The following is a 288,358-nucleotide window of genomic DNA, read 5'->3' on the forward strand; positions in this document are numbered from 1 at the left end:
CTGATGGGAAAACGGGACTGGATCCGATGGCCCATTGTCTGGCGGGCAGACGGGCCCCGATCCGATGACATGTTGTCCAGTGGGCAGATGGGTCCCGATCCGATGACCTGTTTTCCGATGGGAAAACGGGACTGGATTCGATGGCCCATTGTCTGGCGGGCAGACGGGCCCCGATCCGATGATCTGTTGTCCGGTGGGCATATGAGCCCCGATCCGATGACCTATTGTCAGGTGGGCAAACGGGCTCAAATCCGATGACCTGTTGTCCGGTGGACATATGGGCCCCGATCCGATGACCTGTTGTCCAGTGGGCAGATGGGCCCAGATCCGATGACCTGTTGTCCGGTGGACAGATTTTCCCCGATCCGATGACCTGTTTTCCGGTGGGAAAACGGGACTGGATCCGATGACCTGTTCCTGTTGTCCAGTGGGCATATGCGCCCCGATCCGATGACCTATTTCCAGGTGGGCAAACGAGCCCGGATCCGATGACCTGTTGTCCCGTGGACATATGGGACCCAATCCGATGACCTGTTTTCCGATGGGAAAACGGGACTGGATCCGATGGGCTATTGTCCGGTGGGCAGACGGGCCCCGATCCGATGACCTGTTGTCCGGTGCGCAGATGGGTCCCGATCCGATGACCTGTTGTCCGGTGGGAAGACGGGCCCGGATCCGATGACCTGTTGTCCGGTGGAGAGATGGGCTCCGATCCGATGACCTGTTTTCAGGTGGGAAAACGGGACTGGATCCGATGACCTGTTGTCCAGTGGGCATATGCGCCCCGATCCGATGACCTATTGTCAGGTGGGCAAACGGGCCCGGATCCGATGACCTGTTGGCCCGTGGACAGATGGACCCCGATCCGATGACCTGTTTTCTGATGGGAAAATGGGACTGGATCCGATGGCCCATTGTCTGGCGGGCAGACGGGCCCCGATCCGATGACATGTCCAGTGGGCAGATGGGTCCCGATCCGATGACCTGTTTTCCGATGGGAAAACGGGACTGGATCTGATGGCCTATTGTCCGGTGGGCAGACGGGCCCCGATCCGATGACCTGTTGTCCAGTGGGCCGCTGGGTCCCGACCCGATGACCTGTTGTCCAGTGGGCAGATGGGCCCAGATCCGATGACCTGTTGTCCAGTGGACAGATGGGCCCCGATCCGATGACCTGTTTTCAGATGGGAAAACGGGACTGGATCCGATGACCTGTTGTCCGGTGAGCAGATGGGCCCTGATCCAATGACCTGTTGTCCGGTGGGCAGACGGGCCCTGATCCGATAACCTGTTGTCCGGTGGACAGATGGGCCCCTATCCGATGACCTGTTGTCCGGTTGGAAAACGGGACTGGATCCGATGACCTCTTGTCCGGTGGGCAGATGGGCTTCAGTCCGACAACCTGTTGTCCAGTGGACATATGGGCCCCGATCCGATGACCTGTTTTCCGATGGGAAAACGGGACTGGATCTGATGGCCTATTGTCCGGTGGGCAGACGGGCCCCGATCCGATGACCTGTTGTCCAGTGGGCAGATGGGTCCCGACTCGATGACCTGTTGTCCAGTGGGCAGACGGGCCCGGATCCGATGACCTGTTGTTTGGTGGACATATGGGCCCCCGATCCGATGACCTGTTTTCAGATGGGAAAACGGGACTGGATCCGATGACCTATTGTCCGGTGGGCAGATGGGCCCCGATCCAATGACCTGTTGTCCGGTGAGCAGATGGGCCCTGATCAAATATCCAATGACCTGTTGTCCGGTGGGCAGACGGGCCCTGATCCGCTAACCTGTTGTCCGGTGGACAGATGTGCCCCGATCCGATGACCTGTTGCCCGGTTGTAAAACGGGACTGGATCCGATTATCTATTGTCCGGTGGGCAGATGGGCTTCAATCCGACAACCTGTTGTCCGGTGGACAGATGGGCCCAGATCCGATGAGCTATTTTCCGGTGGGAAAACGTTACTGGATCTGATGAACTGTCGTCCAGTGGGCATATGCACCCCGATCCGATGACCTATTGTCAGGTGGGCAAACGGGCCCGGATCCGATGACCTGTTATCCCGTGGACAGATGGGCCCCAATCCGATGACCTGTTTTCCGATGGGAAAGCGGAACTGGAACCGATGGCCTATTGTCTCGCGGGCAGATGGGTCCCGATCCGATGACCTGTTGTCCGGTGGGAAAACGGGACTGGATCCGATGGCCTATTGTCCGGTGGGCAGACGGGCCCCGATCCGATGACCTGTTGTCCGGTGGGCAGATGGGCCCCAATCCGATGACCTGTTTTCCGGTGGAAAAGCGGGACTGGATCCGATGACCTGTTGTTCAGTAGGCATATGTGCCCTGATCTGATGACCTATTGTCAGGCGGACAAACGGGCCCAGATCCGATGACCTGTTGGACCGTGGACAGTTGGGCCCCAATCCGATGACCTGTTTTCCAGTGGGTAAACGGGACTGGATCCGATGGCCTATTGTCCGGTGGGCAGATGGGCCCCCGATCCGATGACCTGTTGTCCGGTGGACAGACAGGCCCGGTTCTGATGACCTGTTGTCCGGTGGACAGATGGGCCCCGATCCGATGACCTGTTTTCTGTTGGGAAAACGGGACTGGATCCGAAGACCTATTGTCCCATGGACAGATGGGCCCCGATCCGATGACCTGTTTTCCGATGGGAAAACGGGTCTGGATCCGATGGCCTATTGTCTGGCGGGTAGACGGGCCCCGATCCGATGACCTGTTGTCCGGTGGGCAGATGGGTCCCGATTCGATGACCTGTTGTCCGGTGGGAAAACGGGACTGGATCCGATGACCTGTTGTACAGTGGGCATATGCTCCCCGATCCGATGACCTATTGTCAGGTGGGCAAACGGGCCCGGATCCGATGACCTGTTGTCACGTGGACAGATGGGCCCCGATCCGATGACCTGTTTTCCGGTGAGTAAACGGGACTGGATCCGATGGCCTATTGTCCGGTGGGCAGACGGGCCCCGATCCGATAACCTGTTGTCCGGTGGGCAGATGGGCCCCGATCCGATGACCTGTTGTCCGGTGGTCAGAAGGGCCCGGTTCCGATGACCTGTTGTCCGGTGGACAGATGGGCCCTGATCCGATGACCTGTTTTCAGGTAGGAAAACGGGACTGGATCCGAAGACCTGTTGTCCAGTGGGCATATGAGCCGCCATCCGATGACCTATTGTCAGGTGGGCAAACGGGCCCGGAACGATGACCTGTTGTCCGGTGGACAGATGGGCCCCGATCCGATGACCTGTTGTCCAGTTGGAAAACGGGACTGGATCCGATGACCTATTGTCCGGTGGGCAGATGGTCTTCAATCCGACAAACTGTTGTCCGGTGGACAGATGGGCCCCGATCCGATGACCTGTTTTCTGGTGGGAAAACGGGACTGGATCCGATGACCTGTTGTCCAGTGGGCATATGCACCCCGATCCGATGACCTATTTTCAGGTGGGCAAACGGGCCCGGATCCGATGACCTGTTGTCCCGTGGACAGATGGGACCCAATCCGATGACCTGTTTTCCGATGGGAAAACAGGACTGGATCCGATGGCCTATTGTCCGGTGGGCAGACGGGCCCCGATCGGATGACCTGTTGTCCGGTGGGCAGATGGGTCCCGATCCGATGACCTGTTGTCCGGTGGGAAGACGGGCCCGGATCCGATGACCTGTTGTCCGGTGGAGAGATGGGCCCCGATCCGATGACCTGTTTTCAGGTGGAAAAATGGGACTGGATCCGATGACCTGTTGTCCAGTGGGCATATGCGCCCCGATCCGATGACCTGTTGTCAGGTGAGCAGATGGGCCCTGATCCAATGACCTGTTGTCCGGTGGGCAAACGGGCCCCGATCCGATGACCTGTTGTCCGGTTGGAAAACGGGACTGGATCCGATGACCTATTGTCAGGTGGGCAAACGGGCCCGGATCCGATGACCTGTTGGCCCGTGGACAGATGGACCCCGATCCGATGACTTGTTTTCTGATGGGAAAACGGGACTGGATCCGATGGCCCATTGTCTGGCGGGCAGACGGGCCCCGATCCGATGACATGTTGTCCAGTGGGCAGATGGGTCCCGATCCGATGACCTGTTTTCCGATGGGAAAACGGGACTGGATCCGATGGCCCATTGTCTGGCGGGCAGACGGGCCCCCGATCCAATGATCTGTTGTCCGGTGGGCATATGAGCCCCGATCCGATGACCTGTTTTCCGATGGGAAAACGGGACTGGATCTGATGGCCTATTGTCCGGTGGGCAGACGGGCCCCGATCCGATGACCTGTTGTCCAGTGGGCCGATGGGTCCCGACCCGATGACCTGTTGTCCAGTGGGCAGATGGGCCCAGATCCGATGACCTGTTGTCCGGTGGACAGATGGGCCCCGATCCGATGACCTGTTTTCAGATGGGAAAACGGGACTGGATCCGATGACCTATTGTCCGGTGGGCAGACGGGCCCCGATCCGATGACCTGTTGTCCGGTGAGCAGATGGGCCCTGATCCAATGACCTGTTGTCTGGTGGGCAGACGGGCCCCGATCCGATGACCTGTTGTCCAGTGGGCCGATGGGTCCCGACCCGATGACCTGTTGTCCAGTGGGCAGATGGGCCCAGATCCGATGACCTGTTGTCCGGTGGACAGATGGTCCCCGTTTCGATGACCTGTTTTCTGGTGGGAAAACGGGACTGGATCCGATGACCTGTTCCTGTTGTCCAGTGGGCATATGCGACCCGATCCGATGACCTATTTTCAGGTGGGCAAACGAGCCCGGATCCGATGACCTGTTGTCCCGTGGACAGATGGGACCCAATCCGATGACCTGTTTTCCGATGGGAAAACGGGACTGGATCCGATGGGCTATTGTCCGGTGGGCAGACGGGCCCCGATCCGATGACCTGTTGTCCGGTGGGCAGATGGGTCCCGATCCGATGACCTGTTGTCCGGTGGGAAGACGGGCCCGGATCCGATGACCTGTTGTCCGGTGGAGAGATGGGCTCCGATCCGATGACCTGTTTTCAGGTGGGAAAACGGGACTGGATCCGATGACCTGTTGTCCAGTGGGCATATGCGCCCCGATCCGATGACCTATTGTCAGGTGGGCAAACGGGCCCGGATCCGATGACCTGTTGGCCCGTAGACAGATGGACCCCGATCCGATGACCTGTTTTCTGATGGGAAAACGGGACTGGATCCGATGGCCCATTGTCTGGCGGGCAGACGGGCCCCGATCCGATGACATGTTGTCCAGTGGGCAGATGGGTCCCGATCCGATGACCTGTTTTCCGGTGGAAAAGCGGGACTGGATCCGATGAACTGTTGTTCAGTAGGCATATGTGCCCTGATCTGATGACCTATTGTCAGGCGGAAAAACGGGCCCAGATCCGATGAGCTGTTGGACCGTGGACAGTTGGGCCCCAATCCGATGACCTGTTTTCCAGTGGGTAAACGGGACTGGATCCGATGGCCTATTGTCCGGTGGGCAGATGGGCCCCGATCCGATGACCTGTTGTCCGGTGGACAGACAGGCCCGGTTCTGATGACCTGTTGTCCGGTGGACAGATGGGCCCCGATCCGATGACCTGTTTTCTGGTGGGAAAACGGGACTGGATCCGAAGACCTGTTGTCCAGTGGGCATATGCACCCCGATCCGATGACCTATTGTCAGGTGGGCAAACGGGCCCGGATCCGATGACCTGTTGTCCGGTGGACAGATGGGCCCCGATCCGATGAACTGTTTTCCGGTGGGAAAACGGGACTGGATCCGATGGCCTATTGTCCGGTGGGCAGACTGGCCCCGATCCGATGCCCTGTTGTCCAGTGGGCAGACGGGACCGGATCCGATGACCTGTTGTCCAGTGGGTAGACGGGACCGGATCCGATGACCTGTTGTCCGGTGGACAGATGGGCCCCGATCCGATGACCTGTTTTCCGGTGGGAAAACGGGACTGGATCCGATGACCTATTGTCCGGTGGGCAGACGGGCCCCGATCCGATGACCTGTTGTCCGGTGAGCACATGGGCCCTGATCCGATGACCTGTTGTCCGGTGGGCAGACGGGCCCGGATCCGATAACCTGTTGTCTGGTGGACAGATGGGCCCCGATCCGATGACTTGTTGTCCGGTTGGAAAACGGGACTGGATCCGATTACCTATTGTCCAGTGGGCTGATGGGCTTCAATCCGACAACCTGTTGTCCGGTGGACAGATGGGCCCCGATCCGATGACCTGTTTTCCGGTGGGAAAACGGGACTGGATCCGATGACCTGTTGTCCCGTGGACAGATGGGCCCCGGTCCGATGACCTGTTGTCCGGTGGACAGATGGGCCCGATCTGATGACCTGTTTTCCGGTGGGAAAACGGGACGATGACCTGTTTTCCGGTGGGAAAACGGGACTGGATCCGATGACCTGTTGTCCCGTGGACAGATGGGCCCCGATCCGATGACCTGTTTTCCTATGGGAACACGGGACTGGATCCGATGGCCTATTATTGTCCGGTGGGCAGACGGGCCCTGGTCGATGACCTGTTGTCCGGTGGGCAGATAGGTCATCGGATCCGATGACCTGTTGTCCGGTGGACAGATGGGCCCGATCTGATGACCGGTTGTCCGGTGGGCAGATGGGCCCCGATCCGATGAACTGTTTTCCGGTGGTAAAACGGGACTGGATCCGATGGCCTTTTGTCCGGTGGGCAGACGGGCCCCGATCCGATGACCTGTTCTGCAGTGGGTAGACGGGACCGGATCCGATTAACTGTTGTCCGGTGGACAGATGGGCCCCGATCCGATGACCTGTTGTCCGGAGGGCAGACGGGCCCGGATCCGATGACCTGTTGTCTGGTGGACAGATGGGCCCCGATCCGATGACCTGTTGTCCGGTTGGAAAACGGGACTGGATCCGATGACCTATTGTCCGGTGGGCAGATGGGCTTCAATCCGACAACCAGTTGTCCGGTGGACAGATGGGCCCCGATCCGATGACCTGTTTTCCGGTGGGAAAACGGGACTGGATCCGATGACCTGTTGTCCCGTGGACAGATGGGCCCCGATTCGATGACCTGTTGTCCGCTGAGCAGATGGGCCCTGATCCGATGACCTTTTGTCCGTTGGGCAGACGGGCCCGTATCCGATAACCTGTTGTCTGGTGGACAGATGGGCCCCGATCCGATGACCTGTTGTCCGGTTGGAAAACGGGACTGGATCCGATGACCTATTGTCCGGTGGGCAGATGGGCTTCAATCCAACAACCAGTTATCCCGTGGACAGATGGGCCCCGATTCGATGACCTGTTTTCCTATGGGAAAACGGGACTGGATCCGATGGCCTATTGTCCGGTGGGCAGACGGGCCCCGGTCCGATGACCTGTTGTCCGGTGGGCAGATGGGCCCCGATCCGATGACCTGTTGTCCGTGGGCAGACGGGCCCGGATCCGATGACCTGCTGTCCGGTGGACAGATGGGCCCCGATCTGATGACCTGTTTTCCGGTGGGAAAATGGGACTGGATCCAATGACCTGTTGTCCGGTGGGCAGATGGGTCCCGATCCGAATACCTGTTGTCCGGTGGGCAGACGGGCCCGGATCCGATGACCTGTTGTCCGGTGGAGAGATGGGCCCCGATCCAATTACCTGTTTTTAGGTGGGAAAACGGGACTGGATCCGATGACCTGTTGTCCAGTGGGCATATGCACCCCGATCCGGTGACCTATTGTCAGGTGGGCAAACGGGCCCGGATCCGATGACCTATTGTCCCATGGACAGATGGGCCCCGATCCGATGACCTGTTTTCCGATGGGAAAACGGGTCTGGATCCGATGGCCTATTGTCTGGCGGGTAGACGGGCCCCGATCCGATGACCTGTTGTCCGGTGGGCAGATGGGTCCCGATTCGATGACCTGTTGTCCGGTGGGAAAACGGGACTGGATCCGATGACCTGTTGTACAGTGGGCATATGCTCCCCGATCCGATGACCTATTGTCAGGTGGGCAAACGGGCCCGGATCCGATGACCTGTTGTCACGTGGACAGATGGGCCCCGATCCGATGACCTGTTTTCCGGTGAGTAAACGGGACTGGATCCGATGGCCTATTGTCCGGTGGGCAGACGGGCCCCGATCCGATAACCTGTTGTCCGGTGGGCAGATGGGCCCCGATCCGATGACCTGTTGTCCGGTGGTCAGAAGGGCCCGGTTCCGATGACCTGTTGTCCGGTGGACAGATGGGCCCTGATCCGATGACCTGTTTTCAGGTAGGAAAACGGGACTGGATCCGAAGACCTGTTGTCCAGTGGGCATATGAGCCGCCATCCGATGACCTATTGTCAGGTGGGCAAACGGGCCCGGAACGATGACCTGTTGTCCGGTGGACAGATGGGCCCCGATCCGATGACCTGTTGTCCAGTTGGAAAACGGGACTGGATCCGATGACCTATTGTCCGGTGGGCAGATGGTCTTCAATCCGACAAACTGTTGTCCGGTGGACAGATGGGCCCCGATCCGATGACCTGTTTTCTGGTGGGAAAACGGGACTGGATCCGATGACCTGTTGTCCAGTGGGCATATGCACCCCGATCCGATGACCTATTTTCAGGTGGGCAAACGGGCCCGGATCCGATGACCTGTTGTCCCGTGGACAGATGGGACCCAATCCGATGACCTGTTTTCCGATGGGAAAACAGGACTGGATCCGATGGCCTATTGTCTCGTGGGCAGACGGGCCCCGATCGGATGACCTGTTGTCCGGTGGGCAGATGGGTCCCGATCCGATGACCTGTTGTCCGGTGGGAAGACGGGCCCGGATCCGATGACCTGTTGTCCGGTGGAGAGATGGGCCCCGATCCGATGACCTGTTTTCAGGTGGAAAAATGGGACTGGATCCGATGACCTGTTGTCCAGTGGGCATATGCGCCCCGATCCGATGACCTATTGTCAGGTGAGCAGATGGGCCCTGATCCAATGACCTGTTGTCCGGTGGGCAAACGGGCCCCGATCCGATGACCTGTTGTCCGGTTGGAAAACGGGACTGGATCCGATGACCTATTGTCAGGTGGGCAAACGGGCCCGGATCCGATGACCTGTTGGCCCGTGGACAGATGGACCCCGATCCGATGACTTGTTTTCTGATGGGAAAACGGGACTGGATCCGATGGCCCATTGTCTGGCGGGCAGACGGGCCCCGATCCGATGACATGTTGTCCAGTGGGCAGATGGGTCCCGATCCGATGACCTGTTTTCCGATGGGAAAACGGGACTGGATCCGATGGCCCATTGTCTGGCGGGCAGACGGGCCCCCGATCCAATGATCTGTTGTCCGGTGGGCATATGAGCCCCGATCCGATGACCTGTTTTCCGATGGGAAAACGGGACTGGATCTGATGGCCTATTGTCCGGTGGGCAGACGGGCCCCGATCCGATGACCTGTTGTCCAGTGGGCCGATGGGTCCCGACCCGATGACCTGTTGTCCAGTGGGCAGATGGGCCCAGATCCGATGACCTGTTGTCCGGTGGACAGATGGGCCCCGATCCGATGACCTGTTTTCAGATGGGAAAACGGGACTGGATCCGATGACCTATTGTCCGGTGGGCAGACGGGCCCCGATCCGATGACCTGTTGTCCGGTGAGCAGATGGGCCCTGATCCAATGACCTGTTGTCTGGTGGGCAGACGGGCCCCGATCCGATGACCTGTTGTCCAGTGGGCCGATGGGTCCCGACCCGATGACCTGTTGTCCAGTGGGCAGATGGGCCCAGATCCGATGACCTGTTGTCCGGTGGACAGATGGTCCCCGATCCGATGACCTGTTTTCCGGTGGGAAAACGGGACTGGATCCGATGACCTGTTCCTGTTGTCCAGTGGGCATATGCGACCCGATCCGATGACCTATTTTCAGGTGGGCAAACGAGCCCGGATCCGATGACCTGTTGTCCCGTGGACAGATGGGACCCAATCCGATGACCTGTTTTCCGATGGGAAAACGGGACTGGATCCGATGGGCTATTGTCCGGTGGGCAGACGGGCCCCGATCCGATGACCTGTTGTCCGGTGGGCAGATGGGTCCCGATCCGATGACCTGTTGTCCGGTGGGAAGACGGGCCCGGATCCGATGACCTGTTGTCCGGTGGAGAGATGGGCTCCGATCCGATGACCTGTTTTCAGGTGGGAAAACGGGACTGGATCCGATGACCTGTTGTCCAGTGGGCATATGCGCCCCGATCCGATGACCTATTGTCAGGTGGGCAAACGGGCCCGGATCCGATGACCTGCTGGCCCGTAGACAGATGGACCCCGATCCGATGACCTGTTTTCTGATGGGAAAACGGGACTGGATCCGATGGCCCATTGTCTGGCGGGCAGACGGGCCCCGATCCGATGACATGTTGTCCAGTGGGCAGATGGGTCCCGATCCGATGACCTGTTTTCAGATGGGAAAACGGGACTGGATCCGATGACCTATTGTCCGGTGGGCAGACGGGCCCCGATCCGATGACCTGTTGTCCGGTGAGCAGATGGGCCCTGATCCAATGACCTGTTGTCCGGTGGGCAGACGGGCCCTGATCCGATAACCTGTTGTCCGGTGGACAGATGGGCCCCTATCCGATGACCTGTTGTCCGGTTGGAAAACGGGACTGGATCCGATGGCCTCTTGTCCGGTGGGCAGATGGGCTTCAGTCCGACAACCTGTTGTCCAGTGGACATATGGGCCCCGATCCGATGACCTGTTTTCCGATGGGAAAACGGGACTGGATCTGATGGCCTATTGTCGGGTGGGAAGACGGGCCCCGATCCGATGACCTGTTGTCCAGTGGGCAGATGGGTCCCGACTCGATGACCTGTTTTCAGATGGGAAAACGGGACTGGATCCGATGACCTATTGTCCGGTGGGCAGATGGGCTTCAATCCGACAACCTGTTGTCCGGTGGACAGATGGGCCCAGATCCGATGAGCTATTTTCCGGTGGGAAAACGTTACTGGATCCGATGAACTGTTGTCCAGTGGGCATATGCACCCCGATCCGATGACCTATTGTCAGGTGGGCAAACGGGCCCGGATCCGATGACCTGTTATCCCGTGGACAGATGGGCCCCAATCCGATGACCTGTTTTCCGATGGGAAAGCGGAACTGGAACCGATGGCCTATTGTCTCGCGGGCAGACGGGCCCCGATCCGATGACCTGTTGTCCGGTGGGCAGATGGGTCCCGATCCGATGACCTGTTGTCCGGTGGGAAAACGGGACTGGATCCGATGGCCTATTGTCCGGTGGGCAGACGGGCCCCGATCCAATGACCTGTTGTCCGGTGGGCAGATGGGCCCCAATCCGATGACCTGTTTTCCGGTGGAAAAGCGGGACTGGATCCGATGACCTGTTGTTCAGTAGGCATATGTGCCCCGATCTGATGACCTATTGTCAGGCGGACAAACGGGCCCAGATCCGATGACCTGTTGGACCGTGGACAGATGGGCCCCGATCCGATGACCTGTTTTCCAGTGGGTAAACGGGACTGGATCCGATGGCCTATTGTCCGGTGGGCAGATGGGCCCCGATCCGATGACCTGTTGTCCGGTGGACAGACAGGCCCGGTTCTGATGACCTTTTGTCCGGTGGACAGATGGGCCCCGATCCGATGACCTGTTTTCTGGTGGGAAAACGGGACTGGATCCGAAGACCTGTTGTCCAGTGGGCATATGCACCATGATCCGATGACCTATTGTCAGGTGGGCAAACGGGCCCGGATCCGATGACCTGTTGTCCGGTGGACAGATGGGCCCCGATCCGATGAACTGTTTTCTGGTGGGAAAACGGGACTGGATCCGATGGCCTATTGTCCGGTGGGCAGACTGGCCCCGATCCGATGCCCTGTTGTCCAGTGGGCAGACGGGACCAGATCCGATGACCTGTTGTCCAGTGGGTAGACGGGACCGGATCCGATGACCTGTTGTCCGGTGGACAGATGGGCCCCGATCCGATGACCTGTTTTCCGGTGGGAAAACGGGACTGGATCCGATGACCTATTGTCCGGTGGGCAGACGGGCCCCGATCCGATGACCTGTTGTCCGGTGAGCACATGGGCCCTGATCCGATGACCTGTTGTCCGGTGGGCAGACGGGCCCGGATCCGATAACCTGTTGTCTGGTGGACAGATGGGCCCCGATCCGATGACTTGTTGTCCGGTTGGAAAACGGGACTGGATCCGATTACCTATTGTCCAGTGGGCAGCTGGGCTTCAGTCCGACAACCTGTTGTCCGGTGGACAGATGGGCCCCGATCCGATGACCTGTTTTCCGGTGTCAAAACGGGACTGGATCCGATGACCTGTTGTCCGGTGGACAGATGGGCCCCGGTCCGATGACCTGTTGTCCGGTGGACAGATGGGCCCGATCTGATGACCTGTTTTCCGGTGGGAAAACGGGACGATGACCTGTTTTCCGGTGGGAAAACGGGACTGGATCCGATGACCTGTTGTCCCGTGGACAGATGGGCCCCGATCCGATGACCTGTTTTCCTATGGGAACACGGGACTGGATCCGATGGCCTATTGTCCGGTGGGCAGACGGGCCCCGGTCCGATGACCTGTTGTCCGGTGGACAGATGGGCCCGATCTGATGACCTGTTTTTCGGTGGGAAAACGGGACTGGATCCGATGACCTGCTGTCCGGTGGGCAGACGGGCCCGGTTCCGATGACCGGTTGTCCGGTGGGCAGATGGGCCCCGATCCGATGAACTGTTTTCCGGTGGTAAAACGGGACTGGATCTGATGGCCTTTTGTCCGGTGGGCAGACGGGCCCCGATCCGATGACCTGTTCTCCAGTGGGTAGACGGGACCGGATCCGATTAACTGTTGTCCGGTGGACAGATGGGCCCCGATCCGATGACCTGTTGTCCGGAGGGCAGACGGGCCCGGATCCGATAACCTGTTGTCTGGTGGACAGATGGGCCCCGATCCGATGACCTGTTGTCCGGTTGGAAAACGGACTGGATCCGATGACCTATTGTCCGGTGGGCAGATGGGCTTCAATCCGACAACCAGTTATCCCGTGGACAGATGGGCCCCGATCCGATGACCTGTTTTCCTGTGGGAAAACGGGACTGGATCCGATGACCTGTTGTCCCGTGGACAGATGGGCCCCGATTCGATGACCTGTTTTCCTATGGGAAAACGGGACTGGATCCGATGGCCTATTGTCCGGTGGGCAGACGGGCCCCGGTCCGATGACCTGTTGTCCGGTGGGTAGATGGGCCCCGATCCAATGACCTGTTGTCCCTTGGGCAGACGGGCCCGGATCCGATGACCTGCTGTCCGGTGGACAGATGGGCCCCGATCTGATGACCTGTTTTCCGGTGGGAAAACGGGACTGGATCCAATGACCTGTTGTCCGGTGGGCAGATGGGTCCCGATCCGAAGACCTGTTGTCCGGTGGGCAGACGGGCCCGGATCCGATGACCTGTTGTCCGGTGGAGAGATGGGCCCCGATCCGATTACCTGTTTTTAGGTGGGAAAACGGGACTGGATCCGATGACCTGTTGTCCAGTGTTCATATGCACCCCGATCCGGTGACCTATTGTCAGGTGGGCAAACGGGCCCGGATCCGATGACCTATTGTCCCATGGACAGATGGGCCCCGATCCGATGACCTGTTTTCCGATGGGAAAACGGGTCTGGATCCGATGGCCTATTGTCTGGCGGGTAGACGGGCTCCGATCCGATGACCTGTTGTCCGGTGGGCAGATGGGTCCCGATTCGATGACCTGTTGTCCGGTGGGAAAACGGGACTGGATCCGATGACCTGTTGTACAGTGGGCATATGCTCCCCGATCCAATGACCTATTGTCAGGTGGGCAAACGGGCCCGGATCCGATGACCTGTTGTCACGTGGACAGATGGGCCTCGATCCGATGACCTGTTTTCCGGTGAGTAAACGGGACTGGATCCGATGGCCTATTGTCCGGTGGGCAGACGGGCCCCGATCCGATAACCTGTTGTCCGGTGGGCAGATGGGCCCCAATCCAATGACCTGTTGTCCGGTAGTCAGAAGGGCCCGGTTCCGATGACCTGTTGTCCGGTGGAGAGATGGGCTCCGATCCGATGACCTGTTTTCAGGTGGGAAAACGGGACTGGATCCGATGACCTGTTGTCCAGTGGGCATATGCGCCCCGATCCGATGACCTATTGTCAGGTGGGCAAATGGGCCCGGATCCGATGACCTGTTGGCCCGTGGACAGATGGACCCCGATCCGATGACCTGTTTTCTGATGGAAAAACGGGACTGGATCCGATGGCCCATTGTCTGGCGGGCAGACGGGCCCCGATCCGATGACATGTTGTCCAGTGGGCAGATGGGTCCCGATCCGATGACCTGTTTTCCGATGGGAAAACGGGACTGGATCTGATGGCCTATTGTCCGGTGGGCAGACGGGCCCCGATCCGATGACCTGTTGTCCAGTGGGCCGCTGGGTCCCGACCCGATGACCTGTTTTCAGATGGGAAAACGGGACTGGATCCGATGACCTATTGTCCGGTGGGCAGACGGGCCCCGATCCGATGACCTGTTGTCCGGTGGGTAGATGGGCCCCGATCCGATGACCTGTTGTCCGGTGGGCAGACGGGCCCGGATCCGATGACCTGCTGTCCGGTGGACAGATGGGCCCCGATCTGATGACCTGTTTTCAGGTAGGAAAACGGGTCTGGATCCGAAGACCTGTTGTCCAGTGGGCATATGAGCCGCCATCCGATGACCTATTGTCAGGTGGGCAAACGGGCCCGGATCCGATGACCTGTTGTCCGGTGGACAGGTGAGCCCCGATCCGATGACCTGTTTTCAGATGGGAAAACGGGACTGGATCCGATGACCTATTGTCCGGTGGGCAGACGGGCCCCGATCCGATGAACTGTTTTCCGGTGGGAAAACGGGACTGGATCCGATGGCCTATTGTCCGGTGGGCAGACGGGCCCCGATCCGATGCCCTGTTGTCCAGTGGGCAGACGGGACCGGATCCGATGACCTGTTGTCCGGTGGACAGATGGGCCCCGATCCGATGACCTGTTTTCAGGTGGGAAAACGGGACTGGATCCGATGACCTATTGTCCGGTGGGCAGACGGGCCCCGATCCGATGACCTGTTGTCCGGTGAGCAGACGGGCCCTGATCCGATGACCTGTTGTCCGGTGGGCAGACGTGCCCGGATCCGATAACCTGTTGTCTGGTGGACAGATGAGCCCCGATCTGATGACCTGTTGTCCGGTTGGAAAACGGGACTGGATCCGATGACCTATTGTCCGGTGGGCGGATGGGCTTCAATCCGACAACCTGTTGTCCGGTGGACAGATGGGCTCCGATCCGATAACCTGTTTTCCGCTGGGAAAACGGGACTGGATCCGATGACCTGTTGTCCAGTGGGCATATGCGCCCCGATCCGATGACCTATTGTCAGGTGGGCAAACGGGCCCGGATCCGATGACCTGTTGTCCCGTGGACAGATGGGCCCCGATCCGATGACCTGTTTTCCTATGGGAAAACGGGACAGTATCCGATGGCTTATTGTCCGGTGAGCAGACGGGCCCCGGTCCGATGACCTGTTGTCCGGTGGACAGATGGGCCCCGATCCGATGACCTGTTGTCCGGTGGGCAGACGGGCCCGGATCCGATGACCTGTTGTCCGGTGGACAGATGGGCCCCGATCTGATGACCGGTTTTCCAGTGGGAAAACGGGACGGGATCCGATGACCTGTTGTCCGGTGGGCAGATGGGCCCCGATTCGATGACCTGTTGTCCGATGGGCAGACGGGCCCGGTTCCGATGACCTGTTGTCCGGTGGACAGATGGGCCCCGATCCAATGACCTGTTTTCAAGTGGGAAAACGGGACTGGATCCGATGACCTATTGTCCAGTGGACAGATAGGCCCCGATCCGATGACCTGTTGTCCGGTGGGCAGATGGGTCCCGATCAGGCAACCTGTTGTCCGGTGGACAGTTGGGCACCGATCTGATGACCTGTTGTCCGGTGGGCAGATGGGCCCCGATCCGACAACCTGTTGTCCGGTGGACAGATGGGCCCCGATCCGATGACCTGTTTTCCGGTGGGCAGATGGGCTTCACTCCGACAACCTATTGTCCGGTGGACAGATGGGCCCCGATCCGATGACCTGTTTTCCGGTGGGAAAAAGGGACTGGATCCGATGACCTGTTGTCCAGTGGGCAAATGCGCCCCGATCCGATGACCTATTGTCAGGTGGGCAAATGGGCCCGGATCCGATGACCTGTTGTCCCGTGGACAGAAGGGCCCCGATCCGATGACCTGTTTTCCTATGGGAAAACGGGACTGGATCCGATGGCCTATTGTCCGGTGGGCAGAAGGGCCCCGGTTCGATGACCTGTTGTCCGGTGGGCAGATGGGCCCCGATCCGATGACCTGTTGTCCGATGGGCAGACGGGCCCCGATCCGATGACCTGTTGTCCGGTGGGCAGACGGGCCCCGATCCGATGACCTGTTGTCCGGTGGGCAGACGGGCCCGGTTCCGATGACCTGTTGTCCGGTGGACAGATGGGCCCCGATCCAATGACCTGTTTTCAAGTGGGAAAACGGGACTGGATCCGATGACCTATTGTCCAGTGGACAGATAGGCCCCGATCCGATGACCTGTTGTCCGGTGGGCAGATGGGTCCCGATCAGGCAACCTGTTGTCCGGTGGACAGTTGGGCACCGATCTGATGACCTGTTGTCCGGTGGGCAGATGGGCCCCGATCCGACAACCTGTTGTCCGGTGGACAGATGGGCCCCGATCCGATGACCTGTTTTCCGGTGGGTAAACGGGACTGGAACCGATGGCCTATTGTCCGGTGGGCAGACGGGCCCCCATCCGATGACCTGTTGTCCGGTGAGCAGATGGTCCCTGATCCAATGACCTGTTGTCCGGTGGGCAGACGGGCCCGGATCCGATAACCTGTAGTCCGGTGGACAGATGGGCCCCGATCCGATGACCTGTTGTCCGGTTGGAAAACGGGACTGGATCCGATGACCTATTGTCCGGTGGGCAGATGGGCTTCAATCCGACAACCTGTTGTCCGGTGGACAGATGGGCCCCGATCCGATGACCTCTTTTCCGGTGGGAAAACGGGACAGGATCCGATGACCTGTGGTCCAGTGGGCATATGCGCCCCGATCCGATGACCTATTGTCAGGTGGGCAAACGGGCCCGGATCCGATGACCTGTTGTCCCGTGGACAGATGGGCTCCAATTCTATGATCTGTTTTCCCATGGGAAAACGGGACTGGATCCGATGGCCTATTGTCCGGTGGGCAGACGGGCCCCGATCCGATGACCTGTTGTCCGGTGGGCAGATGGGTCCCGATCCGATGACCTGTTGTCCGGTGGGCAGAAGGGCCCGGATCCGATGACCTGTTGTCCGGTGGGCAGATGGGCCCCAATCCGATGACCTGTTTTCCGGTGGGCAGATGGGTCCCAATCCGACAACCTGTTGTCCAGTGGACAGATCGGATCGGGGCCTATGACCTGTTGTCCGGTGGGCAGATGGGTCCCGATCCGACAACCTATTGTCCGGTGGACAGACGGGCACCGATCCGATGACCTGTTGTCCGGTGGGCAGATGGGCCCCGATCCGACAACCTGTTGTCCGGTGGACAGATGGGCCCCGATCCGATGACCTGTTTTCCGGTGGGAAAACGGGACTGGATCCGATGACCTGTTGTCCAGTGGGCATATGCGCCCCGATCCGATGACCTATTGTCAGGTGGGCAAACGGGCCCGGATCCGATGACCTGTTGTCCCGTGGACAGATGGGCCCCGATCCGATGACCTGTTGTCCGGTGGGCAGATTGGCCCCGATCGGATGACCTGTTGTCCGGTGGGCAGACGGGTCCGGTTCCGATGACCTGTTGTCCGGTGGACAGATGGGCCCCGATCCGATGACCTGTTTTCAAGTGGGAAAACGGGACTGGATCCGATGACCTGTTGTCCAGTGGACAGATAGGCCCCGATCCTATGACCTGTTGTCCGGTGGGCAGATGGGCCCCCGATCCGATGACCTGTTGTCCAGTGGGCAGATTGGCCCCGATCGGATGACCTGTTGTCCGGTGGGCAGACGGGTCCGGTTCCGATGACCTGTTGTCCGGTGGACAGATGGGCCCCGATCCGATGACCTGTTTTCAAGTGGGAAAACGGGACTGGATCCGATGACCTGTTGTCCAGTGGACAGATAGGCCCCGATCCGATGACCTGTTGTCCGGTGGGCAGATGGGTCCCGATCAGGCAACCTGTTGTCCGGTGGACAGATGGGCACCGATCCGATGACCTGTTGTCCGGTGGGCAGATGGGCCCCGATCCGACAACCTGTTGTCCGGTGGACAGATGGGCCCCGATCCGATGACCTGTTTTCCGGTGGGTAAACGGGACTGGATCCGATGGCCTATTGTCCGGTGGGTAGACGGGCCCCGATCCGATGACCTCTTGTCCGGTGGGCAGATGGGCCCGGATCCGATGACCTGTTGTCCGGTGGACAGATGGGCCCCAATCCGATGAACTGTTTTCCGGTGGGAAAACGGGACTGGATCCGATGACCTGTTGTCCAGTGGGCATATGCACCCCAATCCGATGACCTATTGTCCGGTGGGCAAACGGGCCCGGATCCGATGACCTGTTGTCCGGTGGACAGATGGGCCCCGATCCGATGAACTGTTTTCCGGTGGAAAAACGGGACTGGATCCGATGGCCTATTGTCCGGTGGGCAGACGGGCCCCGATCTGATGACCTGTTGTTCAGTGGGCAGACGGGACCGGATCCGATGACCTGTTGTCCGGTGGACAGATGGGCCCCGATCCGATGACCTGTTTTCAGGTGGGAAAACGGGACTGGATCCGATGACCTATTGTCCGGTGGGCAGACGGGCCCCGATCCGATGACCTGTTGTCCGGTGAGCAGATGGACCCTGATCCGATGACCTGTTGTCCGGTGGGCAGACGGGCCCGGATCCGATGACCTGTTGTCCGGTGGACAGATGGGCCCCGATCCGATGACCTGTTGTCCGGTTGGAAAACGGGACTGGATCCGATGACCTATTGTCCGGTGGGCAGATGGGCTTCAATCCGACAACCTGTTGTCCGGTGGACAGATGGGCCCCGATCCGATGACCTGTTTTCCGGTGGGAAAAAGGGACTGGATCCGATGACCTGTTGTCCAGTGGGCATATGTGCCCCGATCCGATGACCTATTGTCAGGTGGGCAAACGGGCCCGGATCCGATGACCTGTTGTCCCGTGGACAGATGGGCCCCGATCCGATGACCTGTTTTCCTATGGGAAAACGGGACTGGATCCGATGGCCTATTGTCCGGTGGGCAGAAGGGCCCCGGTCCGATGACCTGTTGTCCGGTGGGCAGATGGGCCCCGATCCGATGACATGTTGTCCGGTGGGCAGACGGGCCCGGATTCGATGACCTGTTGTCCGGTGGACAGATGGGCCCCGATCTGATGACCTGTTTTCCGGATGGAAAACGGGACTGGATCCGATGACCTGTTGACCAGTGGGCATATGCGCCCCGATCCGATGACCTATTGTCAGGTGGGCAAACGGGCCCGGATCCGATGACCTGTCAGTTTTTAATGGTATAAAAATTTAAGACGCAGAAGTAGCATTTAAACAATTCTCTATATAAAAATGTTAAATTATTGAACCCATAATATAAGCGCCACAAGAAGCATTTACCCCTTTAATGATCGTATTTTAGTTGCCATACCTCCTCCTAAACAATGAGTTAAAAAACAATCAAAATCTTTTGTGTTCTCCAAATTGTTGTCAATAAAAACATAAGTTTAACTCACACAAAATAATTCATCATATAGCTTTATCAATAGAAAAATATTTGGCCACAGAAAATGACGGGGAAACAATATTTTCAATCAACTACACCTTAATGGTGTGTCACAACAATGTCATTGTTTCAATCGTTCTAATAAAGACTTTTTTTTATACTGGATTTGGATCTTCACTTCAATTCGTTCACCTTGCTTCTACATCTGCCAGAGACTGGATCCTGTGCTTCGTTATATGGAACACGCTGGGAATCCTTCAAGGGTGAGCTGAATATTACTCTTTGACCTATGTGGGGTCCATTATACTGTTTGGAGGGCTAGTGCGGACTATTATACAGTGTGGGGCCATTATACTGTATGTAGGCCCATTACACTGCATAGAGGGCTGTGTGGGGGGCACAGTTGGGGGATCACACTGTGTTGTGGTCACATTACTTTTCCTTGGGAGTTGAGGGGGGGGCACAGTTTGATGACCCTACTGTACATGTGGAGGCTAAGGTGGAGGAATTCACCATGGGGGTATCATACTGTATTTGGGGGGCACTTCTGTTGGCATCATACTTTATGGTGGCAATGAGAGAGGAATTGAGGACTTCAGCAGGAGGAAAATTACTATGTAAAGGCTAGAAAATTGAGATATGCTCTTCTGTGACCCCGACATATATCATTTTTTTTTCTTTGAAGGGGGAGGCCCCAACTATAACTTCTGCTATGGGGCATCATGATTTCTACGTACTCCCCTGCCTCACGGCATCAATATATACGTGGACAGCACTGCTACAGCAATACACAGAATTAACAAAATGAAGGTGAGTGGCCCCCTAACCTATTAGCCCCCTGTGCAGCTGCACTGGTTGCACCAATGATATCCACTTAGTCTAGTAAAAACTGTCACCCCTTATCAAAGCTGAGCAACAAAAAACTCTCCTAGTTAGCATAGCAATCAGAGATTAAAAGGGTATTCCCATCTCCAAGATCCTATCCCAATATGTAGTAGGTGTAGTAATAATAATAATATTAGCAAATGCCTCCAATTAGAAATGTAGAATAGTTTTTCTGATTCACTATGTCTCTTTCCTCGTGTGCAGGCATTGCAGGACCTTAGGTATCCATGGTTACGACCACTAGCAACTAGCTAATTAACTATCGCTATATCATTGGTCGTAACCATGGATAGCTAAAGTCCTGCAATGCCTGCACATGAGGGAAGAGACATAGCGAATTAGAAAAACTATTCTACATTTCTAATCGGATGTATTTGCTAATATTATTACACCTACTCCATATTGGGAGAGGATTTTGGAGATGGGAATACCCCTTTAATAAAGCTGAGCTCTGACTGGTTGCTATGGGTAACGAGAATAGTTGTAATGCTGCTACATAATCTACATAATTTCTCACCTTTCTCATCAGTCAGGTGGATGTGACTGGGTCCTGGGTCTCCTCCTCCACTTCCATCCTGTCAGTCGTGTCATGGCTCAGTGAAGCCTAAGAAGCGGGTTATTCTGTTCTTCTTGGCTTCTCCTGTCCCTATTCTCCAGTCGATTCTTCTTGCCTTCCTTGTGGTTTGTGAGCTCCCGTGTGTCTCCTCTCACCTGCAGTGAGCGAGTGCAAAGCACCTGAGCTGCGCTCCTGTTTATGTAGCCACCTGCCATTGTGATGTCATCACTATGTCATGAAGATTCCACAAGCTGGCATCTATTGTGATGTCATCGCTGTCATAGATTCCACATTCCGGCACCTGCCATTGTGATGTCATCGCTATGTCGCCATGCTTCCACATGCTGGTATGTGCCTCTGTGATATCACAGCTTTGGCCAATATGGCTGTAGTCCTGGGGCAGCATAAGTCACATGACTGGTACAAGTCGTATGGTCCAGGACATTGCAGTCCAATTGAAGAAATCATAGCTTGATTACAATCCGGTTTTCCACACAATTTACCTCACACATATTATTTACACCAGTGCATTATTAATGGCCGTACAGAACTAGGCCTCAAAAAGGCTGGGTTTATTGAGGTCATGACAAGGATTTATTACTGGGTTTGATATGGAGGTTGGATGTGGAACTAGGAATGTGATAGGCTGGTGGTGGAGTTAAAGTGAGATTTATATAATAGGAGGGCAGCCATCTTTGGCGTGACAGTCAGCACTGGCTTCACTTTCCTCTCCTACGGACATACAGTTGAAACCAGAAGTTTACATACATTATATAAAAAGACACATACGCATGTTTTTCTCAAACAGGTATAAAGCATTGCAATGGTAGTGCATTGCAATGCATTATACCAGTGATCAGACTGCTAAAAGTTAAAGTCCCATAGAGGAACTAAGAAAAAAAAAAGAATAAAAAAATAGTAAAAATATTTTATTTAAAAATCACAAAATAATGAAAAAGGAATAAAAAAAATTATACCCATAAATACATATTTTTATGTAAAAACAAAAATAAACAAAAAAGTTAACATATTGCCGCGTCTGGAACAACCACATCTATTCTGTCACAATAGTTAACAATTTCTGTTTTTGTTCATTCTACCTCCCAAAAATTGGAAAAGAAAGCAATCAAAAAATGTCATGTGTCCGAAAATGGTACCAATGAAAACGCCAACTCATCCCGCAAAAAATAAGCCCTCACATGACTGTTGGCAGAAATGTAGAAAAATTATAGTTCTCAAAAAAAAAAAAGCATCTTTTAGTGTGTGACAGCTGCCAAACATGAAGCGATCGCTGTAATCGCTGCAATCGCACCGACCCAGAGAGTAAAGTTGTCTAATCACTTATACCACATGAGGAACGGCGTAAAAAATAAATAAAACAAATTCTTCACCTGCTGTTGATTTGTTCATTTAGCCTCCCAAAAATCGCAGAAATGCTCGGCGCACATTTATTCTGCACTGAGCGCTTACAATGGGGTTTACGTGTAAATCTCTGAAATACACGATTCAGACAGAACCCCTGGGGGGAAGATTCCCTATAATGAGGCAGATGGAGGCACTGTGGACTCTGTCTGGCCTATGATCCGGCGGTGTCCGTCTTTTTAGGCGTGCATAAAAGTGCGATTGACAACAGTTTTGTGCACTTCTGAAAAGAAGAACAACACTGAACAGAGACCAGATGGAGTCCAGAATATCTCTGCTGCCTCATTATAGTGAATGGATCACTCGGGGTTTCATCTGAATCGTCATTTGGAGATTTAGATGGATACCCTGATGGTCCATTTTCTCCTATTATGCCTTTTGAAAATTGAAAACTTGAGGCCAAAGTAACATTTTAGAGGAAAAAATGGTAATTTTCCATTGACTCAGCCCAAAGTTATACAATTCTGAGGCTCGAGGGTTAAAAATGCACACGAGACCACTAGATGAATTCCTCAAAAGGTATAGTTTCCAAAATGGGGTTTCTGCTGTTTTGGCATGTCAGTGGCTTTTAAATGTGACATGGCATCCGCAATCTGTTCCAGCCAAAATTGAATTGGCACTCCTTCCCTTCCAAGCTCTGCCATGCACGCAAACAGTATTTTTCCACCACACATGGGGTACTCAGGAAAAATTGCACAACAAATTGTATGGTCCATTTTCTCTTGTTAATCTTGTGAAAATGAAAAATTTGGGGCAAAAGGAACATGTTTGTTGGAAAAATGTAATTTTTCATTTACACGGATCATTATAAAATTCTGTGAAGTACCTGGAAGTACCTGTGGGTTCAAGCTGCTCACCACACCTCTAGATAAATTCTTTGAGGGGTGTAGTTTCCAAAATAGGGTCACTTGTGGGGGGGTTTCGACTGTTTAGACACATCAGGGGCTCTGCACTCGCGACATGGTGTGAACTATCTATTCCAGCCAATTTTGCACTACAAAAGTCAAATGGCGCGCCTTCTTTTCCGAGCACTGCAATGCACCCAAACAGTAGTTGTCCACCACATATGGGTTGTCGGCGTACTCATGAGAAATTACAGAAAAAATGAACGGTTTATTTTCTCCTATTACCCTTGTAAAAATGTAAAATTTGGGGATAAATGAACATTTTTTGTGGGAAAAATTAAAATGTTCATTTTTTACTTCCACGTTTCTTCAATTCCTCTGAAGCATCTGAAGGGTTAATAAACTTCTTGAATGTGGTTTTGAGCGCTTTGAGTGATGCATTTTTTAAAAAGATGTCGCTTTTGGGCATTTTCTGTGTTAGAGGCCCTTTAAGGTCACATCAAACCTGATGTGGTCCCTAAAAAAAAGTTTTGTAAATTTTGTTGGAAAAATTAGAAATTGCTGATAAACTTTTAACCCTTCTAACTTCTTAAAAAAAAAAATAAAACATGATGCAGATGTAAAGTAGATACATGGGAAATGTTATTTAGAAATTATTTTGTACAGCATGACTAACTGCTTTAAGGATATAAAAATTGAAAGTGTGAAAATTGCAAAATTTTCTAAATTTTCGACAAAATTCCGATATTTTCACTAATAAATGCAAAAAAAACTTTGGACCTAAATTTATGACTAACATAAATTATAATGTGTCACGGAGAAACAATCTCAGAATAACTGGGATTGGTTGAAGAGTTCCAGAATTATTAAAACATAAAGTGACACTGGTCAGCAAGGTGAAAACAGGCTCAGGGGTGAATGAATTTGGTGCAACTGTATGTCACGGTCGTTATTTCCCATACATATCAATAAGTTGGCGAAGCTGGGCTGGGCTGGACTGGCACAATAACATCAAAAGTGCACAAAAATCTTATGACAGTTCAAGTATTTTTACTCTAGAAACTGTTTGAAGAATAGACCTAATAGTGCCTCAAAATAACGCTTATAGTGCCCACAGCCATATTGTTTCATTGCAGCCACATTGCCTTAAGTCATAATGCCCCATTATACCAGCCATCGATCCTATGATGTCCAATAAAAGGAAACATTTTACAAGATAATAATGCACATTTTTCTTGTTCCAGTGCTGCTCCATTCTACTCTAACAGTATTCTTCCCATTAACCCCCCACCCCCAGTACATTAAGGGCCCCATTCATTAAGCCTGGCGTTGTGTTCACAAGTCTTAATGATGGGTGAGCAGGAGTAAATGCACCTAATTCGTTAAGAGATGCATGCCACATAATGATGGAACATCTTACTGGTGTGCGGGGCTGGAGGACATTTCTGGTGTAAGGTTATGCCACAAAAGTGAATTTTTAAAGAATCTGTCGCGTGGGCTTCCACATGCCCCGTCCCGCCCTTCCTCTGTTCACTTTGGCATATCTGGCCAGAATTAGCAAGGAAATTCCAAGTGTTGCAACATTTTGGAATAACTTCTAAACCAGGCTTAAGTCCTGATGAATCAGATACTAAGTGCTGATATTACAGGGGCCACCAAAGGAAACTAGGCACAGGCCTCAGGCGGCTCGTCACCACTTAGTATGCCAAGCTGTGCTCTGGTGCAGTGCCATGAAGGCACGGTGACTACAGAATTTCCTAGGATTCTCTCATCAACTGGCAATGGCTCCAGCCCCTTAAACCATTACTACCTGCAGGCAGCGGTACAAAGACCTGGATTTCTCCACAATGCCACCTACTATTAAACTACATGTTAATATCTAGATCTTAGAGGAACAGAATATGACTGTAGACTCATTGATTTCCATTAATCATCCCCTTCATGTTATTTCAAAAGGAACCTCTGGTCAGCCGCTTGTTGCTGCAGCTTCCGTAGACTCCACAGCCTGCCCTGGGGACATCCTGAGAGCAGATCAGCTGCCCAAAAGCCACCAGACCCCTCAGGCTGGTTTCTGTGAAACGATCCCAGAAATATATTACAGCACATTAATTATTCTTATTTATTATAGCGCCATTTATTCCATGATGTGAAAGGGGTATACATAGCAAAAACAATTACAGATTATTCAGATTAATCTGCTGAACGCCAGTTTGACTCAAGTTTATCTCAAATAAACTGACTTTTACATTATAATCCTCTGTATCTGCGAAGTATACATTACACACACAGTGGTGATACCATGGGTGGTGCAAGCCAAAAAGGCACATTAAAGACCATCTTCACTTAGAGCCTGTTACACTGAATAAGTAACACGTTATCCAGGTTTTCTGACACTAGGAATAGGGTTTGCTACATTGTTATAATAGTCGGTACACCACCGTAGATTAGATACAACACTTACATTATGTTAGATGGTTAAGAGATGACGTTACCATACCTCCCAACTTTTGAATAACCGAAAGAGGGACACATCATGTGGCACGCCACGGCAATTTTTGGCCACTGGCCACACCCCAATCCACAGCCATTTACCATTATCTTTATCCCCCGGCAGGAAGAGTTGTCAGAGGGGCTCTGGCAGTGAGGGACTCAGCAGACGCTTGAGACTGCAGGGCGAAGACCCAAATCTGGGACTGGCTGCTGTGTCCGGGATGGTTGGGACTAGAGATGAGCGGATCAATTCACGGGTCTCTGGTCCAGCGTCCAGATGAGTGGTACTGGGCGGCTGGACAGGAGGCCGCGAGTCTCTTATCTTCCGGTGTCCCCGGCGGCTTTTGATCACCCGGGGCAGCGCAACGTCATCTGTGCGTCCTGCTCCTCTCTAGTTGGGACCTGTGAATTATTTTTTGTTCCTTCATTCACAGTCGGAGCCGCCAGAACTTTCTCATCTTTATGTAGCTTCACTACATGACATATGACTTTTTTTGTTTCTGTAAGGGCGAGTTCACACGTTGCAGAAATACTGTGTTTTTTGTTTTCAGCAGATGTCCGCACCAAACTACGCAATAACAATTTTCTCCCCCTTATTTGATGCATTTTTGGTGCAGGTGTGAAGCCGCTTTTTTTAATGTGCTTTTAATAGTATAGAAAAACTGATTCTGCACTTAATATAGTATCTGCCTTTTTTTTTAGGCTTCACATAGAAGCATCTAGAGAAAAAAAAGCACCAAAACCGCAGCAGCGTCCTTGGGTGCACAGTGAGCGCCTTTTTTGGTAAAGTAGTTTTTATTAAGGATTTTTTACATAAATGGGGTAAAGAAAAAGGAGGGGATACATATTATAAATACACAGTTTTATAGAAGCAAACAAGAACAAAATAAAAGCAAAATTTAAAGGGATGAAAGATATAGGCAAAATAAAGGGTTAAGGGTGAGAAGGGGGAAGGAAAAATATAGTTTATTAAAGAAAATTAAGGAAAAAGAAAAAATTAAAGGGATAGAGGGAAAATGGAAAAGATTGGTATGGACAAGATAAGCAAGAGAAAAGAGTTACGATATACATATAAGATACCTTATATATAAAACATTTAAAAAGGTAGGAGGGGAAGAAAAGGTATGGGAAAAGCAAAGAAAGAAAAGGGAAAGGAAGAACACTTGCAAAAACAGGTGAAGAGACAGGAATATAGATAAATACTAACTTATAAATAACATAAAATACTATTTGTTGAATTCTAATAGCAGGCGCACGTCTCATGAAATCACATCCACTTTGCTTGAACAGTTAAACATAGCAGAATTATTGTGCAACCTGGTGGTGGGATGTACGTTACCCCAACGCGCGTTTTGCGTCGGCTTCCTCAGGGGGTACCTACATCCCGCCACCAGGTTGTATATGATTACACACTATGTATGTATTTTGTTTCCCCTAAGAATTACTTGTCATCTTTACTGGATTTATGAAATCATTCCTTTTGTCCCTCTTGATACTATAGCCGTTTCATCAGGTTATATATGTTTACATTTAGGTGATAGGTTAATCGTATATCTGATGGTCTATATATAAAAATTAACTTTTTCTAACTTGAAGCATAGTTCATACCGTCTGATACTGATTGGCCTGCCTTTTATACCTCTGTATTTTCTCTATTTGTTGGAGCGGTTTATGCCCTGATTACTGAGTGAGGAGTGCATGAATTTGGAGCTGTTCTACCATTGGATCGCTGTCCTATAATTATTGTTTGTTGCTTGTGGGAACCTGTATACCTGTGGTGGTGTGGCACTCTGTCACTTCTCCTTTATATCAATTTTATATTGCTAATGTTTCAATAAAGAATCTGATTTTATTTGGATTAATCCTTAGACGCATCTCTCTGCTCCCCTTTCTTTCTTTCGGGTATATCTATTCGGAAGGGCGTATTATAGAGGACGGCATCATTTGTGTTGGGATACTTACTGATTACACAGGATGACGCACTGCTGAAAATGACTTTTGTGCTGCTCAGATCATTTCACCCCATTGAGCGTTTTGCTCCTTGCTTGGCAGCCTGTTTGCAGGATTAGTCTGCAAGATTGTGTGTGAAAAGCTTAAAAGGGTTCTCCAAGAAATGTAATAAAACATTTACAAACTATTCCTATTTCTGAATACCTTCATTTAGCAGAGGTTTGCTTTATCTACTGCACACTCAGGATTTTAAACATGGCAACTGCCAGGACACGAAGTAGGACCGACACAGTAAAACGGTCAGGCTGACTGAACGGGGGCATGTGCGATCATAATGCCGCTGCTCTGCCCTTGGTCTTGTGCCTGGCAGCCTTTCCTACTCAGAGCGCGTGTCCTCAGATCTAGGACAGGTTGTAATTGATGGTAGCCGCCATCTTGGAATCCTGAGTGCAGTAGACCAAGCAAAAAGGTATTTAGAAAAGTGTTTACTATGTAACCCCTTCATGACCTTGTGATTTTCTGCTTTTGTTTTTCCCTCCCCTTATTACAAGAGCCATAACCCTTTAATTTTTCTGTCCCCATAGTCATATGAGGGCTTTTTTTTACCCCATGTTCACTATATGGTAAAACTGACCTTGTTATATTATTCTCCAGGTCAGTATGAGTACACAGATACCAAACATGTATAGGGTTTGTTAGTTTTTCCCTCAGATTACTTGTTTTTATATTTAGATAAATAGGACATTTCTGAACGCTGATACCAAATGTGCACTTTTTCAAATGGTTTTTAATGGAGCAAAAGGAAGAGGGTTTAAACGTAGGTTTTAAAAGTATGAAAAATAGAACACATCGACTTAATAGTCCCCTTAGGGGACTTGAAGCTGGGATCGTCTGATCGCCTGTGCCATGTATAGCAGAAGTCACGATCTGCTGTATACTGTACGCCGGCTACGGGCTGGTGTTCACAGGAGGATTGTAATGACTGGCATGGAGGGGGGGGGGTGGTTTGCAGACCCTCAGTTGTCATAACAAACCATCAGCACCCCATAATCACGTGACAGGGAGACCAATGATGCAATTTCTGCCAGCACGTGTTAAATCCTGCCATCAGTGATTGACAGACATTTAACCAGTTAATAGCTGCAAGTGGATAAACTGCTCCACTCATGGCTGTTAAGGCACATGATGACTGATTAGATCAGCCATCATGTGCAAGGAAAGGTGTGGGCTCGGTGTGCAAGTCCACATTAACACCTTTACCCCCAAGGTTGTTTGCACATTAATGACCAGGCCACTTTAAGGTAATACCTCTGGAACGCTTCAACGGATCCCACTGATTGAAATTGTTTTTTCGTGACATCTCGTACTTCATGATACTGGTAAAATTTGATATGACTGGCTTTTTTTGTGAAAAAAAGAGAAAAAAAAATCAGAAATTTGGCGAAAATTTTGCAATTTTCAAACTTTGAATTTTCATGTTCTTAAATCAGAGAGATATGTCACACAAAAGTAGTTAATAAATAACATTTCTCACATGTCTACTTTACATCAAAAATATTTTGGTTCCGAAATTGTGCTGGTTAGGAAGTTATAAGGGTTAAAAGGTGACCAGCGATTTCTCATTTTTCCAACAAAATTTACAAAACCATTTTTTTTTTTTTTCGAGACCACATCACATTTGAAGTGACTTTAAGAGGCCTTTATGACAGAAAATGCCCAAAAGTGACACCATTCTAAAAAATGCACCCCTCAAGGTGCTTAACACCACATTCAAGAAGTTTATTAACCCTTCAGGTGCTTCATAGGAATTTTTGGAATATGGAACAATTAACATTTAACTTTTTTTTCACAAAAATTGTACACATTTTTAATTTTTTTTTTTTTTTTCGCAAGGATAACAGGAAAAAAATTAGACCCCAAAATTTGTTGTGCAATTTTTCCTGAGCACGCCGATACCCCATATGTGGGGGAAAACCACTGCTTGGGCACAGAAGGGAAGGAGCGCTATTTGACTTTTTGAATGTAAAATTTGGTTGAATAATTAGTGGACGCTGTGTCGCATTTAGGTGCATCAGAGGCTTCCCAAACAGTGGAAACCGCCCACCAGTGACACCATTTTGGAAACTACACCCCTCAAGGATTTTATCAAGGGGTACAGTGAACATTTTGAACCCAGAGGTACGACACAGAATTTGATAACTGTCAGGAATTCCAACACACACAGAGGGGCGACACTGGGGAGATCACGCAATATCTCACCGTGCCGTCATGCTGTGCGTATTTTGTTCGGAGTCGTGAGCACGCGATCCAGACTACTCTTTACGTTGGTATCGGTAAGCAACCAGTGAGTGTATGACGCAACACCCTGGGTTCCACAGCCTTGAATTCGTGTTTAACGCCCTCCGTACGGTCATTGTCAGCTTCAAGATAGCCCAATTATTAATTCTCTCTGCCACCACCGGCCGAGTTTGAAATATCATACAGTCCGGACGCCTACATTTTGGTAGCGTATATGGCTTCGGGGAAGGGAACTATTACAGAACAAAAGGAACAGGACTATTAAATTTTATATTTAATCCAAAAGGGAGGCAGTGTTTAGGAAAAATATATACAAGGATGTTACAAAGGGGACATTAAAATACATATGCAGTTACATAAAATAAACAGGAGGAAAGAAGAAAACTTACACTATACGATCGCTGAGACGATTCAATATAGGTGGAGGAGGGGCTCTCCAGTTAGATTATGCTGTTATTGAAAATAATTCTTATTCCGCCCCTGGCAATGAGTGCTACTGTCTTCTCCATGGATTGTCTTATACCTAAGGGGAGATCTGCCCACACGCTCCTTGTGGTGACATCATGTGGGCCGGTCTCCAGCCTGTACATTTTTATTAAAAACGCTAACTTCTGTGATAACTCATCGCTCGTTGATCGCAGAAGCTTGCAAACTACGCCATTTTTTCCCTTATGATTTTATCTTTATTTAGATATCACACATCACATAGCTGCAGTCTGCTATTCTGGTGTTTTTGCGCTACAGCTCCCTGATTTTGGTTACAGCCCTGGAAAACTACCTATACATTCCTGGGCTGATTTGGTCACTACACATATGGGTCTCGTTACTGTCGGACGTATGGAACTCATAATATTTCATATCGGAGTCTATCTGGCTATGGCTGGTGGCCGGGAATTGTTTGTGAGTGCCTTTGAACTTAACGAACCATTTCCTCTTTCCTCCAAACTCTGGCCTGGGAGAAGGTGTCAATCTATCTCAGGTCTGTGTTTTAATTACCTCCTGCGTCTTTCATAGACAAGATGCTTGCTTCCTAACAAAGTTATAACACTCCTTGCCTGGCATCGTTTGCATTAGCTATTTCTCAGGCGTGTGCTAATTGGGGCTTTTGTGCTGAGCAGAAGGGGAATAAGGGAGGGGGGTGAACATCTATGTCAGGCAGATATGGAAGAACATTTTCCTGATACTAATATTTTCCTGACAATAACATTAGGTCATCATGTTGAATAAGTTGTCATTAGTTTTGCGCGCAAGTGCTCGTTACTTGAGTTTGCATCGGGTACTTGGATATGCACCAAGTATAGCGGGTGCTCGAGTGAGATGCTCGAATCCACGCATTTTCACTGTTAGACACCCCCCAAAAAGAAAAGTGTGGGGGATTGCTCGTGTATGGCAGGCAATCCCCCGTGTTTTTTTTTTTTTTGGCTGTATAACAGACGCAAAACATGCGGGGCGGAGACTTTTTTTTTTAAAGTCCTAATACAACCCTAACTCCAGGGATCCATTCACTCTAATGAGGCAGCAGGGTTAGTCTGGACTCCGTCTGGCCTCTGTTTAGTGGTGTCCTTTTTTCTTTTTTTTAAATAAAGGAGGTTCACAAAACTGTGGCCGAAGGCACTTTTATGCATTCCTAATGAAAAGACGGACACCGTGGGATCACAGGCCAGAGGGCGTCTCCATTTGCCTCCTTACAGGGAATCTTCCGCCGAGGGTTCCATCTGAAGCACGTATTTCAGAGATTTACACGGATACCCCGGCATAAGCGTTCAGAGCAGGATAAATGTGAGCCCAGCTATACTGCGATCTTTGGGAGGCTTTTTTTTTCTGCAGAGACTAGTTTTTGCATCGCCATATTTTGAGAGCTATAACTTTTTTCCATATTTTGGCTGACAGTCATGTAAGGACTTGTTTTTTTGCTGGACAAGTTGACATTTTTATTGGTACCATTATTGGGCACATGACTTTTTATCGCTTTTGTGACCACACAGCTTCTAATCTTAATTAGCCAGACTTCTAAATTTGTTAAGCCAAGAGAAATACACTATTATCTTTGTGTTGACAATATTGACTACTCTTGGTTTGGAAACAATGTTTGTTAATATGCTGATTATCAATTGTACTAAAGTCAGCTAGTTTATTTACAAGAGCAGGGGATTTAGCTCAACCAATGAGACCTGAGCACTGTACCCCCCCTCCCCACGTGACTGATGACCTTAGCCACATATATAAATATAAAAAGGGGTTTTCTATCCTGCTGAAAAGGGAATCATGGAGAATCAGATAGACATTCTTCAGGACAGCAGATGGATAGCATGGCTCAATCCAGATTTGCATTCTACATGATTCCGGCCTAAGGGTATAAGACCATGACTGGAAGGATATAGATCTGCTCCATTGACCATCAGAGAACCCATGGATACATTTGGGGGAACCAGGTTGGGACGATGAAGTCATCTAGCCCCATGGATATGTTGTTTGGAGTTGCCAGGTGGGACCCTCTGGTCACCTGGAACCTATGGAGACGTTCGGAGAAGCCAGATTGGAACCAGCCGGTCATCTGACCCCATTGAAGCTCTTGGAGAAGCCCAGGTGGGACCATCGGGTCTCCTGCCCTGTACCTCGGTGGACTGTCAGCTTCCTAAGCTTGCTGCTACCTCCTCTCTGTGGCAGCCCGCCAAAAGTGGGGAGCCACTAGTGAGGTAGCTGGCCCTGGAAGTCCCGAAGTTGCAGCTGATCTATTCTGGGCGGGCCAGCGGCCGGGTGAGACTGTGCAATGTTGTGGCATCTTGGGTGTTTGCTGGGACTGTTCTATATGTTTGGTGGTTCAATAAAGTATTGCCACACTGTTTTACCCTCACCCTGCGATGTCTGAATAGTGTTATGCCCATGGAAGACTCAAGGTCTTCACAGCATTTAGGGGGTTAAAGTGCGGAGAGCGGTGCAGGCACTGCTCCTGGCACAGAGTGCCAGCTGTCAGAATCAGCTGACACCTGGCGGCTATCACACCCGCACAACCTGTGTGCGATCGCCATGTCGTAATACCTCCCTGGTCAATAAAGCCAAGGGCACAGGAATGTATTACCATGTCAGAAAGGGGTTAAAGGCAGGGAACTTTACCTGTGATTAAAATATACTGCAAGAGAGGAAGGTGTTAAATGTGTATTCATCTACATTTCTCAGAGATCACCTTTAACAATGCTCAAGCACAATTAGCTTGTAGTGAAGTGCAGTCATCGTTCTAAATTAGAGATATACAGTGCTGGCCAAAAGTATTGGCACCCCTGCAATTCTGTCAGATAATACTCAGTTTCTTCCTGAAAATGATTGCAATCACAAATTCTTTGTTCTTATTATCTTCATTTAATTTGCTTGCAAGGAAAAAACGCAAAAGAGAATGAAGCAAAAATCAAATCATTGATCATTTCACACAAAACTCCAACAATGGGCCGGACAAAAGTATTGGCACCCTCAGCCTAATACTTGGTTGCACAACCTTTAGCCAAAATAACTGTGAACAACCGCTTCCGGTAACCATCAATGAGTTTCTTACAATGCTCTGCTGGAATTGTAGACCATTCTTCTTTGGCAAACTGCTCCAGGTCCCTGATATTTGAAGGGTGCCTTCTCCAAACTGCCATTTTGAGATCTCTCCACAGGTGTTCTATAGGATTTAGGTCTGGACTCATTGCTGGCCACCTTAGAAGTCTCCAGTGCTTTCTCTCAACCCATTTTATAGTGCTTTTGGAAGTGTGTTTTGGGTCATTGTCCTGCTGGAAGACCCATGACCTCTGAGGGAGACCCAGCTTTCTCACACTGGGCCCTACATAATGCTGCAAAATTTGTTGGTAGTCTTCAGACTTCATAATGCCATGCACACGGTCAAGCAGTCCAGTGCCAGAGGCAGCAAAGCAACCCCAAAACATCAGGGAACCTCCGCCATGTTTGACTGCAGGGACCGTGTTCTTTTCTTTGAATGCCTCTTTTTTTCCTGTACACTCTATGTTGATGCTTTTTCCCAAAAGCTCTACTTTTGTCTCATCTGACCAGAGAACATTCTTCCAAAACGTTTTAGGCTTTCTCAGGTAAGTTTTGGCAAACTCCAGCCTGGCTTTTTTATGTCTCGAGGTAAGAAGTGGGGTCTTCCTGGTTATCCTACCATACAGTCCTTTTCATTCAGACGTCGATGGATAGTACGGGTTGACACTGTTGTACCCTCGGACTGCAGGGCAGCTTGAACTTGTTTGGATGTTAGTCAAGGTTCTTTATCCACCATCCGCACAATCTTGCGTTGAAATCTCTCGTCAATTTTTCTTTTCCGTCCACATCTAGGGAGGTTAGCCACAGTGCCATGGGCTTTAAACTTCTTGATGACACTGCGCACGGAAGACACAGGAACATTCAGGTCTTTGGAGATGGACTTGTAGCCTTGAGATTGCTCATGCTTCCTCACAATTTGGTTTCTCAAGTCCTCAGACAGTTCTTTGGTCTTCTTTCTTTTCTCCATGCTCAATGTGGTACACACAAGGACACAGGACAGAGGTTGAGTCAACTTTAATCCATGTTAACTGGCTGCAAGTGTGATTTAGTTATTGACAACACCTGTTAGGTGCCACAGGTAAGTTACAGGTGCTGTTAATTACACGAATTAGAGAAGCATCACATGATTTTTCAAAGGGTGCCAATACTTTTGTCCACCCCCTTTTTTAGGTTTGGTGTGGAATTATATCCAATTTGGCTTTAGGACAATTCTTTTTGTGTTTTTTTCATTGAAGACAAATTAAATGAAGATAATAAGACCAAAGAATTTGTGATTGCAATCATTTTCAGGAAGAAACTGAGTATTATCTGACAGAATTGCAGGGGTGCCAATACTTTTGGCCAGCACTGTATACACGGCTCCGGAAAAGCTACATTCCTCCAACACATGGTGAATTTACACTTTAGCAGAAGTAGAGTAGAAATTCCCAACTGTAATGCCATCCTTCAATATATGTAACAAGCAATACATTCATTAAAACATTTTTTTTTATTATTTAAGAACAAGCGCACTAACAAAATGGAGGACAAATAAATAAGTGACGTTTCACTGTTTAATCTGTTCAGTCAGTCAGGGGCATCTCCACAGCGATCTCTTCCAGCATGGCAAGGAAAGATGGAAGACTGTCAGCAGCATCTGGAATACAAAGTTATTTTGACTAGTGTAGAAAACCTATTTGACCTGCTATATAGCAATTCAGTGGTGTCCAATGACCCACATTAAGCATATAACGGCAGTTAAAGATCCGGTGCCCCCACCGTTATAGGAGGTATACTTAATGAGTACCCCTGGATGTGACCCCATCAGGTATTCTCCCATCACCTCTAGCTTCAAGCGCCCTCTAACCGGCAGTATCATTTTCTCTCAAGCTTCCCACCCATCTACACATCCAGATCTGCTGTTCTTTGCAGGGTTCTTCAGAAGTCACCATCTGGAGACCTGCTCTTTATGGCTGTTCGCTAGACCTGATGTAAATGCACCCAGCTGTAAGGCACACGGGGGGTCTGAGCCCCAGAATGCGGACCCCTGCTGTAGGGAATGAGGCTAGTGACACTGGATAACAGTTATATGGGGAGAGTGAGGAGAACAAGGAAGCTAATGGTCAAGTCACTCAAAACCCAGCCCACCAGTCTAGACATGGATGAGGATTGTAGCCTGTTACCAACATGGCCGAGATTACTACTTAAATGGAATCTGCCATCAGGATTTTGGGACCTAATCTGAGCGACCGATTCCAGCGATGTGACACTTATCGGACTGCTTAGTGTAGTGCTGATAAATATCAATAATTATCAGTAGGAGACCACCACTAGAGGACTAGTAAACCTGCTGCCATGTAGTCCTACAGAGCTCATCCTCATCACTGATTAGCAGCTTTGACCATGGGTACAATTAATGGTGGGGTTACACAGAGCTCAGCATTCAGAGAACTGCTAGACAGAGAAAAGTGATGTCGCTTACTGTCATTTTTATGACCACAGGAATCAGGGTCTCTGCTACCCCATCTGAGTGCAGCACAATGTAGGGGCAATCACCTGGTGACAATTTTAACCCCATCAGCTGTACTCCTTCCCCTGCTGCTAGTTATAGGCTGCAGCAGTGACAGTGCAGGGGAAAGGGAGCGAGCTGTAAACCCTGCATGGCAAGACAGCGGGGCTCTGATTCATCCAGACTGGTGTTATTAAAGTATTTGCACCATAATTCTGGCGTCATATCTAACTGCTGGCAGTCACTGTTTTCACCAAATGGTTTTAGGCTTTTACAGTGCTTGGTATGAAGGTGTCAGAACTGCAGTCACCCGTATTGATGACAGTACCATGATGTGTAGTGATCTCTGCAGAGTAAGGCTGGCTTTCACCATCTTATCTGCCATTTCAATTATAATCACCTACCTGACACCCAACTAAGTGCAGGGATGTCCATGAGGGCCGGCTCTAGGCTTAGTAGAGACGCAAACCTTTTAGCATCATTCACATTAGCTATAAGACCGACACCAGCCAGGGAGAGGTGACTCAGTTTATGTTCTTCTGGGACATCAAAGGTCTCAAAATCTACAAGGCAAAAAAATATATAATATAGTTTTAGCATAGGTTGATCTTTGGTAAAGGAATAAGCAACTGGCTGCTCAAAGATACCCAGCAATCTTGCTGCAAGTCCACTCATATCTTATGGTTTAAAAGGGCTTTAATGTGGTGCTTAAGATTAGGAGGCATTCCTAGATTGTAGTAAGATACGGCACTAAAATCTCTGTAAATACTACACCAACATGTGTGCTAGTTAGAAATTCACACATTCACCAGACATGTGGACAGGACAGTTTGGAAGAAATTACAAAGAACCAATCAAGAACCGAATATAGAAAATGTATGCATAAATAGGAAAAAACCTTTAATGAATACACGGTTAGGTAAGAGAGTGACACTAGAGACCGGCGCTCACACCAATGTACATACAATAGTTAAAATACAAAAATATAGAATAGATCTCACAGACACAGGGCAAAGTGTGTGGTATGGAATCCAATATATAATGTATCTGAGCAAAGATTATAGATCTAACCATGCAATAGCTCTGTCCAAGAGTAATTGAATAAATCTACTATATGACGAGATAAGAGTGCTTGTGCATAATCTAAATAGGGATTCCCAACACTTGGGTGGGCTCCACACAAGTCTCTGGACCACACAGGTACTAATGCTTTATTTACTACCGACCTTGATATGCACTAAGCACCTTTACATACTTCCTGTGTTGGGAATCCCTATTTGGATTATGCACTAAGCACCTTTAGATTTATTCAATTACTCTTGGACAGAGCTATTGCATGGTTAGATCTATAATCTTTGCTCTGATACATTATATATTGGATTCCATACCACACACTTTGCCCTGTGTCTGTGAGATCTAGTCTATATTTTTGTATTTTAACTATTGTATGTACACTGGTGTGAGCGCCTGTCTCTATGGTGTCACTCTAAAAAACCTTTAATGAATACACGGTTAAGTAGATTTCCTATTTATGCAGAATTTGACTATTTTGTTCAATTGTTTTTGATTGGTTCTTTGGCATTCCTAGTTTACCTTTGGGCTCAATCCACCAAAATGGGTCATCTAGCATCAATGAACTTGAACCACCTTCACTGCACACGTCAGTGTTGTGCCCTCCTCTCCCCACCCCCAAATAGCTGCAGAGTCCCACCTGTATAGTGGAGCCCAAGACCACACTCTGGATCTCTGGCACTCCTGATGTCACGTGCAGGGGCCCCAGGAGCCTCCGAACACCACACTGACATCTGTCTGCTCTCCTCCACAACTGAGCAGCAGCAGAAGCCCAGCTAACAGACATTGCTGTCACTGCAAACACTCATTGGATTAACTGACACGATGTCAGCGAGTATCTGAAGATCCGGATACTGCAGCCATGAGATCTGTGGCTGCATTAGGCAGATGGGACATTGCAGCTAATAGAGAGTAAGAGTGTAACAGAGATGGCCCTAAACTGCATTTAAAGGGAATCTGTCACCAGGTTTATTGCCACCTGATCTGAGAGCAGCACAACGTGGGGACAAAGATCCCCAATTCCAGAGACGTGTTGCTTTCTGGGCTGACTGCTGTAGTTTTGATAAGTGATCCTCCACCAGCAGGAGACTGCCACCAGAGGACTAGTAAAGCTGCTGCCATGTAGTCCAACCCTGTCCCCACAACTGATGGATAGCTCTATACACCGTGCATAGGCAGAAAGCTACCAATCAGTGGTGTGGGTGGGGTTATACAGAGCCCAGCATTCAGAGCATTTGTAGATCTGCAGCAGACACAGTTACTCTGAACTGCACCAAGTGATCCATCACTGTAATCAGGGTCTCAGCCCCTAAATCATGCTGCTCTCAGATGGGGCAGCAAAATCCTGGTGACAAATTCACTAACCCCATCCAGCTTCAGGTGCAAATATTAGAATTGATTCTGATGCTCAAAATTAAATGTAAAGGCAAGTGGCTAATGGCAGGCAATAGGTACAGCAAGGTGTGGAAGAGTTACCTGCAGGACTGTAGGGAACAAACTTCTCAATGTCGGGGTACTGCTGCTCGTCTGTCTTATCAGAAGTGTCAGAAACCTAGTGGGGAACGGGAACCAGGTCACAAGCTTCATTTATCCAGTATTTACCATTAGGTTCTCCATATATGATCTGAAAAGGAGTCAGCCAAGCCCTTGTGGCCTAGCTGTGGTCTGGCCATACACTGTTTGGCTAGCAGCCATCTCTCCCAACATACAGATGAGCTCTCATGTGTTCTGTGGGGAGGAGGGTAATCTGCTGCCTCTAAGCAATGTGTGCCTAGAGAACAAGGAGCGGGTATTTGAACTGAACATTTGTTAGGGCAGCCAGGAGACCCCCATACACGTTACACAGCTAGATTAGCCAGATATTAGCCCACTTTAATCCAACAGATAATAATGGGACTTGTAATAGTAGAAAATGCCATGTGATCTTCTTGCAGATGTTCCTGTGGCATTTTAGGATTATGTAGATACAAGTCTGTACATCAGTACAGGGCAGAACACAAGAGCGGTGTATGATCAGAGCTGCGGTAGTACATTATACCTGTATAACAGCTGGCGCAGGCTTTGGCACTTTCCGGTCTCCTTTCAGAGGCTGCCCGTTCTTCTGGGTCATTACTTGCTTGTTGATATTTCCTAGAGCTTTTCTTGATGTTTTCCCACATGATACAGAACCGTGCACTTTGTCCTGGTGGGTTTTCACAAGCGACTTTCCTTTTTAAAAAAAAAATCAGATACCTTTTATTAAAAGACATTTTTAACATTGCACATAAACATTGAGGCATCACCCAACTGGCAATGCCCTTCAAAACCCACCCGTTCCCCCTCCCCCCGCCCATTACACCCCCAAAAACCATATGGCAAAGACAAATTTAATTACAGACGGCATATTATCATATAGCTTATCTAACTGTTAAAGCATTGATAATTTGATCCATGGATACAGAGCATAATATCTAATAGTCAGTGATTAGTTAAGTAGAACCTGAGAGACCACAACATTTCAGACTCAACTGATATTTAAAATGGACATAATATGATAACCATGAAACGTGCTCCATCTACCCCAGATTTGATCAAATTTCCGTATAGCCTTCCGCTTTTTGTACACTCCCTCTTCTAATCTTAATAAAAGACGCAATCTATCCAAGAATTCCTGGAACCTGAGAGGGATCCAACCAATGTGCAGCTATAAGCTTTCTGATCTGATATAGAGTCCTCTTAACGGCTATTATTTCATCCTCGTCACATCCTATTATTTCTACATGGCCCAACACACACTTTAGGATATAAGGGTAGATTACACTCAAACACATTATTAATGTACTACACACACATTCCAGAATACCGCGACCCTCCTACACGTCCACATCATATGCATAAGATCTGCTCCTTCCTCTCCACATTTTGGACACACACTGTCATTCCTTGCTCCAATGCGCTGTAGAAATTTGGGAGTTCTATATACCCTATGCAATAAGTACAACTGTGAGAGTCTATGTGCCGCACATGTAGATAGTATCGGAACGCTCCCCACCACATCTTCCCATTCTTCCGAGGTTATAGTACCAATGTCACGCTCCCACCTCTCCTTAACATTTAAGGGTCTGTCCCACTGAAATTGCTGCATAAGTATCCCGTAGATTCTGGAAATCAATCCCTTCCCACCTCTATGGCATAATAATGTGTTAAACAGTAGATGATGTTGGATTTTACTCTGCATATGTCGCGGCTGTACAAACCATGCATGCCTTATTTGGAGATAAAAGTAGAAACTAGTTTGTGGAATACAGTATTCTTCTTTCAGCTGATGGAACGATTTAAATATTTCCCCCTCTAATATTTGTGCCACATTAGTTATTCCCAATTTTTCCCATATTCCGAATCCTTTCAATTTCTGGATCTCTGGAAGGCCCGCATTATGCCACAACGGGGTAAAACCCTCTATTCCCAACAACAGTTTGATTTTCTGCCACGTTTTCCCCATAAGTGCTAGGGTCGGAAGATGCCGCCTAGCATCCCACCCCGAGATTCCCGTTTCTAGAAAGGAGGTAATTGGCAAATTGTGTTTGAGTAGACGTATCAGTTTATCTAGGTTCCCCTGAATTAACCAGAGTTGTTGAGTCTGAGAGGCTAGAAAATATATCCATGGATTAGGTGCGGCTAGTCCCCCCTGATCTTTGGGCCTTTGAAGTGTATCCAACCCCTTTTTTCCAGATCAATTCCCGAAATAGTGCTTGAAATTTATAAAATTTTCTCATGGAGACCCAGACAGGTGAATTATGAAGGATATATAATAATTGGGGCATTAACACCATTTTAATGAAGTTAGTTCGACCTACTACTGATAAGGGGAGTTTGCTCCAAGTATTGGCCTTTTGTTGAAATCTGGTAAGCAGTTCAAGTAAGTTTAAAGGAATGTAATCTCCGATAGATGTGGTCACTCTAACTCCGAGATATTTAAATTCTCGCACAATCTTCAATCAAGTATTCCCTGCCCTAGTATTCAGAGACAAACCATCCACCGGCATAAGAACTGATTTATCCCAATCAATCTGTAGGCCAGAATGATCTCCAAACTCCCTTATTAAATTCATAGCCGTCGTCAGAGATTGCTCCGTGTCGCCCAAAAACAACAGAAGGTCGTCGGCATATAGGGCTACTCGCTCCTCCAGTGTTTTATAGCGGAACCCCTGTATTTCGCTGCTGGAACGAAGCTTAACAGCCAACGGCTCCATAGCCAGGGCAAACAGTAAGGGAGACAACGGGCAGCCCTGACGCGTGCCTCTGCCCATTTCAATGCTACCAGAAAGATTGCCATTAATTTGAATCTGAGCTACCGGATTGTTATACAGAAGCCGCGGCCAGGCCCGAAATCCAGTACCAAACCCCATCTTTCTCAAAACAGCCCATAAATACTCCCATTCGACACTATCAAAAGCCTTAGCGGCATCAAGTGATAGCACTGCCCTACCACCCGCATTTTGTGACTGCATTTGCAGATTAAGAATTAATTGCCGTCGACTTGGCCGGTATAAACCCAGTCTGGTCTTCTGCAACCAAATGTGTGATAACCGCCACCAGTCTGGTAGCCAAGACCTTAGCTAAAATTTTTACATCTACCGAGAGTAAGGATATTGGCCTATATGATTCAGGGTTTAATGCATCCTTTCCAGGTTTTGTCAAAAGAACTATGCTAGCCTCCCTCATTGAAGTCGGCAAAGCCCCCCCTCCCTCGCCCCCTTAAGCCCTTCCAGTAACCTGGGAAGCAAAACCCCCCCAGCTTCCTTATAAATTTCCGCGAGGATCCCATCAGTACCAGGGGCCTTGTTATTTTGAAAATCTTTTAAAGCTTCCTGCATCTCCTCCAGTGTAATTGGTGCATCTAGTTGCTCTCTCTGGTCATCTGTCAGACATGGTATTTGCATATCATGAAGATAGAGATCTATGTCCCTTTGCGCCTTAGTCAGTTTGGAGGAGTATAATTGTCTGTAAAACTTCCATTGAATCAGTAATTACCACACCCTTAGTATCCCTGATAGGTGCAATCATAGGAGCCCCAGTCTGGGCCTTGGCTATGGTGGTCAGCAAGTGCCCTGTACTCTCTCCCTCCACATAAAATTGCTGTTTAAGAAAGAACCGTTTATGCTCCGCTTGTTTCAATATATGATCATTTAGTGTAGCCTGTGCCCGTGTCCAGTGTTCCCTATTCTCTATGCTTGGGGACCCAACATACCTCTGTTCCAATATGTCTACTTCCCTCCGCAGCTCCTGAAGACGGGCCCTGTTTTTGGATTTGATCATGGAAATTTCCTTAATCAGGATCCCCGGTAAAAATGCCTTCATGGCTTCCCATACCGTATTTAAAGGGGCAGAGCCTATGTTGTCTTTAAAGAAACGATCCAATTTACCTGCTAAGTCCATCTGTTCCCCAAATACATCCAGCCAGTAGGGGTTAAACCTCCACAGTGCCCTTCTGTTTATGGTGCCAGGATCGACCCCCAAAACAACCAATAATGGTGAATGATCAGATAACAATCTCGTGCAGTATTCTACTTTAGTAACTAGAGGGACTAGATGACTATTTCCCAGAGCCAGGTCAATTCTGGACAGAGGAATAGGATGGCGAGTAAAACGAATACTGCTTAACATTTGGGAATCGAGCCCGCCACACATCTACCAAGCTAATTTCCTGCAAGACACTTGCCAACGACGTCTCTTGAGCAGCCCCTCCCCCAACATTACCCCTATACTTATCAAGCTCAGCGTGTAGGTACATATTAAAATCACCGATGACTAACAGGGGTATGGTAGCAAATTCCGTTATCCACGGGAATAGCTGGCGCACAGTCCGTATAGAGAAAGGTGGAGGAACATACAGAGCAATTAGACAAGTTCTAAGCCCAGCCACTCTGCACACTAGACATACATACCTTCCCTCCCTGTCACAAATACTTCCTTCACATTCAAAGGGTAAATTCGGATGAATCAATCTACTAACCCCCCTAGAATAAGTACTATGTGTAGAATGATAGGCCGGCCCCCTCCAAAGCTTGCTCAGTGCCGCAGCGGCCCCCGTATCGCAATCCGTCTCCTGTAAATCTTTAGTTGTGATCTCCCATACCTCTAATATTCCAGGATACTACATTAACCTGCTTAACCATATTTTAACGATTGAAAATGAACTGTCACATGCCCCCCTCTGTACCCACTCCTGCGTCTGACCATCAACATTATAACATTGTACTAATACACAGTCTGTATTAATCAAAGTAGATTTTGTTCTTTTACCGCCATCACTCCCTCATTTAACATCCCCCCCTTAATTAAATGAATACCAACAGCCGTAACATGAAGAGCCGGATATTTAGCCTCATGCAACCTAACACGCCTTAGCACACGAGGCGCCGTGGCATAAGGTGCATCACAGACTCCCCCATTTTTCCCCCACACAGCGACTTTCCTTTAGGGAAATCTAGATCATGTGAGGACGGTTCCTGAGCCAACCATGTGGACCATCAATGGGCATGAAAGTGAAAGATTGCCAACACCAAAGCTGCAGAGGCAAAAGTCTTCCAATACACAAGGAACAGAATTATGCCCACCTGGATGTCAGGTGTACTAGTAATCCCAGCACCCAGCCCTCATGCCCAAAAGGACTACGTCATTTCTACACTAAAAGGATTTCACGTGACAAAACCCCACTGGAGTGGCACTTTAACCTCTTACCAACATGATTTGCCGTTACATCATATGCCAGATGTGACTTCACGCCTGGAAGATGATGGCTGTGATATTTAGCCATCATCTGCCTTTAATAGCCACATGTAGGCCAGAGCTCCACCTGTTAGAGATGGACAGCGGCATTACCAGCGAACTGAGAAGGGAGTCATGCCATGTGCCCATCTGTGCCCCTGTAACACGATCATGGGATGCCATCACTGCCAGGAAGGAGTCTGCTGAAAAGACCCATGCCTGTCATGACAGATCTGTGAATGCTGGCTATATACTGCAGTATTGCTGTACATAACACAAGAAATCAGATGATTGCATGTTCAAGTCCCCTAAGGGGACAAAAAGGAAAAAGTAGAATCTGAACATTCAAATCACCCCTGCCCCTCTATGACCCATTTTAAAATAAAACATATGGGCGTTACTTCTGTAAAAGTCCAATCAAAATATAAAAATAATTTACCTGATAAGTGAACGGCATAAAAACAAAAACCCTCATATGGCTGTACTGACAGAAAAATAAAGATACTGCTCTTAGAAGAGTAAGAAAAATGCAGAGATGGGAAATAACATGGTCAGGAAGGGGTTAAATTCTGCCACTTCTATAGAAAACTGAACCCATTTGCCAAATAAGGCAGGGGGTTAGAGGAACACCGACCTTATATTGTAGAGATCAGGGGTGGTCTTGTAGACTTCTAGGATGCTTAAGAAGTGGACATTCCCTTTAAGCTACATTGTGCAGACAAAGCCATGGCAGTGTAGAAGGCCGACAAGATCTCAGTGGAAAGGCTGCAGGTTTGCGTCTGCATTAGGCAAGTTATAGAGGTAGAAGTGTTGGGACCTTGTTGCTGTGCAGGTAGAATCTGGAGCCTCGGCACCGTCCTGCGTAGCCCATACTACAGGGAGGAGGAGCAGCGCCATGTGTAGTAATCTGAGCAGGATAGTCAGTGTTCAGCCAGCACTGATGGAGACTGACACCCCAACTCATTACCCAATACATGACAGGCTTAAAGACCCTCTCCCATCAGAGCTTATCCTCTTAGTATATTGTAATCAGATTATACAGCACTGTACTTACAGCTGCTCATTATACCTTTCTACTGGGCTAATTATTCTCTTTTCTCTGCTCTATGTAGAATTAGGAAGACTCTTCCCTGCAAAAATCATTCCTCTCCTGACCAAGCTGCTCTCATCCCCCTGCCAGGGACTTTTGCAGTGACTTATGACTCATACAAGGAAAACTGACCTCCTGTTTCTACATACAGCTTATAAATATTATCAAAAATGTCCAATCACATTGTAAATATAACGACATCCAAAAATGGGTGTGTCGCAATGGACACATGGACAGTGTAGAGCAGGGGTCCTCAAACTACGGCCCGCGGGGCTTTTATCCGGCCCGCCTGGCTATGGGCGGAGGAGAGGAGAGCGGTGCCATTGCCCGCCTTTCCGCCCGCTTGCTCAGGGCCCCGGCAGGCGGATACTTACCTCTTCCCGTGCCTCCGCAGATCCGCTGTCTTCCTGCTGTGCGCTTCCTGTGACGTCTCAGGTCAGAGGGCGCGGTGACGTCTTTACACCGCACTCTCCCGAGTGCTGTCACAGGGAGAGGAGAGCGGGACGACGCCGCCGCGACGCTGGAGTCCAGACCAGACCAGAGCAGCGGCAGCAGGTGAGGAGGAGTGAGGTGAGTATTGGATTTTTTTTTTTTTAATGTATGGAGGCATAGGTCATTATATGGGGTGGTGACATCCTGCATGGGGAATGATATGGGGGGTGACATCCTGCATGGGGCATTATATGGGGGGGTGACATGCTGCATGTGGCATTATATGGGGGGTGACATGCTGCATGGGGCATTATATGGGGAGTGACATGCTGCATGGGGCATTATATGGGGAGTGACATGCTGCATGGGGCATTATATGGGGGGGTGACATGCTGCATGGGGCATTATATGGGGGGGTGACATGCTGCATGGGGCATTATATGGGGGGGTGACATGCTGCATGGGGCATTATATGGGTGGTGACATGCTGCATAGGGCATTATATGGGGGGGTGACATGCTGCATGTGGCATTATATGGGGGGTGACATGCTGCATGGGGCATTATATGGGGAGTGACATGCTGCATTGGGCATTATATGGGGAGTGACATGCTGCATGGGGCATTATATGGGGGGTGACATCCTGCATGGGGCATTATATGGGGGGGGAGGGACATTCTTCATGGGGCATTATATGGGGGGTGACATCCTGCATGGGGCATTATATGGGGAGGGAAGGGACATCCTGCATGGGGCATAATATGGGGGGGGGTTGACATGCTGCATGGGGCATTATATGGTGGGGGTGACATGCTGCATGGGGCATTATGTGGGGGGGGTGACATGCTGCATGGGGCATTATAAGGGGTGGAACAGCCTGCATATGGCATTATAAGGGGGAAACAGCCTGCCTATTGGGAACATTTACCTGCCCATTGAGGACCTATGCTGCCTATTGGGGATATTTACCTGCCTATTGGGGACATTTGCCTGCCTATTGGGGACATTTACCTGCCTATTGAGGACCTATGCTGCCTATTGGGTACAGTTACCTACCTATTGAAATACCGGTTGATTTAACTTTACTTGTTCTTCATTTTAAATATTGTATTTGTTACTGTATTGTTTTTTTAAACTACAAAATAAGTTATGTGCAGTGTGCATAGTAATTTGTTCATAGTTTTTTTTAAAAACTATATTCCGGCCCTCCAATGGTCTGAGGGACCGTGAACTGGCCCCCTGTTTAAAAAGTTTGAGGACCCCTGGTGTAGAGGGTTATGTAAAAGAATGGGAAGCCACTAGGCGGCAGCACAACCTCACATAACAGGATTTTTGATCCAGATGGCTGTGAATCTACTAGTCATTAGGTTACCTGACTCAGGGTCCTTCTAAGAATGACATAATCATTCACAGATCCCAACAGCCAAATGTAGATGTATTGAAGTACAACAGTGAGACATAATACCTGTGTAGGATTGCATTGCCAAACCCAGGAAAAAAAAACCCAACTCAGACGTACATTTCGCCTTCTGCCTTCTAAAATTTTCAGTGCTATACAATATGATGATTGCAATATATTGAGAATAAAAACTTTGATTATTGCTTCTGTAAAGATGGGTGGGCAGAAGAAACCAAGTTCATTATGAGGTGGACCCCCAATTAACACTTGTGGGGAGGCGCAATTAATTTGTAAAAAACCAAAACACTGGAGGGGTGCTTTTTTTACTGCATTGCTGGAGTGGCGCTTTATATACAATTGCCCGGTCTCATACTCACTTGCTGCCGCCTTTGTTTTCCAGAGTTGCTCCCATCGTTGTCCGGTGAAGAGTGACCTGTTGGCTGCTCCAGTGTTTCATGGAGCTGCGGAGGTCACTTTCCCATACAAGTCTATGAGAGCCTTGTTCTGGCTTCCATAGAGTTGCATTGAGATCTTGTGTCGTAGCTTCTGACTTATGGCCAGTCAGCTGCGCTCACAAGATAGTGCCATAGGAACAGAACAGTGCAGAAAAACAGTGAAGACGCCGGAGGGCGAGTATATGACCAGAGGCCCTACATTTAAAAGAGCCATCCCAGCGCTGAAAACCAAACAAAAAAAGCTGGAGTGGTGCTGTAAGTCCCAACTTTCCATGAGTATCAGGCGGCTCCACCATGCCCTGTCCATGCTCCAACCACTTGGCAGAGCTGGCTGACCTGGCATGAAAGTGCTAAAAAGGTCACAATTTTTAATCATTAAGTTGCATAAAAGTTTTGACTTGTCAGAGTTCTGCTAGAAATCTATTAAACCCCTTGATGAATTGGGGCCAGATCGGCCGTTACCTTTAGAAACCACTTACCGGCACCTGATAGTTGTGCACGATCTCTGGACAACAGCGCAGCATTAACATCACCGTTCTCCTGGTCAATGTAGATCACGGTCGCCATTATAGTCAGATTCTGCAGGCAAAATATAAGAATGAGCCACATTTCATTGTACAACACACAAACAAGTAGTATCCTCCTCACCAACCCCTGGACAATCTCCTCACACCACAACTCAGGAATATTAGAGGAGCCCTTCATTATGATGGTCCTTGTCAGGAGGAATATAGCGTAAGCTCAGAAGAGGAAGCCATTCCTGGTAAGCAGGTGCCCAGTGTTATAGCGATGATCCTCCTACAGATGCCAGGACCAGAGAATAGAGGCCTGTACCTCCAACCACAGCAACAACCCATTACAGAGACCGGACAGATCCTTAGTGCTATGTGCAGCACTGATCAGCAGCCATATCTACACTGCAGCAATTACCCATTACAGGGTCCTGACATCCATAGTGCTATGAGCAGCACTGATCAGCAGCCATGTCTACACTGAAGCAATTACCCATTGCAGGGTCCTGACAGATCCATAGTGCTATGAGCAGCACTGATCAGCAGCCATGTCTACACTGCAGCAATTACCCATTACAGGGTCCTGACAGATCCATAGTGCTATGAGCAGCACTGATCAGCAGCCATGTCTATACTGCATCAATTACCCATTACAGGGTCCTGACATCCAGAGTGCTATGAGCAGCACTGATCAGCAGCCATGTCTACACTGCAGCAATTACCTATTACAGGGTCCAGACAGATCCATAGTGCTATGAGCAACACTGATCAGCAGCCATGTCTACACTGCAGCAATTACCCATTACAGGGTCCTGACAGATCCATAGTGCTATGAGCAGCACTGATCAGCAACCATGTCTACACTGCAGCAATTACCCATTACAGGGTCCTGACATCCATAGTGCTATGAGCAGCACTGATCAGCAGCCATGTCTACACTGCAGCAATTACCCATTACAGGGTCCTGAGAGATCCATAGTGCTATGAGCAGCACTGATCAGCAGCCATGTCTACACTGCAGCAATTACCCATTACAGGAACCTGACAGATCCATAGTGCTATGAGCAGCACTGATCAGCAGCCATGTCTACACTGCAGCAATTACCCATTACAGGAACCTGACAGATCCATAGTGCTATGAGCAGCACTGATCAGCTGCCATGTCTACACTGCAGCAATTACCCATTACAGGTTCCTGACAGATCCATAGTGCTATGAGAAGCACTGATGAGCAGCCATGTCTAGACTGCAGCAATTACCCATTACAGGGTCCTGACATCCATAGTGCTATGAGCAGCACTGATCAGCAGCCATGTCTACACTGCAGCAATTACCCATTACTGGGTCCTGAGAGATCCATAGTGCTATGAGCAGCACTGATCAGCAGCCATGTCTACACTGCAGCAACTACCTATTACAGGGTCCAGACAGATCCATAGTGCTATGAGCAGCACTGATCAGCAGCCATGTCTACACTGCAGCAATTACCCATTACAGGGTCCTGACAGATCCATAGTGCTATGAGCAGCACTGATCAGCCGCCATGTCTACACTGCAGCAATTACCCATTACAGGGTCCTGACAGATCCATAGTGCTATGAGCAGCACTGATCAGCAGCCATGTCTACACTGCAGCAATTACACATTAGAGGGACCTGACAGATCCATAGTGCTATGAGCAGCACTGATCAGCCGCCATGTCTACACTGCAGCAATTACCCCTTACAGGGACCTGACAGATCCATAGTGCTATGAGCAGCACTGATCAGCAGCCATGTTTACACTGCAGCAATTACCCATTACAGGGTCCTGACAGATCCATAGTGCTATGAGCAGCACTGATCAGCCGCCATGTTTACACTGCAGCAATTACCCATTACAAGGTCCTAACAAATCCATAGTGCTATGAGCAGCACTGATCAGCAGCCATGTCTACACTGCAGCAATTACCCATTACAGGGACCTGACAGATCCATAGAGCTATGAGCAGCACTGATCAGCAGCCATGTCTACACTGCAGCAATTACCCACTACAGGGTCCTGACAGATGCATAGTGCTATGAGCAGCACTGATCAGCAGCCATGTCTACACTGCAGCAATTACCCATTACAGGAACCTGACAGATCCATAGTGCTATGAGCAGCACTGATCAGCTGCCATGTCTACACTGCAGCAATTACCCATTACAGGGCCCTGACAGATCCATAGTGCTATGAGCAGCACTGATAAGCAGCCATGTCTACACTGCAGCAATTACCCATTACTAGGGGCCTGACAGATCCATAGTGCTATGAGCAGCACTGATCAGCAGCCATATGTACACTGCAGCAATTACCCATTACAGGGTCCTGACAGATCCATAGTGCTATGAGCAGCACTGATCAGCCGCCATGTCTACACTGCAGCAATTACCCATTACAGGGTCCTGACAGATCCATAGTGCTATGAGCAGCACTGATCAGCAGCCATGTCTACACTGCAGCAATTACCCATTACAGGTTCCTGACAGATCCATAGTGCTATGAGAAGCACTGATGAGCAGCCATGTCTAGACTGCAGCAATTACCCATTACAGGGTCCTGACATCCATAGTGCTATGAGCAGCACTGATCAGCAGCCATGTCTACACTGCAGCAATTACCCATTACTGGGTCCTGAGAGATCCATAGTGCTATGAGCAGCACTGATCAGCCATCATGTCTACACTGCAGCAATTACCCATTACAGGGTCCTGACAGATGCATAGTGCTATGAGCAGCACTGATCAGCAGCCATGTCTACACTGCAGCAATTACCCATTACAGGGACCTGACAGATCCATAGTGCTATGAGCAGCACTGATCAGCAGCCATGTCTACACTGCAGCAATTACCCATTACATGGACCTGACAGATCCATAGTGCTATGAGCAGCACTGATTAGCAGCCATGTCTGCACTGCAGCAATTACCCATTACAGGGACCTGACAGATCCATAGTGCTATGAGCAGCACTGATCAGCAGCCATGTCTACACTGCAGCAATTACCTATTACAGGGTCCTGACAGATCCATAGTGCTATGAGCAGCACTGATTAGCAGCCATGTCTACACTGCAGCAATTACCCATTACAGGGACCTGACAGCTCCATAGTGCTATCAGCAGCACTGTTCTGCCGCCATGTCTACACTGCAGCAATTACCCATTACAGGGTCCTGACAGATCCATAGAGCAATGAACAGCACTGATCAGCAGCCATGTCTACACTGCAGCAATTACCCATTACAGGGTCCTGACAGATCCATAGAGCAATGAGCAGCACTGATCAGCAGCCATGTCTACACTGCAGCAATTACCCATTACAGGGACCTGACAGATCCATAGTGCTATGAGCAGCACTGATCAGCAGCCATGTCTACACTGCAGCAACTACCTATTACAGGGTCCTGACAGATCCATAGTGCTATGAGCAGCACTGATCAGCAGCCATGTCTACACTGCAGCAATTACCCATTACAGGGACCTGACAGATCCATAGTGCTATGAGCAGCACTGTTCAGCAGCCATGTCTACACTGCAGCAATCACCCATTACAGGGTCCTGACAGATCCATAGAGCAATGAGCAGCACTGATCAGCAGCCATGTCTACACTGCAGCAATTACCCATTACAGGGTCCTGACAGATCCATAGTGCTATGAACAGCACAGATCAGCCACCATGTATACACTGCAGCAATTACCCATTACAGGGACCTGACAGATCCATAGTGCTATGAGCAGCACTGATCAGCAGCCATGTCTACACTGCAGCAATTACCCATTACAGGGTCCTGACAGATCCATAGTGCTATGAGCAGCACTGATCAGCAGCCATGTCTACAAGGTAGCAATTACCCATTACAGGGTCCTGACAGATCCATAATGCTATGAGCAGCACAGATCAGCAGCCATGTCTACACTGCTGCAATAAAACATTACAGGGACCTGACAGATCCTTAGTGCTATGAGCAGCACTGATCAGCAGCCATGTCTACACTGCAGCAATTAAACATTACAGGGACCTGACAGATACATAGTGCTATGAGAAGCACTGATCAGCAGCCATGTCTACACTGCAGCAATTACCCATTACAGGAACCTGACAGATCGAAAGTGCTATGAGCAGTATTGATCAGCAGCCATGTCTACACTGAAGCAATTACTCATTACAGGAACCTGACAGATCCATAGTGCCATGAGCAGCACTGATCAGCAGCCATGTCTACACTGCAGCAACTACACATTACAGGGTCCTGACAGATCCATAGTGCTATGAGCAGTATTGATCAGCAGCCATGTCTACACTGTAGCAATTACTCATTACAGGCACCTGACAGATCCATAGTGCCATGAGCAGCACTGATCAGCAGCCATTTCTACACTGCAGCAAATACCCATTACAGGGTCCTGACTGATACATAGTGCTTTGAGCAGCACTGATCAGCTGCCATGTCTACACTGTAGCAATTACCCAATACAGGGTCCTGACAGTTCCATAGTGCTATGAGCAGCACTGATCAGCAGCCATGTCTACCCTGCAGCAATTACCCAATACAGGGTCCTGAGAGATCCATAGTGCTATAAGCAGCACTGATCAGCAGCCATGTCTACACTGCAGCAATTACCCAATACAGGGTCCTGACAGATCCATAGTGCTATGAGCAGCACTGATCAGCAGCCATGTCTACACTGCAGCAATTACTCATTACAGGGTACTGACAGATCCATAGTGCTATGAGCAGCACTGATCAGCCAGCATGTGTACACTGCAGCAATTACCCATTACAGGGTCCTGACAGATCCATAGTGCTATGAGCAGCACTGATCAGCCGCCATGTCTACACTGCAGCAATTACCCATTACACGGACCTGACAGATCCATAGTGCTATGAACAGCACTGATCAGCCGCCATGTCTACACTGCAGCAATTACCCATTACACGGACCTGACAGATCAATAGTGCTATGAGCAGCACTGATCAACAGCCATGTCTACACTGCAATTACCCATTACAGGGTCCTGACTGATCCATAGTGTTATGAGCAGCACTAATCAGCAGCCATGTCTACACTGCAGCAATTACCCATTACAGGGTCCTGACATCCATAGTGCTATGAGCAGCACTGATCAGCAGCCATGTCTACACTGTAGCAATTACCCAATACAGGGTCCTGACAGATCCATAGTGCTATGAGCAGTACTAATCAGCAGCCATGTCTACACTGCAGCAATTACCCAATACAGGGTCCTGACAGATCCATAGTGCTATGAGCAGCACTGATCAGCAGCCATGTCTACCCTGCAGCAATTACCCAATACAGGGTCCTGAGAGATCCATAGTGCTATAAGCAGCACTGATCAGCAGCCATGTCTACACTGCAGCAATTACCCAATACAGGGTCCTGACAGATCCATAGTGCTATGAGCAGCACTGATCAGCAGCCATGTCTACACTGCAGCAATTACTCATTACAGGGTACTGACAGATCCATAGTGCTATGAGCAGCACTGATCAGCCAGCATGTGTACACTGCAGCAATTACCCATTACAGGGTCCTGACAGATCCATAGTGCTATGAGCAGCACTGATCAGCCGCCATGTCTACACTGCAGCAATTACCCATTACACGGACCTGACAGATCCATAGTGCTATGAACAGCACTGATCAGCCGCCATGTCTACACTGCAGCAATTACCCATTACACGGACCTGACAGATCAATAGTGCTATGAGCAGCACTGATCAACAGCCATGTCTACACTGCAATTACCCATTACAGGGTCCTGACTGATCCATAGTGTTATGAGCAGCACTAATCAGCAGCCATGTCTACACTGCAGCAATTACCCATTACAGGGTCCTGACATCCATAGTGCTATGAGCAGCACTGATCAGCAGCCATGTCTATACTGCAGCAATTACCCATTACAGGGTCCTGACAGATCCATAGTGCTATGAGCAGCAATGATCAGCAGCCATGTCTACACTGCAGCAATTACCCAATACAGGGTCCTGACAGATCCATAATGTTATGAGCAGCAATGATCAGCAGCCATGTCTACACTGCAGCAATTACCCAATACAGGGTCCTGACAGATCCATAGTGCTATGAGCAGCACTGTTCAGCCAGTATGTGTACACTGCAGCAATTACCCATTACAGGTTCCTGACATATCCATAGTGCTATGAGCAGCACTGATCAGCCGCCATGTCTACACTGCAGCAATTACCCATTACAGGGTCCTGACATCCATAGTGCTGTGAGCAGCACTGATCAGCCGACATGTCTACACTGCAGCAATTACCCATTACAGGGTCCTGACAGATCCAAAGTGCTATGAGCAGCACTGATCAGGAGCCATGTCTACACTGCAGCAATTACCCATTGCAGGGTCCTGACACCCATAGAGCTATGAGCAGCACTGATCAGCCGCCATGTCTACACTGCAGCAATTACCCATTACAGGGACCTGACAGATCCATAGTGCTATGAGCAGCACTGATCAGCAGCCATGTCTACAATGCAGCAATTACTCATTACAGGGTCCTGACAGATCCATAGTGCTATGAGCAGCACTGATCAGCCAGCATGTCTACACTGCAGCAATTACCCATTACAGGGTCCTGACATCCATAGTGCTATGAGCAGCACTGATCAGCAGCCATGTCTACACTGCAGCAATTACCCATTACAGGGTCCTGACTGATCCATAGTGTTATGAGCAGCACTAATCAGCAGCCATGTCTACACTGCAGCAATTACCCATTACAGGGTCCTGACAGATCCATAGTGCTATGAGCAGCAATGATCAGCAGCCATGTCTACACTGCAGCAATTACCCAATACAGGGTCCTGACAGATCCATAATGCTATGAGCAGCACTGATCAGCAGCCATGTCTACACTGCAGCAATTACTCATTACAGGGTCCTGACAGATCCATAGTGCTATGGGCAGCACTGATCAGCCAGCATGTGTACACTGCAGCAATTACCCATTACAGGTTCCTGACAGATCCATAGTGCTATGAGCAGCACTGATCAGCCGCCATGTCTACACTGCAGCAATTACCCATTACAGGGTCCTGACATCCGTAGTGCTGTGAGCAGCACTGATCAGCCGCCATGTCTACACTGCAGCAATTACCCATTACAGGGTCCTGACAGATCCATAGTGCTATGAGCAGCAGTGATCAGCAGCCATGTCTACACTGCAGCAATTACCCATTACAGAGTCCTGACATCCATAGTGCTATGAGCAGCACTGATCAGCCGCCATGTCTACACTGCAGCAATTACCCATTACAGGGTCCTAACATCCATAGTGCTATGAGCAGCACTGATCAGCAGCCATGTCTACACTGCAGCAATTACCCATTGCAGGGACCCGACAGATCCATAGTTCTATGAGCAGCACTGATCAGCAGCCATGTCTACACTGTAGCAATTACCCATTACAGGGTCCTGACAGATCCATACTGCTATGAGTAGCACTGATCAGCCGCCATGTCTACACTGCAGCAATTACCCATTACAGGGTCCTGACAGATCCATAGAGCAATGAGCAGCACTGATCAGAAGCCATGTCTACACTGCAGCAATTACCCATTACAGGGTCCTAACATCCATAGTGCTATGAGCAGCACTGATCAGCAGCCATGTCTACACTGTAGCAATTACCCATTACAGGGTCCTGACAGATCCATACTGCTATGAGTAGCACTGATCAGCCGCCATGTCTACACTGCAGCAATTACCCATTACAGGGTCCTGACAGATCCATAGAGCAATGAGCAGCACTGATCAGAAGCCATGTCTACACTGCAGCAATTACCCATTACAGGGCCCTGACAGATCCATAGTGCTATGAGCAGCACTGATCAGCCGCCATGTCTACACTGCAGCAATAAAACATTACAGGGACCTGACAGATACATAGTCCTATGAGCAGCACTGATCAGCAGCCATGTCTACACTGCAGCAATTACCCATTACAGGAACCTGACAGATCGAAAGTGCTATGAGCAGTATTGATCAGCAGCCATGTCTACACTGCAGCAACTACACATTACAGGGTCCTGACAGATCCATAGTGCTATGAGCAGCACTGATCAGCAGCTATGTCTACACTGCAGCAAATACCCATTACAGGGTCCTGACAGATACATAGTGCTATGAGCAGCACTGATCAGCTGCCATGTCTACACTGTAGCAATTACCCAATACAGGGTCCTGACAGTTCCATAGTGCTATGAGCAGCACTGATCAGCCGCCATGTCTACACTGTATCAATTACCCAATACAGGGTCCTGACAGATCCATAGTGCTATGAGCAGCACTGATCAGCAGCCATGTCTACACTGCAGCAATTACCCAATACAGGGTCCTGACAGATCCATAGTGCTATGAGCAGCACTGATCAGCAGCCATGTCTACACTGCAGCAATTACCCAATACAGGGTCCTGACAGATCCATAGTGCTATAAGCAGCACTGATCAGCAGCCATGTCTACACTGCAGCAATTACCCAACATAGGGTCCTGACAGATCTATAGTGCTATGAGCAGCACTGATCAGCAGCCATGTCTACACTGCAGCAATTACTCATTACAGGGTCCTGACAGATCCATAGTGCTATGAGCAGCACTGATCAGCCAGCATGTGTACACTGCAGAAATTACCCATTACAGGGTCCTGACAGATCCATAGTGCTATGAGCAGCACTGATCAGCTGCCATGTCTACACTGCAGCAATTACCCATTATAGGGTCCTGACATCCATAGTGCTGTGAGCAGCACTGATCAGCCGCCATGTCTGCACTGCAGCAATTACCCATTACAGGGTCCTGACATCCATAGAGCTATGAGCAGCACTGATCAGCCGCCATGTCTACACTGCAGCAATTACCCATTACACGGACCTGACAGATCCATAGTGCTGTGAGCAGCACTGATCAGCAGCCATGTCTACACTGCAGCAATTACCCATTACAGGGTCCTGACTGATCCATAGTGTTATGAGCAGCACTGATCAGCAGCCATGTCTACACTGCAGCAATTACCCATTACAGGGTCCTGACATCCATAGTGCTATGAGCAGCACTGATCAGCCGCCATGTCTACACTGCAGCAATTACCCATTACAGGGTCCTGACATCCATAGTGCTATGAGCAGCACTGATCAGCAGCCATGTCTACACTGTAGCAATTACCCATTACAGGGTCCTGACAGATCCATAGTGCTATGAGTAGCACTGATCAGCCGCCATGTCTACACTGCAGCAATTACCCATTACAGGGTCCTGACAGATCCATATAGCAATGAGCAGCACTGATCAGCAGCCATGTCTACACTGCAGCAATTACCCATTACAGGGTCCTGACAGATCCACAGTGCTATGAACAGCACTGATCAGCCGCCATGTATACACTGCAGCAATTACCCATTACAGGGACCTGACAGATCCATAGTGCTATGAGCAGCACTGATCAGCAGCCATGTCTACACTGCAGCAATTACCCATTACAGGGTCCTGACAGATCCATAGTGCTATGAGCAGCACTGATCAGCACCCATGTATACAATGTAGCAATTACCCATTACAGGGTCCTGACAGATCCATAATGCTATAAGCAGCACTGATCAGCAGCCATGTCTACACTGCAGCAATAAAACATTACAGGGACCTGACAGATCCATAGTGCTATGAGCAGCACTGATCAGCAGCCATGTCTTCACTGCGGCAATTACCCATTACAGGGCCCTGACAGATCCATAGTGCTATGAGCAGCACTGATCAGCCGCCATGTCTACACTGCAGCAATTAAACATTACAGGGACCTGACAGATCGAAAGTGCTATGAGCAGTATTGATCAGCAGCCATGTCTACACTGTAGCAATTACTCAAAACAGGAACCTGACAGATCCATAGTGCCATGAGCAGCACTGATCAACAGCCATGTCTACACTGCAGCAACTACACATTACAGGGTCCTGACAGATGCATAGTGCTATGAGCAGCACTGATCAGCAGCTATGTCTACACTGCAGCAAATACCCATTACAGGGTCCTGACAGATACATAGTGCTATGAGCAGCACTGATCAGCTGCCATGTCTACACTGTAGCAATTACCCAATACAGGGTCCTGACAGTTCCATAGTGCTATGAGCAGCACTGATCAGCCGCCATGTCTACACTGTAGCAATTACCCAATACAGGGTCCTGACAGATCCATAGTGCTATGAGCAGCACTGATCAGCAGCCATGTCTACACTGCAGCAATTACCCAATACAGGGTCCTGACAGATCCATAGTGCTATGAGCAGCACTGATCAGCAGCCATGTCTACACTGCAGCAATTACCCAATACAGGGTCCTGACAGATCCATAGTGCTATAAGCAGCACTGATCAGCAGCCATGTCTACACTGCAGCAATTACCCAAAATAGGGTCCTGACAGATCCATAGTGCTATGAGCAGCACTGATCAGCAGCCATGTCTACACTGCAGCAATTACTCATTACAGGGTCCTGACAGATCCATAGTGCTATGAGCAGCACTGATCAGCCAGCATGTGTACACTGCAGCAATTACCCATTACAGGGTCCTGACAGATCTATAGTGCTATGAGCAGCACTGATCAGCCGCCATGTCTACACTGCAGCAATTACCCATTACAGGGTCCTGACATCCATAGTGCTGTGAGCAGCACTGATCAGCCGCCATGTCTACACTGCAGCAATTACCCATTACAGGGTCCTGACATCCATAGAGCTATGAGCAGCACTGATCAGCCGCCATGTCTACACTGCAGCAATTACCCATTACACGGACCTGACAGATCCATAGTGCTATGAGCAGCACTGATCAGCAGCCATGTCTACACTGCAGTAATTACCCATTACAGGGTCCTGACTGATCCATAGTGTGATGAGCAGCACTAATCAGCAGCCATGTCTACACTGCAGCAATTACCCATTACAGGGTCCTGACATCCATAGTGCTATGAGCAGCACTGGTCAGCAGCCATGTCTACACTGCAGCAATTACCCATTACAGGGTCCTGACAGATCCATAGTGCTATGAGCAGCAGTGATCAGCAGCCATGTCTACACTGCAGCAATTACCCATTACAGAGTCCTGACATCCATAGTGCTATGAGCAGCACTGATCAGCCGCCATGTCTACACTGCAGCAATTACCCATTACAGGGTCCTGACATCCATAGTGCTATGAGCAGCACTGATCAGCAGCCATGTCTACACTGTAGCAATTACCCATTACAGGGTCCTGACAGATCCATAGTGCTATGAGTAGCACTGATCAGCCGCCATGTCTACACTGCAGCAATTACCCATTACAGGGTCCTGACAGATCCATATAGCAATGAGCAGCACTGATCAGCAGCCATGTCTACACTGCAGCAATTACCCATTACAGGGTCCTGACAGATCCATAGTGCTATGAACAGCACTGATCAGCCGCCATGTATACACTGCAGCAATTGCCCATTACAGGGACCTGACAGATCCATAGTGCTATGAGCAGCACTGATCAGCAGCCATGTCTACACTGCAGCAATTACCCATTACAGGGTCCTGACAGATCCATAGTGCTATGAGCAGCACTGATCAGCACCCATGTATACAATGTAGCAATTACCCATTACAGGGTCCTGACAGATCCATAATGCTATGAGCAGCACTGATCAGCAGCCATGTCTACACTGCAGCAATAAAACATTACAGGGACCTGACAGATCCATAGTGCTATGAGCAGCACTGGTCAGCAGCCATGTCTACACTGCAGCAATTACCCATTACAGGGCCCTGACAGATCCATAGTGCTATGAGCAGCACTGATCAGCCGCCATGTCTACACTGCAGCAATTACCCATTACAGGAACCTGACAGATCGAAAGTGCTATGAGCAGTATTGATCAGCAGCCATGTCTACACTGTAGCAATTACTCATTACAGGAACCTGACAGATCCATAGTGCCATGAGCAGCACTGATCAGCAGCCATGTCTACACTGCAGCAACTACACATTACAGGGTCCTGACAGATCCATAGTGCTATGAGCAGCACTGATCAGCAGCTATGTCTACACTGCAGCAAATACCCATTACAGGGTCCTGACAGATCCATAGTGCTATGAGCAGCACTGATCAGCAGCCATGTCTACACTGCAGCAATTACCCAATACAGGGTCCTGACAGATCCATAGTGCTATAAGCAGCACTGATCAGCAGCCATGTCTACACTGCAGCAATTACCCAAAATAGGGTCCTGACAGATCCATAGTGCTATGAGCAGCACTGATCAGCAGCCATGTCTACACTGCAGCAATTACCCAATACAGGGTCCTGACAGATCCATAGTGCTATAAGCAGCACTGATCAGCAGCCATGTCTACACTGCAGCAATTACCCAAAATAGGGTCCTGACAGATCCATAGTGCTATGAGCAGCACTGATCAGCAGCCATGTCTACACTGCAGCAATTAATCATTACAGGGTCCTGACAGATCCATAGTGCTATGAGCAGCACTGATCAGCCAGCATGTGTACACTGCAGCAATTACCCATTACAGGGTCCTGACAGATCCATAGTCCTATGAGCAGCACTGATCAGCAGCCATGTCTACACTGCAGCAATTACCCATTACAGGAACCTGACAGATCGAAAGTGCTATGAGCAGTATTGATCAGCAGCCATGTCTACACTGTAGCAATTACTCATTACAGGAACCTGACAGATCCATAGTGCCATGAGCAGCACTGATCAGCAGCCATGTCTACACTGCAGCAACTACACATTACAGGGTCCTGACAGATCCATAGTGCTATGAGCAGCACTGATCAGCAGCTATGTCTACACTGCAGCAAATACCCATTACAGGGTCCTGACAGATACATAGTGCTATGAGCAGCACTGATCAGCTGCCATGTCTACACTGTAGCAATTACCAAATACAGGGTCCTGACAGTTCCATAGTGCTATGAGCAGCACTGATCAGCCGCCATGTCTACACTGTAGCAATTACCCAATACAGGGTCCTGACAGATCCATAGTGCTATGAGCAGCACTGATCAGCAGCCATGTCTACACTGCAGCAATTACCCAATACAGGGTCCTGACAGATCCATAGTGCTATGAGCAGCACTGATCAGCAGCCATGTCTACACTGCAGCAATTACCCAATACAGGGTCCTGACAGATCCATAGTGCTATAAGCAGCACTGATCAGCAGCCATGTCTACACTGCAGCAATTACCCAAAATAGGGTCCTGACAGATCCATAGTGCTATGAGCAGCACTGATCAGCAGCCATGTCTACACTGCAGCAATTACTCATTACAGGGTCCTGACAGATCCATAGTGCTATGAGCAGCACTGATCAGCCAGCATGTGTACACTGCAGCAAATACCCATTACAGGTTCCTGACAGATCCATAGTGCTATGAGCAGCACTGATCAGCCGCCATGTCTACACTGCAGCAATTACCCATTACAGGGTCCTGACATCCATAGTGCTGTGAGAAGCACTGATCAGCCACCATGTCTACACTGCAGCAATTACCCATTACAGGGTCCTGACAGATCCATAGTGCTATGAGCAGCACTGATCAGGAGCCATGTCTACACTGCAGCAATTACCCATTACAGGGTCCTGACAGATCCATAGTGCTATGAGCAGCACTGATCAGCCAGCATGTCTACACTGCAATTACCCATTACAGGGTCCTGACTGATCCATAGTGTTATGAGCAGCACTAATCAGCAGCCATGTCTACACTGCAGCAATTACCCATTACAGGGTCCTGACATCCATAGTGCTATGAGCAGCACTGATCAGCAGCCATGTCTACACTGCAGCAATTACCCATTACAGGGTCCTGACATCCATAGTGCTATGAGCAGCACTGATCAGCAGCCATGTCTACACTGCAGCAATTACCCATTACAGGGTCCTGACAGATCCATAGTGCTATGAGTAGCACTGATCAGCCGCCATGTCTACACTGCAGCAATTACCCATTACAGGGTCCTGACAGATCCATAGTGCTATGAGCAGCACTGATCAGCAGCCATGTCTACACTGCAGCAATTACCCATTACAGGGTCCTGACATCCATAGTGCTATGAGCAGCACTGATCAGCCGCCATGTCTACACTGCAGCAATTACCCATTACAGGGTCCTGACAGATCCATAGTGCTATGAGCAGCACTGATCAGCAGACAGGTCTACACTGCAGCAATTACCCATTACAGGGACCTGACAGATCCATAGTGCTATGAGCAGCACTGATCAGCAGCCATGTCTACACTGCAGCAATTACCCATTACAGGGACCTGACAGATCCATAGTGCTATGAGCAGCACTGATCAGCAGCCATGTCTACACTGTAGCAATTACCCATTACAGGGTCCTGACAGATCCATAGTGTTATGAGTAGCACTGATCAGCCGCCATGTCTACACTGCAGCAATTACCCATTACAGGGTCCTGACAGATCCATAGTGCTATGAGCAGCACTGATCAGCCGCCATGTCTACACAGCACCAATTACCCATTACAGGGTCCTGACAGATCCATAGTGCTATGAGCAGCACAGATCAGCCGCCATGTCTACACTGCAGCAATTACCCATTACAAGGTCCTGACAGATGCATAGAGCTATGAGCAGCACTGATAAGCAGCCATGTCTACACTGCAGCAATTACCCATTACAGGGTCCTGACAGATCCATAGTGCTATGAGCAGCACTGATCAGCAGCCATGTCTACACTGCAGCAATTACCCATTACAGAGTTCTGACATCCATAGTGCTATGAGCAGCACTGATCAGCCTCCATGTCTACACTGCAGCAATTACCCATTACAGGGTCCTGACATCCATAGTGCTATGAGCAGCACTGATCAGCCGCCATGTCTACACTGCAGCAATTACCCATTACAGGGTCCTGACAGATCCATAGTGCTATGAGCAGCAGTGATCAGCAGCCATGTCTACACTGCAGCAATTACCCATTACAGGGTCCTGACAGATCCATAGTGCTATGAGCAGCACTGATCAGCCGCCATGTCTAAACTGCAGCAATTACCCATTACAGGGTCCTGACAGATCCATAGTGCTATGAGTAGCACTGATCAGCCGCCATGTCTACACTGCAGCAATTACCCATTACAGGGTCCTGACAGATACATAGTGCTATGAGCAGCACTGATCAGCCGCCATGTCTACACTGCAGCAATTACCCAATACAGGGTCCTGACAGATCCATAGTGCTATGAGCAGCACTGATCAGCAGCCATGTCTACACAGCACCAATTACCCATTACAGGGTCCTGACAGATCCATAGTGCTATGAGCAGCACTGATCAGCCGCCATGTCTACACTGTAGCAATTACCCAATACAGGGTCCTGACAGATCCATAGTGCTATGAGCAGCACTGATCAGCAGCCATGTCTACACTGCAGCAATTACCCATTACAGGGTCCTGACAGATCCATAGTGCTATGAGCAGCACTGATCAGCAGACAGGTCTACACTGCAGCAATTACCCATTACAGGGTCCTGACAGATCCATAGTGCTATGAGCAGCACTGATCAGCCGCCATGTCTACACTGCAGCAATTACCCATTACAGGGTCCTGACAGATCCATAGTGCTATGAGCAGCACTGATCAGCAGACAGGTCTACACTGCAGCAATTACCCATTACAGGGTCCTGACAGATCCATAGTGCTATGAGCAGCATTGATCAGCAGCCATGTCTACACTGTAGCAATTACTCATTACAGGAACCTGACAGATCCATAGTGCTATGAGCAGCACTGATCAGCAGCCAAGTCTACACTGCAGCAATTACCCATTACAGGGACCTGACAGATCCATAGTGCTATGAGCAGCACTGATCAGCCGCCATGTCTACACTGCAGCAATTACCCATTACAGGGACCTGACAGATCCATAGTGCTATGAGCAGCACTGATCAGCAGCCATGTCTACACTGCAGCAGCTCAAAACCATTTGACAAGGAGCAAGGTGGTGGATGTGACTGGTCTGACACCGGGGCCTACTTCTAGTCACCATGTGATTGGTCTGTACATCAGGAGAGACCTGCCACATCTGTCATGGGACCAGTCAGGTCTCTTTCTATAGTCCATAAACTACATTTTCTCTGAAGAGTCAGGATAAAACACATCTGGCTCCATTTCATGCTGTCTGTGGTTTGGGCAACATGAACCTAGTGACAGGTTCCCTCTAAATGCCGTAGACATTGTTTGACAGCAGCTTTATCATGATCCGGATGGCAACAGTTTAGAGCACCCATCGGTTCCCCCTGAAATGCAATGTAGGGTACTAACAGGTAGGCATGGGGGAACCATCACAGGCTCTGGCACAGCCATAAAAGACCAATTAAAATGTGACCCTTCTGGGTAGAAAGTAGAAACCAGCTCTGATTGTTCAGGTCAGCTTTAGTGATGCCAATCAGTGCCAAAAATAGAAAGAAAAAAACAAACAAAAAAACAAAAACCTGGATTAAATTGTGTGCATGGGGGAGGGTGTTTCTTGCCTTTTCACTGCACCTGGAGATTCCCGATTTATGGGGTAAAATGAATGGTGTCATTCAAAATTACTACCCAACTCATGAGAACAAGGCCTTACATGGCTGTGTGCACAGAAAACTAAAGCACAAAGTGGAACAGTTCATGAACACGGTGCGACCAGAAATGCCACAATAATGATCCCCGAATCAGCGGCCCATAGACCAGGAGCAGTGCGTGGCCTCAGCTCCTCCGCCAGGCAGCACAGGGCTGCATCACAGCTCAGGATAGGAGGTGCCGCAGCAGTGTAAGAAGTTATTGCCCTAGGAAGGCAACAACCAGCACAGGTGAGGAGAACAGAGACTGCAGAGTCCTGGTGTCTGCGCAGCGCAGGGAATGGGTTTAGGATACAGCAGCAAACACCATCACAGCACAAGAGCGACAGATCAGAGCTTTTACTCCAGAAGAGGCATAAGACAGGAATAAGACAAGAAGTCTTTTTTACATAATGCAAATTTGCACAGCGTGACGGCAGCAAGACACAGAAGAAGCTTCATTCAGCGACGTGCGCCTCTTAATGATCATCCTCCAGTAAGATCGGCTCATGCACAACTCCAGTCTTATCAGCCCAAATGATTGCTGTGTGGATACTCCCAATCCAAGTCACTGTCACTGTCTAAGGGACGTCCTGCCAAACACATCACCAGACCACTGTACCGGATACAAGAGTCTTCAGTCACCAGACTCCTCAATGGCCCCACATCCATTACTGCAATGAAGTAAAGGAATCTGTCACCAGGCTTTTACCACCTAATCTAAGAGCAGCATAATAACAGACCAGGATTCCAGCAATGTGTCACTTACTGGGCTGCTTGCTGTAGGTATAAAGTCAGTTTTATCAGCAGGAGATTATCTAGATATATAAATCTGCACCAGGTAGTCCAACCCCACCACCGATTATAAGATTTCTGTGTACACTGCATACTCTGAAATCTGCCAACCAGCGGTGTTATACAGAGCTCAGCAGTCATAGAAATGCCGCAGGTAGAATTTTTAAATCAAAATCGCAGCAAGTGACATCACTGGAATTAGGGTCTCTGCACCTACATTATGTCACTCTCCGATGGGGTAGCAAAAACCTGGTGAGATTCCCTTTAAGGGTGCAGTTATCAAGGAGGGCTTTAAAGAGAACCTGTCACCAGATTGAGCCCATGAACAAATGCCACCACTTTTACTGCATCCCACAAACGTGTCTATCAGCTCCTGACTCCCCCTGTGTACCCCAAATAATAGCATTTGATCTGCTCCCACACTATGTAAATGAGGGTGGTCCAGTCTTATGATCGTCCTCGCTGCGGCCTCTGTCCCTCTCTGCTCCTAATCAGCAGTGCGCCTAGCAGCATCGGAATAAGCTACTGCACAGGCAAGCGATATCAGCTCGCTGCTCACATGAAACAAAGCTATGCGCGGTGCTGTTGTATGCGCTGCTCACAGTAGGGCACAGCAGAGTGCGCCAGTGCGGTGCCGTGAAGCTACTGCGCAGGCGCGAGCTCTCGGTTCACTATGTGGATGACACGTCACATCTATCATAGGAGGAGGATGCGTTTAGGAGCGGAGAGAGGGACAGACACCGCAGCGAGGACACCCATCAGACCGGACCACCCTCATTTACATACAGAGCAGATCAAATGGTATTATTTGGGGTATATAAGGGGAGTCAGGAGCTGACATGTTTGTGAGATGCAGCACAGGAGCAGTAAAGGTGGTGGCATTTGTTCATAGACTCACACTGGTGACAGGTTCCCTTTAATAGCTGGAATCCCACAGATGTAAATGGTACGGGCTGATGCAGCAAAGCTTTCACCAGAAATCTGACAAAAGCTGCAAAGTTTAAGCCCAACTCAGTTGAGCCATCATGTCAGTTTCTCCCAGGGTCAACAAAATGGGCAGAGGTGGCACAGGGGCATGGTGGCCGCTGCTCATCGTACAGACAAGCAGAGACGTTCACTATAAGTCTTACGCCAACATGGGGTGGATTAGGATTATGGGCACAGTTGTACAACATCATCCGACACTCCTGACTCATGAAGAGGTTTGCCTGACGAGCTAGGACTCCAGGACAGCCGCTCATCAAGACCAGCACCAACAACACTGGTCTTCATTAGTGATGGGCGAGCACTAAAATGCTCGGGTCGAGCACATTGGAATACTCGGGTGCTCGACCCGAGCAACGAGCTCAAAGTAAGTCTATGGGAAACTCGAGGATTTTTCAGGCGGCTCCCCCTGGCGGTCTGCAGAGGGCCTAAAAATTGCCCAAATCAATGGGAAATGTGCTCAAATGACATGGGAACAACATGGGGAAGACCCTTGGAAGCATCTCTGACTCCCAGGTCACTGCTGTCAACAATGTTGTCAGAGGTATTACGCCACTTTTACGGACTCACAATAAAACATACAAAAACGAAACCATAATGGATTTTCCTGGGAAATATGTTAAGGAACATCCTTTCCAGGGTAATGACTTGTATATAAGGCAAAATAAATAACCAAAAACAAAAATACTCCTCCACACCTTGGGCTATGTTCAAACTTAGCGTTTTTGCATTGCTTTCACCCGTGACAAATGCATTCACCGGGAAATGTCATTTTAACATTTTACAACCTTATCTGGCCATGTGGTGTAGGACACATCAGACACATCCTGTTTTATTTATGATGGAGGGACTCTGAAAGCCGCAAACCTATTTTTAGGGCCATCATGCGGCCTTTACTATTCTTAGAGAGCCATCAGCTGGCTAGGCTTTGTTGTTCCCATTACTAAAGAGTGGGTCTCCTATACTGTTATTGCGTATGCAGTGAGTGGCTGGGCTGCCAAAAATTGGGAGGCACTCCAATGCCCCTTGGAAGAGACGTGGAGGAGGGCCTCATTAAAAAAAAAAAAAGGTTCCCATTAGAAAGGAGCGGGTCTCCTATACTTGTAATGCCCATGCACTAAGTGTATAGGCTGACAAACATTTACCCCTGGGGGGTATACATGAACATACGGCATAAAAAAAAAAAAATTTAACGGCATCATAAACACCCTTTAAAAAAATTATGTGGGTGTTGCATCACGGAGCACGGTCACACTGGTGATATGGTGGTGGAGGATGAGGAGAAGGAGGAGGACAAGAGCAAATAGCCAAAATCAGGAAGCATATACCCATGTGTGGGTGTGAAAAGGTGCATGGGAATACACCTCCCAAGAAAAGACACTGGCTTTCAGTTTATGTTACACTGCTATCATTCGGTGGTGTTGAGAAGTCTGGCCCAATCCAGTCCTTGTTCATTTTTATAACAGTCAGCCTGTCAGCATTTTCAGTTGACAGGCGGATGCGCCTATCAATTATAATTCCACCGGCGGCACTAAAAACCCGCTCTGACAAAATGCTAGCGGCAGGGCAGGTCAGGACCTCCGAGGCGTAGAGAGCCAGTTCACTCCACGTATCCAGCTTTGATACCCAATAATTATAAGGCACAGAGGAATTACAGAGGATGTTGGTACGGTCGGCAAGGTACTCCCTCAGCATCTTCCCAAACTTTGCAGTCCTTTTGAGATTACCCCGAGCCTCAGGACCTGTGCGATGGGAGGGGCTGAGAAAATTCTCCCAGAACCAGAAATTTTGAGAACGCGAGGGTCATGGGAAAGGCAGCGTAACAAACTCAGCCATGCGTGCCAGTCTGCTAACAGGCAAGACTTCCGTGACCTCACCAAGAGGACGACTGACCATGCTCTCCTCCTTCTCCTCTCTGTCCTCAGGTCATCCACGCTGAACAGACGGTATGACAGTAGTGCAGGTAGTACCATCTATAGCGCATGAAACTAGCTCCTGTCATTCCTCCTCCTCATTGTCACCCAATCCAAGTTGGGATGAGATGAGGCTGGGCTGTGTGTAATCACCCTGTATGGTTCCTTGCTCCATCTCATCGTGCTCCGCCTGCAATGCACCCTCTTTTATTGTGAGCAGAGAGCGTTTCAGAAGACAGAGAAGCGGGATGGTGACGCTAATTATGGCATCATCGCCACTCACCATCTTGGTTGAGTCCTCAAAGTTTTGGAGGATATGTCTGACATCCATGTCCACTCCTAAGGTCTTATGTGTGGAGTCTGAACTGAATACCGACGGCTTTGTTGATGCTGGTAGTCAACAACTGCTCTCTTCTGCTCACAAATCCTTCCCAACATCTGCAGTGTAGAGTTCCAACACATGGGGACATCACATACCAGTCTGAGCCGGAAGCTGCAAATGCTGCTGAAACACAAGGGTGGCGGAAGCTGTAGGCGATTTTCTAAAATGGGCACACAGGCGGCGTACTTTAACAAGCAGATCCGGCAGCTCCGGGTAGGATTTGAGAAACCGCTGAACCACGAGGTTAAGCACAGGGGCCAGGAATGGTACATATGTGAGCTCGCCTCGCCTCAGAGCCGCCACCATGTTCCGGCCATTGTCACACACGACCATGCCTGGCTTTAGGTTCGGCGGTGTGAGCCACACATCTGCCTGCTCTTTCAGAGCTGTTCACAACTCTTCAGCATTGTGCGCTTTGTCACATAAGCATATTAGCTTCAGCACAGCCAGTTGCCGCTTGGCCGAGGCAGTGCTTCCAGCTTGTGACTGATGTGGTCATTTCGGAGATGGAGGAGGCTGAGGTGCAGGAGCTGTAGACTGTGGGGGCAACCCTGATTGACCTAGGGTCCGCAATCCTTAACCCAGTGTGCCGTGATTGAGATGTACCGTCCCTGCCCACAAGCACTTGTCCACGTGTCCGTGGTTAGGTGGACTTTCCCGGTAACTGCGTTGTTGAAGGCACGGCTAATGTTTTGGGACACGTGCTTGTGTAATGCGGCACACGGGGAGAAATAGTGGGTGCAGGGGACCGAGTACCGAGGGACGGCGGCCGTCGCCATCAGGTTGCGGAATGCTTCCACCTCCATGAGCCTAAAAGGCAACATTTCAAGTGTAAGCAGTCGTGAAATGTGGGAATTTAGTAGTGTGGCCTGTGGGGCGTTGGCTGCGTATTTGCGCTTGCGTTCCAAGGTCTGGGGTATGGACAACTGGACGCTGCGCTGGGACAAGGACGTGCTTCCTGATGCTGCTAGTTGATAGAGTGTGCAACGACTGGTGCAGGGAAGGAGGCATCTTCGCATGCATTATGGACAGGGGATTGGCTTGCATGCACAACAGCGGAAGAAGCAGTGGTGCCACCGGCAGACACTGTTCCTGGACCGTGGGGTTTGGCCCACAAAGTCGGGTGCTTTGCTGCCAAGTGCCTGATCATGCTGGTGGTGGTCAGGCTGCTAGTTTTGTCACCACTGCTGATGCTGGCCTGGCAGGTGGTGCAAATGGCCTTTTTGGGGTTATCAGCAGAGTCTTTAAAAAACAACCAGACTCGGGAAGACCTAACAGTTGCACTGGCAACTTCCTTTGTGTTTGTGTTACGGGGAACGGTTGCCTGCCTTCTGTCTGCGGCCACCACACTGCTTTTTCTTGCCTGTTGGGGTGTTCTGCCTCCCTCCCCGTGTGCTGCTCTCTTCTCTCTGCATCTCCTCCTGCCAGGTTGGGTCAGGTACTATATCATCCACCACCTCGTCTTCCACTTCTGCACACTGGTCCTCCTGACTTTCTGGCAATTGTGTCTCATCATCGTCCACCTCTTGTGACAGTTTCCCACCGTCGCCTTCGTGTGACCGTGGCTGCTCAAATATTTGGGCATCGCTACATGCGTTCTCCTCTTGCCCCGCTTCAAGTGGACCGGGCGAGAGGCCCGAATCTATAAATTGAAAAGTGAACAACTCTTCAGAGTGTCCAAGTGTGGGATCAGTTGTCTCCGGGCACGAAGGCATGGTGGGAGGAAGGAGGTTCAGGGTGAGGAATATGCGGTCCAGACTCACTGGCCACTGAGACTTGACCGTTTGGAAGACAGGGTGGTGGTGGCTAAGTGACTGGAAGCATTATCTGCTATCCAACCAATGACCTTTTCACACTGCTCTGTGTTCAATAGTGGTGTTCTGCAGTCCCCTATTAATTGGGAGAGGAAGGTGGAGCGAGAAGATGTGGGTGTTTGTTGCGGCACAATTTCAGCTTGCCCACGGCCTTGGCCTCTGCATGCACCATCACCATCACATCCAGTTGCCCCTTCCCTTGCTCATTTTAGCAAACTGGTGTCAATTGCAACAAAATTTTAATGGAGGCCAGAAATGGCAATATTTTCAGAGCAATTATATGTGATCCGTGTGACGGACAAACAGTTTTAAATAGCTGGATTTTTAGCGCTGTAATATGAAAAGGACCTGGCTGTATTCTGCAGTGCCAACAAGCAAATGGCGCAGATAAATGGTGTTCTCTGACTTGCTTTTTAAGCAAATAATGAGGATTAAGATCCAAAAAAAAATTATTCCTGGCCCCTGAGACCTGGGGCTATGTCTAGAATTGTCTAACAGCAGCAGACAGAACTGGAATGGAGCCTCTTATGCTATTTGCACTGCAGTCTGCTATATACCCTGCCTGACTGGTATCTCTGCAGATGGATTAGTCCTCAGAAGGACTGTTTGTTGAGATGGATATGTGTAACATACTTCTGTTCTCCCTACACTACCTAATAAACAAGCAAATCTCTCCCTAGCTCAGCAGCACCTCTCCCTACACTGTCTGATTCCGGAGTGACTGACGAGCGCAGCGGCCCCAGGTCTGATATAGACCTGATGACTCTGTGCGGCCAGCCAATCACTGTAATGCCACAACCAACATGGCTGCGGCATTACAATGAGTGGCAGGCAATCCCTGCATGTTCATTAGCTCGGTAAAGAGCAACAAACATGCAGGGAGGGGACTCGAGCTCCCGCCGAGCAACCCCGGAAATACTCAGCGAGCACCACCGAGCATGCTCGCTCATCACTAGTCTTCATGCATCGGGTCCATGTATTTAGCAGTACATGATTCATCTGCACTACCACAGACTGTAGAGACAAGGAGAAGAGGAAACCCCAGAGAATTAGTAGGGAGGTTTCCCCTCTAACTACAGAAGCCGGGCGAAGAGCAGCTCATCATTCAGCCCCATGCTATACCTGCATCCACCACCAGGGGGAGCCTAGGGAACAGACTTGGGTTATAGAGCCCATATATGAAATCCTATGCACAGGGCTCCCCCTACTGGTGTCTAGCAGCAGCGCAAGACTAGAGTAAGGCTGTGTGCCCACGTAGCGTTTTTCAAGCATATATGCTGCGGAATTTCCGCAGCGTAAACGCTTGAAAAACGCATGTAGATCCGCACCCCATGGTCCCCAATGGCATTCCGCAATGTAAGGCTGTGTGCCCACGTAGCGTTTTACAAGCGTTTTTGATGCGGAATTTCCGCAGCGGAAACGCTTGTAAAATGCTTGGTAACCCGCACCCCATGATCCCCAATGGGTTTCCGCAACTTCTATGCACATGCTGCGGATTTTTCCGCAGCGTTTATGCCGCGTTCAAAAATCCGCAGCATGTCATTTAATTTTGCGTTTCCGCATGCAGAATTGCCTTTGTCCAATGCATAAAAAACGCAAGGCAATTCCGCATGTGGAAAACGCGTGAAAAACGCGCGAAAAAAGCGCGATAAACGCGTGCGGAATTCCGCATGCGTTTTTCCGGGAGAGGCCTTGCATTTATGCAGCAGAAATTTTCTGCTTCATAAATGCAACGTGGGCACATAGCCTCAATGCCCATGCTGCGGATTTTTCCGCAGCATATATGCTGCAGTCAAAAATCCGCAGCATGTTCATTAATTTTGCGGAAGCGCAGCGGAATCAATGTGCGGATGGTACCCAAGTCTGGAGGAGAGGAGACTCTCATCCAGACCTGGGTACCAAAGAACCTGTAAAAAAAAGAAAAAATAAAGTTTATACTTATCTTCTGATGTTTTCCCTCCGTCGCGCTGTTGTCTGAAGGACCTGCCACGTCATTGAGTCATGTGACCCACCACATGACTCAATGACGTCACCGCAGGTCCTGCACACAACAGCGTGAGCCGCTCAAGACTCCGGACGGGGCAGAGAATGCATCGGAAGGTGAGTATAAAGTTTATTTTTTTATTTTTTACCATTCTGAACAAGTTGTCAAGCACTTTTCCAAGTGATGCTTGGAGAAGTGCTTGATAACCCGCATGCAGAAATGCATGCAAAGACGCCTCACAAACGCTTCTACCTGGCGGGAAAACCGCATGTAATATCCGCATGCGATTTTCCCGCCAGGGAGAAGCGTAAAAAATATGCTTCAGGTCCGCAACGTGGGCACATAGCCTAAGCCACAGGAGAGCCAACATGGCGACATTACAGCTCCCGGCACACCAGCACCATCAGGACATAGGCGGGCATGCTGGGAGTTGTAGTTTCACGGCAGCGCTTGTCATGTAACGGAGGTAATAAGACGCCATACCACAAACCGCCCTCCACCAGCAGCGTAACAGGCAGGGAAGCCGGGAACGTATTCACAGACGGTTACTAGACACAGCCTGACAGCCGCTCCTGAGAGCGGACCGGGCACCGATAAAGAGCATGGCCGGGAAGCCGGAACCGCCGATACAGAACGCGGCTGTCATCAGCGCGTCCTGATTGGTCGCTGCCCCGGCACCTCTGTAATCTGATTGGATAATGGACGGGCCGCTCTTATTGGCTGGAGACACGTTACCTACTCGCCTGTAATAGCGCTATAATAGTCCTGTTATCACTGTACAGGGGAGGAGCTTGGCTGCGCTTTATAGGGGGTCGGGGGGTTATAGGATTTCATCCCCGGTGGGTCTCATCTGTTTTATCTTATGTAACGTAAATCTGTAGGCTCCAAGATACATAAAAGCACGGGGTTTCCTGTGTCCCTGCTGGGCTCTTGTGGTTATTCTCAGCTGGGGATACCCGTGTTACATTGTGGGGTCCAGCACAGAGTCTCGCAGTGTCTGCCAGTAAGGCTGTGTTCACACTGCGCCTCTCACAGGCGGATTCCGCCACAGAAAGCCCCTGAGGAAGCCGGAGGCCACTGCCAGGAATAGACGGAGTCTCTGTACTCCCTCGCGGGGCCCATGGCGGCTCAGACACGTCTCTTATCAAACCGCAGAGAAGTGTCCGCTCCGTCCTCCGCTCCGTCCTCCCCTCCGTTCCGTCCTCCGCCCCGTCCTCAGCTCCGTCCTCTGTTTCGTCCTCCCCTCCGCTCCGTCCTCAGCTCCGTCCTCCGTTTCGTCCTCCCCTCTGCTCCGTCCTCAGCTCCTCTATCCTCCGCTCCGTCCTCCCCTCCGCTCCGTCCTCCGCTCCTCTGTCCTCCGCTCCGTCCTCCGCTCCGTCCTCCGCTCCGTCCTCTGCTCATCCTCAGCTCCGCTCCGTCCTCCCCTCCGTCCTCCGCTCCGTCCTCTGCTCGTCCTCAGCTCCGCTCAGTCCTCCGCTCGTCCTCCGCTCTGTGCTCCGCTCCTCTGTCCTCCGCTCCGTCCTCAGCTCCGTCCTCCATTTCGTCCTCCCCTCCGCTCCGTCCTCAGCTCCTCTATCCTCCGCTCCGTCCTCCCCTCCGCTCCGTCCTCCTTTCCTCTGTCCTCCGCTCCAGCCTCCCCTCCGTCCTCTGCTCCGTCCTCTGCTCGTCTTCCGCTCTGTCCTCTGCTCCATCCTCCGCTCTGTCGTCCGCTCCTCTGTCGTCCGCTCCTCTGTCCTCCGCTCTGTCCTCTGCTCCGTCCTCGGCTCTGTCCTCCGCTCCTCTGTCCTCCGCTCCTCTGTCCTCTGCTCCGTCCTCCTCTCCGTCCTCCGCTCCTCTGTCCTCCGCTCCGTCCTCCCCTCCCCTCTGTCCTCCGCTCCTCTGTCCTCCGCTCCTATGTCCTCCGCTCTGTCCTCTGCTCCGTCCTCCGCTCCTCTGTCCTCTGTCCTCCGCTCTGTCCTCTGCTCCGTCCTCCGCTCTGTCCTCCGCTCCGTCCTCTGCTCCTTTGTCCTCCGCTCCGTCCTCTGCTCGTCCTCCGCTCTGTCCTCCTCTCCTCCGTCCTCCTCTCTGTCCTCCTCTCCTCCGTCCTCCGCTCCTCTGTCCTCCGCTCCGTCCTCCGCTCCGTCCTCTGCTCCGTCCTCTGCTCGTCCTCCGCTCTGTCCTCCTCTCCTCCGTCCTCCTCTCTGTCCTCCTCTCCTCCGTCCTCCTCTCTGTCCTTTGCTCCTCTGTCCTCCGCTCCTCTGTCCTCCGCTCCGTCCTCTGCTCCTCGGTCCTCCGCTCCGTCCTCTGCTCCGTCCTCTGCTCGTCCTCCGCTCTGTCCTCCGCTCCGTCCTCTGCTCCGTCCTCTGCTCGTCCTCCGCTCTGTCCTCCGCTCCTCCGTCCTCCGCTCCGTCCTCCGCTCCGTCCTCTGCTCCGTCCTCTGCTCGTCCTCCGCTCTGTCCTCCTCTCCTCCGTCCTCCTCTCTGTCCTCCTCTCCTCCGTCCTCCTCTCTGTCCTCTGCTCCTCTGTCCTCCGCTCCTCTGTCCTCCGCTCCGTCCTCTGCTCCTCGGTCCTCCGCTCCGTCCTCTGCTCCGTCCTCTGCTCGTCCTCCGCTCTGTCCTCCGCTACTCCGTCCTCCGCTCTGTCCTCCGCTCCGTCCTCTGCTCCGTCCTCTGCTCGTCCTCCGCTCTGTCCTCCGCTCCTCCGTCCTCCGCTCTGTCCTCCGCTCCTCTGTCCTCCGCTCTGTCCTCTGCTCCGTCCTCTGCTCCTCTGTCCTCCGCTCCGTCCTCTGCTCCGTCCTCTGCTCGTCCTCCGCTCCTCCGTCCTCCGCTCTGTCCTCCGCTCCTCTGTCCTCCGCTCTGTCCTCTGCTCCGTCCTCTGCTCCTCTGTCCTCCGCTCCATCCTCTGCTCCGTCCTCTGCTCGTCCTCCGCTCTGTCCTCCGCTCCTCTGTCCTCTGCTCCTCTGTCCTCTGCTCCGTCCTCCGCTCCTCCGTCCTCCGCTCTGTCCTCCGCTCCTCCGTCATCCCCTCCGTCCTCCGCTCCTCCGTCCTCCGCTCTGCCCTCCGCTCCTCTGTCCTCCGCTCCGTCCTATACGGGACAAGGCAGGAGAAGGAGCAGAAGATGTCGGGGGGGTCTGGGCTTTTCCCATTGTTAATAAACCACAAGTGTCTCTTCATTATTTAGTGGAACGAGACCGAAAAACCACAATAAAGAAAACGCCGCAAAAACCGTGAGAAAGGCTGTGTGACCACTATGCGTTTTTTAAGCATTTCCACAGCGGCAATTCCGCTGCAGAAACGCTTAAAAAAAACGCTTGGTAGAAGGTCTGCCATGTTCCCCAATGATTATCCGCATGTGCTGTGCACATGTTGTGGAAATTTTCGCTGTGGATTATCATTGCGAAAAAATCCGCAGCACAACCAATTATTTTGCGGAATCGAGGCGTTTTCGCCGCCATTGACTTGCATGGAATCCGCATCACTGCATCTGCACATGCGTATATCATGCGGTTCAATGCGCGGATGGTACCAGGGTTTGGAGAAGAGGAGACTCTCCTCCGGAATCGGGTACCATAGTATCTGTAAAAAAAAGAATAAAATCAAAAATATACATTATACTTACCTTCTGATGGCCCCCCGGTGTCCTTGTCCTGGCTTGCCGGCAGCTTGTGGTGGACTAAAAGGACCTGCGGTGACATCATTTAGTCATGTGACGGGTCACTCAACCTCTGACGTCGGCGGTCGCGTGACCCGTCACATGAGTAAATGACGTCATGGCAGGTCCTTTTAGTCCACCGCGAGCTGCCGGCAAGCCAGGACTAGGACACCGGGGGCCATCAGAAGGTAAGTATAATATTTATTTTTTACCATTCTTTAGGGTCACACTATATAAATCCATGCCGGTTGCATGGATTTATATAGTGTGACCAAGTTGTCAAGCACTTTCTAAGTGATGCTAAAATCGCTTGGAAAGCGCTTGTCAACCCGCATGCGGAAATGCATGTGAAGAACGTTTCACATCCGCATCTCCCTGGCAGGAAAATGCATGTACAATCCGCATGTACAATCCGCATGTACAATCCGCATGTACAATCCGCATGCGGTTTTTCTGCCAAGGAGATGCAGAAACGCTCAGGAAAAAATCCGGAGCATTTCTGCATCGTGGGCACATAGCCAAAAACTATAAAAAAAAGTGCTGAAAAAACACTAAAGGGAAAATGCTCAGGAGACGACAGAAAAACACCCAAAAGAAGATTCAGGTAACATGTCAGAGAGTCTAAGGAACGTGGTGTGAACATAGACCTGAGGCCTGAGACACTGAGGATTATACTGGGCTCTTCCAGCTAAACTCACTGCAGCAAAATCCACATAAACCTGCACTTCAGCTCTGCTTGTATACAGCTTATATATATCCTGTATACAGCTTGTATGTATCCTGTATACAGCTTGTGTATATCCTGTACACAGCATGTATGTATCCTGTATACAGCTTGTATGTATCCTGTATACAGCTTGTGTATATCCTGTACACAGCATGTATGTATCCTGTATACAGCTTGTGTGTATCCTGTATACAGCTTGTGTGTATCCTGTATACAGCTTGTATGTATCCTGTATACAGCTCGTGTGTATCCTGTATACAGCTTGTGTATATCCTGTATACAGCTTGTATGTATCCTGTATACAGCTTATATGTATCCTGTATACAGCTTGTATGTATCCTGTATACAGCTTGTATGTGTCATTTATGTATCCTGTATACAGCTTGTATGTGTCTTTTATGTATCCTGTATACAGCTTGCATATATCCTGTATACAGCTTGTATGTATCCTGTATACAGCTTGTATGTATCCTGTATACAGCTTGTATGTATCCTGTGTACAGCTTGTATGTATCCTGTATACAGCTTGTGTGTATCCTGTATACAGCTTGTATGTATCCTGTATACAGCTTGTATGTATCCTGTATGCAGCTTGTGTGTATCCTGTATACAGCTTGTATGTGTCTTGTATGTATCCTGTATGCAGCTTGTGTGTATCCTGTATACAGCTTGTATGTGTCTTGTATGTATCCTGTATACAGCTTGTATGTATCCTGTATGCAGCTTGTGTGTATCCTGTATACAGCTTGTATGTGTCTTGTATGTATCCTGTATTCAGCTTGTGTGTATCCTGTATACAGCTTGTATGTGTCTTGTATGTATCCTGTATACAGCTTGTATGTATCCTGTATGCAGCTTGTGTGTATCCTGTATACAGCTTGTATGTGTCTTGTATGTATCCTGTATACAGCTTGTGTGTATCCTGTATACAGCTTGTATGTATCCTGTATGCAGCTTGTGTGTATCCTGTATACAGCTTGTATGTATCCTGTATACACCTTGTGTGTATCCTGTATACAGCTTCTGTGTATCCTGTATACAGCTTGTGTTTATCCTGTATACAGCTTGTATATATCCTGTATACAGCTTGTGTGTATCCTGTATACAGCTTGTATGTATCCTGTATACAGCTTGTATGTGTCTTGTATGTATCCTGTATACAGCTTGTGTGTATCCTGTATACAGCTTGTATGTATCCTGTATACAGCTTGTGTGTATCCTGTATACAGCTTGTATATATCCTGTATACAGCTCGTGTGTATCCTGTATACAGCTTGTGTATATCCTGTATACAGCTTGTATGTATCCTGTATACAGCTTATATGTATCCTGTATACAGCTTGTATGTATCCTGTATACAGCTTGTATGTGTCTTTTATGTATCCTGTATACAGCTTGTATGTATCCTATATACAGCTTGTGTGTATCATGTATACAGATTCTGTGTATCCTGTATACAGCTTGTGTGTATCCTGTATACAGCTTGTATGTATCCTGTATACAGCTTGTATGTATCTTGTATACAGCTTGTGTGTATCCTGTATACAGCTTGTATGCATCCTGTGTACAGCTTGTATGTATCCTGTATACAGCTTGTATGTATCCTGTATACAGCTTGTATGTATCCTGTATGCAGCGTGTGTGTATCCTGTATACAGCTTGTATGTATCCTGTATACAGCTTGTATGTATCCTGTATACAGCTTGTATGTATCCTGTATGCAGCGTGTGTGTATCCTGTATACAGCTTGTATGTGTCTTGTATGTATCCTGTATACAGCTTGTGTGTATCCTGTATACAGCTTGTATGTGTCTTGTATGTATCCTGTATGCAGCGTGTGTGTATCCTGTATACAGCTTGTATGTGTCTTGTATGTATCCTGTATGCAGCTTGTGTGTATCCTGTATACAGCTTGTATGTGTCTTGTATGTATCCTGTATACAGCTTGTGTGTATCCTGTATACAGCTTGTATGTGTCTTGTATGTATCCTGTATACAGCTTGTATGTATCCTGTATACAGCTTGTATGTATCCTGTATGCAGTTTGTGTGTATCCTGTATACAGCTTGTATGTGTCTTGTATGTATCCTGTATACACCTTGTGTGTATCCTGTATACAGCTTGTGTGTATCCTGTATACAGCTTGTGTTTATCCTGTATACAGCTTGTATATATCCTGTATACAGCTTGTGTGTATCCTGTATACAGCTTGTATGTATCCTGTATACAGCTTGTGTGTATCCTGTATACAGCTTGTATGTATTCTGTATACAGCTTGTATGTATCCTGTATACAGCTTGTGTGTATCCTGTATACAGCTTGTGTGTATCCTGTATACAGCTTGTGTGTATTCTGTATACAGCTTGTATGTATCCTGTATACAGCTTGTATGTATCCTGTATACAGCTTGTGTGTATCCTGTATACAGCTTGTATGTATCCTGTATACAGCTCGTGTGTATCCTGTATACAGCTTGTGTATATCCTGTATACAGCTTGTATGTATCCTGTATACAGCTTGTATGTGTCTTTTATGTATCCTGTATACAGCTTGTATGTATCCTGTATACAGCTTGTATGTATCCTGTATACAGCTTGTATGTGTCTTTTATGTATCCTGTATACAGCTTGTATGTATCCTGTATACAGCTTGTGTGTATCATGTATACAGATTCTGTGTATCCTGTATACAGCTTGTGTGTATCCTGTATACAGCTTGTATGTATCCTGTATACAGCTTGTATGTATCTTGTATACAGCTTGTGTGTATCCTGTATACAGCTTGTATGCATCCTGTGTACAGCTTGTATGTATCCTGTATACAGCTTGTGTGTATCCTGTATACAGCTTGTATGTATCCTGTATACAGCTTGTATGTATCCTGTGTGCAGCGTGTGTGTATCCTGTATACTGCTTGTATGTGTCTTGTATGTATCCTGTATACAGCTTGTGTGTATCCTGTATACAGCTTGTATGTGTCTTGTATGTATCCTGTATGCAGCGTGTGTGTATCCTGTATACAGCTTGTATGTGTCTTGTATGTATCCTGTATACAGCTTGTATGTGTCTTGTATGTATCCTGTATGCAGCTTGTGTGTATCCTGTATACAGCTTGTATGTGTCTTGTATGTATCCTGTATACAGCTTGTGTGTATCCTGTATACAGCTTGTGTGTATCCTGTATACAGCTTGTATGTATCCTGTATACAGCTTGTATGTATCCTGTATGCAGTTTGTGTGTATCCTGTATACAGCTTTTATGTGTCTTGTATGTATCCTGTATACACCTTGTGTGTATCCTGTATACAGCTTGTGTGTATCCTGTATACAGCTTGTGTTTATCCTGTATACAGCTTGTATATATCCTGTATACAGCTTGTGTGTATCCTGTATACAGCTTGTATGTATCCTGTATACAGCTTGTGTGTATCCTGTATACAGCTTGTATGTATTCTGTATACAGCTTGTATGTATCCTGTATACAGCTTGTGTGTATCCTGTATACAGCTTGTGTGTATCCTGTATACAGCTTGTATGTATCTTGTATACAGCTTGTGTGTATCCTGTATACAGCTTGTATGTATCTTGTATACAGCTTGTGTGTATCCTGTATACAGCTTGTATGCATCCTGTGTACAGCTTGTATGTATCCTGTATACAGCTTGTATGTATCCTGTATACAGCTTGTATGTATCCTGTATACAGCTTGTATGTATCCTGTATGCAGCGTGTGTGTATCCTGTATACAGCTTGTATGTATCCTGTATACAGCTTGTATGTATCCTGTATACAGCTTGTATGTATCCTGTATGCAGCGTGTGTGTATCCTGTATACAGCTTGTATGTGTCTTGTATGTATCCTGTATACAGCTTGTGTGTATCCTGTATACAGCTTGTATGTGTCTTGTATGTATCCTGTATGCAGCGTGTGTGTATCCTGTATACAGCTTGTATGTGTCTTGTATGTATCCTGTATGCAGCTTGTGTGTATCCTGTATACAGCTTGTATGTGTCTTGTAAGTATCCTGTATACAGCTTGTGTGTATCCTGTATACAGCTTGTATGTGTCTTGTATGTATCCTGTATACAGCTTGTATGTATCCTGTATACAGCTTGTATGTATCCTGTATGCAGTTTGTGTGTATCCTGTATACAGCTTGTATGTGTCTTGTATATATCCTGTATACACCTTGTGTGTATCCTGTATACAGCTTGTGTGTATCCTGTATACAGCTTGTGTTTATCCTGTATACAGCTTGTATATATCCTGTATACAGCTTGTGTGTATCCTGTATACAGCTTGTATGTATCCTGTATACAGCTTGTGTGTATCCTGTATACAGCTTGTATGTATTCTGTATACAGCTTGTATGTATCCTGTATACAGCTTGTGTGTATCCTGTATACAGCTTGTGTGTATCCTGTATACAGCTTGTGTGTATTCTGTATACAGCTTGTATGTATCCTGTATACAGCTTGTATGTATCCTGTATACAGCTTGTGTGTATCCTGTATACAGCTTGTATGTATCCTGTATACAGCTCGTGTGTATCCTGTATACAGCTTGTGTATATCCTGTATACAGCTTGTATGTATCCTGTATACAGCTTGTATGTGTCTTTTATGTATCCTGTATACAGCTTGTATGTATCCTGTATACAGCTTGTATGTATCCTGTATACAGCTTGTATGTGTCTTTTATGTATCCTGTATACAGCTTGTATGTATCCTGTATACAGCTTGTGTGTATCATGTATACAGATTCTGTGTATCCTGTATACAGCTTGTGTGTATCCTGTATACAGCTTGTATGTATCCTGTATACAGCTTGTATGTATCTTGTATACAGCTTGTGTGTATCCTGTATACAGCTTGTATGCATCCTGTGTACAGCTTGTATGTATCCTGTATACAGCTTGTGTGTATCCTGTATACAGCTTGTATGTATCCTGTATACAGCTTGTATGTATCCTGTATGCAGCGTGTGTGTATCCTGTATACAGCTTGTATGTGTCTTGTATGTATCCTGTATACAGCTTGTGTGTATCCTGTATACAGCTTGTATGTGTCTTGTATGTATCCTGTATGCAGCGTGTGTGTATCCTGTATACAGCTTGTATGTGTCTTGTATGTATCCTGTATACAGCTTGTATGTGTCTTGTATGTATCCTGTATGCAGCTTGTGTGTATCCTGTATACAGCTTGTATGTGTCTTGTATGTATCCTGTATACAGCTTGTGTGTATCCTGTATACAGCTTGTGTGTATCCTGTATACAGCTTGTATGTATCCTGTATACAGCTTGTATGTATCCTGTATGCAGTTTGTGTGTATCCTGTATACAGCTTTTATGTGTCTTGTATGTATCCTGTATACACCTTGTGTGTATCCTGTATACAGCTTGTGTGTATCCTGTATACAGCTTGTGTTTATCCTGTATACAGCTTGTATATATCCTGTATACAGCTTGTGTGTATCCTGTATACAGCTTGTATGTATCCTGTATACAGCTTGTGTGTATCCTGTATACAGCTTGTATGTATCCTGTATACAGCTTGTGTGTATCCTGTATACAGCTTGTGTGTATCCTGTATACAGCTTGTATGTATTCTGTATACAGCTTGTATGTATCCTGTATACAGCTTGTATGTATCCTGTATACAGCTTGTGTGTATCCTGTATACAGCTTGTGTGTGTCCTGTATATAGCTTGTGTGTATCCTATATATAGCTTGTATGTATCCTGTATACAGCTTGTATGTATTCTGTATACAGCTTGTATGTATCCTGTATACAGCTTGTGTGTATCCTGTATACAGCTTGTATGTATCCTGTATACAGCTTGTGTGTATCCTGTATACAGCTTGTATGTATCCTGTATACAGCTTATGTGTATCCTGTATACAGCTTGTGTGTATCCTGTATACAGCTTGTATGTGTCTTGTATGTATCCTGTATACAGCTCTTGTGTATCCTGTATACAGCTTGTATGCAGCTTATATGTGAATTGTAGGCAGATTCTGTGCCTCTTATATGTATCTTGTGTGCATCTTGTATGCTGCTTGTATGTAATGTCGTGGGAGCCCTTCCAAGAAGAGCTAATTTGGATTGAGATAACAAATTCTCTCTAAATCGGTCTGCCATTTTTGGTTCAAATTAGAGAAATAGAATCAATACGAAGCATCGGAGATAAGAGAATAACTCACAGCCAGTGTCTGAGTGCACAATTTTTGTCTGAGTCTCAGAAGCCCAGTCACATATATTTATTACAGCAGAGATATGAAAAGGGGAATGTCTTTACAGGCTTTACATCACCTAATGCTGCAGATATTTTAATTGGGGAAAGAAAGCATTTTAATTGGAAATAACAATATCGTAAATTATGGAAACATATGCAGTTGTCCTTGAAACTAAAGTTAGCTCTATCCAATTAACTATACTTAAAAAAAAACAGAGGAAAGTGTAACAGAAACACAGCTCTACTGTTATGATCTGCAACATGAGCTGGGGAAAGCTGTCCCTACAGTAAGACTAAGCTGAATGCCTACGATGTAGCGGGCTGCCTGTTCCTAGCGAACAGACCCGCCTTAGTCCTCGGCTAGTCTGATCGAAGACCTATAGCATTAGGGGAGGGGTCCCTAAAAGAACTAAGTACTGGGACAAAAATTGGACACCTCCTAAACAGAGAAGTTGTTGCAGAACACAAAAGACAAACTGACAAAAAGGTACTAAAGGTCCCAGAAGGACCAAGCGAACTGACAGAGAAAGGCACTGAAGTACCTGGCTAGAGAAACAGTCAAACACTGAAGTCCAGCACAGCCAAAGGGGCGGAGCTGGAATATAAAGGCAGATGGTCATGTCACCGCAAAACACAAGATGGAAAAAACAAACAGGAGGGTTCTAACAGTACCCCCTATTTTATTAGAATCCTCCGGATCCTCCAGGTCCAGGCCTATCCGGAAACCTCCTGTGGAAAGCTCTGACTAGCCTAGGGGCAGAGACATCATCTGCCCTTACCCAGAAGTTATCCTCGGGACCGAAACCTTTCCATGAGACAAGATACTGCAATCTCCCTCTATGCCATCTAGAATTCAAGATATGAGAAATTTCATATTCTCCGTCTTCCACCACAGGTGGAACTGTGACAGTGGCATCCCTATCTGATACATCAGCCTTTTTCAACAAGGAAACATGAAACACAGGATTAATCTTCCAGGAAGTAGGGATATCCAACCTAACAGCAGACGGGTTAACAACCTGAAGCACTTTAATTGGCCCCTCAAACTTAGGACCCAATTTTTTAGAGGGAATCCTCAACCGCAGGTTCTTTGAGGACAACCAAACCATGTCACCCACAGTAAACAAAACCTCCTTACGTTTCCTGTCAAAATACTTCTTGGACTTCTTGTTAGCCTCTTGAAGGTTGCAACGTACATTAGTCCAAACTCTCTCCAAATCACCAGAAAAATTCTCCTCCTCCGGCACCGCCGACCCCAATTTGGAGAGTGAACCAAAAGACGGATGTCTCCCAGTACAACAAAAAAAAGGAGAACACTCAGCAGAGGAGGATGTATGATTGTTAAGAGCAAATTCTGCGAGAGGCAGAAACTCAGACCACGCCTATTGATTGTCCGCCACAAAACAACGCAAAAACTGTTCAACATTCTGGTTCTTTCTTTCAGTCTGTCCATTAGACTCAGGATGATACCCAGATGAAAATGACAAATGGACTCCCAACCTGTCACAAAAAGCACGCCAAAAGCGAGCCACAAACTGAGGCCCTCTATAAGAAACAATATCCGTGGGAACGCCATGGAGCTTGACAATCTCCTTAACAAACGCCTTAGCGAGTGTCTTGGCGCAGGGCAACTTAATGAATGGAACCAAATAACACATCTTACTAAAATGGTCCACGACCACCCAGATGACAGTAAAACCCTCAGACACAGGAAGATCAGTAATGAAATCGATTGTGAGATGCGTCCAAGGCGCACTAGGAACCTTCAGAGGGCAAAGCAACCCCGCAGCAGGGGTATGTGAAGCCTTTGACCTAGCACACACAGTTCATTTACGCACCCACTTGATGACTTCCTTCTGCCATCCAGGCCACCAAAAACTGTGACTGATAAGTCTCTTAGTCTCCGAAATTCCTGGATGACCTGCCAACCGAGAATCATGACACTCCACAAACAAATCTCTCCTAAAGGCTTTAGGCACGAACAATCTCCCATGGGGAGTGTTAGATGGAGCATCATCTTGAGCTTTCAGAATCCCATTCTCCAAAACGGAGTTCAATGCCGCCACCACAACTCCTTTCTGTAAAATGCTCTCCTGCTCCTCGGCACCAACCATAGGAGAAAAACTGCGAGATAAACCATTGGCTTTAACATTCTTAGTACCAGGGATATAGGAAACAGAAAAATGAAACAGAGAAAAAAAAAAGCCCACCTAGCTTGACGGGCATTCAAGCACTTGGCAGCATCCAGATAGATCAAATTCTCATGAACTGTGAAAACCTGAATAGCGCCTTCCAAAAAATGACGCCAATGTTCAAACGCGAGTTTAATAGCCAGCAACTCATAACTCAGTTCAGTTTCCGAAATTTTTTTCGAAAAGAAGGCACATGGATGTACTCCATCCTTGTTTTCCTGAGACAAAACTGCTCCGACCCCCACCGATGAAGCATCGACCTCGACCAAAAAAGGCTTGGTCTCATCAGGCTGCATAAGGATAGGGGCAGAACTGAACCTCTCTTTGAGATACTCAAACGCTTCAATGGCCTCAGTAGTCCACTGGACCGTATTCGCACCTTTCCTGGTGAGATCGGTCAGAGGCTTAACAATTATAGAAAAATTCTTAATGAATTTCCTGTAATAATTGGCAAAACCCAAAAATCTCTGAATAGATTTCAAACCAATAGGCCTAGGCCATTCCTGCACAGCCTGAACCTTCACCGGGTCCATCTCAAAGCCCTCGCTGGAGACAATGTAGCCCAAAAAACTAATTCTCTGCACAGCGAACTCACATTTCTCCAGCTTAGCAAAGAGTGAATTATCACTCAACAACTGCAAAACTTCACGTACACTCTGCCAGTGGGACTCTAGATCTGGTGAATAAATCAAAATGTCATCCAAATACACAACCACATTCTTACCAATCAAAGGTCTCAGGATGTCATTAATAAGGTTCTGAAAAAAATGAAGGTGCATTGGTAAGATCAAAAGGCATCACCAGATTCTCAAAATGACCTACCGGAGTGTTAAAAGCAGTTTTCCATTCATCACCCTCCTTCACTCGTAACAAATTGTATGCCCCCCGGAGATCAATTTTAGAGAACCACTTGGCCCCCACCAACTGGTTAAACAAGTCAGGAATTAACGACAATGGGTAGGAATTGCGTACGGTAATCTTATTAATTTCACGAAAATCCAGACATGGACGTAAACTCCCGTCCTTTTTTTTAACAAAGAAAAATCCAACTGCCAGAGGCGACTTAGAAGGTCTAATGTGACCAGCAGCCAGGCTAGTCTATGTACTCCTCCAAGGCCTTTCTTTCAGGAATAGTCAGATTAAATAAGCGACTCTTGGGAAGAGTAGCTCCAGGAACAAACTCAATGGCGCAATCATAATCCCTATGGGGAGGTAAAACTTGCGACTCCTCCTCTGAAAACACCCTCCAAAAATCCTGAATAGGTACAGGTAATTCCCCTTTTTCCACAGCCGCAATGCGCCCATTACATCATCTATCATAGTACTTCGGACTCCCAAGACTTAATAACATTAGCAGACCAGTCCAGTAAAGGATTGTGTAGTTTTAACCAAGGCAAAGCTAAAACGACCGGAGAGGGTAAATTATCTAATACAACCAAGTCCAAATTTTCTTGGTGAACTCCATTGATAGTGAGGGGAAATGCAGCAACCTTGTGAGTAATACATTTCAAGGGAGGGTTATCAATTGCAATCACAGAAATAGGTGATGACAAAGGTTTGGATTCCAATTTAAGGTTTTCCAAAAACCCTTTATCAATCACATTAAGTGTTGAACCACAATCCACAAATACCTGAAATTCAATCAAATTTTCCTGCAAAGTAGTACTCCCTGAAAGAAATACTCCTGCGGAGCGTAAACAAGCAATACGGGTGTAACTGACCATTTTTTTTCTTTACTTAAACAAAGCTTATAATCCTTAATCAAATGGTCAGCTTTATCACAATAAAGACACAATCCCTCCGCGAACCTCCGGTCTCTTTCCTGAGAGCAGAGTGACATCGCCCCAACCTCCATCGGTTCTCCGCCGTCAGAGCAGATTTTCTGGGGACTAGGACCTGACGTTACAGGAGTTTTTACCTCATTAACCCTGGACCTCAGTCTCCTGTCCACACGAACAGCTAATTGCATGGCATCCTGCAGAGTCTCAGGTGCAGGGAATGCAATTAGCAGATCCTTAACCCTTTCACTCAGACCAGCAAGAAATAAACATTTCAGCGCAGGATCATTCCATCTGACTTCTAAAGCCCATCTCCTGAAGTGTGTGCAATAATTTTCAACATCACCTGACCCCTGATTCAAACGCTTGAGTTCTGCTTCAGCAGATGAGATTCTATCAGGATCGTCATATAAAAGACCCATAGCAGAAAAAACATTTTCAACAGACCTTAAACATGGATCATTAGGTTGGAGAGAAAAGGCCCACCCCCCCCCAAGTGACATAATAAAACCAATGCACTGGGATTCATTCCCAGAGGACCTTGGTCTCAAACAAAAAGATAACAAGCATTTTTAAAGGAAAAAAAAAATCTTGCTGTTTACCATAAAAAAACATCAGGCAGGCCTACCTTCGGTTCCACAAAATGCGCTCCAGGACAGCTACTCACGTGTTGCTGTAGCTCGGTCACCTCCAGAGACAATCCCTGCAAGCGTTGAGCCAAATCCTGGACGGAAACCATACTGATCCCCAAATTTCTTTCCTTTTAGTTTTTTGGGCTGGACTTACTGTTATGATCTGCAACATGAACTAAGGAAAGATAGGGGAAAGCTGTCCCTACAGTAAGACTAAGCTGAATGCCTACGATGTAGCGGGCTGCCTGTTCTTAGCGAACAGACCCGCCTTAGTCCTCGGCTAGTCTGATCGAAGACCTATAGCATTAGGGGAGGGGTCCCTAAAAGAACTAAGTACTGGGACAAAAATGGGACACCTCCTAAACAGAGAAGTTGTTGCAGAACACAAAAGACAAACTGACAAAAAGGTACTAAAGGTCCCAGAAGGACCAAGCGAACTGACAGAGAAAGGCACCGAAGTACCTGGCTAGAGAAACAGTCAAACACTGAAGTCCAGCACAGCAAAAAGGGCGGAGCTGGAAAATAAAGGCAGATGGTCACGTGACTGCAAAACACAAGATGGAAAAAACAAACAGGAGGGTTCTAACATCTACACCCTGTGTTATCGCTTTTATGAGTAAAACTTATAAAGCTAATATTAAGAATATTAAGTTATTTAGATATATAGGTAGATTTAATTGTCTAAAATAATAATCAACGCAAAGTATAAATATTTACCACAACAATTCCTCCCTTTTTATGATTTGCAGACAATTTATCCCTCAGCTATTTCCCCATGCTATGGGAGCATGGAGGGGACAAATCCCATTCACTGACAGATACCTTGTCCGCAAATCTCATCATAACAAATACACCAGTTCTAGCAGTTACATACACTAGTAATACCAACATTCATGTAAAGAAAGGGTAAATGAATATACTTTTATTCCCTATCCCCATTTCCACTATATGAGGTCTACCATTCGGTTGAATTGTCTGCAACTCATGTATATAGGGAATGTTTGTGGACAGCATTTATACCTAGGTCACCATGCAGAAGTCTGAAGATTGCAGGCGTAAGGCGTGCTAAGGTGCAGGTTCCTTCTGCACCTGGGAGAAGCCATTTAGAGGCTTGGTGACCACATACTAGATATAAATCCTTGGCAATATGCAGGGTATGATGTCAGTGAGTCTCCCAAGGCAACGTATATAAGTCAAAAGTCCTTGCATCAGAGGTTTCCTACGTTGTAACGGGCAGTATCAAATGTCTCTTTGTAGAAACAGCTATGGTTGAAAGCCTCATATGGGGTTAGGGGCACTGCGAGATATGGCATAGTATCAGAGGATATTGGGCTGTGGGTGCATATCCAGCAGTTCTTAGGACAGTCTTTAGAAACTATGTCTCGCAGCAGGACTTGGTGATACTTATCAGTTTGTTGTCCCAGTCCTCTCCTAGTACATCATTGAGAGTTAGGGTTAGGGATGCAATTGCCATCAGAATGGTCGAAAGGGGCAGGGTCAGCTCTGCGGCCGGGAATCAGGACCTTTTCCAGTTGCTGGTGTTGATCTTTGCCTTGGAGGTTGACAGAAATAGCAGTGGTCAGTACTTAAAACGACTCACTGTATCTGGGTCCACTGGTCTCTTCATATGTCTCTTGACCACGACCCAGTCTCCTGGTACCAATGTGTGTGTGCCGCTTATACAGTTGGGGTCTGGAGGAAAGAACACGGTTAAAAGTAACAGTCAGATATTTGTGCAACACCAAGACATATTCAGTGAGGAAACCATAGGAGGCTGCAGTTGCTGCGGGAAATACAACCGTCTTAGGGACGCCACCAAACAGTATTTCATCGGAGACAGCTTCTGTCTATACCTTGGGGCGGTCCTCACTGAATATAATGCAATGGGCAAGCAATCTACCCAGGACAAGTGTGTTTCCTGCATGCAATTCTGGATTTTTATCTTCAGGGCACTAATAAGGTGTTCCACATTCCCACTACTTTGTGAGTGATAGGGAACATGGAAAACCTGTTCGATCCCCAGAGTGGCCATGATCTGTTCCATCAGTTCTCTAGTGAAGTGTGTCTCTGTCACTCTCTATAGTTTGGCCACCCCATATCTGCAAACCACCTCATTTATCAATTTTCCTTTTTTCTTTTTTGTGTTAACTTTGGTCACGGCCCAAGCTTCAGGCAACCAAGGGAAGAGATTGGTGCATACCAGGACTTATTCATAAGTACCCACCTTAGGTAGCTGTATGTAGTCCTCCTGTAGTCTCTGAAACGGGTAATCTGGTTTTGGCGTGCATTTTGTGGGACCTTCGAATAGATCTACCGGGGTTATATTTTGCACAAGCAAGACACACTAAGTAGCCGCATTCGGAAACCCTGGGGCGCACTGGTTTTGTAGCACCACTGCACACATAACACCATTTGAGTTGTGCACCGGAGGAATGTGCTAGGGCAGCCATCATGGGGAACATGCAGCGTGGGAGGCAAATCCTGGTGTTTACCTGCCATACCACTGACTCTGACCGTACAGCACCCGCTTTGGCCCATGCGTTCTGTTCGTGTGGGGGAGCCTGGGTCTGGAAGACCTGCAGCAGTTCACGATCAACGGCCGCTGAGGCCGGTGCAGTGACAGTCTCCTCTGTGAAAAGCTAGCTTCCCGCACTCTCGGTCACTGAGTCCCCTAGCGGGGCCGTGTCTGCTATGGCCAGTATTTCAGTCAGAGGTAGTTGTGCTGCTTCCTTAGCCGCCTGGTCGGCCAAGGCATTCCCTACAGCAAGGGGCGTTTGTTCCCGTGTGTGCGCCAATAGCTGCCCTTCGGGTAAGGGTGAGTGCTGTGAGTAGCTGCTCTACTGCCTCATAGGATTGCTAGCAGAGGTCAGAAAATTACGACTCCGCCAAATGGCGCCAAAATCATGTTCGACCCTTTAAAACATATCTGAAGTCTGAAAATACATAAATCTCTTTACTTTTTCCCAGATTACACTTTGCAGCGAGCGCCTTCAGCTCAGCCTCTGGCGCAGAGCAGCTGGAGAAGAGTGGTTCATGCCTTACTGCCTTACCATTGTGGACTACTGCATGCCCGGTGATGAACCGTCCTTGTTCACTGTCCCAAGCTCTGGAACCATCTACAAAATACTCAGCAGAGGGGTTAGTGAGGGATACTAACAAGCCCTATGTCTCTGTGTTACACACACGCCGTTAGGTTCAGATAGGGCGAGACGGGTTTCAAAGCCCTATGTCTCTGTGTTACACACACGCCGTTAGGTTCAGATAGGGCGAGACTGGTTTCGTGAATTTGTTGGAATCCTGGGGAGATCGTTACTTTGGGCGACCAGAGGCTGCAGCTTCTCTCAGACACACGATAGATTCAGTTGCTGACCAGACACATCTGACAAGAGTCTTTTTCAACAGTTTAACAGTGGAATTTAATCTGAAGCACGGCCAGTACAATTCAGGAATATTACAACAACAATCTTCATTACAGTACAATTTAATAAAGCAGGCACAGTATCATCAGTCTCTTCAGTAGCATAATTCAGCACAGATTAGATCTCTTAGCAGCACACTTCTGTGCATACATAACCACAGTCTTTTCCTTCACAAGGACTCAAAAGTACACAGCATCCTTTATCCTGCATGGAGATGGAGGGGGGGAGGGTTTGATGAGGGACACTATCCTTGTGACATGATTCCTTTCAGTCTTATCTTTCTGCTCGATAATACTCTGCACTGTTAGTTCATGGCGTCTATCTGACCTGTGTTTAGCTTCCCTCATGACCTGAATTCTATTTACTTGCCTTCTGTGAGATACAGATTACACACCACCTTTCTCTTCCACTCCAGCCAGAAAGTAAACAACTTCCCCACAATCCCCCTGGGGCACTGCTAAACACTCCCTGTCTCTTGTGACTCTGTTAACCCCTGTAGTTGCTGAATGCTTCTGGAGCACAACACTTACTGTCTCCTGTGCTTGTGTTACTTCTAATAGTTGCTGGATGCTTTTGAAGCAACAGCACTACTTCTGCATGTCACACTCTTCCCTCCTTTTTGAATGTCGTCCTCGACATTAGTCTTAATTGGTCAATCTGACCAATTCTGAGACAGTGGTGAAAGTTGAATAACTTTATATACAAATTGGCATTGTCCAATTGGTATAACATTCATAAACATTGATAACAACCTATTCTTACGACCTTTTTCTTGTAGGATGCCTGTAAGAAATAAACAATTAATACAATTAAAACAATCAGCATCTCTTCAGCTGGAGCTTTTCAAACGTCTTCAACCAGCTCTCTCTAACTAGGCTTTAACAGTTCTTTGTTTCTACAAAGTCTTTTAAGGAAAATCAAAGCATGAAAACAAGTCTTTCCACTACTACAGTATCTTCCATACTGCTTCTCGGTGGTGAATACCACTCAAGTGGGCTTACCTGGTCCGCAGCCAGAGATACTTGTTTCTAGTTGACAGTCCTTGGCACTTGACTTGGTTCACCAAGTGTCTCATACGTCAGCATCACGGGCCTCCTCACTTCTCGAGTCGACATCCTCCTTGTGAGTTATTCCTCAGACACCCGAGGTTCTTAGGTCACAGGAATTTCTTCCTCCGCACTCCTTTCCCATGCTTCCTCAGATGCTCTTGGACCTGCCTATGTAAGTTCCTGTACTTCTCCTAAATCGCTTGTTTCCGCACGATCTGGTAATTCCACTCCTCATGAGTGTCGATCGTTCTCTTCAGGGGCCGGTGTTCGATCATCAGATCTGAATTGGACTTCATCTGTACTCCTTGGAACGAACTCTGGAACCTCAGGACTTAATTCACTTTCCTGAGGATGGTACATCCCTCTCCTTGCCGGTCCGAGAAATACAACGGTGTGTTCTTCTCCATCGAAACTTTCAAGGTCACTATCCACCTCCGGAGCTTCAGTCTGTGGTGGTCCCTTAGTTGATCGCGGACCATGTCAGTCTACTTCTGAGAAATGTCTTGTTGTGGTGGGAGATAATCACAGGGTAATAGTAAATTCCAGTGGACTATTCTGTTTTTCTTTTCTCCCGTTTCCAATCGGATTTCATACACTGAGCTGTCATCAGCTTTCCTCCTTACGACCACATACACCTTGTCTTCCCAGTACGAATGAAGTTTTTCTGTACCACCTTTCTCACGTACGTTCTTGACTAGCACCCGGCTTCCCGGTGCCAATTCTGCTCCATAACATTTTTGAGCATAGTACTCCTTACTCCTGCTCTGTCCTTGCATAACCACTTTGGACGCTATGTTGTATGCCTCTGCCATCCGTTCCTTCCATTTTCGAACGTACTCCGGATATGTTCTGTAAGTCTCTTACACCGGAGTTTCGAACATGATGTTGATTGGCGATCGTCCACACAATATGAAAAAGGGTGAGTAACCCGTTGCATCGCTCTTTGTACAGTTATAGGCATGTACCACTTTTGACAGAGAACTCTTCCAGTTTTTCTTCTCATCAGCTGCTAAAGTGCGCAACATCGACAATAATGTCCGGTTAAAACATTCCACTTGTCCATTACCCTCTGGGTGATAGGGCGTTGTGTGGGATCTCTGAATTCTACAGTACTTTCCTAGCTTGTCAAAGAGCTGGTTCTCAAATTCTCTTCCTTGGTCGTGGTATAACCTCGTAAGGAACCCAAACCTCAAAACAAAATCATTGAAGATCTTCTCTGCCGCTGTTCGACCCGATTTATTGGTGGTGGCATATGCTTGAGCAAATCGAGTGAAATGGTCCATCACCACCAAGATGTATTCGTAACCACCCTTGCACATCTCGAGATGTAGAAAGCCTATTGAGACCATCTCAAACAGGTATGTAGTTTCGATGTTCCCATAGGTGCCCGGGTTGATGTGTTGGGGCGTTTATCTTTCAGACACCAACACTCCCTGGTCACGTACGTCTCAATATCTCTCTGCATGTACGGCCAGAAGAAATGTTCATGGATCAAATTTGTTGTCCTTTCCACTCCCAGGTGTCCCATGTTTTCATGGAGCTCTTTGAAGACCAACCTACGGAATACTCTGGGTAGTACCAACTGCCGGTTTTGTCCTCCTTTACGATACAGGATACCATCTTCACTGAGGTAGAGCTTCGTCCATTCTGTAATTAAAACAGATACTGCTGGTGACTCATTGTCGCTTTCCTGTTTACTTGCAAATCGATTTTGATCCACATAAAGTAGTATTCTACCAATTATCTGATCTTCCCGTTGTGCTCTACGGATTTTCCCTTTTGGTAGTTTTTGAATAGACAAGGGGTGATCTTGTTCTCTCGCTTTTATGGTGGTCAACGGACACCACAATGGTGTATCTTCCTCCTGATAAGCTTGTATAGTAGTGCTCTGAATTGCTTCTGTCATGGTTCCACTCCTCACTGTGTGTGGGACGCAGCTGCTCACAGCTCAGCCGTCCAATCTTGTACAGGGGCGTGCTGGAGCTGTCAGTACTGTGATTGACAGCTCGACCGTCAAATGTGGTACAGGGACATGCAATAGCTCAGTGTGGTGATTGACAGCTTGGCTGTCCAATCTTAGACTGGGAAGCACTGGCTATCTTCAGGTGTTCATTATCCCAGGTTAATGTCTAGCTACTTAACTGAGCTGTTTGTCACAGATCTCTGCCAGACGTACATTCAGCTAGTGTGTGGTTTGTTCTCTGTGCCTTGTTCTGTTTATTGATCTTCTACTGCCTGACCTTGGACCTTGTTCTGACCATCCGTCTGTTTAACCCCTTCTGCTCTGATCTGCTGTCCTCGTGGAATTCTGACCAATGGTATGTTACCTGACTAAGCCTTTGCCTCTTCCTTCTGTTTATGACGTACTGTCCTGGCTTTGACTCCGGTCTCCTTGACTATCCCGTCTCACGGCCTGGCCGTGAAAAGTGACTCAGCGTCACATTATGTCTGGCCCATACGTTTTTCTTTTTCGCCAGTATGGAGACTGTCCACACTTTCTGTGATCAGGTGGCGAATCTGAAGCAGATGACTCAGGATCTGGGTAAGGAATGCCAGAGTCTGGAGTCATCACAATGTCAGTTGCAGGGTCAGATAACTAATTTAATGAAGACCTCCCATAGCCCTCCACTGCAGGCAGTGGCTGTGACGTCAGTATCCTCTGATGTACAGTTGGTCTCTCCCGAACCTGTAATAGCCCTCCCTGATAAATTTTCTGGAGAGAAAGGCCAGTTTAGACTTTTTAGAGAGAGCTGTAGGTTATTTTTTACCCTGCTCCCCCGATCATCAGGGGAGGAGTTCCAGCGGTTGAGAATAATCATGTCCGTACTGTGAGGGGGCCCTCAGACCTGGGCATTTTCCTTGTCCCCACAAGCCCAGAACGGTTTTCTGTGGACGCCTTCTTTGACATTTTAGGACTAATATATGACGAACCCGACAGGATCCAGGTCGCTGAGGCTAAGATCACGAACCTGGCACAAGGGGGTCGCACAGCTGAGGACTACTGTACTGAGTTCCGGCAGTGGTCCACTGCAGTTCTGTGGAATGATGCAGCTCTCAGGTGCCTGTTCCACAAAGGCCTTTCTGAAACCCTTAAGAACGGCCTGGTCCTGCATGATGCCCCTTGTTCTCTGGCGGAGGCCATGACCCAGGCCATACTAATGGACCATAGAATCCGTGAGAGACGGGATGAAGAGCAGGCTGCCGATTATTCTTCGCCGGAGCAGGTCCATTTACCGGAGGTGGAGCCATCAGAGATTAGAGTCGCCACTCTTCGTGTGGTAGAGAAAAAACATGGACAAGATCTTGGACGCTGTACTCTGTACTGTGGTCTCTCTGGACATTTTGTCACGAATTGCCCTACTCCTCCTCAGGCTGGCAAACCAGCAGGAGAACGTTTGAGTCTGGGTGATGGAAAAGGAGGTCACCCAGACTCCCAGGTACCTTTTTCTTTCTCTACTAAAGTACTGATAAATACTGTGTTATCCTTCGAGAACCAGGTGTTATCAACATTGGCGTTCATTGACTATGGGTCTGCTGCTAACTTTATTGATTCGGGACTGGTTCGGAAGTTAGAGTTAGGGACAGTTAGTTTAGAAAGACCCATGCAAATCTTCGCCCTTGACAAGACACCATTATCCCGGAATTTGGTCAAGAAGGCAACGGTGGATTTCACGCTTCAAGTAGGCGCTCTCCACTCTGAATGCATCTCATGTTTTGTATTGGATAATTGCCTGCTGGGTTGGTACTGGGGCTTCCATGGCTGCAGATTCACAATCCTGTGATTGATTGGTGTCAGAGGGAGATTGTTAAATGGAGCTCCAATTGTTGCAAGAAATGTCTAAAAACTGTACAAATATGTTCAGCCTGAAGGGTCTGCCGGGGTACCTGAAGGACTTCGGAGATGTGTTCTCGGAGAAAGAGGCGGAGATACTACCTCCCCATCGTCCTTATGATTGTGCTATTGATCTTATTCCTAGTGCCAAATTGCCTAAAGCTCGCCTTTACAATTTGTCTGGGCCTGAACGGACCGCCATGAAAGAATATTATATTGAAAGATTACGGAAGGGTCATATCTGTCCTTCCTCCTCTCTGGTAGCTGCCGGATTTTTCTTCGTAAAAAAGAAAGGTGGGGTCTCCGTCCTTGCCTCGATTTCCAAGAACTAAAGAAAATCACGGTTAAAAATACTTACCCACTTACACTCATTCTCGACCTATATAATCATCTTCTAGGGGCCAGGGTGTTTTCTAAACTTGATCTTAGAGGGGCTTACAATTCGATACGCGTCCGGGAGGGTGATGAGTGGAAAACGGCTGTTACGGATCCGGGTGGTGGAACCTCTGTGCTTTGATGCAAGGAGGGACCAGAGGGGCGTAACTAAGTGCCTACTCGAACCGACCCAGGTCACACGGCGGCTTAGTCAACTCCGTGAACCAAGGAGAGACTGGGCAGGTGAACCAGGTGACACTCTGGGACCGACCTTGTGTGAGAGCAGGTGACTCCCACGGGTCATATGACAGGAGCTGACCAGTACAGCGGATGAGCACGGCAGGTAGCAGGCGGGTACGGCGGATAGCCAGACAGGTACTCTGGGTAAATGAGCAGGTGGGTAAGGCAGATAGCCAGACAGGTACTCCGGGTAAACGAGCAGGCGGGTACAGCAGGTAACTTGGCAGGTGCTCCGGGTAGGCAGGCGGGCATGGCAGGTAATCTGGCAGGTGCTCCGGGTAGGCAGGCTGGCGGGCATGGCAGGTAACTGGCAGACTAGCGGGCACGGCTGATAGACAGACTGGCGGGCAGGACTGTAGACAGACTGGCGGGCAGGACTGTTAGACAGACTGGCTGGCAGGACTGTTAGACAGGCTGGCGGGCAGGGAACCTGAGGGCCGAGGAGAGTGTTAGCACACAATCAACAACCTTGCACAGGCACCTCCATTTTGGAGGAGGTGCTTAATATAGGGGCAGTCCTCCGGCCATTGGCCAGGGACTCTTTAGGATGCCGCACGGCCCCTTTAAAAGGGAGCGCGCGTGCGCACCCTAAGCACACGGCCTGGGAAGCTGCATGCAGTGCGCGCCTTAGCAGTGGGAGAACAGGAAGACACTGGGATCACGACAGCGAGGGGAACGGCGTCTCTGCCCGACAGGAGGCAGAGACGCCGGTGCTACGACAGCGTTTCTAACGTCGTAGGGTCTGTTTGAAAGCCTTGTCATACCATTTGGGTTGTCCAATGCATCTGCTATGTTTCAAAATCTTATGAATGATATTTTCTCTGTTTGCATTGGAAGATATGTTATGATTTACCTAATTTTCTGTCCAGACTTGGATTCTCATCAGGAACATGTCCGGGTTGTGTTACAAAGGTTAAGGGACAACTCCTTGTTTGCTAAATCAGAGAAATATGTTTTTTCTGTTCAGGAAATTTCATTCTTGGGGTTCATCTTGTCAACAGAAAGGTTTAAGATGGACCCTGGGGAGGTACAGGCCATAATTGACTGGGTTCAGCCTCGTGATCTTAAGGCTTTGCAACGAGTTCTGGGATTCTCCAACTATTATAGGAAATTTATCAAGGGTTTCTCTCAGATTGCTAAACCTCTTACTGACCTGACATGTAAGGGGACTAATCTCAAGGTATGCTCACTGAGTGCTATCAGGGGTTTTGAAAATTTACAAGAGTGTTTCATGTCTGCCCCCATTCTGATCCAACCAGATCTCCAAGAACCATTCATTGTAGAGGTGGATGCTTCGGAGGTCGGAGTACTGGTGGTTTTGTCGCAGGGGCCTAAAACTCTGACTAACTTGCGTCCATGTGCTTTTTTGTCTAAGAAATTTTCGCTGGCGGAAAGAAATTATGATGTTGGGAATCGTGAGTTACTTGCTGTAAAATTAGCCTTTGAGGAATGGAGGCATTTTTTTGAGGTAGCGGTTCATCCAGTTACTGTGGTCACTGATCACAAGAATCTAGCCTATATTGAGTCAGCTAAAAGGTTAACTCCCAGACAGGCCAGATGGTCCTTGTTTTCCTCAAGGTTTAATTTTTCGATTACATTCAGACCGGGGTCTAAGAATGTGAAAGCTGACATATTGTTTCGTAGTTTCGATCCAGTTTCTCCTCCAGAACCTCCATCCTCCATTAATTATTCCTCAGGGTATTGTGGTTTCTATGGTAACCTCAAAATTGGAGGAGGAGATCCGTAATGCCCACTCATTAGCTCCTCCTGCTACTCCAGGGTCTAAATTATTTGTGCCTTTGTATCTAAAATTACATGTGTTACAGGAATTTTATGATTCCGTTTTGAGTGGTCATCCTGGGGTTACTGCTACACGGAAAGCCATTGCCAGACTTTTTGGTGGCTGTCCATGCATAATGATATCAAAGTTTTGTATCTGCTTGTGAGGTCTGCGCACGCTCTAAAGTCAGTCAAAGCCGGCCGGGGAATTGGCTCCATTGCCAATTCCAGAAAGACCATGGACTCATTTGTCCATGGATTTCATCACAGATTTGCCTCTGTCTGATGGGAAAACTGCTATCTGGGCGGTAGTGTAGCATCGGCGTCTCTGCCTCCTGCCCGGCAGGGACGCCGTCACCTTTGCCGCCGCGGTCCTGCTCCGGTGTCTTCTGGCCTCCCTGCAGCTGCTGCTGGTGCACGCAGGCTCCCTGGCTCTGTGTTTAGGGCGTGCGTGCGCGCTCCCTCCCTCTTAAAGGGGCCGTGTTCACCTTCCTAAAAAGTCCCCGGCCAATGGCCGGAGGACTTCCCCTGTATAAGGCACCTCCTCCAATTTGGAGGTGCCCGTGCAAGGTTACTGTAGCTTTGTGTTTGATACTCTGCTTCAGCCATCAGGTCCCGCTGCTAGCCTGACTACAAGTTCAGCCCGCCAGCCAGACTACAAGTCCAGCCCGCCAGCCTGGCTACAAGTCCAGCCCGCCAGCCTGACTACAAGTCCAGTCCGCCAACCTGACTTTAAGTCCAGTCCGTCTGCTTGCCTACTCTCCAGCCCGACAGTCTGTCTACAGTCCAGTCCGCCAGTCTGTCTATGGGTTCTGTCCGCCTGCTTACCTGGAAGCACCTGCCCGTTACCTGCCGTGCCTACCAGCCAGCCTACCTGGAGGCTCCTGCCTGTTACCTGCCGTGCCTGCCAGCTCGCTTACCTAGAAGCACCTGCCTTTTACCTGCCTTGCCTACCAGCCAGCCTACCTGGAGGCTCCTGCCTGTTACCTGCCGTGCCTGCCAGCTCGCTTACCTAGAAGCACCTGCCTGTTACCTGCCGTGCCTACCAGCCCGCTTACCTAGAAGCACCTACCTGTTACCAGCCGAGCCTACCGGCCCGCCTACCTGGAGGCTCCTGCTTGTTATCTGCCATGCCTGCCAGTCCGTCTGCCCGGGTCACCCGTAAGCCTGCCTGCCGTGCTCATCTGCTGTACCGATCAGTCCCTGCCTTCTGACCCGTGAGAGTCACCTGCTCTCATTCAAGGTCGGTCCCCAGAGTAGCACCTGGTCCCTCTGCTCGGTCCTTCCCTGGTCACGGAGTCAATTGAGCCGCCGTACAGCCTTGGTCGGTCCGAGTTGATACCTAGTTACGCCCCTCTGTTCCCTCCTTGCACTGCAGCACAGAGGTTCCACCACTCGGATCCGTAACAGTTTGCACGGGCCATGGAACCCGGTGGCCCCCAGGCCCCTTCGCTTGCTGACCTGTACGAGGAGGTTTCTCGTCAGAGATCCCAACAGGAAACCATCCTGACCTACCTGCAGTCTGTCAACACTCGCCTAGACACGCTGCCTGTCCCACTTGTGTCCGCCTCAAGTCGAGCGTCACCCACTCTGGCAGCGCCTCAACCTACCAATACCACGGCATCCAGCTTAGGACCCCGGCTTTCTGCGCCTCCTCATTTTGGAGGTGACCCCGTCCTATGTCGGGGCTTTCTGAACCAGTGCACACTGCACTTTGAACTTCTACCACATCAGTTTCCCTCCGACCGGGCCAAGGTGGCGTTCATCATGTCTCACCTCACCAGGGAAGCATTGGCATGGCTAAACCCTCTATGGGAGAGAGGGGATTCCCTGGTGTCCGATCTTCCGGCCTTCCTCACTGCCTTCCGGAAGGTCTTCGATGAACCCGGACGAAGGATCTCTACTGCCTCCTCATTGCTACCTCTCCGCCAAGGGAGTCTCACCGTGGCCCATTATGCCATACGGTTCCATACCCTCGCTTCTGAGCTTGCCTGGGACAACGAGGCCCTGGTGTCCACCTTCTGGGAGGGCTTTTCTGGTCGGATTAAGGACGAGTTAGCCGGCCGGGACGTTCCTACCACCCTGGATGACCTGGTGTCGCTAGAAACCCGAATTGATCTCCGTTTCCTAGAACATGCTAAGGAGACTACCCGGGAGAGAAGATTTCCTCGTCTTGCTCCTGCTTTCCAGAAACCGGTCTCTCAATCAACAGCTCCCCGGGCACGCTCGCCCAAACCTATGCAGATCGACCAGACCAAGGTGGTCAAATCTCGCCAAGAGACACGCCGAGCCGAGGGGAGCTGTTTCTACTGTGGTCGTAAGGAGCACCTAATCCGTTCCTGCCCGGTGAAGCCAGGAAACTCCAGTGTCTAGGACCACTCGAAGAGGTCGTCCTAGGCAAAAGTAAATCCTCTCCGTTCTTGACTTTATTCGTCTCTATCTCCTGTGGAGAGAACCACTTCTTCGAAACCGCACATCTGGATTCCGGAGCCGCTGGGAATCTCGTATCCCAGTCCCTTGTAGAGAAGTATCAGATTCCTACCAAACCTCTGGCCGAACCATTGGCAGTCACTTCCGTGGATGGAAGACTCCTTCCGGTGACCATCTTGCTCATCACTGAGCCCGTAACCCTGCAGGTGGGAATGCTGCACTCAGAGAGGATTTCCTTCCATGTGCTTTCCGGACTCTCTCACCCCCTTTTGCTAGGTCTACCCTGGCTACAGAAACATGAACCCGTTCTGAATTGGCAATCCGGTGAGGTGCTCCAATGGGGGCAGGATTGCCATGAGATCTGTCTGATTCCGGTTTGCCCGGCTCGACCCCAATTGACTCCGACTAATTTACCCGGTCTTCCGGCACCCTACTGGTCCTATGCTGATGTCTTCGACAAGAAGGAGGTAGAGACTCTGTCACCCCATAGGCCATATGATTGCCCTATCGACCTGATACCCGGTGCCACTCCACCCCGTGGGCGTATCTACCTGTTGTCGTTGGCCGAAACTCGGGCCATGTCGGAGTACATCGAAGAAAATCTGGTTAGGGGTTTCATCCGGAAATCTTCCTCCCCGGCTGGAGCCGGATTCTTCTTCATTAAAAAGAAAGACGGTTCACTACGTCCATGTATCGATTATAGAGGACTCAACCAAATCACTGTCAAAAACAAATACCCCCTGCCGCTCATCTCTGAGCTGTTCGACCGCCTTAAAGGCGTGAAGATCTTCACGAAGCTCGGTCTTCATGGGGCGTATAATCTGGTCCGGATCCACCAAGGAGACGAGTGGAAGACGGAAGTCAATACCCGGGACGGTCACTATGAATACGGTGTGATGCCCTTCGGTCTCTGTAATGCTCCCGCCGTCTTCCAAGAATTAGTTAATGACATCTTCCGTGACCTCTTATATTCTTGCGTGGTGGTGTACCTGGACGACATCTTGGTCTTCTCTCCGGATCTTCCCTCACATCGTCAGGTCCTGCTTAGGCTCAGGCAGAATCACCTATATGCAAAATTTGAGAAGTGCCTCTTCGAGCAGTCCTCTCTTCCGTTCCTGGGCTATATTATCTCTAAGACAGGTCTACGGATGGACCCCGAGGAGGTCTCTGCCATCTTAAAGTGGCCCCGTCCGGAGGGGTTGAAGGCGATTCAGCGATTCCTGGGCTTCGCCAACTACTACCATCACTTCATCCCACATTTCTCTTCCCTGACTGCTCCCATCTCTGCGCTCACCTGAAAGGGAGCAAATCCTAAGGAATGGCCGTCCGAAGCGGAGGAGGCCTTCCTCTCCTTAAAACAAGCCTTCTCTTCTGCCCCTGTGCTGCACCGTCCGGATAGCAACTCCGGATAGCAACAAACAGTTCTTTCTGGAGGTTGATGCTTCCTTTTCCGGAGTCAGAGCGGTGCTCACCCAGAAGTCTCCATCCGGGAGAATGGTAACCTGCGGCTTCTTCTCCAAGCTCTTCTCCTCATCTGAGCGCAACTACTCCATAGGAGACCGAGAACTGCTAGCCATCAAATTGGCGCTGGAGGAGTGGCGTTACCTGCTCGAGGGGACTCTGCACCCGGTGGTCATCTATACTGACCACAAAAACTTGGCTTATCTTCAGAATGCCCAAAGACTCAATCCTCGTCAGGCCCAGTGGTCTTTGTTCTTCGCCCACTTTAACTTTACCCTACATTACCGCCCGGCGGACAAGAACGTTAAAGCAGATGCCTTGTCCCGATCCTGTCTGTCTTCTGATCAAGAGGAGGAGCCTATGCATATCATCGATCCCTCCAAAGTGATGAATGTGGCCCCCTTGGATCTGTCTCGTCTCCCACCCGGTAAGACGTTTGTAGCGGTCCCGGATCGTAAGAAGGTTCTTCACTGGGGTCATTCATCCAAATTAGCCGGCCATGCTGGCCAGAAGAAGACCTTCCTGCTTATTACCCGGTATTACTGGTAGCTTACCCTGCGCCAGGATGTGGTAGACTTTGTCACGGCCTGTTCGTCCTGTGCCCGCAACAAGGTTCCCAGACATCTTCCTGCCGGCCGTTTCCTGCCTCTTCCCATACCTGCTGCCCCGTGGCAACACATTGCTATGGACTTTATTACGGATCTCCCTGTTTCTGCCGGTTGTAAAGACATTTGGGTGGTCGCTGACCGCTTTTCTAAAATGGCCCACTTCATCCCTCTGCCTGGTCTCCCGTCTGCATCTGTGCTGGCTAAGGACTTCATCCATCACATCTTTCGTCTCCACGGCCTACCCCTCCACATTGTGTCTGATCGAGGGGTCCAGTTCACTTCGCGCTTCTGGAGAGCTACGTGTAAGCTGCTGGATGTCACCCTGGATTTCTCCTCCGCTTATCATCCACAGTCCATTGGCCAAGTGGAGCATATCAACCAGATCCTTACCAGCTACCTCCGGCACTTTGTCAACGCTCACCATACCGATTGGGTGGAGCTCCTACCATGGGCCGAGTTCTCCTACAACAACCATGAGAGCGAATCTTCTTCCAAGTCCCCGTTCTTTGTGGTCTACGGTCAACATCCCCGGATTCTGTTTCCCGTCTCCGCTTCAGTGGACAACCCGGCCGCGGAGTCTCTGGTCAGCGAATTTTCCACTATTTGGGACGACACTAGATCCACACTTCTTCAATCCTCCGAGCGGATGAAGAAGCATGCTGATAAGAGACGTCTGGATCCACCTCAATTCCGTCCGGGTCTCCTCCAAACATGTTCGTCTCAAAATACCCTCCTATAAGTTGGGTCCACGGTTCATCGGTCCGTTTGAAGTCCTCAAGCAAATCAACCCAGTAGCCTACAAGTTAAAACTCCCGGCCACCTTACGGATTCCCAACTCCTTCCACGTATCTCTCCTCAAACCAGTTGTGCTTAATTCTTTTTCCGACAATCCTGGTACCTCCCCAGCTTCGGTCTCCGCTGAGGACGTCTATGAGGTAGAGAACATTCTGGCCACCAAGAGGGTAAGAGGAAAAACCTTTTTTCTGGTGGATTGGAAGGGGTTTGGCCCAGAGGAGAGAACTTGGGAACCCAGTGAGAACATCCACGCCCCGCTTCTCCTTAAAAAATTTCTTGCTGGCCTGAAAAAGAGGGGGCGTAAATAGGGGGTACTGTAGCATCGGCATCTCTGCCTCCTACCCGGCAGAGACGCCGTCCCCCTTACCGCCGCGGTCCTGCTCCGCCGTCTTCTGGCCTCCCTGCAGCTGCTGCTGGTGCACGCAGCCTCTCTGGCTCTGTGAAGTGAAAACCATTTCCGGTGACTACTTCTTGAAGCTCATCAAGAGAATGCCAAGAGTGTGCAAAGCAGTCATCAAAGCAAAAGGTGGCTACTTTGAAGAACCTAAAATATAAGACATATTTTCAGTTGTTTCACACTTTTTTGTTAAGTATTTAATTCCACATGTGTTAATTCATAGTTTTGATGCCTTCAGTGTGAATGTACAATTTTCATAGTCATGAAAATACAGAAAAATCTTTAAATGAGAAGGTGTGTCCAAACTTTTGGTCTGTACTGTACATTCAGCTAGTGTGTGGTTTGTTCTCTGTGCCTTGTTCTGTTTATTGATCTTCTGCTGCCTGACCTTGGACCTTATTCTGACCATCCCCTTCTTCTCTGTTCTGCTGTCCTCGTGGAATTCTGACCAATGGTATGTTAGCTTGTATGTGTCTTGTATGTATCCTGTATACAGCTTGTGTGTATCCTATATACAGCTTGTATATATCCTGTATACAGCTTGTGTGTATCCTGTATACAGCTTGTGTGTATCCTGTATACAGCTTGTATGTGTCTTGTATACAGCTTGTATGTAACCTGTATACAGCTTGTTATGTCTTGTATGCATCCTGTATACAGCTTGTGTGTATCCTGTATACAGCTTGTGTGTATCCTGTATACAGCTTGTGTGTATCTGTAAGGTGCCCCAGCGAGGTAGTCGTGGGCGAGCTGTAGCCCCCTCTCGCTATGGCACCCTACAGACAATACGTGTCCTCCCTCTGAAGTGTGGCTGTGTATGTAGTGCTCTTCACTTACTTCAAGCCATCCGATCGCGGCTGTCTCCAGGCATTTCTCTTCTGGGACCAGGGCAGCAATAAATTCAGAGGACATGAGGTTCTTAACCAGAACTTGGACTTTACTTGGGTAAGAGGAATATATACAATATTTACAGGCAGATATAATGGATAAGGCCCGACAGGTTATCATCTCTCTCACAGGCGCTGGTAACTCCTTCAGCCCTGGTTCCCTCTTTAAGTGAAGCATCTCTGTGACTCTAATCTCTGTCCCAAGAGACTCTTCTGTAATATTGACAGTGACCTGGATCCGATATCTCTCCCCCACGTCTTAGCCTGGAGTCCTATTTATCTTCCTCTGCTTCCTGCAGACTAGAAGTGCCCCGGGTCCTCACTACCTTTGATGAGTTTCCCCGGCCGGCTGACAGGACTCGTGCTCTTGTGTGGGGAGACTTGCACAATGGTGATCCCACTGTCTGAGGGTATGGAGCTCCGGTCTACCCTAGCAGCCACTATAGTCAGGCTGCCTGAACGATTTGCTGTCCAATCTCTGACTGAAGAATCACTTCCTGATTCTGGAAACTAAACAGAGATTTTCCTAATGTGCCCACCCTCAGTGAGCTGTCATCACACAGCATTAACTCATTCTTGTCTGTAACACTGCTAGCAGACTCAACCTGACATCTGCACCCAGGACAGTGGCATCTTGTGGCTGTTTACAGGTACTGCAGCCCACAATGAATTATGCCAGGAACAAGCTCTATATCACTCAAGGCTTGATCCGGGCACTAAGTTCCCCCTCTACTCTACTGACTGGACCACTGAAGCTAACCCCTTAGCTTGGCCTACCACAGTTCAGAGAGGATTAACTAAGGGACCATTTTCCTTAACTACTTCAGTGCCTAGGGAAGGCTACATCCTTCCCCACTATTACATATACAGCTTGTGTGTATCCTGTATACAGCTTCTGTGTATCCTGTATACAGCTTGTGTGCATCCTGTATACAGCTTGTATGTATCCTGTATACAGCTTGTATGTATCCTGTATACAGCTTGTGTGTATCCTGTATACAGCTTGTATGTATCCTGTATACAGCTTGTGTGTATCCTGTATACAGCTTGTATATATCATGTATACAACTTGTATGTATCCTGCATACAGCGTGTATGTATCCTGTATACAGCTTGTATGTGCCTTGTATGTATCCTGTATACAGTGTGTATCTATCCTGTATACAACTTGTATGTATCCTGTATACAGCTTGTGTGTGTCCTATATACAGCTTGTGTATATCCTGTATACAGCTTGTGTGTATCCTGTATACATCTTGTGTATATCCTGTATACAGCTTGTATGTATCCTGTATACAGCTTGTATGTATCCTGTATACAGCTTGTATATATCGTGTATACAACTTGTATGTATCCTGCATACAGCGTGTATGTATCCTGTATACAGCTTGTATGTGCCTTGTATGTATCATGTATACAGCGTGTATGTATCCTGTATACAGCTTGTATGTGCCCTGCATGTATCCTGCTGTAAGGTGGCTGCCGGACAGGTCGTGGACTGGAGGTATGTGTCCCCGAAGTGCCAAGCTTCGGTGATGTAGGACACGGAGAAGCAGGCTCCAGCACACATAGTGCTGAGAGGAGTTTAATGGGCCCGGATTACAGGGCCGGGTTTTACGAGCAGCAGAAAGAGCTGGGGGGGGGGGGGGACAGCAGCTCACTTACCTCCAGTCCAGGTCTTGGAAGGCTGATTTAAGACAGCTGCGCCTGTCTCAGTCTGTCTTTGTGTTGGGCAAGGTGAGCAGACCTTGCATGTGCTGCTTAGACTCTGCAGGAGGCAGAGGAAGGCACTTTGTTTAAACGGCTGAGGCCGTGCTGCATGGACTTGTTATTTTGAGCTTTGTTCTGTTATTCCTTTTTTGTGCCAGGAAAAGGCTGTTAGTTTTGTTTCCTCATTGGTGTATGGACACTAAATAAACCAGTAGCGGTAGAAGCACGGGCACAGATCCCAAGTGGCAGTGTGACTGCTACAAGCAGACGTATATGTCCTGGGTGAAGTCGGCAATTAGCCAGCAAGTGTCGCCGGACAAAATGGAGGAACTGCTTAAACATCTGTTACAGGCACAGCAGGCGCAACAAGTGCAGCACCAGCAGCAAATTCAGCAACAGTAGGCGCAGTTCCAGCAGCAGTACCTGCAGAGCAGGCAGCAGCAACGGGAGCAGCAGCAGGAAACAAATAAACTTCTGATGCAGCAGATCCAACATTAGCAAAGACAAATGGAAATCTTGGCAGAGCAGATTCGTGGCAGGACGACCGCCACATCATCAGATCCAGGTGATGACTCATACGTCAGGAAGACGGTAAGAAGAGCCTAACTAAAGATGACCCTGGGTGATGACGTTGAGGCGTTCTTGACGATCTTTGAGAGGGTGGCAGAGCGGGAGAAATTGCCTCCAGAGCAGTGGATGGAGGTGCTGGCGCCATATTTGATAGGCGATCCGCAGAAGGCCTATTATGACTTGGCCTTTCAGGACGCGAAAGAGTATGCTAAGTTGAAAATTGAGATTTTGGCATGCTTGGGAGTGAATCTTACTGTCAGGGCGCAACGGGTGCACCACTGTGCCTATTGCAGTGACAAACATGCCCGGTCCCAGATGTTCGACCTCCTACACCTGGTCCAAAAGTGGTTGCAACCTGAATCTTCCTCCCCAGCACAGATGGTGGAGAAGGTCATTATACACAGGTTTATACACTCTGTCCCGAAGTCGGTGAAATCCTGGGTTGTCCAGGGAGATCCCCATAATGCTGATGACTTGGTGGGGTTGGTGGAAAGATACCAGGCGGTTGAGAGTTCATTGGGAAAACAAGGGGTCATAGCCTCTCAATACTGGGGTTTCCAAAAGGTTCCCAAAAGGAGGCGGACACCCAAAAGAATGGAGCTAGCGCCACACCTGAGGGGCGTCCTAGAGTTCAGGAGGGGTCTGAGTTGCTGCCCAAGGTCACACCCCATAATATAGTGTGTTGGAGATGTCATACCTCTGGCCATATTGCCGCCCGGTGTCCCATAAACTCTGAGCCAATGGACTGCAACATGGGCCGGCGTTGCTCCTATTTTGCTTACCCCGCCTGCAGCACGGTTCCTCAACATGGCGAGGGCCCTCAGGCATGCTCAGTGTCAGTAAACGGGGTACAAGTCTCTGGACTATTGGACTCAGGAAGTTTGGTGACCCTGATAAGGGCCACACTCCCTCATCGACTGGTTCCTGGGAAGGTGGTGGGTGTCTGGTGTATCCATGGGGATGCTAAAACTATCCTGTGGCGCAGGTGGATGTAAACACAGACTGTGGCACATCTCATGAAGTGGTGGTTGTTAAGGACATATTGCATCCCATAATAATTGGACTTGACTTTATATTATTCTGGGAAATGTGGGGGAAAGCGGGGACACCTGGTTGCTCGGTCAACAGCCAGATCGCCCCTAAGGAAATTTACCCGCAGAACATGGTAGATGAGTTTCCCATGTGTGTGTTTGTCGGCGATGAGGATGAGGCAACATCCCCTGAGGCCAATATCCCTGAGCTGGAGGTGTCCGAGGGAAACTTTGGAACTGCCCAACTCAGGGATTTAACTCTGAAAGAGGCCTTTGAAAATGTTACTGTGTTAAATGGGGTGCCTCAGGAACCGGGGGCTGACACTCGGTTTCCTCATTTTGCTGTGAATGCGGATTTGCTGTACAGAGTAACCAAGCCCAGGGGTGAGGTAATAGAACAGTTGCTGGTGCCAGAGCCCTATAGACTCAGGGTGTTAGACATGGCTCATTCTCATGTGTTGAGTGGTCACCTGGGTGCAGACAAGACTCAGGAACGGATCCTCCAGAAATTCTACTGGCCAGGTTGCTATAGAGAAATAAAGAGTTATTGTCGTTCCTGCCCCACATGCCAGATAGCCTCCCCAGTGGCCCACTTCCGCAGTCCCCTAGTGCCCCTACCCATCATCGAGGTTCCATTCGAATGCATAGCAATGGATCTAGTGGGGCCTCTGGTCAAGTCCGCCTGAGGGCATCAGTATATCCTGATGGTATTAGATTATGCTACACGGTATCCGGAGGCCGTACCACTACGAAACTCCTCCGCCAGGTGTATCGTCCGGGAGTTAGTCCTCATGTTTTCAAGAATAGGGTTGCCTAAGGAGATCCTAACAGACCAAGGAACTCCATTTATGTCGAAGGTCATGAGGGAATTGTGCAAGACATTGCAGATAGCACAACTGAGAACCTCCGTGTACCATCCCCAGACGGACGGACTGGTCGAGAGGTTTAACAAAACCTTGAAAGCAATGTTGAGGAAAGCAGTGGAAAAGGATGGCCGAGACTGGGACTGTCTGCTTCCCTATCTGTTGTTCGCCATCAGGGAAGTTCCCCAAGCTTCTACAGGTTTCTCCCCGTTTGAACTACTCTATGGACGACACCCTCGAGGACTCCTGGATGTGGCGAAAGAGTCCTGGGGAGTTGAAACCATGCCCTATAGGAGCATGGTGGAGCACGTTGCCCAGATGCAAGAGAGGATTGCCCACGTGATGCCCATCGTGAGGGAGCACCTCCTCAAGGCATAAGAGACACAGTCCAGGGTGTACAATAGGTCAGCCAGGGTGAGATCGTTCAACCCAGGAGATCGAGTGCTTGTGCTAGTGCCGACAGTGGAGAGCAAGTTCATGGCCAAGTGGCAGGGCCCCTATGAGGTGGTAGAGAAAGTGGGGGAAGTCAACTATAAAATCCACCAACCGGGGAAGAGGAAGCCCTACCAAATTTACCATGTTAACTTGATTAAGCCATGGCAAGATAGAGAGCCAATGGAAGCTCCCTGTTTAGTGGCTGAGGCCGATGTGAAAGAGGTCAAGGTGGCAGAGTCACTGTCACGTGCCCAAAAGTAACAGTGCAAAGAGTTGCTACAGCGAAATAAAGACCTGTTTTCGGAGTTGCCAGGACTCACTCAGGTCATAGAGCATGAGGTTCTCACAGAGCCTCATGTTCGCGTCAATCTAAAACCATACCAGATCCCCGAGGCCCGCAGAGAGGTGATCTCAAAAGAAGTGAGGCGGATGCTTAACCTGGGAGTCATTGAAGAGTCCAAAAGTGGATGATCCAGTCCTATAGTCTTAGTGCCGAAAGCAGAAAAAAAAGTATGCAGCGGCCGACCTAGATGACATCGTCATATTCACCCAGGACTGGGAAAGTCATCTGGACAAAGTTCAAGCCATACTTGATGCCCTAAGGAAGGCGGGCTTTACTATCAACCCAAAGAAATGTGCCATGGAGATGGAGGAAGCCAAGTACCCAGGGTACGTGGTTGGTAGAGGGGAAATAAAATCACAAATAAATAAGGTCGAGGCGATCTTGAACTTGCCACAGCTCCTCTCGAAGAAGTAGGTCAGGGCGTTTCTAGGCATTGTGGGCTACTATCGAAGATTTGTCCCTAACTTTGCCCTGATAGCAGCCCCGCTGACGGATCTTCTGAAAGGGACGAAGTCGGCTATGGCCAAGTGGTTCCCGGAAGCAGAAGCGGCCTTCCAGGAATTGAAACTGGTCCTCTGTAAACAGCCAGTCTTGGTGGCGCCCAACTTCTCCAAGGAGTTTGTGGTCCAGACGGATGCATCGGATGTTGGGCTGGGAGCAGTCTTGTCCCAGGAGATTAACGGAGAAGAACACCCTGTAATATACCTCAGTCAGAAGCTCTCCACTTGTGAGAAGAACTACTCCATTGTAGAAAAAGAATGTTTGGCCATTAAGTGGGCGTTAGACAGTCTGAGGTATTACCTGTTAGGTAGAAGGTTCAGGCTAGTGTCAGCCCATGTCCCACTGAGGTGGATGCGTGAAAAGAAGGGGAACAATGCCAGAGTGACTAGGTGGTTCCTGGCTCTACAAGATTTTTGTTTCCGGGTAGAACATAGGCCTGGGAAACAACATGGGTATGCTGATGCCTTGTCAAGGGTTTATTGTATGGTGACAGAAGGTGCCAAGCCCCCCGGCTTTGGGCAGAGGCGGGGGTATATAAGGTGGCTGCTGGACAGGTCGTGGACAGGAGGTATGTGTCCCTGAAGTGCCAAGCTTCGGTGATGTAGGACCCGGAGAAGCAGGCTCCAGCACACATAGTGCTGAGAGGAGTTTAATGGGCCCAGATTACAGAGCCGGGTTTTACGAGCAGCTGAAAGAGCTGAGGGGGGAACAGCTGCTCACTTACAGTACCTCCAGTCCAGGTCTTGGAAGGCTGATTTAAGACAGCTGCGCCTGTCTCACAGTCTGTCTGTGTTGGATAAGGTGAGCAGACCTTGCATGTGCTGCTTAGACTCTGCAGGAGGCAGAGGAAGGCACTTTGTTTAAACGGCTGAGGCCGTGCTGTATGGACTTGTTATTTTGAGCTTTGTTCTGTTATTCCTTTTTTGTGTCAGGAAAAGGCTGTTACTTTTGTTTCCTCACTGGTGTATGGGCACTAAATAAACCACCAGTTTGTTTGAACCCGCGGACTGCATCACTATGTGAACCTGTGCCTACCTACAACGCGGCTCAGTGAGTACAAATCCCTACGCTGTATACAGCTTGTATGTGCCATGTATGTATCCTGTATACAGCTTGTATGTGCCGTGTTTGTATCCTGTATGCAACGTATATGCGGCTTGTATGCAGCTTGTATGTGCCTTTTATGTATCCTGCATGCAACATGGATGTATCCTTTATACAGCTGCTTGTATGTGTCTTATATGTGCGGTTTTTATGCAGGTTGTATGTATCCTGTATACAGTTTGTAGGTGCCTTGTATGCAACTTTTATGTATCCTGTATACATCTTATATGTGGCTTGAATGCATCTTGTATGTACCATTGTATGCTGCTTGTATGCAGATTGTATGCTGCTTCTATGCAGATTGTATGTGCCTTGTATGCTGCTTGTGTGCAGCTTATATGCATCATGTATGTTGCTTGTGTGCAGATGGTATGCGGCTTGTATGCAGATTGTATGTGCCTTGTGTGCAGCTTGTATGCGGATTGTATGTGCCTTGAATGCAGCTTGAATGATGCTTGTATGCAGATTGTATGTGTCTTTTATGGAGCTTGTATGCAACTTGTGTGCTACCTGTATGCAATTTATATGCTGCTTGTATGCATCCTGTATGCTGCTTATGTGCAGATTGTATGTGCCTTGTGTGCAGCTTGTATGCATCCTGTATGCTGCTTGTGTGCAGATTGTATGTGCCTTGTGTGCATCTTGTATGCTGCTTGTATGCAGCTTGTGTACATCTTGTATGCGGCTTTGTTTGCTGCTTGTATGCAGCTTATATTCAACTTGTATGCGGCTTTTATGCATCTTGGATACAGATTGTGTGCAGCTTGAATGCATCTTGTATACAGCTTGTATGCTGCTTTTATGGAGTTTGTATGTGGCTCGTATGCAGCTTGTATGTTTTCGATGTGCAGCTTGTGTGCTGCTTGTATGCATCTTCAACATTATACTCATAAGGTAACAATGTCATGTTTTTTAAACTCCAAAACAACACATAATTAACATGAAGAGTGGGCCTAAAAAAGAAAGCCCAGATGACCAGAGTTCTTTTTAAACCAAAAAATATCTTTATTAAACACATCTAACAAATTTAAAATAACACAGTGCTACACAGAGGAGACACAGATCATTTCATAACTCCTTTTGTCCTTATAAGGTGCTAATAGGGTACTGTGAAGAAACAGCAGCAGAGGGACACTGCAGAATCCCACCGCTGCCACCACTTGTGATGAATGGCACTAAATGACCGCGCAGAATCCCACCGCTGCCACCAATGTGAAGAAATGGCACCAGAGGGACCCCGCAGAATCCCACCACTGCCGCCACTTGTGATAGATCCACACCTCGTCACCCACCTGACGTCACAATTACGTCCGACAGATCACGTGATAAGGATCTGCCCCTTGCACCAACGTTACGTTCTGAACCCCCTCGAGGATGTGTAAGTTCAGATTGGTATAGTTCTACACAGACACCCCCTGTCCACACGGGTACAAGAAGGCACCGGGAGTGAGAAGAGGTGGCCCACTCAGTCACTGACATGGCATCACACTCGCTCCCACCCCTGACAGGCTGAGAGGCCCATTCACTAGCCCCAGTGAAGCAGAACCTTGTTGGCCTGGTAGAGCTGCCACCGGTTTCTATTAGATATAAATCGCCGGTCCGTTAACGGGAATTATATGGGGCCAGAAACCTGCCTCGGTAGCATGAGGATTAAGCCAAACAACGGACATATGAGTTCATGGCTCAAGATAACAGAGCAGCCCAAGGTTAAATCATATATTTAATCGCCGTAAGGGCACACTAGACATTACACTATATACATAAGGGTTACATTTACATAATGATCAGAGAAACAAACACAATAGTAGGAGTACAAAAGATATAAAGCAGTTATTAAGAATCAGTCACCAGTCAATTGGAAGAGCTGGCTTGTGAGGGAGGGGCTGCCACATGGGAGGCTTGTGGTCCCCTTTGTTGCAGGACTTCTCCCACACATGATGTGTCATCACGACCTCCCAGGGAAAAAGACAATGGATCTAGGGCTGCTGGAGCTCTTAACCCCTCTTGGTCACTCCCCCTTCTGCCCCCTGGCTGGACCTGAATCTCCACCCCTGGCCTCTCTCAGCTAAAAACTCTAAAACTAAAACAGCTATACTTCCTTAATGGACGGACCTAGGGAGCCGGTTCTGGTGTCATCGGATCCGGCCGGGCTCCTGCTATGCGTGGAAACCAAGCACCGGGGCCCTAGGGGCTCTCGCAAGGCTGTGTCGTGTATCTCCCTTTCCCTACACGCTGGACTGTGCTGAAAGGAAGGGTGAGATTCATCCAATTTGTGTGTTTCCAAAAATCTATTTGGACTTCACTTTACGCCGCGCCCTCTTCCTCACTGGACGTCCCATCCTGGGACGCATCTTCACTGCTGGACCCATCCTTCTTTGGGCCGGAACTCGTAGGGGCTGGACATCTTTTCGCGCTCTCCGGCGCCGTCCACTCCCACGATAGGCGGTTCTTCTCCCAGACTTTACCGCCATTGTCACCATCTTGGAATCCATGCTTCGGGCCACCATCTTGGGCCGCATGCCTTCCAACACTTTCTTCTCAGTGTTCTGCGTCGGCTCTTCCCCGCTTTCTTCATGCGAGGAGCTCGCATCCTGCCGACTACGCCAAATGTAAGGTGCCCCAGCGAGGAAGTCGTGGGCGAGCTGTAGCCCCCTCTCGCTATGGCACCCTACAGACAATACGTGTCCTCCCTCTGAAGTGTGGCTGTGTATGTAGTGCTCTTCACTTACTTCAAGCCATCCGATCGCGGCTGTCTCCAGGCATTTCTCTTCTGGGACCAGGGCAGCAATAAATTCAGAGGACACAAGGTTCCTAACCAGAACTTGGACTTTACTTGGGGAAGAGGAATATATACAATATTTACAGGCAGATATAATGGATAAGGCCCGACAGGTTATCATCTCTCTCACAGGCGCTGTTAACTCCTTCAGTCCTGGTTCCCTCTTTAAGTGAAGCATCTCTGTGACTCTAATCTCTGGCCCAAGAGACTCTTCTGTAATACTGACAGTGACCTGGATCCGATATCTCTCCCCCACGTCTTAGCCTGGAGTCCTATTTATCTTCCTCTGCTTCCTGCAGACTAGAAGTGCCCCGGGTCCTCACTACCTTTGATGAGTTTCCCCGGCCGGCTGACAGGACTCGTGCTCTTGTGTGGGGAGACTTGCACAATGGTGATCCCACTGTCTGAGGGTATGGAGCTCCCGTCTACCCTAGCAGCCACTATAGTCAGGCTGCCTGAACGATTTTCTGTCCAATCTCTTACTGAAGAATCACTTCCTGATTCTGGAAACTAAACAGAGATTTTCCTAATGTGCCCACCCTCAGTGAGCTGTCATCACACAGCATTAACTCATTCTTGTCTGTAACACTGCTAGTAGACTCAACCTGACATCTGCACCCAGGACAGTGGCATCTTGTGGCTGTTTACAGGTACTGCAGCCCACAATGAATTATGCCAGGAACAAGCTCTATATCACTCAAGGCTTGATCCGGGCACTAAGTTCCCCCTCTACTCTACTGACTGGACCACTGAAGCTAACCCCTTAGCTTGGCCTACCACAGTTCAGAGAGGATTAACTAAGGGACCATTTTCCTTAACTACTTCAGTGCCTAGAGAAGGCTACATCCTTCCCCACTATTACATATACAGCTTGTGTGTATCCTGTATACAGCTTGTGTGCATCCTGTATACAGCTTGTATGTATCCTGTATACAGCTTGTGTGTATCCTGTATACAGCTTGTATGTATCCTGTATACAGCTTGTGTGTATCCTGTATACAGCTTGTATATATCGTGTATACAACTTGTATGTATCCTGCATACAGCGTGTATGTATCCTGTATACAGCTTGTATGTGCCTTGTATGTATCCTGTATACAGTGTGTATCTATCCTGTATACAACTTGTATGTATCCTGTATACAGCTTGTGTGTGTCCTATATACAGCTTGTGTATATCCTGTATACAGCTTGTGTGTATCCTGTATACATCTTGTGTATATCCTGTATACAGCTTGTATGTATCCTGTATACAGCTTGTATGTATCCTGTATACAGCTTGTATATATCGTGTATACAACTTGTATGTATCCTGCATACAGCGTGTATGTATCCTGTATACAGCTTGTATGTGCCTTGTATGTATCATGTATACAGCGTGTATGTATCCTGTATACAGCTTGTATGTGCCTTGCATGTATCCTGCTGTAAGGTGGCTGCCGGACAGGTCGTGGACTGGAGGTATGTGTCCCCGAAGTGCCAAGCTTCGGTGATGTAGGACACGGAGAAGCAGGCTCCAGCACACATAGTGCTGAGAGGAGTTTAATGGGCCCGGATTACAGGGCCGGGTTTTACGAGCAGCTGAAAGAGCTGGGGGGGGGGGGGACAGCAGCTCACTTACCTCCAGTCCAGGTCTTGGAAGGCTGATTTAAGACAGCTGCGCCTGTCTCAGTCTGTCTTTGTGTTGGGCAAGGTGAGCAGACCTTGCATGTGCTGCTTAGACTCTGCAGGAGGCAGAGGAAGGCACTTTGTTTAAACGGCTGAGGCTGTGCTGCATGGACTTGTTATTTTGAGCTTTGTTCTGTTATTCCTTTTTTGTGCCAGGAAAAGGCTGTTACTTTTGTTTCCTCATTGGTGTATGGACACTAAATAAACCAGTAGCGGTAGAAGCACGGGCACAGATCCCAAGTGGCAGTGTGACTGCTACAAGCAGACGTATATGTCCTGGGTGAAGTCGGCAATTAGCCAGCAAGTGTCGCCGGACAAAATGGAGGAACTGCTTAAACATCTGTTACAGGCACAGCAGGCGCAAAAAGTGCAGCACCAGCAGCAAATTCAGCAACAGTAGGCGCTGTTCCAGCAGCAGTACCTGCAGAGCAGGCAGCAGCAACGGGAGCAGCAGCAGGAAACAAATAAACTTCTGATGCAGCAGATCCAACATTAGCAAAGACAAATGGAAATCTTGGCAGAGCAGATCCGTGGCAGGACGACCGCCACATCATCAGATCCAGGTGATGACTCATGCGTCAGGAAGACGGTAAGAAGAGCATAACTAAAGATGACCCTGGGTGATGACGTTGAGGCGTTCTTGACGATCTTTGAGAGGGTGGCAGAGCGGGAGAAATTGCCTCCAGAGCAGTGGATGGAGGTGCTGGCGCCATATTTGATAGGCGATCCGCAGAAGGCCTATTATGACTTGGCCTTTCAGGACGCGAAAGAGTATGCTAAGTTGAAAACTGAGATTTTGGCATGCTTGGGAGTGAATCTTACTGTCAGGGCGCAACGGGTGCACCACTGGGCCTATTGCAGTGACAAACATGCCCGGTCCCAGATGTTCGACCTCCTACACCTGGTCCAAAAGTGGTTGCAACCTGAATCTTCCTCCCCAGCACAGATGGTGGAGAAGGTCATTATACACAGGTTTATACACTCTCTCCCGAAGTCAGTGAAATCCTGGGTTGCCCAGGGAGATCCCCATAATGCTGATGACTTGGTGGGGTTGGTGGAAAGATACCAGGCGGTTGAGAGTTCATTGGGAAAACAAGGGGTCATAGCCTCTCAATACTGGGGTTTCCAAAAGGTTCCCAAAAGGAGGCGGACACCCAAAAGAATGGAGCTAGCGCCACACCTGAGGGGCGTCCTAGAGTTCAGGAGGGGTCTGAGTTGCTGCCCAAGGTCACACCCCATAATATAGTGTGTTGGAGATGTCATACCTCTGGCCATATTGCCGCCCGGTGTCCCATAAACTCTGAGGCAATGGACTGCAACATGGGCCGGCGTTGCTCCTATTTTGCTTACCCCGCCTGCAGCACGGTTCCTCAACATGGCGAGGGCCCTCAGGCATGCTCAGTGTCAGTAAACGGGGTACAAGTCTCTGGACTATTGGACTCAGGAAGTTTGGTGTCCCTGATAAGGGCCACACTCCCTCATCGACTGGTTCCTGGGAAGGTGGTGGGTGTCTGGTGTATCCATGGGGATGCTAAACCTATCCTGTGGCCCAGGTGGATGTAAACACAGACTGTGGCACATCTCATGAAGTGGCGGTCGTTAAGGACCTATTGCATCCCATAATAATTGGACGTGACTTTATATTATTCTGGGAAATGTGGGGGAAAGCGGGGACACCTGATTGCTCGGTCAACAGCCAGATCGCCCCTAAGGAAATTTACCCGCAGAACATGGTAGATGAGTTTCCCATGTGTGTGGGCGATGAGGATGAGGCAACATCCCCTGAGGCCAATATCCCTGAGCTGGAGGTGTCCGAGGGAAACTTTGGAACTGCCTAACTCAGGGATTTAACTCTGAAAGAGGCCTTTGAAAATGTTACTGTGTTAAATGGGGTGCCTCAGGAACCGGGGGCTGACACTCGGTTCCCTCATTTTGCTGTGAATGCGGATTTGCTGTACAGAGTAACCAAGCCCAGGGGTGAGGTAATAGAACAGTTGCTGGTGCCAGAGCCCTATAGACTCAGGGTGTTAGACATGGCTCATTCTCATGTGTTGAGTGGTCACCTGGGTGCAGACAAGACTCAGGAACGGATCCTCCAGAAATTCTACTGGCCAGGTTGCTATAGAGAAATAAAGAGTTATTGTCGTTCCTGCCCCATATGCCAGATAACCTCCCCAGTGGCCCACTTCCGCAGTCCCCTAGTGCCCCTACCCATCATCGAGGTTCCATTCGAATGCATAACAATGGATCTAGTGGGGCCTCTGGTCAAGTCCGCCTGAGGGCATCAGTATATCCTGATGGTATTAGATTATGCTACACGGTATCCGGAGGCCGTACCACTACGAAACTCCTCCGCCAGGTGTATCGCCCGGGAGTTAGTCCTCATGTTTTCAAGAATGGGGTTGCCTAAGGAGATCCTAACAGACCAAGGAACTCCATTTATGTCGAAGGTCATGAGGGAATTGTGCAAGACATTGCAGATAGCACAACTGAGAACCTCCGTGTACCATCCCCAGACGGACGGACTGGTCGAGAGGTTTAACAAAACCTTGAAAGCAATGTTGAGGAAAGCAGTGGAAAAGGATGGCCGAGACTGGGACTGTCTGCTTCCCTATCTGTTGTTCGCCATCAGGGAAATTCCCCAAGCTTCTACAGGTTTCTCCCCGTTTGAACTACTCTATGGACGACACCCTCGAGGACTCCTGGATGTGGCGAAAGAGTCCTGGGGAGCTGAAACCATGCCCTATAGGAGCATGGTGGAGCACGTTGCCCAGATGCAAGAGAGGATTGCCCACGTGATGCCCATCGTGAGGGAGCACCTCCTCAAGGCATAAGAGACACAGTCCAGGGTGTACAATAGGTCAGCCAGGGTGAGATCGTTCAACCCAGGAGATCGAGTGCTTGTGCTAGTGCCGACAGTGGAGAGCAAGTTCATGGCCAAGTGGCAGGGCCCCTATGAGGTGGTAGAGAAAGTGGGGGAAGTCAACTATAAAATCCACCAACCGGGGAAGAGGAAGCCCTACCAAATTTACCATGTTAACTTGATTAAGCCATGGCAAGATAGAGAGCCAATGGAAGCTCCCTGTTTAGTGGCTGAGGCCGATGTGAAAGAGGTCAAGGTGGCAGAGTCACTGTCACGTGCCCAAAAGTAACAGTGCAAAGAGTTGCTACAGCGAAATAAAGACCTGTTTTCGGAGTTGCCAGGACTCACTCAGGTCATAGAGCATGAGGTTCTCACAGAGCCTCATGTTCGCGTCAATCTAAAACCATACCAGATCCCCGAGGCCTGCAGAGAGGTGATCTCAAAAGAAGTGAGGCGGATGCTTAACCTGGGAGTCATTGAAGAGTCCAAAAGTGGATGATCCAGTCCTATAGTCTTAGTGCCGAAAGCAGATGGGGAATGGTGTTTTTGCAATGACTATAGGAAGCTGAATAAGATCTCGAAGTTCGACAAATACCCAATGCCTAGAGTAGATGAGATAATCGAAAGGCTAGGACTTGCAAGGTACATCACCACTCTGGACCTCACCAAAGGATATTGGCAAATTACCTTGTCCAAAGAGGCCAAGGAGAAGAGAGCCTTCTCGATGCCAGACGGATGTTATCAATACGTCAGGATGCCGTTTGGGTTGCAGGGAGCTCCGGCCACCTTCCAGGGAGCCATGGACCGGATCTTAGCACCCCACAAAAAGTATGCAGCGGCCTACCTAGATGACATCGTCATATTCACCCAGGACTGGGAAAGTCATCTGGACAAAGTTCAAGCCATACTTGATGCCCTAAGGAAGGCGGGTTTACTATCAACCCAAAGAAATGTGCCATGGAGATGGAGGAAGCCAAGTACCTAGGGTACGTGGTTGGTAGAGGGGAAATAAAATCACAAATAAATAAGGTCGAGGCGATCTTGAACTTGCCACAGCCCCTCTCGAAGAATTAGGTCAGGGCGTTTCTAGGCATTGTGGGCTACTATCGAAGATTTGTCCCTAACTTTGCCCTGATAGCAGCCCCGCTGACGGATCTTCTCAAAGGGACGAAGTCGGCTATGGCCAAGTGGTCCCCGGAAGCAGAAGCGGCCTTCCAGGAATTGAAACTGGTCCTCTGTAAACAGCCAGTCTTGGTGGCGCCCAACTTCTCCAAGGAGTTTGTGGTCCAGACGGATGCATCGCATGTTGGGCTGGGAGCAGTCTTGTCCCAGGAGATTAACGGAGAAGAACACCCTGTAATATACCTCAGTCAGAAGCTCTCCACTTGTGAGAAGAACTACTCCATTGTAGAAAAAGAATGTTTGGCCATTAAGTGGGCGTTAGACAGTCTGAGGTATTACCTGTTAGGTAGAAGGTTCAGGCTAGTGTCAGCCCATGTCCCACTGAGGTGGATGCGTGAAAAGAAGGGGAACAATGCCAGAGTGACTAGGTGGTTCCTGGCTCTACAAGATTTTTGTTTCCGGGTAGAACATAGGCCTGGGAAACAACATGGGTATGCTGATGCCTTGTCAAGGGTTTATTGTATGGTGACAGAAGGTGCCAAGCCCCCCCGGCTTTGGGCAGAGGCGGGAGTATATAAGGTGGCTGCTGGACAGGTCGTGGACGGGAGGTATGTGTCCCTGAAGTGCCAAGCTTCGGTGATGTAGGACCCGGAGAAGCAGGCTCCAGCACACATAGTGCTGAGAGGAGTTTAATGGGCCCAGATTACAGAGCCGGGTTTTACGAGCAGCTGAAAGAGCTGAGGGGGGAACAGCTGCTCACTTACAGTACCTCCAGTCCAGGTCTTGGAAGGCTGATTTAAGACAGCTGCGCCTGTCTCACAGTCTGTCTGTGTTGGATAAGGTGAGCAGACCTTGCATGTGCTGCTTAGACTCTGCAGGAGGCAGAGGAAGGCACTTTGTTTAAACGGCTGAGGCCGTGCTGTATGGACTTGTTATTTTGAGCTTTGTTCTGTTATTCCTTTTTTGTGCCAGGAAAAGGCTGTTACTTTTGTTTCCTCACTGGTGTATGGGCACTAAATAAACCACCAGTTTGTTTGAACCCGCGGACTGCATCACTATGTGAACCTGTGCCTACCTACAACGTGGCTCAGTGAGTACAAATCCCTACGATGTATACAGCTTGTATGTGCCATGTATGTATCCTGTATACAGCTTGTATGTGCCGTGTTTGTATCCTGTATGCAACGTATATGCGGCTTGTATGCAGCTTGTATGCGCCTTTTATGTATCCTGCATGCAACATGGATGTATCCTTTATACAGCTGCTTGTATGTGTCTTATATGTGCGGTTTATATGCAGGTTGTATGTATCCTGTATACAGTTTGTAGGTGCCTTGTATGCAACTTTTATGTATCCTGTATACATCTTATATGTGGCTTGAATGCATCTTGTATGTACCATTGTATGCTGCTTGTATGCAGATTGTATGCTGCTTCTATGCAGATTGTATGTGCCTTGTATGCTGCTTGTGTGCAGCTTATATGCATCATGTATGTTGCTTGTGTGCAGATGGTATGCGGCTTGTATGCAGATTGTATGTGCCTTGTGTGCAGCTTGTATGTGGATTGTATGTGCCTTGAATGCAGCTTGAATGATGCTTGTATGCAGATTGTATGTGTCTTTTATGGAGCTTGTATGCAACTTGTGTGCTACCTGTATGCAATTTATATGCTGCTTGTATGCATCCTGTATGCTGCTTATGTGCAGATTGTATGTGCCTTGTGTGCAGCTTGTATGCATCCTGTATGCTGCTTGTGTGCAGATTGTATGTGCCTTGTGTGCATCTTGTATGCTGCTTGTATGCAGCTTGTGTACATCTTGTATGCGGCTTTGTTTGCTGCTTGTATGCAGCTTATATTCAACTTGTATGCGGCTTTTATGCATCTTGGATACAGATTGTGTGCAGCTTGAATGCATCTTGTATACAGCTTGTATGCTGCTTTTATGGAGTTTGTATGTGGCTTGTATGCAGCTTGTATGTTTTCGATGTGCAGCTTGTGTGCTGCTTGTATGCATCTTCAACATTATACTCATAAGGTAACAATGTCATGTTTTTTAAACTCCAAAACAACACATAATTAACATGAAGAGTGGGCCTAAAAAAGAAAGCCCAGATGACCAGAGTTCTTTTTAAACCAAAAAATATCTTTATTAAACACATCTAACAAATTTAAAATAACACAGTGCTACACAGAGGAGACACAGATCATTTCATAACTCCTTTTGTCCTTATAAGGTGCTAATAGGGTACTGTGAAGAAACAGCAGCAGAGGGACACTGCAGAATCCCACCGCTGCCACCACTTGTGATGAATGGCACTAAATGACCGCGCAGAATCCCACCGCTGCCACCAATGTGAAGAAATGGCACCAGAGGGACCCCGCAGAATCCCACCACTGCCGCCACTTGTGATAGATCCACACCTCGTCACCCACCTGACGTCACAATTACGTCCGACAGATCACGTGATAAGGATCTGCCCCTTGCACCAACGTTACGTTCTGAACCCCCTCGAGGATGTGTAAGTTCAGATTGGTATAGTTCTACACAGACACCCCCTGTCCACACGGGTACAAGAAGGCACCGGGAGTGAGAAGAGGTGGCCCACTCAGTCACTGACATGGCATCACACTCGCTCCCACCCCTGACAGGCTGAGAGGCCCATTCACTAGCCCCAGTGAAGCAGAACCTTGTTGGCCTGGTAGAGCTGCCACCGGTTTCTATTAGATATAAATCGCCGGTCCGTTAACGGGAATTATATGGGGCCAGAAACCTGCCTCGGTAGCATGAGGATTAAGCCAAACAACGGACATATGAGTTCATGGCTCAAGATAACAGAGCAGCCCAAGGTTAAATCATATATTTAATCGCCGTAAGGGCACACTAGACATTACACTATATACATAAGGGTTACATTTACATAATGATCAGAGAAACAAACACAATAGTAGGAGTACAAAAGATATAAAGCAGTTATTAAGAATCAGTCACCAGTCAATTGGAAGAGCTGGCTTGTGAGGGAGGGGCTGCCACATGGGAGGCTTGTGGTCCCCTTTGTTGCAGGACTTCTCCCACACATGATGTGTCATCACGACCTCCCAGGGAAAAAGACAATGGATCTAGGGCTGCTGGAGCTCTTAACCCCTCTTGGTCACTCCCCCTTCTGCCCCCTGGCTGGACCTGAATCTCCACCCCTGGCCTCTCTCAGCTAAAAACTCTAAAACTAAAACAGCTATACTTCCTTAATGGACGGACCTAGGGAGCCGGTTCTGGTGTCATCGGATCCGGCCGGGCTCCTGCTATGCGTGGAAACCAAGCACCGGGGCCCTAGGGGCTCTCGCAAGGCTGTGTCGTGTATCTCCCTTTCCCTACACGCTGGACTGTGCTGAAAGGAAGGGTGAGATTCATCCAATTTGTGTGTTTCCAAAAATCTATTTGGTGTATCACTGGGATGTATTGTATTCCCATAACTCGGTGTTGAATTATAATAGTCAGACATAAAAGTCCGCATGGCTGGGGTCCACAGGAGGTCTTTCTATGGCAGCTTCTGGGCTGAGAGCTGCTGTTAGACATTTGTTACTCCCTGCCTCTCGGCCCCCTCCCTTGCAGAAGTGTTGGATTACACTGTACATTAGAAGAGCTCTATAAGCTCGCCAACAGGGCACAATGATTGACAAGGGATCATCTTGAATATTTTTTACAGTTACAAATCAAGTAAATAAGTTTTTATCAAACCACAATTAAATATCCCCAATACCTTTATAAAGTGACATGTGCTTTGTGCAAAACTGGATCAAAATGATTTAATTAGTCCTAATAGTAATACACCTAAAAGGGCTAAATGGGGAATGTATATGGTCATACATACCAATAGATATGCCTGAATCCTAAATAGGATGACCCTAGAGATAAATGTAAGCAAAAATTGCGCACCTCACCACTGACTTAATATATTCATGTATAAGATATCATCCTAATAGGTAGTGACATATACTTATAGTGAACGGTGAATATGAGCTGTGTGTCCTTGTGCCCCTACGTGCCTTTCACCCACATAAACCCTGCTGTTCTGGAAAGTCAATTTATATTAGACAGTGTATGACTTTCCCGAACGGGTTCACCTTGTCGCAGTGGGAAATCTTTTATACTATTTTTGATCAAAAACAGTGTTACTAAGAACCCTATTTTATTTAAATGCACTTGCTTTTTATTTATTTACAGCAGGGTTTATGTTCATTTTGCATCTTGTAGGTTTTTCTCATTGTGTTTGCAGTGTGGTGTTAATACCTCCCCTGGCTCCAGAGGTAAGGCTAAGTACGGCATAGTCTTTGCAGATACTGGGCTGTGTGTGCAAATCCAACAGTCCTTCGGCTTTTCTCCTTCCATATCTTTTATAAGAAAACCATGATGTTGAATAAATTTGTTGTCCTAGTCCATACAACCCCTGGCAAAAATTATGGAATCACCGGGCTTGGAGGATGTTCATTCAGTTGTTTAATGTTGTTGAAAAAAAGCAGATCACAGACATGGCACAAAACTAAAGTCATTTCAAATGGCAACTTTAGGGCTTTAAGAAACACTAAAAGAAATCAAGATAAAAAATATGGTACTCAGTAAGGATAATTTTTTTCAGACCAAGCAGAGGGAAAAAATTATGGAATCACTCAATTCTGAGGAAAAAAATATGGAATCACCCTGTAAATTTTCATTTCCAAAACTAACACCTGCATCAAATTAGATCTGCTCATTAGTCTGCATCTAAAAAGGAGTGATCACACCTTGGAGAGCTGTTGCACCAAGTGGACTGACATGAATCATGGCTCCAACACGAGAGATGTCAATTGAAACAAAGGAGAGGATTATCAAACTCTTAACAGAAGGTAAATCATCACGCAATTTTGCAAAATATGTTGGTTGTTCAAAGTCAGCTGTGTCTAAACTCTGGACCAAATACAAACAACATGGGAAGTGTAACATCCCTGGCGGCGTGCTTGCATAGTGAACCACCTCCCACTATGCAAGACCGCAATCTTACCAGTCTGTCCAGCCTGCAAATCTTGCTCCAGTTCATGCTGTGTGCATGTCTCTTGACTGACTGCTTAGGGCGGCGGCCCGGTTACTTCCTGATTCTTATAGCTGCTGTGGGCGCACGCCTAATGCGTCTCCAGCCTATTGCTGTGAGTCACTGGATATTTAAACCCCCTCCACCCAGTAAGAGGTGCCTGAGCAACACTAACATTCAGTGTGCTCCTTGACTCTGAAGTTGCCAGGTCCAGTTCTGCTTCTTGTCTGTTCCCGCCATCTCTGGGGGAAAATGGTTGCATACCCAGACCTGTTATCTGTCATAGGAAGTACCTTGTGTGTATCTGGTTCTGCTTGTCCCTTTTCCCTTCCTCCGTATCTTCCTGTATTTTCCAGTCTGTTCCATGTGAACAGAGCCCTGTCCTCTCTGCCTTGTCCACCGCACCTGCGGTTTCGCTCTGCTCTGTCTTGCCCACCGCTCCGGCGGTTTCTCTCTGCTCTGACTTGCCCACCGCTCCGGCAGTTTCCCTCCGCTCTGCCTTACCCACCGCTCCGGTGGTTTCTCTCTGCTCTGACTTGCCCACCACTCCGGCGGCTTCCCTCTGCTCTGCCTTACCCACCGCTCCAGCGGCTTCTCTCTGCTCTGACTTGCCCACCGCTCCGGCGGGTTCTCTCTGCTCTGCCTTGCCCACCGCACCAGCGGTTTCTCTTTGTTCTTACTTACCCACCGCTCCGGTGGTTTCTCTCTGCTCTGACTTGCCCACCGCTCCGGCGTTTTCCCTCTGCTCTGCCTTACCCACCGTTCCGGCGGTTTCTCTCTGCTCTGACTTGGCCACCGCTCCGGCGGCTTCTCTCTGCTCTGCCTTGCTCACCGCTCCGGCGGCTTCTCTCTGCTCTGCCTTGCTCACCGCACCAGCAGTTCCTCTCTGCTCTGCCTTGTCCTCCGCTCTGGCGGTTTCGCTTTACTCTGCTTTTCTACCGCATCTGCGGCTCTGTAGCTGTCTGTCTCCCAATCTGTACTGGACCCTATCCAGCCTGCGCTCCAACCTGCTAGTACCTCCCGGTCTGCACTCCAGCCGTGCTTGCCAGTATCTCCCTATCTGCATACCAGCCGTGCTTGCCAGTGCCCACCTGTCTGCATACCAGCCGTGCTTGCCAGTGCCCATCTGTCTGCATATCAGCCGTGCTTCCCCGTACCCACCTGTCTGCATACCAGCCGTACTTGCCAATACCCACCTGTCTGCATACCAGCCGTGCTTGCCAGTGCCCACCTGTCTGCATACCAGCCGTACTTGCCAGTACCCAACTATCTGCATACCAGCCGTACTTGCCAATACCCACCTGTCTGTATGCCAATCTAACCTGCCTGTTCCTGCATTCCCCGGTGTGGGTCAACAACTGTGACCGGGGTCTGACCTGGAGTCGCACCTGGTCCCTCTGCTCGGTTCCTCCTTGGTCCACGGAGTCGACTAGCCGCCATGCAATCTTGGTTGGATCGGGTTGATACTTAGTTACGCCCCTCCAGGCACTCCTCGGTTCATGGTACAGTGGGATCACTAATCACGCTCACGCTAGTCAGTCCGGGCGCGAGCATAACAGGAAGGTTGTTAAAGGCAAACATATTGGTAGACCAATGAAGACATCAAAGCGTCAAGACCGGAAACTTAAAGCAAAATGTCTCCAAAACAGGAAATGCACAACAAAACAAATGAGGAATGAATGGGAGGAAGCTGGAGTCAATGCCTGTGACCGAGCTGTAAGAAACCGCCTAAAGGAAATGGGATTTACATACAGAAAAGCTAAACATAAGCCATCATTAACACCTAAACAGAAAAAAAAAAGGTTACCATGGGCTAAGGAAATCAATCGTGGACTGTGGATGTCTGGATGAAAGTCATATTCAGTGATGAATCGCAAATCTGCACTGGGCAAGGTGATGATGCTGGAACTTTTGTTTGGTGCCGTTCCAATGAGATTTATAAAGATGACTGCATGAAGAGAACATGCAAATTTCTACAGTCATTGATGATATGGGGCTGCATGTCAGGTAAAGGCACTGGGGAGATGGCTGTCATTAAATCTTCAATAAATGCCCAAGTTTACATTGATATTTTGGACAGTTTTCTTATCCCATCAATTGAATGGATGTTTGGGGATGATGACATCATTTTTCAAGATGGTAATGCATCCTGCCATAGAGCAAAAACTGTGAAAACATTCCTTGAAAGAAGACACATAAGGTCAATGTCATGGCCTGCAAATAGTCCGTATCTCAATCCAACTGAAAATCTTTGGTGGAAGTTGAAGAAAATGGTCCATGACAAGGCTCCAACCTGCAAAGCTGATCTGGCAACAGCAATCAGAGAAAGTTGGAGCCAGATTGATGAAGAGTACTGTTTGTCACTCATTAAGTCCATGCCTCAGAGACTGCAAGCTGTTATTAAAGACAGAGGTGGTGCAACAAAATAATAGTGATGTATTAGAGTGTGTTTGTTTTTCTCTGCAGTCTCTGAAGTGGGTAGAGAGGCCTTGGTGTCGCTTTCTAAGGGACTTTTACTGTCTTACCTGGGTTGTGCTGTGCACAGATGAGGCAGGACTGCACGTCTCGCAGCTGTAACTGAAACCAGGAGCGATACAGATGGCATTTACGATGGTACACATGTGACTTTTGAGGCGTGAGTGGGGCCATGTGATCGCATAAGTTCGCAAGTGATACCATATTTTTTATTATCAATTTAACTTTCTTTAGAGAGTAGACATGACATATCTGCGGTTGGTTATTCCTGCCCTTTCCCTGGGGGATAACCACCTTTTCCTAGTGGTCTGACGAGATATGGACCCAGCTCGCCCACCACCCTGACCGACTGGGGATACAGCCTTCCGATCACCCTGAACGGTTGGTTCGGGGTATCTTTCTCCCATTTCAAGCACACTCACAATAACCAGGACAATTCCCAGCTGCAAACTGCAGGATTTTTGTCACCGACATAAAATATGGAATAACTGAAGTGCTATACTTCTGATAATAATGGGACCCATATTTTTAGTTGCAGGGTCAGCTAAGGAGTAATATGGATATTTTTCCATAGCTGTAAGCCCCTCCGGGAAGCTGTGATGGAAAAGTAACAAAATAACAGACCGCAACTAAGTCAGTCATCTGTGGTCTCTAAAGAGAGTTAAATTCATAATGGAAAATATGGTATCACTTTGGGGCTTCTGCGATCAACCAGCGATAAGTTATGCCAGAAATTAGAGATTCTAATAAAAATATGAAGGCTGGAGCCCAGCATACGTGAGGTCATCACGTGGGGTGTGTGGGCAGGTCTCCACCTTCGGCATAAAAGACACAGTCAAAGGGGGGTCAGTATTCATTGCCGGGGGGTATAGGTTCTATAAGCAATGGATCCTGTTCGAGAACGGTCAAATCAATAATTGGGGCACCTCCCCTCCACCTATACCGAATCATCTCAGCGATCTTTATAGTAAGTCTTCTGTAATCTTGTTTATTTTGTGTAACTGTTGTGGTAAGACGACTCACTTGTCCGCTTTCGGAAGTAGACTCAGGAACCGGGTTTTCTCTGCAGGCTTTATTATATGGCATAAAGCCCCGCAGCTCCATTAAAAATAAACACGACCTTACTGGCAAAATGACAAAGCAAAAGATAAACGACAGCACAGTCCATAGGAGTGTGTGGTTTGTCCACACAGGTTGTAGCACAGCCTTCAGCTCCTTCCTGAGCTATGGCTTCTCAGTCTGGAGACCTTGCCTCTCCAAACACAACAACAGAAAAAAAAACAGTGACTGTGTATTTAAGCTTGCTCAGCCACACCCTGAGGCGAGGTAGTGTGAATGGCGTCCCACCCTCTTTGCCATTCACAAAAAAACACACCCTTTAGTGAGTTAGCCCCCAGCATGCTGGCAGAAAGTATGTAGGTTTCCGTTCACACAGGCTAGCAACCTAAGTGACACATACGTCCCCTCATATATAACACCAGTGACACAGTATATTCCGTACTGTAAATGTCCCCTTTTATAAAACCTGTTGTATATTTTTCATAAGCACTGCCTCTCTTTTGGATTAAATATAAAATGTAATAGTCCTGTTTCTTTTGCTCTGTAATCGTTCCCTCCCCTGAAGCCATATACGCTACCAGAAAGCAGTCGTCCGACCAGGCAGGGTATTTGTGTATTGTGTTTCTATATTTGTTTTTTTTCCGTTTAGTGACCATGTGTGAACATGCTCTTACTTGTAGCATGCACACCAATTTACATTCCAGTTCAGTCCTTCAGCTTTTTTCAGTCTAATGTGCACAAGTGCATATAAGGGTGTGGCCACCTTTTGCCTGAGCTGGAAAGTCTATTTCATCTTGCTTCCCATGTTTCTGTGTCTATTAGTGGTTCAGTCTCTCAGCCCTTATCCACATGTATGTCATTGACAAACAGTTAGGTTTTTGTCCGGTGGGTATAAGGGCCTCGATCCGATGACCTGTTGTCCGGTGGGCAGATGGGCCCCGATCCAATGACCTGGTGGGAAAACGGGCTTAGATCCGGACAACAGGTCATCGGATCCAGGCATGTTTGTCAACCGGACAACATGTCATTGGATCCAGGCTCATTTTCCCACTGGAGAACAGGTCATCGAATCCAGGCCCGTCTGTCCACCGGACAACAGATCATCGGATCGAGGCCTCTATACACACCGGACAATAGCTCATCGGATCGGGGCCCTTATGCCCACCGGACAATAGCTCATCGGATCAGGGACCGTCTGCCCACCGGATGACAGGCCATCGGATCATGGTCGGTCTGTCCACCGGCCAACAGGTCATCGGATAAGGGCCCGTCTGCCCACCGGACAACAGGTCATCGGTACCCGCCCGTCTGCACACTGGACAACAGGTCATCGGATCGGGGCCCATCTGCCCACCGGACAACAGGTCATCAGATCCGGCCCATCTGCCCACCGGACAACAGGTCATCGGATCCAGGCCCGTTTGCCCACCGGAGAACAGGTCTTTGGATCGGGGCCCATCTGCCCACCGGATAACAGGTCATCGGATCCAAGCCCATTTGTCCACCGGACAACAGGTCATCGGATCGGGGCTCATCTGTCCACTGAACAACAGGTCATCGAATCCAAGTCCGATTGCCCACCGGATAACAGGTCATCGGATCCAGGCCCCTTTGACCTGTTGTCCGGTGGGCAGATGGGCCCCGATCCGTTGACCTGTTGTCCAGTGGGCAAACAGGCCTGCATCCGATGGACTGTTGTCCGGTGGACAGATGGACCCCGATCCGATGACCTGTTGTCCGGTAGGAAAACTGGTTTGGATCCGATGACCTATTGTCTGTTGGGGCAGACGGGCCCCGATCGGATGATCTGTTGTCCGGTGGGCAGACAGACCCCGATCCGATGACCTGTTGTCCGGTGGGCAGACGGGCCCCGATCCGATGACCTGTTGTCTGGTGGGCAGACCGGCCCCGATCCGACAACCTGTTGTCTGGTGGGCATAAGGGCCCCGATCCGATGAGCTGTTGTCCGGTGGCCATATGGGCCCCGATCCGATGAGCTGTTGTCCGGAGGGCATAAGGGCTCAGATCCGATGACCTGTTGTCTGGTGTGCATAAGGGCCCCAATCCGATGAGCTATTGTCCGGTGGATATAAGGGCCTTGATACGATGAGCATGTTGTCCGGTGGGCAAATGGGCCTGGATCTGATGACCTCTTCTCCGGTGGGCAAATGGGCCTGGATCCAATGACCTGTTGTCCGGTGGGCAGATAGGCCCTGATCCGATGACTTGTCAAGTGGGCAAATAGGCCTGGATTGGATGACCTGTTGTCCGTGGGCTGATGGGCCCCGATCCTTTGACCTGTTGTCCGGTGGTCAAACGGGCCTGGATCCGATGACCTTTTGCCCGGTGGACAGATGGGCCCTGATCTGATGACCTGTTGTCTGTTGGGCAGACGGGCCTGGATCCGATGACCTGTTGTCCAGAGGGCAGATGGGCCCCCTATCTGATGACCTATTGTCCGGTGGGCAAACGGGCCTGGATCAGATGACCTGCTGTCGAGTGGGCTAACGGGCCTGGATCCGATGACCTGTTGTCCTGTGGGAAGACGGACCCCGATCCGATGACCTGTTGTCCGGTGGGCAAACGGGCCCGGATCGGATGATCTGTTGTCCGGTGGGCAGACAGGCGCCGATCATCGCGATGACCTGTTGTCCGGTGGGCAAATGGGCCCCAATCCAATGACCTATTGTCTGGTGGGCAGATGGGCCCCAATCCAATGACCTGTTGTCTGGTGGGCAGATGGGCCCCGATCCCATGACCTGTTGTCCGGAGGTCAGACGGGCCCGGATCCGATGACCTGTTGTCCGGTGAGCAGACGGGCCCCGATCCGATGACCTGTTGTCCGGAGGTCAGACAGGCCCTGATCCGATGACCTGTTTGTTGTCCAGTGGGCATGAGGACCCCGATCCGATGAGCTATTGTCCGGTGGGTATAAGGACCTCGATCCGATGACCTGCCGTTCGGTTGGCAAACGGGCCTGAATCCGATGACCTTTTGTCCGGTCGGCAGATGGGCCCCCATCCGATGACCTGTTTTCCGGTGGGCAAACGGACCTGGATCCGATGACCAGTTGGCCGGTGTACAGATGGGCCCCGATCCAATGACCAACTGTTGTCCGGTGGGCAAACTGGCCTGGATCCGATGACCTGTTGTCCGGTGGGCAGATGGGCCCCGATCCGATGACCTGTTGTTCGGATCATGGCCGGTCTGTCCACCGGACGACTAGTCGGTCATCGGATCGTGCTGTACATAGTGACTGATGAGCTAGTGACTGCTGAGCACTATATACAGTGGATGAGCACTAACTATATACAGTGAGTGCAGAGCACTATATACCAGATGAGCAACAGTGACTGATGAGCACTACATACAGTGAGGCCGGTCTGTCCACCGGAAAACACGTCATCGGATCGGGGCCCGTCTACCCACCGGACAACACGTCATCGGATCGGGGCCCGTCTACCCACCGGACAACAGGTCATCGGATCGGGGCCCGTCTGCCCACCGGACAACAGGTCTGCGGATTGGGGCCCGTCTGCCCACCAAACAACAGGTCATCGGATCCCGGGGCCCATCTGTGCACCGGACAGACAACAAACAATCGGATCCGGGCCTGTCTGCCCTCCCTCCGGACAACACAGGTCATCGTATCGGGGCCCATCTGCCCCCCGGACAACAGGCCATCGGATCGGGGCCCATCTGTCCACTGGACAACAGGAGGACATCGGATTTAGGCCCGTTTGCCCACCCGACAACAGGTCATCGGATCGGGGCCATCTGCCCACCAGACAACAGGTCATCGGATCGGGGCCCATCTACCCACCAAACAAAAGGTCATCGGATCCAGTCCCGTTTACCCACCGGACAACAGGTCATCAGATCGGGGCCCATCTATCCACCGGACAGCATGTCATCAGATCCGGTCCCCTCTGCCCACCGGACAACAAGTCATCGCATCGTGGCCCATCTGCCCACCGGACAACAGGTCATCGGATCAGGGCCCGTCTGCTCACCGGACAATAGATCGGATCCAGTCCCGTTTTCCCATCGGACAACAGGTCATCGGATCGGGGCCCGTCTGCTCACCGGACAATAGGTCATCGGATCCAGTCCCGTTTTCCCATCGGACAACAGGTCATCGGATCGGGGCCCATCTGTCCACCGGACAACAGGCCATCGGATCCAGGCCAGTTTGCCAACCAGACAACAGGTCATCTCGGATCCAGGCCCGTTTGCCCACCTGACAATAAATACAATCTCTAGTCTCCCTGCTTTCAGTGGGCAGGTGCAGATGTCATTGGATCCCTCCGGACAATAGCTCATCGGATCGGGGCCCTTATGCCCGCCCTCTGGACAACAGTTGGTCATCAGATCAGGCAGGGCTTGCCTGCCCGCCGGACAACAGGTCATCGGATCTAGGCCCGTTTGCCCACCGGACAACAGGTCATGGGATCGGGGCCCGTCTGTCCACCGGACAACAGGTCATCGGATCCAGGTCCGTTTACTCACCGGACAACAGGTCATTGGATCGGGGCCCATCTGCCCACTGGACAATAATCGGATCCAGTCCCGTTTTCCCACCGGACAACAGGTCATCGGATCGGGGCCCATCTGTCCACCGGACAACAGGCCATCGGATTCAAGCCCGTCTGCCCACCGGACAAACGGTCATCGGATCCAGGCCCGTTTGCCCACTGGAAAACAGGTCATCAGATCGGGGCCCATCTGCCTACCTGACAATAGAGGCGGGCGGCCCCAAGAGTTCAGACACCTGGAGCCAAGCCCGAGGATGGCGGCCCCTACAGTCCGGACAAGAGGCCAGGCACGAGGTTGGCGGCCTCCACAGTCCGGACACGGGGCCAGGCCTAAGTCGGGCGGCCCCCTCAGTCCGGACAAGGGGCCAGGCCCCCACAGTCCGGATACGGTGCCAGGGCCAAGGAGGGCGGCACCCACAGTATGGACACGGGCCAGGCCCACAGTGATGTCACACTACCACAGGGATAATACACACAGTGATGTCACAGTACAGGATAATGCTGAATTCATAGTGCAGATTATCTATCTACTCAGTGACTGTTGGTCTGGTCACATTGTCACTGGCAGTTTTACAACATTAGCTTGGGAGCCCCAGATTGGGTTAATCACCATGGATTGTATCAGTCCACAAAACAGCTAAGGACAAGCCCACACATGTGACAAAAGGTCATCGGATCGGGGCCCATCTGCCCACCGGACAATATGTTGGTCATCGGATCCAGGCCCGATTGTCCACCGGAGAACAGGTCTTTAAGGGATCGGGGCCCATCTGCCCACCGGACAACAGGTCATCGGATCCAGGCCAGTTTGCCCACCGGACCACAGTTGGTCATTGGATCGGGGCCCATCTGTACACCGGACAACAGGTCATCGGATCCAGGTCCGTTTGCCCACCGGACAACAGGTCATCGGATCGGGGCCCATCTGCCCACCGGACAAAAGGTCATCGGATTCAGGCCCGTTTGCCAACCGAACAGCCGGTCATCGGATCGAGGCCCTTATACCCACCGTACAATAGCTCATCGGATCGGGGTCCTTATGCCCGCCCAATGGACAACAAACAGGTCATCGGATCGGGGCCTGTCTGCCCACCGGACAACAGGTCATCGGATCGTGGCCGGTCTGCTCACCGGACAACAGGTCATCGGATCGTGGCCGGTCTGCTCACCGGACAACAGGTCATCGGATCGGGGCCCGTCTGCCCTCCGGACAACAGGTCATCGAATCTGGGCCCGTCTGCCCTCCGGACAACAGGTCATCGGATCAGGGTCCGTCTGCCCAACAGACAACAGACAACAGGTCATCGGATCGGGGCCCGTCTGCCCAACAGACAACAGGTCATCGGATCGGGGCCCGTCTGCCCACCAGACAACAGGTGGGATTGGGGCCCATTTGGCCACCGGACAACAGGTCATCGCGATGATCGGCGCCTGTCTGCCCACCGAACAACAGATCATTAAATCCGGGCCCGTCTGCCCACCGGACAACAGGTCATCGGATCCAGGCCCGTCTGCCCACCAGACAACAGGTCATCGGATCAGGGTCCGTCTTCCCACCGGACAACAGGTCATCGGATCCAGGCCCGTTACCCCACTCGACAGCAGGCCATCTGATCCAGGCCCGTTTGCCCACCGGACAACAGGTCATCGGATCGGGGCCCATCTGCCCACTGGACAACAGGTCATCGGATCCAGGCCCGTCTGCCCACAAGACAACAGGTCATCGGATCGGGGTCCGTCTTCCCACCGGACAACAGGTCATCGGATCGAGGCCCGTTAGTTAGCCCACTCGACAGCAGGTCATCTGATTCAGGCCCGTTTGCCCACCGGACAACAGGTCATCTGATCGGGTCCCATCTGCCCACTGGACAACATGTTGGCCATCGGAACCAGGGCTGTTTACCCACCAGAGAAGAGGTCATTGGATCGGGGCCCATCTTCCCACCGGACAACAGGTCATCGGATCCAGGCCTGTTTGCAAACCGGACAACAGGTCATCGGATGGGGCCCCATCTGCCTGCCTACTGGACAATAGGTCATCGGATCCAGGCCCGTTTGCCCACCGGAGAACAGGTCTTTGGATCGGGGCCCATCTGCCCCTTAGACAACAGGTCATCGGATCCAGGCCCGTTTGCCCACCGGACAACAGTTGGTCATCGTATCGGGGCCCATCTGCCCACCAGACCCAATAGGTCATCGGATCCAGGTCCTTTTGCTCACCGGACAACAGGTCATCGGATCAGGGCCCATCTGTCCATCGGGGCAAAAGGCCATCGGATCCAGGCCCGTTTGCCCACTGGACAACAGGTTATCGGATCGAGTCCCTTATACCTACCAGACAATAGCTCATCGGATCGGGGCCCTTATGCCCACCGGACAACAGGTCATCAGATCAGGGCCCTTATGCCCACCGGACAGCAGGTCATCGGATCGGGGCCCATCTGCCCAAAGGACAACAGGTCATCGATCGGATCAGAGCCCGTCTGCCCACCAGACAACAGGTCATTAGATCCAGGCCCATTTGCCCACCGGACAACATGTCATCGGATCGGGGCCCGTCTGTCCCCCGGACAACAGGTCTTCGGATACAGGCCCATTTGCCAACCGGAAAACAGGTCAAAGGATCGGGGCCCGCCAGCCCACGGACAACAGGTCATCGGATCGGGGCCCGTCTGTCCCCCGGAGAACAGGTCTTTGGATCCAGGCCCATTTGCCCACTGGATAAGAGGTAATCAGATCCAGGCCCATTTGCCCACCGGACAACATGCTCATCGGATCAAGGCCCTTGTATCCACTTCTTCCTGGGCTCCTGCACCTTCCTCAACAGTTTGGCTGCTACCATGCGCCCTGGTAAAACCATCTCCCCCACCCTCACATGCCTGCCGCCTTGGTGCTGCCGATCGTCTGGACCTTGCAGATGTTAACCCTTCCGCATACAACTCCTCCTCCTCTACTTCCTCCACCTCCTCTTGTGCCACCACCTGACTCCGAATTCTGTTTAACATGTGCTCCAGCATGTAAATCACCGGAATAGTCATGCTGATACCCACCGGACAATAGCTCATCGGATTGGGGCCCTTATGCCGCCCACCAGACAACAGGTCATCGGATCCGGGCCCTTATGCCCTCCGGACAACAGCTGATCGGATTCGGGGCCCATCTGGCCACCGGACAACAGCTCATCGGATCGGGGCCCTTATGCCCACCGGACAACAGGTCGTCGGATCGGGGCCGGTCTGCCCACCAGACAACAGGTCATTGGATCGGGGCCCGTCTGCCCACAGGACAACAGGTCATCGGATCGGGGCCCGTCTGCCCATCGGACAGCAGGTCATCGGATCGGGGTCTGTCTGCCCACCGGACAACAGATCATCCGATCGGGGCCTGTCTGCCCCAACAGACAATAGGTTATCGGATCCAAACCAGTTTTCCTACCGGACAACAGGTCATCGGATTGGGGTCCATCTGTCCACCAGACAACAGGCCATCGGATGCAGGCCTGTTTGCCCACTGGACAATGGGCCCATCTGCCCACCGGACAACAGGTCAAAGGGGCCTGGATCCGATGACCTGTTGTCCGGTGGGCAGATGGGTCCCGATCCGATGACCTGTTATCCGGTGGGCAAACGGGCCTGGATCCGATGACCTGTAGTCCGGTGGGCAGATGGGCCCCGATCTGATGACCTGTTGTCCGGTGGGCTGACGGGCCCCGATCCGATGACCTGTTGTCCAGTGGGCAAACGGGCCCTGATCCGATGACCTGTTGTCCAGTGGGAAGACAGGCGGGTCAGATGACCTGTTGTTCGGTGGGCAGACGGGCCCTGATCCGATGACCTGTTGTCCGGTGGACAGACCGACCACGATCCGATGGCCTGTTGTCCGGTGGGCAGATGGTCCCTGATCCGATGAGCAGTTATTGTCCGGTGGGCATAAGGGCCCCGATCCGATGAGCTATTGTCCGGTGTGTATAGAGGCCTCGATCCGATGATCTGTTGTCCGGTGGACAGACGGGCCTGGATCCGATGATCTGTTGTCTAGTGGGAAAATGGGCCTGGATCCGATGGCGCGTTGTCCGGTGGGCAAACGGGCCTGGATCTGATGACCTGTTGTCCGGTTGGCAAACATGCCTGGATCCGATGACCTGTTGTCCGGATCTAGGCCCGTTTTCCCACCGGACAACAGGTCATTGGATCGGGGCCCATCTGCCCACCGGACAACAGGTCATTGGATCCAGGCCCATTTGCCCACCTGAGAACAGGTCTTTGGATCGGGGACCACCTGCCCACCAGACAACAGGTCATCGGATCCAGACCCGTTTGCCCACTGGACAACACGTCATGAGATCGGGGCCCGTCTACCCACCGGACAACAGGTCATTGGATCCAGGCATGTTTGCCCACCGGACAACAGGTCATCGGATCGGGGCCCATCTGCCCACCGGACAACAGGTCATCGGATCGGGGCCCATCTGCCCACCAGACAACAGGTCATCAGATCCAGGCCCATCTGCCCACCGGACAACAGGTCATCGGATCCAGACTCGTTTGCCCACCGGACAACATTTGGTCAGCGGATAGGCCCGTTCGTTAGCCCACTCAACAGCAGTGCATCTGATTCAGGCCCGTTTGCCCACCCTTGACCACAAAACAGCTAAAGACGGCCCACACATACTGTGTAAAAGTGATAATTTCACACTGACAATCCCTAGTGCAGGTTGTAAAGCTGGGGCTGTCAATACTTATGAGGGGGCTGCTGTAACATGGGCAGGGGGCTTTTATACAATGGCTCGTAAAGCCAGTGCAGTCCTTTCATGTCATTCATTACATGGATAGCTACAACAACATATGAAAAAAAGTACAAAAGTACAATTAGGAGGTCATCTTTAGAACATGACCCTGAAGATTATATTTTCCAGTGAAAATAAATCATTTGGTCTCATACATGATCTACAAATACCAAAGTGACAGATTTTTACCCCAAGTTCCTCTAGTACAATTTCTTGTCTGGTTTGGAAAAAATGTTTTCAAATACCCTCTTTGGCAATTCTGAGTTAATAGAGGGGTCTCCCCATTCAGGTCCCATCATCAATGGGGAGCTATAAAAAGAGTCTCTCTCTGGAGGACAGGTCATCCGATCCAGACCCGTTTGCCCACCGTCCGGACAAAAGGTCATCGGATCTGGGCCCGTCAGCCCACCTTACAACAGGCCATCTGATTAAAACCCGTCTTCTGCCCACCGGACAATAGGTCATCGGATCCAGGCCCGTTTGCCCACTGGAAAACAGGTCATCAGATCCCGGGGCCCATCTGCCTACCAGACAACATAATGAGCACCGTGATGTCACAGATGAGCACAGTGATGTCACAGTACAGGAGTAATGAGCACAATGATGTCAGTACAGGAGGAATGAGCACAGTGATGTCACAGTACAGGAGTAATGAGCACAGTGATGTCACATGTGGTACAGGAGGAGTAATGAGCACAATAATGTCAGTACAGGAGTAATGAGCACGCACAGTGATGTCACAGTACAGGAGTAATGAGCACAGTGATGTCACAGTACAGGAGTAATGAACACAGCGATGTCAGTACAGGAGGAATGAGCACAGTGATGTCACACAGGTCATGGGATCCAGGCTCGTTTGCCTACAGGACAACAGGTCATTGGATCGGGGCCCATCTGCCCACCGGACAACAGGCCATCGGATTCAAGCCCGTCTGCCCACCGGACAAACGGTCATCGGATCCGGGCCCATTTGCCCACCGGACAACAAGGTCATCGGATCGGGGCCCATCTGCCCACCAGACAACAGATCATCGGATCCATGCTCGTTTGCCCACCGGAAAACAGGTCATCGGATCGGGGCCCATCTGCCCACCGGACATCAGGTCATCGGATCCAGGCACGTTTGCCCACCTGAGAACAGTTCTTTGGATCAGGGCCCATTTGCCCACCGAACAACAAACAGGTCATCGGATCCAGGCCCTTTTGCACACCGGACAACAGGTCATCGGATCGGGGCCCATCTGCCCACCGGACAACAGGTCATCGGATCTCCAGGCATGTTTGCCCACCAGGTCATCGGATCCGGGCCCATTTGCCCACCGGAAAACAGGTCATTGAATCGGGGCCCATCTGCCCACCGGACAACAGGTCATCAGATCCAGGCTCATTTGCCCACCGGACAACAGGTCATCGGATCGGGGCCCGTCTGCCCACCGGACAACATGTTGGTCATCGGATCCAGGCCCGTTTGCCCACCGGAAAACAGGTCATTGGATCCGGCCGGGCCCATCTGCCCACCGGACAACAGGTCATCGGATCCAGGCTCGTTTGCCCACCGGACAACAGGTCATTGAATCTGGGCCCATTTGCCCACCGGATAACAGGTCATCGGATCCAGGCCCGTTTGCCCACCGGATAAAAGATGTGATCCGGCCGGGCCCATTTGCCCACCGGACAACAGGTCATCGAATCCCAGGGCCCATCTGCCCACCAGACAACAGGTCATTGGATCCAGGCTCGTTTGCCCACCGGAAAACAGGTCAACGGATCGGGGCCCATCTGCCCACTGGACACAGGTCATCGAATCCAGGCACGTTTGCCCACCGGAGAACAGGTCTTTGGATCGGGGCCCATTTCACCGAACAACAGGTCATCGGATCCAGGCCCTTTTGCCCACCGGATAACAAACAGGTCATTGGATCCGGGGCCCATCTGCCCACCGGACATCAGCTGGATCCAGGCATGTTTGCCCACCGGACAACAGGTCATCGGATCCGGGCCCATTTGCCCACCGGACAACAGGTCATCGAATCGGGGCCCATCATAATATATTATATACATAGTATGGGCAGGTGGGCCTTAAAGGGATTTTCCAGGACAAACATATTGATGGCCTATCCCCTGGTTAGGTCATTAATATCAGATTTGTGGGGGTCCAGCACACGGCACCTCCACTAATCAGCTGTTTGCAGCTTCGGCAGAGGTCAGATGTAAACAGTGTGGAGGAGCTGAACATCACTGATCTCGGATCCAGGCTCGTTTGCCCACCGGACAACAGGTCATCCATCGGATTGGGGCCTGTCTGCCCACCGGACAACAGGTCATTGGATCAACAGGTCATCAGATCGGGGCCCATCTGCCCACTCCGACACAGGTCATCGGATCCAGGCTCGTTTTCCCACCGGACAACAGATCATAGGATCGGGGCCCATCTGCCCACCGGACAACAGGTCATCAGATCCAGGCATTTTTGCCCACCGGACAACAGGTCATCGAATAGGGGCCCATCTGCCCAAAGGACAACAGGTCATCAGATCCAGGCTCATTTGCCCACCGGACAACAGGTCATTGTCTGACCACCGGACAACAGGACATCGGAACGGGGCAGTTTGCTCACCGGAAAACAGGTCATTGGACAGGGCCCATCTGCCCACCGGAGAACAGGTCATCGAATCCAGGCTTGTTTGCCCACAGGACAACAGGTCATTTGATCTGTGCCCATTTGCCCACCGGACAACAGATCATCGAATCCAGGCTTGTTTGCCCACCTGACAATCGGATCGGGGCCCATCTGCCCACCGAACAACAGCTCATCGGATCGGGGCCCTTATGCCCACAGGACAACAGGTCATCGGATCGGGGCCGGACTGCCCACCAGACAACAGGTCATCGGATCGGGGCCCATCTGCCCACCTGACAATAGCTCATCGGATCGAGGCCCTTATACCCACCGGACGATAGCTCATCGGATCGGGGCCCCTATGCCCACCAGACAACAGGTGCCGATGTGCCCACCGGACAACAGGTCATCGGATCCGGGCCCGTCTCCTCACCGGACAACAGGTCATCGGATCGGGGCCGTCTGCTCACCGGACAACAGGTCATCGGATCGGGGCCATCTGCCCACCGGACAACAGGTCATTGGATCGGGGCCCGTCTGCTCACCGGACAACAGGTCATTGGATCGGGGCCCGTCTGCCCACCAGACAACAGGTCATCGAATCCGGGCCCGTCTCCTCACCGGACAACAGGTCATTGGATCGGGGCCATCTGCTCACCGGAAAACAGGTCATCGGATCGGGGCCATCTGCCCACCGGACAACAGGTCATTGGATCGGGGCCCGTCTGCCCACCGGACAACAGGTCATCGAATCCGGGCCCGTCTACTCACCGGAAAACAGGTCATTGGATCGGGGCCATCTGCCCACCGGACAACAGGTCATTGGATCGGGGCCCGTCTGCTCACCGGACAACAGGTCATTGGATCGGGGCCCGTCTGCCCACCGGACAACAGGCCATCGAATCGGGGCTCGTCTGCCCACCGTCCGGGGCCCGTCTGCTCCCTGGAAACAGGTCATCTGATCTGATCGGGGCCTTTCTGCCCACCGGACAAGAGGTCATCAGATCCAGGCTCGTTTGCCCATCGGACAAAAGGTCACCGGATCGGGCCATCTGCCCACCGGACAACAGGTCATCGGATCCAGGACCTTATGCCCACCTGACAACAAGTCATCGGATCCGGGCCCGTCTGTCAACCGAACAACAGGTCATGGGATCGGGGCCGGTCTGCCCACCGGACAAAAGGTCATCGGATCTGAGCCCGTCTGCCCACCGGACAACAGGTCATCGGATCGGGGCCCGTCTGCCCCAACAGACAATAGGTCATCAGATCCAGTCCAGTGTTTCCACCGGACAACAGGTCATCGAATCGGGGCCCATGTGTCCACCGGACAACAGGTCATCAGATCCAGGCCCGTTTGACCACCGGACAAAAGGTCATCGTATCCAGGCCCGTTTGACCATCAGACAAAAGGTCATCGGATCGGGGCCCATCTGCCCATCAGACAACAAACAGGTCATCGGAACCAGGCTCGTTTGCACACCGAAAAACAGGTCATGGGATCAGGGCGCATCTGCCCACCGGACATCAGGTCATCGGATCCAGGCACGTTTGCCTACTGGAGAACAGGTCTGTGGAACGGGGCCCATTTGCCCACCGAACGAACAACAGGTCATCGGATCCAGGCCCGTTTGCCCACCGGACAACAAACAGGTCATCGGATCGGGGTCCATCTGCCCACCGGACAACAGGTCATCGGATCCAGGTATTTTGGCCCACCGGACAACAAACAGGTCATTGGATCTGGGCCCAATTGCCCACCGGATATCAGGTCATCGGATCCAGGCCCGTTTGCCCACCGGATAAAAGATGTGATCCGGGCCCATTTGCCCACCGGACAACAGGTCATCGGATCCCGGGGCCCATCTGCCCACCAGACAACAGTTGGTCATTGGATCCAGGCTCATTTGCCCACCGGAAAACAGGTCATCGGATTGGGGCCCATCTGCCCACCGGACACAGGTCATCGAATCCAGGCACGTTTGCCCACCGGAGAACAGGTCTTTGGATCGGGGCCCATTTCACCTAACAACAGGTAATCGGATCCAGGCCCGTTTGCCCACCGGATAACAGGTCATTGGATCCGGGGCCCATCTGCACACCGGACAACAGGTGGATCCAGGCATGTTTGCCCACCGGACAACAGGTCATCGGATCCGGGCCCATCTGCCCACAGAACAACAGGTCATCGGATCCATGCTCGTTTGCCCACCGGACAACAGGTCATCGGATCAACAGGTCATTGGATCGGGGCCCATCTGCCCACCGGAACACAGGTCATCAGATCCAGGCTCGTTTGTCCACCGGACAACAGGTCATCGGATCGGGACCCATCTGTCCACCGGACAACAGGTCATCGGATCCAGGCCCGTTTGACCACCGGACAAAAGGTCATCGGATCCGGGCCCATTTGCCCACCGGTCAACAGGTCATCGGATCGGGGCCCATCTGCCCATCAGACAACAGGTCATCGGATCCAGGCTCGTTTGCACACCGGAAAACAGGTCATCGGATCAGGACGCATCTGCCACCGGACATCAGGTCATCGGATCCAGGCACGTTTGCCCACCAGAGAACAGGTCTGTGGATCGGGGCCCATTTGCCTACCGAACAACAGGTCATCGGATCCAGGCTCGTTTGCCCACCGGACAACAAGTCATCAGATCTGGCCAGGTCTGTTTGCCCACCGAGCAACAGGTCATCGGATCGGGGCCCATCTGCCCACCGGACAAAAGGTCATCGGATTGAGGCCCGTTTGCTCACAGGACAACAGGTCATAGGATTCTGGCCGGTCTGCTCACCGGACAACAGGTCATCGGATCGGGGCCCGTCTGCCCACCGGACAACAGGTCATGGGATCGGGGCCCGTCTGCCCACCGGACAAAAGGTCATGGGATCGGGGCCCGCCTGCCCACTGGACAACAGATCATCGAATCGGGGCCTATCTGCCCACCGGAAAACAGATCATCGGATCCAGGCCCGTTTGCCCACCGGACAACAGCTCATCGGACCGAGGCCCTTATACCCACTGGACAATAGCTCATCGGATCGGGGCCCTTATGCCCACAGGACAACAGGTCATCGGATCGGGGCCGGACTACCCACCAGACAACAGGTCATCGGATCGGGGCCTATCTGCCCACCGGAAAACAGATCATCGGATCCAGGCCCGTTTGCCCACCGGACAATAGCTCATCGGATCGAGGCCCTTATACCCACCGGACAATAGCTCATCGGATCGGGGCCCCTATGCCCACCGGACAACAGGTGCTGATGTGCCCACCGGACAACAGGTCATCGGATCGGGGCCAGTCTCCTCACCGGACAACAGGTCATCGGATCGGGGCCATCTGCCCACCGGACAACAGGTCATCGAATCGGGGCTCGTCCGGTGGACAGATGGACCCCAATCCGATGACCTGTTTTCAGGTGGGAAAACGGGACTGGATCCGATGGCCTATTGTCCGGTGGGCAGACGGGCCCCCATCCGATGACCTGTTGTCCAGTGGGCAAACGGGCCCGGATCCGATGACCTGTTGTCCGGTGGACAGATGGCCCCGATCCGATGACCTGTTTTCCGGTGGGAAAACGGGACTGGATCTGATGGCCTATTGTCCGGTGAGCAGACGGGCCCCGATCCGATGACCTGTTGTCCGGTGGGCAGATGGGCCCCGATCCAATGACCTGTTGTCCAGTGGGCACACAGGCCCGGATCCGATGACCTGTTGTCCGGTGGACTGATGGGCCCCGATCCGATGACCTGTTTTCAGGTTGGAAAAAGGGACTGGATCCGATGACCTATTGTCCGGTGGGCTTAGGGGCTTCAATCCCACAACCTATTGTCCGGTGGGCAGATGGGCTTCAATCCGACAACCTGTTTTCCGGTGGACAGATGGGCCCCGATCCGATTACCTGTTTTCCGGTGGGAAAAAAGGACTGGATCCGATGACCTGTTGTCCCGTGGACAAATGGGCCCCGATCCGATGACCTGTTTTCCTATGGGAAAATGGGACTGGATCCGATGGCCTATTGTCCGGTGGGCAGATGGGCCCCTATCCGATGACCTGCTGTCCGGTGAGCAGATGGGCCCCGATCCGATGACCTGTTGTCCGGTGGGCAGACGGGCCCGGATCCGATGACCTGTTGTCTGGTGGACAGATGGGCCCCGATCTGATGACCTGTTTTCCGGTGGGAAAACGGGACTGGATCCGATGACCTGTTGTCCGGTGGGCAGACGGGCCCGGTTCCGATGACCTGTTGTCCGGTGGGCAGATGGGCGCCGATCCGATGAACTGTTTTCCGGTTGGAAAAAGGGACTGGATCCGATGGCCTATTGTCCGGTGGGCAGACGGGCCCCGATGCGATGACCTGTTTTCAGGTGGGAAAACGGGACTGGATCCGATGACCGTAGACGGGCCCCGATCCGATGACCTTTTGTCTGGTGAGCAGATGGGCCCTGATCCGATGACCTGTTGTCCGGTGGGCAGACGGGCCCGGATCCGATAACCTGTTGTCTGGTGGACAGATGGGCCCCGATCCGATGACCTGTTGTCCGGTTGGAAAACGGGACTGGATCCGATGACCTATTGTCCGGTGGGCAGATGGGCTTCAATCCGACAACCTGTTGTCCGGTGGACAGATGGGCCCCGATCCGATGAGCTGTTTTCCGGTGGGAAAACGGGACTGGATCCGATGACCTGTTGTCCAGTGGGCATATGCGCCCCGATCCGATGACCTATTGTCAGGTGGGTAAACGGGCCCGGATCCGATGACCTGTTGTCCCGTGGACAGATGGGCCCCGATCCAATGACCTGTTTTCCGATGGGAAAAAGGGACTGGATCCGATGGTCTATTGTCTGGCGAGCAGACGGGCCCCGATCCGATGACCTGTTGTCCGGTGGGCAGATGGGTCCCGATCCGATGACCTGTTGTCCAGTGGGAAAACGGGACTGGATCCGATGACCTGTTGTCCAGTGGGCATATGCGCCCCGATCCGATGACCTATTGTCAGGTGGGCAAACGGTCCCGCATCCGATGACCTGTTGTCACGTGGACAGATGGGCCCCGATCCGATGACCTGCTTTCAGGTGGGAAAACGGGACTGGATCCGATGACCTGTTGTCCAGTGGGCATATGAGCCCCGATCCGATGACCTATTTTCAGGTGGGCAAACGGGCCCGGATCCGATGACCTTTTGTCCCGTGGACAGATGAGACCCAATCCGATGACCTGTTTTCCGATGGGAAAACAGGACTGGATCTGATGGTCTATTGTCCGATGGGCAGACGGGCCCCGATCGGATGACCTGTTGTCCGGTGGGCAGATGGGTCGCGATCCGATGACCTGTTGTCCGGTGTGAAGACGGGCCCGGATCCGATGACCTGTTGTCCGGTGGAGAGATGGGCCCCGATCCGATGACCTGTTTTCCGGTGGGAAAACGGGACTGGATCTGATGACCTGTTGTCCAGTGGGCATATGCACCCCGATCCGATGACCTATTTTCAGGTGGGCAAACGGGCCCGGATCCGATGACCTTTTGTCCCGTGGACAGATGAGACCCAATCCGATGACCTGTTTTCCGATGGGACAACAGGACTGGATCTGATGGTCTATTGTCCGGTGGGCAGACGCTCCCCGATCGGATGACCTGTTGTCCGGTGGGCAGATGGGTCGCGATCCGATGACCTGTTTTCCGGTGGGAAAACGGGACTGGATCTGATGACCTGTTGTCCAGTGGGCATATGCACCCCGATCCGATGACCTATTTTCAGGTGGGCAAACGGGCCCGGATCCGATGACCTTTTGTCCCGTGGACAGATGAGACCCAATCCGATGACCTGTTTTCCGATGGGAAAACAGGACTGGATCTGATGGTCTATTGTCCGGTGGGCAGACGGGCCCCGATCGGATGACCTGTTGTCCGGTGGGCAGATGGGTCGCGATCCGATGACCTGTTGTCCGGTGTGAAGACGGGCCCGGATCCGATGAGCTGTTGTCCGGTGGAGAGATGGGCCACGATCCGATGACCTGTTTTCAGGTGGGAAAACGGGACTGGATCCGATGACCTGTTGTCCAGTGGGCATATACGCCCCGATCCGATGACCTATTGTCAGGTGAGCAGATGGGCCCTGATCCGATATCCTGTTGTCCGGTGGACAGATGGGCCCCGATCCGATGACCTGTTGTCCGGTTGGAAAACGGGACTGGATCCGATGACCTATTTTCCGGTGGGCAGATGGGCTTCAATCCGATAACCTGTTGTCCGGTGGACAGATGGTCCCCGATCCGATGACCTGTTTTCCGGTGGGAAAACTGGACTGGATCCGATGACCTGTTCCTGTTGTCCAGTGGGCATATGCGCCCCAATCCGATGACCTATTTTCAGGTGGGCAAACGGGCCCGGATCTGATGACCTGTTGTCCCGTGGACAGATGGGACCCAATCCGATGACCTGTTTTCCGATGGTAAAACGGGACTGGATCTGATGGGCTATTGTCCGGTGGGCAGACGGGCCCCGATCCGATGACCTGTTGTCCGGTGAGCAGATGAGTCCCGATCCGATGACCTGTTGTCCGGTGGGAAGACGGGCCCGGATCCGATGACCTGTTGTCCGGTGGAGAGATGGGCTCCGATCCGATGACCTGTTTTCAGGTGGGAAAACGGGACTGGATCCGATGACCTGTTGGCCCGTGGACAGATGGACCCCGATCCGATGACCTGTTTTCTGATGGGAAAACGGGACTGGATCCGATGGCCCATTGTGTGGCGGGCAGACAGGCCCCGATCCGATGACATGTTGTCCAGTGGGCAGATGGGTCCCGATCCGATGACCTGTTTTCCGATGGGAAAACGGGACTGGATCCGATGGCCCATGGTCTGGCGGGCAGACGGGCCCCCGATCCGATGACCTGTTGTCCGGTGGGCATATGAGCCCCGATCTGATGACCTATTGTCAGGTGGGCAAACGGGCCCAAATCTGATGACCTGTTGTCCGGTGGACATATGGGCCCCGATCCGATGACCTGTTTTCCGATGGGAAAACGGACTGGATCTGATGGCCTATTGTCCGGTGGGCAGACGGGCCCCGATCCGATGACCTGTTGTCCAGTGGGCCGATGGGTCCCGACCCGATGACCTGTTGTCCAGTGGGCAGATGGGCCCAGATCCGATGACCTGTTGTCCAGTGGGCAGATGGGCCCCGATCCGATGACCTGTTTTCAGATGGGAAAACGGGACTGGATCCGATGACCTATTGTCCGGTGGGCAGACGGGCCCCGATCCGATGACCTGTTGTCCGGTGAGCAGATGGGCCCTGATCCAATGACCTGTTGTCCGGTGGGCAGACGGGCCCTTATCCGATAACCTGTTGTCCGGTGGACAGATGGGCCCCTATCCGATGACCTGTTGTCCGGTTGGAAAACGGGACTGGATCCGATGACCTATTGTCCGGTGGGCAGATGGGCTTCAATCCGACAACCTGTTGTCCAGTGGACATATGGGCCCCGATCCGATGACCTGTTTTCCGACGGGAAAACGGGACTGGATCTGATGGCCTATTGTCCGGTGGGCAGACGGGCCCCGATCCGATGACCTGTTGTCCAGTGGGCAGATGGGTCCCGACTCGATGACCTGTTGTCCAGTGGGCAGACGGGCCCGGATCCGATGACCTGTTGTCCGGTGGACATATGGGCCCCGATCCGATGACCTGTTTTCAGATGGGAAAACGGGACTGGATCCGATGACCTATTGTCCGGTGGGCAGACGGGCCCCGATCCAATGACCTGTTGTCCGGTGAGCAGATGGGCCCTGATCAAATATCCAATGACCTGTTGTCCGTTGGGCAGACGGGCCCTGATCCGCTAACCTGTTGTCCGGTGGACAGATGTGCCCCGATCCAATGACCTGTTGCCCGGTTGTAAAACGGGACTGGATCCGATGACCTGTTGTCCGGTGGGCAGATGGGCTTCAATCCAACAACCTGTTGTCCGGTGGACAGATGGGCCCAGATCCGATGAGCTGTTTTCCGGTGGGAAAACGTTACTGGATCCGATGAACTGTTGTCCAGTGGGCATATGCACCCCGATCCGATGACCTATTGTCAGCTGGGCAAACGGGCCCCGATCCGATGACCTGTTGTCCGGTGGGCAGATGGTCCCCAATCCGATGATCTGTTTTCTGGTGGGAAAACGGGACTGGATCCGAAGACCTGTTGTCCAGTGGGCATATGCATCCCGATCCGATGACCTATTGTCAGGTGGGCAAACGGGCCCCGGTCCGATGACCTGTTGTCCGGTGGACAGATGGGCCCCGATCCGATGACCTGTTTTCCGGTGGGAAAACGGGACTGGAACCGATGGCCTATTGTCCGGTGGGCAGAAGGGCCCCGATCCGATGACCTGTTGTCCGGTGGGCAGATGGGCCCCGATCCGATGACCTGTTGTCCGGTGGACGGACAGGCCCGGTTCTGATGACCTGTTGTCCGGTGGACAGATGGGCCCCGATCCGATGATCTGTTTTCTGGTGGGAAAACGGGACTGGATCCGAAGACCTGTTGTCCAGTGGGCATATGCGCCCCGATCCGATGACCTATTGTCAGGTGGGCAAACGGGCCCGGATCCGATGACCTGTTGTCCGGTGGACAGATGGGCCCCGATCCGATGAACTGTTTTCCGGTGGGAAAACGGGACTGGATCCGATGGCCTATTGTCCGGTGGGCAGACTGGCCCCGATCCGATGCCCTGTTGTCCAGTGGGCAGACGGGACCGGATCCGATGACCTGTTGTCCAGTGGGTAGACGGGACCGGATCCGATGACCTGTTGTCCGGTGGACAGATGGGCCCCGATCCGATGACCTGTTTTCCGGTGGGAAAACGGGACTGGATCCGATGACCTATTGTCCGGTGGGCAGACGGGCCCCGATCCGATGACCTGTTGTCCGGTGAGCACATGGGCCCTGATCCGATGACCTGTTGTCCGGTGGACAGATGGGCCCCGATCCGATGACTTGTTGTCCGGTTGGAAAACGGGACTGGATCCGATTACCTATTGTCCAGTGGGCAGATGGGCTTCAATCCGACAACCTGCTGTCCGGTGGACAGATGGGCCCCGATCCGATGACCTGTTTTCCGGTGGGAAAACGGGACTGGATCCGATGACCTGTTGTCCCGTGGACAGATGGGCCCCGATCCGATGACCTGTTTTCCTATGGGAACACAGGACTGGATCCGATGGCCTATTGTCCGGTGGGCAGACGGGCCCCGGTCCGATGACCTGTTGTCCGGTGGACAGATGGGCCCGATCTGATGACCTGTTTTCCGGTGGGAAAACGGGACTGGATCCGATGACCTGCTGTCCGGTGGGCAGACGGGCCCGGTTCCGATGACCGGTTGTCCGGTGGGCAGATGGGCCCCGATCCGATGAACTGTTTTCCGGTGGGAAAACGGGACTGGATCCGATGGCCTTTTGTCCAGTGGGCAGACGGGCCCCGATCCGATGACCTATTCTCCAGTGGGCAGACGGGACCGGATCCGATGAACTGTTGTCCGGTGGACAGATGGGCCCCGATCCGATGACCTGTTTTCCGGTGGGAAAAAGGGACTGAATCCGATGACCTGTTGTCCCGTGGACAAATGGGCCCCGATCCAATGACCTGTTTTCCTATGGGAAAACGGGACTGGATCCGATGGACTATTGTCCGGTGGGCAGATGGGCCCCGGTCCAATGACCTGCTGTCCGGTGGGCAGATGGGCCCCGATCCGATGACCTGTTGTCCGGTGGACAGATGGGCCCCGATCTGATGACCTGTTTCCGGTGGGAAAACGGGACTGGATCCGATGACCTGTTGTCCGGTGGGCAGACGGGCCCGGTTCCGATGACCTGTTGTCCGGTGGGCAGATGGGCGCCGATCCGATTAACTGTTTTCCGGTTGGAAAAACTGACTGGATCCGATGGCCTATTGTCCGGTGGGCAGACGGGCCCCGATGCGATGACCTGTTTTCAGGTGGGAAAACGGGACTGGATCTGATGACCGTAGACGGGCCCCGATCCGATGACCGTAGACGGGCCCCGATCCGATGACCTTTTGTCCGGTGAGCAGATGGGCCATGATCCGATGACCTGTTGTCCGGTGGGCAGACGGGCCCGGATCCAATAACCTGTTGTCTGGTGGACAGATGGGCCCCGATCCGATGACCTGTTGTCCGGTTGGAAAACGGTACTGGATCCGATTACCTATTGTCCGGTGGGCAGATGGGCTTCAATCCGACAACCTGTTATCCGGTGGACAGATGGGCCCCAATCCGATGACCTGTTTTCCCGATTGGAAAACGGGACTGGATCCGATGACCTGTTGTCCCGTGGACAGATGGGCCCCGATCCGATGACCTGTTTTCCTATGGGAAAACGGGACTGGATCCGATGGCCTATTGTCCGGTGGGCAGACGGGCCCCGGTCCGATGACCTGTTGTCCGGTGGGCAGATGGGCCCGATCCGATGACCTGTTGTCCGGTGGGCAGACGGGCCCAGATTCGATGACCTGTTGTCCGGTGGACAGATGGGCCCCGATCTGATGACCTGTTTTCCGGTGGGAAAACGGGATTGGATCCGATGACCTGTTGTCCGGTGGGCAGATGGGCCCCGATCCGATGACCTGTTGTCCAGTGAGCAGATGGGCCCGGATCCGATGACCTCTTGTCCGGTGGACAGATGGGCCCCGATCCGATGACCTGTTTTCAGATGAGAAAACGGGACTGGATCCGATGACCTATTGTCCGGTGGGCAGACGGGCCCCGATCCGATGACCTGTTGTCCGGTGAGCAGATGGGCCCTGATCCGATGTTCTTTTGTCCGGTGGGCAGACGGGACTGGATCCGATGACCTGTTGTCCGGTTGGAAAACGGGACTGGATCCGATGACCTATTGTCCGGTGGGCAGATGGGCTTCAATCCGACAACCTGTTGTCCGGTGGACAGATGGGCCCCGATCCGATGAGCTGTTTTCCGGTGGGAAAACGGGACTGGATCCGATGACCTGTTGTCCAGTGGGCATATGCGCCCCGATCCGATGACCTATTGTCAGGTGGGTAAACGGGCCCAGATCCGATGACCTGTTGTCCCGTGGACAGATGGGCCCCGATCCGATGACCTATTTTCCGATGGGAAAACGGGACTGGATCCGATGGCCTATTGTCTGGCGGGCAGACGGGCCCCGATCCGATGACCTGTTGTCCGGTGGGCAGATGGGTCCCGATCCGATGACCTGTTGTCCGGTTGGAAAACGGGACTGGATCCGATGACCTATTGTCCGGTGGGCAGATGGGCTTCAATCCGACAACCTGTTGTCCGGTGGACAGATGGGCCCCGATCCGATGACCTGATTTCCGGTGGGAAAACGGGACTGGATCTGATGACCTGTTGTCCAGTGGGCATATGCGCCCCGATCCGATGACCTATTGTCAGGTGGGTAAACGGGCCCCGATCCGATGACCTGTTGTCCGGTGGGCAGATGGGTCCCGATCCGATGACCTGTTGTCCAGTGGGAAAACGGGACTGGATCCGATGACCTGTTGTCCAGTGGGCATATGCGCCCCGATCCGATGACCTATTGTCAGGTGAGCAGATGGGCCCTGATCCAATGACCTGTTGTCCGGTGGGGAGACGGGCCCGGATCCGATATCCTGTTGTCCGGTGGACAGATGGGCCCCGATCCGATGACCTGTTGTCCGGTTGGAAAACGGGACTGGATCCGATGACCTATTGTCATGTGGGCAAACGGGCCCGGATCCGATGACCTGTTGGCCCGTGGACAGATGGACCCCGATCCGATGACCTGTTTTCTGATGGGAAAACGGGACTGGATCCGATGGCCCATTGTCTGGCGGGCAGACGGGCCCCGATCCGATGACATGTTGTCCAGTGGGCAGATGGGTCCCGATCCGATGACCTGTTTTCCGATGGGAAAACGGGACTGGATCCGATGGCCCATTGTCTGGCGGGCAGACGGGCCCCCGATCCGATGATCTGTTGTCCGGTGGGCATATGAGCCCCGATCCGATGACCTATTGTCAGGTGGGCAAACGGGCCCAAATCCGATGACCTGTTGTCCGGTGGACATATGGGCCCCGATCCGATGACCTGTTTTCCGATGGGAAAACAGGACTGGATCTGATGGCCTATTGTCCGGTGGGCAGACGGGCCCAGATGCGATGACCTATTGTCCAGTGGGCCGATGGGTCCCGACCCGATGACCTGTTGTCCAGTGGGCAGATGGGCCCAGATCCGATGACCTGTTGTCCGGTGGACAGATGGGCCCCGATCCGATGACCTGTTTTCAGATGGGAAAACGGGACTGGATCCGATGACCTATTGTCCGGTGGGCAGATGAGCCCCGATCCGATGACCTGTTGTCCGGTGAGCAGATGGGCCCTGATTCAATGACCTGTTGTCCGGTGGGCAGATGGGCCCCGATCCGATGAAATGTTGTCCAGTGGGCCGATGGGTCCCGACCCGATGACCTGTTGTCCAGTGGGCAGATGGGCCCAGATGCGATGACCTGTTGTCCGGTGGACAGATTTTCCCCGATCCGATGACCTGTTTTCCGGTGGGAAAACGGGACTGGATCCGATGACCTGTTCCTGTTGTCCAGTGGGCATATGCGCCCCGATCCGATGACCTATTTTCAGGTGGGCAAACGAGCCGGGATCCGATGACCTGTTGTCCCGTGGACAGATGGGACCCAATCCGATGACCTGTTTTCCGATGGGAAAACGGGACTGGATCCGATGGGCTATTGTCCGGTGGGCAGACGGGCCCGGATCCGATGACCTGTTGTCCGGTGGGCAGATGGGTCCCGATCCGATGACCTGTTGTCCGGTGGGAAGACGGGCCCGGATCTGATGACCTGTTGTCCGGTGGAGAGATGGGCTCCGATCCGATGACCTGTTTTCAGGTGGGAAAACGTGACTGGATCCGATGACCTGTTGTCCAGTGGGCATATGCGCCCCGATCCGATGACCTATTGTCAGGTGGGCAAACGGGCCCGGATCCGATGACCTCTTGGCCCGTGGACAGATGGACCCCGATCCGATGACCTGTTTTCTGATGGGAAAACGGGACTGGATCCGATGGCCCATTGTCTGGCGGGCAGACGGGCCCCGATCCGATGACATGTTGTCCAGTGGGCAGATGGGCCCCGATCCGATGACCTGATTTCCGGTGGGAAAACGGGACTGGATCCGATGACCTGTTGTCCAGTGGGCATATGCGCCCCGATCCGATGACCTATTGTCAGGTGGGTAAACGGGCCCCGATCCGATGACCTGTTGTCCAGTGGGCAGATGGGTCCCGATCCCATGACCTGTTGTCCAGTGGGAAAACGGGACTGGATCCGATGACCTGTTGTCCAGTGGGCATATGCGCCCCGATCCGATGACCTATTGTCAGGTGAGCAGATGGGCCCTGATCCAATGACCTGTTGTCCGGTGGGCAGACGGGCCCGGATCCGATATTCTGTTGTCCGGTGGACAGATGGGCCCCGATCCGATGACCTGTTGTCCGGTTGGAAAACGGGACTGGATCCGATGACCTATTGGCCCGTGGACATATGGGCCCCGATCCGATGACCTGTTTTCCGATGGGAAAACGGGACTGGATCTGATGGCCTATTGTCCGGTGGGCAGACGGGCCCCGATCCGATGACCTATTGTCCAGTGGGCCGATGGGTCCCGACCCGATGACCTGTTGTCCAGTGGGCAGATGGGCCCAGATCCGATGACCTGTTGTCCGGTGGACAGATGGGCCCCGATCCGATGACCTGTTTTCAGATGGGAAAACGGGACTGGATCCGATGACCTATTGTCCGGTGGGCAGACGAGCCCCGATCCGATGACCTGTTGTCCGGTGAGCAGATGGGCCCTGATCCAATGACCTGTTGTCCGGTGGGCAGATGGGCCCCGATCTGATGACCTGTTGTCCAGTGGGCCGATGGGTCCCGACCCGATGACCTGTTGTCCAGTGGGCAGATGGGCCCAGATCCGATGACCTGCTGTCCGGTGGACAGATTTTCCCCGATCCGATGACCTGTTTTCCGGTGGGAAAACGGGACTGGATCCGATGACCTGTTCCTGTTGTCCAGTGGGCATATGCGCCCCGATCCGATGACCTATTTTCAGGTGGGCAAACGAGCCCGGATCCGATGACCTGTTGTCCCGTGGACAGATGGGACCCAATCCGATGACCTGTTTTCTGATGGGAAAACGGGACTGGATCCGATGGGCTATTGTCCGGTGGGCAGACGGGTCCCGATCCGATGACCTGTTGTCCGGTGGGCAGATGGGTCCCGATCCGATGACCTGTTGTCCGGTGGGAAGACGGGCCCGGATCCGATGACCTGTTGTCCGGTGGAGAGATGGGCTCCGATCCGATGACCTGTTTTCAGGTGGGAAAACGGGACTGGATCCGATGACCTGTTGTCCAGTGGGCATATGCGCCCCGATCCGATGACCTATTGTCAGGTGGGCAAACGGGCCCGGATCCGATGACCTGTTGGCCCGTGGACAGATGGACCCCGATCCGATGACCTGTTTTCTGATGGGAAAACGGGACTGGATCCGATGGCTCATTGTCTGGCGGGCAGACGGGCCCCGATCCGATGACATGTTGTCCAGTGGGCAGATGGGTCCCGATCCGATGACCTGTTTTCCGATGGGAAAACGGGACTGGATCTGATGGCCTATTGTCCGGTGGGCAGACGGGCCCCGATCCGATGACCTGTTGTCCGGTGGGCAGATGGGTCCCGATCCGATGACCTGTTGTCCGGTGGGAAGACGGGCCCGGATCCGATGACCTGTTGTCCGGTGGAGAGATGGGCTCCGATCCGATGACCTGTTTTCAGGTGGGAAAACGGGACTGGATCCAATGACCTGTTGTCCAGTGGGCATATGCGCCCCGATCCGATGACCTATTGTCAGGTGGGCAAACGGGCCCGGATCCGATGACCTGTTGGCCCGTGGACAGATGGACCCCGATCCGATGACCTGTTTTCTGATGGGAAAACGGGACTGGATCCGATGGCCCATTGTCTGGCGGGCAGACGGGCCCCGATCCGATGACATGTTGTCCAGTGGGCAGATGGGTCCCGATCCGATGACCTGTTTTCCGATGGGAAAACGGGACTGGATCTGATGGCCTATTGTCCGGTGGGCAGACGGGCCCCGATCTGATGACCTGTTGTCCGGTGAGCAGATGGGCCCTGATCCAATGACCTGTTGTCCGGTGGGCAGACGGACCCTGATCCGATGACCTGTTGTCTGGTGGACATATGGGCCCCGATCCGATGACCTGTTTTCAGATGGGAAAACGGGACTGGATCCGATGACCTCTTGTCCGGTGGGCAGATGGGCTTCAGTCCGACAACCTGTTGTCCAGTGGACATATGGGCCCCGATCCGATGACCTGTTTTCCGATGGGAAAACGGGACTGGATCTGATGGCCTATTGTCCGGTGGGCAGACGGGCCCCGATCCGATGACCTGTTGTCCAGTGGGCAGATGGGTCCTGACTCGATGACCTGTTATCCAGTGGGCAGACGGGCCCGGATCCGATGACCTGTTGTCTGGTGGACATATGGGCCCCGATCCGATGACCTGTTTTCAGATGGGAAAACGGGACTGGATCCGATGACCTATTGTCCGGTGGGCAGACGGGCCCCGATCCAATGACCTGTTGTCCGGTGAGCAGATGGGCCCTGATCAAATATCCAATGACCTGTTGTCCGGTGGGCAGACGGGCCCTGATCCGCTAACCTGTTGTCCGGTGGACAGATGTGCCCCGATCCGATGACCTGTTGCCCGGTTGTAAAACGGGACTGGATCCGATGACCTATTGTCCGGTGGGCAGATGGGCTTCAATCCGACAACCTCTTGTCCGGTGGACAGATGGGCCCAGATCCGATGAGCTATTTTCCGGTGGGAAAACGTTACTGGATCCGATGAACTGTTGTCCAGTGGGCATATGCACCCCGATCCGATGACCTATTGTCAGGTGGGCAAACGGGCCCGGATCCGATGACCTGTTATCCCGTGGACAGATGGGCCCCAATCTGATGACCTGTTTTCCCATGGGAAAGCGGAACTGGAACCGATGGCCTATTGTCTCGCGGGCAGACGGGCCCCGATCCGATGACCTGTTGTCCGGTGGGCAGATGGGTCCCGATCAGATGACCTGTTGTCCGGTGGGAAAACGGGACTGGATCCGATGGCCTATTGTCCGGTGGGCAGACGGGCCCCGATCCGATGACCTGTTTTCCGGTGGAAAAGCGGGACTGGATCCGATGACCTGTTGTTCAGTAGGCATATGTGCCCTGATCTGATGACCTATTGTCAGGCGGACAAACGGGCCCAGATCCGATGACCTGTTGGACCGTGGACAGATGGGCCCCAATCCGATGACCTGTTTTCCAGTGGGTAAACGGGACTGGATCCGATGGCCTATTGTCCGGTGGGCAGATGGGCCCCGATCCGATGACCTGTTGTCCGGTGGACAGACAGGCCCGGTTCTGATGACCTGTTGTCCGGTGAACAGATGGGCCCCGATCCGATGACCTGTTTTCTGGTGGGAAAACGGGACTGGATCCGAAGACCTGTTGTCCAGTGGGCATATGCACCCCGATCCGATGACCTATTGTCAGGTGGGCAAACGGGCCCGGATCCGATGACCTGTTGTCCGGTGGACAGATGGGCCCCGATCCGATGAACTGTTTTCCGGTGGGAAAACGGGACTGGATCCGATGGCCTATTGTCCGGTGGGCAGACTGGCCCCGATCCGATGACCTGTTGTCCGGTGAGCACATGGGCCCTGATCCGATGACCTGTTGTCCGGTGGGCAGACGGGCCCGGATCCGATAACCTGTTGTCTGGTGGACAGATGGGCCCCGATCCGATGACTTGTTGTCCGGTTGGAAAACGGGATTGGATCCGATGACCTGTTGTCCGGTGGGCAGATGGGCCCCGATCGGATGACCTGTTGTCCAGTGAGCAGATGGGCCCGGATCCGATGACCTCTTGTCCGGTGGACAGATGGGCCCCGATCCGATGACCTGTTTTCAGATGAGAAAACGGGACTGGATCCGATGACCTATTGTCCGGTGGGCAGACGGGCTCCGATCCGATGACCTGTTGTCCGGTGAGCAGATGGGCCCTGATCCGATGTTCTTTTGTCCGGTGGGCAGACGGGACTGGATCCGATGACCTGTTGTCCGGTTGGAAAACGGGACTGGATCCGATGACCTATTGTCCGGTGGGCAGATGGGCTTCAATCCGACAACCTGTTGTCCGGTGGACAGATGGGCCCCGATCCGATGAGCTGTTTTCCGGTGGGAAAACGGGACTGGATCCGATGACCTGTTGTCCAGTGGGCATATGCGCCCCGATCCGATGACCTATTGTCAGGTGGGTAAACGGGCCCAGATCCGATGACCTGTTGTCCCGTGGACAGATGGGCCCCGATCCGATGACCTATTTTCCGATGGGAAAACGGGACTGGATCCGATGGCCTATTGTCTGGCGGGCAGACGGGCCCCGATCCGATGACCTGTTGTCCGGTGGGCAGATGGGTCCCGATCCGATGACCTGTTGTCCGGTTGGAAAACGGGACTGGATCCGATGACCTATTGTCCGGTGGGCAGATGGGCTTCAATCCGACAACCTGTTGTCCGGTGGACAGATGGGCCCCGATCCGATGACCTGATTTCCGGTGGGAAAACGGGACTGGATCCGATGACCTGTTGTCCAGTGGGCATATGCGCCCCGATCCGATGACCTATTGTCAGGTGGGTAAACGGGCCCCGATCCGATGACCTGTTGTCCGGTGGGCAGATGGGTCCCGATCCGATGACCTGTTGTCCAGTGGGAAAACGGGACTGGATCCGATGACCTGTTGTTCAGTGGGCATATGCGCCCCGATCCGATGACCTATTGTCAGGTGAGCAGATGGGCCCTGATCCAATGACCTGTTGTCCGGTGGGCAGACGGGCCTGGATCCGATATCCTGTTGTCCGGTGGACAGATGGGCCCCGATCCGATGACCTGTTGTCCGGTTGGAAAACGGGACTGGATCCGATGACCTATTGTCAGGTGGGCAAACGGGCCCGGATCCGATGACCTGTTGGCCCGTGGACAGATGGACCCCGATCCGATGACCTGTTTTCTGATGGGAAAACGGGACTGGATCCGATGGCCCATTGTCTGGCGGGCAGACGGGCCCCGATCCGATGACATGTTGTCCAGTGGGCAGATGGGTCCCGATCCGATGACCTGTTTTCCGATGGGAAAACGGGACTGGATCCGATGGCCCATTGTCTGGCGGGCAGACGGGCCCCCGATCCGATGATCTGTTGTCCGGTGGGCATATGAGCCCCGATCCGATGACCTATTGTCAGGTGGGCAAACGGGCCCAAATCCGATGACCTGTTGTCCGGTGGACATATGGGCCCCGATCCGATGACCTGTTTTCCGATGGGAAAACGGGACTGGATCTGATGGCCTATTGTCCGGTGGGCAGACGGGCCCAGATGCGATGACCTATTGTCCAGTGGGCCGATGGGTCCCGACCCCATGACCTGTTGTCCAGTGGGCAGATGGGCCCAGATCCGATGACCTGTTGTCCGGTGGACAGATGGGCCCCGATCCGATGACCTGTTTTCAGATGGGAAAACGGGACTGGATCCGATGACCTATTGTCCGGTGGGCAGATGAGCCCCGATCCGATGACCTGTTGTCCGGTGAGCAGATGGGCCCTGATCCAATGACCTGTTGTCCGGTGGGCAGATGGGCCCCGATCCGATGACCTGTTGTCCAGTGGGCCGATGGGTCCCGACCCGATGACCTGTTGTCCAGTGTGCAGATGGGCCCAGATCCGATGACCTGTTGTCCGGTGGACAGATTTTCCCCGATCCGATGACCTGTTTTCCGGTGGGAAAACGGGAATGGATCCGATGACCTGTTCCTGTTGTCCAGTGGGCATATGCGCCCCGATCCGATGACCTATTTTTAGGTGGGCAAACGAGCCCGGATCCGATGACCTGTTGTCCCGTGGACAGATGGGACCCAATCCGATGACAGGTTTTCCGATGGGAAAACGGGACTGGATCCGATGGGCTATTGTCCGGTGGGCAGACGGGCCCGGATCCGATGACCTGTTGTCCAGTGGGCAGATGGGTCCCGATCCGATGACCTGTTGTCCGGTGGGAAGACGGGCCCGGATCTGATGACCTGTTGTCCGGTGGAGAGATGGGCTCCGATCCGATGACCTGTTTTCAGGTGGGAAAACGGGACTGGATCCGATGACCTGTTGTCCAGTGGGCATATGCGCCCCGATCCGATGACCTATTGTCAGGTGGGCAAACGGGCCCGGATCCGATGACCTGTTGGCCCGTGGACAGATGGACCCCGATCCGATGACCTGTTTTCTGATGGGAAACCGGGACTGGATCCGATGGCCCATTGTCTGGCGGGCAGACGGGCCCCGATCCGATGACATGTTGTCCAGTGGGCAGATGGGCCCCGATCCGATGACCTGATTTCCGGTGGGAAAACGGGACTGGATCCGATGACCTGTTGTCCAGTGGGCATATGCGCCCCGATCCGATGACCTATTGTCAGGTGAGCAGATGGGCCCTGATCCAATGACCTGTTGTCCGGTGGGCAGACGGGCCCGGATCCGATATTCTGTTGTCCGGTGGACAGATGGGCCCCGATCCGATGACCTGTTGTCCGGTTGGAAAACGGGACTGGATCCGATGACCTATTGTCAGGTGGGCAAACGGGCCCGGATCCGATGACCTGTTGGCCCGTGGACAGATGGACCCCGATCCGATGACCTGTTTTCTGATGGGAAAACGGGCCCGGATCCGATGACCTGTTGGCCCGTGGACAGATGGACCCCGATCCGATGACCTGTTTTCTGATGGGAAAACGGGACTGGATCCGATGGCCCATTGTCTGGCGGGCAGACGGGCCCCGATCCGATGATCTGTTGTCCGGTGGGCATATGAGCCCCGATCCGATGACCTATTGTCAGGTGGGCAAACGGGCCCAAATCCGATGACCTGTTGTCCGGTGGACATATGGGCCCCGATCCGATGACCTGTTTTCCGATGGGAAAACGGGACTGGATCTGATGGCCTATTGTCCGGTGGGCAGACGGGCCCCGATCCGATGACCTATTGTCCAGTGGGCCGATGGGTCCCGACCCGATGACCTGTTGTCCAGTGGGCAGATGGGCCCAGATCCGATGACCTGTTGTCCGGTGGACAGATGGGCCCCGATCCGATGACCTGTTTTCAGATGGGAAAACGGGACTGGATCCGATGACCTATTGTCCGGTGGGCAGACGAGCCCCGATCCGATGACCTGTTGTCCGGTGAGCAGATGGGCCCTGATCCAATGACCTGTTGTCCGGTGGGCAGATGGGCCCCCATCTGATGACCTGTTGTCCAGTGGGCCGATGGGTCCCGACCCGATGACCTGTTGTCCAGTGGGCAGATGGGCCCAGATCCGATGACCTGTTGTCCGGTGGACAGATTTTCCCCGATCCGATGACCTGTTTTCCGGTGGGAAAACGGGACTGGATCCGATGACCTGTTCCTGTTGTCCAGTGGGCATATGCGCCCCGATCCGATGACCTATTTTCAGGTGGGCAAACGAGCCCGGATCCGATGACCTGTTGTCCCGTGGACAGATGGGACCCAATCCGATGACCTGTTATCCGATGGGAAAACGGGACTGGATCCGATGGGCTATTGTCCGGTGGTCAGACGGGTCCCGATCCGATGACCTGTTGTCCGGTGGGCAGATGGGTCCCGATCCGATGACCTGTTGTCCGGTGGGAAGACGGGCCCGGATCCGATGACCTGTTGTCCGGTGGAGAGATGGGCTCCGATCCGATGACCTGTTTTCAGGTGGGAAAACGGGACTGGATCCGATGACCTGTTGTCCAGTGGGCATATGCGCCCCGATCCGATGACCTATTGTCAGGTGGGCAAACGGGCCCGGATCCGATGACCTGTTGGCCCGTGGACAGATGGACCCCGATCCGATGACCTGTTTTCTGATGGGAAAACGTGACTGGATCCGATGGCCCATTGTCTGGCGGGCAGACGGGCCCCGATCCGATGACATGTTGTCCAGTGGGCAGATGGGTCCCGATCCGATGACCTGTTTTCCGATGGGAAAACGGGACTGGATCTGATGGCCTATTGTCCGGTGGGCAGACGGGCCCCGATCCGATGACCTGTTGTCCGGTGGGCAGATGGGTCCCGATCCGATGACCTGTTGTCCGGTGGGAAGACGGGCCCGGATCCGATGACCTGTTGTCCGGTGGAGAGATGGGCTCCGATCCGATGACCTGTTTTCAGGTGGGAAAACGGGACTGGATCCGATGACCTGTTGTCCAGTGGGCATATGCGCCCCGATCCGATGACCTATTGTCAGATGGGCAAACGGGCCCGGATCCGATGACCTGTTGGCCCGTGGACAGATGGACCCCGATCCGATGACCTGTTTTCTGATGGGAAAACGGGACTGGATCCGATGGCCCATTGTCTGGCGGGCAGATGGGCCCCGATCCGATGACATGTTGTCCAGTGGGCAGATGGGTCCCGATCCGATGACCTGTTTTCCGATGGGAAAACGGGACTGGATCTGATGGCCTATTGTCCGGTGGGCAGACGGGCCCCGATCTGATGACCTGTTGTCCGGTGAGCAGATGGGCCCTGATCCAATGACCTGTTGTCCGGTGGGCAGACGGACCCTGATCCGATGACCTGTTGTCTGGTGGACATATGGGCCCCGATCCGATGACCTGTTTTCAGATGGGAAAACGGGACTGGATCCGATGACCTCTTGTCCGGTGGGCAGATGGGCTTCAGTCCGACAACCTGTTGTCCAGTGGACATATGGGCCCCGATCCGATGACCTGTTTTCCGATGGGAAAACGGGACTGGATCTGATGGCCTATTGTCCGGTGGGCAGACGGGCCCCGATCCGATGACCTGTTGTCCAGTGGGCAGATGGGTCCTGACTCGATGACCTGTTATCCAGTGGGCAGACGGGCCCGGATCCAATGACCTGTTGTCTGGTGGACATATGGGCCCCGATCCGATGACCTGTTTTCCGGTGGGAAAACGGGACTGGATCCGATGACCTATTGTCCGGTGGGCAGACCGGCCCCGATCCAATGACCTGTTGTCCGGTGAGCAGATGGGCCCTGATCAAATATCCAATGACCTGTTGTCCGGTGGGCAGACGGGCCCTGATCCGCTAACCTGTTGTCCGGTGGACAGATGTGCCCCGATCCGATGACCTGTTGCCCGGCTGTAAAACGGGACTGGATCCGATGACCTATTGTCCGGTGGGCAGATGGGCTTCAATCCGACAACCTGTTGTCCGGTGGACAGATGGGCCCAGATCCGATGAGCTATTTTCCGGTGGGAAAACGTTACTGGATCCGATGAACTGTTGTCCAGTGGGCATATGCACCCCGATCCAATGAAATATTGTCAGGTGGGCAAACGGGCCCGGATCCGATGACCTGTTATCCCGTGGACAGATGGGCCCCAATCTGATGACCTGTTTTCCCATGGGAAAGCGGAACTGGAACCGATGGCCTATTGTCTCGCGGGCAGACGGGCCCCGATCCGATGACCTGTTGTCCGGTGGGCAGATGGGTCCCGATCCGATGACCTGTTGTCCGGTGGGAAAACGGGACTGGATCCGATGGCCTATTGTCCGGTGAGCAGACGGGCCCCGATCCGATGACCTGTTTTCCGGTGGAAAAGCGGGACTGGATCCGATGACCTGTTGTTCAGTAGGCATATGTGCCCTGATCTGATGACCTATTGTCAAGCGGACAAACGGGCCCAGATCCGATGACCTGTTGGACCGTGGACAGATGGGCCCCAATCCGATGACCTGTTTTCCAGTGGGTAAACGGGACTGGATCCGATGGCCTATTGTCCGGTGGGCAGATGGCCCCGATCCGATGACCTGTTGTCCGGTGGACAGACAGGCCCGGTTCTGATGACCTGTTGTCCGGTGAACAGATGGGCCCCGATCCGATGACCTGTTTTCTGGTGGGAAAACGGGACTGGATCCGAAGACCTGTTGTCCAGTGGGCATATGCACCCCGATCCGATGACCTATTGTCAGGTGGGCAAACGGGCCCGGATCCGATGACCTGTTGTCCGGTGGACAGATGGGCCCCGATCCGATGAACTGTTTTCCGGTGGGAAAACGGGACTGGATCCGATGGCCTATTGTCCGGTGGGCAGACTGGCCCCGATCCGATGCCCTGTTGTCCAGTGGGCAGACGGGACCGGATCCGATGACCTGTTGTCCGGTGGACAGATGGGCCCCGATCCGATGACCTGTTTTCCGGTGGGAAAACGGTACTGGATCCGATGACCTATTGTCCGGTGGGCAGATGGGCCCCGATCCGATGACCTGTTGTCCGGTGAGCACATGGGCCCTGATCCGATGACCTGTTGTCCGGTGGGCAGACGGGCCCGGATCCGATAACCTGTTGTCTGGTGGACAGATGGGCCCCGATCCGATGACTTGTTGTCCGGTTGGAAAACGGGACTGGATCCGATTACCTATTGTCCAGTGGGCAGATAGGCTTCAATCCGACAACCTGTTGTCCGGTGGACAGATGGGCCCCGATCCGATGACCTGTTTTCCGGTGGGAAAACGGGACTGGATCCGATGACCTGTTGTCCCGTGGACAGATGGGCCCCGGTCCGATGATCTGTTGTCCGGTGGACAGATGGGCCCGATCTGATGACCTGTTTTCCGGTGGGAAAACGGGACGATGACCTGTTTTCCGGTGGGAAAACGGGACTGGATCCGATGACCTGTTGTCCCGTGGACAGATGGGCCCCGATCCGATGACCTGTTTTCCTATGGGAACACGGGACTGGATCCGATGGCCTATTGTCCGGTGGGCAGACGGGCCCCGGTCGATGACCTGTTGTCCGGTGGACAGATGGGCCCGATCTGATGACCTGTTTTCCGGTGGGAAAACGGGACTGGATCCGATGACCTGCTGTCCGGTGAGCAGACGGGCCCGGTTCCGATGACCGGTTGTCCGGTGGGCAGATGGGCCCCGATCCGATGAACTGTTTTCCGGTGGTAAAACGGGACTGGATCCGATGGCCTTTTGTCCGGTGGGCAGACGGGCCCCGATCCGATGACCTGTTCTCCAGTGGGTAGACGGGACCGGATCCGATTAACTGTTGTCCGGTGGACAGATGGGCCCCGATCCGATGACCTGTTGTCCTGAGGGCAGACGGGCCCGGATCCGATAACCTGTTGTCTGGTGGACAGATGGGCCCCGATCCGATGACCTGTTGTCCGGTTGGAAAACGAGACTGGATCCGATGACCTTTTGTCCGGTGGGCAGATGGGCTTCAATCCGACAACCAGTTGTCCGGTGGACAGATGGGCCCCGATCCGATGACCTGTTTTCAGGTAGGAAAACGGGACTGGATCCGAAGACCTGTTGTCCAGTGGGCATATGAGCCGCCATCCGATGACCTATTGTCAGGTGGGCAAACGGGCCCGGAACGATGACCTGTTGTCCGGTGGACAGATGGGCACGGATCCGATAACCTGTTGTCTGGTGGACAGATGGGCCCCGATCCGATGACCTGTTGTCCGGTGGGAAAACGGGACTGGATCCGATGACCTGTTGTCCCGTGGACAGATGGGCCCCGATTCGATGACCTGTTGTCCGCTGAGCAGATGGGCCCTGATCCGATGACCTGTTGTCCGTTGGGCAGACGGGCCCGGATCCGATAACCTGTTGTCTGGTGGACAGATGGGCCCCGATCCGATGACCTGTTGTCCGGTTGGAAAACGGGACTGGATCCGATGACCTATTGTCCGGTGGGCAGATGGGCTTCAATCCGACAACCAGTTATCCCGTGGACAGATGGACCCCGATCCGATGACCTGTTTTCTGATGGGAAAACGGGACTGGATCCGATGACCTGTTGTCCCGTGGACAGATGGGCCCCGGTCCGATGACCTGTTTTCCGGTGGGAAAACGGGACTGGATCCAATGACCTGTTGTCCGGTGGACAGATGGGCCCCGATCCGATGACCTGTTGTCCGGAGGGCAGACGGGCCCGGATCCGATAACCTGTTGTCTGGTGGACAGATGGGCCCCGATCCGATGACCTGTTGTCCGGTTGGAAAACGGGACTGGATCCGATGACCTATTGTCCGGTGGGCAGATGGGCTACAATCCGACAACCAGTTGTCCGGTGGACAGATGGGCCCCGATCCGATGACCTGTTTTCCGGTGGGAAAACGGGACTGGATCCGATGACCTGTTCTCCCGTGGACAGATGGGCCCCGATTCGATGACCTGTTGTCCGCTGAGCAGATGGGCCCTGATCCGATGACCTGTTGTCCATTGGGCAGACGGGCCCGGATCCGATAACCTGTTGTCTGGTGGACAGATGGGCCCCGATCCGATGACCTGTTGTCCGGTTGGAAAACGGGACTGGATCCGATGACCTATTGTCCGGTGGGCAGATGGGCTTCAATCCGACAACCAGTTATCCCGTGGACAGATGGGCCCCGATCCGATGACATGTTTTCCTGTGGGAAAACGGGACTGGATCCGATGACCTGTTGTCCCGTGGACAGATGGGCCCCGATTCGATGACCTGTTTTCCTGTGGGAAAACGGGACTGGATCCGATGGCCTATTGTCCGGTGGGCAGACGGGCCCCGGTCTGATGACCTGTTGTCCGGTGGGCAGATGGGCCCCGATCCGATGACCTGTTGTCCGGTGGGCAGACGGGCCCCCATCCGATGACCTGTTGTCCGGTGGGCAGACGGGACCGGATCCGATGACCTGTTGTCCGGTGGACAGATGGGCCCCGATCCGATGACCTGTTGTCCGGTGAGCAGATGGGCCCTGATCCGATGACCTGTTGTCCGATGGGCAGACGGGCCCCGTATCCGATAACTTGTTGTCTGGTGGACAGATGGGCCCCGATCCGATGACCTGTTGTCCGGTTGGAAAACGGGACTGGATCCGATGACCTATTGTCCAGTGGGCAGATGGGCTTCAATCCGACAACCTGTTGTCCGGTGGACAGATGGGCCCCGATTCGATGACCTGTTTTCCGGTGGGAAAAAGGGACTGGATCCGATGACCTGTTGTCCCGTGGACAAATGGGCCCCGATCCAATGACCTGTTTTCCTATGGGAAAACGGGACTGGATCCGATGGACTATTGTCCGGTGGGCAGATGGGCCCCGGTCCGATGACCTGCTGTCCGGTGGGCAGTTGAGCCCCGATCCAATGACCTGTTGTCCGATGGGCAGACGGGCCCGGATCCGATGACCTGTTGTCCGGTGGACAGATGGGCCCCGATCTGATGACCTGTTTTCCGGTGGGAAAACGGGACTGGATCCGATGACCTGTTGTCCGGTGGGCAGACGGGCCCGGTTCCGATGACCTGTTGTCCGGTGGGCAGATGGGCGCCGATCCGATGAACTGTTTTCCGGTTGGAAAAAGGGACTGGATCCGATGGCCTATTGTCCGGTGGGCAGATGGGCCCCGATGCGATGACCTGTTTTCAGGTGGGAAAACGGGACTGGATCCGATGACCGTAGACGGGCCCCGATCCGATGACCTTTTGTCCGGTGAGCAGATGGGCCATGATCCGATGACCTGTTGTCCGGTGGGCAGACGGGCCCGGATCCGATAACCTGTTGTCTGGTGTACAGATGGGCCCCGATCCGATGACCTGTTGTCCGGTTGGAAAACGGTACTGGATCCGATTACCCATTGTCCGGTGGGCAGATGGGCTTCAATCCGACAACCTGTTATCCGGTGGACAGATGGGCCCCAATCCGATGACCTGTTTTCCCGATTGGAAAACGGGACTGGATCCGATGACCTGTTGTCCCGTGGACAGATGGGCCCCGATCTGATAACCTGTTTTCCTATGGGAAAACGGGACTGGATCCGATGGCCTATTGTCCGGTGGGCAGACGTTCCCCGGTCCGATGACCTGTTGTCCGGTGGGCAGATGGGCCCAATCCGATGACCTGTTGTCCGGTGGGCAGACGGGCCCAGATTCGATGACCTGTTGTCCGGTGGACAGATGGGCCCCGATCTGATGACCTGTTTTCCGGTGGGAAAACGGGACTGGATCCGATGACCTGTTGTCCGGTGGGCAGATGGGCCCCGATCCGATGACCTGTTGTCCAGTGAGCTGATGGGCCCGGATCCGATGACCTCTTGTCCGGTGGACAAATGGGCCCCGATCCGATGACCTGTTTTCAGATGAGAAAACGGGACTGGATCCGATGACCTATTGTCCGGTGGGCAGACGGGCCCCGATCCGATGACCTGTTGTCCGGTGAGCAGATGGGCCCTGATCCGATGTTCTTTTGTCCGGTGGGCAGACGGGACTGGATCCGATGACCTGTTGTCCGGTTGGAAAACGGGACTGGATCCGATGACCTATTGTCCGGTGGGCAGATGGGCTTCAATCCGACAACCTGTTGTCCGGTGGACAGATGGGCCCCGATCCCATGAGCTGTTTTCCGGTGGGAAAACGGGACTGGATCCGATGACCTGTTGTCCAGTGGGCATATGCGCCCCGATCCGATGACCTATTGTCAGGTGGGTAAACGGGCCCAGATCCGATGACCTGTTGTCCCGTGGACAGATGGGCCCCGATCCGATGACCTATTTTCCGATGGGAAAACGGGACTGGATCCGATGGCCTATTGTCTGGCGGGCAGACGGGCCAGGATCCGATGACCTGTTGTCCGGTTGGAAAACGGGACTGGATCCGATGGCCTATTGTCTGGCGGGCAGATGGGTCCCGATCCGATGACCTGTTGTCCGGTTGGAAAACGGGACTGGATCCGATGACCTATTGTCCGGTGGGCAGATGGGCTTCAATCCGACAACTTGTTGTCCGGTGGACAGATGGGCCCCGATCCGATGACCTGATTTCCGGTGGGAAAAAGGGACTGGATCCGATGACCTGTTGTCCAGTGGGCATATGCGCCCCGATCCGATGACCTATTGTCAGGTGGGTAAACGGGCCCCGATCCGATGACCTGTTGTCCGGTGGGCAGATGGGTCCCGATCCGATGACCTGTTGTCCAGTGGGAAAACGGGACTGGATCCGATGACCTGTTGTCCAGTGGGCATATGCGCCCCGATCCGATGACCTATTGTCAGGTGAGCAGATGGGCCCTGATCCAATGACCTGTTGTCCGGTGGGCAGACGGGCCCGGATCCGATATCCTGTTGTCCGGTGGACAGATGGGCCCCGATCCGATGACCTGTTGTCCGGTTGGAAAACGGGACTGGATCCGATGACCTATTGTCAGGTGGGCAAACGGGCCCGGATCCGATGACCTGTTGGCCCGTGGACAGATGGACCCCGATCCGATGACCTGTTTTCTGATGGGAAAACGGGACTGGATCCGATGGCCCATTGTCTGGCGGGCAGACGGGCCCCGATCCGATGACATGTTGTCCAGTGTGCAGATGGGTCCCGATCCGATGACCTGTTTTCCGATGGGAAAACGGGACTGGATCCGATGGCCCATTGTCTGGCGGGCAGACGGGCCCCCGATCCAATGATCTGTTGTCCGGTGGGCATATGAGCCCCGATCCGATGACCTATTGTCAGGTGGGCAAACGGGCCCAAATCCGATGACCTGTTGTCCGGTGGACATATGGGCCCCGATCCGATGACCTGTTTTCCGATGGGAAAACGGGACTGGATCTGATGGCCTATTGTCCGGTGGGCAGACGGGCCCAGATGCGATGACCTATTGTCCAGTGGGCCGATGGGTCCCGACCCGATGACCTGTTGTCCAGTGGGCAGATGGGCCCAGATCCGATGACCTGTTGTCCGGTGGACAGATGGGCCCCGATCTGATGACCTGTTTTCAGATGGGAAAACGGGACTGGATCCGATGACCTATTGTCCGGTGGGCAGACGAGCCCCGATCCGATGACCTGTTGTCCGGTGAGCAGATGGGCCCTGATCCAATGACCTGTTGTCCGGTGGGCAGATGGGCCCCGATCCGATGACCTGTTGTCCAGTGGGCCGATGGGTCCCGACCCGATGACCTGTTGTCCAGTGGGCAGATGGGCCCAGATCCGATGACCTGTTGTCCGGTGGACAGATTTTCCCCGATCCGATGACCTGTTTTCCGGTGGGAAAACGGGACTGGATCCGATGACCTGTTCCTGTTGTCCAGTGGGCATATGCGCCCCGATCCGATGACCTATTTTCAGGTGGGCAAACGAGCCCGGATCCGATGACCTGTTGTCCCGTGGACAGATGGGACCCAATCCGATGACCTGTTTTCCGATGGGAAAACGGGACTGGATCCGATGGGCTATTGTCCGGTGGGCAGACGGGCCCCGGTCCGATGACCTGTTGTCCGATGGGCAGATGGGTCCCGATCCGATGACCTGTTGTCCGGTGGGAAGACGGGCCCGGATCTGATGACCTGTTGTCCGGTGGAGAGATGGGCTCCGATCCGATGACCTGTTTTCAGGTGGGAAAACGGGACTGGATCCGATGACCTGTTGTCCAGTGGGCATATGCGCCCCGATCCGATGACCTATTGTCAGGTGGGCAAACGGGCCCGGATCCGATGACCTGTTGGCCCGTAGACAGATGGACCCCGATCCGATGACCTGTTTTCTGATGGGAAAACGGGACTGGATCCGATGGCCCATTGTCTGGCGGGCAGACGGGCCCCGATCCGATGACATGTTGTCCAGTGGGCAGATGGGCCCCGATCCGATGACCTGATTTCCAGTGGGAAAACGAGACTGGATCCGATGACCTGTTGTCCAGTGGGCATATGCGCCCCGATCCGATGACATATTGTCAGGTGGGTAAACGGGCCCCGATCCGATGACCTGTTGTCCGGTGGGCAGTTGGGTCCCGATCCGATGACCTGTTGTCCATTGGGAAAACGGGACTGGATCCGATGACCTGTTGTCCAGTGGGCATATGCGCCCCGATCCGATGACCTATTGTCAGGTGAGCAGATGGGCCCTGATCCAATGACCTGTTGTCCGGTGCAGACGGGCCCGGATCCGATATCCTGTTGTCCGGTGGACAGATGGGCCCCGATCCGATGACCTGTTGTCCGGTTGGAAAACGGGACTGGATCCGATGACCTATTGTCAGGTGGGCAAACGGGCCCGGATCCGATGACCTGTTGGCCCGTGGACAGATGGACCCCGATCCGATGACCTGTTTTCTGATGGGAAAACGGGACTGGATCCGATGGCCCATTGTCTGGCGAGCAGACGGGCCCCGATCCGATGACATGTTGTCCAGTGGGCAGATGGGTCCCGATCCGATGACCTGTTTTCCGATGGGAAAACGGGACTGGATCTGATGGCCTATTGTCCGGTGGGCAGACGGGCCCCGATCCGATGACCTGTTGTCCAGTGGGCCGCTGGGTCCCGACCCGATGACCTGTTGTCCAGTGGGCAGATGGGCCCAGATCCGATGACATGTTGTCCAGTGGACAGATGGGCCCCGATCCGATGACCTGTTTTCAGATGGGAAAACGGGACTGGATCCGATGACCTATTGTCCGGTGGGCAGACGGGCCCCGATCTGATGACCTGTTGTCCGGTGAGCAGATGGGCCCTGATCCAATGACCTGTTGTCCGGTGGGCAGACGGGCCCTGATCCGATGACCTGTTGTCTGGTGGACATATGGGCCCCGATCCGATGACCTGTTTTCAGATGCGAAAACAGGACTGGATCCGATGACCTCTTGTCCGGTGGGCAGATGGGCTTCAGTCCGACAACCTGTTGTCCAGTGGACATATGGGCCCCGATCCGATGACCTGTTTTCCGATGGGAAAACGGGACTGGATCTGATGGACCATTGTCCGGTGGGCAGACGGGCCCCGATCCGATGACCTGTTGTCCAGTGGGCAGATGGGTCCTGACTCGATGACCTGTTATCCAGTGGGCAGACGGGCCCGGATCCGATGACCTGTTGTCTGGTGGACAAATGGGCCCCGATCCGATGACCTGTTTTCAGATGGGAAAACGGGACTGGATCCGATGACCTATTGTCCGGTGGGCAGACGGGCCCCGATCCAATGACCTGTTGTCCGGTGAGCTGATGGGCCCTGATCAAATATCCAATGACCTGTTGTCCGGTTGGCAGACGGGCCCTGATCCGCTAACCTGTTGTCCGGTGGACAGATGTGCCCCGATCCGATGACCTGTTGCCCGGTTGTAAAACGGGACTGGATCCGATGACCTATTGTCCGGTGGGCAGATGGGCTTCAATCCGACAACCTGTTGTCCGGTGGACAGATGGGCCCAGATCCGATGAGCTATTTTCCGGTGGGAAAACGTTACTGGATCCGATGAACTGTTGTCCAGTGGGCATATGCACCCCGATCCGATGACCTATTGTCAGGTGGGCAAACGGGCCCGGATCCGATGACCTGTTATCCCGTGGACACATGGGCCCCAATCCGATGACCTGTTTTCCCATGGGAAAGCGGAACTGGAACCGATGGCCTATTGTCTCGCGGGCAGACGGGCCCCGATCCGATGACCTGTTGTCCGGTGGGCAGATGGGTCCCGATCCGATGACCTGTTGTCCGGTGGGAAAACGGGACTGGATCCGATGGCCTATTGTCCGGTGGGCAGACGGGCCCCGATCCGATGACCTGTTGTCCGATGGGCAGATGGGCCCCAATCCGATGACCTGTTTTCCGGTGGAAAAGCGGGACTGGATCCGATGACCTGTTGTTCAGTAGGCATATGTGCCCTGATCTGATGACCTATTGTCAGGCGGACAAACGGGCCCAGATCCGATGACCTGTTGGACCGTGGACAGATGGGCCCCAATCCGATGACCTGTTTTCCAGTGGGTAAACGGGACTGGATCCGATGGCCTATTGTACAGTGGGCAGATGGGCCCCGATCCGATGACCTGTTGTCCGGTGGACAGACAGGCCCGGTTCTGATGACCTGTTGTCCGGTGGACAGATGGGCCCCGATCCGATGACCTGTTTTCTGGTGGGAAAACGGGACTGGATCCGAAGACCTGTTGTCCAGTGGGCATATGCACCCCAATCCGATGACCTATTGTCAGGTGGGCAAACGGGCCCGGATCCGATGACCTGTTATCCCGTGGACACATGGGCCCCAATCCGATGACCTGTTTTCCCATGGGAAAGCGGAACTGGAACCGATGGCCTATTGTCTCGCGGGCAGACGGGCCCCGATCCGATGACCTGTTGTCCGGTGGGCAGATGGGTCCCGATCCGATGACCTGTTGTCCGGTGGGAAAACGGGACTGGATCCGATGGCCTATTGTCCGGTGGGCAGACGGGCCCCGATCCGATGACCTGTTGTCCGATGGGCAGATGGGCCCCAATCCGATGACCTGTTTTCCGGTGGAAAAGCGGGACTGGATCCGATGACCTGTTGTTCAGTAGGCATATGTGCCCTGATCTGATGACCTATTGTCAGGCGGACAAACGGGCCCAGATCCGATGACCTGTTGGACCGTGGACAGATGGGCCCCAATCCGATGACCTGTTTTCCAGTGGGTAAACGGGACTGGATCCGATGGCCTATTGTACAGTGGGCAGATGGGCCCCGATCCGATGACCTGTTGTCCGGTGGACAGACAGGCCCGGTTCTGATGACCTGTTGTCCGGTGGACAGATGGGCCCCGATCCGATGACCTGTTTTCTGGTGGGAAAACGGGACTGGATCCGAAGACCTGTTGTCCAGTGGGCATATGCACCCCAATCCGATGACCTATTGTCAGGTGGGCAAACGGGCCCGGATCCGATGACCTGTTGTCCGGTGGACAGATGGGCCCCGATCCGATGAACTGTTTTCCGGTGGGAAAACGGGACTGGATCCGATGGCCTATGGTCCGGTGGGCAGACTGGCCCCGATCCGATGCCCTGTTGTCCAGTGGGCAGACGGGACCGGATCCGATGACCTGTTGTCCGGTGGACAGATGGGCCCCGATCCGATGACCTGTTTTCCGGTGGGAAAACGGGACTGGATCCGATGACCTATTGTCCGGTGGGCAGACGGGCCCCGATCCGATGACCTGTTGTCCGGTGAGCACATGGGCCCTGATCCGATGACCTGTTGTCCGGTTTGCAGACGGGCCCGGATCCGATAACCTGTTGTCTGGTGGACAGATGGGCCCCGATCCGATGACTTGTTGTCCGGTTGGAAAACGGGACTGGATCCGATTACCTATTGTCCAGTGGGCAGATGGGCTTCAATCCGACAACCTGTTGTCCGGTGGACAGATGGGCCCCGATCCGATGACCTGTTTTCCGGTGGGAAAACGGGACTGGATCCGATGACCTGTTGTCCCGTGGACAGATGGGCCCCGGTCCGATGTTCTGTTGTCCAGTGGACAGATGGGCCCGATCTGAGGACCTGTTTTCCGGTGGGAAAACGGGACGATGACCTGTTTTCCGGTGGGAAAACGGGACTGGATCCGATGACCTGTTGTCCCGTGGACAGATGGGCCCCGATCCGATGACCTGTTTTCCTATGGGAACACGGGACTGGATCCGATGGCCTATTGTCCGGTGGGCAGACGGGCCCCGGTCGATGACCTGTTGTCCGGTGGGCAGATGGGCCCGATCTGATGACCTGTTTTCCGGTGGGAAAACGGGACTGGATCCGATGACCTGCTGTCCGGTGATCAGACGGGCCCGGTTCCGATGACCGGTTGTCCGGTGGGCAGATGGGCCCCAATCCGATGAACTGTTTTCCGGTGGTAAAACGGGACTGGATCCGATGGCCTTTTGTCCGGTGGGCACACGTTCCCCGATCCGATGACCTGTTCTCCAGTGGGTAGACGGGACCGGATCCGATTAACTGTTGTCCGGTGGACAGATGGGCCCCGATCCGATGACCTGTTGTCCGGAGGGCAGACGGGCCCGGATCCGATAACCTGTTGTCTGGTGGACAGATGGGCCCCGATCCGATGACCTGTTGTCCGGTTGGAAAACGGGACTGGATCCGATGACCTATTGTCCGGTGGACAGATGGGCCCCGATCCGATGACCTGTTGTCCGGTGGTCAGAAGGGCCCGGTTCCGATGACCTGTTGTCCGGTGGACAGATGGGCCCTGATCCGATGACCTGTTTTCAGGTAGGAAAACGGGACTGGATCCGAAGACCTGTTGTCCAGTGGGCATATGAGCCGCCATCCGATGACCTATTGTCAGGTGGGCAAACGGGCCCGGAACGATGACCTGTTGTCCGGTGGACAGATGGGCCCGGATCCGATAACCTGTTGTCTGGTGGACAGATGGGCCCCGATCCGATGACCTGTTGTCCGGTTGGAAAACGGGACTGGATCCGATGACCTATTGTCCGGTGGGCAGATGGGCTTCAATCCGACAACCAGTTGTCCGGTGGACAGATGGGCCCCGATCCGATGACCTGTTTTCCGGTGGGAAAACGGGACTGGATCCGATGACCTGTTGTCTCGTGGACAGATGGGCCCCGATTCGATGACCTGTTGTCCGCTGAGCAGATGGGCCCTGATCCGATGACCTGTTGTCCGTTGGGCAGACGGGCCCGGATCCGATAACCTGTTGTCTGGTGGACAGATGGGCCCCGATCCGATGACCTGTTGTCCGGTTGGAAAACGGGACTGGATCCGATGACCTATTGTCCCGGTGGGCAGATGGGCTTCAATCCGACAACCAGTTATCCCGTGGACAGATGGGCCCCGATCCGATGACCTGTTTTCCTGTGGGAAAACGGGACTGGATCCGATGACCTGTCGTCCCGTGGACAGATGGGCCCCGATCCGATGACCTGTTTTCCGGTGGGAAAACGGGACTGGATCCAATGACCTGTTGTCCGGTGGACAGATGGGCCCCGATCCGATGACCTGTTGTCCGGAGGGCAGACGGGCCCGGATCCGATAACCTGTTGTCTGGTGGACAGATGGGCCCCAATCCGATGACCTGTTGTCCGGTTGGAAAACGGGACTGGATCCGATGACCTATTGTCCGGTGGGCAGATGGGCTTCAATCCGACAACCAGTTGTCCGGTGGACAGATGGGCCCCGATCCGATGACCTGTTTTCCGGTGGGAAAACGGGACTGGATCCGATGACCTGTTGTCCCGTGGACAGATGGGCCCCGATTCGATGACCTGTTGTCCGCTGAGCAGATGGGCCCTGATCCGATGACCTGTTGTCCGTTGGGCAGACGGGCCCGGATCCGATAACCTGTTGTCTGGTGGACAGATGGGCCCCGATCCGATGACCTGTTGTCCGGTTGGAAAACGGGACTGGATCCGATGACCTATTGTCCGGTGGGCAGATGGGCTTCAATCCGACAACCAGTTATCCCGTGGACAGATGGGCCCCGATCCGATGACCTGTTTTCCTGTGGGAAAACGGGACTGGATCCGATGACCTGTTGTCCCGTGGACAGATGGGCCCCGATTCGATGACCTGTTTTCCTATGGGAAAACGGGACTGGATCCGATGGCCTATTGTCCGGTGGGCAGACGGGCCCCGGTCCGATGACCTGTTGTCCGGTGGGCAGATGGGCCCCGATCCGATGACCTGTTGTCCGGTGGGCAGACGGGCCCGGATCCGATGACCTGCTGTCCGGTGGACAGATGGGCCCCGATCTGATGACCTGTTTTCCGGTGGGAAAACGGGACTGGATCCAATGACCTGTTGTCCGGTGGGCAGATGGGTCCCGATCCGAAGACCTGTTGTCCGGTGGGCAGACGGGCCCGGATCCGATGACCTGTTGTCCGGTGGAGAGATGGGCCCCGATCCAATTACCTGTTGTCCGGTGGGAAAACGGGACTGGATCCGATGACCTGTTGTACAGTGGGCATATGCTCCCCGATCCGATGACCTATTGTCAGGTGGGCAAACGGGCCCGGATCCGATGACCTGTTGTCACGTGGACAGATGGGCCCCGATCCGATGACCTGTTAGCCGGTGAGTAAACGGGACTGGATCCGATGGCCTATTGTCCGGTGGGCAGACGGGCCCCGATCCGATAACCTGTTGTCCGGTGGGCAGATGGGCCCCCGATCCGATGACCTGTTGTCCAGTGGTCAGAAGGGCCCGGTTCCGATGACCTGTTGTCCGGTGGACAGATGGGCCCTGATCCGATGACCTGTTTTCAGGTAGGAAAACGGGACTGGATCCGAAGACCTGTTGTCCAGTGGGCATATGAGCCGCCATCCGATGACCTATTGTCAGGTGGGCAAACGGGCCCGGAACGATGACCTGTTGTCCGGTGGACAGATGGGCCCCGATCCGATGACCTGTTGTCCAGTTGGAAAACGGGACTGGATCCGATGACCTATTGTCCGGTGGGCAGATGGGCTTCAATCCGACAACCTGTTGTCCGGTGGACAGATGGGCCCCGATCCGATGACCTGTTTTCTGGTGGGAAAACGAGACTGGATCCGATGACCTGTTGTCCAGTGGGCATATGCACCCCGATCCGATGACCTATTTTCAGGTGGGCAAACGGGCCCGGATCCGATGACCTGTTGTCCCGTGGACAGATTTGACCCAATCCGATGACCTGTTTTCCGATGGGAAAACAGGACTGGATCCGATGGCCTATTGTCCGGTGGGCAGACGGGCCCCGATCGGATGACCTGTTGTCCGGTGGGCAGATGGGTCCCGATCCGATGACCTGTTGTCCGGTGGGAAGACGGGCCCGGATCCGATGACCTGTTGTCCGGTGGAGAGATGGGCCCCGATCCGATGACCTGTTTTCAGGTGGGAGAACGGGACTGGATCCGATGACCTGTTGTCCAGTGGGCATATGCGCCCCGATCCGATGACCTATTGTCAGGTGAGCAGATGGGCCCTGATCCAATGACCTGTTGTCCGGTGGGCAGACGGGCCCGGATCCGATATCCTGTTGTCCGGTGGACAGATGGGCCCCGATCCGATGACCTGTTGTCCGGTTGGAAAACGGGACTGGATCCGATGACCTATTGTCAGGTGGGCAAACGGGCCCGGATCCGATGACCTGTTGGCCCGTGGACAGATGGACCCCGATCCGATGACCTGTTTTCTGATGGGAAAACGGGACTGGATCCGATGGCCCATTGTCTGGCGGGCAGACGGGCCCCGATCCGATGACATGTTGTCCAGTCGGCAGATGGGTCCCGATCCGATGACCTGTTTTCCGATGGGAAAACGGGACTGGATCCGATGGCCCATTGTCTGGCGGGCAGACGGGCCCCCGATCCGATGATCTGTTGTCCGGTGGGCATATGAGCCCCGATCCGATGACCTATTGTCAGGTGGGCAAACGGGCCCAAATCCGATGACCTATTGTCCAGTGGGCCGATGGGTCCCGACCCGATGACCTGTTGTCCAGTGGGCAGATGGGCCCAGATCCGATGACCTGTTGTCCGGTGGACAGATGGGCCCCGATCCGATGACCTGTTTTCAGATGGGAAAACGGGACTGGATCCGATGACCTATTGTCCGGTGGGCAGACGGGCCCCGATCCAATGACCTGTTGTCCGGTGAGCAGATGGGCCCTGATCCAATGACCTGTTGTCTGGTGGGCAGACGGGCCCCGATCCGATGACCTGTTGTCCAGTGGGCCGATTGTTCCCGACCCGATGACCTGTTGTCCAGTGGGCAGATGGGCCCAGATCCGATGACCTGTTGTCCGGTGGACAGATGGTCCCCGATCCGATGACCTGTTTTCCGGTGGGAAAACGGGACTGGATCCGATGACCTGTTCCTGTTGTCCAGTGGGCATATGCGCCCCGATCCGATGACCTATTTTCAGGTGGGCAAACGAGCCCGGATCCGATGACCTGTTGTCCCGTGGACAGATGGGACCCAATCCGATGACCTGTTTTCCGATGGGAAAACGGGACTGGATCCGATGGGCTATTGTCCGGTGGGCAGACGGGCCCCGATCCGATGACCTGTTGTCCGGTGGGCAGATGGGTCCCGATCCGATGACCTGTTGTCCGGTGGGAAGACGGGCCCGGATCCGATGACCTGTTGTCCGGTGGAGAGATGGGCTCCGATCCGATGACCTGTTTTCAGGTGGGAAAACGGGACTGGATCCGATGACCTGTTGTCCAGTGGGCATATGCGCCCCGATCCGATGACCTATTGTCAGGTGGGCAAACGGGCCCGGATCCGATGACCTGTTGGCCCGTGGACAGATGGACCCCGATCCGATGACCTGTTTTCTGATGGGAAAACGGGACTGGATCCGATGGCCCATTGTCTGGCGGGCAGACGGGCCCCGATCCGATGACATGTTGTCCAGTGGGCAGATGGGTCCCGATCCGATGACCTGTTTTCCGATGGGAAAACGGGACTGGATCTGATGGCCTATTGTCCGGTGGGCAGACGGGCCCCGATCCGATGACCTGTTGTCCAGTGGGCCGCTGGGTCCCGACCCGATGACCTGTTGTCCAGTGGGCCGCTGGGTCCCGACCCGATGACCTGTTGTCCAGTGGACAGATGGGCCCCGATCCGATGACCTATTTTCAGATGGGAAAACGGGACTGGATCCGATGACCTATTGTCCGGTGGGCAGACGGGCCCCGATCTGATGACCTGTTGTCCGGTGAGCAGATGGGCCCTGATCCAATGACCTGTTGTCCGGTGGGCAGACGGGCCCGGATCCGATATCCTGTTGTCCGGTGGACAGATGGGCCCCGATCCGATGACCTGTTGTCCGGTGGAGAGATGGGCCCCGATCCGATGACCTGTTTTCAGGTGGGAGAACGGGACTGGATCCGATGACCTGTTGTCCAGTGGGCATATGCGCGCCGATCCAATGACCTATTGTCAGGTGAGCAGATGGGCCCTGATCCAATGACCTGTTGTCCGGTGGGCAGACGGGCCCGGATCCGATATCCTGTTGTCCGGTGGAAAAGATGGGCCCCGATCCGATGACCTGTTGTCCGGTTGGAAAACGGGACTGGATCCGATGACCTATTGTCAGGTGGGCAAACGGGCCCGGATCCGATGACCTGTTGGCCCGTGGACAGATGGACCCCGATCCGATGACCTGTTTTCTGATGGGAAAACGGGACTGGATCCGATGGCCCATTGTCTGACGGGCAGACGGGCCCCGATCCGATGACATGTTGTCCAGTGGGCAGATGGGTCCCGATCCGATGACCTGTTTTCCGATGGGAAAACGGGACTGGATCCGATGGCCCATTGTCTGGCGGGCAGACGGGCCCCCGATCCGATGATCTGTTGTCCGGTGGGCATATGAGCCCCGATCCGATGACCTATTGTCAGGTGGGCAAACGGGCCCAAATCCGATGACCTATTGTCCAGTGGGCCGATGGGTCCCGACCTGATGACCTGTTGTCCAGTGGGCAGATGGGCCCAGATCCGATGACCTGTTGTCCGGTGGACAGATGGGCCCCGATCCGATGACCTGTTTTCAGATGGGAAAACGGGACTGGATCCGATGACCTATTGTCCGGTGGGCAGACGGGCCCCGATCCAATGACCTGTTGTCCGGTGAGCAGATGGGCCCTGATCCAATGACCTGTTGTCTGGTGGGCAGACGGGCCCCGATCCGATGACCTGTTGTCCAGTGGGCCGATTGTTCCCGACCCGATGACCTGTTGTCCAGTGGGCAGATGGGCCCAGATCCGATGACCTGTTGTCCGGTGGACAGATGGTCCCCGATCCGATGACCTGTTTTCCGGTGGGAAGACGGGACTGGATCCGATGACCTGTTCCTGTTGTCCAGTGGGCATATGCGCCCCGATCCGATGACCAATTTTCAGGTGGGCAAACGAGCCCGGATCCGATGACCTGTTGTCCCGTGGACAGATGGGACCCAATCCGATGACCTGTTTTCCGATGGGAAAACGGGACTGGATCCGATGGGCTATTGTCCGGTGGGCAGACGGGCCCCGATCCGATGACCTGTTGTCCGGTGGGCAGATGGGTCCCGATCCGATGACCTGTTGTCCGGTGGGACGACGGGCCCGGATCCGATGACCTGTTGTCCGGTGGAGAGATGGGCTCCGATCCGATGACCTGTTTTCAGGTGGGAAAACGGGACTGGATCCGATGACCTGTTGTCCAGTGGGCATATGCGCCCCGATCCGATGACCTATTGTCAGGTGGGCAAACGGGCCCGGACCGATGACCTGTTGGCCCGTGGACAGATGGACCCCGATCCGATGACCTGTTTTCTGATGGGAAAACGGGACTGGATCCGATGGCCCATTGTCTGGCGGGCAGACGGGCCCCGATCCGATGACATGTTGTCCAGTGGGCAGATGGGTCCCGATCCGATGACCTGTTTTCCGATGGGAAAACGGGACTGGATCTGATGGCCTATTGTCCGGTGGGCAGACGGGCCCCGATCCGATGACCTGTTGTCCAGTGGGCCGCTGGGTCCCGACCCGATGACCTGTTGTCCAGTGGGCCGCTGGGTCCCGACCCGATGACCTGTTGTCCAGTGGACAGATGGGCCCCGATCCGATGACCTGTTTTCAGATGGGAAAACGGGACTGGATCCGATGACCTATTGTCCGGTGGGCAGACGGGCCCCGATCCGATGACCTGTTGTCCGGTGAGCAGATGGGCCCTGATCCAATGACCTGTTGTCCGGTGGGCAGACGGGCCCTGATCCGATAACCTGTTGTCCGGTGGACAGATGGGCCCCTATCCGATGACCTGTTGTCCGGTTGGAAAACGGGACTGGATCCGATGACCTCTTGTCCGGTGGGCAGATGGGCTTCAGTCCGACAACCTGTTGTCCAGTGGACATATGGGCCCCGATCCGATGACCTGTTTTCCGATGGGAAAACGGGACTGGATCTGATGGCCTATTGTCCGGTGGGCAGACGGGCCCCGATCCGATGACCTGTTGTCCAGTGGGCAGATGGGTCCCGACTCGATGGCCTGTTGTCCAGTGGGCAGACGGGCCCGGATCCGATGACCTGTTGTCTGGTGGACATATGGGCCCCGATCCGATGACCTGTTTTCAGATGGGAAAACGGGACTGGATCCGATGACCTATTGTCCGGTGGGCAGACGGGCTCCGATCCAATGACCTGTTGTCCGGTGAACAGATGGGCCCTGATCAAATATCCAATGACCTGTTGTCCGGTGGGCAGACGGGCCCTGATCCGCTAACCTGTTGTCCAGTGGACAGATGTGCCCCGATCCGATGACCTGTTGCCCGGTTGTAAAACGGGACTGGATCCGATGACCTATTGTCCGGTGGGCAGATGGGCCCAGATCCGATGAGCTATTTTCCGGTGGGAAAACGTTACTGGATCCGATGAACTGTTGTCCAGTGGGCATATGCACCCCGATCCGATGACCTATTGTCAGGTGGGCAAACGGGCCCGGATCCGATGACCTGTTATCCCGTGGACAGATGGGCCCCAATCCAATTACCTGTTTTCCGATGGGAAAGCGGAACTGGAACCGATGGCCTATTGTCTCGCGGGCAGACGGGCCCCGATCCGATGACCTGTTGTCCAGTGGGCAGATGGGTCCCGATCCGATGACCTGTTGTCCGGTGGGAAAACGGGACTGGATCCGATGGCCTATTGTCCGGTGGGCAGACGGGCCCCGATCCGATGACCTGTTGTCCGGTGGACAGATGGGCCCCAATCCGATGACCTGTTGTCCGGTGGAAAAGCGGGACTGGATCCGATGACCTGTTGTTCAGTAGGCATATGTGCCCCGATCTGATGACCTATTGTCAGGCGGACAAACGGGCCCAGATCCGATGACCTGTTGGACCGTGGACAGATGGGCCCCGATCCGATGACCTGTTTTCCAGTGGGTAAACGGGACTGGATCCGATGGCCTATTGTCCGGTGGGCAGATGGGCCCCGATCCGATGACCTGTTGTCCGGTGGACAGACAGGCCCGGTTCTGATGACCTGTTGTCTGGTGGACAGATGGGCCCCGATCCGATGACCTGTTTTCTGGTGGGAAAACGGGACTGGATCCGAAGACCTGTTGTCCAGTGGGCATATGCACCACGATCCGATGACCTATTGTCAGGTGGGCAAACGGGCCCGGATCCGATGACCTGTTGTCCGGTGGACAGATGGGCCCCGATCCGACGAACTGTTTTCCGGTGGGAAAACGGGACTGGATCCGATGGCCTATTATCCGGTGGGCAGACTGGCCCCGATCCGATGCCCTGTTGTCCAGTGGGCAGACGGGACCGGATCCGATGACCTGTTGTCCAGTGGGTAGACGGGACCGGATCCGATGACCTGTTGTCCGGTGGACAGATGGGCCCCGATCCGATGACCTGTTTTCCGGTGGGAAAACGGGACTGGATCCGATGACCTATTGTCCGGTGGGCAGACGGGCCCCGATCCGATGACCTGTTGTCCGGTGAGCACATGGGCCCTGATCCAATGACCTGTTGTCCGGTGGGCAGACGGGCCCGGATCCGATAACCTGTTGTCTGGTGGACAGATGGGCCCCGATCCGATGACTTGTTGTCCGGTTGGAAAACGGGACTGGATCCGATTACCTATTGTCCAGTGGGCAGATGGGCTTCAATCCGACAACCTGTTGTCCGGTGGACAGATGGGCCCCGATCCGATGACCTGTTTTCCGGTGGGAAAACGGGACTGGATCCGATGACCTGTTGTCCGGTGGACAGACTGGCCCCGATCCGATGCCCTGTTGTCCAGTGGGCAGACGGGACCGGATCCGATGACCTGTTGTCCAGTGGGTAGACGGGACCGGATCCGATGACCTGTTGTCCGGTGGACAGATGGGCCCCGATCCGATGACCTGTTTTCCGGTGGGAAAACGGGACTGGATCCGATGACCTATTGTCCGGTGGGCAGACGGGCCCCGATCCGATGACCTGTTGTCCGGTGAGCACATGGGCCCTGATCCAATGACCTGTTGTCCGGTGGGCAGACGGGCCCGGATCCGATAACCTGTTGTCTGGTGGACAGATGGGCCCCGATCCGATGACTTGTTGTCCGGTTGGAAAACGGGACTGGATCCGATTACCTATTGTCCAGTGGGCAGATGGGCTTCAATCCGACAACCTGTTGTCCGGTGGACAGATGGGCCCCGATCCGATGACCTGTTTTCCGGTGGGAAAACGGGACTGGATCCGATGACCTGTTGTCCGGTGGACAGATGGGCCCCGGTCCGATGACCTGTTGTCCGGTGGACAGATGGGCCCGATCTGATGACCTGTTTTCCGGTGGGAAAACGGGACGATGACCTGTTTTCCGGTGGGAAAACGGGACTGGATCCGATGACCTGTTGTCCCGTGGACAGATGGGCCCCGATCCGATGACCTGTTTTCCTATGGGAACACGGGACTGGATCCGATGGCCTATTGTCCAATGGGCAGACGGGCCCCGGTCCGATGACCTGTTGTCCGGTTGGCAGATGGGCCCGATCTGATGACCTGTTTTTCGGTGGGAAAACGGGACTGGATCCGATGACCTGCTGTCCGGTGGGCAGATAGGTCATCGGATCCGATGACCTGTTGTCTGGTGGACAGATGGGCCCGATCTGATGACCTGTTTTTCGGATGGAAAACGGGACTGGATCCGATGACCTGCTGTCCGGTGGGCAGACGGGCCCGGTTCCGATGACCGGTTGTCCGGTGGGCAGATGGGCCCCGATCCGATTAACTGTTTTCCGGTGGTAAAACGGGACTGGATCCGATGGCCTTTTGTCCGGTGGGCAGACGAGCCCCGATCCGATGACCTGTTCTCCAGTGGGTAGACGGGACCGGATCCGATTAACTGTTGTCTGGTGGACAGATGGGCCCCGATCCGATGACCTGTTGTCCGGAGGGCAGACGGGCCCGGATCCGATAACCTGTTGTCTGGTGGACAGATGGGCCCCGATCCGATGACCTGTTGTCCGGTTGGAAAACGGGACTGGATCCGATGACCTATTGTCCGGTGGGCAGATGGGCTTCAATCCGACAACCAGTTGTCCGGTGGACAGATGGGCCCCGATCCGATGACCTGTTTTCCGGTGGGAAAACGGGACTGGATCCGATGACCTGTTGTCCCGTGGACAGATGGGCCCCGATTCGATGACCTGTTGTCCGCTGAGCAGATGGGCCCTGATCCGATGACCTGTTGTCCGTTGGGCAGACGGGCCCGGATCAGATAACCTGTTGTCTGGTGGACAGATGGGCCCCGATCCGATGACCTGTTGTCCGGTTGGAAAACGGGACTGGATCCGATGACCTATTGTCCGGTGGGCAGATGGGCTTCAATCCGACAACCAGTTATCCCGTGGACAGATGGGCCCCGATCCGATGACCTGTTTTCCTGTGGGAAAACGGGACTGGATCCGATGACCTGTTGTCCCGTGGACAGATGGGCCCCGATTCGATGACCTGTTTTCCTATGGGAAAACGGGACTGGATCCGATGGCCTATTGTCCGGTGGGCAGACGGGCCCCGGTCCGATGACCTGTTGTCCGGTGGGTAGATGGGCCCCGATCCGATGACCTGTTCTCCGGTGGGCAGACGGGCCCGGATCCGATGACCTGCTGTCCGGTGGACAGATGGGCCCCGATCTGATGACCTGTTTTCCGGTGGGAAAACGGGACTGGATCCAATGACCTGTTGTCCGGTGGGCAGATGGGTCCCGATCCGAAGACCTGTTGTCCGGTGGGCAGACGGGCCCGGATCCGATGACCTGTTGTCCGGTGGAGAGATGGGCCCCGATCCGATTACCTGTTTTTAGGTGGGAAAACGGGACTGGATCCGATGACCTGTTGTCCAGTGTTCATATGCACCCCGATCCAGTGACCTATTGTCAGGTGGGCAAACGGGCCCGGATCCGATGACCTATTGTCCCATGGACAGATGGGCCCCGATCCGATGACCTGTTTTCCGATGGGAAAACGGGTCTGGATCCGATGGCCTATAGTCTGGCGGGTAGACGGGCCCCGATCCGATGACCTGTTGTCCGGTGGGCAGATGGGTCCCGATTCGATGACCTGTTGTCCGGTGGGAAAACGGGACTGGATCCGATGACCTGTTGTACAGTGGGCATATGCTCCCCGATCCGATGACCTATTGTCAGGTGGGCAAACGGGCCCGGATCCGATGACCTGTTGTCACGTGGACAAATGGGCCTCGATCCAATGACCTGTTTTCCGGTGAGTAAACGGGACTGGATCCGATGGCCTATTGTCCGGCGGGCAGACGGGCCCCGATCCGATAACCTGTTGTCCGGTGGGCAGATGGGCCCCAATCCAATGACCTGTTGTCCGGTGGTCAGAAGGGCCCGGTTCCGATGACCTGTTGTCCGGTGGACAGATGGGCCCTGATCCGATGACCTGTTTTCAGATAGGAAAACGGGACTGGATCCGAAGACCTGTTGTCCAGGGGGCATATGAGCCGCCATCCGATGACCTATTGTCAGGTGGGCAAACGGGCCCGGATCCGATGACCTGTTGTCCGGTGGACAGATGAGCCCCGATCCGATGACCTGTTTTCAGATAGGAAAACGGGACTGGATCCGATGACCTATTTTGTTCGGTGGGCAGACGGGCCCCGATCCGATGACCTGTTGTCCGGTGAGCAGATGGGCCCTGATCCAATGACCTGTTGTCCGGTGGGCAGACGGGTCCTGATCCGATAACCTGTTGTCCGGTGGACAGATGGGCCCCGATCCGATGACCTGTTTTCCATTGGGAAAACGGGACTGGATCCGATGAACTGTTGTCCAGTGGGCATATGCGCCCCGATCCGATGACCTAATGTCAAGTGAGCAAACGGGCCAGGATCCGATGACCTGTTGTCCCGGGGACAGATGGGCCCCAATCCGATTACCTGTTTTCCGATGGGAAAAAGGGACTGGATCCGATGGCCTATTGTCTTGCGGGCAGACGGGCCACGATCTGATGACCTGTTGTCCGATGGGCAGATGGGCCCCGATCCGATGACCTGTTGTCCGGTGGGCAGACGGGCCCGGTTTCGATGACCTGTTGTCCGGTGGACAGATGGGCCCCGATCCGATGAGCTGTTTTCAGGTGGGAAAACGGGACTGGATCAGATGACCTGTTGTCCAGTGGGCGTATGAGTCCCGATCCGATGACCTATTGTTAGTTGGGCTAACGGGCCTGGATTCGATGACCTGTTGTCCGGTGGACATATGGGCCCCGATCCGATGGCTTGTTGTCCGGTTGGAATACGGGACTGGATCCGATGACCTATTGTCCGGTGGGCAGATGGGCTTCAATCCGACAACCTGTTGTCCGGTGGACAGTTGGGCCCCGATCCGATGACCTGTTTTCCGGTGGGAAAACGGGACTGGATCCGATGACCTGTTGTTCGGTGGGCAGACGGGCCCGGTTCCGATGACCTGTTGTCCGGTGGACATATGGGCCCCGATCAGATGACCTGTTTTCCGGTGGGAAAACGGGACTGGATCCGATGGCCTATTGTCCGGTGGGCAGACGGGCCCCGATCCGATCACCTGTTGTCCAGTGTGTAGATGGGTCCCGATCCGATGACCTGTTGTCCAGTGGGCAGACGGGCCCGGATCCGACGACCTGTTGTCCGGTGGACAGATCGGCCCCGATCCGATGACCTGTTTTCAGATGGGAAAACATGACTGGATCCGATGACCTATTGTCCGGTGGGCAGACGGGCCCATATCCGATGACCTGTTGTCCGGTGAGCAGATGGGCCCTGATCCAATGACCTGTTGTCCGGTGGGCAGAGGGGCCCGGATCCGATAACCTGTAGTCCGGTGGACAGATGGGCCCCGATCCGATGACCTGTTGTCCGGTTGGAAAACGGGACTGGATCCGATGACCTGTGGTCCAGTGGGCATATGCGCCCCGATCCGATGACCTATTGTCAGGTGGGCAAACGGGCCCGGATCCGATGACCTGTTGTCCCGTGGACAGATGGGTTCCAATTCGATGACCTGTTTTCCCATGGGAAAACGGGACTGGATCCGATTGCCTATTGTCCGGTGGGCAGACGGGCCCCGATCCGATGACCTGTTGTCCGTGGGCAGATGGGTCCCGATCCGATGACCTGTTGTCCGGTGGGCAGAAGGGCCCGGATCCGATGACCTGTTGTCCGGTGGGCAGATGGGCCCCAATCCGATGACCTGTTTTCCGGTGGGCAGATGGGTCCCAATCCGACAACCTGTTGTCCAGTGGACAGATAGGCCCCGATCCGATGACCTGTTGTCCGGTGGGCAGATGGGTCCCGATCCGACAACCTGTTGTCTGGTGGACAGACGGGCACCGATCCGATGACCTGTTGTCCGGTGGGCAGATGGGCCCCGATCCGACAACCTGTTGTCCGGTGGACAGATGGGCCCCGATCCGATGACCTGTTTTCCGGTGGGAGAAAGGGACTGGATCCGATGACCTGTTGTCCAGTGGGCATATGCACCCCGATGCGATGACCTATTGTCCGGTGGGCAAACGGGCCCGGATCCGATGACCTGTTGTCCGGTGGACAGATGGGCCCCGATCCGATGAACTGTTTTCCGGTGGGAAAACGGGACTGGATCCGATGGCCTATTGTCCGGTGGGCAGACGGGCCCCGATCCGATGCCCTGTTGTCCAGTGGGCAGACGGGACCGGATCCGATGACCTGTTGTCCGATGGACAGATGGGCCCCGATCCGATGACCTGTTTTCAGGTGGGAAAACGGGACTTGATCCGATGACCTAATTTCCGGTGGGCAGACGGGCCCCGATCCGATGACCCGTTGTCCGGTGAGCAGACGGGCCCTGATCCGATGACCTGTTGTCCGGTGGGCAGACGTGCCCGGATCCGATAACCTGTTGTCTGGTGGACAGATGGGCCCCGATCTGATGACCTGTTGTCCGGTTGGAAAACGGGACTGGATCCGATGACCTATTGTCCGGTGGGCGGATGGGCTTCAATCCGACAACCTGTTGTCCGGTAGACAGATGGGCTCCGATCCGATAACCTGTTTTCCGCTGGGAAAACGGGACTGGATCCGATGACCTGTTGTCCAGTGGGCATATGCGCCCCGATCCGATGACCTATTGTCAGGTGGGCAAACGGGCCCGGATCCGATGACCTGTTGTCCCGTGGACAGATGGGCCCCGATCCGATGACCTGTTTTCCTATGGGAAAACGGGACTGGATCCGATGGTCTATTGTCCGGTGAGCAGACGGGCCCCGGTCCGATGACCTGTTGTCCGGTGGGCAGACGGGCCCGGATCCGATGACCTGTTGTCCGGTGGACAGATGGGCCCCGATCTGATGACCGGTTTTCCAGTGGGAAAACGGGACTGGATCCGATGACCTGTTGTCCAGTGGGCATATGCACCCCGATCTGATGACCTATTGTCAGGTGGGCAAACGGGCCTGGATCCGATGACCTGATGTCCGGTGGACAGATGGGCCCCGATCCGATGAACTGTTTTCCGGTGGGAAAACGGGACTGGATTTGATGGCCTATTGTCCGGTGGACAGACGGGCCCCGATCCGATGACCTGTTGTCCGGTGGGCAGATGGGCCCTGATCCGATGACCTGTTGTCCAGTGGGCAGACGGGCCCGGATCTGATGACCTGTTGTCCAGTTGACAGATGGGCCCCGATCCGATGACCTGTTTTCAGGTGGGAAAACGGGACTGGATCCGATGACCTATTGTCCGGTGTGCAGACGGGCCCCGATCCGATGACCTGTTGTCCGGTGAGCAGATGGGCCCCGATCCAATGACCTGTTGTCCGGTGTGCAGACGGGCCCGGATCCGATAACCTGTTGTCCGGTGGACAGATGGGCCCCGATCCGATGACCTGTTGTCCGGTTGGAAAACGGGACTGGATCCGATGACCTATTGTCCGGTGGGCAGATCGGCTTCACTCCGACAACCTGTTGTCCGGTGGACAGATGGGCCCCGATCCGATGACCTGTTTTCCGGTGGGAAAAAGGGACTGGATCCGATGACCTGTTGTCCAGTGGGCATATGCGCCCCGATCCGATGACCTATTGTCATGTGGGCAAACGGGCCCGGATCCGATGACCTGTTGTCCCGTGGACAGAAGGGCCCCGATCCGATGACCTGTTTTCCTATGGGAAAACGGGACTGGATCCGATGGCCTATTGTCCGGTGGGCAGAAGGGCCCCGGTCCGATGACCTGTTGTCCGGTGGGCAGATGGGCCCCGATCCGATGACCTGTTGTCCGATGGGCAGACGGGCCCCGATCCGATGACCTGTTGTCCGGTGGGCAGATTGGCCCCGATCCGATGACCTATTGTCAGGTGAGCAGATGGGCCCTGATCCAATGACCTGTTGTCCGGTGGGCAGACGGGCCCGGATCCGATATCCTGTTGTCCGGTGGACAGATGGGCCCCGATCCGATGACCTGTTGTCCGGTTGGAAAACGGGACTGGATCCGATGACCTATTGTCAGGTGGGTAAACGGGCCCCGATCCGATGACATGTTGTCCAGTGGGCAGATGGGTCCCGATCCGATGACCTGTTTTCTGATGAGAAATCGGGACTGGATCCGATGGCCCATTGTCTGGCGGGCAGACGGGCCCCCGATCCGATGATCTGTTGTCCGGTGGGCATATGAGCCCCGATCCGATGACCTATTGTCAGGTGGGCAAACGGGCCCAAATCCGATGACCTGTTGTCCGGTGGACATATGGGCCCCGATCCGATGACCTGTTTTCCGATGGGAAAACGGGACTGGATCTGATGGCCTATTGTCCGGTGGGCAGACGGGCCCCGATCCGATGACCTATTGTCCAGTGGGCCGATGGGTCCCGACCCGATGACCTGTTGTCCAGTGGGCAGATGGGCCCAGATCCGATGACCTGTTGTCCGGTGGACAGATGGGCCCCGATCCGATGACCTGTTTTCAGATGGGAAAACGGGACTGGATCCGATGACCTATTGTCCGGTGGGCAGACGGGCCCCGATCCGATGACCTGTTGTCCGGTGAGCAGATGGGCCCTGATCCAATGACCTGTTGTCTGGTGGGCCGATGGGTCCCGACCCGATGACCTGTTGTCCAGTGGGCAGATGGGCCCAGATCCGATGACCTGTTGTCCGGTGGACAGATGGTCCCCGATCCGATGACCTGTTTTCCGGTGGGAAAACGGGACTGGATCCGATGACCTGTTCCTGTTGTCCAGTGGGCATATGCGCCCCGATCCGATGACCTATTTTCAGGTGGGCAAACGAGCCCGGATCCGATGACCTGTTGTCCCGTGGACAGATGGGACCCAATCCGATGACCTGTTTTCCGATGGGAAAACGGGACTGGATCCGATGGGCTATTGTCCGGTGGGCAGACGGGCCCCGATCCGATGACCTGTTGTCCGGTGGGCAGATGGGTCCCGATCCGATGACCTGTTGTCCGGTGGGAAGACGGGCCCGGATTCGATGACCTGTTGTCCGGTGGAGAGATGGGCTCCGATCCGATGACCTGTTTTCAGGTGGGAAAACGGGACTGGATCCGATGACCTGTTGTCCAGTGGGCATATGCGCCCCGATCCGATGACCTATTGTCAGGTGGGCAAACGGGCCCGGATCCGATGACCTGTTGGCCAGTAGACAGATGGACCCCGATCCGATGACCTGTTTTCTGATGGGAAAACGGGACTGGATCCGATGGCCCATTGTCTGGCGGGCAGACGGGCCCCGATCCGATGACATGTTGTCCAGTGGGCAGATGGGTCCCGATCCGATGACCTGTTTTCCGATGGGAAAACGGGACTGGATCTGATGGCCTATTGTCCGGTGGGCAGACGGGCCCCGATCCGATGACCTGTTGTCCAGTGGGCCACTGGGTCCCGACCCGATGACCTGTTGTCCAGTGGGCCGCTGGGTCCCGACCCGATGACCTGTTGTCCAGTGGACAGATGGGCCCTGATCCGATGACCTGTTTTCAGATGGGAAAACGGGACTGGATCCGATGACCTATTGTCCGGTGGGCAGACGGGCCCCGATCCGATGACCTGTTGTCCGGTGAGCAGATGGGCCCTGATCCAATGACCTGTTGTCCGGTGGGCAGACGGGCCCTGATCCGATAACCTGTTGTCCGGTGGACAGATGGGCCCCTATCCGATGACCTGTTGTCCGGTTGGAAAACGGGACTGGATCCGATGACCTCTTGTCCAGTGGGCAGATGGGCTTCAGTCCAACAACCTGTTGTCCAGTGGACATATGGGCCCCGATCCGATGACCTGTTTTCCGATGGGAAAACAGGACTGGATCTGATGGCCTATTGTCCGGTGGGCAGACGGGCCCCGATCCGATGACCTGTTGTCCAGTGGGCAGATGGGTCCCGACTCGATGGCCTGTTGTCCAGTGGGCAGACGGGCCCGGATCCGATGACCTGTTGTCTGGTGGACATATGGGCCCCGATCCGATGACTTGTTTTCAGATGGAAAACGGGACTGGATCCGATGACCTATTGTCCGGTGGGCAGACGGGCCCCGATCCAATGACCTGTTGTCCGGTGAGCAGATGGGCCCTGATCAAATATCCAATGACCTGTTGTCCGGTGGGCAGACGGGCCCTGATCCGCTAACTTGTTGTCCGGTGGACAGATGTGCCCCGATCCGATGACCTGTTGCCCGGTTGTAAAACGGGACTGGATCCGATGACCTATTGTCCGGTGGGCAGATGGGCTTCAATCCGACAACCTGTTGTCCGGTGGACAATTGGGCCCAGATCCGATGAGCTATTTTCCGGTGGGAAAACGTTACTGGATCCGATGAACTGTTGTCCAGTGGGCATATGCACCCCGATCCGATGACCTATTGTCAGGTGGGCAAACGGGCCCGGATCCGATGACCTGTTATCCCGTGGACAGATGGGCCCCAATCCGATGACCTGTTTTCCGATGGGAAAGCGGAACTGGAACCGATGGCCTATTGTCTCGCGGGCAGACGGGCCCCGATCCGATGACCTGTTGTCCGGTGGGCAGATGGGTCCCGATCCGATGACCTGTTGTCCGGTGGGAAAACGGGACTGGATCCGATGGCCTATTGTCCGGTGGGCAGACGGGCCCCGATCCGATGACCTGTTGTTCGGTGGGCAGACGGGCCCGGTTCCGATGACCTGTTGTCCGGTGGACAGATGGGCCCCGATCCGATGACCTGTTTTCAGGTGGGAAAACGGGACTGGAGCCGATGACCTGTTGTCCAGTGGGCATAAGAGCCCCGATCCGATGACCTATTGTCAGGTGGGCAAACGGGCCCGGATCCGATGACCTGTTGTCCGGTGGACATATGGGCCCCGATCCGATGACCTGTTTTCCGGTGGGAAAACGGGACTGGATCCGATGGCCTATTGTCCGGTGGGCAGACGGGCCCCGATCCGATGACCTGTTGTCCAGTGTGTAGATGGGTCCCGATCCGATGACCTGTTGTCCAGTGGGCAGACGGGCCCGGATCCGACGACCTGTTGTCCGGTGGACAGATCGGCCCCGATCCGATGACCTGTTTTCAGATGGGAAAACGTGACTTGATCCGATGACCTATTGTCCGGTGGGCAGACGGGCCCATATCCGATGACCTGTTGTCCGGTGAGCAGATGGGCCCTAATCCAATGACCTGTTGTCCGGTGGGCAGAGGGGCCCGGATCCGATAACCTGTAGTCCGGTGGATAGATGGGCCCCGATCCGATGACCTGTTGTCCGGTTGGAAAACGGGACTGGATCCGATGACCTGTGGTCCAGTGGGCATATGCGCCCCGATCCGATGACCTATTGTCAGGTGGGCAAACGGGCCCGGATCCGATGACCTGTTGTCCCGTGGACAGATGGGTTCCAATTCGATGACCTGTTTTCCCATGGGAAAACGGGACTGGATCCGATGGCCTATTGTCCGGTGGGCAGACGGGCCCCGATCCGATGACCTGTTGTCCGGTGGGCAGACGGGTCCCGATCCGATGACCTGTTGTCCGGTGGGCAGAAGGGCCCGGATCCGATGACCTGTTGTCCGGTGGGCAGATGGGCCCCAATCCGATGACCTGTTTTCCGGTGGGCAGATGGGTCCCAATCCGACAACCTGTTGTCCAGTGGACAGATAGGCCCCGATCCGACGACCTGTTGTCCGGTGGGCAGATGGGTCCCGATCCGACAACCTGTTGTCCGGTGGACAGACGGGCACCGATCCGACAACCTGTTGTCCGGTGGACAGACGGACACCGATCCGATGACCTGTTGTCCGGTGGGCAGATGGGCCCCGATCCGTCAACCTGTTGTCTGGTGGACAGATGGGCCCCGATCCGATGACCTGTTTTCCGGTGGGAGAAAGGGACTGGATCCGATGACCTGTTGTTCAGTGGGCATATGCGCCCCGATCCGTTGACCTATTGTCAGGCGGGCAAACGGGCCCAGATCCGATGAACTGTTGTCCCGTGGACAGATGAGCCCCGATCCGATGACCTGTTTTCCGCTGGGTAAACGGGACTGGATCCGGTGGCCTATTGTCCGGTGGGCAGACGGGCCCCGATCCGATGACCTGTTGTCCGGTGGGCAGATGGGCCCGGATCCGATGACCTGTTGTCCGGTGGACAGATGGGCCCCGATCCGATGAACTGTTTTCCGGTGGGAAAACGGGACTGGATCCGATGACCTGTTGTCCAGTGGGCATATGCACCCCGATGCGATGACCTATTGTCCGGTGGGCAAACGGGCCCGGATCCGATGACCTGTTGTCCGGTGGACAGATGGGCCCCGATCCGATGAACTGTTTTCCGGTGGGAAAACGGGACTGGATCCGATGGCCTATTGTCCGGTGGGCAGACGGGCCCCGATCCGATGCCCTGTTGTCCAGTGGGCAGACGGGACCGGATCCGATGACCTGTTGTCCGGTGGACAGATGGGCCCCGATCCGATGACCTGTTTTCAGGTGGGAAAACGGGACTGGATCCGATGACCTATTGTCTGGTGGGCAGACAGGCCCCGATCCGATGACCTGTTGTCCGGTGAGCAGACGGGCCCTGATCCGATGACCTGTTGTCCGGTGGGCAGACGTGCCCGGATCCGATAACCTGTTGTCTGGTGGACAGATGGGCCCCGATCTGATGACCTGTTGTCCGGTTGGAAAACGGGACTGGATCCGATGACCTATTGTCCGGTGGGCGGATGGGCTTCAATCCGACAACCTGTTGTTCGGTGGACAGATGGGCTCCGATCCGATAACCTGTTTTCCGCTGGGAAAACGGGACTGGATCCGATGACCTGTTGTCCAGTGGGCATATGCGCCCCGATCCGATGACCTATTGTCAGGTGGGCAAACGGGCCCGGATCCGATGACCTGTTGTCCCGTGGACAGATGGGCCCCGATCCGATGACCTGCTTTCCTATGGGAAAACGGGACTGGATCCGATGGCCTATTGTCCGGTGAGCAGACGGGCCCCGGTCCGATGACCTGTTGTCCGGTGGGCAGACGGGCCCGGATCCGATGACCTGTTGTCCGGTGGACAGATGGGCCCCGATCTGATGACCGGTTTTCCAGTGGGAAAACGGGACTGGATCCGATGACCTGTTGTCCAGTGGGCATATGCACCCCGATCTGATGACCTATTGTCAGGTGGGCAAACGGGCCTGGATCCGATGACCTGTTGTCCGGTGGACAGATGGGCCCCAATCCGATGAACTGTTTTCCGGTGGGAAAACGGGACTGGATTTGATGGCCTATTGTCCGGTGGACAGACGGGCCCCGATCCGATGACCTGTTGTCCGGTGAGCAGATGGGCCCTAATCCGATGACCTGTTGTCCAGTGGGCAGACGGGCGCGGATCTGATGACCTGTTGTCCAGTTGACAGATGGGCCCCGATCCGATGACCTGTTTTCAGGTGGGAAAACGGGACTGGATCCGATGACCTATTGTCCGGTGGGCAGACGGGCCCCGATCCGATGACCTGTTGTCCGGTGAGCAGATGGGCCCCGATCCGATGACCTGTTGTCCGGTTGGAAAACGGGACTGGATCCGATGACCTATTGTCCGGTGGGCAGATGGGCTTCACTCCGACAACCTGTTGTCCGGTGGACAGATGGGCCCCGATCCGATGACCTGTTTTCCGGTGGGAAAAAGGGACTGGATCCGATGACCTGTTGTCCAGTGGGCATATGCGCCCCGATCCGATGACCTATTGTCAGGTGGGCAAACGGGCCCGGATCCGATGACCTGTTGTCCCGTGGACAGAAGGGCCCCGATCCGATGACCTGTTTTCCTATGGGAAAACGGGACTGCATCCGATGGCCTATTGTCCGGTGGGCAGAAGGGCCCCGGTCCGATGACCTGTTGTCCGGTGGGCAGATGGGCCCCGATCCGATGACCTGTTGTCCGATGGGCAGACGGGCCCCGATCCGATGACCTGTTGTCCGGTGGGCAGATTGGCCCCGATCTGATGACCTGTTGTCCGGTGGGCAGACGGGCCCGGTTCCGATGACCTGTTGTCCGGTGGACAGATGGGCCCCGATCCAATGACCTGTTTTTCAAGTGGGAAAACGGGACTGGATCCGATGACCTATTGTCCAGTGGATAGATAGGCCCCGATCCGATGACCTGTTGTCCGGTGGGCAGATGGGTCCCGATCAGGCAACCTGTTGTCCGGTGGACAGTTGGGCACCGATCCGATGACCTGTTGTCCGGTGGGCAGATGGGCCCCGATCCGACAACCTGTTGTCCGGTGGACAGATGGGCCCCGATCCGATGACCTGTTTTCCGGTGGGTAAACGGGACTGGAACCGATGGCCTATTGTCTGGTGGGCAGATGGGTCCCGATCCGATGACCTGTTGTCCGGTGAGCAGATGGGCCCTGATCCAATGACCTGTTGTCCGGTGGGCAGACGGGCCCGGATCCGATAACCTGTAGTCCGGTGGACAGATGGGCCCCGATAAGATGACCTGTTGTACGGTTGGAAAACGGGACTGGATCCGATGACCTATTGTCCGATGGGCAGATGGGCTTCAATCCGACAACCTGTTGTCCGGTGGACAGATGGGCCCCGATCCGATGACCTCTTTTCCGGTGGGAAAACGGGACAGGATCCAATGACCTGTGGTCCAGTGGGCATATGCGCCCCGATCCAATCACCTATTGTCAGGTGGGCAAACGGGCCCGGATCCGATGACCTGTTGTCCCGTGGACAGATGGGCTCCAATTCTATGATCTGTTTTCCCATGGGAAAACGGGACTGGATCCGATGGCCTATTGTCCGGTGGGCAGACGGGCCCCGATCCGATGACCTGTTGTCCGGTGGGCAGATGGGTCCCGATCCGATGACCTGTTGTCCAGTGGGCAGAAGGGCCCGGATCCGATGACCTGTTGTCCGGTGGGCAGATGGGCCCCAATCCGATGACCTGTTTTCCGGTGGGCAGATGGGTCCCAATCCAACAACCTGTTGTCCAGTGGACAGATCGGATCGGGGCCTATGACCTGTTGTCCGGTGGGCAGATGGGTCCCGATCCGACAACCTGTTGTCCGGTGGACAGACGGGCACCGATCCGATGACCTGTTGTCCGGTGGGCAGATGGGCCCCGATCCGACAACCTGTTGTCCGGTGGACAGATGGGCCCCGATCCGATGACCTGTTTTCCGGTGGGAAAACGGGACTGGATCCGATGACCTGTTGTCCAGTGGGCATATGCGCCCCGATCCGATGACCTATTGTCAGGTGGTCAAACGGATCCGATGACCTGTTGTCCCGTGGACAGATGGGCCCCAATCCGATGACCTGTTTTCTGATGGGAAAATGGGACTGGATCCGATGGCCTATTGTCCGGTGGGCAGACGGGCCCGGATTCGATGACCTGTTGTCCGGTGGACAGATGGGCCCCGATATGATGACCTGTTTTCCGGATGGAAAACGGGACTGGATCCGATGACCTGTTGACCAGTGGGCATATGCGCCCCGATCCGATGACCTATTGTCAGGTGGGCAAACGGGCCCGGATCCGATGACCTGTCAGTTTTTAATGGTATAAAAATTTAAGACGCAGAAGTAGCATTTAAACAATTCTCTATATAAAAATGTTAAATTATTGAACCCATAATATAAGCGCCACAAGAAATCTTTTGTGTTCTCCAAATTGTTGTCAATAAAAACATAAGTTTAACTCACACAAAATAATTCATCATATAGCTTTATCAATAAGAAAATATTTGGCCACAGAAAATGACGGGGAAACAATATTTTCAATCAACTACACGTTAATGGTGTGTCACAACAATGTCATTGTTTCAATCGTTCTAATAAAGACTTTTTTTTATACTGGATTTGGATCTTCACTTCAATTCGTTCACCTTGCTTCTACATCTGCCAGAGACTGGATCCTGTGCTTCGTTATATGGAACCCGCTGGGAATCCTTCAAGGGTGAGCTGAATATTACTCTTTGACCTATGTGGGGTCCATTATACTGTTTGGAGGGCTAGTGCGGACTATTATACAGTGTGGGGCCATTATACTGTATGTAGGCCCATTACACTGCATAGAGGGCTGTGTGGGGGGCACAGTTGGGGGATCACACTGTGTTGTGGTCACATTACTTTTCCTTGGGAGTTGAGGGGGGGGGCACAGTTTGATGACCCTACTGTACATGTGGAGGCTAAGGTGGAGGAATTCACCATGGGGGTATCATACTGTATTTGGGGGGCACTTCTGTTGGCATCATACTTTATAGTGGCAATGAGAGAGGAATTGAGGACTTCAGCAGGAGGAAAATTACTATGTAAAGGCTAGAAAATTGAGATATGCTCTTCTGTGACCCCGACATATATAATTTTTTTTTCTTTGAAGGGGGAGGCCCCAACTATAACTTCTGCTATGGGGCATCATGATTTCTACGTACTCCCCTGCCTCACGGCATCAATATATACGTGGACAGCACTGCTACAGCAATACACAGAATTAACAAAATGAAGGTGAGTGGCCCCCTAACCTATTAGCCCCCTGTGCAGCTGCACTGGTTGCACCAATGATATCCACTTAGTCTAGTAAAAACTGTCACCCCTTATCAAAGCTGAGCAACAAAAAACTCTCCTAGTTACCCATAGCAATCAGAGATTAAAAGGGTATTCCCATCTCCAAGATCCTATCCCAATATGTAGTAGGTGTAGTAATAATAATAATATTAGCAAATGCCTCCAATTAGAAATGTAGAATAGTTTTTCTGATTCACTATGTCTCTTTCCTCGTGTGCAGGCATTGCAGGACCTTAGGTATCCATGGTTACGACCACTAGCAACTAGCTAATTAACTATCGCTATATCATTGGTCGTAACCATGGATAGCTAAAGTCCTGCAATGCCTGCACATGAGGGAAGAGACATAGCGAATCAGAAAAACTATTCTACATTTCTAATCGGATGTATTTGCTAATATTATTACACCTACTCCATATTGGGAGAGGATTTTGGAGATGGGAATACCCCTTTAATAAAGCTGAGCTCTGACTGGTTGCTATGGGTAACGAGAATAGTTGTAATGCTGCTACATAATCTACATAATTTCTCACCTTTCTCATCAGTCAGGTGGATGTGACTGGGTCCTGGGTCTCCTCCTCCGCTTCCATCCTGTCAGTCTTGTCATGGCTCAGTGAAGCCTAAGAAGCGGGTTATTCTGTTCTTCTTGGCTTCCTTGTGGTTTGTGAGCTCCCGTGTGTCTCCTCTCACCTGCAGTGAGCGAGTGCAAAGCACCTGAGCTGCGCTCCTGTTTATGTAGCCACCTGCCATTGTGATGTCATCACTATGTCATGAAGATTCCACAAGCTGGCATCTATTGTGATGTCATCGCTGTCATAGATTCCACATTCCGGCACCTGCCATTGTGATGTCATCGCTATGTCGCCATGCTTCCACATGCTGGTATGTGCCTCTGTGATATCACAGCTTTGGCCAATATGGCTGTAGTCCTGGGACAGCATAAGTCACATGACTGGTACAAGTCGTATGGTCCAGGACATTGCAGTCCAATTGAAGAAATCATAGCTTGATTACAATCCGGTTTTCCACACAATTTACCTCACACATATTATTTACACCAGTGCATTATTAATGGCCGTACAGAACTAGGCCTCAAAAAGGCTGGGTTTATTGAGGTCATGACAAGGATTTATTACTGGGTTTGATATGGAGGTTGGATGTGGAACTAGGAATGTGATAGGCTGGTGGTGGAGTTAAAGTGAGATTTATATAATAGGAGGGCAGCCATCTTTGACGTGACAGTCAGCACTGGCTTCACTTTCCTCTCCTACGGACATACAGTTGAAACCAGAAGTTTACATACATTATATAAAAAGACACATACGCATGTTTTTCTCAAACAGGTATAAAGCATTGCAATGGTAGTGCATTGCAATGCATTATACCAGTGATCAGACTGCTAAAAGTTAAAGTCCCATAGAGGAACTAAGAAAAAAAAAAGAATAAAAAAATATTAAAAATATTTTATTTAAAAATCACAAAATAATGAAAAAGGAATAAAAAAAATTATACCCATAAATACATATTTTTATGTAAAAACAAAAATAAACAAAAAAGTTAACATATTGCCGCGTCTGGAACAACCACATCTATTCTGTCACAATAGTTAACAATTTCTGTTTTTGTTCATTCTACCTCCCAAAAATTGGAAAAGAAAGCAATCAAAAAATGTCATGTGTCCGAAAATGGTACCAATGAAAACGCCAACTCATCCCGCAAAAAATAAGCCCTCACATGACTGTTGGCAGAAATGTAGAAAAATTATAGTTCTCAAAAAAAAAAAGCATCTTTTAGTGTGTGACAGCTGCCAAACATGAAGCGATTGCTGTAATCACTGCCATCGCACCGACCCAGAGAGTAAAGTTGTCTAATCACTTATACCACACGAGGAACGGCGTAAAAAATAAATAAAACAAATTCTTCACCTGCTGTTGATTTAGCCTCCCAAAAATCGCAGAAATGCTCGGCGCACATTTATTCTGCACTGAGCACTTACAATGGGGTTTACGTGTAAATCTCTGAAATACACGATTCAGACAGAACCCCTGGGGGGAAGATTCCCTATAATGAGGCAGATGGTGGCACTGTGGACTCTGTCTGGCCTATGATCCGGCGGTGTCCGTCTTTTTAGGCGTGCATAAAAGTGCGGTTGACAACAGTTTTGTGCACTTCTGAAAGGAAGAACAACACAGAACAGAGACCAGATGGAGTCCAGAATATCTCTGCTGCCTCATTATAGTGAATGGATCACTCGGGGTTTCATCTGAATCGTCATTTGGAGATTTAGATGGATACCCTGATGGTCCATTTTCTCCTATTATGCCTTTTGAAAATTGAAAACTTGAGGCCAAAGTAACATTTTAGAGGAAAAAATGGTAATTTTCCATTGACTCAGCCCAAAGTTATACAATTCTGAGGCTCGAGGGTTAAAAATGCACACGAGACCACTAGATGAATTCCTCAAGAGGTATAGTTTCCAAAATGGGGTTTCTGCTGTTTTGGCATGTCAGTGGCTTTTAAATGTGACATGGCATCCGCAATCTGTTCCAGCCAAAATTGGCGCTCCTTCCCTTCCAAGCTCTGCCATGCACGCAAACAGTATTTTTCCACCACACATGGGGTACTCAGGAAAAATTGCACAACAAATTGTATGGTCCATTTTCTCTTGTTAATCTTGTGAAAATGAAAAATTTGGGGCAAAAGGAACATGTTTGTTGGAAAAATGTAATTTTTCATTTACACGGATCATTATAAAATTCTGTGAAGTACCTGGAAGTACCTGTGGGTTCAAGCTGCTCACCACACCTCTAGATAAATTCTTTGAGGGGTGTAGTTTCCAAAATAGGGTCACTTGTGGGGGGGTTTCGACTGTTTAGACCAGGGTTCCCCAACTCCAGTCCTCAAGGCCCACCAACAGGTCATGTTTTCAGGATTTCCTTAGTATTGCACAGGTGATGGAATTATTGACTGTGCAGGTGATGCAATTATCACCTGTGTAATACTAAGGAAATCCTGAAAACATGACCTGTTGGTGGGCCTTGAGGACTGGAGTTGGGGAACCCTGGTTTAGACACATCAGGGGCTCTGCACTCGCGACATGGTGTGAATTATCTATTCCAGCCAATTTTGCACTACAAAAGTCAAATGGCGCGCCTTCTTTTCCGAGCACTGCAATGCACCCAAACAGTAGTTGTCCACCACATATGGGTTGTCGGCGTACTCATGAGAAATTACAGAAAAAATGAACGGTTTATTTTCTCCTATTACCCTTGTAAAAATGTAAAATTTGGGGATAAATGAACATTTTTTGTGGGAAAAATTAAAATGTTCATTTTTTACTTCCACGTTTCTTCAATTCCTCTGAAGCATCTGAAGGGTTAATAAACTTCTTGAATGTGGTTTTGAGCGCTTTGAGTGATGCATTTTTTAAAAAGATGTCACTTTTGGGCATTTTCTGTGTTAGAGGCCCTTTAAGGTCACATCAAACCTGATGTGGTCCCTAAAAAAAAGTTTTGTAAATTTTGTTGGAAAAATTAGAAATTGCTGATAAACTTTTAACCCTTCTAACTTCTTAAAAAAAATAAATAAAACATGATGCAGATGTAAAGTAGATACATGGGAAATATTATTTAGAAATTATTTTGTACAGCATGACCAACTGCTTTAAGGATATAAAAATTGAAAGTGTGAAAATTGCAAAATTTTCTAAATTTTCGTCAAAATGCCGATATTTTCACTAATAAATGCAAAAAAAACTTTGGACCTAAATTTATGACTAACATAAATTATAATGTGTCACGGAGAAACAATCTCAGAATAACTGGGATTGGTTGAAGAGTTCCAGAATTATTAAAACATAAAGTGACACTGGTCAGCAAGGTGAAAACAGGCTCAGGGGTGAATGAATTTGGTGCAACTGTATGTCACGGTCGTTATTTCCCATACATATCAATAAGTTGGCGAAGCTGGGCTGGGCTGGACTGGCGCAATAACATCAAAAGTGCACAAAAATCTTATGACAGTTCAAGTATTTTTACTCTAGAAACTGTTTGAAGAATAGACCTAATAGTGCCTCAAAATAACGCTTATAGTGCCCACAGCCATATTGTTTCATTGCAGCCACATTGCCTTAAGTCATAATGCCCCATTATACCAGCCATCGATCCTATGATGTCCAATAAAAGGAAACATTTTACAAGATAATAATGCACATTTTTCTTGTTCCAGTGCTGCTCCATTCTACTCTAACAGTATTCTTCCCATTAACCCCCCACCCCCAGTACATTAAGGGCCCCATTCATTAAGCCTGGCGTTGTGTTCACAAGTCTTAATGATGGGTGAGCAGGAGTAAATGCACCTAATTCGTTAAGAGATGCATGCCACATAATGATGGAACATCTTACTGGTGTGCGGGGCTGGAGGACATTTCTGGTGTAAGGTTATGCCACAAAAGTGAATTTTTAAAGAATCTGTCGCGTGGGCTTCCACATGCCCCATCCCGCCCTTCCTCTGCTCACTTTGGCATATCTGGCCAGAATTAGCAAGGAAATTCCAAGTGTTGCAACATTTTGGAATAACTTCTAAACCAGGCTTAAGTCCTGATGAATCAGATACTAAGTGCTGATATTACAGGGGCCACCAAAGGAAACTAGGCACAGGCCTCAGGTGGCTCGTCACCACTTAGTATGCCAAGCTGTGCTCTGGTGCAGTGCCATGAAGGCACGGTGACTACAGAATTTCCTAGGATTCTCTCATCAACTGGCAATGGCTCCAGCCCCTTAAACCATTACTACCTGCAGGCAGCGGTACAAAGACCTGGATTTCTCCACAATGCCACCTATTATTAAACTACATGTTAATATCTAGATCTTAGAGGAACAGAATATGACTGTAGACTCATTGATTTCCATTAATCATCCCCTTCATGTTATTTCAAAAGGAACCTCTGGTCAGCCGCTTGTTGCTGCAGCTTCCGTAGACTCCACAGCCTGCCCTGGGGACATCCTGAGAGCAGATCAGCTGCCCAAAAGCCACCAGACCCCTCAGGCTGGTTTCTGTGAAACGATCCCAGAAATATATTACAGCACATTAATTATTCTTATTTATTATAGCGCCATTTATTCCATGATGTGAAAGGGGTATACATAGCAAAAACAATTACAGATTATTCAGATTAATCTGCTGAACGCCAGTTTGACTCAAGTTTATCTCAAATAAACTGACTTTTACATTATAATCCTCTGTATCTGCGAAGTATACATTACACACACAGTGGTGATACCATGGGTGGTGCAAGCCAAAAAGGCACATTAAAGACCATCTTCACTTAGAGCCTGTTACACTGAATAAGTAACACGTTATCCAGGTTTTCTGACACTAGGAATAGGGTTTGCTACATTGTTATAATAGTCGGTACACCACCGTAGATTAGATACAACACTTACATTATGTTAGATGGTTAAGAGATGACGTTACCATACCTCCCAACTTTTGAATAACCGAAAGAGGGACACATCATGTGGCACGGCACGGTAATTTTTGGCCCCTGGCCACACCCCAATCCACAGCCATTTACCATTATCTTTATCCCCCGGCAGGAAGAGTTGTCAGAGGGGCTCTGGCAGTGAGGGACTCAGCAGACGCTTGAGACTGCAGGGCGAAGACCCAAATCTGGGACTGGCTGCTGTGTCCGGGATGGTTGGGACTAGAGATGAGCGGATCAATTCACGGGTCTCTGGTCCAGCGTCCAGATGAGTGGTACTGGACGGCTGGACAGGAGGCCGCGAGTCTCTTATCTTCCGGTGTCCCCGGCGGCTTTTGATCACCCGGGGCAGCGCAACGTCATCTGTGCGTCCTGCTCCTCTCTAGTTGGGACCTGTGAATTATTTTTTGTTCCTTCATTCACAGTCGGAGCTGCCAGAACTTTCTCATCTTTATGTAGCTTCACTACATGACATATGACTTTTTTTGTTTCTGTAAGGGCGAGTTCACACGTTGCAGAAATACTGTGTTTTTTGTTTTCAGCAGATGTCCGCACCAAACTACGCAATAACAATCTTCTCCCCCTTATTTGATGCATTTTTGGTGCAGGTGTGAAGCCGTTTTTTTTAATGTGCTTTTAATAGTATAGAAAAACTGATTCTGCACTTAATATAGTATCTGCCTTTTTTTTTAGGCTTCACATTGTAACATACCTGGCTGCGTTCTTGCATGGTGGTCCATCTCCCACTGTGCAAGAGCGCGCACTTGATCTCCAGTCCAGAATGTCTCTCTGGCTTCCCTCCATGCTGTCTGTTTGTGTCTGTTTCTGCTGCTTAAGGGCGGCGCTCGATCACTTCCTGCTTTTTTGTACCTGCTGTGGGTCACACCCCTTGTGCGTCCTCAGCCTATTGCTGTCTGTCACCTGGTATATAGCTCAGCTGCTCCCATCTATCCCTGCCTGAGCATAGTGTTTCATTCAGTGTGTGCCTTCACTCTGAAGGTGCCAGGTCCCGTTCTTTGTCTTCTGCCTTGCGGTATCAGTTCCCGTGTCTGAACTGAGTCCTGTCTATGTCTCCTGCCTTGCGGTATCAGTTCCCGTGTCTGAACTGAGTCCTGTCTATGTCTCCTGCCTTGCGGTATCAGTTCCTGTGTCTGAACTGAGTCCTTTCTGTGTTCTCTTGTCTGCCTATCCTGGAGGCTGTATTTCCAGGCCTGTCTGAACTCGCTCCTAGCCTGTTCCTCCCGCCTTCTAGGGGCCGATTACCTAGACCTGTTCCTGTATCTTGTCTGTCCTGTCTGAACACGCTCCTTGCCTGTTCGTCCCGCCTCTCTGGGGGCCGTATTCCCAGACCCGCTCCTGTATCCCGCTGCAGTGTCAGTCTCCTCCGTACACTCAGTTCCAGTCTGAACTCTTTCCTATCCTTTACCTGTTTTGCCTCTATGTCCGTTCCCTTCCTTTTTCTGCAGAGTCTGAACTCGTACCTAACTCTTGCTTGTTGTCTCTGTACTCCCGTTTGTGAGTTTGTGGTCCACTCGCTACTTCACTGCAAGTATCCTGTGGGTATCTGGCTTTGCCTTTCTCTTCCTGTCTGTTCCGTGTGAACAGTCCTGTCCCCCCTGCTCTGCCTTGCTCACCGCTCCGGCGGTTCTAGCCTGCTCTGACTCCTTTGCTCACCGCTCCGGCGGTTCTAGCCTGCTCTGACTCCTTTGCTCACCGCTCCGGCGGTTCTAGCCTGCTCTGACTCCTTTGCTCACTGCTCCGGCGGTTCTAGCCTGCTCTGACTCCTTTGCTCGCTGCTCCGGCAGCCTTGCTCCGCTCTTATCCTTTTGCTTGCTGCTCCGGCAGTCTTGCTCCACTCTTGCTCACCGCTCCAGGCGGCCTCGTCCTGCTTTACTCTTGCTCACTGCTCCGGCAGTCTCGCTCAGCTCTGACCCTTTGTTCACCGCTCCTGGCGGCCTTGTCCTGCTCTACTCTTGCTCACCGCTCCAGGCGGCCTTGTCCTGCCCTGTTCTCGCTCACCTCTCTGGGCGGCCTCACTCTGCTGTGTTTGTCCGCCACATCTGTGGTTCTGTTCCTGAGTCCCAGTGTACTGGGTCCTATCCCGCCCGTGTCCCTACCTGCTAGTGCCTCCCTGTCTGTACTCTAGCTGTGCTTGCCTGTACCCCTCTGCCTGTATTGTTCCTGAGTCCCAGTGTGTACTGGGTCCTATCCCGCCTGTGTTCCTACCTGCTAGTGCCTCCCTGTCTGCACTCTAGCTGTGCTTGCCTGTACCCCCCTGCCTGCATACCCGCCTGCCTGCATACCAGTCGTGCCTGCCTATACCCACCAGTCTGTGTGCCAGCCTACCAGTCTGTTCCTGTATTCCCCTGTGTGGGTCAACAGCCGTGTCCGGGGTCTGTCCTGGAGTAGCACCTGGTCCCTCTGCTCGGTTCCTCCTTGGTGCACTGGCGTCGTATGCCGTCGTGCGACCCTGGTCGGATCGGGTGAATACCTAGTTACGCCCCTCCAGGCATTCACTCTCCGGCACGGTCCAGTGGAATCACTACAATCACACGCACACGCCGCCCAGCCCGGGCGTGTGCATTACACACATAGAAGCATCTAGAGAAAAAAAAGCACCAAAACCGCAGCAGCGTCCTTGGGCGCACAGTGAGCGCCTTTTTTGGTAAAGTAGTTTTTATTAAGGATTTTTTACATAAATGGGGTAAAGAAAAAGGAGGGGATACATATTATAAATACACAGTTATATAGAAGCAAACAAGAACAAAATAAAAGCAAAATTTAAAGGGATGAAAGATATAGGCAAAATAAAGGGTTAAGGATGAGAAGGGGGAAGGAAAAATATAGTTTATTAAAGAAAATTAAGGAAAAAGAAAAAATTAAAGGGATAGAGGGAAAATGGAAAAGATTGGTATGGACAAGATAAGCAAGAGAAAGGAGTTACGATATACATATAAGATACCTTATATATAAAACATTTAAAAAGGTAGGAGGGGAAGAAAAGGTATGGGAAAAGCAAAGAAAGAAAAGGGAAAGGAAGAACACTTGCAAAAACAGGTGAAGAGACAGGAATATAGATAAATACTAACTTATAAATAACATAAAATATTATTTGTTGAATTCTAATAGCAGGCGCACGTCTCATGAAATCACATCCACTTTGCTTGAACAGTTAAACATAGCAGAATTATTGTGCAACCTGGTGGTGGGATGTACGTTACCCCAACGCGCGTTTTGCGTCGGCTTCCTCAGGGGGTACCTACATCCCGCCACCAGGTTGTATATGATTACACACTATGTATGTATTTTGTTTCCCCTGAGAATTACTTGTCATCTTTACTGGATTTATGAAATCATTCCTTTTGTCCCTCTTGATACTATAGCCGTTTCATCAGGTTATATATGTTTACATTTAGGTGATAGGTCTAATCGTATATCTGATGGTCTATATATAAAAATTACCTTTTTCTAACTTGAAGCATAGTTCATACCGTCTGATACTGATTGGCCTGCCTTTTATACCTCTGTATTTTCTCTATTTGTTGGAGCGGTTTATGCCCTGATTACTGAGTGAGGGGTGCATGAATTTGGGTCTGTTCTACCATTGGATCGCTGTCCTATAATTATTGTTTGCTGCTTGTGGGAACCTGTATACCTGTGGTGGTGTGGCACTCTGTCACTTCTCCTTTATATCAATTTTATATTGCTAATGTTTCAATAAAGAATCTGATTTTATTTGGATTAATCCTTAGACGCATCTCTCTGCTCCCCTTTCTTTCTTTCGGGTAGATCTATTCGGAAGGGCGTATTATAGTGGACGGCATCATTTGTGTTGGGATACTTACTGATCACACAGGATGACGCACTGCTGAAAATGACTTTTGTGCTGCTCAGATCATTTCACCCCATTGAGAGTTTTGCTCCTTGCTTGGCAGCCTGTTTGCAGGATTAGTCTGCAAGATTGTGTGTGAAAAGCTTAAAAGGGTTCTCCAAGAAATGTAATAAAACATTTACAAACTATTCCTATTTCTGAATACCTTCATTTAGCAGAGGTTTGCTTTATCTACTGCACACTCAGGATTTTAAACATGGCAACTGCCAGGACACGAAGTAGGACCGACACAGTAAAACGGTCAGGCTGACTGAACGGGGGCATGTGCGATCATAATGCCGCTGCTCTGCCCTTAGTCTTGTGCCTGGCAGCCTTTCCTACTCAGAGCGCGTGTCCTCAGATCTAGGACAGGTTGTAATTGATGGTAGCCGCCATCTTGAAATCCTGAGTGCAGTAGACCAAGTAAAAAGGTATTTAGAAAAGTGTTTACTATGTAACCCCTTCATGACCTTGTGATTTTCTGCTTTTGTTTTTCCCTCCCCTTATTACAAGAGCCATAACCCTTTAATTTTTCTGTCCCCATAGTCATATGAGGGCTTTTTTTTACCCCATGTTCACTATATGGTAAAACTGACCTTGTTATATTATTCTCCAGGTCAGTATGAGTACACAGATACCAAACATGTATAGGGTTTGTTAGTTTTTCCCTCAGATTACTTGTTTTTATATTTAGATAAATAGGACATTTCTGAACGCTGATACCAAATGTGCACTTTTTCAAATGGTTTTTAATGGAGCAAAAGGAAGAGGGTTTAAACGTAGGTTTTAAAAGTATGAAAAATAGAACACATCGACTTAATAGTCCCCTTAGGGGACTTGAAGCTGGGATCGTCTGATCGCCTGTGCCATGTATAGCAGAAGTCACGATCTGCTATATACTGTACGCCGGCTACGGGCTGGTGTTCACAGGAGGATTGTAATGACTGGCATGGAGGGGGGGGCGGGTTTGCAGACCCTCAGTTGTCATAACAAACCATCAGCACCCCATAATCACGTGACAGGGAGACCAATGATGCAATTTCTGCCAGCACGTGTTAAATCCTGCCATCAGTGATTGACAGACATTTAACCAGTTAATAGCTGCAAGTGGATAAACTGCTCCACTCATGGCTGTTAAGGCACATGATGACTGATTAGATCAGCCATCATGTGCAAGGAAAGGTGTGGACTCAGTGTGCAAGTCCACATTAACACCTTTACCCCCAAGGTTGTTTGCACATTAATGACCAGGCCACTTTAAGGTAGTACCTCTAGAACGCTTCAACGGATCCCACTGATTGAAATTGTTTTTTCGTGACATCTCGTACTTCATGATACTGGTAAAATTTGATATGACTGGCTTTTTTTGTGAAAAAAAGAGAAAAAAAAATCAGAAATTTGGCGAAAATTTTGCAATTTTCAAACTTTGAATTTTCATGCCCTTAAATCAGAGAGATATGTCACACAAAAGTAGTTAATAAATAACATTTCTCACATGTCTACTTTACATCAAAAATATTTTGGTTCCGAAATTGTGCTGGTTAGGAAGTTATAAGGGTTAAAAGGTGACCAGCGATTTCTCATTTTTCCAACAAAACTTACAAAACCATTTTTTTTTTTTTTCGAGACCACATCACATTTGAAGTGACTTTAAGGGGCCTTTATGACAGAAAATGCCCAAAAGTGACACCATTCTAAAAAATGCACCCCTCAAGGTGCTTAACACCACATTCAAGAAGTTTATTAACCCTTCAGGTGCTTCATAGGAATTTTTGGAATATGGAACAATTAACATTTAACTTTTTTTCACAAAAATTGTACACATTTTTAATTTTTTTTTTTTTTCGCAAGGATAACAGGAAAAAAAATAGACCCCAAAATTTGTTGTGCAATTTCTCCTGAGCACGCCGATACCCCATATGTGGGGGAAAACCACTGTTTGGGCACAGAAGGGAAGGAGCGCTATTTGACTTTTTGAATGTAAAATTTGGTTGAATAATTAGTGGACGCTGTGTCGCATTTAGGTGCATCAGAGGCTTCCCAAACAGTGGAAACCGCCCACCAGTGACACCATTTTGGAAACTACACCCCTCAAGGATTTTATCAAGGGGTACAGTGAACATTTTGAACCCAGAGGTACGACACAGAATTTGATAACTGTCAGGAATTCCAACACACACAGAGGGACGACACCGGGGAGATCACGCAATATCTCACCGTGCGGTCATGCTGTCCGTATTTTGTTCGGAGTCGTGAGCACGCGATCCAGACTACTCTTTACGTTGGTATCGGTAAGCAACCAGTGAGTGTATGGCACAACACCCTGGGTTCCACAGCTTTGAATTCGTGTTTAACGCCCTCCGTACGGTCATTGTCAGCTTCAAGATAGCCCAATTATTAATTCTCTCTGCCACCACCGGCCGAGTTTGAAATATCATACAGGCCGGACGCCTGCATTTTGGTAGCGTATATGCCTTCGGGGAAGGGAACTATTACAGAACAAAAGGAACAGGACTATTAAATTTTATATTTAATCCAAAAGGGAGGCAGTGTTTAGGAAAAATATATACAAGGATGTTACAAAGGGGACATTAAAATACATATGCAGTTACATAAAATAAACAGGAGGAAAGAAGAAAACTTACACCATACGATCGCTGAGACGATTCAATATAGGTGGAGGAGGGGCTCTCCAGTTAGATTATGCTGTTATTGAAAAGGACCCGTTGCTTATAATTCTTATTCCCCCCCTGGCAATGAGTGCTCCTGTCTTCTCCGTGGATTTTCTTATACCTAAGGGGAGATCTGCCCACACGCTCCTTGTGGTGACATCATGTGGGCCGGTCTCCAGCCTGTACATTTTTATTAAAAACGCTAACTTCTGTGATAACTGATCGCTCGTTGATCGCAGAAGCTTGCAAACTACGCCATTTTTTCCCTTATGATTTTATCTTTATTTAGATATCACACATCACATAGCTGCAGTCTGCTATTCTGGTGTTTTTGCGCTACAGCTCCCTGATTTTGGTTACAGCCCTGGAAAACTACCAATACATTCCTGGGCTGATTTGGTCACTACACATATGGGTCTCGTTACTGTCGGACGTATGGAACTCATAATATTTCATATCGGAGTCGATCTGGCTATGGCTGGTGGCCGGGAATTGTTTGTGAGTGCCTTTGAACTTAACGAACCATTTCCTCTTTCCTCCAAACTCTGGCCTGGGAGAAGGTGTCAATCTATCTCAGGTCTGTGTTTTAATTACCTCCTGCGTCTTTCAGAGACAAGATGCTTGCTTCCTAACAAAGTTATAACACTCCTTGCCTGGCATCGTTTGCATTAGCTATTTCTCAGGCGTGTGCTAAGTTTTGCTGAGCAGAAGGGGAATAAGGGAGGGGGGTGAACATCTATGTCAGGCAGATATGGAAGAACATTTTCCTGATACTAATATTTTCCTGACAATAACATTAGGTCATCATGTTGAATAAGTTGTCATTAGTTTTGCGCGCAAGTGCTCGTTACTTGAGTTTGCATCGGGTACTCGGATATGCACCAAGTATCGCGGGTGCTCAAGTGAGATGCTCGAATCCACACATTTTCACTGTTAGACACCCCCCAAAAATAAACGTGTGGGGGATTGCTCGTGTATGGCAGGCAATCCCCCGTGTTTTGTTTTTTTTGGCTGTATAACAGACGCAAAACTTGCGGGGCGGAGACTCGAGCACCCCTGATACTACTCAGTGCATACCCAAGCACCCGATGCAAACTGAAGTAGCGAGCATTTTTTTTTTTTATTCTTTTTTTTTAAATAAAGGAGGTTCACAAAACTGTGGCCGAAGGCACTTTTATGCATGCCTAATGAAAAGACGGACACCGTGGCATCACAGGCCAGAGGGCGTCTCCATTTGCCTCCTTACAGGGAATCTTCCGCCGAGGGTTCCATCTGAAGCACGTATTTCAGAGATTTACACGGATACCCCGGCATAAGCGTTCAGAGCAGGATAAATGTGAGCCAAGCTATACTGCGATCTTTGGGAGGCTTTTTTTTTTCCTGCAGAGACTAGTTTTTGCATCGCCATATTTTGAGAGCTATAACTTTTTTCCATATTTTGGCTGACAGTCATGTAAGGACTTGTTTTTTTGCTGGACAAGTTGACATTTTTATTGGTACCATTATTGGGCACATGACTTTTTATCGCTTTTGTGACCACACAGCTTCTAATCTTAATTAGCCAGACTTCTAAATTTGTTAAGCCAAGAGAAATACACTATTATCGTTGTGTTGACAATATTGACTACTCTTGGTTTGGAAACAATGTTTGTTAATATGCTGATTATCAATTGTACTAAAGTCAGCTAGTTTATTTACAAGAGGAGGGGATTTAGCTCAAACAATGAGACCTGAGCACTGTACCCCCCCTCCCCACGTGACTGATGACCTTAGCCACATATATAAATATAAAAAGGGGTTTTCTATCCTACTGAAAAGGGAATCATGGAGAATCAGATAGACATTCTTCAGGACAGCAGATGGATAGCATGGCTCAATCAAGATTTGCATTCTACATGATTCCGGCCTAAGGGTATACGACCATGACTGGAAGGATATAGATCTGCTCCATTGACCATCAGAGAACCCATGGATACATTTGGGGGAACCAGGTTGGGACGATGAAGTCATCTAGTCCCATGGATATGTTGTTTGGAGTTGCCAGGTGGGACCCTCTGGTCACCTGGAACCCATGGAGACGTTCGGAGAAGCCAGATTGGAACCAGCCGGTCATCTGACCCCATTGAAGCTCTTGGAGAAGCCCAGGTGGGACCATCGGGTCTCCTGCCCTGTACCTCGGTGGACTGTCAGCTTCCTAAGCTTGCTGCTACCTCCTTTCTGTGGCAGCCCGCCAAAAGTGGGGAGCCACTAGTGAGGTAGCTGGCCCTGGAAGTCCCGAAGTTGCAGCTGATCTATTCTGGGCGGGCCAGCGGCCGGGTGAGACTGTGCAATGTTGTGGCATCTTGGGTGTTTGCTGGGACTGTTCTATATGTTTGGTGGTTCAATAAAGTATTGCCACACTGTTTTACCCTCACCCTGCGTTGTCTGAATAGTGTTATGCCCATGGAAGACTCAAGGTCTTCACAGCATTTAGGGGGTTAAAGTGCGGAGAGCGGTGCAGGCACTGCTCCTGGCACAGAGTGCCAGCTGTCACCTGGCGGCTATCACACCCGCACAACCTGTGTGCGATCGCCATGTCGTAATACCTCCCTGGTCAATAAAGCCAAGGGCACAGGAATGTATTACCATGTCAGAAAGGGGTTAAAGGCAGGGAACTTTACCTGTGATTAAAATATACTGCAAGAGAGGAAGGTGTTAAATGTGTATTCATCTACATTTCTCAGAGATCACCTTTAACAATGCTCAAGCACAATTAGCTTGTAGTGAAGTGCAGTCATCGTTCTAAATTAGAGATATACAGTGCTGGCCAAAAGTATTGGCACCCCTGCAATTCTGTCAGATAATACTCAGTTTCTTCCTGAAAATGATTGCAATCACAAATTCTTTGTTCTTATTATCTTCATTTAATTTGCTTGCAAGGAAAAAACACAAAAGAGAATGAAGCAAAAATCAAATCATTGATCATTTCACACAAAACTCCAACAATGGGCCGGACAAAAGTATTGGCACCCTCAGCCTAATACTTGGTTGCACAACCTTTAGCCAAAATAACGGTGAACAACCGCTTCCGGTAACCATCAATGAGTTTCTTACAATGCTCTGCTGGAATTGTAGACCATTCTTCTTTGGCAAACTGCTCCAGGTCCCTGATATTTGAAGGGTGCCTTCTCCAAACTGCCATTTTGAGATCTCTCCACAGGTGTTCTATGGGATTTAGGTCTGGACTCATTGCTGGCCACCTTAGAAGTCTCCAGTGCTTTCTCTCAAACCATTTTATAGTGCTTTTGGAAGTGTGTTTTGGGTCATTGTCCTGCTGGAAGACCCATGACCTTTGAGGGAGACCCAGCTTTCTCACACTGGGCCCTACATTATGCTGCAAAATTTGTTGGTAGTCTTCAGACTTCATAACGCCATGCACACGGTCAAGCAGTCCAGTGCCAGAGGCAGCAAAGCAACCCCAAAACATCAGGGAACCTCTGCCATGTTTGACTGCAGGGACAGTGTTCTTTTCTTTGAATGCCTCTTTTTTTTCCTGTACACTCTATGTTGATGCTTTTTCCCAAAAGCTCTACTTTTGTCTCATCTGACCAGAGAACATTCTTCCAAAACGTTTTAGGCTTTCTCAGGTAAGTTTTGGCAAACTCCAGCCTGGCTTTTTTATGTCTCGAGGTAAGAAGTGGGGTCTTCCTGGGTATCCTACCATACAGTCCTTTTCATTCAGACGTCAATGGATAGTACGGGTTGACACTGTTGTACCCTCGGACTGCAGGGCAGCTTGAACTTGTTTGGATGTTAGTCGAGGTTCTTTATCCACCATCCGCACAATCTTGCGTTGAAATCTCTCGTCAATTTTTCTTTTCCGTCCACATCTAGGGAGGTTAGCCACAGTGCCATGGGCTTTAAACTTCTTGATGACACTGCGCACGGAAGACACAGGAACATTCAGGTCTTTGGAGATGGACTTGTAGCCTTGAGATTGCTCATGCTTCCTCACAATTTGGTTTCTCAAGTCCTCAGACAGTTCTTTGGTCTTCTTTCTTTTCTCCATGCTCAATGTGGTACACACAAGGACACAGGACAGAGGTTGAGTCAACTTTAATCCATGTTAACTGGCTGCAAGTGTGATTTAGTTATTGCCAACACCTGTTAGGTGCCACAGGTAAGTTACAGGTGCTGTTAATTACACAAATTAGAGAAGCATCACATGATTTTTCAAAGGGTGCCAATACTTTTGTCCACCCCCTTTTTTAGGTTTGGTGTGGAATTATATCCAATTTGGCTTTAGGACAATTCTTTTTGTGTTTTTTTCATTGAAGACAAATTAAATGAAGAGAATAATACCAAAGAATTTGTGATTGCAATCATTTTCAGGAAGAAACTGAGTATTATCTGACAGAATAGCAGGGGTGCCAATACTTTTGGCCAGCACTGTATACACGGCTCCGGAAAAGCTACATTCCTCCAACACATGGTGAATTTACACTTTAGCAGAAGTAGAGTAGAAATTCCCAACTGTAATGCCATCCTTCAATATATGTAACAAGCAATACATTCATTAAAACATTTTTTTTTTATTATTTAAGAACAAGCGCACTAACAAAATGGAGGACAAATAAATAAGTGACGTTTCACTGTTTAAACTGTTCAGTCAGTCAGGGGCATCTCCACAGCGATCTCTTCCAGCATGGCAAGGAAAGATGGAAGACTGTCAGCAGCATCTGGAATACAAAGTTATTTTGACTAGTGTAGAAAACCTATTTGACCTGCTATATAGCAATTCAGTGGTGTCCAATGACCCACATTAAGCATATAACGGCAGTTAAAGATCCGGTGCCCCCACCGTTATAGGAGGTATACTTAATGAGTACCCCTGGATGTGACCCCATCAGGTATTCTCCCATCACCTCTAGCTTCAAGCGCCCTCTAACCGGCAGTATCATTTTCTCTCAAGCTTCCCACCCATCTACACATCCAGATCTGCTGTTCTTTGCAGGGTTCTTCACAAGTCACCATCTGGAGACCTGCTCTTTATGGCTGTTCGCTAGACCTTATGTAAATGCACCCAGCTGTAAGGCACACGGGGGGTCTGAGCCCCAGAATGCGGACCCCTGCTGTAGGGAATGAGGCTAGTGACACTGGATAACAGTTATATGGGGAGAGTGAGGAGAACAAGGAAGCTAATGGTCAAGTCACTCAAAACCCAGCCCACCAGTCTAGACATGGATGAGGATTGTAGCCTGTTACCAACATGGCCGAGATTACTACTTAAATGGAATCTGCCATCAGGATTTTGGGACATAATCTGAGCGACCGATTCCAGCGGTGTGACACTTATCGGACTGCTTAGTGTAGCGTTGATAAATATCAATAATTATCAGTAGGAGACCACCACTAGAGGACTAGTAAACCTGCTGCCATGTAGTCCTACAGAGCTCATCCTCATCACTGATTAGCAGCTTTGACCATGGGTACAATTAATGGTGGGGTTACACAGAGCTCAGCATTCAGAGAACTGCTAGACAGAGAAAAGTGATGTCGCTTACTGTCATTTTTATGACCACAGGAATCAGGGTCTCTGCTACCCCATCTGAGTGCAGCACAATGTAGGGGCAATCACCTGGTGACAATTTTAACCCCATCAGCTGTACTCCTTCCCCTGCTGCTAGTTATAGGCTGCAGCAGTGACAGTGCAGGGGAAAGGGAGCGAGCTGTAAACCCTGCATGGCAAAACAACGGGGCTCTGATTCATCCAGACTGGTGTTATTAAAGTATTTGCACCATAATTCTGGCGTCATATCTAACTGCTGGCAGTCAGTGTTTTCACCAAATGGTTTTAGGCTTTTACAGTGCTTGGTATGAAGGTGTCAGAACTGCAGTCACCCGTATTGATGACAGTACCATGATGTGTAGTGATCTCTGCAGAGTAAGGCTGGCTTTCACCATCTTATCTGCCATTTCAATTATAATCACCTACCTGACACCCAACTAAGTGCAGGGATGTCCATGAGGGCCGGCTCTAGGCTTAGTAGAGACGCAAACCTTTTAGCATCATTCACATTAGCTATAAGACCGACACCAGCCAGGGAGAGGTGACTCAGTTTATGTTCTTCTGGGACATCAAAGGTCTCAAAATCTACAAGGCAAAAAATATATAATATAGTTTTAGAATAGGTTGATCTTTGGAAAAGGAATAAGCAACTGGCTGCTCAAAGATACCCAGCAATCTTGCTGCAAGTCCACTCATATCTTATGGTTTAAAAGGGCTTTAATGTGGTGCTTAAGATTAGGAGGCATTCCTAGATTGTAGTAAGATACGGCACTAAAATCTCTGTAAATACTACACCAACATGTGTGCTAGTTAGAAATTCACACATTCACCAGACATGTGGACAGGACAGTTTGGAAGAAATTACAAAGAACCAATCAAGAACCGAATATAGAAAATGTATGCATAAATAGGAAAAAACCTTTAATGAATACACGGTTAGGTAAGAGAGTGACACTAGAGACCGGCGCTCACACCAATGTACATACAATAGTTAAAATACAAAAATATAGAATAGATCTCACAGACACAGGGCAAAGTGTGTGGTATGGAATCCAATATATAATGTATCAGAGCAAAGATTATAGATCTAACCATGCAATAGCTCTGTCCAAGAGTAATTGAATAAATCTACTATATGACGAGATAAGAGTGCTTGTGCATAATCTAAATAGGGATTCCCAACACTTGGGTGGGCTCCACACAAGTCTCTGGACCACACAGGTACTAATGCTTTATTTACTACCGACCTTGATATGCACTAAGCACCTTTACATACTTCCTGTGTTGGGAATCCCTATTTGGATTATGCACAAGCACTCTTATCTTGTCATATAGTAGATTTATTCAATTACTCTTGGACAGAGCTATTGCATGGTTAGATCTATAATCTTTGCTCTGATACATTATATATTGGATTCCATACCACACACTTTGCCCTGTGTCTGTGAGATCTAGTCTATATTTTTGTATTTTAACTATTGTATGTACACTGGTGTGAGCGCCTGTCTCTATGGTGTCACTCTAAAAAACCTTTAATGAATACACGGTTAAGTAGATTTCCTATTTATGCAGAATTTGACTATTTTGTTCAGTTGTTTTTGATTGGTTCTTTGGCATTCCTAGTTTACCTTTGGGCTCAATGCACCAAAATGGGTCATCTAGCATCAATGAACTTGAACCACCTTCACTGCACACGTCAGTGTTGTGCCCTCCTCTCCCCACCCCCAAATAGCTGCAGAGTCCCACCTGTATAGTGGAGCCCAAGACCACACTCTGGATCTCTGGCACTCCTGATGTCACGTGCAGGGGCCCCAGGAGCCTCCGAACACCACACTGACATCTGTCTGCTCTCCTCCACAACTGAGCAGCAGCAGAAGCCCAGCTAACAGACATTGCTGTCACTGCAAACACTCATTGGATTAACTGACACGATGTCAGCGAGTTTCTGAAGATCCGGATACTGCAGCCATGAGATCTGTGGCTGCATTAGGCAGATGGGACATTGCAGCTAATAGAGAGTAAGAGTGTAACAGAGATGGCCCTAAACTGCATTTAAAGGGAATCTGTCACCAGGTTTATTGCCACCTGATCTGAGAGCAGCACAACGTGGGGACAAAGATCCCCAATTCCAGAGACGTGTTGCTTTCTGGGCTGACTGCTGTAGTTTTGATAAGTGATCCTCCACCAGCAGGAGACTGCCACCAGAGGACTAGTAAAGCTGCTGCCATGTAGTCCAACCCTGTCCCCACAACTGATGGATAGCTCTATACACTGTGCATAGGCAGAAAGCTACCAATCAGTGGTGTGGGTGGGGTTATACAGAGCCCAGCATTCAGAGCATTTGTAGATCTGCAGCAGACACAGTTACTCTGAACTGCACCAAGTGATCCATCACTGTAATCAGGGTCTCAGCCCCTAAATCATGCTGCTCTCAGATGGGGCAGCAAAATCCTGGTGACAAATTCACTAACCCCATCCAGCTTCAGGTGCAAATATTAGAATTGATTCTGATGCTCAAAATTAAATGTAAAGGCAAGTGGCTAATGGCAGGCAATAGGTACAGCAAGATGTGGAAGAGTTACCTGCAGGATTGTAGGGAACAAACTTCTCAATGTCGGGGTACTGCTGCTCGTCTGTCTTATCAGAAGTGTCAGAAACCTAGTGGGGAACGGGAACCAGGTCACAAGCTTCATTTATCCAGTATTTACCATTAGGTTCTCCATATATGATCTGAAAAGGAGTCAGCCAAGCCCTTGTGGCCTAGCTGTGGCCTGGCCATACACTGTTTGGCTAGCAGCCATCTCTCCCAACATACAGATGAGCTCTCATGTGTTCTGTGGGGAGGAGGGTAATCTGCTGCCTCTAAGCAATGTGTGCCTAGAGAACAAGGAGCGGGTATTTGAACTGAACATTTGTTAGGGCAGCCAGGAGACCCCCATACACGTTACACAGCTAGATTAGCCGGATATTAGCCCACTTTAATCCAACAGATAATAATGGGACTTGTAATAGTAGAAAATGCCATGTGATCTTCTTGCAGATGTTCCTGTGGCATTTTAGGATTATGTAGATACAAGTCTGTACACCAGTACAGGGCAGAACACAAGAGCGGTGTATGATCAGAGCTGCGGTAGTACATTATACCTGTATAACAGCTGGCGCAGGCTTTGGCACTTTCCGGTCTCCTTTCAGAGGCTGCCCGTTCTTCTGGGTCATTACTTGCTTGTTGATATTTCCTAGAGCTTTTCTTGATGTTTTCCCACATGATACAGAACCGTGCACTTTGTCCTGGTGGGTTTTCACAAGCGACTTTCCTTTTTTTAAAAAAAAAATCAGATACCTTTTATTAAAATACTTTTTTAACATTGCACATAAACATTGAGAAATCACCCAACTGGCAATGCCCTTCAAAACCCACCCGTTCACCCTCCCCCCGCCCATTACACCCCCAAAAACCATATGGCAAAGACAAATTTAATTACAGACGGCATATTATCATATAGCTTATCTAACTGTTAAAGCATTGATAATTTGATCCATGGATACAGAGCATAATATCTAATAGTCAGTGATTAGTTAAGTAGAACCTGAGAGACCACAACATTTCAGACTCAATTGATATTTAAAATGGACATAATATGATAACCATGAAACGTGCTCCATCTACCCCAGATTTGATCAAATTTCCGTATAGCCTTCCGCTTTTTGTACACTCCCTCTTCTAATCTTAATAAAAGACGCAATCTATCCAAGAATTCCTGGAACCTGAGAGGGATCCAACCAATGTGCAGCTATAAGCTTTCTGATCTGATATAGAGTCCTCTTAACGGCTATTATTTCATCCTCGTCACATCCTATTATTTCTACATGGCCCAACACACACTTTAGGATATAAGGGTAGATTACACTCAAACACATTATTAATGTACTACACACACATTCCAGAATACCGCGACCCTCCTACACGTCCACATCATATGCATAAGATCTGCTCCTTCCTCTCCACATTTTGGACACACACTGTCATTCCTTGCTCCAATGCGCTGTAGAAATTTGGGAGTTCTATATACCCTATGCAATAAGTACAACTGTGAGAGTCTATGTGCCGCACATGTAGATAGTATCGGAACGCTCCCCACCACATCTTCCCATTCTTCCGAGGTTATAGTACCAATGTCATGCTCCCACCTCTCCTTAACATTTAAGGGTCAGTCCCACTGAAATTGCTGCATAAGTATCCTGTAGATTCTGGAAATTAATCCCTTCCCACCTCTTTGGCATAATAATGTGTTAAACAGTAGATGATGTTGGATTTTACTCTGCATATGTCGCGGCTGTACAAACCATGCATGCCTTATTTGGAGATAAAAGTAGAAACTAGTTTGTGGAATACAGTATTCTTCTTTCAGCTGATGGAACGATTTAAATATTTCCCCCTCTAATATTTGTGCCACATTAGTTATTCCCAATTTTTCCCATATTCCGAATCCTTTCAATTTCTGGATCTCTGGAAGGCCCGCATTATGCCACAACGGGGTAAAACCCTCTATTCCCAACAACAGTTTGATTTTCTGCCACGTTTTCCCCATAAGTGCTAGGGTCGGAAGATGCCGTCTAGCATCCCACCCCGAGATTCCCGTTTCTAGAAAGGAGGTAATTGGCAAATTGTGTTTGAGTAGACGTATCAGTTTATCTAGGTTCCCCTGAATTAACCAGAGTTGTTGAGTCTGAGAGGCTAGAAAATATATCCATGGATTAGGTGCGGCTAGTCCCCCCTGATCTTTGGGCCTTTGAAGTGTATCCAACCCCTTTTTTCCAGATCAATTCCCGAAATAGTGCTTGAAGTTTATAAAATTTTCTCATGGGGACCCAGACAGGTGAATTATGAAGGATATATAATAATTGGGGCATTAACACCATTTTAATGAAGTTAGTTCGACCTACTACTGATAGGGGGAGTTTGCTCCAAGTATTGGCCTTTTGTTGAAATCTGGTAAGCAGTTCAAGTAAGTTTAAAGGAATGTAATCTCCGATAGATGTGGTCACTCTAACTCCGAGATATTTAAATTCTCGCACAATCTCCAATCAAGTATTCCCTGCCCTAGTATTCAGAGACAAACCATCCACCGGCATAAGAACTGATTTATCCCAATCAATCTGTAGGCCAGAATGATCTCCAAACTCCCTTATTAAATTCATAGCCGTCGTCAGAGATTGCTCCGTGTCGCCCAAAAACAACAGAAGGTCGTCGGCATATAGGGCTACCCGCTCCTACAGTGTTTTATAGCGGAACCCCTGTATTTCGCTGCTGGAGCGAAGCTTAACAGCCAACGGCTCCATAGCCAGGTCGAACAGTAAGGGAGACAACGGGCAGCCCTGACGCGTGCCTCTGCCCATTTCAATGCTACCAGAAAGATTGCCATTAATTTGAATCTGAGCTACTGGATTGTTATACAGAAGCCGCGGCCAGGCCCGAAATCCAGTACCAAACCCCATCTTTCTCAAAACAGCCCATAAATACTCCCATTCGACACTATCAAAAGCCTTAGCGGCGTCAAGTGATAGCACTGCCCTACCACCCGCATTTTGGGACTGCATTTGCAGATTAAGAATTAATTGCCGTCGACTTGGCCGGTATAAACCCAGTCTGGTCTTCTGCAACCAAATGTGTGATAACCGCCACCAGTCTGGTAGCCAAGACCTTAGCTAAAATTTTTACATCTACCGAGAGTAAGGATATTGGCCTATATGATTCAGGGTTTAATGCATCCTTTCCAGGTTTTGTCAAAAGAACTATGCTAGCCTCCCTCATTGAAGTCGGCAAAGCCCCCCCCCTCCCTCGCCCCCTTAAGCCCTTCCAGTAACCTGGGAAGCAAAACCCCCCCCGCTTCCTTATAAATTTCCGCGAGGATCCCATCAGTACCAGGGGCCTTGTTATTTTGAAAATCTTTTAAAGCTTCCTGCATCTCCTCCAGTGTAATTGGTGCATCTAGTTGCTCTCTCTGGTCATCTGTCAGACATGGTATTTGCATATCATGAAGATAGAGATCTATGTCCCTTTGCGCCTTAGTCAGTTTGGAGGAGTATAATTGTCTGTAAAACTTCCATTGAATCAGTAATTACCACACCCTTAGTATCCCTGATAGGTGCAATCATAGGAGCCCCAGTCTGGGCCTTGGCTATGGTGGCCAGTAAGTGCCCTGTACTCTCTCCCTCCACATAAAATTGCTGTTTAAGAAAGAACCGTTTATGCTCCGCTTGTTTCAATATATGATCATTTAGTGTAGCCTGTGCCCGTGTCCAGTGTTCCCTATTCTCTATGCTTGGGGACCCAACATACCTCTGTTCCAATATGTCTACTTCCCTCCGCAGCTCCTGAAGACGGGCCCTGTTTTTGGATTTGATCATGGAAATTTCCTTAATCAGGATCCCCCGTAAAAATGCCTTCATGGCTTCCCATACCGTATTTAAAGGGGCAGAGCCTATGTTGTCTTTAAAGAAACGATCCAATTTACCTGCTAAGTCCATCTGTTCCCCAAATACATCCAGCCAGTAGGGGTTAAACCTCCACAGTGCCCTTCTGTTTATGGTGCCAGGATCGACCCCCAAAACAACCAATAATGGTGAATGATCAGATAACAATCTTGTGCAGTATTCTACTTTAGTAACTAGAGGGACTAGATGACTATTTCCCAGAGCCAGGTCAATTCTGGACAGAGGAATAGGATGGCGAGTAACACGAATACTGCTTAACATTTGGGAATCGAGCCCGCCACACATCTACCAAGCTAATTTCCTGCAAGACACTTGCCAACGACGTCTCTTGAGCAGCCCCTCCCCCAACATTACCCCTATACTTATCAAGCTCAGCGTGTAGGTACATATTAAAATCACCGATGACTAACAGGGGTATGGTAGCAAATTCCGTTATCCACGGGAATAGCTGGCGCACAGTCTGTATAGAGAAAGGTGGAGGAACATACAGAGCAATTAGACAAGTTCTAAGCCCAGCCACTCTGCACACTAGACATACATACCTTCCCTCCCTGTCACAAATACTTCCTTCACATTCAAAGGGTAAATTCGGATGAATCAATATACTAACCCCCCTAGAATAAGTACTATGTGTAGAATGATAGGCCGGCCCCCTCCAAAGCTTGCTCAGTGCCGCAGCGGCCCCCGTATCGCAATCCGTCTCCTGTAAATCTTTAGTTGTGATCTCCCATACCTCTAATATTCCAGGATACTACATTAACCTGCTTAACCATATTTTAACGATTGAAAATGAACTGTCACATGCCCCCCTCTGTACCCACTCCTGCCTCTGACCATCAACATTATAACATTGTACTAATACACAGTCTGTATTAATCAAAGTAGATTTTGTTCTTTTACCGCCATCACTCCCTCATTTAACATCCCCTCCCCCCTTAATTAAATGAATACCAACAGCCGTAACATGAAGAGCCGGATATTTAGCCTCATGCAACCTAACACGCCTTAGCACACGAGGCGCCGTGGCATAAGGTGCATCACAGACTCCCCCATTTTTCCCCCACACAGCGACTTTCCTTTAGGGAAATCTAGATCATGTGAGGACGGTTCCTGAGCCAACCATGTGGACCATCAATGGGCATGAAAGTGAAAGATTGCCAACACCAAAGCTGCAGAGACAAAAGTCTTCCAATACACAAGGAACAGAATTATGCCCACCTGGATGTCAGGTGTACTAGTAATCCCAGCACCCAGCCCTCATGCCCAAAAGGACTACGTCATTTCTGCACTAAAAGGATTTCACGTGACAAAACCCCACTGGAGTGGCACTTTAACCCCTTACCAACATGATTTGCAGTTACATCATATGCCAGATGTGACTTCTCGCCTGGAAGATGATGGCTGTGATATTTAGCCATCATCTGCCTTTAATAGCCACATGTAGGCCAGAGCTCCACCTGTTAGAGATGGACAGCAGCATTACCAGCGAACTGAGAAGGGAGTCATGCCATGTGCCCATCTGTGCCCCTGTAACACGATCATGGGATGCCATCACTGCCAGGAAGGAGTCTGCTGAAAAGACCCATGCCTGTCATGACAGATCTGTGAATGCTGGCTATATACTGCAGTATTGCTGTACATAACACAAGAAATCAGATGATTGCATGTTCAAGTCCCCTAAGGGGACAAAAAGGAAAAAGTATAATCTGAACATTCAAATCACCCCTGCCCCTCTATGACCCATTTTAAAATAAAACATATGGGCGTTACTTCTGTAAAAGTCCAATCAAAATATAAAAATAATTTACCTGATCAGTGAACGGCATAAAAACAAAAACCCTCATATGGCTGTACTGACAGAAAAATAAAGATACTGCTCTTAGAAGAGTAAGAAAAATGCAGAGACGGGAAATAACATGGTCAGGAAGGGGTTAAATTCTGCCACTTCTATAGAAAACTGAACCCATTTGCCAAATAAGGCAGGGGGTTAGAGGAACACCGACCTTATATTGTAGAGATCAGGGGTGGTCTTGTAGACTTCTAGGAAGCTTAAGAAGTGGACATTCCCTTTAAGCTACATTGTGCAGACAAAGCCATGGCAGTGTAGAAGGCCGACAAGATCTCAGTGGAAAGGCTGCAGGTTTGCGTCTGCATTAGGCAAGTTATAGAGGTAGAAGTGTTGGGACCTTGTTGCTGTGCAGGTAGAATCTGGAGCCTCGGCACCGTCCTGCGTAGCCCATACTACAGGGAGGAGGAGCAGCGCCATGTGTAGTAATCTGAGCAGGATAGTCAGTGTTCAGCCAGCACTGATGGAGACTGACACCCCAACTCATTACCCAATACATGACAGGCTTAAAGACCCTCTCCCATCAGAGCTTATCCTCTTAGTACATTGTAATCAGATTATACAGCACTGTACTTACAGCTGCTCATTATACCTTTCTACTGGGCTAATTATTCTCTTTTCTCTGCTCTATGTAGAATTAGGAAGACTCTTCCCTGCAAAAATCATTCCCCTCCTGACCCAGCTGCTCTCATCCCCCTGCCAGGGACTTTTGCAGTGACTTATGACTCATACAAGGAAAACTGACCTCCTGTTTCTACATACAGCTTATAAATATTATCAAAAATGTCCAATCACATTGTAAATATAACGACATCCAAAAATGGGTGTGTGGCAATGGACACATGGACAGTGTAGAGCAGGGGTCCTCAAACTACGGCCCGCGGGCCACATGCGGCCCGCGGAGGACTTTTATCCGGCCCGCCGGGCTATGGGAGGAGGAGAGGAGAGCGGTGCCATTGCCCGCCCTTCCGCCCGCTTGCTCAGGGCCCCGGCAGGCGGATACTTACCTCTTCCCGTGCCTCCGCAGATCCGCTGTCTTCCTGCTGTGCGCTTCCTGTGACGTCTCAGGTCAGAGGGCGCGGTGACGTCTTTACACCGCACCATCCCGAGTGCTGTCACAGGGAGCGCAGAGCGGGACGACGCCGCCGCGACGCTGGAGTCCAGACCAGACCAGAGCAGCGGCAGCAGGTGAGGAGGAGTGAGGTGAGTATTGGATTTTTTTTTTTTAATGTATGGAGGCATAGGTCATTATATGGGGGGTGACATCCTGCATGGGGCATTATATGGGGGGGTGACATGCTGCATGTGGCATTATATGGGGGGGTGACATGCTGCATGTGGCATTATATGGGGGGGTGACATGCTGCATGGGGCATTATATGGGGGGGTGACATGCTGCATGGGGCATTATATGGGGGGTGACATGCTGCATGGGGCATTATATGGGGGGTGACATGCTGCATGGGGCATTATATGGGGGGTGACATGCTGCATGGGGCATTATATGGGGGGTGACATGCTGCATGGGGCATTACATGGGGGGGTGACATGCTGCATGGGGCATTACATGGGGGGGTGACATGCTGCATGGGGCATTACATGGGGGGTGACATGCTGCATGGGGCATTATATGGGGGGGGTGACATGCTGCATGGGGCATTATATGGGGGGGTGACATGCTGCATGGGGCATTATATGGGGGGGTGACATGCTGCATGTGGCATTATATGGGGGGGGGGTGACATGCTGCATGGGGCATTATATGGGGGGTGACATCCTGCATGGGGCATTATATGGGGGGTGACATGCTGCATGGGGCATTATATGGGGGGTGACATGCTGCATGGGGCATTATATGGGGGGTGACATCCTGCATGGGGCATTATATGGGGGGGGGGGGAATCCTGCATGGGGCATAATATGGGGGGGGGTTGACATGCTGCTTGGGGCATTATATGGGGGTAAAGGGACATCCTGCATGGGGCATAATATGGGGGGGGTTGACATGCTGCATGGGGCATAATATGGGGGGGTGACATGCTGCATGGGGCATTATATGGGGGGGTGACATGCTGCATGGGGCATTATATGGGGGGGGTGACAGGCTGCATGGGGCATTATATGGGGGGGTGACAGGCTGCATGGGGCATTATATGGGGGGGGGGTGACATGCTGCATGGGGCATTATATGGGGGTGGCATCCAGCATGGGGCATTATAAGGGGGAACAGCCTGCATGGGGCATTATAAGGGATGGAACAGGCTGCATATGGCATTATAAGGGGGAAACAGCCTGCCTATTGGGAACATTTACCTGCCCATTGAGGACCTATGCTGCCTATTGGGGATATTTACCTGCCTATTGGGGACATTTACCTGCCCATTGAGGACCTATGCTGCCTATTGGGGATATTTACCTGCCTATTGGGGACATATGCTGCCTATTGGGGACATTTACCTGCCTATTGGGGACCTATGCTGCCTATTGGGTACAGTTACCTACCTATTGAAATACCGGTTGATTTAACTTTACTTGTTCTTCATTTTAAATATTGTATTTGTTACTGTATTGTTATTTTTAAACTACAAAATAAGATATGTGCAGTGTGCATAGTAATTTGTTCATAGTTTTTTTTAAAAACTATATTCCGGCCCTCCAATGGTCTGAGGGACCGTGAACTGGCCCCCTGTTTAAAAAGTTTGAGGACCCCTGGTGTAGAGGGTTATGTAAAAGAATGGGAAGCCACTAGGCGGCAGCACAACCTCACATAACAGGATTTTTGATCCAGATGGCTGTGAATCTACTAGTCATTAGGTTACCTGACTCAGGGTCCTTCTAAGAATGACATAATCATTCATAGATCCCAACAGCCAAATGTAGATGTATTGAAGTACAACAGTGAGACATAATACCTATGTAGGATTGCATTGCCAAACCCAGGAAAAAAAAACCCAACCCAGACGTACATTTCGCCTTCTGCCTTCTAAAATTTTAAGTGCTATACAATATGATGATCGCAATATATTGAGAATAAAAACTTTGATGATTGCTTCTTTAAAGATGGGTGGGCAGAAGAAACCAAGTTCATTATGAGGTGGACCCCAAATTAACACTTGTGGGGAGGCGCAATTAATTTGTAAAAAACCAAAACACTGGAGTGGTGCTTTTTTTACTGCATTGCTGGAGTGGCGCTTTATATACAATTGCCCGGTCTCATACTCACTTGCTGCCGCCTTTGTTTTCCAGAGTTGCTCCCATCGTTGTCCGGTGAAGAGTGACCTGTTGGCTGCTCCAGTGTTTCATGGAGCCGCGGAGGTCACTTTCCCATACAAGTCTATGAGAGCCTTGTTCTGGCTTCCATAGAATTGCATTGAGATCTTGTGTCGTAGCTTCTGACTTATGGCCAGTCAGCTGCGCTCACAAGATAGTGCCATAGGAACATAACAATGCCGAAAAACAGTGAAGACGCCGGAGGGCGAGTATATGACCAGAGGCCCTACATTTAAAAGAGCCATCCCAGCGCTGAAAACCAAACAAAAAAAGCTGGAGTGGTGCTGTAAGTCCCAACTTTCCATGAGTATCAGGCGGCTCCACCATGCCCTGTCCATGCTCCACCCACTTGACAGAGCTGGCTGACCTGGCATGAAAGTGCTAAAAAAGGTCACAATTTTTAATCATTAAGTTGCATAAAAGTTTTGACTTGTCAGAGTTCTGCTAGAAATCTATTAAACCCCTTGATGAATTGGGGCCAGATCGGCCGTTACCTTTAGAAACCACTTACCGGCACCTGATAGTTGTGCACGATCTCTGGACAACAGCGCAGCATTAACATCACCGTTCTCCTGGTCAGTGTAGATCACGGTCGCCATTATAGTCAGATTCTGCAGGCAAAATATAAGAATGAGCCACGTTTCATTGTACAACACACCAACAAGTAGTGTCCTCCTCACCAACCCCTGGACAATCTCCTCACACCACAACTCAGGAATATTAGAGGAGCCCTTCATTATGCTGGTCCTTGTCAGGAGGAATATAGCGTAAGCTCAGGAGAGGAAGCCATTCCTGGTAAGCAGGTGCCCAGAATTATAGCGATTATCCACCTACAGATGCCAGGACCAGAGAATAGAGGCCTGTACCTCCAACTACAGCAACAACCCATTACAGGGACCGGACAGATCCATAGTGCTATGAGCAGCACTGATCAGCCGCCATGTCTACACTGCAGCAATTACCCATTACAGGGTCCTGACAGATCCATAGTGCTATGAGCAGCACTGATCAGCAGCCATGTCCACAATGCAGCAATTACCCATTACAGGGTCCTGACAGATCCCTATGAGCAGCACTGATCAGCAGCCATGTCTACATTGCAGCAATTACCCATTACAGGGACCTGACAGATCCATAGTGCTATGAGCAGCACTGATCAGCCGCCATGTCTACACTGCAGCAATTACCCATTACAGGGTCCTGACAGATCCATAGTGCTATGAGCAGCACTGATCAGCAGCCATGTCTACACTGCAGCAATTACCCATTACAGGGACCTGACAGATCCATAGTGCTATGAGCAGCACTGATCAGCAGCCATGTCTACACTGCAGCAATTACCCATTACAGGGTCCTGACAGATCCATAGTGCTATGAGCAGCACTGATCAGCAGCCATGTCTACACTGCAGCAATTACCCATTACAGGGTACTGACAGATCCATAGTGCTATGAGCAGCACTGATCAGCAGCCATGTCTACACTGCAGCAATTACCCATTACAGGGTCCTGACAGATCCATAGTGCTATGAGCAGCATTGATCAGCAGCCATGTCCACAATGTAGCAATTACCCATTACAGGGACCTGACAGATCCATAGTGCTATGAGCAGCACTGATCAGCCGCCATGTCTACACTGCAGCAATTACCCATTGCAGGGTCCTGACAGATCCATAGTGCTATGAGCAGCACTGATCAGCCGCCATGTCTACACTGCAGCAATTACCCATTACAGGGTCCTGACAGATCCATAGTGCTATGAGCAGCACTGATCAGCAGCCATGTCTACACTGCAGCAGTTACCCATTACAGGGTCCTGAAAGATCCATAGTGATATGAGCAGCACTGATCAGCAGCCATGTCTACACTGCAGCAATTACCCATTACAGGGTCCTGACAGATCCATAGTGCTATGAGCAGCACTGATCAGCAGCCATGTCTACACTGCAGCAATTACCTATTACAGGGTCCTGACAGATCCATAGTGCTATGAGCAGCACTGATCAGCAGCCATGTCTACACTGCAGCAATTACCCGTTACAGGATCCTGACAGATCCATAGTGCTATGAGCAGCACTGATCAGCAGCCATATCTACACTGCAGCAATTACCCATTACAGGGACCTGAAAGATCCATAGTGCTATGAGCAGCACTGATCAGCAGACAGGTCTACACTGCAGCAATTACCCATTACAGGGTCCTGACAGATCCATAGTGCTATGAGCAGCATTGATCAGCAGCCATGTCTACACTGTAGCAATTACTCATTACAGGTACCTGACAGATCCATAGTGCTATGAGCAGCACTGATCAGCAGCTATGTCTACACTGCAGCAAATACCCATTACAGGGTCCTGACAGATCCATAGTGCTATGAGCAGCACTGATCAGCCATATCTACACTGCAGCAATTACCCATTACAGGGTCCTGACAGATCCATAGTGCTATGAGCAGCACTGATCAGCAGCCATGTCTACACTGCAGCAATTACCCATTTCAGGGTCCTGACAGATCCATAGTGCTATGAGCAGCACTGATCAGCAGCCATGTCTACACTGCAGCAATTACCCATTACAGGATTCTGACAGATCCATAGTGCTATGAGCAGCACTGATCAGCAGCCATATCTACACTGCAGCAATTACCCATTACAGGGACCTGAAAGATCCATAGTGCTATGAGCAGCACTGATCAGCAGCCATGTCTACACTGCAGCAATTACCCATTACAGGGACCTGACAGATCCATAGTGCTATGAGCAGCACTGATCAGCCGCCATGTCTACACTGCAGCAATTACCCATTAAAGGGTCCTGACAGATCCATAGTGCTATGAGCAGCACTGATCAGCCGCCATGTCTACACTGCAGCAATTACCCATTACAGGGTCCTGACAGATGCATAGTGCTATGAGCAGCACTGATCAGCAGCCATGTCTACACTGCAGCAATTACCCATTACAGGGACCTGACAGATCCATAGTGCTATGAGCAGCACTGATCAGCAGCCATGTCTGCACTGCAGCAATTACCCATTACAGGGACCTGAGAGATCCATAGTGCTATGAGCAGCACTGATCAGCAGCCATGTCTACACTGCAGCAATTACCCATTACAGGGACCTGACAGATCCATAGTGCTATGAGCAGTACTGTTCAGCCGCCATGTCTACACTGCAGCAATTACCCATTACAGGGTCCTGACAGATCCATAGAGCAATGAGCAGCACTGATCAGCAGCCATGTCTACACGGCAGCAATTACCCATTACAGGGACCTGACAGATCCATAGTGCTATGAGCAGCACTGATCAGCCGCCATGTCTACACTGCAGCAATTACCCATTAAAGGGTCCTGACAGATCCATAGTGCTATGAGCAGCACTGATCAGCCGCCATGTCTACACTGCAGCAATTACCCATTACAGGGTCCTGACAGATGCAAAGTGCTATGAGCAGCACTGATCAGCAGCCATGTCTACACTGCAGCAATTACCCATTACAGGGACCTGAGAGATCCATAGTGCTATGAGCAGCACTGATCAGCAGCCATGTCTACACTGCAGCAATTACCCATTACAGGGACCTGACAGATCCATAGTGCTATGAGCAGTACTGTTCAGCCGCCATGTCTACACTGCAGCAATTACCCATTACAGGGTCCTGACAGATCCATAGAGCAATGAGCAGCACTGATCAGCAGCCATGTCTACACTGCAGCAATTACCCATTACAGGGACCTGACAGATACATAGTGCTATGAGCAGCACTGATCAGCCACCATGTCTACACTGCAGCAATTACCCATTACAGGGTCCTGACAGATCCATAGTGCTATGAGCAGCACTGATCAGCAGCCATGTCTACACTGCAGCAGTTACCCATTACAGGGTCCTGAAAGATCCATAGTGATATGAGCAGCACTGATCAGCAGCCATGTCTACACTGCAGCAATTACCCATTACAGGGTCCTGACAGATCCATAGTGCTATGAGCAGCACTGATCAGCAGCCATGTCTACACTGCAGCAATTACCTATTACAGGGTCCTGACAGATCCATAGTGCTATGAGCAGCACTGATCAGCAGCCATGTCTACACTGCAGCAATTACCCATTACAGGATCCTGACAGATCCATAGTGCTATGAGCAGCACAGATCAGCAGCCATATCTACACTGCAGCAATTACCCATTACAGGGACCTGAAAGATCCATAGTGCTATGAGCAGCACTGATCAGCAGACAGGTCTACACTGCAGCAATTACCCATTACAGGGTCCTGACAGATCCATAGTGCTATGAGCAGCATTGATCAGCAGCCATGTCTACACTGTAGCAATTACTCATTACAGGGACCTGACAGATCCATAGTGCTATGAGCAGCACTGATCAGCCATGTCTACACTGCAGCAAATACCCATTACAGGGTCCTGACAGATCCATAGTGCTATGAGCAGCACTGATCAGCAGCCATGTCTACACTGCAGCAATTACCCATTTCAGGGTCCTGACAGATCCATAGTGCTATGAGCAGCACTGATCAGCAGCCATGTCTACACTGCAGCAATTACCCATTACAGGATTCTGACAGATCCATAGTGCTATGAGCAGCACTGATCAGCAGCCATATCTACACTGCAGCAATTACCCATTACAGGGACCTGAAAGATCCATAGTGCTATGAGCAGCACTGATCAGCAGCCATGTCTACACTGCAGCAATTACCCATTACAGGGACCTGACAGATCCATAGTGCTATGAGCAGCACTGATCAGCCGCCATGTCTACACTGCAGCAATTACCCATTAAAGGGTCCTGACAGATCCATAGTGCTATGAGCAGCACTGATCAGCCGCCATGTCTACACTGCAGCAATTACCCATTACAGGGTCCTGACAGATGCATAGTGCTATGAGCAGCACTGATCAGCAGCCATGTCTACACTGCAGCAATTACCCATTACAGGGACCTGACAGATCCATAGTGCTATGAGCAGCACTGATCAGCAGCCATGTCTGCACTGCAGCAATTACCCATTACAGGGACTTGAGAGATCCATAGTGCTATGAGCAGCACTGATCAGCAGCCATGTCTACACTGCAGCAATTACCCATTACAGGGACCTGACAGATCCATAGTGCTATGAGCAGCACTGATCAGCAGCCATGTCTACACTGCAGCAATTACCCATTACAGGATTCTGACAGATCCATAGTGCTATGAGCAGCACTGATCAGCAGCCATATCTACACTGCAGCAATTACCCATTACAGGGACCTGAAAGATCCATAGTGCTATGAGCAGCACTGATCAGCAGCCATGTCTACACTGCAGCAATTACCCATTACAGGGACCTGACAGATCCATAGTGCTATGAGCAGCACTGATCAGCAGCCATGTCTGCACTGCAGCAATTACCCATTACAGGGACTTGAGAGATCCATAGTGCTATGAGCAGCACTGATCAGCAGCCATGTCTACACTGCAGCAATTACCCATTACAGGGACCTGACAGATCCATAGTGCTATGAGCAGTACTGTTCAGCCGCCATGTCTACACTGCAGCAATTACCCATTACAGGGTCCTGACAGATCCATAGAGCAATGAGCAGCACTGATCAGCAGCCATGTCTACACGGCAGCAATTACCCATTACAGGGACCTGACAGATCCATAGTGCTATGAGCAGCACTGATCAGCCGCCATGTCTACACTGCAGCAATTACCCATTAAAGGGTCCTGACAGATCCATAGTGCTATGAGCAGCACTGATCAGCCGCCATGTCTACACTGCAGCAATTACCCATTACAGGGACCTGACAGATACATAGTGCTATGAGCAGCACTGATCAGCAGCCATGTCTACACTGCAGCAATTACCCATTTCAGGGTCCTGACATCCATAGTGCTATGAGCAGCACTGATCAGTAGCCATGTCTACACTGCAGCAATTACCCATTACAGGGTCCTGACAGATCCATAGTGCTATGAGCAGCATTGACCAGCAGCCATGTCTACACTGTAGCAATTACCCAATAAAGGGTCCTGACAGATCCATAGTGCTATGAGCAGCAGTGATCAGCAGCCATGTCTACACTGCAGCAATTACCCAATACAGGGTCCTGACATCCATAGTGCTATGAGCAGCACTGATCAGCCGCCATGTCTACACTGCAGCAATTACCCATTACAGGGTCCTGACAGATCCATAGTGCTATGAGCAGCACTGATCAGCAGCCATGTCTAGACTGCAGCAATTACCCATTACAGGGACCTGACATCAGCTCCTGACTCCCCCTGTGTACCCCAAATAATAACATTTGATCTGCTCCCACACTATGTAAATGAGGGTGGTCCAGTCTTATGATCGTCCTCGCTGCGGCCTCTGTCCCTCTCTGCTCCTAATCAGCAGTACGCCTAGCAGCATCGGAATAAGCTACTGCACAGGCCAGCGATATCAGCTCGCTGCTCACATGAAACAAAGCTATGCGCGGTGCTGTTGTATGCGCTGCTCACAGTAGGGCAGAGCAGAGTGCGCCAGTGCGGTGCCGTGAAGCTACTGCGCAGGCGCGAGCTCTCGGTTCACTATGTGGATGACACGTCACATCTTTCATAGGAGGAGGATGCTTTTAGGAGCGGAGAGAGGGACAGACACCGCAGCGAGGACACCCATCAGACCGGACCACCCTCATTTACATACAGAGCTGATCAAGTGGTATTATTTGAGGTATATAGGGGGGAGTCAGGAGCTGACATGTTTGTGAGATGCAGCACAGGAGCAGTAAAGGTGGTGGCATTTGTTCATAGACTCACACTGGTGACAGGTTCCCTTTAACAGCTGGAATCCCACAGATGTAAATGGTACGGGCTGATGCAGCAAAGCTTTCACCAGAAATCTGACAAAAGCTGCAAAGTTTAAGCCCAACTCAGTTGAGCGATCATGTCAGTTTCTCCCAGGGTCAACAAAATGGGCAGAGGTGGCGCAGGGGCATGGCGGCCGCTGCTTATCATACAGGACAAGCAGAGACGTTCACTACAAGTATTACGCCAACATGGGGTGGATTAGGATTATGGGCACAGGTGTACAACATCATCCGACACTCCTGATTCATGAAGTGGTTTGCCTGACGAGCTAGGACTCCAGGACAGCCACTCATCAAGACCAGCACCAACAACACTGGTCTTCATTAGTGATGGGTGAGCACTAAAATGCTCGGGTCGAGCACATTGGAATACTCGGGTGCTCGACCCAAGCAACGAGCCCAATGTAAGTGGGAAACTCGAGGATTTTTCAGGCGGCTCCCCCCGGCGGTCTGCAGAGGGCCTAAAAATTGCCCAAATCAATGGGAAATGTGCTCAAATGACATGGGAACAACATGGGGAAGACCCCTGGAAGCATCTCTGACTCCCAGGTCACTGCTGTCAACAATGTTGTCAGAGGTATTACGCCACTTTTACGGACTCACAATAAAACATACAAAAACGAAACCATAATGGGTTTTCCTGGGAAATATGTTAAGGAACATCCTTTCCAGGGTAATGACTTGTATATAAGGCAAAATAAATAACCAAAAACAAAAATACTCCTCCACACCTTGGGCTATGTTCAAACTTAGCGTTTTTGCATTGCTTTCACCCGTGACAAATGCATTCACCGGGAAATGTCATTTTAACATTTTACAACCTTATCTGGCCATGTGGTGTAGGACACATCAGACACATCCTGTTTTATTTATGATGGAGGGACTCTGAAAGCCGCAAACCTATTTTTAGGGCCATCATGCGGCCTTTACTATTCTTAGAGAGCCATCAGCTGGCTAGGCTTTGTTGTTCCCATTACTAAAGAGTGGGTCTCCTATACTGTTATTGCGTATGCAGTGAGTGGCTGGGCTGCCAAAAATTGGGAGGCACTCCAATGCCCCTTGGAAGAGACGTGGAGGAGGGCCTCATTAAAAAAAAAAGGTTCCCATTAGAAAGGAGCGGGTCTCCTATACTTGTAATGCCCATGCACTAAGTGTATAGGCTGACAAACATTTACCCCTGGGGGGTATACATGAACATACGGCATAAAAAAAAAAAAATTTTAACGGCATCATAAACACCCTTTAAAAAAATTATGTGGGTGTTGCATCACGGAGCACGGTCACACTGGTGATATGGTGGTGGAGGATGAGGAGAAGGAGGAGGACAAGAGCAAATAGCCAAAATCAGGAAGCATATACCCATGTGTGGGTGTGAAAAGGTGCATGGGAATACACCTCCCAAGAAAAGACACTGGCTTTCAGTTTATGTTACACTGCTATCATTCGGTGGTGTTGAGAAGTCTGGCCCAATCCAGTCCTTGTTCATTTTTATAACAGTCAGCCTGTCAGCATTTTCAGTTGACAGGCGGATGCGCTTATCAGTTATAATTCCACCAGCGACACTAAAAACCCGCTCTGACAAAATGCTAGCGGCAGGGCAGGTCAGGACCTCCGAGGCGTAGAGAGCCAGTTCACTTCACGTATCCAGCTTTGATACCCAATAATTATAAGGCACAGAGGAATTACAGAGGATGTTGGTACGGTCGGCAAGGTACTCCCTCAGCATCTTCCCAAACTTTGCAGTCCTTTGGAGATTACCCCGAGCCTCAGGACCTGTGCGATGGGAGAGGCTGAGAAAATTCTCCCAGAACCAGAAATTTTGAGAACGCGAGGGTCATGGGAAAGGCAACGTAACAAACTCAGCCATGTGTGCCAGACTGCTAACAGGCAAGACTTCCGTGTCCTCACCAAGAGGAATGACCATGCTCTCCTCCTTCTCCTCTCTGTCCTCAGGTCATCCACGCTGAACAGACGGTATGACAGTAGTGCAGGTAGTACCATCTATAGCGCATGAACCTAGCTCCTGTCATTCCTCCTCCTCATTGTCACCCAATCCAAGTTGGGATGAGATGAGGCTGGGCTGTGTGTAATCACCCTGTATGGTTCCTTGCTCCATCTCATCGTGCTCCGCCTGCAATGCACCCTCTTTTATTGTGAGCAGAGAGCGTTTCAGAAGACAGAGAAGCGGGATGGTGACGCTAATTATGGCATCATCGCCACTCACCATCTTGGTTGAGTCCTCAAAGTTTTGGAGGATATGTCTGACATCCATGTCCACTCCTGAGGTCTTATGTGTGGAGTCTGAACTGAATACCGACGGCTTTGTTGATGCTGGTAGTCAACAACTGCTCTCTTCTGCTCACAAATCCTTCCCAACATCTGCAGTGTAGAGTTCCAACACATGGGGACATCACATACCAGTCTGAGCCGGAAGCTGCAAATGCTGCTGAAACACAAGGGTGGCGGAAGTTGTAGGCGATTTTCTAAAATGGGCACACAGGCGGCGTACTTTAACAAGCAGATCCGGCAGCTCCGGGTAGGATTTGAGAAACCGCTGAACCACGAGGTTAAGCACAGGGGCCAGGAATGGTACATATGTGAGCTCGCCTCGCCTCAGAGCCGCCACCATGTTCCGGCCATTGTCACACACGACCATGCCTGGCTTTAGGTTCGGCGGTGTGAGCCACAGATCTGCCTGCTCTTTCAGAGCTGTTCACAACTCTTCAGCATTGTGCGCTTTGTCACATAAGCATATTAGCTTCAGCACAGCCTGTTGCCGCTTGGCCGAGGCAGTGCTTCCAGCTTGTGACTGATGTGGTCATTTCGGAGATGGAGGAGCTGTAGACTGTGGGGGCAACCCTGATTGACCTAGGGTCCGCAATCCTTAACCCAGTGTGCCGTGATTGAGATGTACCGTCCCTGCCCACAAGCACTTGTCCACGTGTCCGTGGTTAGGTGGACTTTCCCAGTAACTGCGTTGTTGAAGGCACGGCTAATGTTTTGGGACACGTGCTTGTGTAATGCGGCACACGGGGAGAAATAGTGGGTGCAGGGGACCGAGTACCGAGAGACGGCGGCCGCCGCCATCAGGTTGCGGAATGCTTCCACCTCCATGAGCCTAAAAGGCAACATTTCAAGTGTAAGCAGTCGTGAAATGTGGGAATTTAGTAGTGTGGCCTGTGGGGCGTTGGCTGCGTATTTGCGCTTGCGTTCCAAGGTCTGGGGTATGGACAACTGGACGCTGCGCTGGGACAAGGACGTGCTTCCTGATGCTGCTAGTTGATAGAGTGTGCAACGACTGGTGCAGGGAAGGAGGCATCTTCGCATGCATTATGGACAGGGGATTGGCTTGCATGCACAACAGCGGAAGAAGCAGTGGTGCCACCTGCAGACACTGTTCCTGGACCCTGGGGTTTGGCCCACAAAGTCGGGTGCTTTGCTGCCAAGTGCCTGATCATGCTGGTGGTGGTCAGGCTGCTAGTTTTGTCACCACTGCTGATGCTGGCCTGGCAGGTGGTGCAAATGGCCTTTTTGGGGTTATCAGCAGAGTCTTTAAAAAACAACCAGACTCGGGAAGACCTAACAGTTGCACTGGCAACTTCCTTTGTGTTGGTGTTACGGGGAACTGTTGCCTGCCTTCTGTCTGCGGCCACCACACTGCTTTTTCTTGCCTGTTGGGGTGTTCTGCCTCCCTCCCCGTGTGCTGCTCTCTTCTCTCTGCATCTCCTCCTGCCAGGTTGGGTCAGGTACTATATCATCCACCACCTCGTCTTCCACTTCTGCACCCTGGTCCTCCTGACTATCTGGCAATTGTGTCTCATTATCGTCCACCCCTTGTGACAGTTTCCCACCGTCGCCTTCGTGTGACCGTGGCTGCTCAAATATTTGGGCATCGCTACATGCGATCTCCTCTTGCCCCACTTCAAGTGGACCGGGCGAGAGGCCCGAATCTATAAATTGAAAAGTGAACAACTCTTCAGAGTGTCCAAGTGTGGGATCAGTTGTCTCCGGGCACGCGGCATGGTGGGAGGAAGCAGGTTCAGGGTGAGGAATATGCGGTCCAGACTCACTTGCCACTGAGACTTGACCGTTTGGAAGACAGGGTGGTGGTGGCTAAGTGACTGGAAGCATTATCTGCTATCCAACCAATGACCTTTTCACACTGCTCTGCGATCAATAGTGGTGTTCTGCAGTCCCCTATTAATTGGGAGAGGAAGGTGGAGCGAGAAGATGTGGGTGTTTGTTGCGGCACAATTTCAGCTTGCCCACGGCCTTGGCCTCTGCATGCACCATCACCATCACATCCAGTTGCCCCTTCTCTTGCCCATTTTAGCAAACTGGTGTCAATTGCAACAAAATTTTAATGGAGGCCAGAAATGGCAATATTTTCAGAGCAATTATATGTGATCCGTGTGACGGACAAACAGTTTTAAATAGCTGGACTTTTAGCGCTGTAATATGAAAAGGACCTGGCTGTATTCTGCAGTGCCAACAAGCAAATGGCGCAGATAAATGGTGTTCTCTGACTTGCTTTTTAAGCAAATAATGAGGATTAAGATCCAAAAAAAAATTATTCCTGGCCCCTGAGACCTGAGACTATGTCTAGAATTGTCTAACAGCAGCAACAGCAGACAGAACTGGAATGGAGCCTCTTGTGCTATTTGCACTGCAGTCTGCTATATACCCTGCCTGACTGATATCTCTGCAGATGGATTAGTCCTCAGAAAGACTGTTTGTTGAGATGGATATGTGTAACATACTTCTGTTCTCCCTACACTACCTAATAAACAAGCAAATCTCTCCCTAGCTCAGCAGCACCTCTCCCTACACTGTCTGATTCCGGAGTGACTGACGAGCGCAGCGGCCCCAGGTCTGATATAGACCTGATGACTCTGTGCGGCCAGCCAATCACTGTAATGCCACAACCAACATGGCTGCGGCATTACAATGAGTGGCAGGCAATCCCTGCATGTTCATTAGCTCGGTAAAGAGCAACAAACATGCAGGGAGGGGACTCGAGCTCCCGCCGAGCAACCCCGGAAATACTCAGCGAGCACCACCGAGCATGCTCGCTCATCACTAGTCTTCATGCATCAGGTCCATGTATTTAGCAGTACATGATTCATCTGCACTACCACAGACTGTAGAGACAAGGAGAAGAGGAAACCCCAGAGAATTAGTAGGGAGGTTTCCCCTCTAACTACAGAAGCCGGGCGAAGAGCGGCTCATCATTCAGCCCCATGCTATACCTGCATCCACCACCAGAGGGAGCCTAGGGAACAGACTTGGGTTATAGAGCCCATATATGAAATCCTATGCACAGGGCTCCCCCTACTGGTGGCTAGCAGCAATGCAAGACTAGAGTAAGCCACAGGAGCGCCAACATCGCGACATTACAGCTCCCAGCACGACAGTACCATCAGGACATAGGCGGGCATGCTGGGAGTTGTAGTTTCACGGCAGCGCTTGTCATGTAACGGAGGTAATAAGACGCCATACCACAAACCGCCCTCCACCAGCAGCGTAACAGGCAGGGAAGCCGGGAACGTATTCACAGACGGTTACTAGACACAGCCTGACAGCCGCTCCTGAGAGCGGACCGGGCACCGATAAAGAGCATGGCCGGGAAGCCGGAACCGCCGATACAGAACGCGGCTGTCATCAGCGCGTCCTGATTGGTCGCTGCCCCGGCACCTCTGTAATCTGATTGGATAATGGACGGGCCGCTCTTATTGGCTGGAGACACGTTACCTACTCGCCTGTAATAGTGCTATAATAGTCCTGTTATCACTGTACAGGGGAGGAGCTTGGCTGCGCTTTATAGGGGGGGGGGGGGGGGTTATAGGATTTCATCCCTGGTGGGTCTCATCTGTTTTATCTTATGTAACGTAAATCTGTAGGCTCCAAGATACATAAAAGCACGGGGTTTCCTGTGTCCCTGCTGGGCTCTTGTTATTCTCAGCTGGGGATACCCGTGTTACATTGTGGGGTCCAGCACAGAGTCTCGCAGTGTCTGCCAGTAAGGCTGTGTTCAGACTGCGCCTCTCACAGGCTTATTCCGCCACAGAAAGCCCCTGAGGAAGCCGGAGGCCGCTGCCAGGAATAGACGGCGTCTCTGTACTCCCTCGCGGGGCCCATGGCGGCTCAGACACGTCTCTTATCAAACCGCAGAGAAGTGTCCGCTCCGTCCTCCGCTCCGTCCTCCCCTCCTCTCCGTCCTCAGCTCCGTCCTCTGTTTCGTCCTCCCCTCCGCTCCGTCCTCAGCTCCGTCCTCCGTTTCGTCCTCCCCTCCGCTCCGTCCTCCGCTCCTCTGTCCTCCGCTCCGCCCTCCCCTCCATCCTCCGCTCCGTCCTCTGCTCGTCCTTAGCTCTGCTCCGTCCTCCGCTCAGTCCTCTGCTCTTCCTCAGCTCCGCTCCGTCCTCCGCTCGTCCTCCGCTCTGTGCTCCGCTCCTCTGTCCTCCGCTCTGTCCTCCGCTCCTCTGTCCTCCGCTCCGTCCTCAGCTCCGTCCTCCGTTTCGTCCTCCCCTCCTCTCCGTCCTCAGCTCCTCTATCCTCCGCTCCGTCCTCCCCTCCGTCCTCCTTTCCTCTGTCCTCCGCTCCAGCCTCCCCTCCGTCCTCTGCTCCGTTCTCTGCTCGTCCTCCGCTCTGTCCTCTGCTCCGTCCTCCGATCTGTCCTCCGCTCTTCTGTCCTCCGCTCTGTCCTCTGCTCCGTCCGCGGCTCCGTCCTCTGCTCCTCTGTCCTCCGCTCCGTCCTCTGCTCGTCCTCCGCTCTGTCCTCTGCTCCTCCGTCCTCCGCTCCTCTGTCCTCTGCTCTGTCCTCCGCTCCTCTGTCCTCCGCTCCTCTGTCCTCCGCTCCTCTGTCCTCTGCTCCTCTGTCCTCCGCTCCTCTGTCCTCTGCTCCGTCCTCTGCTCTGTCCTCCACTCCTCTGTCCTCCACACCTCCGTCCTCTGCTCTGTCCTCTGCTCGTCCTCCGCTCCTCCGTCCTCCTCTCTGTCCTCCGCTCCTCTGTCCTCCGCTCCGTCCTCTGCTCGTCCTCCGCTCTGTCCTCCTCTCCTCCATCCTCCTCTCTGTCCTCCTCTCCTCCATCCTCCTCTCTGTCCTCTACTCCTCTGTCCTCCGCTCCTCTGTCCTCCGCTCCGTCCTCTGCTCCTCTGTCCTCCGCTCCGTCCTCTGCTCCTCTGTCGTCCGCTCCGTCCTCTGCTCCGTCCTCTGCTCGTCCTCCGCTCTGTCCTCCGCTCCTCCATCCTCCGCTCCGTCCTCCGCTCCGTCCTCCGCTCCGTCCTCCGCTCCTCTGTCCTCCGCTCCGTCCTCTGCTCCGTCCTCTGCTCGTCCTCTGCTCGTCCTCCGCTCTGTCCTCCGCTCCTCCGTCCTCTGCTCTGTCCTCCGCTCCTCTGTCCTCCGCTCCTCCGTCCTCCGCTCTGTCCTCCGCTCCTCCGTCCTCCGCTCCGTCCTCCGCTCCTCTGTCCTCCGCTCCGTCCTCTGCTCCGTCCTCTGCTCGTCCTCCGCTCTGTCCTCCGCTCCTCCGTCCTCCGCTCCGTCCTCCGCTCCTCTGTCCTCCGCTCCGTCCTCTGCTCCTCTGTCCTCCGCTCCGTCCTCCGCTCCGTCCTCTGCTCCGTCCTCTGCTCCGTCCTCGGCTCTGTCCTCCTCTCCTCCATCCTCCTCTCTGTCCTCCTCTCCTCCATCCTCCTCTCTGTCCTCTGCTCCTCTGTCCTCCGCTCCTCCGTCCTCCGCTCCGTCCTCTGCTCCTCTGTCCTCCGCTCCGTCCTCTGCTCGTCCTCCGCTCTGTCCTCCGCTCCTCCGTCCTCCGCTCTGTCCTCCGCTCCTCGGTCCTCCGCTCCGGCCTATACGGGACAAGGCAGGAGAAGGAGCAGAAGATGTTGGGGGGGTCTGGGCTTTTCCATTTGTTAATAAACCACAAGTGTCTCTTCATTATTTAGTGGAACGAGACCGAAAAACCACAATAAAGAAAACGCCACAAAAACCGTGAGAAAGGCTGTGTGACCACTATGCGTTTTTTAAGCATTTCCACAGCGGCAATTCCGCTGCAGAAACGCTTAAAAAAAACGCTTGGTAGAAGGTCTGCCATGTTCCCCAATGATGATCCGCATGTGCTGTGCACATGTTGTGGAAATTTTCGCTGTGGATTATCATTGCGGAAAAATCCGCAGCACAACCAATTATTTTGCGGAATCGAGGCGTTTTCGCCGCCATTGACTTGCATGGAATCCGCATCACTGCATCTGCACATGCGGATATCATGCGGTTCAATGCGCGGATGGTACCAGGGTTTGGAGAAGAGGAGACTCTCCTCCGGAATTGGGTACCATAGCACCTGTAAAAAAAAGAATAAAATCAAAAATATACATTATACTTACCTTCTGATGGCCCCCCGGTGTCCTTGTCCTGGCTTGCCGGCAGCTTGTGGTGGACTAAAAGGACCTGCGGTGACATCATTTAGTCATGTGACGGGTCACTCAACCTCTGACGTCGGCGGTCGCGTGACCCGTCACATGAGTAAATGACGTCATGGCAGGTCCTTTTAGTCCACCGCGAGCTGCCGGCAAGCCAGGACAAGGACACCGGGGGCCATCAGAAGGTAAGTATAATATTTATTTTTTACCATTCTTTAGGGTCACACTATATAAATCAATGTCGGTTGCATGGATTTATATAGTGTGACCAAGTTGTCAAGCACTTTCTAAGTGATGCTAAAATCGCTTGGAAAGCGCTTGTCAACCCGCATGCGGAAATGCATGTGAAGAACGTTTCATATCCGCATCTCCCTGGCAGGAAAATGCATGTACAATCCGCATGTACAATCCGCATGTACAATCCGCATGCGGTTTTTCTGCCAAGGAGATGCAGAAACGCTCAGGAAAAAATCCGGAGCATTTCTGCATCGTGGGCACATAGCCAAAAACTATAAAAAAAAGTCCTGGATAAACACTAAAGGGAAAATGCTCAGGAGACGACAGAAAAACACCCAAAAGAAGATTCAGGTAATGTCAGAGAGTCTAAGGAACGTGGTGTGAACATAGACCTGAGGCCGGAGACACTGAGGATTATACTGGGCTCTTCCAGCTAAACTCACTGCAGCAAAATCCACATAAACCTGCACTTCAGCTCTGCTTGTATACAGCTTATATATATCCTGTATACAGCTTGTATGTATCCTGTATACAGCTTGTGTATATCCTGTATACAGCATGTATGTATCCTGTATACAGCTTGTGTGTATCCTGTATACAGCTTGTGTGTATCCTGTATACAGCTTGTATGTATCCTGTATACAGCTTGTGTGTATCCTGTATACAGCTTGTATGTATCCTGTATACAGCTTGTGTGTATCCTGTATACAGCTTGTATGTATCCTGTATACAGCTTGTGTGTATCCTGTATACAGCTTGTGTGTATCCTGTATACAGCTTGTATGTATCCTGTATACAGCTTGTATGTATCCTGTATACAGCATGTATGTATCCTGTATACAGCTTGTGTGTATCCTGTATACAGCTTGTGTGTATCCTGTATACAGCTTGTATGTATCCTGTATACAGCTTGTGTGTATCCTGTATACAGCTTGTGTATATCCTGTATACAGCTTGTTTGTATCCTGTATACAGCTTGTGTGTATCCTGTATACAGCTTGTATGTATCCTGTATGCAGCTTGTGTGTATCCTGTATATAGCTTGTATGTATCCTGTATACAGCTTGTATGTGTCTTGTATGTATCCTGTATACAGCTTGTGTGTATCCTGTATACAGCTTGTATGTATCCTGTATACAGCTTGTATGTATCCTGTATGCAGCTTGTGTGTATCCTGTATACAGCTTGTATGTGTCTTGTATGTATCCTGTATACAGCTTTTGTGTATCCTGTATACAACTTGTGTGTATCCTGTATACAGCTTGTGTTTATCCTGTATACAGCTTGTATATATCCTGTATACAGCTTGTATATATCCTGTATACAGCTTGTGTGTATCCTGTATATAGCTTGTGTGTGTCCTGTATATAGCTTGTATGTATCCTGTATACAGCTTGTGTGTATCCTGTATACAGCTTGTATGTATCCTGTATACAGCTTGTGTGTATCCTGTATACAGCTTGTATGTATCCTGTATACAGCTTGTGTGTATCCTGTATACAGCTTGTGTGTATCCTGTATACAGCTTGTATGTATCCTGTATACAGCTTGTGTGTATCCTGTATACAGCTTGTATGTATCCTGTATACAGCTTGTGTGTATCCTGTATACAGCTTATGTGTATCCTGTATACAGCTTGTATGTGTCTTGTGTGTATCCTGTATACAGCTTGTATGCAGCTTATATGTGAATTGTAGGCAGATTCTGTGCCTCTTATATGTATCTTGTGTGCATCTTGTATGCTGCTTGTATGTAATGTCGTGGGAGCCCTTCCAAGAAGAGCTAATTTGGATTGAGATAACAAATTCTCTCTAAATCTGTCTGCCATTTTTGGTTCAAATTAGAGAAATAGAATCAATACGAAGCATCGGAGATAAGAGAATAACTCACAGCCAGTGTCTGAGTGCACAATTCTTGTCTGAGTCTCAGAAGCCCAGTCACATATATTTATTACAACAACAGAGATATGAAAAGGGGAATGTCTTTACAGGCTTTACATCACCTAATGCTGCAGATATTTTAATTGGGGAAAGAAAGCATTTTAATTGGAAATAACAAAATCGTAAATTATGGAAACATATGCAGTTGTCCTTGAAACTAAAATTAGCTCTATCCAATTAACTATACTTAAAAAAAACAGAGGAAAGTGTAACAGAAACACAGCTCTACTGTTATGATCTGCAACATGAGCTGGGGAAAGCTGTCCCTACAGTAAGACTAAGCTGAATCCCTACGATGTAGCGGGCTGCCTGTTCCTAGCGAACAGACCCGCCTTAGTCCTCGGCTAGTCTGATCGAAGACCTATAGCATTAGGGGAGGGGTCCCTAAAAGAACTAAGTACTGGGACAAAAATTGGACACCTAAACAGAGAAGTTGTTGCAGAACACAAAAGACAAACTGACAAAAAGGTACTAAAGGTCCCAGAAGGACCAAGCGAACTGACAGAGAAAGGCACCGAAGTACCTGGCTAGAGAAACAGTCAAACACTGAAGTCCAGCACAGCCAAAAGGGCGGAGCTGGAATATAAAGGCAGATCGTCATGTCGCTGCAAAACACAAGATGGAAAAAACAAACAGGAGGGTTCTAACAGTACCCCCTATTTTATGAGAATCCTCCGGATCCTCCAGGTCCAGGCCTATCCGGAAACCTCTTGTGGAAAGCTCTGACTAGCCTAGGGGCAGAGACATCATCCGCCCTTACCCAGAAGTTATCATCGGGACCGAAACCTTTCCATGAGACAAGATACTGCAATCTCCCTCTATGCCATCTAGAATTCAAGATATGAGAAATTTCATATTCACCGTCTTCCACCACAGGTTTCCGGAACTGTGACAGTGGCATCCCTATCTGATACATCAGCCTTTTTCAACAAGGAAACATCAAACACAGGATTAATCTTCCAGGAAGTAGGGATATCCAACCTAACAGCAGACGGGTTAGCAACCTGAAGCACTTTAAATGGCCCCTCAAACTTAGGACCCAATTTTTTAGAGGGAATCCTCAACCGCAGGTTCTTTGAGGACAACCAAACCATGTCACCCACAGTAAACAAAACCTCCTTACATTTCCTGTCAAAATACTTCTTGGACTTCTTGTTAGCCTCTTGAAGGTTGCAATGTACATTAGTCCAAACTCTCTCCAAATCACCAGAAAAATTCTCCCCCTCCGGCACCGCCGACCCCAATTTGGAGAACGAACCAAAAGACGGATGTCTCCCAGTACAACAAAAAAAAGGAGAACTCCCAGCAGAGGAGGATGTATGATTGTTAAGAGCAAATTCTGCGAGAGGCAGAAACTCAGACCACGCCTATTGATTGTCCGCCACAAAACAACGCAAAAACTGTTCAACATTCTGGTTCTTTCTTTCAGTCTGTCCATTAGACTCAGGATGATACCCAGATGAAAATGACAAATGGACTCCCAACCTGTCACAAAAAGCACGCCAAAAGCGAGCCACAAACTGAGGCCCTCTATCAGAAACAATATTGGTGGGAACACCATGGAGCTTGACAATCTCCTTAACAAACGCCTTAGCGAGTGTCTTGGCGCAGGGCAACTTAATGAATGGAACCAAATGACACATCTTACTAAAATGGTCCACGACCACCCAGATGACAGTAAAACCCTCAGACACAGGAAGATCAGTAATGAAATCGATTGTGAGATGCGTCCAAGGCGCACTAGGAACCTCCAGAGGGCAAAGCAACCCCGCAGCAGGGGTATGTGAAGCCTTTGACCTAGCACACACAGTTCATTGACGCACCCACTTGATGACTTCCTTCTGCCATCCAGGCCACCAAAAACTGTGACTGATAAGTCTCTTAGTCTCCGAAATTCCTGGATGACCTGCCAACCGAGACTCATGACACTCCACAAACAAATCTCTCCTAAAGGCTTTAGGCACGAACAATCTCCCATGGGGAGTGTTAGATGGAGCATCATCTTGAGCTTTCAGAATCCCATTCTCCAAAACGGAGTCCAATGCCGCCACCACAACTCCTTTCTGTAAAATGCTCTCCTGCTCCTCGGCACCAACCATAGGAGAAAAACTGCGAGATAAAGCATCGGCTTTAACATTCTTAGTACCAGGGATATAGGAACCAGAAAAATGAAACAGAGAAAAAAAAAAAGCCCACCTAGCTTGACGGGCATTCAAGCGCTTGGCAGCATCCAGATAGATCAAATTCTTATGAACTGTGAAAACCTGAATAGCGCCTTCCAAAAAATGACGCCAATGTTCAAACGCGAGTTTAATAGCCAGCAACTCATAATTCAGTTCAGTTTCCGAAAAAATTTTCGAAAAGAAGGCACATGGATGTACTCCATCCTTGTTCTCCTGAGACAAAACTGCTCCGACCCCCACCGATGAAGCATCGACCTCGACCAAAAAAGGCTTGGTCTCATCAGGATGCATAAGGATAGGGGCAGAACTGAACCTCTCTTTGAGATACTCAAACGCTTCAATGGCCTCAGTAGTCCACTGGACCGTATTCGCACCTTTCCTGGTGAGATCGGTCAGAGGCTTAACAATTATAGAAAAATTCTTAATGAATTTCCTGTAATAATTGGCAAAACCCAAAAATCTCTGTATAGATTTCAAACCAATAGGCCTAGGCCATTCCTGCACAGCCTGAACCTTCACCGGGTCCATCTCAAAGCCCTCGCTGGAGACAATGTAGCCCAAAAAACTAATTCTCTGCATAGCGAACTCACATTTCTCCAGCTTAGGAAAGAGTGAATTATCACTCAACAACTGCAAAACTTCACGTACACTCTGCCAATGGGACTCTAGATTTGGTGAATAAATCAAAATGTCATCCAAATACACAACCACATTCTTACCAATCAAAGGTCTCAGGATGTCATTAATAAGGTTCTGAAAAAATGAAGGTGCATTGGTAAGATCAAAAGGCATCACCAGATTCTCAAAATGACCTACCGGAGTGTTAAAAGCAGTTTTCCATTCATCACCCTCCTTCACTCGTAACAAATTGTATGCCCCCCGGAGATCAATTTTAGAGAACCACTTGGCCCCCACCAACTGGTTAAACAAGTCAGGAATTAACGACAATGGGTAGGAATTGCGTACGGTAATCTTATTAATTTCACGAAAATCCAGACATGGACGTAAACTCCCGTCCTTTTTTTTAACAAAGAAAAATCCAACTGCCAGAGGCGACTTAGAAGGTCTAATGTGACCAGCAGCCAGGCTAGTCTATGTACTCCTCCAAGGCCTTTCTTTCAGGAATAGTCAGATTAAATAAGCGACTCTTGGGAAGAGTAGCTCCAGGAACAAACTCAATGGCGCAATCATAATCCCTATGGGGAGGTAAAACTTGCGACTCCTCCTCTGAAAACACCCTCCAAAAATCCTGAATAGGTACAGGTAATTCCCCTTTTTCCACAGCCGCAATGCGACCATTACAATATCTATCATAGTACTTCGGACTCCCAAGACTTAATAACATTAGTAGACCAGTCCAGTAAAGGATTGTGTAGTTTTAACCAAGGCAAAGCTAAAACGACCGGAGAGGGTAAATTATCTAATACAACCAAGTCCAAATTTTCTTGGTGAACTCCATTGATAGTGAGGGGAAATGCAGCAACCTTGTGAGTAATACATTTCAAGGGAGTGTTATCAATTGCAATCACAGAAATAGGTGATGACAAAGGTTTGGATTCCAATTTAAGGTTTTCCAAAAACCCTTTATCAATCACATTAAGTGGTGAACCACAATCCACAAATACCTGAAATTCAATCAAATTTTCCTGCAAAGTAGTACTCCCTGAAAGAAATACTCCTGCGGAGCGTAAACAAGCAATACGGGTGTAACTGACCTTTTTTTTTTCTTTACTTAAACAAAGCTTATAATCCTTAATCAAATGGTCAGCTTTATCACAATAAAGACACAATCCCTCCGCGAACCTCCGGTCTCTTTCCTGAGAGCAGAGTGACATCGTCCCAACCTCCATCGTTTCTCCGCCGTCAGAGCAGATTTTCTGGGGACTAGGACCTGACGTTACAGGAGTTTTTACCTCATTAACCCTGGACCTCAGTCTCCTGTCCACACGAACAGCTAATTGCATGGCATCCTGCAGAGTCTCAGGTGCAGGGAATGCAATTAGCAGATCCTTAACCCTTTCACTCAGACCAGCAAGAAATAAACATTTCAGCGCAGGATCATTCCATCTGACTTCTAAAGCCCATCTCCTGAAGTGTGTGCAATAATTTTCAACATCACCTGACCCCTGATTCAAACGCCTGAGTTCTGCTTCAGCAGATGAGATTCTATCAGGATCGTCATATAAAAGACCCATAGCAGAAAAAACATTTTCAACAGACCTTAAACATGGATCATTAGGTTGGAGAGAATAGGCCCACCCCCCCCCAAGTGACATAATAAAAGCAATGCGCTGTGATTCATTCCCAGAGGACCTTGGTCTCAAACAAAAAGATAACAAGCATTTTTAAAGGAAAAAAAAAATCTTGCTGTTTACCATAAAAAAACATCAGGCAGGCCTACCTTCGGTTCCACAAAATGCGCTCCAGGACAGCTACTCACGTGTTGCTGTAGCTCGGTCACCTCCAGAGACAATCCCTGCAAGCGTTGAGCCAAATCCTGGACAGAAACCATACTGATCCCCAAATTTCTTTCTTTTTAGTTTTTTGGGCTGGACTTACTGTTATGATCTGCAACATGAACTAAGGAAAGATAGGGGAAAGCTGTCCCTACAGTAAGACTAAGCTGAATGCCTACGATGTAGCGGGCTGCCTGTTCTTAGCGAACAGACCCGCCTTAGTCCTCGGCTAGTCTGATCGAAGACCTATAGCATTAGGGGAGGGGTCCCTAAAAGAACTAAGTACTGGGACAAAAATGGGACACCTCCTAAACAGAGAAGTTGTTGCAGAACACAAAAGACAAACTGACTAAAAGGTACTAAAGGTCCCAGAAGGACCAAGCGAACTGACAGAGAAAGGCACCGAAGTACCTGGCTAGAGAAACAGTCAAACACTGAAGTCCAGCACAGCAAAAAGGGCGAAGCTGGAATATAAAGGCAGATGGTCACGTGACTGCAAAACACAAGATGGAAAAAACAAACAGGAGGGTTCTAACATCTACACCCTGTGTTATCACTTTTATGAGTAAAACTTATAAATCTAATATTAAGAATATTAAGTTATTTAGATATATAGGTAGATTTAATTGTCTAAAATAATAATCAACGCAAAGTATAAATATTTACCACAATTCCTCCCTTTTTATGATTTACAGACAATTTATCCGTCAGCTACTTCCCCATGCTATGGGAGCATGGAGGGGACAAATCCCATTCACTGACAGATACCTTGTCCGCAAATCTCATCATAACAAATACACCAGTTCTAGCAGTTACATACACTAGTAATACCAACATTCATGTAAAGAAAGGGTAAATGAATATACTTTTATTCCCTATCCCCATTTCCACTATATGAGGTCTACCATTCGGTTGAATTGTCTGCAACTCTTGTATATAGGGAATGTTTGTGGACAGCATTTATACCTAGGTCACCATGCAGAAGTCTGAAGATTGCAGGCGTAAGGCGTGCTAAGGTGCAGGTTCCTTCTGCACCTGGGAGAAGCCATTTAGAGGCTTGGTGACCACATACTAGATATAAATCCTTGGCAATATGCAGGGTATGATGTCAGTGAGTCTCCCAAGACAACGTATATAAGTCAAAAGTCCTTGCATCAGAGGTTTCCTCCGTCGTAACGGGCAGTATCAAGTGTCTCTTTGTAGAAACAGCTATAGTTGAAAGCCTCATATGGGGTTAGGGGCACTGCGAGATATGGCATAGTATCAGAGGATATTGTGCTGTGGGTGCATATCCAGCAGTTCTTAGGACAGTCTTTAGAAACTATGTCTCGCAGCAGGACTTGGTGATACTTATCAGTTTGTTGTCCCAGTCCTCTCCTAGTACGTCATTGAGAGTTAGGGTTAGGGATGCAATTGCCATCAGAATGGTCGAAAGGGGCAGGGTCAGCTCTGCGGCCGGGAATCAGGACCTTTTCCAGTTGCTGGCGTTGATCTTTGCCTTGGAGCTTGACAGAAATAGCAGTGGTCAGTACTTAAAACGACTCACTGTATCTGGGTCCACTGGTCTCTTCATATGTCTCTTGACCACGACCCAGTCTCCTGGTACCAATGTGTGTGTGCCGCTTATACAGTTGGGGTCTGGAGGAAAGAACACGGTTAAAAGTAACAGTCAGATATTTGTGCAACTCCAAGACATATTCAGTGAGGGAACCATAGGAGGCTGCAGTTGCTGCGGGAAATACAACCGTCTTAGGGACGCCACCAAACAGTATTTCATCGGAGACAGCTTCTGTCTATACCTTGGGGCGGTCCTCACTGAATATAATGCAATGGGCAAGCAATCTACCCAGGACAAGTGTGTTTCCTGCATGCAATTCTGGATTTTTATCTTCAGGGCACTATTAAGGTGTTCCACATTCCCACTACTTTGTGAGTGATAGGGAACATGGAAAACCTGTTCGATCCCCAGAGTGGCCATGATCTGTTCCATCAGTTCTCTAGTGAAGTGTGTCTCTGTCACTCTCTATAGTTTGGCCACCCCATATCTGCAAACCACCTCATTTATCAATTTTCCTTTTTTCTTTTTTGTGTTAACTTTGGTCACGGCCCAAGCTTCAGCCAACCAAGGGAAGAGATTGGTGCATACCAGGACTTATTCATAAGTACCCACCTTAGGTAGCTGTATGTAGTCCTCCTGTAGTCTCTGAAATGGGTAATCTGGTTTTGGCGTTCATTTTGTGGGACCTTTGAATAGATCTACCGGGGTTATATTTTGCACAAACGAGACACACTTGGTAGCCGCATTCGGAAACCCTGGGGCGCACCGGTTTTGTAGCACCACTGCACACATAACACCATTTGAGTTGTGCACCGGAGGAATGTGCTAGGGCAGCCATCATGGGGAACACGCAGCGTGGGAGGCAAATCCTGGTGTTTACCTGCCATACCACTGACTCTGACCGTACAGCACCCGCTTTGGCCCATGCGTTCTGTCCGTGTTGGGGAGCCTGGGTCTGGAAGACCTGCAGCAGTTCACGATCAACGGCCACTGAGGCCGGTGCGGTTACAGTCTCCTCTGTGAAAAGGTAGCTTACCGCACTCTCGGTCACTGCGTCCCCTAGCGGGGCCGTGTCTGCTATGGCCAGTATTTCAGTCAGAGGTAGTTGTGCTGCTTCCTTAGCCGCCTGGTCGGCCAAGGCATTCCCTACAGCAAGGGGCGTTTGTTCCCGTGTGTGCGCCGGTAGCTGCCCTTCGGGTAATGGTGAGTGCTGTGAGTAGCTGCTCTACTGCCTCATAGGATTGCTAGCAGAGGTCAGAAAATTACGACTCCGCCAAATGGCGCCAAAATCATGTGCGACCCTTTAAAACATATCTGAAGTCTGAAAATACATAAATCTCTTTACCTTTTCCCAGATTACACGTTGCAGCGAGCGCCTTCAGCTCAGCCTCTGGCGCAGAGCAGCTGGAGAAGAGTGGTTCATGCATTACTGCCTTACCATTGTGGACTACTGCATGCCCGGTGATGAACCGTCCTTGTTCACTGTCCCGAGCTCTGGAACCATCTACAAAATACTCAGCAGAGGGGTTAGTGAGGGATACTAACAAGCCCTATGTCTCTGTGTTACACACACGCCGTTAGGTTCAGATAGGGCGAGACGGATTTCAAAGCCCTATGTCTCTGTGTTACACACACGCCGTTAGGTTCAGATAGGGCGAGACTGGTTTCGTGAATTTGTTGGAATCCTGGGGAGATCGTTACTTTGGGCGACCAGAGGCTGCAGCTTCTCTCAGACACACGATAGATTCAGTTGCTGACCAGACACATCTGACAAGAGTCTTTTTCAACAGTTTAACAGTGGAATTTAATCTGAAGCACGGCCAGTACAATTCAGGAATATTACAACAACAATCTTCATTACAGTACAATTTAATAAAGCAGGCACAGTATCATCAGTCTCTTCAGTAGCATAATTCAGCACAGATTAGATCTCTTAGCAGCACACTTCTGTGCATACATAACCACAGTCTTTTCCTTCACAAGGACTCAAAAGTACACAGCATCCTTTATCCTGCATGGAGATGGAGGGAGGGTTTGATGAGGGACATTATCCTTGTGACATGATTCCTTTCAGTCTTATCTTTCTGCCCGATAATACTCTGCACTGTTAGTTCATGGCGTCTATCTGACCTGTGTTTAGCTTCCCTCCTGACCTGAATTCTATTTACTTGCCTTCCGTGAGATACAGATTACACACCACCTTTCTCTTCCACTCCAGCCAGAAAGTAAACAACTTCCCCACAATCCCCCTGGGGCACTGCTAAACACTCCCTGTCTCTTGTGACTCTGTTAACCCCTGTAGTTGCTGAATGCTTCTGGAGCACAACACTTACTGTCTCCTGTGCTTGTGTTACTTCTAATAGTTGCTGGATGCTTTTAAAGCAACAGCACTACTTCTGCTTATCACACTCTTCCCTCCTTTTTGAATGTCGTCCTCGACATTAGTCTTAATTGGTCAATCTGACTAATTCTGACACAGTGATGAAAGTTGAATAACTTTATATACAAATTGGCATTGTCCAATTGGTATAACATTCATAAACATTGATAACAACCTATTCTTATGACCTTTTTCTTGTAGGATGCCTGTAAGAAATAAACAATTAATACAATTAAAACAATCAGCATCTCTTCAGCTGGAGCTTTTCAAACGTCTTCAACCAGCTCTCTCTAACTAGGCTTTAACAGTTCTTTGTTTCTACAAAGTCTTTTAAGGCTATGTGCCCACGTTGCATTTATGAAGCAGAAAATTTCTGCTGCATAAATGCAAGTCCTCTCCCGGAAAAACGCATGCGGAATTCCGCACGCGTTTATCGCGCATTTTTCGCGCGTTTATCACGCGTTTTCCACATGCGGAATTGCCTTGCGTTTTTTATGCATTGGACAAAGGCAATTCCGCTTGCGGAAACGCAAAATTAAATGACATGCTGCGGATTTTTGAACGCGGCATAAACGCTGTGGAAAAATCCGCAGCATGTGCATAGAACTTGCGGAATCCCATTGGGGACCATGGGGTGCGGATATACATGCGTTTTTCAAGCGTTTACGCTGCAGAAATTCCGCAGCATATACGCTTGAAAAATGCTACGTGGGCACACAGCCTAAGGAAAATCAAAGCATGAAAACAAGTCTTTCCACTACTACAGTATCTTCCATACTGCTTCTCGGTGGTGAATACCACTCAAGTGGGCTTACCTGGTCCGCCGCCATAGATACTTGTTTCTAGTTGACAGTCCTTGGCACTTGACTTGGTTCACCAAGTGTCTCATACGTCAGCATCACGGGCCTCCTCACTTCTCGAGTGGACATCCTCCTTGTGAGTTGTTCCTCAGACACCCGGGGTTCTTAGGTCACAGGAATTTCTTCCTCCGCACTCCTTTCCCATGCTTCCTCAGATGCTCTTGGACCTGCCTATGTAAGTTCCTGTACTTCCCCTAAATCGCTTGTTTCCGCACGATCTGGTAATTCCACTCCTCATGAGTGTCGATCGTTCTCTTCAGGGGCCGATGTTCGATCATCAGATCTGAATTGGACTTCATCTGTACTCCTTGGAACGAACTCTGGAACCTCAGGACTTAATTCACTTTCCTGAGGATGGTACATCCCTCTCCTTGCCGGTCCGAGAAATACAACGGTGTGTTCTTCTCCATCGAAACTTTCAAGGTCACTATCCACCTCCGGAGCTTCAGTCTGTGGTGGTCCCTTAGTTGATCGCGGACCATGTCAGTCTACTTCTGGGAAGTCTTGTTGTGGTGGGAGATAATCACAGGGTAATAGTAAATTCCAGTGGACTATTCTATTTTTCTTTTCTCCCGTTTCCAATCGGATTTCATACACTGAGCTGTCATCAGCTTTCCTCCTTACGACCACATACACCTTGTCTTCCCAGTACGAACGAAGTTTTTCTGGACCACCTTTCTCACGTACGCTCTTGACTAGCACCCGGCTTCCCGGTGCCAATTCTGCTCCATAACATTTTTGATCATAGTACTCCTTACTCCTGCTCTGTCCTTGCGTAACCACTTTGGACGCTATGTTGTATGCCTCTGCCATCCGTTCCTTCCATTTCCGAACGTACTCCGGATATGTTCTGTAAGTCTCTTACACCCGAGTTTCGAACATGATGTCGATTGGCAGTCTTGGCGATCGTCCATACAATATGAAAAAGGGTGAGTAACCCGTTGCATCGCTCTTTGTACAGTTATAGGCATGTACCACTTTTGACAGAGAACTCTTCCAGTTTTTCTTCTCATCAGCTGCTAAAGTGCGCAACATCGACAATAATGTCCGGTTAAAACATTCCACTTGTCCATTACCCTCTGGGTGATAGGGCGTTGTGTGGGATCTCTGAATTCTACAGTACTTTCCTAGCTTGTCAAAGAGCTGGTTCTCAAATTCTCTTCCTTGGTCGTGGTATAACCTCGTAAGGAACCCAAACCTCAAGACAAAATCATTGAAGATCTTCTCTGCCGCTGTTCGACCCGATTTATTGGTGGTGGCATATGCTTGAGCAAATCGAGTGAAATGTTCCATCACCACCAAGATGTATTCGTAACCACCCTTGCACATCTCGAGATGTAGAAAGTCTATTGAGACCATCTCAAACAGGTATGTAGTTTGGATGTTGCCCATAGGTGCCCGGGTTGATGTGTTGGGACGTTTATCTTTCAGACACCAACACTCCCTGGTCACGTACGTCTCAATATCTCTCTGCATGTACGGCCAGAAGAAATGTTCACGGATCAAATTTGTTGTCCTTTCCACTCCCAGGTGTCCCATGTTTTCATGGAGCTCTTTGAAGACCAACCTACGGAATACTCTGGGTAGTACCAACTGCCGGTTTTGTCCTCCTTTACGATACAGGATACCATCTTCACTGAGGTAGAGCTTCGTCCATTCTGTAATTAAAACAGATACTGCTGGTGACTCATTGTCGCTTTCCTGTTTACTTGCAAATCGATTTTGATCCACATAAAGTAGTATTCTACCAATTATCTGATCTTCCCGTTGTGCTCTACGGATTTTCCCTTTTGGTAGTTGTTGAATAGACAAGGGGTGATCTTGTTCTCTCGCTTTTATGGTGGTCAACGGACACCACAATGGTGTATCTTCCTCCTGATAAGCTTGTATAGTAGTGCTCTGAATTGCTTCTGTCATGGTTCCACTCCTCACTGTGTGTGGGACGCAGCTGCTCACAGCTCAGCCGTCCAATCTTGTACAGGGGCGTGCTGGAGCTGTCAGTACTGTGATTGACAGCTCGACCGTCAAATGTGGTACAGGGGCATGCAATAGCTCAGTGTGGTGATTGACAGCTCGGCTGTCCAATCTTAGACAGGGAAGCACTGGCTATCTTCAGGTGTTCATTATCCCAGGTTAATGTCTAGCTACTTAACTGAGCTGTTTGTCACAGATCTCTGCCAGACGTACATTCAGCTAGTGTGTGGTTTGTTCTCTGTGCCTTGTTCTGTTTATTGATCTTCTACTGCCTGACCTTGGACCTTGTTCTGACCATCCGTCTGTTTAACCCCTTCTGCTCTGATCTGCTGTCCTCGTGGAATTCTGACCAATGGTATGTTACCTGACTAAGCCTTTGCCTCTTCCCTCTGTTTATGACGTACTGTCCTGGCTTTGACTCCGGTCTCCTTGACTATCGCGTCTCACGGCCTGGCCGTGAAAAGTGACTCAGCGTCACATTATGTCTGGCCCATACGTTTTTCTTTTTCGCCAGTATGGAGACTGTCCACACTTTCTGTGATCAGGTGGCGAATCTGAAGCAGATGACTCAGGATCTGGCTAAGGAATGCCAGAGTCTGGAGTTATCACAATGTCAGTTGCAGGGTCAGATAACTAATTTAATGAAGACCTCCCATAGCCCTCCACTGCCGGCAGTGGCTGTGACGTCAGTATCCTCTGATGTACAGTTGGTCTCTCCCGAACCTGTAATAGCCCTCCCTGATAAATTTTCTGGAGAGAAAGGCCAGTTTAGACTTTTTAGAGAGAGCTGTAGGTTATTTTTTACCCTGCTCCCCCGATCATCAGGGGAGGAGTTCCAGCGGTTGGGAATAATCATGTCCGTACTGTGAGGGGGCCCTCAGACCTGGGCATTTTCCTTGTCCCCACAAGCCCAGAACGGTTTTCTGTTGACGCCTTCTTTGACATTTTAGGACTAATATATGACGAACCCGACAGGATCCAGGTCGCTGAGGCTAAGATCACGAACCTGGCACAAGGGGGTCGCACAGCTGAGGACTACTGTACTGAGTTACGGCAGTGGTCCACTGCAGTTCTGTGGAATGATGCAGCTCTCAGGTGCCTGTTCCACAAAGGCCTTTCCGAAACCCTTAAGGACGGCCTGGTCCTGCATGATGCCCATTGTTCTCTGGCGGAGGCCATGACCCAGGCCATACTAATGGACCATAGAATCCGTGAGAGGCGGGATGAAGAGCAGGCTGCCCATTATTCTTCCCCGGAGCAGGTCCATTTACCGGAGGTGGAGCCATCAGAGATTAGAGTCGCCACTCTTCGTGTGGTAGAGAAAAAACATGGACAAGATCTTGGACGCTGTACTCTGTACTGTGGTCTCTCTGGACATTTTGTCAAGAATTGCCCTACTCCTCCTCAGGCTGGCAAACCAGCAGGAGAACGTTTGAGTCTGGGTGATGGAAAAGGAGGTCACCCAGACTCCCAGGTACCTTTTTCTTTCTCTACTAAAGTACTGATAAATACTGTGTTATCCTTCGAGAACCAGGTGTTATCAACATTGGCGTTCATTGACTATGGGTCTGCTGCTAACTTTATTGATTCGGGACTGGTTCGGAAGTTAGGGTTAGGGACAGTTAGTTTAGAAAGACCCATGCAAATCTTCGCCCTTGACAAGACACCATTATCCCGGAATTTGGTCAAGAAGGCAACGGTGGATTTCACGCTTCAAGTAGGCGCTCTCCACTCTGAATGCATCTCATGTTTTGTATTGGATAATTTGCCTGCTGGGTTGGTACTGGGGCTTCCATGGCTGCAGATTCACAATCCTGTGATTGATTGGTGTCAGAGGGAGATTGTTAAATGGAGCTCCAATTGTTGCAAGAAATGTCTAAAAACTGTACAAATATGTTCCGCCAGTCTGAAGGGTCTGCCGGGGTACCTGAAGTACTTCGGAGATGTGTTCTCGGAGAAAGAGGCGGAGATACTACCTCCCCATCGTCCTTATGATTGTGCTATTGATCTTATTCCTAGTGCCAAATTGCCTAAAGCTCGCCTTTACAATTTGTCTGGGCCTGAACGGACCGCCATGAAAGAATATTATATTGAAAGATTACGGAAGGGTCATATCTGTCCTTCCTCCTCTCTGGTAGCTGCCGGATTTTTCTTCGTAAAAAAGAAAGGTGGGGTCTCCGTCCTTGCCTCGATTTCTGAGAACTAAAGAAAATCACGGTTAAAAATACTTACCCACTTACACTCATTCTTGACCTATATAATCATCTTCTAGGGGCCAGGGTGATTTCTAAACTTGATCTTAGAGGGGCTTACAATTCGATACGCGTCCGGGAGGGTGATGAGTGGAAAACGGCTGTTACGGATCCGGGTGGTGGAACCTCTGTGCTTTGATGCAAGGAGGGACCAGAGGGGCGTAACTAAGTGCCTACTCGAACCGACCCAGGTCACACGGCGGCTTAGTCAACTCCCTGAACCAAGGAGAGACTGGGCAGGTGAACCAGATGACACTCTGGGACCGACCTTGTGTGAGAGCAGGTGACTCCCACGGGTCAGATGACAGGAGCTGACCGGTACAGCGGATGAGCACGGCAGGTAGCAGGCGGGTACGGCAGATAGCCAGACAGGTACTCTGGGCAAATGAGCAGGTGGGTAAGGCAGATAGCCAGACAGGTACTCCGGGTTAATGAGCAGGCGGGTACAGCAGGTAACTTGGCAGGTGCTCCGGGTAGGCAGGCGGGCATGGCAGGTAATCTGGCAGGTGCTCCAGGTAGGCAGGCTGGCGGACATGGCAGGTAACTGGCAGACTAGCGGGCACAGCTGATAGACAGACTGGCGGGCAGGACTGTAGACAGACTGGCGGGCAGGACTGTTAGACAAACTGGCTGGCAGGACTGTTAGACAGGCTGGCGGGCAGGGAACCTGAGGGCCGAGGAGAGTGTTAGCACACAATCAACAACCTTGCACAGGCACCTCCATTTTGGAGGAGGTGCTTAATATAGGGGCAGTCCTCGGGCCATTGGCCAGGGACTCTTTAGAATGCCGCACGGCCCCTTTAAAAGGGAGCGCGCGTGCGCACCCTAAGCACACGGCCTGGGAAGCTGCGTGCAGTGCGCGCCTTAGCAGTGGGAGAACAGGAAGACACTGGGACCGCGACGGCGAGGGGAACGGCGTCTCTGCCCGGCAGGAGGCAGATACGCCGGTGCTACGACAGCGTTTCTAACGTCGTAGGGTCTGTTTGAAAACCTTGTCATACCATTTGGGTTGTCCAATGCATCTGCTATGTTTCAAAATCTTATGAATGATATTTTCTCTGTTTGCATTGGAAGATATGTTATGATTTACCTGGATGATATTCTAATTTTCTGTCCAGACTTGGATTCTCATCAGGAACATGTCCGGGTTGTGTTACAAAGGTTAAGGGACAACTCCTTGTTTGCTAAATCAGAGAAATATGTTTTTTCTGTTCAGGAAATTTCATTCTTGGGGTTCATCTTGTCAACAGAAAGGTTTAAGATGGACCCTGGGGAGGTACAGGCCATAATTGACTGGGTTCAGCCTCGTGATCTTAAGGCTTTGCAACGAGTTCTGGGATTCGCCAACTATTATAGGAAATGTATCAAGGGTTTCTCTCAGATTGCTAAACCTCTTACTGACCTGACATGTAAGGGGACTAATCTCAAGGTATGCTCACTGAGTGCTATCAGGGGTTTTGAAAATTTACAAGAGTGTTTCATGTCTGCCCCCATTCTGATCCAACCAGATCTCCAAGAACCATTCATTGTAGAGGTGGATGCTTCGGAGGTCGGAGTACTGGTGGTTTTGTCGCAGGGGCCTAAAACTCTGACTAACTTGCGTCCATGTGCTTTTTTGTCTAAGAAATTTTCGCCGGCGGAAAGAAATTATGATGTTGGGAATCGTGAGTTACTTGCTATAAAATTAGCCTTTGAGGAATGGAGGCATTTTTTTGAGGTAGCGGTTCATCCAGTTACTGTGGTCACTGATCACAAGAATCTAGCCTATATTGAGTCAGCTAAAAGGTTAACTCCCAGACAGGCCAGATGGTCCTTGTTTTCCTCAAGGTTTAATTTTTCGATTACATTCAGACCGGGGTCTAAGAATGTGAAAGCTGACATATTGTCTCGTAGCTTCGATCCAGTTTCTCCTCCAGAACCTCCATCCTCCATTAATTATTCCTCAGGGTATTGTGGTTTCTATGGTAACCTCAAAATTGGAGGAGGAGATCCGTAATGCCCAGTCATTAGCTCCTCCTGCTACTCCAGGGTCTAAATTATTTGTGCCTTTGTATCTAAAATTACATGTGTTACAGGAATTTTATGATTCCGTTTTCAGTGGTCATCCTGGGGTTACTGCTACACGGAAAGCCATTGCCAGACTTTTTGGTGGCTGTCCATGCATAATGATATCAAAGTTTTGTATCTGCTTGTGAGGTCTGCGCGCGCTCTAAAGTCAGTCAAAGCCGGCCGGGGAATTGGCTCAATTGCCAATTCCAGAAAGACCATGGACTCATTTGTCCATGGATTTCATCACAGATTTGCCTCTGTCTGATGGGAAAACTGCTATCTGGGCGGTAGTGTAGCATCGGCGTCTCTGCCTCCTGCCCGGCAGAGACGCCGTCACCTTTGCCGCCGCGGTCCTGCTCCGGTGTCTTCTGGCCTCCCTGCAGCTGGTGCACGCAGCCTCCCTGGCTCTGTGCTTAGGGCGTGCGTGCGCGCTCCCTCCCTCTTAAAGGGGCCGCGCGCGCCTTCCTAAAAAGTCCCCGGCCAATGGCCGGAGGACTTCCCCTATATAAGGCACCTCCTCCAATTTGGAGGTGCCCGTGCAAGGTTGTAGCTTTGTGTTTGATACTCTGCTTCAGCCCTCAAGTCCCGCTGCTAGCCTGACAACAAGTTCAGCCCGCCAGCCAGACTACAAGTCCAGCCCGCCAGCCTGACTACAAGTCCAGCCCGCCAGCCTGACTACAAGTCCAGTCCGCCAACCTGACTTTAAGTCCAGTCCGTCTGCTTGTCTACTCTCCAGCCCGACAGTCTGTCTACAGTCCAGTCCGCCAGTCTGTCTATGGGCTCTGTCCGCCTGCTTACCTGGAAGCACCTGCCCGTTACCTGCCGTGCCTACCAGCCAGCCTACCTGGAGGCTCCTGCCTGTTACCTGCCGTGCCTGCCAGCTCGCTTACCTAGAAGCACCTGCCTTTTACCTGCCTTGCCTACCAGCCAGCCTACCTGGAGGCTCCTGCCTGTTACCTGCTGTGCCTGCCAGCTCGCTTACCTAGAAGCACCTGCCTGTTACCTGCCGTGCCTACCAGCCCGCTTACCTAGAAGCACCTACCTGTTACCAGCCGAGCCTACCGGCCCGCCTACCTGGAGGCTGCTGCTTGTTACCTGCCGTGCCTGCCAGTCCGTCTGCCCGGGTCACCCGTAAGCCTGCCAGCCGTGCTCATCTGCTGTACCGATCAGTCCCTGCCTTCTGACCCGTGAGAGTCACCTGCTCTCATTCAAGGTCGGTCCCCAGAGTAGCACCTGGTCCCTCTGCTCGGTCCTTCCCTGGTCACGGAGTCAATTGAGCCGCCGTACGGCCTTGGTCGGTCCGAGTTGATACCTAGTTACACCCCTCTGGTCCCTCCTTGCACTGCAGCACAGAGGTTCCACCACCCGGATCCGTAACAGTTTGCACGGGCCATGGAACCCGGTGGCCCCCAGGCCCCTTCACTTGCTGACCTGTACCAGGAGGTTTCTCGTCAGAGATCCCAACAGGAAACCATCCTGACCTACCTGCGGTCTGTTAACACTCGCCTGGACACGCTGCCTGTCCCACCTGTGTCCGCCTCAAGTCGAGCATCACCCACTCTGGCAGCGCCGCAACCTACCAATACCACGGCATCCAGCTTAGGACCCCGGCTTTCTGCGCCTCCTCATTTTGGAGGTGACCCCGTCCTATGTCGGGGCTTTCTGAACCAGTGCACACTGAACTTTGAACTTCTGCCACATCAGTTTCCCTCCGACCGGGCCAAGGTGGCGTTCATCATGTCTCACCTCACCAGGGAAGCATTGGCATGGCTAAACCCTCTATGGGAGAGAGGGGATTCCCTGGTGTCCGATCTTCCGGCCTTCCTCACTACCTTCCGGAAGGTCTTCGATGAACCCGGACAAAGGATCTCTACTGCCTCCTCATTGCTACCTCTCCGCCAAGGGAGTCTCACCGTGGCACAGTATGCCATACGGTTCCATACCCTCGCTTCTGAGCTTGCCTGGGACAACGAGGCCCTGGTGTCCACCTTCTGGGAGGGCTGTTCCGGTCGGATTAAGGACGAGTTAGCCGGCCGGGACGTTCCTACCACCCTGGATGACCTGGTGTCGCTAGAAACCCGAATTGATCGCCGTTTCCTAGAACATGCTAAGGAGACTACCCGGGAGAGAAGATTTCCTCGTCTTGCTCCTGCTTTCCAGAAACCGGTCTCTCAATCAACAGCTCCCCGGGCACGCTCGCCCAAACCTATGCAGATCGACCAGACCAAGGTGGTCAAATCTCGCCAAGAGACACGCCGAGCCGGGGGGAGCTGTTTCTACTGTGGTAGTAAGGAGCACCTGATCCGTTCCTGCCCGGTGAAGCCGGGAAACTCCAGTGTCTAGGACCACTCGAAGAGGTCGTCCTAGGCAAAAGTAAATCCTCTCCATTCTTGACTTTATCCGTCTCTATCTCCTGTGGAGAGAACCACTTCTTCGAAACCGCACATCTGGATTCCGGAGCCGCTGGGAATCTCGTATCCCAGTCCCTTGTAGAGAAGTATCAGATTCCTACCAAACCTCTGGCCGAACCATTGGCAGTCACTTCCGTGGATGGAAGACTCCTTCCGGTGACCATCTTGCTCATCACTGAGCCTGTAACCCTGCAGGTGGGAATGCTGCACTCAGAGAGGATTTCCTTCCATGTGCTTTCCGGACTCTCTCACCCCCTTTTGCTAGGTCTACCCTGGCTACAGAAACATGAACCCGTTCTGAATTGGCAATCCGGTGAGGTGCTCCAATGGGGGCAGGATTGCCATGAGATCTGTCTGATTCCGGTTTGCCCGGCTCGACCCCAGTTGACTCCGACTAATTTACCCGGTCTTCCGGCACCCTACTGGTCCTATGCTGATGTCTTCGACAAGAAGGAGGTAGAGACTCTGCCACCCCATAGGCCATATGATTGCCCTATCGACCTGATACCCGGTGCCACTCCACCCCATGGGTGTATCTACCTGTTGTCGTTGGCCGAAACTCAGGCCATGTCAGAGTACATCGAAGAAAATCTGGCTAGGGGTTTCATCCGGAAATCTTCCTCCCCGGCTGGAGCCGGATTCTTCTTCGTTAAAAAGAAAGACGGTTCACTACGTCCATTTATCGATTATAGAGGACTCAACCAAATCACTGTCAAAAACAAATACCCCCTGCCGCTCATCTCTGAGCTGTTCGACCGCCTTAAAGGCGCGAAAATCTTCACCAAGCTCGATCTTCATGGGGCGTATAACCTGGTCCGGATCCACCAAGGAGACGAGTGGAAGACGGAAGTCTATACCCGGGACGGTCACTATGAATACGGTGTGATGCCCTTCGGTCTCTGTAATGCTCCCGCCGTCTTCCAAGAATTAGTTAATGACATCTTCCGTGACCTCTTATATTCTTGCGTGGTGGTGTACCTGGACGATATCTTGGTCTTCTCTCCGGATCTTCCCTCACATCGTCAGGTCCTGCTTAGGCTCAGGCAGAATCACCTATATGCAAAATTTGAGAAGTGCCTCTTTGAGCAGTCCTCTCTTCCGTTCCTGGGCTATATTATCTCTAAGACAGGTCTACGGATGGACCCCCAGGAGGTCTCTGCCATCTTAAAGTGGCCCCGTCCGGAGGGGTTGAAGGCGATTCAGCGATTCCTAGGCTTCGCCAACTACTACCATCACTTCATCCCACATTTCTCTTCCCTGACTGCTCCCATCTCTGCGCTCACCCGAAAGGGAGCAAATCCTAAAGAATGGCCGTCCGAAGCGGAGGAGGCCTTCCTCTTCTTAAAACAAGCCTTCTCTTCTGCCCTTGTGCTGCACCGTCCGGATAGCAACTCCGGATAGCAACAAACAGTTCTTTCTGGAGGTTGATGCTTCCTTTTCCGGAGTCAGAGCGGTGCTCACCCAGAAATCTCCATCCGGGAGAATGGTAACCTGCGGCTTCTTCTCCAAGCTCTTCTCCTCGTCTGAGCGCAACTACTCCATAGGAGACCGAGAACTGCTAGCCATCAAATTGGCGCTGGAGGAGTGGCGTTACCTGCTCGAGGGGACTCTGCACCCGGTGGTCATCTATACTGACCACAAAAACTTGGCTTATCTTCAGAATGCCCAAAGACTCAATTCTCGTCAGGCCCAGTGGTCTTTGTTCTTCGCCCGCTTTAACTTTACCCTACATTACCGCCCGGCGGACAAGAAGGTTAAAGCAGATGCCTTGTCCCGATCCTGTCTGTCTTCTGATCAAGAGGAGGAGCCTATGCATATCATCGATCCTCCAAAGTGATGAATGTGGCCCCCTTGGATCTGTCTCGTCTCCCACCCGGTAAGACGTTTGTAGCGGTCCCGGATCGTAAGAAGGTTCTTCACTGGGGTCATCCATCCAAATTAGCCGGCCATGCTGGCCAGAAGAAGACCTTCCTGCTTATTACCCGGCATTACTGGTGGCCTACCCTGCGCCAGGATGTGGTAGACTTTGTCACGGCCTGTTCGTCCTGTGCCCGCAACAAGGTTCCCAGACATCTCCCTGCCGGCCGTCTCCTGCCTCTTCCCATACCTGCTGCCCCGTGGCAACACATTGCTATGGACTTTATTACGGATCTCCCTGTTTCTGCCGGTTGTAAAGACATTTGGGTGGTCGCTGACCGCTTTTCTAAAATGGCCCACTTCATCCCTCTGCCTGGTCTCCCATCTGCATCTGTGCTGGCTAAGGACTTCATCCATCACATCTTTCATCTCCACGGCCTACCCCTCCACATTGTGTCTGATCGAGGGGTCCAGTTCACTTCGCGCTTCTGGAGAGCTACGTGTAAGCTGCTGGATGTCACCCTGGATTTCTCCTCCGCTTATCATCCACAGTCCATTGGCCAAGTGGAGCTTATCAACCAGATCCTTACCAGCTACCTCCGGCACTTTGTCAACGCTCACCATACCGATTGGGTGGAGCTCCTACCATGGGCCGAGTTTTCCTACAAAAACCATGAGAGCGAATCTTCTTCCAAGTCCCCGTTCTTTGTGGTCTACGGTCAACATCCCCGGATTCCGTTTCCCGTCTCCGCTTCAGTGGACAACCCGGCCGCGGAGTCTCTGGTCAGCGTATTTTCCACTATTTGGGAGGACACTAGATCCACACTTCTTCAATCCTCCGAGCGGATGAAGAAGCATGCTGATAAGAGATGTCTGGATCCACCTCAATTCCGTCCGGGTCTCCTCCAAACATGTTCGTCTCAAAATACCCTCCTATAAGTTGGGTCCACGGTTCATCGGTCCGTTTGAAGTCCTCAAGCAAATCAACCCAGTAGCCTACAAGTTAAAACTCCCGGCCACCTTACGGATTCCCAACTCCTTCCACGTATCTCTCCTCAAACCAGTTGTGCTTAATTCTTTTTCCGACAATCCTGGTACCTCCCCAGCTTCGGTCTCCACTGAGGACGTCTATGAGGTAGAAAACATTCTGGCCACCAAGAGGGCAAGAGGAAAAACCTTTTTTCTGGTGGATTGGAAGGGGTTTGGTCCAGAGGAGAGAACTTGGGAACCCAGTGAGAACATCCACGCCCCGCTTCTCCTTAAAAAATTTCTTGCTGGCCTGAAAAAGAGGGGGCGTAAAGGGGGGGGAACTGTAGCATCGGCGTCTCTGCCTCCTACCCGGCAGAGACGCCGGCCCCCTTACCGCCGCGGTCCTGCTCCGCCGTCTTCTGGCCTCCCTGCAGCTGCTGCTGGTGCACGCAGCCTCCCTCGCTCTGTGAAGTGAAAACCATTTCCGGTGACTACTTCTTGAAGCTCATCAAGAGAATTCCAAGAGTGTGCAAAGCAGTCATCCAAGCAAAAGATGGCTACTTTGAAGAACCTAAAATATAAGACATATTTTCAGTTGTTTCACACTTTTTTGTTAAGTATTTAATTCCACATGTGTTAATTCATAGTTTTGATGCCTTCAGTGTGAATGTACAATTTTCATAGTCATGAAAATACAGAAAAATCTTTCAATGAAAAGGTGTGTCCAAACTTTTGGTCTGTACTGTACATTCAGCTAGTGTGTGGTTTGTTCTCTGTGCCTTGTTCTGTTTATTGATCTTCTGCTGCCTGACCTTGGACCTTATTCTGACCATCCCCTTCTTCTCTGATCTGCTGTCCTCGTGGAATTCTGACCAATGGTATGTTAGCTTGTATGTGTCTTGTATGTATCCTGTATACAGCTTGTGTGTATCCTATATACAGCTTGTATATATCCTGTATACAGCTTGTGTGTATCCTGTATACTGCTTGTGTGTATCCTGTATACAGCTTGTATGTGTCTTGTATACAGCTTGTATGTAACCTGTATACAGCTTGTTATGTCTTGTATGCATCCTGTATACAGCTTGTGTGTATCCTGTATACAGCTTGTGTGTATCCTGTATACAGCTTGTATATATCGTGTATATGTAAGGTGCCCCAGCGAGGTAGTCGTGGGCGAGCTGTAGCCCCCTCTCGCTATGGCACCCTACAGACAATACGTGTCCTCCCTCTGAAGTGTTGCTGTGTATGTAGTGCTCTTCACTTACTTCAAGCCATCCCATCGCGGCTGTCTCCAGGCATTTCTCTTCTGGGACCAGGGCAGCAATAAATTCAGAGGACACGAGGTTCTTAACCAGAACTTGGACTTTACTTGGGTAAGAGGAATATATACAATATTTACAGGCAGATATAATGGATAAGGCCCGACAGGTTATCATCTCTCTCACAGGCGCTGGTAACTCCTTCTGCCCTGGTTCCCTCTTTAAGTGAAGCATCTCTGTGACTCTAATCTCTGGCCCAAGAGACTCTTCTGTAATACTGACAGTGACCTGGATCCGATATCTCTCCCCCACGTCTTAGCCTGGAGTCCTATTTATCTTCCTCTGCTTCCTGCAGACTAGAAGTGCCCCGGGTCCTCACTACCTTTGATGAGTTTCCCCGGCCGGCTGACAGGACTCGTGCTCTTGTGTGGGGAGACTTGCACAATGGTGATCCCACTGTCTGAAGGTATGGAGCTCCCGTCTACCCTAGCAGCCACTATAGTCAGGCTGCCTGAACGATTTGCTGTCCAATCTCTTACTGAAGAATCACTTCCTGATTCTGGAAACTAAACAGAGATTTTCCTAATGTGCCCACCCTCAGTGAGCTGTCATCACACAGCATTAACTCATTCTTGTCTGTAACACTGCTAGCAAACTCAACCTGACATCTGCACCCAGGACAGTGGCATCTTATGGCTGTTTACAGGTACTGCAGCCCACAATGAATTATGCCAGGAACAAGCTCTATATCACTCAAGGCTTGATCCGGGCACTAAGTTCCCCCTCTACTCTACTGACTGGACCACTGAAGCTAACCCCTTAGCTTGGCCTACCACAGTTCAGAGAGGATTAACTAAGGGAACATTTTCCTTAACTACTTCACTGCATAGGGAAGGCTACATCCTTCCCCACTATTACATTCCCCAACACTTTAATGTTGGTCGTCCCCGACCACACTAAACAATCAACAAAAATCAGCAGCTATGACATCATATCACATTACTATAGTTACTAAAACACTTTAGTATACGACTGGTCCTGAAGTCGTCTTCTTAGATGGGAGACCGGCCCTTCTCGGTTAAGGGCACCGGAACAGCAATTCAGGACAGTCCATTATCAACTTTTCAAAACTTCTCAGAAGTACCGGTCCATCTTGATAAGGACCCTGGAAACACAGTGTCCATGTCCATATTTTTAAGACAGGTCAAGACCTCAATAGCCCCCATTCTCCTTCAAGGGCTGCATTCTGAGGCACACAGTCACAGGTAACACCCATGAGTCTCTTTCTTCTTGGCCCTAGCGGGGGTCACCCGTTCTTCCCGCTAGGCCGCAAGTCTCTTAGATTTGGAGGATATCCATCCTCAAGGTGTGCCTCAACATTTTAAATTCCAACAGAAAAAGGCGCAACAAGCACAACAAAAGAAAAATAGAAAGTAAAAACAAAAAGAGGAGCTCTCCTGGGCACACAACTTTGGTGCTGCTTAAGGCCTTCCTGGCCTGGGAGGTAGGGGAACAGTCCTCCATTTTTCTCTCCAACCTAATTCAACATGGGGCACTCCGCCCCCATTGTGAAACAGTCCCAGAATCAGGACCACAGCTGGTGGGTCCTAGTAGAAGAAAAGGTGAAAGGTCAACGGACCTTTTAGCCAGCTCACTTCTTCCGGGCCTCCTTCCGTTCCTTCATGAAGGCGGCCCATGCTGCAGAGGAAGGTGGCTTCTTCCACCTCCAAGGCTGATCGGGGTACTTAGTAGGCCCAGGGTCCTCATCCGAGGATGTAGCACTGCCACAGCCGACCTGGGTAGGGTCGTAGCTGGTCACTGTAAAGCTGTGGACGACATTACTGGTGACAGCTTGAATTTCCCCGACAGCTCTCTCAGCCCCTCCTGGGTATTGTGGCGCCAACTCCTCCTCTGGCACCTCACTAGGGAAATCAGCTTCCTTGCCACTTGCGAGATCTTCCTCTTCCTCGCTCACAATCTTCCCCCACTGCCGCCTCCTAGGCTCCTCTGCTGGCAGAGCACTGGCCTTAGGTGGGGGCAGAAAGCCTTTAGGGGCTTCCTTAGCCCAGCGCTGCTTAGCCTCCCTCTTGGCCCGCCTTCTGAAGACCTCTTCGTCCTTTTCCAGGACATCTTTCCATTCATACGGTCGGGTGAGCGCAGCCGCGTACCACCCTCCGGAACACTCGCACTTAACGAAGTGCACTATGTCCCCCACACGGAGATTGTGAAGGCAATCAGGCAGATAATCTCGCTTAATTACCTCGCGAGTAATGAACACCTCGTGCCCGGTCCACTCTTCCTCCAGGAATCCGTACCCCTCACGGATGTGGAACTCAAGGGCTCGTCCCCGAGTCTGGGAGGCCTCCACCGACTTTCTCCGTGCCGCGTTGGACCCTTCCAGCCAGCCTCTGAGGAGGGTGTCGGTCCATCGCCGCTGCTCTCGTGGCGTCATCGGGGGGTTGCGGGCAGTCCACTTCAGACTCCCGAGCTCGGCGTAACGCTTCGCCGAAGGGGTGTTGATTGCCTCCACCGCCAAAAACTCTCTTGCGGGGCCTTCTTCCTGGGAGGCCTCGCCTCTGCCTCCGCACCACCCCCTTCAGGCCTAGGGGCCCCTGTCGCCGTGGAAGCTGTTGCGGCAGGCGCCGCAGGCGAAACCGGCCGCTGGGGTACAGGCTGCTCACCTCCGTCAGGCTCCGCTGCAGCTGTTTCTCCGGCCCCACCAGAATGTTCTCCACCCTCGGCCAAGGGGGACGGGTCTTCCGGCATCCGGCTCCAGCACCACATGCGGAACTCATGGATAAGCAGGCCCAGCTCTGGATCGGGCCTAGTAGACCACTGGACAGCCACTGGGGGTAAAGACTCACGGGCGGCATCCGCGAGCGAGCGACTCTCGCTTGCAGCCCCTGGGGTACTCGGCTCTAGCATCTCTTCCTCGGCGCACATTCCGGACATGTCATTCAATCCTCCGGTTGCCATCTTCGCAGAGCATCCACCGCAGCACCTCCTTCCTCTCATGTGCTGGACAGAAAATGGCGCTGGTCGCTTACCAGTGACGCGGGTCCTGCGTGTCCAACTACTCCTCTTCCTGGGCCGGCTTTCTGATGCGACCGCCGCGTCACTCGTCACTCTCGGCAGCTCCGCCTTCAGCCGCGCCCCTTCTCTGTGCGCGCGGATACTCACGGGGCCGGACTTCACTTTATGCCGCGCCCTCTTCCTCACTGGACGTCCCATCCTGGGACGCATCTTCACTGCTGGACCCATCCTTCTTTGGGCCGGAACTCGTAGGGGCTGGACATCTTTTCGCGCTCTCCGGCGCCGTCCACTCCCACGATAGGCGGTTCTTCTCCCAGACTTTACTGCCATTGTCACCATCTTGGAATCAATGCTTCGGGCCACCATCTTGGGCCGCATGCCTTCCAACACTTTCTTCTCAGTGTTCTGCGTCGGCTCTTCCCCGCTTTCTTCATGCGAGGAGCTCGCATCCTGCCGACTACGCCAAATGTAAGGTGCCCCAGTGAGGTAGTCGTGGGCGAGCTGTAGCCCCCTCTCGCTATGGCACCCTACAGACAATACGTGTCCTCCCTCTGAAGTGTGGCTGTGTATGTAGTGCTCTTCACTTACTTCAAGCCATTCGATCGCGGCTGTCTCCAGGCATTTCTCTTCTGGGACCAGGGCAGCAATAAATTCAGAGGACACGAGGTTCCTAACCAGAACTTGGACTTTACTTGGGGAAGAGGAATATATACAATATTTACAGGCAGATATAATGGATAAGGCCCGACAGGTTATCATCTCTCTCACAGGCGCTGGTAACTCCTTCAGCCCTGGTTCCCTCTTTAAGTGAAGCATCTCTGTGACTCTAATCTCTGGCCCAAGAGACTCTTCTGTAATACTGACAGTGACCTGGATCCGATATCTCTCCCCCACGTCTTAGCCTGGAGTCCTATTTATCTTCCTCTGCTTCCTGCAGACTAGAAGTGCCCCAGGTCCTCACTACCTTTGATGAGTTTCCCCGGCCGGCTGACAGGACTCATGCTCTTGTGTGGGGAGACTTGCACAATGGTGATCCCACTGTCTGAGGGTATGGAGCTCCCGTCTACGTCTAGCAGCCACTATAGTCAGGCTGCCTGAACGATTTGCTGTCCAATCTCTTACTGAAGAATCACTTCCTGATTCTGGAAACTAAACAGAGATTTTCCTAATGTGCCCACCCTCAGTGAGCTGTCATCACACAGCATTAACTCATCCTTGTCTGTAACACTGCTAGCAGACTCAACCTGACATCTGCACCCAGGACAGTGGCATTTTGTGGCTGTTTACAGGTACTGCAGCACACAATGAATTATGCCAGGAACAAGCTCTATATCACTCAAGGCTTGATCCGGGCACTAAGTTCCGACTCTACTCTACTGACTGGACCACTGAAGCTAACCCCTTAGCTTGGCCTACCACAGTTCAGAGAGGATTAACTAAGGGACCATTTTCCTTAACTACTTCAGTGCCTAGGGAAGGCTACATCCTTCCCCACTATTACATATACAGCTTGTGTGTATCCTGTATACAGCTTGTGTGTATCCTGTATACAGCTTGTATGTATCCTGAATACAGCTTGTGTGTATCCTGTATACAGCTTGTATGTATCCTGTATACAGCTTGTATGTATCCTGTATACAGCTTGTGTGTATCCTGTATACCGCTTGTATATATCGTGTATACAACTTGTATGTATCCTGCATACAGCGTGTATGTATCCTGTATACAGCTTGTATGTGCCTTGTATGTATCCTGCATACAGTGTGTATGTATCCTGTATACAACTTGTATGTATCCTGTATACAGCTTGTGTGTGTCCTACTTACAGCTTGTGTATATCCTGTATACAGCTTGTGTGTATCCCGTATACAGCTTGTATGTATCCTGTATACAGCTTGTATATATCGTGTATACAACTTGTATGTATCCTGCATACAGCGTGTATGTATCCTGTATACAGCTTGTATGTGCCTTGTATGTATCATGTATACAGCGTGTATGTATCCTGTATACAGCTTGTATGTGCCTTGCATGTATCCTGCTGTAAGGTGGCTGCCGGACAGGTCGTGGACGGGAGGTATGTGTCCCCGAAGTGCCAAGCTTCGGTGATGTAGGACCCGGAGAAGCAGGCTCCAGCACACATAGTGCTGAGAGGAGTTTAATGGGCCCGGATTACAGGGCCTGGTTTTACGAGCAGCTGAAAGAGCTGGGGGGGGACAGCAGCTCACTTACCTCCAGTCCAGGTCTTGGAAGGCTGATTTAAGACAGCTGCGCCTGTCTCAGTCTGTCTGTGTGTGTTGGGCAAGGTGAGCAGACCTTGCATGTGCTGCTTAGACTCTGCAGGAGGCAGAGGAAGGCACTTTGTTTAAACGGCTGAGGCCGTGCTGCATGGACTTGTTATTTTGAGCTTTGTTCTGTTATTCCTTTTTTGTGCCAGGAAAAGGCTGTTACTTTTGTTTCCTCATTGGTGTATGGACACTAAATAAACCAGTAGCGGTAGAAGCTCGGGCACAGATCCCAAGTGGCAGTGTGACTGCTACAAGCAGACGTATATGTCCTGGGTGAAGTCGGCAATAAGCCAGCAAGTGTCGCCGGACAAAATGGAGGAACTGCTTAAACATCTGTTAGAGGCACAGCAGGCGCAACAAGTGCAGCACCAGCAGCAAATTCAGCAACAGCAGGCGCAGTTCCAGCAGTAGTACCTGCAGAGCAGGCAGCAGCAACGGGAGCAGCAGCAGGAAGCAAATAAACTTCTGATGCAGCAGATCCAACATTAGCAAAGACAAATGGAAATCTTGGCAGAGCAGATCCGTGGCAGGACGATCGCCACATCATCAGATCCAGGTGATGACTCACACGTCAGGAAGACGGTAAGAAGAGCATAACTAAAGATGACCCTGGGTGATGACGTTGAGGCGTTCTTGACGATCTTTGAGAGGGTGGCAGAGAGGGAGAAATTGCCTCCAGAGCAGTGGATGGAGGTGCTGGCGCCATATTTGATAGGCGATCCACAGAAGGCCTATTATGACTTGGCCTTTTAGGACGCGAAAGAGTACGCTACGTTGAAAACTGAGATTTTGGCATGCTTGGGAGTGAATCTAACTGTCAGGGCGCAAGGGGTGCACCACTGGGCCTAGTGCAGTGACAAACATGCCCGGTCCCAGATGTTCGACCTCCTACACCTGGTCCAAAAGTGGTTGCAACCTGAATCTTCCTCCCCAGCACAGATGGTGGAGAAGGTCATTATACACAGGTTTATACACTCTCTCCCGAAGTCGGTGAAATCCTGGGTTGCCCAGGGAGATCCACATAATGCCGATGACTTGGTGGGGTTGGTGGAAAGATACCAGGCGGTTGAGAGTTCGTTGGGAAAACAAGGGGTCATAGCCTCTCAATACTGGGGTTCCCAAAAGGAGGCGGACACCCAAAAGAATGGAGCTAGCGCCACACCTGAGGGGCGTCCTAGAGTTCAGGAGGGGTCTGAGTTGCTGCCCATGGTCACACCTCATAATATAGTGTGTTGGAGATGTCATACCCCTGGCCATATTGCCGCCCGGTGTCCCATAAACTCTGAGCCAATGGACTGCAACATGGGCCGGCGTTGCTCCTATTTTGCTTACCCCGCCTGCAGCACGGTTCCTCAACATGGCGAGGGCCCTCAGGCATGCTCAGTGTCAGTAAACGGGGTACAAGTCTCTGGACTATTGGACTCAGGAAGTTTGGTGACCCTGATAAGGGCCACACTCCCTCATCGACTGGTTCCTGGGAAGGTGGTGGGTGTCTGGTGTATCCATGGGGATGCTAAAACTATCCTGTGGCCCAGGTGGATGTAAACACAGACTGTGGCACATCTCATGAAGTGGCGGTCGTTAAGGACCTATTGCATCCCATAATAATTGGACGTGACTTTACATTATTCTGGGAAATGTGGGGGAAAGCGGGGACACCTGGTTGCTCGGTCAACAGCCAGATCGCCCCTAAGGAAATTTACCCGCAGAACATGGTAGATGAGTTTCCCATGTGTGTGTTTGTGGGCGATGAGGATGACGCAACATCCCCTGAGGCCAATATCCCTGAGCTGGAGGTGTCCGAGGGAAACTTTGGAACTGCCCAAATCAGGGATTTAACTCTGAAAGAGGCCTTTGAAAATGTTACTGTGTTAAATGGGGTGCCTCAGGAACCGGGGGCTGACACTCGGTTCCCTCAGTTTGCTGTGAATGTGGATTTGCTGTACAGAGTAACCAAGCCCAGGGGTGAGGTAATAGAACAGTTGCTGGTGCCAGAGCCCTATAGACTCAGGGTGTTAGACATGGCTCATTCTCATGTGTTGAGTGGTCACCTGGGTGCAGACAAGTCTCAGGAACGGATCCTCCAGAGATTCTACTGGCCAGGTTGCTATGGAGAAATAAAGAGTTATTGTCGTTCCTGCCCCACATGCCAGATAACCTCCCCAGTGGCCCACTTCCGCAGTCCCCTAGTGCCCCTACCCATCATCGAGGTTCCATTCGAATGCATAGCAATGGATCTAGTGGGGCCTCTGGTCAAGTCCGCCTGAGGGCATCAGTATATCCTGATGGTATTAGATTATGCTACACGGTATCCGGAGGCCGTACCACTATGAAACTCCTCCGCCAGGTGTACCGCCCGGGAGTTAGTCCTCATGTTTTCAAGAATGGGGTTGCCTAAGGAGATCCTAACAGACCAAGGAACTCCATTTATGTCGAAGGTCATGAGGGAATTGTGCAAGACATTGCAGATAGCACAACTGAGAACCTCCGTGTACCATCCCCAGACGGACGGACTGGTCGAGAGGTTTAACAAAACCTTGAAAGCAATGTTGAGGAAAGCAGTGGAAAAGGATGGCCGAGACTGGGACTGTCTGCTTCCCTATCTGTTGTTCACCATCAGGGAAGTTCCCCAAGCTTCTACAGGTTTCTCCCCGTTTGAACTACTCTATGGACGACACCCTCGAGGACTCCTGGATGTGACGAAAGAGTCCTGGGGAGCTGAAACCACGCCCTATAGGAGCGTGGTGGAGCACGTTGCCCAGATGCAAGAGAGGATTGCCCACGTGATGCCCATCGTGAGGGAGCACCTCCTCAAGGCATAAGAGACACAGTCCAGGGTGTACAATAGGTCAGCCAGGGTGAGATCGTTCAACCCAGGAGATCGAGTGCTTGTGCTAGTGCCGACAGTGGAGAGCAAGTTCATGGCCAAGTGGCAGGGCCCCTATGAGGTGGTAAAGAAAGTGGGGGAAGTCAACTATAAAATCCACCAACCGGGGAAGAGGAAGCCCTACCAAATTTACCATGTTAACTTGATTAAGCCATGGCAAGATAGAGAGCCAATGGAAGCTCCTTGTTTAGTGGCTGAGGCCGATGTGAAAGAGGTCAAGGTGGCAGAGTCACTGTCACGTGCCCAAAAGTAACAGTGCAAAGAGTTGCTACAGCGAAATAAAGATCTGTTTTCGGAGTTGCCAGGACTCACTCAGGTCATAGAGCATGAGGTTCTCACAGAGCCTCATGTTCGCGTCAATCTAAAACCATACCAGATCCCCGAGGCCCGCAGAGAGGTGATCTCAAAAGAAGTGAGGAGGATGCTTAACCTGGGAGTCATTGAAGAGTCCAAAAGTGGATGATCCAGTCCTATAGTCTTAGTGCCGAAAGCAGATGGGGAATGGTGGTTTTGCAATGACTATAGGAAGCTGAACAAGATCTCGAAGTTCGACAAATACCCAATGCCTAGAGTACATGAGCTTATCGAAAGGCTAGGACTTGCTAGGTACATCACCACTCTGGACCTCACCAAAGGATATTGGCAAATTACCCTGTCCAAAGAGGCCAAGGAGAAGAGAGCCTTCTCGATGCCAGACGGATGTTATCAATACGTCAGGATGCCGTTTGGGTTGCAGGGAGCTCTGGCCACCTTCCAGGGAGCCATGGACCGGATCTTAGCACCCCACAAAAAGTATGCAGCGGCCTACCTAGATGACATCGTCATATTCACCCAGGACTGGGAAAGTCATCTGGACAAAGTTCAAGCCATACTTGATGCCCTAAGGAAGGCGGGCTTTACTATCAACCCAAAGAAATGTGCCATGGAGATGGAGGAAGCCAAGTACCTAGGGTACGTGGTTGGTAGAGGGGAAATAAAATCACAAATAAATAAGTTCGAGGCGATCTTGAACTGGCCACAGCCCCTCTCGAAGAAGTAGGTCAGGGCGTTTCTAGGCATTGTGGGCTACTATCGAAGATTTGTCCCTAACTTTGCCCTGATAGCAGCCCCGCTGACGGATCTTCTGAAAGGGACGAAGTCGGCTATGGCCAAGTGGTCCCCGGAAGCAGAAGTGGCCTTCCAGGAATTGAAACTGGTCCTCTGTAAACAGCCAGTCTTGGTGGCGCCCAACTTCTCCAAGGAGTTTGTGGTCCAGACGGATGCATCGGATGTTGGGCTGGGAGCAGTCTTGTCCCAGGAGATTAACGGAGAAGAACACCCTGTAATATACCTCAGTCAGAAGCTCTCCACTTGTGAGAAGAACTACTCCATTGTAGAAAAAGAATGTTTGGCCATTAAGTGGGCGTTAGACAGTCTGAGGTATTACCTGTTAGGTAGAAGGTTCAGGCTAGTGTCAGACCATGTCCCACTGAGGTGGATGCGTGAAAAGAAGGGGAACAATGCCAGAGTGACTAGGTGTTTCCTGGCTCTACAAGATTTTTGTTTCCGGGTAGAACATAGGCCTGGGAAACAACATGGGTATGCTGATGCCTTGTCAAGGGTTTATTGTATGGTGACAGAAGGTGCCAAGCCCCCCGGCTTTGGGCAGAGGGGGGGGGGTATATAAGGTGGCTGCTGGACAGGTCGTGGACGGGAGGTATGTGTCCCTGAAGTGCCAAGCTTCGGTGATGTAGGACCCGGAGAAGCAGGCTCCAGCACACATAGTGCTGAGAGGAGTTTAATGGGCCCAGATTACAGAGCCGGGTTTTACGAGCAGCTGAAAGAGCTGAGGGGGGAACAGCTGCTCACTTACAGTACATCCAGTCCAGGTCTTGGAAGGCTGATTTAAGACAGCTGCGCCTGTCTCACAGTCTGTCTGTGTTGGATAAGGTGAGCAGACCTTGCATGTGCTGCTTAGACTCTGCAGGAGGCAGAGGAAGGCACTTTGTTTAAACGGCTGAGGCCGTGCTGCATGGACTTGTTATTTTGAGCTTTGTTCTGTTATTCCTTTTTTGTGCCAGGAAAAGGCTGTTACTTTTGTTTCCTCACTGGTGTATGGGCACTAAATAAACCACCAGTTTGTTTGAACCCGCGGACTGCATCACTATGTGAACCTGTGCCTACCTACAACGCGGCTCAGTGAGTACAAATCCCTACGCTGTATACAGCTTGTATGTGCCATGTATGTATCCTGTATACAGCTTGTATGTGCCGTGTTTGTATCCTGTATGCAACGTATATGCGGCTTGTATGTGCCTTTTATGTATCCTGCATGCAACATGGATGTATCCTTTATACAGCTGCTTGTATGTGTCTTATATGTGCGGTTTTTATGCAGGTTGTATGTATCCTGTATACAGTTTGTAGGTGCCTTGTATGCAACTTTTATGTATCCTGTATACATCTTATATGTGGCTTGAATGCATCTTGTATGTACCATTGTATGCTGCTTGTATGCAGATTGTATGCTGCTTCTATGCAGATTGTATGTGCCTTGTATGCTGCTTGTGTGCAGCTTATATGCATCATGTATGTTGTTTGTGTGCAGATGGTATGCGGCTTGTATGCAGATTGTATGTGCCTTGTTTGCAGCTTGTATGCGGATTGTATGTGCCTTGAATGCAGCTTGAATGATGCTTGTATGCAGATTGTATGTGTCTTGTATGGAGCTTGTATGCAACTTGTGTGCTACCTGTATGCAATTTATATGCTGCTTGTATGCATCCTGTATGCTGCTTATGTGCAGATTGTATGTGCCTTGTGTGCAGCTTGTATGCATCCTGTATGCTGCTTGTGTGCAGATTGTATGTGCCTTGTGTGCAGCTTGTATGCATCCTGTATGCTGCTTGTGTGCAGATTGTATGTGCCTTGTGTGCATCTTGTATGCTGCTTGTATGCAGCTTGTGTACATCTTGTATGCGGCTTTGTTTGCTGCTTGTATGCAGCTTATATTCAACTTGTATGCGGCTATATGCATCTTGGATACAGATTGTGTGCAGCTTGAATGCATCTTGTATACAGCTTGTATGCTGCTTTTATGGAGTTTGTATGTGGCTTGTATGCAGCTTGTATGTTTTTGATGTGCAGCTTGTGTGCTGCTTGTATGCATCTTCAACATTATACTCATAAGGTAACAATGTCATGTTTTTTAAACTCCAAAACAACACATAATTAACATGAAGAGTGGGCCTAGAAAAGAAAGCCCAGATGACCAGAGTTCTTTTTAAACCAAAAAATATCTTTATTAAACACATCTAACAAATTTAAAATAACACAGTGCTACACAGAGGAGACACAGATCATTTCATAACTCCTTTTGTCCTTATAAGATTCTAATAGGGTACTGTGAAGAAACAGCAGCAGAGGGACACTGCAGAATCCCACCGCTGCCACCACTTGTGATGAATGGCACTAAATGACCGCGCAGAATCCCACCGCTGCCACCAATGTGAAGAAATGGCACCAGAGGGACCCCGCAGAATCCCACCACTGCCACCACTTGTGATAGATCCACACCTCGTCACCCACCTGACGTCACAATTACGTCCGACAGATCACGTGATAAGGATCTGTCCCTTGCACCAACGTTACGTTCTGAACCCCCTCGAGGATGCGTAAGTTCAGATTGGTACAGTTCTACACAGACACCCCCTGTCCACACGGGTACAAGAAGGCACCGGGAGTGAGAAGAGGTGGCCCACTCAGTCACTGACATGGCATCACACTCGCTCACACCCCTGACAGGCTGAGAGGCCCATTCACTAGCCCCAGTGAAGCAGAACCTTGTTGGCCTGGTAGAGCTGCCACCAGTTTCTATTAGATATAAATCCCCGGTCCGTTAACGGGAATTTTATGGGGCCAGAAACCTGCCCCAGTAGCATGAGGATTAAGCCAAACAGCGGACATATGAGTTCATGGATCAAGATAACAGAGCAGCCCAAGGTTAAATCATATATTTAATCGCCGTAAGGGCACGCTAGACATTACACTATATACATAAGGGTTACATTTACATAATGGTCAGAGAAACAAACACAATAGTAGGAGTACAAAAGATATAAAGCAGTTATTAAGAATCAGTCACCAGTCAATTGGAAGAGCTGGCTTGTGAGGGAGGGGCTGCCACATGGGAGGCTTGTGGTCCCCTTTGTTGCAGGACTTCTCCCACACATGATGTGTCATCACGACCTCCCAGGGAAAAAGACAATGGATCTAGGGCTGCTGGAGCTCTTAACCCCTCTTGGTCACTCCCCTTTCTGCCCCCTGGCTGGACCTGAATCTCCACCCCTGGCCTCTCTCAGCTAAAAACTCTAAAACTAAAACAGCTATACTTCCTTAATGGACGGACCTAGGGAGCCGGTTCTGGTGTCATCGGATCAGGCCGGGCTCCTGCTATGCGTGGAAACCAAGCACCGGGGCCCTAGGGGCTCTCGCAAGGCTGTGTCGTGTATCTCCCTTTCCCTACACGCTGGACTGTGCTGAAAGGAAGGGTGAGATTCATCCAATTTGTGTGTTTCCAAAAATCTATTTGGTGTTGAAATATAATGGTCAGACATAAAAGACCACATGGCTGGGGTCCACAGGAGGTCTTTCTATGGCAGCTTCTGGGCTGAGAGCTGCTGTGAGACATTTGTCACTCCCTGCCTCTCGGCCCCCTCCCTTGCAGAAGTGTTGGATTACACTGTACATTAGAAGAGCTCTATAAGCCCGCCAACAGGGCACAATGATTGACAAGGGATCATCTTGAATATTTTTTACAGTTACAAATCAAGTAAAAAAGTTTTTATCAAACCACAATTAAATATCCCCAATACCTTTATAAAGTGACGTGCTTTGTGCAAAACTGGATCAAAATGATTTAATTAGTCCTAATAGTAATACACCTAAAAGGGCTAAATGGGGAATGTATATGGTCCTACATACCAATAGATATGTCTGAATCCTAAATAGGATGACTCTAGAGATAAATGTAAGCAAAAATTGCGCACCTCACCACTGACTTAATATATTCATGTATAAGATATCATCCTAATAGGTAGTTACATATACTTATAGTGAAGGGTGAATATGAGCTGTGTGTCCTCGCGCCCCTACGTGCGTTTCACCCACATAAACACTGCTGTTCTGGAAAGTCAATTTATATTAGACAGTGTATGACTTTCCCGAACGGGTTCACCTTGTCGCAGTGGGAAATCTTTTATACTATTTTTGATCAAAAACAGTGTTACTAAGAACCCTATTTTATTTAAATGCACTTGCTTTTTATTTATTTACAGCAGGGTTTATGTTCATTTTGCATCTTGTAGGTTTTTCTCATTGTGTTTGCAGTGTGGTGTTAATACCTCCCCTGGCTCCAGAGGTAAGGCTAAGTACGGCATAGTCTTTGCAGATACTGGGCTGTGTGTGCAAATCCAACAGTCCTTCGGCTTTTCTCCTTCCATATCTTTTATAAGAAAAGCATGATGTTGAATAAATTTGTTGTCCTAGTCCATACAACCCCTGGCAAAAATTATGGAATCACCGGGCTCGGAGGATGTTCATTCAGTTGTTTAATGTTGTTGAAAAAAAGCAGATCACAGACATGGCACAAAACTAAAGTCATTTCAAATGGCAACTTTAGGGCTTTAAGAAACACTAAAAGAAATCAAAATAAAAAATATGGTACTCAGTAAGGATAATTTTTTTCAGACCAAGCAGAGGGAAAAAATTATGGAATCACTTAATTCTGAGGAAAAAAATATGGAATCACCCTGTAAATTTTCATTTCCAAAACTAACACCTGCATCAAATTAGATCTGCTCATTAGTCTGCATCTAAAAAGGAGTGATCACACCTTGGAGAGCTGTTGCACCAAGTGGACTGACATGAATCATGGCTCCAACACGAGAGATGTCAATTGAAACAAAGGAGAGGATTATCAAACTCTTAACAGAAGGTAAATCATCACGCAATTTTGCAAAATATGTTGGTTGTTCACAGCCAGCTGTGTCTAAACTCTGGACCAAATACAAACAACATGGGAAGTGTAACATCCCTGGCGGCGTGCTTGCATAGTGAACCACTTCCCACTATGCAAGACCGCAATCTTACCAGTCAGTCCAGCCTGCAAATCTTGCTCCAGTTCATGCTGTGTGCATGTCTCTTGACTGACTGCTTAGGGCGGCGGCCCGGTTACTTCCTGATTCTTATAGCTGCTGTGGGCGCACCCCTAATGCGTCTCCAGCCTATTGCTGTGAGTCACTGGATATTTAAACCCCCTCCACACAGTAGGAGGTGCCTGAGCAACACTAACATTCAGTGTACTCCTTGACTCTGAAGTTGCCAGGTCCAGTTCTGCTTCTTGTCTGTTCCCGCCATCTCTGGGGGCTGGTTGCATACCCAGACCTGTTATCTGTCATAGGAAGTACCTTGTGTGTATCTGGTTCTGCTTGTCCCTTTTCCCTTCCTCCGTATCTTCCTGTATTTTCCAGTCTGTTCCATGTGAACAGAGCCCTGTCCTCTCTGCCTTGTCCACCGCACCTGCGGTTTCGCTCTACTCTGTCTTGCCCACCGCTCCGGCGGTTTCTCTCTGCTCTGACTTGCCCACCGCTCCGGCAGTTTCCCTCTGTTCTGCCTTACCCACCGCTCCGGCGGCTTCTCTCTGCTCTGCCTTGCTCACCGCACCAGCAGTTCCTCTCTGCTCTGCCTTGTCCTCCGCTCTGGCGGTTTCGCTTTACTCTGCTTTTCTACCGCATCTGCGGCTCTGTAGCTGTCTCCCAGTCTGTACTGGACCCTATCCAGCCTGCGCTCCAACCTGCTAGTATCTCCCGGTCTGCACTCCAGCCGTGCTTGCCAGTATCTCCCTATCTGCATACCAGTCGTGCTTGCCAGTGCCCACCTGTCTGCATACCAGCCGTGCTTGCCAGTGCCCACCTGTCTGCATACCAGCCGTGCTTGCCCGTACCCACCTGTCTGCATACCAGCCGTACTTGCCAATACCCACCTGTCTGCATACCAGCCATGCTTGCCAGTGCCCACCTGTCTGCATACCAGCCGTACTTACCAGTACCCACCTGTCTGCATACCAGCCGTACTTGCCAATACCCACCTGCCTGTATGCCAATCTAACCTGCCTGTTCCTGCATTCCCCGGTGTGGGTCAACAACTGTGACCGGGGTCTGACCTGGAGTCGCACCTGGTCCCTCTGCTCGGTTCCTCCTTGGTCCACGGAGTCGACTAGCCGCCATGCGACCTTGGTTGGATCGGGTTGATACTTAGTTACGCCCCTCCAGGCACTCCTCGGTTCATGGTACAGTGGGATCACTAATCACGCTCACGCTAGTCAGTCCGGGCGCGAGCGTAACAGGAAGGTTGTTAAAGGCAAACATATTGGTAGACCAATGAAGACATCAAAGCGTCAAGACCGGAAACTTAAAGCAATATGTCTCCAAAACAGGAAATGCACAACAAAACAAATGAGGAATGAATGGGAGGAAGCTGGAGTCAATGCCTGTGACCGAGCTGTAAGAAACCGCCTAAAGGAAATGGGATTTACATACAGAAAAGCTAAACATAAGCCATCATTACACCTAAACAGAAAAAAAACAAGGTTACAATGGGCTAAGGAAATCAATCGTGGACTGTGGATGTCTGGATGAAAGTCATATTCAGTGATGAATCGCAAATCTGCACTGGGCAAGGTGATGATGCTGGAACTTTTGTTTGGTGCCGTTCCAATGAGATTTATAAAGATGACTGCATGAAGAGAACATGCAAATTTCCACAGTCATTGATGATATGGGGCTGCATGTCAGGTAAAGGCACTGGGGAGATGGCTGTCATTAAATCTTCAATAAATGCCCAAGTTTACATTGATATTTTGGACAGTTTTCTTATCCCATCAATTGAATGGATGTTTGGGGATGATGACATCATTTTTCAAGATGGTAATGCATCCTGCCATAGAGCAAAAACTGTGAAAACATTCCTTGAAAGAAGACACATAAGGTCAATGTCATGGCCTGCAAATAGTCCGGATCTCAATCCAACTGAAAATCTTTGGTGGAAGTTGAGGAAAATGGTCCATGACAAGGCTCCAACCTGCAAAGCTGATCTGGCAACAGCAATCAGAGAAAGTTGGAGCCAGATTGATGAAGAGTACTGTTTGTCACTCATTAAGTCCATGCCTCAGAGACTGCAAGCTGTTATTAAAGACAGAGGTGGTGCAACAAAATACTAGTGATGTATTAGAGTGTGTTTGTTTTTCTCTGCAGTCTCTGAAGTGGGTAGAGAGGCCTTGGTGTCGCTTTCTAAGGGACTTTTACTGTCTTACCTGGGTTGTGCTGTGCGCAGATGAGGCAGGACTGCACGTCTCGCAGCTGTAACTGAAACCAGGAGCGATACAGATGGCATTTACGATGGTACACATGTGACTTTTGAGGCGTGAGTGGGGCCATGTGATCGCATAAGTTCGCAATTGATACCATATTTTTTATTATCAATTTAACTTTCTTTAGAGAGTAGACATGACATATCTGCGGTTGGTTATTCCTGCCCTTTCCCTGGGGGATAACCACCTTTTCCTAGTGGTCTGATGAGATATGGACCCAGCTCGCCCACCACCCTGACCGACTGGGGATACAGCCTTCCGATCACCCTGAACGGTTCGGGGTATCTTTCTCCCATTTCAAACACACTCACAATAACCAGGACAATTCCCAGCTGCAAACTGCAGGATTTTTGTCACCGACACAAAATATGGAATAACTGAAGTGCTATACTTCTGATAATAATGGGACCCATATTTTTAGTTGCAGGGTCAGCTAAGGAGTAATATGGATATTTTTCCATAGCTGTAAGCCCCTCCGGGAAGCTGTGATGGAAAAGTAACAAAATAACAGACTGCAACTAAGTCATCTGTGGTCTCTAAAGAGAGTTAAATTCATAATGGAAAATATGGTATCACTTTGGGGCTTCTGCGATCAACCAGCGATAATTTATGCCAGAAATTAGAGATTCTAATAAAAATATGAAGGCTGGAGCCCAGCATACGTGAGGTCATCACGTGGGGTGTGTGGGCAGGTCTCCACCTTCGGCATAAAGGACACAGTCAAAGGGGGGTCAGTATTCATTGCCGGGGGGTATAGGTTCTATAAGCAACGGATCCTGTTCGAGAACGGTCAAATCAATAATTGGGGCACCTCCCCTCCACCTATACCGAATCATCTCAGCGATCTTTATAGTAAGTCTTCTGTAATCCTGTTTATTTTGTGTAACTGTTGTGGTAAGACGACTCACTTGTCCGCTTTCGGAAGTAGACTCAGGAACCGGGTTTTCTCTGCAGGCTTTATTATATGGCATAAAGCCCCGCAGCTCCATTAAAAATAAACACGACCTTACTGGCAAAATGACAAAGCAAAAGATAAACGACAGCACAGTCCATAGGAGTGTGTGGTTTGCCCACACAGGTTGTAGCACAGCCTTCAGCTCCTTCCTGAGCTATGGCTTCTCAGTCTGGAGACCTTGCCTCTCCAAACACAACAGAAAAAAAAACAGTGACTGTGTATTTAAGCTTGCTCAGCCACACCCTGAGGCGAGGTAGTGTGAATGGTGTCCCACCCTCTTTGCCATTCACAAAAAAACACACCCTTTAGTGAGTTAGCCCCCAGCATATAATATGCTGGCGGAAAGTATGTAGGTTTCCGTTCACACAGGCTAGCAACCTAAGTGACACATACATCCCCTCATATATAACACCAGTGACGCTGTATATTCTGTACTGTAAATGTCCCCTTTTATAAAACCTTTTGTATATTTTTCATAAGCACGGCCTCTTTTGGATTAAATATAAAATGTAATAGTCCTGTTTCTTTTGCTCTGTAATCGTTCCCTCCCCTGAAGCCATATACGCTACCAGAAAGCAGTCGTCCGACCAGGCAGGGTATTTGTGTATTGTGTTTCTATATTTGTTTTTTTTCCGTTTAGTGACCATGTGTGAACATGCTCTTACTTGTAGCATGTACACCAATTTACATTCCAGTTCAGTCCTTCAGCTTTTTTCAGTCTAATGTGCACAAGTGCATATAAGGGTGTGGCCACCTTTTGCCTGAGCTGGAAAGTCTATTTCATCTTGCTTCCCATGTTTCTGTGTCTATTAGTGGTTCAGTCTCTCAGCCCTTATCCACAGTATATCAGTTGACAAACAGTAAGGTTTTTGTCCGGTGGGTAGAAGGGCCTCGATCTGATAACCTGTTGTCCGGTGGGCAAACAGTCCTGGATCCGATGACCTGTTGTCCTGTGGGCAGATGGGCTCCGATCCGATGACCTGTTGTCCGGTGGGCAAAAGGACCTGGATCCGATGACCTGTTGTCCGGTGGGCAGATGCGCCCCGATCAGATGACCTGTTGTCCGGTGGGCAGACGGGCCTCAATCCTATGATCTGTTGTCCTGTGGACAGACGGGCCCCAATCCGATAACCTGTTGTCCGGTGGGTGGCCACCTTTTGCCTGAGCTGGAAAGTCTATTTCATCTTGCTTCCCATGTTTCTGTGTCTATTAGTGGTTCAGTCTCTCAGTCCTTATCCACATGTATGTCATTGACAAACAGTTAGGTTTTTGTCCGGTGGGTATAAGGGCCTCGATCCGATGACCTGTTGTCCGGTGGGCAGATGGGCCCTGATCCGATGACCTGTTGTCTGGTGGGCAGACGGGCCTCGATCCGATGACCTGTTGTCCGGTGGGCAGACGGGCCCCGATCCGATGACGTGTTGTCCAGTGGGCATAAAGACCCGGATCCGATGACCTGTTGTCCGGTGGGCATAAGGGCCCCGATCCGATGACGTGTTGTCCGGTGGGCATAAGGGCCCGGATCTGATGACCTGTTGTCCGGTGGGCATAAGGGCCCCGATCCGATGAGCTATTGCCCGGTGGGCAAACAGGCCTGGATCCGATGACCTGTTGTCCGGTGGGCAGATGGGCCTGGATCCGATGACCTGTTGCCCGGTGAGCAGACGGGCCCAGATCCGATGAGCTGTTGTCCGGTGGGCAGATGGGCCTGGATCCGATGACCTGTTGTCCGGTGGGCAGACGGGCTCCGATCCGATGACCTGTTGTCTGGTGCGCAAATGGGCATCGATCCAATGACCTGTTGTCCGGTGGGCAGATGGGATCTGGATCAGATGACCTCTTGTCCGGTGGGCAGATGGGCCCGGATCCGATGACCTCTTGTCCGGTGGGCAGATAGGCCCCGATCCGATGACCTGTTGTCCGGTGGGCAGACGAGCAACGATCCAATGACCTGTTGTCCGGTGGGCAGACGGGCCCCGATCCAATGACCTGTTATCCGGTTGGCAGACGGGCCCCGATCCAATGACCTGTTGTCCGGAGGGCATAAGGGCCCCGATCCGATGAGCTATTGTCCGGTGGGTATAATGGCCTTGATCTAATGAGCTGTTGTCCGTTGGGCAAATGGGCCTGGATCCGATGACCTGTTGTCTGGTGGGCAAATGGGCCTGGATCCGATGACCTGTTGTCCGGTGGGCAGATGGACCCTGATCCAATGACAACTTGTCCGGTGGGCAAACAGGCCTGGATTCGATGACCTGTTGTCTATGGGGCATATTGGCCCCGATCCAAAGATCTGTTCTCCGGTGGGCAAACGGGCCTGGATCCGATGACCAGTTGTCCGGTGGGAAGATGGGCCCCGATCCAATGACCTGTTGTCCGGTGGGCAAACGGGCCTGGATCTGATGTGTTGTCTAAGGGGCAGATGGGATCCGATCCAAAGACCCGTTCTCCGGTGGGTAATTGGGCCTGGATTCGATGACCAACATGTTGTCCAGTGGGCAGATGGGCCCCGATCCGATGACCTGTTGTCCGGTGGGCAAACGGGCCTGGATCAGATGACCTGTTGTCCGGTGGGCAGATGGGCCTGGATCTGATGACCTGTTGTCCGGTGGGCAAATGGGCCCTGATCCGATGACTTGTCCAGTGGGCAAATAGGCCTGGATTGGATGACCAACATGTTGTCCGTGGGCTGATGGACCCTGATCCTTTGACCTGTTGTCCGGTGGTCAAACGGGCCTGGATCCGATGACCTTTTGCCCGGTGGACAGATGGGCCCTGATCCAATGACCTGTTGTCTGTTGGGCAGACGGGCCTGGATCCGATGACCTGTTGTCCAGTGGGCAGATGGGCCCCGATCCGATGACCTGTTGTCCGGTGGGGAAACGGGCCTGGATCAGATGACCTGCTGTCGAGTGGGCTAACGGGCCTGGATCCGATGATCTGTTGTCCGGTGGGCAGACAGGCGCCGATCATCGCGATGACCTGTTGTCCGGTGGGCAAATGGGCCCCAATCCAATGACCTGTTGTCTGGTGGGCAGATGGGCCCCAATCCAATGACCTGTTGTCTGGTGGGCAGATGGGCCCCGATCCCATGACCTGTTGTCCGGAGGTCAGGCGGGCCCGGATCCGATGACCTGTTGTCCGGTGAGCAGACGGGCCCCGATCCGATGACCTGTTGTCCGGAGGTCAGACAGGCCCTGATCCGATGACCTGTTTGTTGTCCAGTGGGCATGAGGACCCCGATCCGATGAGCTATTGTCCGGTGGGTATAAGGGCCTCGATCCTATGACCTGCTGTTCGGTTGGCAAACGGGCCTGAATCCGATGACCTTTTGTCCGGTCGGCAGATGGGCCCCCATCC

At 50.8% G+C, this 288,358-nt stretch overlaps 1 protein-coding gene across 1 annotated transcript; it reads right to left on the reverse strand.

Annotated features, from left to right (window-relative positions):
- Nucleotides 1–35,374: 35,374 nt before the first annotated feature.
- On the reverse strand, nt 35,375–216,852 carry LOC141164037 (securin-like). The gene is made up of 6 exons (XM_073649203.1): nt 216,825–216,852; nt 216,583–216,741; nt 39,410–39,579; nt 38,848–38,923; nt 36,705–36,863; nt 35,375–35,448 (listed from the first exon to the last, which is right to left on the reverse strand). Exons 1-6 carry the CDS (start codon nt 216,850–216,852, stop codon nt 35,375–35,377), a joined length of 666 nt encoding a protein of 221 aa, XP_073505304.1.
- Between the last annotated feature and the right edge of the window lie 71,506 nt (nt 216,853–288,358).

The sequence above is a fragment of the Phyllobates terribilis genome, unplaced genomic scaffold (assembly GCF_046119375.1).
Source record: "Phyllobates terribilis strain yellow unplaced genomic scaffold, ASM4611937v1 Scaffold_10__3_contigs__length_209671492, whole genome shotgun sequence".
Taxonomy (NCBI): Eukaryota; Metazoa; Chordata; class Amphibia; order Anura; family Dendrobatidae; genus Phyllobates; species Phyllobates terribilis.

Excerpts from the sequence above, each read along its gene's own strand:
- LOC141164037 (XM_073649203.1), bottom strand. The coding sequence starts at position 216,852 with ATGAGTGGACTTGCAGCAAGATTGCTGG. Across the intron at positions 216,742-216,824 it reads ACTTGCAGCAAGATTGCTGG|ATTTTGAGACCTTTGATGTC; the intron begins GTATCTTTGAGC and ends TTTGCCTTGTAG. Across the intron at positions 36,864-38,847 it reads TGTTCCCTACAGTCCTGCAG|ATTTTGAGACCTTTGATGTC; the intron begins GTAACTCTTCCA and ends TTTGCCTTGTAG.